Source organism: Cuculus canorus, chromosome 4, assembly GCF_017976375.1.
Source record: "Cuculus canorus isolate bCucCan1 chromosome 4, bCucCan1.pri, whole genome shotgun sequence".
NCBI lineage: Eukaryota > Metazoa > Chordata > Aves > Cuculiformes > Cuculidae > Cuculus > Cuculus canorus.
Genome location: NC_071404.1, coordinates 54,626,207 through 54,866,158, shown reverse-complemented (window position 1 = coordinate 54,866,158; position 239,952 = coordinate 54,626,207). Strand labels below are relative to the sequence as shown.

The following is a 239,952-nucleotide window of genomic DNA, read 5'->3' as shown; positions in this document are numbered from 1 at the left end:
AGTCCTGCCTGAAGGGATAGCAGGGAGGTCCCATCTCACTGACGTGTTTATGTGCTACACAAAAATACCACAGCCTAAGGAGTGTCAGGCATTTTGGATGGATCTCTCTCTTCTTACCCCATCTACATTTTCTACACTTCGGATCTCCATTAAAAGGACTCAATAAGGGAAAATTATTTGTATTAACAGAGATAAATCTAGGCCAGAATTTCGACCATGTGACATTTAGCCTTTGCTAGTAGTCATTGTTTTAGATAAACTAGCATGTGATATCCTGCTATTATTCAGTTTTCCATAGTTTCAGACTGTCAGTATTCTTACACAGATTGAATACATTCGTCTGCTGGGTATTCCTGACATCTTGAAACAGTTGTTGAAAGACAGGTTTTTAGCCTTAATCCTTTCTCACTTGGCACTCTAGCAGCAAGCTGACTCAAAACAAGTCAGAGCTGTACTTTTTTTTCAGTCACGTCCATAGAAGGAATTTAATTTGTTTAGGAGGTTAGTGCGTTGTTCTGGCAGTAGTGAGCACAAGAGTAGCACAATCTATCTTCTGCTGCACAACTATAATTGCTACATTTAAAGTATTGTATAAACCTGGAGTTTTGGAAACGTATTTTAAGTGAGCACACAAGGTTCAGCTTCCACAAAAAAGTTGACTTTCTTGCCATTATGTCAATTAATTTGATTTGCCTCCATTCGGTTCCTACCCTACATGCAAATTTTCTCAAAACCTTGAAACTTGAAGGAGCTGGTATCTCTGATTTTAAATCTTTCTTTCAAGTAAAGCTGTTTCTTCAGGCAATGTTGTACCTCTGACCTCAAAGAAGTAGGTGGCATCAGATGTAAGTTGATTTCCTCAAGAGAGGAAATTAGTGGCTGTCTTGAGTATTGCTTGTCCTCAGTATAGAACCAGTTCAGAGCTTTCTGATCACAGCTTTTCAGCAACTGGGATGCTCCTACTGCAGGTCTGGAAAGATGTCCCATTTACAGTATGCATCTGGAAGAATGAACATGGAGAGTTTAGTTTAACATGTAACTTAGCTAAACATATATAAAATATATGTATCACTATAACCGTGCACTTAGCAAACAGCCTTCTTTAAACTAACAAGGGTGTTCAAAATGTCCAGCTCTTTTTTGGAGGATGCTCTGAAGCTGGCTAGACTAGGTCAAAGGAATTTGGAATAAAGAAAATTCCTCCTTTGCAATGTTTGTATAGGCATGTAGTACATGCACGTACTCATGAATCTGAGTGCTTTACTAAAACAGGTAAGTCCTATTGCTGTTTTATGCAGAGAGAAATTTTGCAATAAGTTTTGAAGGAGGAACCCGCAAAATGGACAAGAGAGAACACAGTGCTGTTGCAATATGCCTGAGCTCAGTTGTTCTGAATATTGTCACTCCTTTTGAAATGCCTTGTGCCTCTTGGTACTATGTGTGCAAATATGGTTTTCCTCTACATTTCTTCTTAATCCTATGGGTAAAACAATGTTTGCCCAGGCTTTTTTTGCTCTCTTTTATTCTGCCTGATAGTGCTTTTACAGTGTACTTTACAGGCCCTCCCTCCCTCTTGGATTTCATTAAACTTTTCACAGGCCCTTACCTTTTGCTCACCTTCTCTATTGGAAACATGTGATAGGTTTTCTTTTTTGAAAGAGTTTTTTAATGTATTCATTGTGTTTCCTGTTCCTGGAAACTGCTTGTTCCTTATTAGCAGATGCCTGAAACCACTGACATTAGGATCCTGGGCTTGTAATGAAATGAGATTGCTGTCGTGCAGAGGAGGAGGGAGGGAGGGAGAAGTGGAAAATTCCTCTCAGTGCCTCCCTTGGAAAGGCAGCCTTCTCATAATGAATCGTCGAGAGAAGTCTTCATGATGATGGATGAGAACCAGTGGGGGTGGCAGGAGAGAGTTGAAGGCAACGGGGAGTTATTCTCTAATTGCTCTTCCCTGACAAAGTAGAATAACTGACACTTAGGGCTGTGCTTTAAACTGCTGCCTCTTGCTCACTGCTCATTACAGAAGCACCAATGTCCCTCATGAGCTGGGGCTGCTCTTGGGTTGTCACATCCTGAGACAGTGGCATGAACTGTCACCTCCCATTGTGGCGAAGACAAGGTGGCTGCCTTTTTTTTCACGTTTTTATTTTTCTATTGTGAAGTACTGTGGGGAAAAAACAGACAGTGGAAAAACTCAAGCACAGCTACTAAGTATGCTGCACATAAAAGTTGTGCAATAAACAGTCATGGTAGTAAGTAATCTAAACATATGGATATTAGGAATTTATTATACCAAACTTGAAGACATCATGTGTTTCTGGTAGTTGTCTGGTGAATGCTGAATGAAACTCAGCCTTCCTTCACTTTCCACTTTACTCAAGCTTCTCATTTTGTCTCATCTCTTCTTGTGACACACCTCTATGTGAGTCCAGGACTGGATGAATACCATTAAGCTTGCAGTAGGACCTCATGTGCTCAGCATCTTGCTTAGAATTGGCAGTACTTAAGGCGGAATAAATACCATACTCGGCTATGGCAGACTGGTCACTGTGATGACATGGCACAAAACAGAACATTAGTGTTTTGGCGATGGAAATTTCGTTGGTTTAAGAGCCCTAAAAGTTTTTGCCCTTAGGTCTTGTGCAAATACAAATGCGTATGTAAACTGACTACTCCTCATTTTTATACCTTACCTGCATGTATGTGTGTGTGGGTCCAAGGAGGGAAAGGGCATGCTGAAGTGCAGAAGTGGTTGTCCAGGAAAGCTGGCCACATCCCCTCTGTCAGTCTTGGAAAGCCAGGACTGCCCTTTCTTCCAGGGATGGAGAGGTCTTCCTAGAAGCATCATCAGCTACCGCTGGTTCCTGGAGGAAGCATGTAGGGCAAGCCTAGCTCTCCTGGAGCCTTTCCAAAACTTGCTTTCCATTGCAGCTCCAAACCTTTTCCAGTTTCCGTGACAAGTGGCCCCCAAAAAGGCTTTTCATCTTCCAAGGTGACAGAATTAAATTTGCCAAGAGCACTGAGAAACATTTAGCTGGTACCTGTAGTGCAGCGCATATATCTGTCTATATTTTCTATATATAATATATGCATGCGCATAGTCAAGGGGAAGTCCCTAAAAATGAGGCAAGGTCAATGTCAGAAAAGGGAAGAGGCATTAGTCCTTTAGATTGCAGCCCTTTGACTGTTCATTTGTCTGTTTGAAATGTTTATAAGGAACTGATGACTGAACTTGGAATAAATGCAGAAAGTAGAGCTTAAATCTGTTGTTAAACATGCTGTAAAAGGGAAGAGTTTCTGAACTTTTACGAACTACTGTTAACTTCAGTCAGGAGCTTAGAAAGATGGCTGCAGAACCACGATGGGGGGATGATAGACAGCTAGGAAGCTCTTCTCTGTGAATAACACTGTTAGCGCTTGCCCTCCTTGACCCTTTCCCACTAGCACATGGGACCCTCATTTCTTTCTATGACCTTCAACTACTGCTGAAGTGGAAACAATAAAAGCATTTAATAGTTACAAATTACAAATTACAAGAGAACATGCTCAGCGATTTTTCTCAGATTTTGGATTGGTATTTTCAGACATTTGGTTTTTTATCAACGGCAAACATATACTGTGAGAACAAAATTAGGCTGGAGAAGCCCCTAAGCATTATATCCTAGACAGTTTTTGAGGGTGGTTGGTCATCCATAGCAATAAACTTATACTAAAGTGCAGTAGCAGATTGGTCACCGATTTGGATGGGAAGCTGGGTAGGAGAAACTGGGATTTTGTTGTATTGTGAGGAGGTTCAAGATGTGTTTTATTCTCTGTGTAAACTCACATTTAAAACTTGAGTAAAGCAGACTGTCGAAGGGATCAGAAAATAATGATCCAAGGTTCTTATGTTGAGCTAGACTTAAGCTTATATTTGCTTGACCTGCATAGAGGACTTCACCTAATTGTAAATTATTGGATAGTTTGCTATCATTAGTGATGCAGGGAACAGATCAGAAAGACTAAACTCTTGTCCCAGCCAGCTGGTGGGCATAACTGCTTGTTTACTCCATTGTTCTGGTACATTAAGGGTTAGGGTAACATCCACTCACTTGCTGTAGAGTTGTCTTGTCCTGTTGCAAAGCCTTACCCATTCATGATGTATAACATCTTGATAGATTATTACAACATTGGACTCTTGCAATTCTGTGCAGAAATGCATCAGACTTCTGTCTGTGCTACTAGGCATGAATCAGGTTAAGCAAAGGTTATTTCATGCAGCAGAAACTGCTTCTTGTAACACAGAGCCAATTTTCAGAAGTCTCCAGTTAGTTACACAAAGGACTTGCAAAAATCTGAACCCTTTGTTAAATGTCTAAATGAGACCCAAGCTCCTGAAAATCTGGTCTCTAGACTCACTGCTAAACAGTGAAAAATTTGGACTTGAGCTTGGAAAATTTGTCCTCAGAAGGGTCAGGATTTACATGCAGTCTATAAATGGTTTCAGCGGGAAATGCTGGCAGAGCCTTCCTTTAGTATTAATTGTTAACCTATTTTGCAGACCACCCATTCAGCCTGTGCGGTAGAACAAGCCTAAATGGGGCATTCATTGTCATTGCTGAGAGTGGTCCTGACTGATTTCAGTTAGATAATGAAAAAAAAATAAAAAGAATTGTCTCCTGCATCTGTTTTCATCGTGAAATCTTAGGCTGACTACAAAATCCTCAGGTCTCTGCTGACCCTATTTCAGATTTCATTTTCAGGGGACTGCTTTTTAATAAGAAACCGTAGAATCATAGAACCATTAAGGTTGGAAAAGACCTCTAAGATTATCTAGTCCGTCACCCAACACCACCATGCCTACTAAACCATATCCTTGAGATGTTCAAACATTAGCAGGCATGAGAATTTTTTTCCTGACTATTTTACTGAATAATCAAGATACTTATGCAGATGATATGAGGCACCATCAGGCTGAAGATAATGTCATGACTCCTAGCTTTAAGTCAGGCATAGGCCTAAATACCTTAAATATTTTATTCTGATCTGTCTACAAACCATTAGCAGGGATGATCAAAACATCAAGCTTTGCCTGAATCAACTCAAAGACCTTAGGGTTCTTCACTGTGTTGTTGGGTGTTTTTTTTTTAAACCAAAATTAAAAATACCTGCTATAGCAAGAAAGCCTTAATCAGACTAAGGAACAGTAGTTAGAATAATAATAACAATGAAGCAGAGGAGGTAGAAACAATCCAAAAAAAAACCATGGAGAAAAGCCATCCACCAAAGACGTGTTGAAGGGATGTAAACAGCCTCGAGAGAATGCACACAGATCGTGGAGCAGCTCACGTCCAAATAACACATCCCACTTGCAGGCAGTTACTGTCAGAGAGAGGAGAAACCTTTCTTGGCTGTAGGTATTGAGTTGCAGCTTACAATTACATAATGTTTTGTTTCGGGGGGCTGCTCTATGGGAGGTACTGCTGTGCAAAGGCTGCCTTTACTCACAAGTTTAGCAGTGGTGTAGCTTCCAAGGAGAAAAATTATCTCATTAACTCTTGGCAAGGAGACGACGTGCAGCAAGAATGCTCCACATGTGCACAGCATGGTCTTCGTCACACAATACAGTTTGTAATTGCTGATTACTTCTTGGCTGATGTTGAAAGCCTGTCTGTCAATCCCCACCTAGAGTGCAAAACAGTAAGTAATCATCCTCCCCCACCTCTGCTCCGGTTCAATGTGAGTTCCACAGAGGCAGGGAAGTCTGGCTGCAGGAGAGGCTCGTAACCTTCGGTCGTATGCAGACCTCCAAAACTATAAATTAACTTCCCGAAGGATAATACTGTAGTTAGGTTTGAGTGCACATGTACTTACTGCATTTCAGAAGTATTTTTTCCCTCCCTCTTTAGTTTATGGGGGTTTTTTCTCACCTATTTGAGTGGCTGGGGTATTTTAATGAAAATCATGGAGATTGGGAAACCACTTCATTTCTCAGACATGTGCATCCAGTATAAGATTCTTGTCAAGCAGTAACAATTATCCCAATGGAATATTTAGAAAACAACAGTATTTGGACTAAAAGCCATTTTTTTATTTCAGCTCTCAAAGATGAAGTATTAAGGAAGTTGAAATTATGTTGTTTTCATCAAGATGATTAAAAGTTTGGAAAGCTTATGTCAGTGAAAACTAATGAGTATGAAGAAGGCATAGATGTTCTACCCAAATTTGTCAATCAGTCAGTCAAACAATTGAGACTTGGAAAAAGGATTATTGTTCACCAAGTGCTTAGCCTCTAACCTTGATTCATTCCCAGGTCTGTCCTGCACACTTCCAGTTTTCTCCTCATGTATGAATACAGGCTGTCTTTTCCTGCCCACTTCCCCTGCCTCGCTTCCTAGGTGCACATACGCCCCTGCAAGCAGAGAAGCTGCTTTTAGAAAGTGCGCATAGCACATCGTGTTATCTGTCCTTCCAAGAGGGCAACTATTTATTTTTTAATTGGACACTTCCAGTAATAATGACTTAACAATTAACTACAAATGGGAAATTCTCTGAAAGGAAAGGACAACTTGAAACTCTCATGCAGGATAAGGAGAGAGGGAGAATCTGAACTTCGTATTCCCTGCTTTGACTGCAGGGTAGAGACAATCTGAAAATGCACAAATGAATTTTGCCTGGCATTGGCTTAAGGCCTGAGGCGTCTTTTTCCTTTCAATTTCAAATATATTTGAGTTGTCCTCCCTCTCTGATGCAATTGTTTGCAGCATAAGAGCAAGACTGCAGGCTGATGAGGGCTGTTGATGAAATGAACTCTGAAGTTGCTACCACAGTAGAGTACTTTTCTCCTCCCTCCAAGGGATATTAAGAAAGCTGGTGCTCAAGTGGGCATCTCTGCACACACTGTGCTGCAGGACCCTAAGTCCACCAGGCAAAATCCTGCTCAGCCTTAGTAAAAGTGGAAGACAACTCTGATTTTGATAGAACAGGACTCTGGAACAGTTTTGCATAGGGGCAAGTCTGGCAAACTAGACTGCCTAGTCACTAGGTTTGTGGTTGACTTGGCTCGTACTGATGATTCATGGGTTGCTGACGTTTGCAGAACACCAGAGGTGTGAACAGAGAGTGCCTTGGCAATGCTGACAGATTGGCTCTACAGAGCACCCCGTGGCAAGATCTGGTTCTGCTGAAGGCTGGATTTCATGCACATGCTGCATATGGTGACATCTCTGTTTTGATTAGAATGTGTGGGAAGCCCTTCATACTTTCAGGCTGCCTTATTAAGGTACGATGATTTATAATGATAGATGTGATCATCATCTGAACTATAAAGCTTTTCTCTGGGGGAATCTTAGATAGCAAGGTAAATTAATGCTTTCTGTGCAGATTAATTATACAAAATTATGCTTAATTAAAAGGAATATTTTACTGTATATTAATCCAAAAGGTCCACAGTCTTCAGGTTCCTAGTGGGCCTGTTGAGGTGTCGGTAGGTCTAGAGAATATTGGCAGTGCAGGTGGGAGTTACAGTCAGGTATTACTCGAAGAGTTTGAACTTTGGACCCATTCAGAGGGGAAAGGAGAGCTATGGGAAACATGGGAGACCCGAAAAGTCAAATAAAATATTTGTGTAGGCATTCAGAATCTACTGTCAGCATGGAAGGTTTCTTAACATTAATAAAAATAGAAATTGTGGTCTTTCTTTAGTATGCAGAGTATTTGCAGGTAACAGACAGGTCCCCACAGTCTATTTGTCAACCACAGAAAACGTATGGGAGCAACTTAATTTGTACAGAGGACAAAAGGATTAATGCCCAGTGTTGCTGAACAAATTTGTTATCCAGAAACTCTTAACTGAGTGCAAGTCTGGAATGCATCCGTTCTCCCAGTATTGCGCTAGTGTAATTATTTGTTTAAGCAGTGCTCACATGCTTACTGCCTTTACTGAAGCTGGTGTTTGCTTTGCAGAGACCAAAACAGGTAGGTCTGGCCTCTTTATGAAACCTCAAGCACAGTCATGCGTGAACAAGGTGCACTTTCCATTCATGAGCCAACAGCTCAGATTCTCGGAAGACATTCAAAACAAGATGTATGGAACATTTTGTGCGATAGAAAAGATTATCAGATATACACTTATGACTTGTGGACAGTCATTTAACGTGGCAAGTGTACCATAGCACACTCTTGGCACATGGATATCCTGAGAAATAAGCAATTCATGTGATATAATACAGCATATTCTCTCTTCCAATTTCTTTGCCTCCCACTTTGCAACCATCAGTTATTTCAGCTATTGTTTACCAGATGTATCCTTGGTGGCAGCATCGTGTTGTTTTTTTCACGTTTCATTTTTTTTCAGAGTGTTTGTTTTTAGCCAGCTTTCATATCCTGCTGTCTCCGTTACTGGTTTTGGGATTTGTGTACAACTGCTGAGCAAGACTTCAAGTCTCTTCCAGTGGCAGTGCATTCAGCTTGGAGCTGAAAGGCAAGGTATTAACTATAAACCCAAGGGATGCAAGACTCCAGTTTTCCCCTGAGACACCGATTCAGATTCACGCCAGTTATTGTATTTCTTTCCTTTTACCACCTATGAGGATTTAAATAGTATTCTCACTCAGCTTGTGATCAGGCCTGGTGATTTCTTTACAGTTAAAATCAAGCACAGAAGATCTTCTGATATTAATGCAGCAAGCTTGAAAGTGAGTAGCTGCCAAAATTATTACATCCACAGTAGTAGTTCAGCCTACTGTTGAAGCAGCGGAACAAATCTGATAGTCCTGCTCAGGGAAGATCATTATGCATTTTTAGCAGAGAACAAAGCTATTCACTGTCTCCTGTTGGTAAAGGCGTCAACACCAGCAATATACGTTTGGACCCAGGAGAAAAGTAAAATGAAGCAGATAGTACTGTTTTTTTCTGGATGTGTCTCATTCCCTGTCTCCTTTTAGGATTCGTGGTGAGTAAAAAATCGCCCAGTAGAAATAAAACCGTTCTAATTCGATCTGCCCCTGAATGAACACTGGGGTGAGTTCCTGAAGCTGGTAAAAATATCATTCTTTTGGCCAGAAACTTTCATACTGAACTGTAGGAGGGAACTTGGCTACGTGCTCCAGAGTTTGATTTGTCTCTTTCCTGCTCTTTAATACAATGATAGCAGTCATGCTTGTTCTGCATTACCTCTATATGTTGTTACGACTTGATTTTCTGTCATTGTCCTGATATGCTACTGCTCCTGCAGTGAATTCTACTATTGTTACCTCCTTTTTTTGTTTCCTGAGGTTATCACTTTTGCAACTTCTGTGTGTGTGCATTTATGACGTTTCTTGGATGTGGTTCAGGTAGCTTATTCCAGTGTAAGTGAATGGAATGATACAATAGTTTGTCATTTGATACCACGATTTTGGCAGAGATATCTGAAACTTTAATAGATTGGTCATTAAAGAGCGATGCTGGAGTTTCCTTATGTGCTATGAACTGATGTTTGTGTGAGCTGTGAGAGTCCTATTTCTTGAGCTGTGTTGGGCTGCAGATAGAATGCTTCACCACCATTTCTTTTAACCAACAGTGAGACAACACGAACAAAAAACTGGTTTGAAGAGGTTTATTTTGTGCCTCTGCTACCGATTTGCTGCTGCTCAATTAACTTCATTCAAACTGTTTCTTTTTCCACCGTGTGCCTGATTTGACTGACTCTTTGGAGCATGTGTTATTTGGGAGACTGGTGTGTTTTCCTATGCTTATGTGAGGTCCAACTGTAGTTGGTTTTCTGGATGCTGTTGTAGTTCAAATGGTGACTGTATTACAGCTTTAAGGTATTTAATACCAACGTTTGAAAAGCCTGCATTGAAATATTTTTTCTGGGAAAAACCTGTATCTAGTATCTCCAGCAAGTGGAGACTCTGAGGACTGTCTGCCTTACTGCTGCATCAGTATTGTGGTTTGTATGCAGAGAAATAGAGTACTGCTGATTAACCCTGTGATCTGCGGTGAGCTTGGCAGTGTTATGTTTATGGTTGGACTCGATGATCTTAAGGTCTTTTCCAATGTAAATGATTCTGTGATTCCGTAATTGACCTGTTTGTTAAAAATATAAAACCAGTCGCTGCCATTGTAATGGTCACAGCACTGAATCCCGTGTGCATATCTCGCATTAGAACTGTTGGGCCCCGTTGGCACCCTGCAACCCAAAAAGCTCGCATGCGGTAGCCTGAGGAGTTTGGTGAGGTGGAGCTTTCAAAAGTCAGGCTAGAATTTGTTGCAGATCACTGGTTCTGGCACGACATTTGGCCCATCTGGCTTGTGAGGTGTTTCTGAGCTCAGATGTTCACGTGGAGATTGGCTGGTACCGCTAACAGTTGTCTTCTACAGCAGTGGTACCCCTGGAGAGCCTTCCTTCAAAGTTCAGGGGTGAAACATACACACAAAGTGTAGCTCTTCATCTAACAGTGCTTAACCTGGATTTTTTTGAGGAATATTTTACTGGTGTTCACCAGGTGTCCAAAGTTGGGGGTTTTTTTTTAACCCTTTTTCATTTTCACACTACGCCAGTAATCCTGCAGGTAAATCTTTAAAAAGAGCCATGTCAAATTATGTTAGACGATGTTTTTTGTGATCTGAGAATGTTATAAAGTTCTTCCAAAAGGCAGCCACCTTTAATAGTAGTTTGTGGATGAGAAGGTGCTGCTACTGAGCTGAGTAAACATATGTGGTGGGGAGATGGCTTATTTTGTGCTACAGGCTTTGTGCGGTCGAGAGGACTGAGAGCTTGCGTGTTATATCAGTGACAGGTCTGTGATGAGTTCATCTATTCAAAGAACAGAAGCTGGGAAACTGCATACAATGACTGACAGGCTTCTTAGTTGCCTTTTAAATTATTATTAGTTATTCTTAATTCAATTAGTGTCTTCTGAATGAGAGACTGCAGCGCCATGCTGACAGAGCAGCGTTCGGTGAGCAGCCTTTTTCCCACTGACAAGTGGCAGCAGCATCAAACAGTGTTGGGATGGGAGAGCGCTGACCACTTGATTTCCCAGACATGAAAACAACTAATTTATTCAGCTTTTGCTTTAATTGGGCATTCGGGTGGAAGCATAATATAAGTACATTTCCTTTGTGGTTGTGCCACTATTTTCTTCTGGAAAAATACACCCGCTCTGACTGTAACAAGGTGGCATCATAAAGCAGAACTACAGTTAAAGCAAAATTGAGTTTAATTTGGCTGAAAGATAGGGTGTAGTGGTTTAAATCAAATGAAGGGCTTTCCTGTGAGAGATTGAGTTACTCTGCACCAGAAAACGTCTCGAGTTTGGGTTTTTTTTTATGTCAATGGTCAATAAGCAGAACTCTAGCTGCTGTACCACTGCTGTGTCAGATATGTGGATTTAGTTTCCTTTGGGAATTATCTCTTGCTCCTTTATAACAAGCTTGTTTTCTGTTTTGTTGTTTTCTCTTGAAAAGGGAATTATGAAAAGTGACAGCTTTTCATCGTTTATGAAATGTTTTCTCTGTAGGGTTTAACTTCCCCGTGAAATGCTTTTTGGAAAAAAAGCTTTCACCAATTACAGCAGAATAAGAAAAACTGCATCTGCCTTTAGACTGAAAGAGGTAAAGTGGACATGCAAATCCATGAACTCAGGAAGAACTCTCTCAAAACTGAAAAAAAAAATCTGCTTTATATTTTGCCAGAAACCTGCAGCCAGAGGAGTGCCAAATGTGCACACTGTAGTGAGGAATAAATGCTGTAACCTCCTCTATGATGTTAGTTTAGCAACCTGATGCCCTGCCATTGCTTTTGCCCTGGAGTTGTGGAATAACTGTCTGAGCAGAAGAATGGAAATTAGTAGATGATAAATTTGTTTTGACACAGGTGAGCTGTGTGATTCAGAGAGGGAGAATTGCAGGCATAATGCATTCAGGAAATACAGTGAAGCAGTCAAAACTCAGAAGTTTGTGAAGCACGTTTAGTTGTCAGCATCTCTGACAAGTCTCAGTAGTACATACTGTTGTTGAAAATGAAAATGGGCAGGTTTTTCCTTAATGGTCTGTTGGACACATTGGGGGCAGGATTCAGAGTTAACTAGACTTAATTAGTCTGTTCTGGCTTGGGAGTAGAGGCAGCAGTAGCTGTACTGACAGTGAAACTCTGCAGGTCGACACAAACTCCGCAGACGCAGTGCAGCCAAGATGAACTCACATTGTCTTTTTATGCATGGGTTGGTGTGTGTCCTCAGGTATAAATTTTCTGCTCTGGTCTTAACATGATTATTTCTGTGAATGGCTTCTCTTTCATTATGAACTTAATTGAGTAACCAGGACATGGTGAAGAGTAGGTAGATTTCTGAATTATAAGCATTTCAAAAGGAGATTCTACCTTTTTGCCAGATAAAGTGTACATTACTTGCATTTCAGCAAAATGTCATCGCACTTCATCAGGGCACATATTCATTCCAGGCCAGCCACTAAGAAAACTTAGGGGTTTGTTTGGAGAGAAGATTAACTATTTAAAGTAGCTCAGAGTTTCACAGGCAAAGTGATAACAAAAAAAAAAATACTGACAATTTTGTTATTAAAGTTATATCCATTTTTAAGGGGTTGAAATGTGGTTCTTAGGGAAGGTGTTCTGAGGGAGAAAATTATTAAAAAGGTTCCTTTTCTGTTTAGAGGTTTAGGTGATTATCTTCTTTCTCCCTCTCTCTCTTTCTCATTTTCCTCAGTTCCTGACACTTATTGTCATGGAGGAGGTTGGTGTGACAGCTCTTGTTCAGCCAAAACTCCACTCACAGGAATCCCTATAAGGAATACTGGCTTCTTTTTTTTCAGTGTTATGAGTCAAGATATCCCAGATTTACAGAGGATCACATCTTTTCAGTATCAGAGGAAGATAAGAACAGAGTAGCTGTAGAAAAACACTGCTTAGATTCTGAAGTCTGATATAATTTAGCATATAAGATACTGATTGTCCTGTTTCTTTAGGTATTACATAGCAAACTTGAGGTGCTTAGGAGAGCTCCCACTAGGCTGTGAGTGAGGAAAGTATTTGTCCTGCATATTATCCTTGGCAGGACCTGAAATGAAACTTACACTCAGGAGACAAACAGTTTTATAAAGCTGAATGAAGAAAGCAATGCCTTAACTGCTGTCAGCAAGCTATGCTGAATTCATCAGAGAAGGAAGTTTCTTTTGGATGATTGCACTGTACCACTGTCAGTGGAGTACTGTAAGAGTTAAGCCATTTTTTTATAGAAGACTTCTAAAGAAGAGATAAAGACACTGCTTTTGTGATTTTTTTCTCTTTAAGCAAATGACACAAAAATTACCCTGAATGGAAATCTCCCTGCTTGTACAGCAAATGGTGTAAGATCTCTCATGGATCACTATGTATAAAAGTTCAATAATTACTATAGCATCGCCTATTTGGACACCATTGAGTTTCCAAAAGCAGTCTTCCTATTACAATGGCACCGGATTTTTTCCATCAATTCTTTAGATTTTTTCCGGTCTGAGTGCCCAGTGCTTTCTCTCCCACTGCTTTGAGGCATCACTTTTGCATTGACACAAAGGTAGCATGAAACACGCCCTGCCCCAGAACTTGGTGTTCGGCATTCAAGGTGTGCTGATGCTAACAGCAGGTCAGTGATGAATCGTGTGGGAGGAAGAGCAGCCTAGAGGCATCTCTAAGAGACAGTAACCCTGTGTTGCTGCCACTCATGCAGGAAGAACTCTGCAGGAAGAACTCTCATGCAGGAACTCTCATGCAGGAAGATTCTTTGTCTGGCTACTCACTGCGCAGTCTGTAACCCTCTGTTATTTCATACAGTAGAACTGATGATATAGTTGACGTTATTTTTTAACATAAAATGCCACTGTTTAACTGGTTCAGTGTTAGGGGAAATTTGGGACATGTGGAATTTGCCCAGCAAAGAGGCAGAATACTGGTTGAGGTGTTGGATTAGCTGGAATACATGAATGCTGTTATTTGTCCTGTGTTTCTTGATATTTTTTTTTCTTCTCTCTGTGTTGGTCCCTGCCTCTGCTTCCCCCAGGCTGTGGGAAATATATCAATCACAGACTGAAAGGGGAGCTAGGACTGTAACCGAATGGCTTAGCAGCAGGCTTTGGGTATGCTTAAGCCCTCTGACATTTAAAGTTGCTGTAGAAGCAGTTGCAGGGGGACATAGTCTGTGCCGTGAACAAAGCAGGCAGATTACTGTGAACTGATATTTGGGAATGGATTGGGTCATCAAACGGTGAGACCACACTGCAACACAGTGCAGACAGACCTTATCTCACTGCAATTTCAAAAGCAGTCAAGCAACAGGGAGCTCAGCCTGGGCTCCCGTGCTCCGCTGGTGAGCCCGGTCTGAGCGTTGTGCTGGGTTTATTGGTGTCGGCTGTGGGAACACGCTGCTCTCTGCAATTACTGTGCTGTCTGGCTCTATGCACTGTGGCAGGAGGAGATCATGGTGTGTGAGAGGAATCCTGAGAGCAGCATCAACAATGGCAGAACGACCAACAAGTTTAATTAACCAGGAAAGATCAAAAGAGCTACAGGATTTAAGTTTTGCCAGGTGATTAAGACATGACCTGAACTGTACAAAGACGTTTTGGGTGATCTCCCAGGAGGAGGAGTTTCAAATCAGCTGAAGCAAAAATTCTGGCAGTAGTACAGGGAAAGTACTGCAGCGTAAGCTCTCCGGCGTTTGTTTTCTATCACCTGGAGGAGCCAGGCTGGGCTCAGAGCTGCTTTGTGCCAGGCACGGTATGGGCGTGCCCAGGGGTACAGTCTGCATGCCTGCTCTGAGGTGGGGGCACCTGGGGCTTTCGCAGCACACCAGCCAAGACAACAGAGCAGATATTGTTTCACAGGGGTCCGGCAGGAGAGGGGGGGCAGACAGGATGAGCTGTTAGGCTGTACAAACTTTGCTTTCTGTGATTTTGGCTTAGAGTGGGGTGGGTGTGTATGCACATGCCACGTGATATTTTTAACTAGCTCACGTTATGTTTCTTTGAACCCTTTTGATATGTCAGGAGACTGAGGGCTTTTGTTATAACAAGCAGAGCTTGACAAACTGCTGAGGATTCGCACCTGTGAAACAGGGAAAACTGGCACAAGGGGAGGTTATTCCTTCTTAGGCAGTGCCCACTCCTCCAGCAAGGGAGGATTTTGGGAGCTCCTGCCTTCCAACCACTGACCAGCCTTGACAGCACTTCTCAAGTAACGCTTGCTATGTGTTTTACCTGAATGTACAGATAGGCACATCTATTTTTAATACATGTTTGTGATTTACATATTAAAAACATCTCTATATATGTGTTGTTCCTCCTGTATAAACAAAGGTGCAGTATTGGAACTGGCTGTCTGCCAGAGACACACAGATCTTGTCATCTGTTGCACTGTAGCTTTTTCAGAGGTAAGTGAAAGTTGAGTTTATTTCTTATTTCCAATGTCTGGGAAAACAAAGAGTTAAGGAGTGTAGATAAAACACTGCAATTATTGTAAGCATTACTGACTGGAGGAAAAAAATCTTACTTTTTTCTCTTGGGATTTTGCACACTTTTGTTGAATGAAATCTTTCCCTTTTGCCCTCGGAAATTAGCCAGAAGTTGTTGATAACTTTGTTTGTTGTTTTCCCATTCAGCAATTATTAGTGTTCAGCTTCAGAGAGTTCTGAAACCCATCACCTATTTTTTCTTTAAGTTTGATGTGGAAGAAACAGAGTAAATTTTGTGATTCTTACACACATGAGAATTAAATGTTATTTCTGACTAAATGAATGGTGCTTGAATTTATGGGCCAGAAAAATAAGCTGATGAAAAAAACAGCATAGCACCTTTTGAACTAAAACCTTTAGTATAACTTTACTATCAGCTGAATTTCTGTAAATGTACTTTCCTAGCATAGCGGTAACGCTAAGCTTAGTCCTGCATCTCTGGAGTCAGCAGCTGAGCTCCAGGAACGAGGTGGCACAGATGAGCTGTTCCACTGGGCGAAGCTCTGACCTGCACGTATCTAACAGTATCGTGTTTTCACAGAATCACAGAATCACAGAATCACAGAATCACAAGGTTGGAAAGGACCCATTGGATCATCGAGACCAACCATTCCTAACACTCCCTAAACCATGTCCCTAAGCACTTCATCCACCCGTTCCTTAAACACCTCCAGGGAAGGCGACTCGACCACCTCCCTGGGCAGCCTGTTCCAGTACCCAATGACTCTTACTGTGAAGAATTTTTTTCTGATATCCAACCTGAACCTCCCCTGACGGAGCTTCAGGCCATTCCCTCTAGTCCTGTCCCCTGTCACTTGGGAGAAGAGGCCAGCTCCCTCCTCTCCACGCTCCCTCCTCTCCACTCAGCAGCTCTCTGGGACAGAGTTTGAAGGTGGACTCATGAAGTAAAGGGAAAAGAGCACTCACATGCAAAAGAAATTTTTTACATTTCAAAATCCACTGTTGGATTTCTGGACTCATTGCGTGTCACTAAGTTGGGTATGACTTGAAAGAGGCTTTTGGCTCAGGGTGTGTCGGCAGTTGCATGGGAGATGTGACAAGATGCAAACCAGAGCCACAAGAGGCTGTGCCAAAGTTTGCCACATCTTACAGCCTTACAAGCATTGCTGAGGGCAGCAGTGACAGAGTGGGTTAGGACGAGGAGAGCAGGTGCCCGCAGACTTCCTCTGGCAGAATGAAAACATGGCAAAAAGTAATTTCTTCTTCATAAGGCCATGTTGTTGCTGCCTCTTCTTTTGACTCAGGCAGCAAAAAAAAGCCAATTTCACCCTTAGGAGATGGCCAGAAGGTTTGGTAAATATAAAAGGACAGGAGAAAAGGAGTGGGGTCAGGAGTTAGGAGTGAAAGGTTGATTGCTTTGTAATGGTCTCCCCTGGCACTGATCGTGGGTAAGCAGAAATAAATTGTGTGTACAAACAAAATAGATGGGATCAGACCTTGCTCACTGAGGAGTTTAATGAGGGTTCAGACAATGAAATCAGGGGAAGGAGATATTTGCCCTAAATTTAATCTCTGTTTTTCTTATATAGTCTTAGAAAAAATGTTGTTCTGTATCTAAAATCAGGGAACAAAAACAGAGGAAAGACAACAGCCAACTTCTCTGTGTCTCTGAATGCCATTATTCAGATTTTAACAAGATGTTCCCCGGGCTGATACAGGTCCGTATCGTAACTTGCTCCGGGCTTTGTGCTTTTATTAGAATTACTAGCAAAGTCACAACCTTAATTTACCTGTCATCTCCTGAGAAGAAATAAATGGTAAGACTGCTGGAATGGCTAATGTTGGTGCCTCTTGATTGTTTTAAATTACTAATGTTAATTTTTCAGGTATAGAAAGTGCCATTATTACATGGATAGGCAACAGTACTTCACTTGGGGTTTGGCTCACTATTTTTCCTTATTGAAACATTGGCAAGAGGTGCAAGGTTTTCTTTTCTTTTTTTAGTATTCAAAAGGTCCAAGTGGCAACACTCTGGACTTGCACATTTCCAAGATGTAATGGTGTCTTAAGGCAGGACATAAGGTGGTTCCCTGCCAGGCTGCCCAGGGGCGATCAAGCAATAGAGGAGAAGTTACCAAGACAAGAATTTATTTTTCCTTTTAACAGCTGGCCAATCTTTCTGAGTTTGGAAGGTCGTAGTTACGAGAGATAAATGGAGTAACAATAGCAATGTGTGTCTGACAGAGTGCCCCAATGCTTTATGGCTATTAGGAAAATACCACAGGAATTAATGGTTTTTAAAAATAGCTCTGTTTTGCGGCACAAGGGGTGTGACTGTGGCTGCAGGAAAAAGTTCCGGCTTCTTAGTTCCTAGTAAAAAAAAAAAAATCCTGTTTACTTAATATTTATCTTGAGGAGTAAATCGTCTTCTAATGCCAGAGAAAACAGTGTTTGGGTTCAGCAGGTCCTGAGGCAAAGAAACTTTGTTATTGTTTGGGCAGGATCTGGCAAACACTGCCAGGTGCAGTGCTTCATACCTAATGTGAATCTTCCCAGTAGAAAAGGACCTAAACTTAAAAGTATGCAGCTGAGGATAAAGGCTTTGATGGTCTGTTTTTCATCCAAAGCTCATGAGTGCAGCAGCAACACGGAGCTGGAAGATGGAGAGAAAAAAGCTGGGGTCCTGGAACAAACAAGGTAAGAGAAAAAATGCAGTTGGGAACCTGACAGCTTTGTGAAGAGCCGGAGGGAAGAGTAGGAAAAGGCAGGAGGGAGAGGAAGCAACTTGTGCAGAGGATAGGGAGCTGTAACCCCACATGGTGTGCTGCGGTGAGTGCATCCGACTCCAGAGCAGACTCACATGCTTACCATGGGCTAGATAAAGAAATGTTCTGGTTCTGAATTCACACTCTTTAGTCACTTGTTGCTTAATCAAAGACACTTTCCTGCTGTTTGTTAAGGGTACCCACCAGGATCCTGGTTTCTAGGGCTACCTTCGCACCATGCAGCGAGCAGTGCAGGCTTGATAGGCTCTATGAATTCAGGTGGTGTTTCTTTGTGGACTGCCCAACCATGAAGGCTCAGAGGCAAATTGGGATCCTTCCAGTGTGATTTGTAGAGACTTGGTTTGAGTTTGTTAACACGAGGGACTCAATCCAGCCCTAACTGAAGCCAGAGGGAGTGGTGGTGGGATCGGATCCTGCCAGGAGTTAGAAACCTCACTGTGTCAAGGCGTCGTGATGCCCATGGCTGCCTGCTGTAATGCTGTGCCGTGACATTTGAGCGAGTCAGCACGTGTCCATGAAGCAGCACAGCTGCATTAACACAGGCTGTGCCCATGCTGGTTTATCCCACTGGAGAGCTCTGCTTCCACTGGGGCAAAGAGCACGTGTACGACCTGTCAGGAGGGGGATTGGCTTGATACTCACTTACTTGCAGGGACCATAGCTGTATGGTGGGCATTGCCTTTGTACCCTATCTAGGGATTAGAGCCCTCAGCTGGGACTAAGTGGGGACAGCACAACCTCTCCACCAACCCAGAGAGTTGTAATAACTGGAACCAGAGGACGTGGCTCGAGGGTTTGCATTTTGCAGGTACAAGTGCCAGTACATTGAGTATTGCACTTATAAAATTGCTGGTAGGTCTATTGAAGAGCTTTGGGTAGGTTGGTGTCCTGTGGGCTAGGCTGGAAGCTCTGCAGCGAAACCGTAATGTGCTGAAACGTGAGGCTGCAAGAGCTCTCCCTTTGTCTTGACCTGATGCTGCTCTTGTTTTAGTTAAAACTTGTTTAGTTTTGTTTTACAAAAAAATATTTTGTAAAAGAATGTGAATGTCGGTACCTGTTGTTTAATTAAAGAATCGACTTTGGAGCCTTATGGAGTGTTCTACACAGGAGACAGGAATAACGTGTTGTAGCTAGATAGTACAAAGATGAGTATGGTGGAGAAGGGAGGGATGTTGCATTTCAGTTCTTTGATGTAGGCAAAAGAGTTTGTTTGTTTGTTTGTTTTCAGGTGCAGGAGAAATAGGATTTTAAACAACTCCATTTACTACATCTGCTTTGAGACGCTGCTTGGATGTTGGTTACTGGAGCACGTGTGGCTCTTCTACACTAAGTTTGCCAAGTGCTTGGCAAGGGACAGGCTGTTAAAAATTAACAAGCAACTGAGATAATCGCATATGAACAGCTCAAGTGGCATGGTGATTTCATCAGTGTCTTAGCTACTTGTCTCATAGCTGCCCAAGTTCCTTTGGAACGTGTGTTTGGTTTTCTTGGCTTTCTGTACAGTGGCCTTCTAGATGCCCTCTTCAGCAATTCCTTCAGGAGAGAAAGTCAGATGTGTGTCTCTGAGGAGCTAAGAGAATTCATTTTAATCAGAAGAAAGGCATTTTGTATGACATTAACAAAGGACCCGATCTTGTGCCACAGAAACCAATGGCAGATGAGTCTGAAGTGTCTTCAGCGTGCCTCGCCTGACTGGTGGTGGCAAAGGGGCTAAGCTGGAGGTCCAGGCTTCTAGAAGTTACTGATAAATTAAACTTATTTTTAAGCTCCCCCCATTCTGTAACGCTGGATAGTGGAAGTTTTTCAATTGTGCTGCTGCTTTTAACTAACTGCAGTTGCAAGTTAGGCGAGTCAGCCTGTCTCTGCTGTCTATGAGTATCAAGAGGACAGTGCGTAGCAGTAGGATTTGTGAGTCAGTTCAAGTAAATGGCATTTAGCTACATCCGGGTACACCATGTAAGCATTTGCCCTCTGCTTTTATGTGCCACGTGGATGTGTTTACTCACCTTACTTACAGCAGCAAGTGAAGAGGTGCACAGAGAAAATGCCTACCAGTCCCTTAAACATATTCAGGCAGCTTCCAGGTAGCCTCACCCCTTGGCTGAAGGTCCAGTAAACGAAGCCTGAGATACTGAAGCAGCCCATTCCTGTTCTGCTGCAGCTCTGAACAGTTCCCTTACAGGTGCAAGACATCTGTTTTCCCAAAAACCCAGTCATCAAAGACTGGAGCTTGTTTGTGCAGTGTGCACACATCCCCTAAGGGAGTTTTTGCCTCGTTACCGAGACGAAGAATGGGTTGTCCATGTTGAGCATTGGGACACAGCCATCATTCCAAGGATATTTTTAATAGCAAGGTTTGAAAATCCTCCCCTCTCTCACATATTATTTTGCATGTTGCAGTATTACCTTGCAGTCACTGTTTGGCAGCCTCAGATGGTTTGTAGATGCCGTGTTCCCGGGCCGTCCCAGGCAGAGGCCAATCATTGGAAAACTCATAGTTGAAGTGTGTCAGCGTATTACTGGGCCAGAAACGGAGTCCAGTTGTTTTATAGTCCCGTACTCCTGAGTGCAGCTGCAGGTTTGCTCGCATTTCCCATTTGTGCCTCCTGTGGTTTCACCCACAGTTGCCTCTTGAAGGGTCGTTGCTCAGATCCTTTTACTGCATGCTCAGGATATTCCCTTATTTGGGTATTTTGTGGTGCTTGCTGCCCGCATGCTAGGGCCCAGGTGCAGTACACGGGGGATTTCTGTTGGAGTAAATAGTGCAGAGGATGGTACTGAATGGCTCTCCTCTGCTGAGGGTCCCTCAAAAGGGAGGAAGAAGACTTACATGTCAGGGAAGGAAAATCTTGTCTAGCGCTCTAATGGCCTATGTAAGCTGATCAAAGGCCATATGGTGATGAAGGCGTCCCTTGATGTACCATGTAATTTCTCCGTAATTTCGTATTAATGAAATATTTTCTTTCAAATCCTGTCACATATCTTTATTTGGAAAATAATTTACTCCAATCAAAGCTGGCAGAGTAACTCCCAGTGAGTTTCCCAGCAAGTGTGCGAGTGTGCCAGGGCTGCTTGCTAACGCACAGCTGAGCTGCCAGAATGCTGATGTCTCCTAACACCCCACAAAAATGTCTAATAAACCTTGTGCGTAATTAAACATCACTTGATTTCAGCAATCAGCCTCTGGCAATGGGGTACAGCTAAATAAAATATCTTTTTATAAGCAGGATAGAACTGGTGGCATATGACAAGAAAGTGACTGAATTGCTTAAAGTTGAACGACACCTCTAATGATGAAATAAAGGTACCTGGTTTCTATGTAAATTGATGCACACTATAGAATCACACAGAATCACAAGGTTGGAAAGGACCCATTGGTTCATTGAGTCCAACCATTCCTAACACTCCCTAAACCATGTCCCTAAGCACTTCATCCACCCGTTCCTTAAACACCTCCAGGGAAGGCGACTCGACCACCTCCCTGGGCAGCCTGTTCCAGTGCCCGATGACTCTTACTGTGAAGAAGACACCATTCACAACTCTTGCTAGGAACTGGTGCCTGGTGTGAGGGTGGTGGATCCAAACATACTTGGGATTTATTCACAAGAATTTTGTTGCGACTATCCCACAGCTGCATCTCAGCATCAGTAGTGTCTGTGGGAGCAATATCTCCCTCACCCCTGCACCCACTCTTCTTGCTTTGATGCTGCCTGTCCTAGCTCTGGTCCTTTATTGCTGGTTTCTTTTTTGCTGGCCCCGTATGTGCTTGCATCAGGGGGTTGGCAGAGCGTTTCTGAAGGAAAGAGTGTGTTTTACTATTCACGTCGCCTTGCTCTGTCCTAAGAGAACATTCTCTTCACCTGCCTCCCGTGTGCAGGACACACCTCTCATAGCTTAAATCAGGACTTGCAAGATGGGGCTGCAGCTGGATGGCTTTAGGGTTGTTTCTGTGGGTGTGTTTCTAGGGAGCTGCAGAAACATCGAGCCCCGCGGGCTCCAGCTCTTTCAGCAAATGCTGGCACAGCATCAGCCCTCCCCAGCCAGCTCTGCTCCAAACAGCTCCTGGTGTAGCTGGCAGTCAGCTCACCCTGGGAAAACAGTCAACAGATAAAGTGCACATCGACATCCCACTGGGGAGAAGATTTAGTAATGTGGATGTGTGGAAATCTATTTAATAGTATGGATAAAGGCATCCTGTGCTGTGTAATCTCAGGACCAGAGGACAGTCCCAGACACAGAATCACCAGGTTGGAAAAGGCATCTTCGATCATTGAGTCCAAACATTCCTATCTGCCACTAAGCCATGTCCCTGAGCATGTTTAGTTGACTGACAAAGCAGCGGCCTCTGTGGGGTTCATGAAGACTCATTTCCATTAAGATGGCCATTTCGAAAGGAGAATCTTCCTTAAACCAAGTGGAATAACTATGCCATCAGATCGAGAGGTTTTGTGTTGTCTATGGAAGTTTAACATCACCAGCTTCCTTGCAAAGGAAGATGGGCACTCTCTAAGATGCAGATGCAGTCCTTCTGTTGTTTCAAAGCAAATTTTCTTCGAAAGGCTTTTTTTTCTTGTTTGCAGTAAGAACCCACAGGTACTGGAGAGTATGCGTGCTGCTTCATACATAGGAGAATTCGGTCTTGAACCGCCCTGATGGGGAGAATTTTGGTGGTCCATTTCTTTGAATTTTATACCTAAACTGGGAGCAAAGGCAAAAGGTAAGGGAAGTGGTAACATGGTTCCCCCTTCTGCTGGGACACCAGTGGCACCAGGGCAATGATGGTGTCTCCCTGACATCCCATGTAAGCAGCCATTCCAAAGTTTAGCACTGGTGTTGCATGCAAATGCAGTAAAATCATTCTGTGAGGACCCACTGTATGTTGTCTTTCCAGATGTTTGATAAACGAATGAATATCTAAAGGATTCTGGAGGAGTCTGAAATGAGAGCATGTGCTGCAGGAGAAAACATGGGAGAAAAGTGTGAAAGAGGGCATTCCTGGCCTGAACGAAAGGCAAAAAGGCATAAAGTAGAAGGTTAACAAAAGTTACTAGAAAAGTGCTGTAGTACCCTGTGAGGGTAGAGGAAGGCAGGAGGTGGCTGTATCACAGGGAGAGGAGCGTCCTTATTCCTTGCGCTAGATAAAAACTTGGTTTCCGTGCTCAAACAATGCTGGCCTCAGCCTTTAGGGCGGAGTGCACACACACACTCACAAACGTAGTGTTTGCAATCAACAGAACGCTTCCTGGTACATAGAGATGCCGTAGGGATGGCCCTTTTGCTTTAGGGATGTGCTATCTGTGGTACTTATAGAAGTGGTTTGGTGGCAATGGAGCTTTGGTCTTGGGCCTTGGGGAGGCCTTCAACAGTTGGATTACAGGAAAACGGTAAAGGGGGTAAAAATTTACCCATGTACTACAGAATGTGGTTAAATATTACTAAGAGTAAAGAAAGAATTGGTTGATTCTTAACAGCTATTGGGAAGCAACCTGAGGAAAAATAATGATGGAGTACAGAGCAGGGAATTATTTCTATCTGTATTCAGAAACTCCAGGTCCACTTCTCTTTGTTGCTTGACACATTATTAAGGAAGATAGAGCTATATTTTTGACATGTATCAACCATGTGTAAGCGTGGTATCTCATCTGGCTCGCAGGAATTAAATTAGAGATTTCTTAGGAGAGAAAAAAGCACCCTAACATGAACAGTCCAGTGTGTGCTCAGATACAGTAACTGGGTTATTTGCTTCAAAAAGAAACTATTATCCTGATCTCAGCAATGTTGTCCAGTCTATTTGTCAAGTTCAAGAAGAGAGATTAATAAAAAAAATAAACCTTTTTTTCCCCTAAAAATAGGCTATCGCAGCAGGCAAGAGCACTAGAGGACAATGTTTCAAAGTGAAAGAACATGGTTTGGAAGAGGTTATAGAAGCACACAAGGAGATTTGGTAAGGGCAGAGCAGCTAGGATGTGACTCGATTCATTTAGGACTTAGAATCCTGAAAACCTATCCAGAGTTGGTGTCTGAACTCTATAGATGCTTCAGTCTGAGCTGTTAAAGTTGTCTATGTGGTTCCTGAAGGTGTTCAGTCCATTGGCCTCTTCCCCTCAACCAAATAAATCATTATGGGCATTCAAAATGCTTTTCCCTCACTTATCGCTAGGTCAGTTTGTGCTGTAGGTGTGCTTTGAGATTGCATTAGCTTTCAAAGTGTGAGGTCTCTGTGTTATTTTAAACCACTACTGGCATTTACCACTAAAATGTTTCCTACTTCTTTCTAAAGTTGCAGGTTTACATGAATGTATCACTCAGCTCCATTTTTTTTAATTGATGTGGAAAAATTTGAAGTCTTAAAACCTTGTGTGACTACAGGACACGAGGATAAAACAGTGGATAAGGAAGTATTCTAATTACTAGCAAACCCTTGGTAATTTGGTGTTTGAGATATACATCTATACAAATAAAAATTGCATAGGATTTGGTTGGGCCTCAGTTGACAGTTAATGGCTCTGTCTTTCTAACATTCACAATTAAAATGTTAAAGATGGACAGCTACAGTTTAGTTTGTTGTGTATGTTTAAATGCAGAGTGGAGAGGTTTCAAGGTGACTGTCACAATGCACAGCTTGATCCGAAGTCTCTGATTTTAGCAGTCTCAGAAACAATTACTGCGCTTCGGATGCAGGGAGGAACAACACATAAGGGGATGTACAGAGAGAGATCTTGGACTGGGGGCAAGTGCTGCTATTGCACCTTTTCTCCAGCAGGACAGAGTAGGATGCTGGAGGCTGCTGCCATGAGCGCTCTTCTACTCAAGGTTGGCTTCTCGTGACGAATGTGACTCTTACTACGGCGGTTATTGTAACTTCCAATAGTTTGACCTCCAAGTCTAGAATGATTTATTGCAGGAAACAGAGGGAAGCTTTTCTTCAGAATGAAGGGTGTTTATTGAAAGCCACTAGTGACTTAACGACATGGCTCTGATGAGAGGTGAGGTGACTGTATAGAATGGAACCTGGAAACTAAAAGCTCACGTCGATCCCTTTCATTGTAATCACTTTGATGTCCGCAAATGTAAATGCACACTTATATATACACCTATATATACCTATATATATATATATATATATATATATATACCGTTATATATATTTATAGACCATTATACGGGACATTTGATAAATGTTGTCATGTTAATTTAGTGCAATTTCCTCTGCTTGCATAAGCAGGAATTTCTTCTGGCACAGTGATCCATTTAAGCAGCCCCTTCCTGTGTAGGAAGGCGTCTGGCCATATTCTCATCCCTTTCTTGAAGCTTACATGTCAAGGGCAGTATCTGCTTCCTCCAGGCTGTGGTGTGTGGCTGTATGGAGCTCCCTGTAAGGGCAGGTGCAGCAGGAGCTGGAGAAGGAGCATCCCAGGAGAACCACTGACCAACCTCGCCTTGTCTCTTCATAAACACAGAGAGGTGACACATACAGCGGCACAACACAACCAGCTGCAGAGGTGAGTGACTTAAAGCCACAGCAGCTCCTTCAGGGCCAGACTCACACAGACTACCCTGCAGACTTGGTTGTTAGCACGGCTTTATGGTGGCACTTGTTCGATTGTAATGATGAAATAAGTTCATAAAATACAGAGTCCTTCTTGTGTCACTTGAGTACTTATTTCTGTTTACCCTCTGAATTCATTCAGATTCTGGGCTCTAAGGGCCATTTGTCAAGGGGCAAAAAAAGAAAACCCTCTTTCAGTCTTACCTTGTCTACAGGAAACAGATATCTGTTTTAACCAGGGAGTCTCAATATGTAGAGATACGTGCTAAAGACCACCTTCATCTGCTATAAATGAACCGAAACAAAACGTGTTTATCTTGTTAGATGTCAAAGAACTTGACACTGCGAGCAGGTTCAGTAATGTGTGGAACTATGGTAGCTGCTGCTTCTTGTAAAATGCACATTTTATATTGCAGAAGCTCTTAAATTACCTGTGTTGAAAATTTTCATTCTTCCTTGTAAGTAACACATACAATGCTCTTGTCATACTACAGTGAGAAGTACTTATATCTTTAAAATCTGGTAACAAGAGCTACTTGGTTGAATCGTCTTCTTTTGGTTCATTTCACTGCAATAAAAATGAGATTTTGAGTCCAGAAATGAAAACAAGATTTCCAATTGGTAGCAAGTAACAGCTTCCTTTACTGATTACTTTAAAATGACAAAGTGTTTCAAGTATTCACAAATATTTCTGACATATTACAAAGTAATGTAAAAGATCATATTTGAAGCAAAATAGTTTAGAAGTGTTTACAAATGCGTTTTTTTTTTTCCTTTTGAAAATGTTTCCAGATACAGTTTTGCAGGAGAATATCTGTTTGGTCAATAAACTTCAGCTATACACATCGTGCTTTGTCCTAGGGGACAAGCTGGAAAAATATTGATTGTCAAAACACTACTTCATCAGAAACAGAGGTTTTTTATAGAATCACAGAATGGTTTGGGTTGGAAAGAACCTTAAAGCCCATCTAGTTCCACCCCTCTGCCATGAGCAGGGACACTTCCCACTAGACCAGGCTGCCCAAGGCCCCATCCAACCTGGCCTTGAGCACCGCCAGGGATGGGTTTGGGGTATGGCATCTAAGCGTCTTGCCATTTTGTCTCTTTGGACTTTGTGCAAGGCTTAACATGATTTTTTTTTTTTAATGATGGTCTTATAAAACTATGTCACAACATGATATGAAGCTGACATTTATTTTACATTGCATTTAAGTATTTAAAATATCTGAAACCTATTTCTTCCATATACACTTTTTTTTAAGCCTTAAGGCTGCACCACTAACAACATTTTATCGATCTCGTCATTTTCTGAAATGTTACAATTACTTTGTCAAATTTAGCATTCTTAGCAGCAAAGACAATGACGTTCCTCATTTGAAAATCCAAAGCCAAACAGAAGAATTCTCTGGGAAACTGTGCACCACATGCATGATACATCACTAAAAAATTAGTCCAAAGTTCTGATAAATATTTTTTTCCAGCTAGAGCTAATAGTTGTTCTAGTTCTAAAGAATAAAATGTTTATTATGTACAGAAGGGCTGGAGGCAATGTGGACATTTGACAAAGATCACTCAAGGCATTTCATGGTCTGAGTTGTTCACACAGCATTAACAGAGCTGCCCTTTTTGCTTATGCATAGGCTTGTGCCACCTGTGGGAAGGGAACATTCCAGGCAGCATCAAGGGGCTCAGTCTTACAAGATGCAAATTTTCTTCTTCACACTTCTCAGTCTTCAACTGAACCAGGAGTTTCTTGCAGGATGGAGAGCACTTTAGGGCTTGCTCCTGAGCTAAATGCAAGCTTTGTACAGCATTATCAGATGCCAGTTTACATCAGGTAAGGGTTTGGTCTTTCGTCTTCTTAAGCATATTACAACACGAAAAACTGCCCCAGCATTTTTCAATGAGCACCATTATCTGACTTTGGTAATGTATCTATTGGCACGACCAGCGGGATCAAAGAATATGCTGAACTCCTGTCTTGTACAATAAGAAAGCACAGCTGCCAATTACCTTGCAACTAGCGTTTGTAAATATTAAAAACATAAATATGTTAATAACCATACACATATACACAAAACACAGCAGTAGCAATATTACAGGATGCAGTGCCTTTTCAATATAACTGCTTTTTGTTAATACAGATGCAACGCCAAAACAAACACTATTTCATAAGGAGCAAACCCTTCTTCAAAGGCCAGTGGCAGTAAGCCAAAGTTCAGGTCCAGGCTTCTGCTAATCTAAAGTGACACTGAAGCCAGATTAATCCCACTGTCTATCAAATCTAACCAATGAAAGCATAGCACTATGGGAAGACAATGACTATCAGTTAGCACTAAAACTTTCTGAGCTGGAGCATTCTTTTGTCACCAACTGTAATTAATTCTCCCTTTTTCAGAAGTGCTCTTTGTGTGAGCGCTCACCAGGCTAAACAAGTGTTCAAGTTATTAATAGGAAATAGGAGTAAGGATTAATACAAACAACCAACACAAGGTTGGAGTTCCTGAATTGTAGGAGGTGCTCTCCATGTTTCTAAGCGAAGTTTCAGTGAGATTGCACTTAGCAGACCAATAAGAAGTTGCCAGTCTCCAACTTTTTCTTTTTATCATCAAGTTCTGTTTCAAAGCTCGGCAGAAATAGCACGACAAGGGTTATAAGAGATGACTGTGCTGATCCATTATCTCTGCTAGTGCTCTTCAGAGCAGCGTCCTCTCCTCAAGACCACATCATCCAGTCCAACATCCCCAGTTCTTCCTTTCCCTTTCTCCCCTCTGAAAATAACCTAGGAAGAGAAATAGAACAAATTAAGTGCAAAAAATAAAGCAAAAGGAAAGAAGGTTTGGTTGAGAGAAGACTCAACAGTCATAAAGCAGAAATATAAGAAAGGTCAGGCAGTCATAACTGACTCACAAAAACCTATTTATCCTGCTCAGAATTATGGCCAGGTTTCCTATTTCTGATCCTATCCCTCCTTCACTTTGGCAGGATCTTTGTGAAGAAACAGCAGTTCAAGACAGAATTACACTAGCTGCTAAGGTGAGATGAACTTCCACATAAGAGAATCTTGGGCACTTTCTACGTATCATCTCTGCACTGTTTTCAATGTCCCTCATGGTAAAAACATAAAAACCTCTCTGTTCTGAAAAACTGTCTAACAGAGGAGCTTTCCATTGCTAAAGCACCTTGCAACTGCCATCATTGTGGGAACTAGAAGCAGTTATCTTTTATTTAACAAATTCTGGCTCCTCCAGATTTAAGGTAATCTACAGAAGCACTGGCTGCTTGCAAAATGGCAGAGGATGCTCGGGCATGGATTAAAGCAAATCATTAGCAGTACAGATTTAGCCTGAGCAGGAGAAATTCAACAAACATAAAGCTTGACTTGAAGGACTGGAGTGTAAATAGTGATGATAGACAGAATGGCCAGCTGACTCTAAGAAACACTTCCCACAAATCTGTATTGCTCACCTGTGCTACCGCTGTAGACTCGGACACCTAAACTGTTCAACACAGTCAGTGTCTTTGACCATGGTTTAAAAATTATTCAAAGACTACAGCAAAAGTTTTTAAGAGTCTGCTGTTATCACTGAGCTGGAAAGAGCTAACACAGATTTACAGATCAGAAATTCAGCTGTGTAGTTAAAAATAACTTTAATATTTGCTGAATGCACACTTTTAAATAAGGAGCAAAAGTATAAGAAACTCTGTGTTGAACACTGAATTAAGTTTATTCAACTCTAAAATGAACAATTGAATTAATTTTTTAGGAATTATTTAGTTTGGGCATGCTTTAGAAATACTTTACATAGAGCTAATTAATTGTAAAGCGTGATGAAGCATTCTGGTTTCCATTTATACTCTTCTCAGATTTCCAGTGGGGCCCCTAAAATCACTAGTGTTTAGTTACTTTTGGTTTATAAATGAAAAAGAAATGGCCACCATTTCTTTCCCAAACAGCTCATCCATGAGTCCTGTTTTTCCTTACAAAGACTCAGAGGGTACCAGCTAGATAATAAAGCTTCCATATTTCTTACTGATTTCTCTGTGGCAGAGACCTTTCTGGCTTACCCAGAGTTTTCTCATTCCCTGATCCTGGGAATAAATGTCACAGTGATCCAGCCTCCTCATCTCAGACTCGACTGTTTCTGTAAGGTGCTGTGAGGCAGCTCTGGGCTGGTTATGGCTGGCAAGCCATGGTGACACCTACTACTGAGGTGGTCAAAAGAGGCAGGAGACAGTGCAAGGGGAACTGCTGGTCTCTAAAACTCATCTGCTTTTCGGTCAGACAACATGCTAGTGATACACACTTATTTAATGAACTGCTTTGTAAGGTGAGGCAAACTTGAGGGTTCCAAGCAGTGTTAAACTTGATTGAAAAGGGTAGGAATGGGGCAAAGATATTGTTCACCTGCCATAAACATCCACATTCACGGTCTGATATTCATTTACAGCTAACAGAAGGTCAGGCATCATTGTTACTTTCACTGAGGTAAAGTTTTCAGAAAACTATCTGCAGTAATTATAGCCTTAATATTACATTTTACAACCATATACTGTGTGTGTGTTGTAGCCTACTCCCACCAGGAACATTATGACGTGTGATTTTTTTTAGACCACTTGATGTAAGTCAGAGCAAAGCAGGCCCTGAAGCACCCAAGCCACTTCAGATCTGAAATAGAAACAACCTTCAAAGCTAAGCAGAGGTTGAAGAAAAATGCTCGGCTTTTGATATATCATTTCATCACCCAAAGATTCTAATGTTTCCAGGTATTAAAAAATTCTTGATGGCTCTTCAGACAGCTTCTTTTGATTGCATTAAACCAGTTTGTGCTATAGGCAGAGTTAGGTCATTAATTACCTCCTTGGCCAGACCAGCTGCAGGTATGCTGAAGAGCATAAAACCATGTGAGATCGCACGTGTAGGCTCCCTGCATTATAAAAAATTACTTATTTTCACTATTTTTTCCATGGCTTAGTTATTAATCCACAGGGGACGATTCTTCCTATTTCGTGGCACTGTATTAGTAAAAGCATTGTTTATGAGCAATCTTGATTCAGGCTTCTTGGAAACCCATGTACAGTGCATCATCTGTTAGATTGCTCTTTCCGATAAGGTGATTCCCTTAAAACAGGCGGTACAAGGTAGGTCAGGACAGGCTGTTTTGCAGTTTCGCACATGTCTATTGCTGTAGGTGAGGTTTTTGTTTGCAAAATACTAATTTGACAAAAGGCACAATGCCTCTTTTATCCTTCATGTGATTTCATTGACAGGGATCAAAGAAGTAAAACACAGGCTGAACTTAGACCCAGAAGACAAAATGGTCCACTACTACATCGTCTAAGTGTCTTCAACTTCTCATGCAAACAAACAAAATGCAGCACACATCAGACAGCGGTACTTACACTCTTGATGCCTAATCCTCGCAAAGATATATGTGTCTGTCTCCAGCCATGGCCACCATTTCTTCCCCAAACGGCTGGTCCGTGAGCACCGTTTTTCCTTACAAAGACTTGGAGGGCACCAGAATGCAGTCCAGGCACCTTATGCCTAAATGACAGGCACAAGTCACCAGCCTGAGCCAAGTGACCCAATGGCAGGATAAGATGTGCTACTCTTCCTTCTTTGCCTTTGGGGTCAGAGATGGTAAGATACTGTCCCCCTGCAAAGGAAAAAGCAGTTAGGTTTGTTCTCTTTTCAAATTCTACTGTGTTGCAGGACCAAATGCATGAGTCATTACAAAAGCAGAGAATAAAAAAAGGGCTCCGCAAGTTCCAGTGAGTCTCAAATAAGGCATACAGTCACTGGAACATGAACCAGAACTGATGTCTCTGCCTCCCCCAGGGTGAGATTTACAGTGCTGGTCTTCTGTTTCCATCAGTAGCAGGCTGGGTCTTGCCCATGTAATTGCTTTTTCAATAAAGTGATCAGTTTTGTAATCTTTTTTTAATTTAAAAAGAAGTTTAATGAACTGAAGCTAAAAGTGGCATTTAGGCTCCTTAGTTGAAACCACTGGTGTAGACATACCAGTGGTTTGTAATATTGTTGACATACACAGTCTTTACTTAATTATAGAATAGGAAAATATTTTTCATTTTGTCACCCTGTTACTGCTCAACCAGAGGTTTATTTTTTTTAAGCATCTTTTTGAAAGCCACAATTATTTCCCTCAAAAGCTGAGAGATGTAATGAGCACAATAAAATTTAAAGAACTCCACCTCTTTGTTGTAGATACAACTATAACACCAGAAAAGTACTGACTTGACTCGTTAACTGCATGTGTTTCAGATAGTCACAGTGACTGAATCCAATCAATAGGAAACAGATTTAGGTAAGCACAAAGCCAATGTAGCTGTAGGCAAGCCCCTAAAGGAAAAGGTGCCCTCAAATCAGCATTTTCTGCATGCAAGATAAGCTTATAAAGCTTCAGCATGGCACCTTTCAAAACGCAGATTCTGATAAAGCAATAAATTGCAAACTTTGAAAGGTGAAAGCAAACACTCAGGAGCAAGCTGTGAAAATAAATCTCTGCAACAAAGTATTCCAGACAGGAGGGAGTGGGTGAGTGACTTCAAGGGACTAGTTTTAACAGGTTATGTCAACAGCAGCAGAACATACACAGGAAACAGAAAGCTGAGATTGTCCATGACTGGGAAGTAACGCAGTAGGAAAAAAAAAGGTCTAAAAAAAAAAAGTTAAAAAATCATAGTTCTGGAACTTAATATATATTAGCAGGAACTTTGGAGTACAGATAATTAATATGCTTTGAGTGACTGACTGACTTTCTCAGAAACAAAGCAATTTAAAATCCATTGTTTCAAAAAGATGATTGAATTATGTGCAATGTTGTTTAGAATGCTAGTCTGCATGCAGGGGACACCTGCCTGTTTCCTCATCTGCAGGAGGAAGGACCACTGCCCTCCCCATCATTCAGAAGACTTCTAAAGTATCACAAGGAGCATCCAAAATACCAGAGCATGCCTGTGGGCCGGGAGGGGCCTGCCCAGTAAGCGAAGACAGTGCCAGTGCTTCCTCTTAGCCAGTTTAACGGTGTGAAAAAGGTACCAGGTCACCCGCTGCGGTGGCAGATGACTTTCTAATCAATGGCAGTGTATGGACACACATCCACGAGGAGGTGGTGTGTAAAGAAAAGGGTTCTCAGTTGCCCTCACCCTCCCTCAACTTAACCTATAATATTTTACTGCCTGAGAATGTGTTTCCTGCCAAAGTCGGCCATCCCCTCACATAATGTAAGCATTGTGCACTTCAAAGCCTGCTCTTCTGGGTATGAAGTAATCCCATCATCACGGGGAGCCAGAGATGTGTGTCTAATCCCCAGCACTGAGGGACAAGCCCTGCTGGGGGAAGGGGACGCGGGCAAGGATAGCCATCCTCTCAGTGCCATACAGTACAATCAACAGGAGATGAAATACAACTACCTTCCAGCAATGCAGATACACAGTTCTGCTGGGATTGTGCTGGCAGAGGTCTGTAAATGGAATGGGTCACTGCTTTAGCTGACCAACAGTCTCCTATCCTGCAAGTGTCTTATGCACACTTCCCTGTAATATTTGTTGCAAGGGCATGTTTTATCATCACAAACATACCCACATTTAGAAGTCTCTGTATATGAGCACCTAACTTGTCTTCCCACCTGTTACTGTAACAGTTTTCCTGTTTACAGGTTGCTGTAACTTAGAGTAGAATTCAGTAAAAACGAACTGAGAGGTTAAATTAGAACTTTATGTTTGGCAGCAGAACAAAGACTATTTCCAGCACTTTCTATAATTTGTGGGGTGGTTTGAAAAATAAGCTTTGTTTCACTATAAATAAAAGTTGTTCTGTAGTCCACATTTTTGTTCTTTCTGATTCATTTAAGCAGATAATCTTTTACTGAATACACATATTACTCCTTCAGAGACATTCCTATTGTAAAGATACCAGCTATGATAAAAGTGCAAATTCTCAATTGCTCTTTTCGTGTCGGGAATTCTCAGTTTTGACTTTTATACACAGAAGATGTGTGGGTGGGAAATATATCCCAGACCTAAAGGGAACAGAAGCTGTGTAAATTCATCATAATGTGAGAACTGTCATCAACCTCAAGCCTGGGTGGTTCTTCAACTGCAGGATGCAATCATATACAGGTACCTTACCTGATGCATCTCTTACTGGTTCCCAGTGCAAGTCATCATCTTTGTCCTTGATCCAGCCGCACAGTCCACTGTCAAAATTACAGCTATGCACCAGCATACCTAGGGAAAATAGAGCAAAAGGTCAGAAGAAAAAAAAGCAGGGGTAGATTTAGATTGCTTTGGTTGGGCAACAGCAACCTTCCTTGGTGCTGATACTAGCAAGAAAATATGAAAATTAAATGCAGCAGAAGGGGCAATACAGAAAGAATCTACAAAAAAATTACTAAAACAATAAAGGCGGTGCTAGTGTTATTATTAACAGTTTGCACTATTTTTGTGCTAAATGGGTTAGGAAACAAAAACTATAAAGGCTTGCTTAGGTTGGTGGAGGGGCTTGTTTCCTTTTTACAAAGCGCAGTTTAAACAAGGAGTATAAGATGCAGGGGTCCTATAAAAATGGATTAAATCCCAAGAATTCTCAACAAAACCCTGAACCCTAAGCCCTGAACAGGAGATGTGATCTTTACCTGGGTCATCATTTGCTTCAAATTCATCAGCAGTAATCCCTCTTTCGATTTCAAGTATTTCAAACAGATTATTGCTCACTCCTGGCTGGCGTGGAACTGTGAGAAAAGCAGTTTTTCAGAAATGAATGAGATAGATAAAGGTAGTTAGTGACTTACATCCTTATCTTCATTAAAAAAGCAGCAGAGCAGCTCTGGGCATTGTGCTTTTCTTGGAGAATTCAATGTATTTAATTACATTTCACATGAAGATTCATAAACATTACCCTATGTAATTTATGGGTTTTGTTGCAACCTTTAACTGGGTTCCGTAAAATGTGATTCCAAACTTGCTAAAGGCTTTTCAAATGAATACTCCTTTTTAACCAGAGTTAAAGAGTTTTAACCTTACAGCACACTATTCCCCTCCAAAAGCACTTTTGAAGACAGTGGTTTCTCAATAAAATAAAGCCACATTAAAGCCCTTACTCGAACTTTCCGATCCACTCACCTTCCACAGATATTTATATAGGAGAATCTCAACAGGAGGCAGTGGTACTTGCAAGAGGCTCCACTCTCCCCTAAACAGAGCTGAAGGGACATCCATCTCTCTGCAAAGGATTAGTGCTCCCTAAACAATTACCAGGATTGTACCAAGTGCTGAAAAGAAAGAGCTCTTGTGGAAGCTAGAATTCAACTGAAACAGTACTTTTTCGTTTCTAAAACAGTCTATGTGTCCTTCAGCTGCTTTTCTCAGCTGCAAGGAGAAGGAACGTGCTTCGTAATTAACGGGCCCAAAGGTTATCAGGCATCCAAAAGACAGACCAACATGAAATTTAAGAGTTCTTTGTGGGAACAATGGCTGCCAAAGTCAGGTGGCTACAAAGACTTCCACTTCCCTCTGATGACACCATGCCAGTCTGTATAAATCTCCAGAAATAATACACCAATGTCACGCTTGATGGACAGCTGTCAACTGGAGATACCCAGACTGCACTGGACAGAATTGCCTTGGAAACTTGTCTTTCAGACAGGTCTAATGCATAATTAATAATAGTAGTGATGTGTTTTCAGACATGTCCTTAGATGTTACAGACACCTCTGACACCTCCGGTATTTGTAGGGGCCTTATCTATTAAAAACTTGACATATTATCCATTTGCAGTGCTAAAATAACTAATGTCTCTATAGTCTTCTTAGGCAAGTGAGAACAAGAATCGAGATGATTTACAACTCTAAACTGAAATAAAGGATAAATCAAAGGTAAGAAGCCAGAAAACAGAGGAAAATGAAAAATAAGAATGAAGTAGCTTCCTGCTTTTTGGAATTAGGACAAAATAAGCAGCCAGATAAAAGGTCAACCAAATGCTAGTGTATTTTAAAAGTAATATTAGAGGCAACAGATCTGGGGTAGAGATTTTGTATAAGAAAAACAAACGAATATATAACTTTAAGCCATGTAGCTCAGTCGAGATGCTGGAGGGAAGGCATGCTATCAAGAAGGACCTTGATAGGCTTGAGAGATGGGCCCGTGTGAACCTCATGAAGTTCAACAAGGCCAAGTGCAAGGTTCTGCACCTGGGTCAGGGCAATCCCAACCACAAATACAGGCTGACCAAGGAATGGATTGAGAATAGCCTTGAAGAGAAGGACTTGGTGGTGCTGATGGAGGAGAAGCTCAACATGAGCTGGCAATGTGTGCTCGTAGCCCAGAAAGCCAACCACATCCTGGGCTGCATCAAAAGAATTGTGATCAGCAGGTCAAGGGAGGTGATTTTTCCCCCTCCACTCCACTCTTATGAGACCTCATCTGGAGTACTGGGCTCAGTTCTGGAGACCTCAGCATGGGAAAGACATCTGTTAGAGTGAGTCCAGAAGAGGACCATGAAGATGATCACAGGGCTGGAGGACCTCTCATATGAAGACAGGCTGAGAGAGTTGAACTTGTTTAGCCTAGAGAAGGCTCTGGAGACACCTTGTAAGAGCCTTTCAATACTCAAAGCAGGCCTACAGGAAAGTGGAGAAGGGGATCTTTATCAGGGAGTGCAATTGATAGGATGAAGGGTGATGGTTTTAGGGTGAAAGAGAGTAGATTTCAGATTAGACATAACAAAGAAATGTTTTACTATGAAGGTGGTGAGGCACTCAAACAGGTTGCCTAGAAAAGTCATGGGTGTCCCTGTTAACTGTTCAAGGCCAGTTTGGATGAGGCTTTGAGCAACCTGACCTACTGGGAGGTGCCCCTGCTCATGGGAGGGGGCATTGGAACTGGATGATCTTTATGGTACCTGGACGATCTTTATGGTACTTTATGATCTAAACTATTCTAAGATTCTATGACTCTAAGTCTGTAGAAAGCTGTATTGACTGCTTAATATTATAGTAATTTTTTTAATCATTACATCTCTTTTTTTCCTTTTTTTTTAAATACTTTGTAGATTTTGGATGGTGTCTATTTGCAGTCTAGGATATTAATGCTCAAACAGCCTCAAGGACTTTAGGTTGGCTTGGGAAGTAAAGACCTGTTCATTTTTAAGGGAACATTGTTTGTAATAATATTTTTGCTGCTTTGTTTGATCTGTTTTCTTACTTAAGTGATTAGAATTTTGAGATTTAACATGAAATAAATCTTACAAATGTGCACAGCCCACACCACCTCAGCCAATAATCACCCACCAGTACATTTCTGCACAAATACTATGTCCAATTACATAAAGCAAAAAGATCTGTTTACTGCATGCAGAAAAAATGGAAATAGGAATGCTCTAAAACCATTTTTCATCCTGAATCCCTCCCAGCAGTGTACTGCTGTCTTTACTAAGAGCTCTAGGTGGGACAGTTGAACAAGCACATTGTGCAGCTACAGTCCCACCCGCCCAGAGGTGCTTATGGCCATATAAGCTGTGCTAAGAGCACACACATTCTTACGCTGCTCTAACTGCATTACAGCCATGGACCATCAAGATCAGTGGCTTATGGAGTAGATTGATGTGTGAACCGTCCGTGCCTGCCTGCACCACCACCACTGTTGTACACACAGCAGCTATCAGCACCAGTTAAATCCAGCTGCATGGGTTTGCTCAGGGATGTTAAAAACTGGGAATTCAATTCCTTGTGTTTAGTGTGGTCAGCCACCTGGGACAGCAGGTCCTGCAGGAGTATTTCTTTATAAAGCCTTCTAAACTAACAGTATCCTGTACGTAAGTTACTGTCATTTCAGGCAGGACACTGCTGCCTGCAACGTTGCTTCAGATAAGCCCTCACAGTGGAGTTTTGCCTTGCACTGCAACCATGGCAGCAGGCTGCTGCTCCCCGTAGAATGCAGCAATGCCACCCCACACAAGACACATCTCTGGTGCACTCCCAGGGATTATCACCTTGTCTTTCCTCTTCTCAGACTATGCCAAAGGAAAAAGGTACTGTTCATTTCCTACACTATGAAGAATAAGTCAGTAATTTGCTTCAAAACCGCTGAGCACAGTCTACGTTTTACTGTAGCTGCTAGTCTGGAATGGGCACGCAGCTTTTCTTGAAGGGTCTTTACATCTGCCACATCCACACACCAGAGAAATGGAAAGAGGTCAGCACACGGGAGCAGACAGAAAATCAACCTGCCCCCTCCCTGAGCTGCAGGAGGACTCCAGCCCGCTAGGAATCTCACAGTGCCATCACCGTCGGCCCCCCCAACACCCACCAGCAACAGGATATCCATATCTTCTTTTCATCTAGGGTAACATTGAACTTACCGCTCTGCACCTCCATATCTTTCTGTTCTTCCTCTGCACCTTAAATTAAATTTTCCTTAAGAGACCAAAGGCTCAGACCAGACTCACAGACAGGTACTTAGAGGGCTCTGAATGAACAGAGCAGAGAACACCGAGGAACACCGAGGTTTTCTCTCTGTGGCAGAGAACACCGAGGAAAACCACTGCCAAACTATAGGATTTGTAGGATACGCAGGGGTCACAGCCTCAAGGTATGGGCTTGCCCTGTGGGTCACCTTCCCAGTCCCCCATAGCTCTTGTTTATGGAAAATACCACAGGAAATACTAGGAATTAATTTATTTTCCAAGCTACTTCGGTTTACTCACTAAAACACCATTTCTAGTGCATGGTTATGTGGATGCCTCATCCCTAGAGGTGTTGAAGGCCAGGCTGGATGGGGCCTCGGGCAGCCTGACCTAGTGGGATGTCCCTGCCCATAGTAGTGGGTTGGAACTGGATGATCTTTAAGGTCCCTTCCAACCCAAACTATTCTATGATTCTATGGTTTTCTTATTAAAATCTGAGTTACGTCTGTGCACACATACAAGCATTCTCCAAATCAAAGTTGATATATTTCCCTAAGATTAAAGCTCTACAATACAATAAAATATTTCTTCAAAACTTTTCTGTAAAGTCCTCTCTAAACATTGTTATTATGAACTTTTAGAAGAATGTGTTGCAGAGCTTTAAGCCAGTCCCTTCAGTGCTCAGACCTAATTAGAGGAACGTGCACTCGATATGAAACAAGAGATGCCGGACTCTAAATATGATCCATGTGTACACTCCTTCTTGATACAACAACTAATAAGTTGAGTGGCAATCATGGGAGAAAGCATTTGGCACAATTATTTTCTGCAAGCTTTCCAAGTCCTTTCTGTGTACTTTATATTGCATATCAGCGAGCTTTTCACTTAACTTCAATGGTTTGATAAAGCTTGTTAAATATAAACTTGGCTTCTTTTTCTTGGAGAATTTGAGTGAGCTAATACATCAACAAGACCATATTCTCAAAGTTCATGTGCTAAGATGCACGAATGTGGGAGAGAACATTTAATAACTGCATAAGACAAATTTATTTTCAGTGTTTTAATCCTTTGGGAAAACAGTAAGACTTTTCACTTACTTGCTAAATGCTCAGTATGAGAGTATAAGAGATGGAGTGTACATATGTCAGGTTATTTGTAATTACAGAATAATCACTGTTTTGGTGTTACAAAACCAAAACAAACATGGAGTACAGCTTCATGTTATTAGTAACTGTTATTTCTATTACTAATGCAGTGTTCTGCCTTACAACAAGCACTTTGTTCTTATGCAATTCAATTCCACACAATAATGACGACCAAGCTTCCCACTTGTTAAAAACAACAACAAAAAAAGACAAAGATTTTCTTGACTGAACAGTTACGATTGAAAATTCTTCAATTCCACTTCCAAAAAAACCCCTGACAAATGATGAGATCTCATGCAGAACTAGTAGGAAGTAGCTAAATGGAAGGGTACTCCAGAGGTCAGTCAGACCGCATAAACAAAAATAAGTCTTGTTTTTCTCCAAGGAATACTTGGGCTAAAAAGAAGGGGCAACAGAGATGTACACTTGACCCTCTTATCTGGATTCCTGCAGCATCCAGGATATGTTGTCTAAAACTGCAGGTTCAAATTCTGCAGTAAGAACTATTTCAGGAACTGTCACCCTCTCTACAGTAGCATTTGCCTAAGAGAGGAGAGATGGTGTTAGCATGCGACCACTCTGAAGTCCAGTCTTGCATTTCTCAGGCAGTTACAAGGCTTATTAACTTTGACCTAAATCAAACATCTTACTATCTATATTTCCAGAAGATGTTCTGAAAAGCGCTTTTCTATGAGGAGCTATTCAGCAGGTGCACAGCACTGAGCTTCAGGGAAACACAACTAAAATTAGTAGTCTACAGAAGCGTCCACAGCATATCTGGGTACAAAACCAGCTGGAAGACTGATGGGGGTGTGTGATCTGTAAGATCTTATGATTTAGCTCCAGAGTACAAACAGGAACAAAGAGCCTATCTTAAATGCTTAACTATTAGGACAAATACATTTTAATAGGCGCTAGATCAGTGAAGACAAATGAAATGTGACTGTAAAATGATGCTACTCTAATGATATAAAAGAATAAAGGAAAACATATTCTTTGCTTTCAGCGTTTTGCTTTTTTCAACAGTTTCAAGGATCACATAACTGCATCTACTTCACTAATGACTTTTCAGTCATTGAAAGAGGGAGCTGAAAGAATCAAGTTTTAATCCACTCTTAAAAATTTTTAATAACTGTTAGAAGTGTCCTAATTCCAATCTTTTCAGCTCCACTTAGAGCTAAGAAGGAAAATTTCTGAACTATCTTTTAATACAGATAAGGGGGTTTGTTCTTGGTCTGCTGATATCTAGTACTATGCTTTGTCTTTAAGTTTACGCTTTTAATGCTTATGACCCAGATCCCAAAGGCAGCAGAAATTCATAGCCTTGTTGAGAAGTTCCTTCTGTTTGTTAGAGACTATTCATCCAAGTAACCAGAAAAGATTCCTCTGTACTTCACCGTAGTTTGAATCAGTCCTGAAATAGTTAAATATTAAGCCATCACTGCATTCCTCCCTCACTGCCATACCCCCATACCCATATCAGGAGATTATCCTTGGTGCCAGAATCCACTGTCTGCATCTGACTAAGTGGTTCAAAGGCCACGTGTAAGAATTCCATTTTTAAAAATATTCTTTTTTTTTTTGTTGCTCTCTGAAAAAGCAGTTCCCCGAAGTCACTAGAAGAGTGACTAGGAGAAGGGGAAAGCATCTAAGAAAACACAACAACCCAATACCTTCCAAAAACTGCAAAGGCATTATCAGCATTATCATTTGTGCTCTTTGTCACTACTGAATAGACCAATTTTACTGGTCCTCAACTGATTTCAAGCTGAGTAGCACATTCAAGAGAGATCTGAAGTGAAAGCTTAGGACAATTACACTCAGCATGTGGGACAGTAGGTCAAGTAACCACGAAGGAAGGAAACAGGGAGAAATGAGTCACCAAGGGACTCAGGAAAAGATGAAATAATGAAAAACTAAAATTTGAGAGATGTTTGCAGAAAACAAGAGCACTTGCCCAGGCACGTTTCCTGATGTGGACCAGTCACAGACCAACAACATGTTTGCAGGATTTGGGCTAGCACACTAGGACATCTATCAGTGTATAGTCCACCAACCATGGCTTTGCCAGGGATTACCTAACAGAAGAACCACCTATTCAGATGGCTAAGCAAAGCACTGTTTACCGTTATGCTGCTTTGTCAAAGTCTGCCTAAGGCTTCAGGGCCTTAGAGGGGGTAAAAAAAAAAAAGGCAGGAAAAAGTCCGTGCATCACAAGACAGCTTAAAAACACAACTTTAAATATCAAGGTCTTCAGCAGATGCTAAGAATTGGAAAATCATAATTGCTAGTGGTTGCTGGCTACAGTGCTCTCTTTGCTGAATTGTGCCCATCCTTGGGTGAGAAAACACTACCTTTTGTGACTTTGGGGGAGACAACAGCCCTTGGTGACACACAAGGAAGCAGACATCTAAGAAGACCTTGTAACTATTCTGAAGACTTTACAAAACTGAAGTCCTACTTCATGAACTGAGTGGTTCTAGCACCAACTTTCTGTTTTCCAAGACAATGAGTGTTATAAGATGACTGAATTGCTGCCTGCATTCTCTTGTGGCAAACAAATAAGGGTGGCAAAAGTGAGGATTTCTCTTATATTTTCAGGCAAGCAAATGGGGATGACAGCGCAAATTTATTTTTGAGAACTAACTTCTTTGCTGCCTCAACTGGGGAAGCAGATGATATGAGGGAATGAACCTAAAGAGGCTCAGTATAAGCCAAATCACATTATCTTATATTCACAACCCAGGAACACTGCAAAGATGTCTGATGTAGGTGAGATTAAAACAGCAACAGTTTTAAAGAAGCTGAAAGAAGTAGCTGAAAAAGACCCTTCCCTGAGGAAATGAAGAGGCAAGTGCAAAAAATCCACAAATGTTTTTGGAGGTGGGGAGGGTTTGGCACATCCACATGGCAGACAAGAAGCACATCAGAGACTAACTAAATGTTACTAGTTATTTTGATTTAAAATTCTGTATTGTCTTAACATCGTGGTTGTTAACATTGTGTTTGGCCATGAGGGATGCTTTTTGAGAGGCCCTGGTTTGCACTTGGTGGAAGCGCTGCTGTCCTGAACTTGTGGTGCCTCACGCAGAGCAGCTGCAGCCGAACTGAGCCAAGCACTGCTCTCCCACGGCCCTGGAGCAGGAACATGAAGCTTAAGTCACCCAGCAAATGCCCTCTGGAAGCTAAAACAAAAGCCATTTGAGCTAATGCACTTTACTTTGTGTTTGCCACCAGCCAAGAGCACACAAGCTCTGCAGCCCAGCTAAAGCCCAGGGACTCAGCACATGGCAATAACATTCCCATGTTTCTGAACCCCTGGTGTGACCACATTGGGGATGTATGAGTATCTTTGTATCATTCTTAGAAGCACAGTGCAAGGACAGGCTGAGTCATGCCCTGCACATCCCACTGTAGTAAGGTATGTGTCCCTAACTTTTCTAGCTGCTTTTCTAGGTGTCCCACATGAGTAAATCTAACTTCTCCTCTTCCCCCAAAACTCCTGCAGTAAGAGGATTCAAAAAGTGAAGTAATACCTTATTCTAGAAGCAATGCTTTCCTTTACAATGAATGCAGCACATTCTTCTGGAACAGAACTGTTTTGCACTGGACTGTAGGTTTCAAACCCTAATCAAATGCTTTTGTGCACTCGCTGCATAAATGCTTCTGGACATAGAGATGGTAGGAAGGGACACTAGCATCACTACCCAGATGATACTTTCAAAGCAGCCAGAAAATAAAAGAGAGAAAAAAGGAGCAGAAAGGAGAAGAAAAGAGAGAAAAGAGAAAGGAGAACATACACCAGCTTTGTTAAGGATCACACACTACTGGCACCATGCAAATTCCTACCAGCTAGAGCACAGACAGAATATGCCTTCAGTCACATGGTTATGTCACACACATATGTACATCAAGTCTATCTTTCGCAGGGGATAGTAGAAATTACATGAGATTAAAGGCATATATAAGATCTATTAACTTAATCTGAGGAGCTATGTGACCCTGTACTACCTCCTGAGGCCAGTAACAGCTGCTGGTGCTTAACTCATTTAGAATCCTGCTATATTGCGCACTCAACCCTTTGAAGCTATGTATGTATACCACAAACCTTAAAGGGTGGCAGCTGACCTAAACAGTTGATTAACATTTTGCAAAGGTCACTTTTTCCCATGTTTGTTATATGTACCATAATGTAAGCTTGCACTCAGAAAACAAATGTAAAATGCTTTTACTTTCCTACTTTCCAAACCCCTGTATCTGAAGCATAGTTATTGAAAGCACTACCTTCAAAATCTAGCCTCTCAGGAGAATACAGAAAGACTAACTGTAAATAATAAGCCTTTTTCAGATCACAGTTATGACTTTACAGAAACAGCTGAAAACTATCCCTCTGCTTTAGAATTTCAAAGAACACTTGCACCGTGAGACACTTGTGAGGCACAGTGCTAGAATCTAGGACAATTTTCACAGAATTCCATATTTCTAAGTATTGGTCCCCATTATATAAAGTTTTGGGAGTCTATACTATATTTATTTTTAGAATTTTACACTAAAATGTTTTTTGCATTTTTAACTGAATACAGACTGTTTAAAATAACCTTGAAAAAGCCAAAAGCACAGTCCTCTGAGCAGTATCAGGATTTATCTTTCCAAATTCTAAGTCTGCTCTTGTCTCCATTTCAAATTTATCAAACAGTCTACAAAGGATAAAATTTGAACAGGGAAAACAATCTGATTTTTACAAGGAACAAAATCTCTCGCTGTGTAATGACTTAGGAGAACACATCCCAAAAAGCTACCACACAGATACCAAAGCAACTGGAAAAAACCCAACGTTGCTTGTACACCTGCTCTGAGACAGCAAACTTTTCCTCCCACTACACTGCTTCAGCAGCTCCACTGTAAGTCAAGCTAAAGCAGAAGGGCTGATCCAGCACACTATCTCTGTCTCTAAAATTAGCAGCAGAATTAAAGACGAAATCGGGTGTTGAGTACTTCTTGGCAGATATGTATAACTCTGCATGTGCCAGTAATGTCTTCTGTGGTATGTGCTAAAGCTGGCGTAGAAATGGTGCTGTAGCATTCAGAGCAGCTCTTAAAATGACATGTGTTCATGCTATGAGAATCTTTACTATCTTCAGCTTTTCATGTGTCCATTTTCATAGATGCAGCCCATAAAATTAGCCTCTGTATTATTTTTTTTCAATTTTGCCACCACTTAGTCATAAACATTCAAGACTACTTGAATTCATATAATATGGTGAGATAACAGAGTCTTTGGGTAATCAGACAGACATGGGCCCGTTCTTAAATTCTTAAAGCTAAGGCAATATGCTGTGCAAGAATGCTCCCTGAATTTGAATCCATTAACTGTTTATGAGCTACATTGCATTTCAATGTTTTTCAACAAAAGTGTTTTGTTTTCCAAAGCTTTTGTCTGAAACCGTGATTAGATTAAGCATTTACACAGGACAATATACTCACAAATAGTTTCAGGAAGAACAACTGAAATTTTCACAGTTGAATTGATCCAGAACTTCCTCCTCACATTTTTGTTAGGTCATAAAATCAATTATTTGTACAGCTTTACCATATGAATGCTTTGAGTTTCATGTCTTTGTTCTCAATGATAAAATGTTCAAAAAAATTGACAGTACAGCACATGCTTTCACCTCATTGCCTCTGCAATTCTGATAAATAAAAGGATATACAAAATTACTTACTGAACACATCGCCTCGGGGTTTCTGAGGATCTCTCTGGATCCTGTTGTCATCTGTAATTCCTTGGGAAGATGTAGTTTCAATAGGAACATGTGAAGGCTCTTCAGTTGTTAGCAGAGGAGTTGTTTGTGGTGGTAGTGTAGGTCTTAATGTTGTAGGTTGAGGTGGTGTTGGAGGTGGAGGCCTCGTCACTGGCATCGTTACTGGCCTTGTTGTGATTGGCACAGACCTAGTGGTTGGCTTTGCTGTCAGTCGAGTTGTTGGCCTGGGTGTGGGACGAGTTGTTGGCCTGGGTGTAGGCCGAGTCATTGGCCTGGTCACTGGCCTTTCTGTAACAATAGCGGGTACATATGGTGATCTGAGGGGTTGCCTTGTGCCTCCAACATCAGGAATCCTACTGGTTATACCACTGCCTCCCTTAGAGAGCGTGCTGTTGCCCTTGAATGTATGATATGGACCAGGCGGTTCAATCATAACATTAGGAATAACTGCAAAGAGAATCAAAATGGGACCAAAACAGACAACTGAATCTCTCACTCCAGAAACTTAACAATATATTTCATTATGATATGGGGAGTCTTCACTGAAATAATTTCTCTTCTTCAAAATGTTTCCACTAATTAGAAACATACTTTAGCATTAGCACTGCTGAATTATCTCATCCCTTTAATTGTACTTCTCATTACAGCAGTTTAGAGATGATTTAGAATAACTGAAGGCCAAGAGACTTCCATCCCCACTGCTTCCCAAGCATCAACTCTCTTTCAGAGGTGGTAAAACTTACCAAAAGCACTGCTAATAAAAAAGCAGGGACAGGAAGATACATTCAGCAGTCCTCTGAACTGTACAAATTTGTACGCAGGAGCAGTGGCAAGTTTAGTAAGACTCCAATGTTACAAATGTTTTCGTCATGGATGGATAGGTAGCTTTGGCTTAAGAAAGTTATCTTTCAGACCTCTCTACTTCTTCTAAACCATTCTTCTTGTCAATAAGCATTCGTCATTTTACAGAGATGGCACCTATGGCAACAGCCTTCGTTTAGATCTTCACCTTCGCTAAACACCAAGAAACTAAGTAAATGGCATTTTTTCAGCCTCCACAAAAAGAAGTTGAACTGAGCACCATCTACACTACACTGGTGGTGCCTACAGCACTATTTCCCCCAATATTTCATGAAGAAAGAACAACAAAATTTAACTTGGCTTCACAAGGGGAGTTTCTGCAGACATGAAATGCAAGAACATCTGTTTTGTTATTTATAGTTTTCTGTATGTTACTAAGCATTTTATATCTCACTAGAGATCTTAAAAGCCCCAAGAAGAACTCCAGTCACATATTTTGTGTACAAGTGTTTCAAGTATAACAGACTTAAAACGAGGTTCTACTGTTTGTTAAACAATGAATTGTTTGATGACAACAGGTAAAAAGGTTGTCTCTCTGGCCACTTGTTTATCACTATTATTTTGAATACCCTGAGGTTTTTACATTATGGTATACTAAAATGTAAAATGCACCTTAAACTACATTCTAGTAACACATGCGAAGCATATCCACATATAGTTGAAGCACTAAGTTAGTAGAAGATCACCTTAACCAGATCACATTACCATGATAGCTACAGCTAAATGAAACAAATCCACAATGGAACTGCTCTTTAAAGAGATCAGTGAATCACCAAAGACAAGAACCCACGCATGAACACAGGGTCCTCAAAAAGATTCACCAGATGTCATGGAGTTGCATAGTCCCAAGGCACGTAGGGGAGCTCCAATTGCCTATTCTGTACCAAGGGGCGCAGATGCTTCCCCCAAGAGAAAGCTGAGGAAGGGAATTCTCCAACAGGGAATTCTTCCAGAGAAATCCTCTATCTTGGCTCTGTTCACATCTGGGAAGCAGTGGGGAGTCGATGGGATAAGCTGCTGAAATGGGCTAGTGGCAGAGTGTACATAATAACACGGTATGAGTAATATGTACTGTTTGACCAGACCTACCCTCCTTACTCAGTTGTTCTCATCCTGAAGCAATCTCTAGAATCAAGCTGCGAACAGGGAGAGGTGAATTTCTTTCTAATTATGAAAATGTCTCAGGCATAGGTATTTTTACCAAGGCATGCCAAGACTCAAATAATTCTGATTACATTCCCTGGTCTCTCATTAAGTATTAAAAATAGTTAACAGAACTGATCCTGGTAGTTCAGTATCTAAAAATTTATAACATGGGATACATTTAGTTTCAGAATTCCTTTTTCAAAAGGAGTATTACATACGTATGCAATTTGTTCCATTGTCTCTGAACCCTTCTTTACACTTGCATTTGTAGGATCCTGGTGTATTGTAACATCGAGAAAAACTACCACACTGATGGTGGCCAAGGGAACATTCATCTATATCTGCAACAAAAAGTTACATTAAAAAAAAATCAATTACATCAAAGAAACTTGACTTTCTGCTTATCCCTGCAAAACCACAAACAGCAGTACAGTCATTAGGAAAATATTAATTTTGAAAAATTTAATAAAGCTGAATTGCCACTGGTAAAAGGAAGACAGTCACAAATCAACACGGTGATATAAAGGTCAGGGTAAAAAGGGACAATTATACAACTCAAGTATTGCTCAGCTTGTACATTAGCATCAGATTCAATGATATCCCTTGAGTATATTGCAGTTGAGATCATGAAGATCATGATTCTAATAACAACTTCTTAAAGGTGACATGATAAGAAAAGAAAAAGTGAGTGTAGGAATATGTAGGTTCTTAATCACACAGGTATTAAACTGTTTTATCATAAAGTGCTTCCTTATTATACACCTGTACAGATGTTTCTGCATCAAGTAGAAACTACTCGAAAAGTCTTATGTGGTATTTCCCTGTTTGCTGTTAGTGATGCAAGCAGAAATCTCCAAATTCCAGTGCTCTGCATAGACAATATACTGAAATATATACAGAAATATACTGAAACAAACAGAGAGCCTCATTATCTCCACAAGATCCTTTTTTTCAGTTAAAGGATCATAACCAGTTAAGGCCCTGGGAAACTAAGACAGTGAGACCTGGGAATATCTTTGTTGAAGGGCATAGACCAGCTGCATTCCAGTATCATGTCCAGACAAAGACAGGTTATTTCCCAACCCTTGCATTTTCCCCACCTGTCTTCAGAGGAAGGAAAGTTGGGCAGCCTGGGTCGGAAGGAGCTGGGGTGTGCTGTAGCTACATTTTCTTATCTTGGACCTTGGGGCATGCTATGGAGCACACCTACATTACAGCTTACTCATAGCCTAAGCTCATACATTGATCCAAACCTACAACTGCCTGTGTGCAGTGAAACCTGCAGGGACAAAGGCTCTAGAAAGGAATTCCTGGGGTCATCAGCTCTGCTCTCTTGCTAGCTTCCACAAGAGAACCAGTTACAAGAACAGGGGCCAAATGTGGGCTTTCTTTCTCATAGTCTATTTCTATAATCCAGCCTTTCCTAAAATACAGATGCACTGCAATCTAAAACCTGCTTCAACATTCCTATTTAAAGCATTAACTTCAGTTTAGAATACGCAGCTCTATTACATGCATATAAGAAATAAGTTATTACCATGGCATTGGTATTTGCCTCCAATGTACATTAGATCAAACCCTTTATGACACTTGCATATGTAGCTTCCAAATGTATTGACACAGTGCCTAAATCGTGGACAGATAACTCTCCCAGTAGCACATTCATCAATATCTGTGGAAACAAAGGAACTGTATTATTCTTAACAGCAGGTAAAACACAGTCTATACTATCTAAATTAAACTGGTTTCATATACTGAAAAACTAAAGAAGAATAGTCAAAGTATTTTTTATAAGGGCCTTTTGGCTACAAGCCTGCCAGCCACCAATAATACTTGAGCACTTCTTCTGGCTGCACCATCTCAGGTCTGGTCTTCATCACACAACCAAATTTTTATGCCTCCTGTGCTAGAAGCCTTTACAAATACTGTGAGTAACAAGAAATGCACTGGCATAACAAGCATTGATACTGAATTCGGATTGCTTGCTCTATGCTCTTGCCATCCTGGTACCCTTCCCCTTACAGAGGAGACATTGTCTAACTCCCCACAGAATGCACGACAGCTTCTTTAAGGTCTCAGAACACTAATCCTCAAAATTGTAATAGTACTTGTCTGAAGAAAAGCTATTTAGTGTTATTTGTATAACTTTTTTGTGTCCCACCAAGCCTTGCGGTGGGACGGCACCCGGATTTACAGGCAAGGAATAGTGATAAAAATTACCCCAGTAATTCTTTTTCAGAAATAGGCCTAAAATATTGTTCTTGTAGCACAGGTCATATGTGCATATTCAAAGTACATCACCTTGCAGTAGGAAGTGGCCTGTTTGTGTGTTTGTTTGTTTGTTTTTAAAAATCTCACATATCCCTAATCCATGACCTGTCCATTGAGCCTATCAGGAAATCTTCACCTGTTCAGGATTTGCTTTAAACAGAGTTCAAGCTAATGCTAGGAGCATCGTATTCTGTGTTACCTAACAGTTAGTAACCACAGGCCAAATGCTTTTTCAGTATCTGCACTTTGCTATCTCTTACTCTGCACAGTGCTTCTGCTGTAGCTGACCCCTCTTTCACAGAGATGTTGGTTACCTAAGTGACCTTAAAATATCTCTTGAGGTGCTGAGATACACGGCTCCCATTTGCCCTGCCTGGGGCTCCCAACAAGACCTGGAGTAGTGCTGCAGCAAGCAACATCCCAGCAAGGACAGAGGAGTGGAAACACATGGGTGATGCTCAGTAAATAGCCGATGCTCTCCCAGAAGATGCTGTTCTTCATGCTGACTGATGAGCCAGGCAAAGGCCCAGGAAGCAGCCAATGCTCTCCCAGCACTGCTTTCACTGCCTAGGAAACTCTCAGAAGAGGTCAGGTTGATACACAAAAGCTGCTTGCACTACCACTCACTTCGTAGCTCTTGGAAACCAGGCTGAGTGCTTAAACCCTCATTCTTCACTGAGGTAGAGAGCCATGAACAGCTGCCTCTGACACATGCCGTTCTTGATGTTTGTTGGTTATCTACAGGGCACAGTTCAAGCCTTTGCTCTGCAGCTCTATCAGAGTCTTGATCTATGGGAAAGCAAGATTTTTGCTCTCCATGCAATTCTTTTCCTAAAAGGAGCACTTCAGTAGCAGGTGCTAAGAGTGCAAAACAAAGCGGAGTGATTGATGCCCTGCTGCTTGTGAAAGAGCCCTGGACAAGGCAGAGAGAAACTGAGTCCCTTGCACAGCACAGAAAAAATACTACCACAAAACCGCTGGTTAGTTAGGGCAGCTATCTGAGGCAGGGGAGATGCAGTTTCAAGTTCTCCAAGCTGTGATTCCCACAGACAAAAGAAGTAACCTAAAGCCATGAATTACTGGCTGGATGGGCCCTCCCAGTAGCTCCTGCTGGCACTGTCCCATTCTACACAGAGAACTACCGACGACAGCAAGGATTTAAGCCCTAAACTCCCACACTCCTGGCCCAGACCGCTCCAAAACAACATCCCTCCTTTACTCTCAGACGAGAGCACTTTTGCAATGCCGTGCTAAAGGCCTGAATGACAAAGAAAATGAAGCCAATACTGGGCACCTCTCCATATGCCTGAATCTCCTTATAAATCTGCCTCTCGGTTTGAATCTACCGTGAATGTTTCACGCTTTGAGTACATTATTAACTTTTCTACAAATTCTACCGTGTTCCTTACAGTCATTTAATTTGCAAGCCATACTTTTCTACTTTCTAATACTGTTTCAAGGCTCTAATACTGTTTCAAGGCTGCAATTTTCAGATTCATGATTACTATGAACTACGTGCTTTGTTTTTCAATCTTTAAACCGCAACTTCAAAAAGCAGTTCAGTAAAGGAAAAGATGAGCCACTGAATATATCTCGTCATGGCATAGATTAATGGCCTTAAGCTTCATCACGGGAAGTTTAGATTGGACATTAGGAATTTTTTCACAGAAAGGGTTCTCAAGCACTGGCAGAGGCTGCCCAGGGAGGTGGTTGAGTCACCATCCTTGGAGGTGTTTAAAAGGTGGGTAGTAGACAGGTACAGTTGGAGTTGATGATCTCAAAGGTTTTTTCCAACCTAATGATTCTATGATTCCATGTTCTTTAAAAGCAAACATATCTTCTCCTGCCTCTCCCTCTGTACATATTCATGTTTTTGCAAATTCCATGAGGCAAGAAGCATGTTAGATGATGAGAGCACTGTAGTGGTATTGTTTAGTTTTCTAGGCAGTTATATACATCCTAAAGATACAGGACTGAATTGCTGATCAATATACTGTTGAAAACTGGCGCAAAAAATAATGGATAAAATGGAAGAGCCTACTGCCTGCTTTTAATAGGAGAGGTGGGTAGATGTTTGTTACTGCTGGGAAAGCCACTTCTTGATCATTAGCTAGAAGATGGTATGCAAATGCTTATGATTAGTTTTTCTGCAGTTCTTAAATAATACAGTGACTGTGACTTGTTTCAAGTCCATGGACCCATGCCAATCCACACCTGGGCCCAAATAGCGTAAGGCTGTTTCCCTTTTCCTGCTGCAACATGCTGGGGCTCATGCCTGCTTCCTATGAAAACCAACCAGGGCATGAATGGGTCATTTGTATCCTGATCTCGGCTTCGTCTGCAATGAAGGTGCATGCCCAGACTTAGTGCCAGGAAACTATTCCAAAGGCATATAATACATACAGCGCCTAGTGAGCATGATGGTCAGTGTTCCACAAAGAAGAAGAGAAAGTCTTGCTTCTCTGTTGCTGTGAATGTGACCATATTACCAACTCAAGCACTAAAGAATTATGAAATTGATTTAAAAATAGTATGATTTTTAAGTTTACAAGGCTGTATTTTCAAATTTCTATACACAAACAACTAGAAAGAATTTATTTTACATTTGAAGTAATTATTTTCAGTCCTCAATTTCAGATGTTCTGAAGCTGAAATGTGTATAATACTAATTTCATTAAATTAAAATCCCAATACAAAAAGCAGGAAACACTGATTTATTAATCCAAGAGTCATTAATTAATTAACTAGTCCATCAATCCATATTTTCACAGAATACTCTGCTTGAAGCCTTTTTCAATTCACTGTTATTTAGTTTATATGATTTACCTTCATAGCTGAATTGTTTGGTGGCTCCTTACTGATAGTCTGGAGGAATATTTTAACAAGGGAATGATCAGCATGGGTTAGAGAAAGAACAGAATAAAGCATACAGGAATTTACACCTGCGCTAAAAATAGGCATTACATTCCCAGCTGTCTTTCAAACTCTCCTCAAACAAGGATTTAATGAGCTGCAGCCAATGTACACTTCGATTTCCTTACCATCATCTACACTTCTGTTTGTACTGCAGCAACAGCCAGACTCTGGCTGGAGCTGACAACTTCCCCAATAGCAACAGGCTCGTACACGTCAGGAAATGGCACAGTCCTAGTCCCAAATAGCTTCAGTTCCTGGAGGTATTTACTACAACTCACACTTGATAGAGAAATAGCACAAAAAGGGTGCATGTCACAATCACTTCTGACTGAAAAAGAAGAGTAGATCATGTTATAACCCCTGCAGAACAGACGTCTCTTGCTGTGATTACTTTCTCTGGATTGTGCAAAGTTGTTCTCAAATTTTTGTGGAAAAAATTAAAAACAGTTTATGAGAACAATCTGAATGATGCATACCCAACTGAAAAGTTCTTCACCTTTCTGGGGAAAAGGTGGGTTTTTTTTAAACCTACACTGAAGAACTGAAGAGCTTCATACAACTGGTTTGATTCTTCAGTATTAAAAGTGCACCTTGTTTATTTCTAAGTATGAAGTTTGCCTGACTACAGAAATGCACATTAGCAGAATATTGCAAGTAATTTAAATTATACCACATTTCCATATGTGGTATAACTTGAATTTGCACTTAAAATCACTTAGCTCACTATGGCGCGGCACAAGTCTCTTCCAAAGGTTTCTCTCTGCCATAATGTCCACGGCAGGATTAATCTCAATTCAATCCCTTCAGTGTGTGACAATGGTAGGGCTTTTTTCTCCTGTCCTACCCATTCTTTAGCAAACATAGATGTACCAGTTGTGCACTACAGAAAGCCTGTGACTTAAAGCTGAGCTTTCTCTTCACATCAGATCTAGAATCTATCCCTTGCTCTGCCAACAAATTCTTGGTTAGTGTGGGTCAGTCACTCGGAGAACCCATGTCCCTGTAGACAGCCATGATACTCAAATAGATGATTAGAGCATCCACATTCTCTTATATTTTTTCAATGCAAGTGTTGCTACTGGTCATGGAACTGTAGCACTGCAATGGATATAAATAATAAAATCACTGGGGCATCATATCCACTCAGGATGTATAGTTAATGACTAATGAAATCACACGTCATGCTGTTCTTCAGACCATAGCAGAGTCTAGCACTGTACAGCCTGATTAACCATAAGCACCTTTTCCACATTCATAAACGTGGGAATAAACCATTTCACTTTTATACCGTCTGAATTCCTGAGTTTATTTTAACCCAGTTTCCACAGTATGAAAAACAGACAGTAGCTTCAATCCCACTCATGCTGTGAGCCTGCACAAACCTTCACCTTGTCCCAGTATAAGCTTAATGATTTGAACAAATTATTCCTCTATCCCTGGGCCCTAGGCATCATCTTTTGAGTACAAAGGAAAGCTGAACTCCCTATTCCTTTTTTTATGCTGATAGGTATTTTGGAGTCTCTGTTAGCAATAGTTTAAAATGACTGAGTAACAGGAGTGGTGAGGGCCAAGGACTTGGATACCAAGCAGCCTGTGAAGGCTTTAAGCAGTCAACAAAACTTGCAGGGCTGGAGGAAAACACCGGAGAACTCTGGCACAGACTTGAGAGCACCTGAGCAACATGCCTATCCAGGTTCTCATTACAAACATCTTTAAATTGCATGTATGATGATTTCTAAACACATCTGATAAACTATCTGGGATGGTGTTCTGTGTGAGGATAAAACATTTTGGAGAAAAAAAATTAAGCTACACTTGATCACCTACCTATGCAGGTCCTGCCATCAGGCCCTAGCTGCAGCCCTGGAGAAGGACAGCGGCAGCGTACTTCCCCTTTCAGTACATCACAGCCATACTGACAGTTTGCCATCGAGCAAGAAACAGCATCTAGGGAAAAATGATTCAAAACATTTAGATAAGGACTCCGATCAGTACCAGAAAATGACTGAAAAATTTGGAGAATTAGGACATCATATAACTATGACAGAAGAGGAAAAACACATGTTGAATTCGACAGGCAACCATTCAGGCATTAAAGACTAATTGTATATGCAGTAATTTTTTTTCTTTCCACAAACTGCCTTTTTAAGAACAAAGACCATCACCATTGTAGCAAGTTGTGTCATGGAATATAGCCACCATGAGGAATATAAAGCCCACTGTGTACTATAAGCCCCCCTGAACAGTACTGCCATTTTAAAATAGGAGCATCTCTAATTAAAGGTAATTTCTCTCCCTTCTCTCTGTCCAGACACTCAAAATATCCACTTTCATATCTCTGATATCCAGAGAGATGACAGTAAAATTTTATACAGTCAAACAAGCAACATCTGCAGCTTTAACGATTTCACATTCATAAGGACATAATATAGCAGAACTGCAGGTGTCCTACTGGAATGAAAACTGCAAACACTTGTCCCTGAAGGCCAATTAACAGTGATTTACAGCACTGAAGAATGCTTCTGGGGAAACTTGTAATAAAACTAATAAAATCAAAATATTTGCTCTTGTTTTGTTCCACCTAATTTCATTAGAAAAAAGAACCTCATCTTGCACAACTGCCTAATTTTCAGCAAGATTAATCTTTTGCTTTGGGACTCATCTTCACTTCATGAAAATTCCCTAGGGAAACCCAAGCAGGGATCTTGAGGAGCTTGAAAAAAGCAAGCAACAAGCCTTGCCGTACTCGAGCACGTTCCATCTGGCATAAGCATGTAGCCATTCAGACAGTAGCACTTGTAGCTGCCATAGGTATTCATACACCGGTGTTTGCACGGCCGCGGCTTTAGTCCACACTCATTTAGATCTGAAATGAAAAGTGCAAGGGAAGGAGGTGGGAAAAGAAAACATACAAAGTATATGTGAAAAAGGTTCTAGTTCAAGTTCCTGGAGAAAGCAGGAAAAAAAAGGCAATTAGCTTTTTATGTGCAGTCCAGCTGATAGCAAGTGTCCAGAATAGCCTACATGAAGCACTCTTCAGCCCTCCTGCCAAGTGGCGTATTTTCTTTTGTTCCACAGATATCCTTTCAGAAATGACAATATTAGCATTACATTAAGTGCCAATAGAAGTTTCATTAGGGAGCGCACACGCTCAGGCTGCCCATGTAATGCCGCTGTTTGTGTTGATGCCATGTCAAAGACCAGCCAGAGGAAGAGTGAGAAAGCAAATGTCACCACTACAATCACTGTCAGCAATTCTGATAGTGATCCAGTGATCCACCATCATGCTTCAAAATTAGTTGCAAAGGAAGGCATGAAAGCTGATGCTAAACCACTTAAAACAATCTCATGGAGAAAATTTACCCTTTACCATCTAGAAAATAGTATCTGACATCAGTGATATTTGTGAAGGACTATCCATGAAGACTAGTATTTCAGATTTACAATTTAATACAGAATTCATGACTTAAACCAAACATATTCAGCCTACAATTTTCATATTAGTAGACAAAGCTTCTAACAAGAAATAAAGACTGAGCAAGGAATTCCTTCAGAATCCTCCTCCAAGAATAAGTGCTGGTTTTATCTGGGTTAACCAGGATAACTTGTTACTTAGTTATTTGTGTACTGGTGAGTAAAGACAACAAAAAAGGTGAAAATAATAAAGCTATTCACAAATCCAACCAGCAAGCTGGATTCAACAACTGAGGTACTGACTCTCATCTCCAATATCGCACAATGCCATCTGGAAGTCTGCTACAGTAAGAAAATCACTGTTATTTCCAGGAACTTTTCAAAGAGCCATCTCCACCATTAAGCCCTTTCTCATCAAGCATCACTCCCTACTCCACACAGCAAAAAGGTAAGCCTTGCGGCTCCTGACGTGTGGTAGACACACAAACACAGTAGCTACTTTATAAAATCCCAGCTAAGAATGCGACATATGCTTTCTATGGATTAGATGTAAAGGCTTAAAAACCTAAAGACAAATACACCTCTGGTTAGAATGAAGCCAGTAATTCAATGATCACTTTATGGATTACAAGTAGCAAACTTAACGAGGTCTATGTTGTAAATGGACTGAAAGTTATGTTCACTGTGGAGAGGAAGTAAGAGAAAGCATAGCTTCTAGCCAGCTACATCTGGAATTCTTCAAATTCCTAGCGTTTGGGTTTCAAATTCATCTTGAAATACTGTAATCACTTAGTTTTGGAGGACAACATTCTTCATCTTATTTTTTACAGAGCAAAGAATTTTCAAATGCATTTTGCCAGTGCCTGTGATGAGCACTACATTATGTCACTGCTATTTCTGAGAGCTCCTAACACCATTTATGTCTATCATGACATTTATAATCTTCTGACCTACTTTGCTTTCATATTCATGAAGCCAAGGACAAACAAGTGTCATGCAGACAGATATTTACCCCTCTCTGCAACCATTCCCCTAACTGATGGATATGACCCTTTTTACTTTGTTTTCCAAGGTCTCAGGAAGAGCAGCAGGTTGAGGGATAAGAATACTTCCTGCTCTCCTCCTCTTTGAGTGGGTAGTGGTAAGGCATGTAATTTTCCCTTTCTTCCTGCAGAAAGCTGAACAAGTTATTTCTAGAAAGTCTTGGAAACATTTGCTCCTAAAATGGCAAGAAAAACCAGGTAAGCACAGGCAGGACTTCAGTAAGGAAAGTTTGCCAAAATAAGGATTGGGCCTGTGCCTGAAAAACAAGGAGCAAAGACTGTTTCTACGTCATGTGTAGCAGAAAAAACATCCCATTTCAACTCTCACTCTTGGGGAGTTTGAATAATATCTGGAGTTGGTAGGAGAACATACTTCTCCCCGCAGGCACTGATGACACGGTCACAAGAACGTACCTGCTTGGTTAGAGAGAAACAGCTATGAAAGAGATGTAGATTTTCTACTGTGGAAGTAGCATCTTCAGCTAGGAGTTGTGACTATTGATAAGAGTCATAGGTCAAATGGAAAAACAGCAGATGATGATGTTAGAGGGGAAGGGTAAATTTTCATTGTAAAAATCTTCACGTAGAAAAAACTTTACTTAAAAATGATCAGTAATAAACAGATGAAAGTTCGTATTTCGGGAGGCAAACTTCTCCAGACCACACAACACGCTGATTTTTTTATCCCTGTAAAACTTACTACAATTAGGCATCTCCTGATAGACATCATAGCTGCATTAACATATTTATTACACATGCAACAGGTCTGTTGAAAAGTCACTGTCAAATTCAAACCTCCGTTAAGAGTTCCACGTCAATTCATAAAAGTATCCCTACAGAGCCCACATTATTGACTATTCTGAGATTCATGGACAACATTTTGCAGTATAAAATACCAAACTAGAAGCAGAGACAGAATGAGGAATGGAAATGCTGAAATTAAGCTGATGGGATAGGATTTTAACAGTGTCTGTGTTAACTTCCAGTGCTTACATCCCACTGCACTTCACCTCCTAAGTTTGGATGCTCCTGAAGACTCTACCTTTAATAATTGTCTTGTACTTATTTCCAGAGCTGCAGCACTGATTAAAAGTTGAAAACTATAAGAATTTTTGACTGTTCTCAGTTTACCATTTTGCATAAAGTATAGATTACATTATGAGCCTGAAATAATTGGATCTTTCTACGGGGCTCTGAATACTACACCACCATTTGGTTCAAAATATTCTTAGCACAGAAATGAAGGCTCTGGTATTGACAAACAGAATATTCTGAGAATATCCTGATCTTAAAAAGTAGGTGTAACCAACGGTATGAGCATATCACATCACGTGCTTTTCATTTGTGCAAGTTTGAAGAAATTATTTCTGTTGTCTTCACTTCATTCTATTTCTGCCTGTGAACAAATGCTGTCAACATCACCTTTTTGATTCACGTCTTGAAAAACATGCTGAAGGTAAAATGCTTGTGGCTTGAAAAAGTTCAGGTTTTTAACCTCAGCTAACATAACAGAAAATGAAGTACACAAGGCAGCAGAAATAGCCAGTTAGAACAACTCCACTTAAATCTAAATCTCCTGTGTCATGGGTTTTCACTTTTGCCTTTGAAATTAGCTTTTAACCCTACAGAGTCAAGATGAATGCTACAGTTTAGAAAAACAAGAGCTGGCAGTGCTGTGGCTCCTTAGAAGAGAAGTCAGCCTGCAAATGTGTGCAGTGTGTTAGAGGGTATTGTTCAGCCCATCTTATTTTCCCCAAAATGCAACTTTTCTTTTTTTCCTTTTCACCAGCGCAGACAGACACATACTTGGAAACGGCACGACAAGCAGCACTCAGTTTCCTAGGAGGTACATTGTATGATTACTGGCAGGTCCTGCTGGTTCTTCATAAAGGCCTGTACGAGTCTGCTGACAGCTTTCTTGATCTCACTCCTTATAATCTGTAACAGCGCACTTCCCTAAGAACACTGGATGTACTGCACATGGACTGGTGAAGTGCTGAAATACTTGTGCTATTTATATACTCAGCCTGCTTGTGTGTTTCTTGTTCCTTAAGTAAGGTCTGTTTTGTCAAGAACAAGTTCAGGCTAATGTTAGCAGACAAGAAGTCAGCGATAGCAACATACCCCTTGAACAAATGCTGAGTTTAAAAAGGTCAGTTTACTCATCAGTTGTGTATTTCAAGCAATATCCATAAAGACATCTCAGTATAAATGTCTAGGCTTCAAAAGAGGAAAGCAGAAAACAGCAGAAGTTTCTCCTAAAAAAAAGCGAAAGCTAAAGTTTATAAACTCAAAGACTAATAAAAGTAACAGTTTTATCTCATTTTTCTTTTCAATAATACCATCATTTCTTTTAGTCACCATTTCACACTGGAATTTAAAATATAAAGCTGAACACTACTAACAGGTTTAACAAATCTCCTCAATTTCTTTGTGGGAATGTCCACTCACTTTCTGCACTTGAGAATTTCATTGTTCAGCCACTTAAATTCCCATGTTGCCTACAATTGCACAGTCAGTCCAAACCCAGCATTCTTCTTTTCAAAATAACATAAGATGGTATTGTACATAAGAGCAAACTGACAGCTTTGGGCACTATGGAAAGCAGGTCTGTAAGATAAATGCAGGCTACTGATTGCAAATATTCGATTTTTAAAAGAAATGAAGTGAGAATTTGAATGAAAGGAAAGGATTACAAGTGCTGTGCTGGCAAATCCAGATTTGACTTCTTTGACTACTGTATGGCATCACACATGATCTTGGATAACGAACGACTTCAGTGCACACCAAACAATGGGGCTCTTGTTCCTAGGAGGATGCACTACATCATGCTATTTTCTTTAATTAGCTTCTGCAGAAGACTCCAGTGCTCAAACCTTTTCTGTCTTTTCCTGCCTTTTAGCTAACTTGGATCAGGCAACACAGAAGTCATTTACACAATACCAAATTTACTCAGACTTTGCGAACAGAAAGCCAAGGATGAGAAACCAAGTGAAAAATTCAACTGTTATCACCATACTATAAACAGTAGATTAGCTTTCATTTCCAGCAACTACCATCACATCACCATGTTAGACTTCATTATTAGAGGAGGTTTCTGTCACCCTAAAAGAGCTCTGTTCACATCACTTAGTCTGATTAATCAACAGCTGCCAAATGCAAAAGTTAACTTTCATTTTCTTTGACTTCCACCTTCACGTAAATCACAGTTTTGTCTTTATCTAACCTCATAAACAATTTCCATCGCTCTCACTTTACAAGGGAGCTTAGAAACAAATAAAAAGTGCAGGCCCTGAAAAAAGAGCAGAGGAAAGAAAAAAGCAAGTTGCAATCACGAGTGTGGTGGAGAGTCAAGCCTTTTCAGTGCACAGGCACACAGCATCAAGGGAATACAATTAGTTATTTGCTCTGCATGCTAATAACACTGCATGTTCAGCTCTTACATTGCAGCCATTGGTTGATTAGCCTCCAATGGCTCTACAAGAAATTGTATTACTGTTTCAAGCCGTGCAGGTAGAAGGAGGATGCCACCTGAAATACAGGACAATCTCACCCCTTGACACTATACATCTTGCATGAAGATCCAGAGGGCGGAATAGAAGTGCTTCACTGCTCTGACCAGGTGCACTTGTATATAGCTGCTCATCTTCACAAGATGGGAAGAAGGCATAATAAAAATGAAATTGCCATATCTTTGTAACATGCATTACTTTATCATTAAAATCAACCAATCAATAAATAAAAATACAAGACTGACAGGAATTGCATTACAAAAAGAGAATATAGAAAATTTTTGCAGCACGTTCCTGGAACAAACAGGAAAAGGGAAGAGTAAGTGACTGAAGAGCTGCCTTCTTACATTTTTTGCCTAAAGACAACCTTTGCCAGCCACATGAAGTTACATTTCAACTATTTATATCTGTCTGTGAACTCAGATCTTACTGAAGAACAGGTATCAATTTTCTCAGATGAGCACATTTTGAAAGAAGCATTAAATCTGTTGTTATTACTATAAATTAGAGAGCTGGCATGAAGTATTTTCTTTCAAGTTGCTCAGCTTTTTTCTTAACTGGTTACAGCTGTAAAACTAGGATCAAAAAGCTAGAAGGCAAACACTAAAGAGGCTCAGGAGATTTGAGTGTTGTGGGGAGAGCACGTGGTTAGCTCTCCCTCAAAGTCACTGCAGTGTAGTTGCTGAATGTTTCAACAAAATAAAAGAGATGGTATGGGCTAATCCTAACTTCTGAGTGACCCAAAGCAAGGTCCAGCTTGCCACAGCCACTGCAGTGCCGCTGGAAAAGAACAAGCATCCAGGCATCATTTGCTGTTGAGGCCGGGCTCTTCTCTTGGATTAGTCTCTGGGATATAGCTTGATGAATGAGACCCACAAACAGAAGATGTAGTCTGTTCATCAGTGCTCTTACCCAAAGAACACCTTTCACCAAGAACCTGAGCATAGTTTACAGCCCAGTACAATTCACATAGACTAAAAAGACTTCAATCTCTGTGGAGGAACTCCAACATTTCTTTTGCCAACACCATTACTTTATGTTATCACTAATTATTATTCTGAAATAAGAAAGATGGCCCATGGACTGAACAGGACAGCTGCTATCTTAAGGTACAATAACGTAAGTCACACTTATCCTGTGCAATGTGAATTTCCTCCCAGCAAAAGCAGACTCTGAATCCACTATGCACATTCAGGTCTCATCCTAATCTGGAATTGGCACATGGCAAGATGTACACCCCAACCCAGGAGTAGCTCTCAGGTCACACCATACAATAGGATAGACATAGGCTGAAACCACCTGAACCAATGCACAACTGGGACATTGCTGTCATCAGGCATCTCAGAAACCTCATATGCATCTACCATGATGACTTTGTCACCAATACTGTACAAGAATATTTGATCCATACTGCCTCAAAGTCTTCCTTTAATCATTTATCTCCACATTTTTTTCCTTCCTTAATATTTATTGGCAAGTGAATAGTTGAAGACTGCAGCTTACAACAATTTGCACAGCATTCTTCTTATATTGTTAAAGTAATAAGTACATATGGACATATGGTTGGACTCAATGACTCAGTGAGTCCCTTCCAACCTAGTGATTCTATGATTCTATGTTTCTATATAAAAACTGATATAAATGCATAGAACAACTGTTTTCTAAAAGAAGTTCAAGACAGACTAAAACAAGTGTAGAACAATAAAATCATAACAACCGAACCTTTAAAATGTCAGCCCAAGGTAAAGGGAAAAGGAAAAAGGATGATTTGAGATATGCTAGAATAAATGAGATGTAAAACAAAACTGAAAAATTCATTTCCCCATCAGTTTGGAAGGATTAGTAAATCTGAAAATAAATATGTATCTATTTTTAAATAAATTCCTTCATTCTAAAATCAACATGTCAAAAGAAGGCTGGCAGACATCAGGGTACATTTTTGAAGAACACATAGTTCAAAATGTCACATTTTCTACCATACTTCCTCAGCACTATACGAAAACATGCAAACATTTTCTGCAGGCTGAGACAACTCAAAAAGAGAACAGTCCTACTAAGGTATTTTAGATGTAAACATCTCTAAGGCATCAAAATCTAATAAATCATGTACTACAATTCTGTATCATAGTCTACGCTCTTTATACCATTACATGGTTTGGAGGTAACTTTTTTGGGAAAAAAAAAAAACCACAATGAAACTATATTTATAACTCAGTAAGAGGACATTTCATCATCCCAGTTCTTAAATACACACTACATTTTACTGCTACCTGGCTAGCTCAGGATTAGAAACACAAAAATGAGAATGCATGAGTGAAATTGTTTTTAACTAAAAAAATATTATTTCACTATTCAAACTGGAAAATTATCATTTTATGAAATAACAATCCTGACCACAAGATGTAAATAATTGGATTCCGATTCAGGAAAGCATGTAAACACACACTTTACATTAATGTTGATTTCATGTGGGTTTTTTTCCGCTGTGTTACCCCACTGCACATGTTGTTTTCTCTACAAATGTCAGTCCCAACATCAGAATAGCTACAGCAGTAACAGCACTGCTATAAGAGTTCACCACCCTTTAACCGCAGGTGATACTCATAGCATTTGGAGGGAGAGGGACCAGCAATACTTCAGTGATTTTGTGAAGAAATTCTCTTTCTTGGACTTCATTTTCTTACCTTGGTTGCAGGTTTTTCCAGTGTACCCCAGGTGGCACTTACACTTGTTCGGTCCAACGCATTCACCATGTTTGCATCCTGGCTGGCATATAGCTGCAAATAGAGGAACACTCATTATTCTTCCTCTCGAGTCACTGCTGATGGACTTTACTTTGAAACAAATATCAAAAACCTAACAAGCAGTACCCTCCCTGCAGCATAATTATACGCTTCAAACACCACTCTTCAAACAGCAGATGCACTTCTAAAAATCACCAGTATCCCAACAGATGTGGGAATAGTGACATACTTGCTAGTAGTCTATTTTTTTACACCTTTACCTCGTGCTCTTTCTGGGATATTAAACTCTTAATAGCTAATCACCAAGCAGGCACAGCACCTTCACTTGCTCTGTGTATGTATGTACTATTATTCATGCCACTAAGTGTGGTAAACCTGCAATACACCCAGCTACACAGAAAATCAGAGTCATAGAATAGTTTGGGTTGGAAGGGACCTTAAAGATCATCCAGTTCCAACACCCCTGCCATGGGCACGGACACCTCCCACCAGCCCAGACTACCCAAGGCCCCATTCAACCTGGCCTTGAACATCTCCAAGCATGGGGCATCAACAACTTCCCTGGGCAACGTGTGCCAGTGCCTCACTACCCTCATAGTGAAGAAATTCTTCCTTATATCTAGTCTAAATGTGCCCCTCTCCAGCTTATACCCATTGCCCCTTGTCCCATCACCACAAGCCTTTGTAAACAGTCCCTCCTCAGCTTTCTTGTCCACCGCATCCAGGGACTAGAATGCCTACACCAACGCCACAGTTCAGTCACCGGCAGGCAGCAGCAGCACAGATCCCAGTGTTCACTGTTTTCCTCTATGACCATAAGACAAAACTCTTCACCCCTTTATTAAGAAATGCTTTGCCTGAATCTCTCCATTTCAGGTGTCTGCATTCTGGCATGGGAATTACTTTTACTTCATTTTTGTTTTGCTGGAAAAAAGGACTGTGTAAAAGCAACACTAACTGTAATATCCTGCTTTATCACTGCACATATCCAAGTCACTTCTACTCAGGACATTTCAACCATTGACTACCCAACCTGCTACACAAATAAAGTCTCAGAAAGTAAAATTATGGTCTATACTGTTTCCAGAGCCAAATTTGCCAGGTAATTTCTAACTACCTAGATGGAGCATAAATACAGAATTCCAAGAAATAACAGTTAGGAAGTCTTTTTTTGATATGTCTCTAAATATGAAACAGCTGAAATTCATAAAATAAACTTTGAGAACTTCAATAATAAAAAAAATGCTTTTGAAGAAACAGAAGAACTAATCTACAAATTTATTTCTCTGATGTAGGACTAGATAACAAGAATATTTTATCGAGTGCAATGAATCCTGCATAACTGAAAACCATTTTACAGCTGATTTTAAACATTTCCAAGTCTTTTTTATTATAAATGTCTATTACTAAACATACTTTCTGAACCTACTGGACAACTAAAGCATTTACTATGCTCTAAAATATTATCATTATATGACAAAATGCAGATGTAAAAATTCTGATGAGCTTACTATTTAAGCAAGATGGACACAAATTAGATAGAAATCAAAGGGTGGCATAACGTGAATACCCTGTAATAAGTATTTACTATTTACCTTGGCTATAAGTTCATTTTCTAAATTAGCAGCATCATTCGGAATTTGCAAAGTGACTAACTAGATCCAGCTGTAATATTAATTAATCTGACAACAGGCCATATCATAAAAGTGGATGTATTAAGGATGCAATCTAACAGAAATCTGTCAGATGGCACTCAAAAATGTAGCTTGCACTCTAGCCAAGATGTTCAACAGGGCTGAATTAACCAAAATTGAAACAGAAACAAGAGATTTGGTTTTATTGTGAGAGAAGCATGCAAATACATCCCTGGTGTTCTAAAATCTTTTCCATAAGATTCAAGGCATCCAGAATCAGCAATCCTTCAGAACCAGCAAACAACTTCATCCACAGAAGCAACTGTTAGCATAGAAGGAGTTCGCTCCAGCTTTAGGACTGCATTTGCCCTTTATTATCAGGATATCCTTTTGTTCAAACATTATATATATATTTATGGCCAGTGCCATCCCTCAAGCATATGAACCTTTGTTTTAAATCTACAGCACTGCTCTTGATGGATCTTCTTAATATGATGGTGCAGTCTCTTTCCTGAAACTCTCTTAAGGAATATCTTAAAAGGAAACAGAAGGATATTTCTAGTTATTGATGTTTCTACACAAATCCTCCTCTCACAAATAAACATTGTCCAGAAACAAAGAAATGGGATTTAGGGAAAGGGGCTGCTTAGACTACAAAAAGTTGTTTTCAAAAAGTGCCCCTTTGTGTAATGGACAGATTTGACTGAACAGCAACTGATACACTATGAAAAACTTCCAGAACATTGTGCTCAGAAACAATTACAACTTTTTTAATCACTACGGTCATAAAGAGAAAAAGAAAATCTTTGTGGAAGAGCTCATATAGATACTAAGACTCTTATCTTTCTGATACCACAGACCCAAGTCTAATTAGAGGTGGTGGCAGCAAAACAAAGAATATGAAGACCAACTTCATGACTTTGAAGTAATTTGAGAAAAAGATGTGATCTAAACTACAGTAGAGAAACAGAAATATCTATAAATATGTTTTTGAAAGCTTCCGTGAAATTTCAACTGAAATCCATATTGTGGAGTGGAATACTGTTAGGCAATAATTACTCTTTTAAAAATCCCATGAGATTAGCTTGGTGTGAAATGTTACAGTTCAGTAGCTGAACCTGTGGTAGCTTTAGCAGACTTTTTATTAAAGTCTTGGTGTGTGTCGCCAGCTGTATAGATTGTAAATTTGCAGAAACTCAGATAGAGAAAAAAAAATCCCATACTTGAAGTCAAAAAGCCTTATAAAATTCAGTAATGAAATAAATGAGATTTTAATTTCATTTAGAAATAAAGATGTTCCTCTAATACAGAAGGTCAAATACGTTTGTATCAGGAATCGGATGTTTTGTTTCATTCTCTCTGTTAAACAAGTAGGTAAGGTATCATACTAGAAAAAGAATTACATATTAACATTTGCTTTTAAAAGTCTCAGTTAGAGGAGATCTCAGCCCTTCAGTGCAAGAATCTCTACTACCACAAGGAAAATTTCCTAATGATTAGCAAATCACTATCCATAATAACAAAGTCATCATAAAATGTTTTTTTAGCACATTAAAAAGGTATTGGAAACCTATGTTTGCTGGAAAACATTGTACTTGAAGAAATCCTGTTATTTGAGTATATTCTGTGAACTTTGGCTACTTTAACATTATGCATCTTATTTATACACAGCTGCTGAAAATCAATATAGTGTTACAACTGAAGAATTTCTATACACAGGAGATTCTATACACAGGGAAAAGCAGGTTTCAGTAAGCTTCACAATGTCTGTAGTTCAGCCAACTCCATGGATACTTTCCACAGCATTTCCTATAAGGAATCAAGCCACCCACACCAAGCAATTTGTACATCCTCTAACGAACTTTAATGGGACTTTACACGGCGCTCAGGACTTAAACAGCAGAGGGTGTTCAGCCAAGTCTGCGCACCAGGCTGGGGTTCTACCAGTGACATCTACGCTGCCCTTCTCCCTGACCTCCACCAGAGGTAAGCATTCTGATGTGATGGGTTTTTTCTTTGAATTTTCCACTTCACTTATTTTCTGGTAAAATTCCAGATATTCTGCTCGCACATGAATACATGGAATTTATCCATTTTTTTAAGCACCATTACACTCATAAGTAGTGGGAAAAAAAGTCTCCCAACTAATATTATCTGCATCTTGATAATTAAAAAATTCCCCCATGATCAACCACAACAACCAACTGGCCATCATTTCCCTCTAATCAACTCACATTCACAATGAAGGAAATAAGCCATGTCCATGGACTTTACCCTGCTACATAACACTTCCCTGCTAGGCAAGAAGGCAATGTAGACAGTGGAGAGCTACACCAGGCTGAAAAAGTCACTTTCATATACACTTCGGGCAATTAATTCTGAAAAGGTTGCCAAAAAGAAGCAACAACTTTCCACTCTCCATGATACTAATTGTTTCAAACAAAAGTTAGAAGTACACTTGTATAGACAAGTGCCACTTAAACTAAGATTGCTTATTTATTGTTGAATCAATATCAACAAAGACCTACAATTTCTCCAAGGTTTCGTCTCTGAAAGCATTTAAACTGACACTCCCATCAGGTAGCAATGTAGACTGAGGTAGAAAGAAATCCTAAGCACAGTTATTTTCATCTTTAGTCAACTGCTGCTTTTTTATCTAGGCCACAGTATAAACTACAACTAAATTGTTTCCTAAATCATTCAAGAGATATTAGCAAATAAACTCTGTTCTCATGATTATTCATTTCAGTTTGATCATTTTAAATTCTGGTTTTGGGCCAGACGTAAAGACTTGTTCAGTCTCAGTTCCCACCAACTTCAATGGAGTCAAGGTGGTATTCTTAAGACTTATATTTGGCCATAAATCTACCGGAGTACCTATTTTATAGGTTGGTAAGAACTACTTTTTCCTCCAAAACAAGATGATAAATACCACATTTTAAATCACATTTAAACTTCAGGACAAATTAAACTTCCTCTAAAAATAACAAAAGGTATTTGGGTTTAGGGTTTTTTCAAGTGTGGAAGACAGGGAGAAAGAATTTCTGGTGAAATATATGTGCTGTTAGCACCACATGTTATGCATGTGTAACAGCCAGAAGCCAATCTTCCCAGCCACTGCTAGCTGCTCGTGGTGTCTAAGCATGACTCAATCATTCTGGATAACTATTTTTTAATTGTTGCATAAATACAATAAATGAGAAACAGATTTAAACCACTCGTTATGGGGCTATAATACTGGGGGATTTCAATCTCATCTGTATTTTCCCCCGCACACAGTTCTATCAGAACTGCTTTCGAAGTCCCCCTCAGGTGTTGTGAGTTACTCTGCACTAACCTGCCCACCTTTAGAGGCCATGGGTGACTAGCACATGCTGTCCCCTGTATTCCCTCCTCTCTCAAATATGAATATTAATGATTTATTTCTTGATTATCAAACACCATTTGGTGGAGTTCTACACAGTTGCACTGCCTGGTTCCTACCTGCCTAACTCGTCCTCCTCATTCATGGCCAACAAGGGAAATCTCTTTGCTTTCTCTACCAATTCAACTCTTCTTTGGTTTTCCAACATTCCTATCTACATCTTTCATCAAAACAGTCTTGAATATCATTCTATGTGTAGTTCTTACATTCTTTTTCTCTGCTTTGCATCTTAATTTCTGTCCCTTAATAGTTACATCTTTCTTGTGTGATGCCCATAAGAAGGTTTCATTGACAGAAGTTGCCCTCACAGTCTTTAATCGTTTTTTCATCCCTTCACTCAAATCTGCCTCAAAATGCCAGACTGCAGAAGTCCAACCTGTCCTTGAACTTCTATTTTCACCTCTCTGAAGCCTAAAAATATGCATAAGCATACCTACATCTGAAATAAACTAGGCAGGCCATCTGCCTGAACTGCCTTGCTTCTGCCCTCTCTTTCCAAGTAATATATAGCCCCTTCTTTATTTTGTCTTTAGATCCCAGCTCCTTAAAATTCACTTTGCCTAAACACAGAGTAATTTGTACATCAGGCCAGAGATGATTACATACTATTCAGTTTCACAAACCCTTAGAGGATCCTCTTACACTGCTGAATGTAGAACAGACTTCCAATCTTAAGATCACTACTTGTGTTCCTCCAGTGGCAACTTCATAACAAGACTTGCACACAGGTAAACCAAGCTTCCCACTATGCTTACCCCTTCACCTGAAACTGGCTCCCTTTTTCCAGTGGCACTAAAAGACCAAGTTCTCAAGTTCTATGTTTCTCTTCCTCAGAGCGAACTTCAGCTCACATCTGTCTTTTTCTATTAACTTTTTTGCAATTCTCTGTGCAATTGCTTAAATGCACGCTGAGGAAAATAAATCTGCCTTATTCACAGTTATTTTGGATCTAGGATCCTGAAGGTGTGCGCTAATTTGTAAAATAAATCACTGCAACTCTTTCAGAGTTAAGTATTTTTCTTTTGTTCAACTACATACAAATGCAGCAGAATGCATAAAGCTTAACTCACCACACAGCTATCAGTACATGGTAAAAACATGTCACACCCATAATTCAAATTACAGAACTACTTTTGGAAAAATAACTAATACAGTATATAAGCCTGACTAGGGCAACTGCGTATTAATTTTCAGATGTCATACACAAAACATTCCTTATTCTATTTTTTGAAAGATAATAAATGTCCTTGAATGACTTCTGTAACTAGAGACTGATAACATCATCAGATAAAATGGTAGTATCTAATGATGGATATTTTTTTCACAAATTACTTGCACTTATTTATAACATTCATGGTAACAAAAGTTGTCAAGATGCATGCTTAAGCTTCCATCTAAAATATACAGACCCATTAAGTAGGCAGCTCCTAATTTTTCATGCACAACTACTACATTTGCCTGGGTAAATCAGTTACTCAGTTTGCACATATGATTCTTATAACAGCACATTAACATGACAAACTGCAACCAGTGTGGCCTTATTCATTGCAGTGAATTCTTCGCTTGGCTATGACTGCTGCCAAATGTGTTTCTAAACTGCATAGACAAATCCGGACCCTGGTTCATGAATGCCTTGCTATTCAGAACAGCACTTAAAAGCATGCATAACTTACGCATAGGTAACACTGAAATCAATAGGATTTAAAGACGTCACTAGAAGTCAATCTAATGCCTATACACTCAAATAATCTTTTTAAAAATCAGTGAAAAATTGATTTAAACAGAATGCAAAATTAGAAAAGCAAGAATTACTTCACGTTTTGTAAATATTTTCATGTTTGCATTTCAAGTGGTTTATGATAATTTCTTAAATAATTGTGCTCCAGCATTTCAAATGTCTGTTACCTGAACCCTTCCGTGTGTGTACTGAATTCCAGCAGGTAGAAGCAGGCTGGCATGAGTGTCTCTATGTGCAGTGACCAAAACCAAAATGATCCCTACTGCTCTTTCAGTTTTCCAGTATGTAATGCCTACTGACTTAGGCAGAGCAATTTCTGTATCACAGCAACAAAGCTAACTTTCATGGACAGATAAACAGTTGATTGCTTTGCTCTCCTTTCTCAGGACCGGTACTCCCACCACAGGGGTAAGTAAACAAGACACATAAATTCCTTAGCAGCAGCAGACTACAGCCCTGGGTACCAATGTAAACTAGTGCTGATTTCATTTTGCTCTAACGGGCCAGGTTGTAAGCTGCCGTGGAGGTCCCTGTTGTGGGAATGACAAACTGTAGTGGAAGCGCAAAGCAGGCAACGGGGGGCAATAAGTGCTTCAGCGATCCCAAACTAACCACCCACAGCACATGATTCAATACAGCGAAAGCAAATTAGGCTTCCTAAGTCTGACAGCTTGTAAAGATGATGCTGGGAGTATAAACAATTTGCGGGACCAAAAAAACCCCAAATTGTCTGGGGCTTAAGGGTAAAATAAAGAAAAAGGGAGAAGTGCAATATGGAAAAATATGTATCTCATCTGATAGCTTACTGGGATAGAACAGCCTTGTTAATTTCCTTCCCCCCGCATCTTCCCCAAATCAAACGTTTTAAAAAGGAAAAAATTAAAAGAACATCTAGATCTTGTCACTTATTACAGTTATCATGTAAATTTATGACTTAGAGGCCACAACTCCAAGTCATAACCTTGCCAAAATTAATTCAAGAAATATGTTCAGCTAACCTTTGGGCTGGCACCTTAGGCTGGCTATTCTCTGCCTTAAGACGTAGAAAGCTGCAAAACAAATATCCAAAAAAAGAAATTCCAGCTTTTTTTTCTGTAAGGAGGACGGACTTGGCTGGGGTTTTTATCAACTTGTTACATTCCTGGAGACTTACATACATTCAACATTCAGAGCTTTTCTGAAATAAAAAAAATTCTGGTACACATTTAAAAATGGAAATACCTTACATCAGTATTTCATTATGAAATTTAAGAAACATTCTGATACAGAAGAGTAATTAAATGCAATGACGTAATGCTATTCTTATTCAATTAACTAAGGAGCTATACTGTCACATTTCATAAAGTGCATAGTTGTAAAAATTCTCAGGTTTCAGGATTTAGGTTCAACGTTTCCATCAACAGAATATAAATGCTTTTCTTAAAGAGACAGTATCCTTTCCTTTAAATACAGGTAAATATTTTTAATTCTCTGTCTCCACAGAGGAAACATAAAGGGCTAGAATCTGGATGCTAGTTTGAAAGTAATTAAAACTACACCCATTTATAAGCATCTGAACATCTGCAACCAATAAACATGCTGGCACATAAATTTACTGATCATTTTTATAACGTTTAAATTTTGAATGTCACCTAAATTAAAACTAATGCTTAGAGACCCTTTTAGCTCTTACTACCACATGAAACTAGACACTCTACAAAAGTTAAATAAGATGGAAACACAGATTTATGTTTCAGCCTTAATATAAATCAATTTATTTGCCAATAAAATTAAATTTAGCTGCATAGCCTGTTAGGCTACATAGTCATATTATAAAAGACTGGAATTTAAGCAACAACAGGTCTTTGTATTTTAAGCAGTATGTGAGCAACACTTAAGGGTTTGCTCTGATTGTAACTTATATTAGTTTAAATTAAACCAGAAAATACCTTAACGTTTGTTACAGTGGAGGAAGGCTCCCCACGCTGTTGATGAGTTTGAGAGAAGTTCCAAATATGAATACACTACAGTTGTAAATGGTTGGATCATGTTGCCATTGAGATTTGCTTGGAAAAAACTGGACTGCAAAACTAGTATTCAAGGCACAAAGTGCAGGACAGATGCAGCTGGGAAGTGGAAAAGGATACTGTATCTTTAATATAGTAAAATCATAACTGCTTCAAAACCATAAAGCTTCTAAACTAAAAAAAAATCTTAAGTGAATAAAAATAGCAAAACCTCACTTTTTCTTGCATAGCAGTGTTAAAGCAGTATTGCAATTCTGTATAAAACATGTTTTCTTTGAAAAATACTAGGGATGCGCAAAAAAACATTTTATAATAAATGGACATGCTGGTATCAATGTTAATTAAACATTGCAAACACAATGAATTAATATAGACCGTATTCTTGCAACTACAAATTCTGTAACAAAACCCTCAATGACTTTAAGGAGGTTTCTCCTAGCAGGTCAGCCTCCTGGAAACCAGTCTTTCATGGCTCTTATTGACAAAATCAAGATTTTATTTTTGTTCATCTTGGACCATACAGAATTGCCATTTCCACTGAAAGCATGGTTATGTGCAAGAAACAGAAGTCTTAAGCAGCTCATGGCCTCTTCTCCCATTGATGTATGAGACGATTTATACGGGTGAACTCCCACCAACGTTATCGTTGGTCATACAAAATCTCCTCCTCGTCATCAATGAGAGCACAGCCACCTCTTCCCCCCCCGCCCCCATCACCTTGCATCTCTGTAAATAGATCACACAGGACAGATACAGTTTTCAAGCTCATTAGGACAGAAGCAGTAGCATAGACACTCTAAGTTTCCTCACAACTGTTGTAAGAAGGCAGCAGCACGCACAGTTCCCAGCAAAGCGTTTGGTCACGCCTATATCAGCTTGCACAAGCTCCCCTCTCTCCCTTGCAGGTCCTCTCAAGAACCTCCTGAAATAGTACACTTTGTACTAGGCTTGAATAAATCTAAATGCTAACCTGACACTCTTCAATTAACATTTTTAATGATCCAGTGCTAAGAGGAGGTGTGAACTGACGGCTTGTCTTGCACTTTTACTAATGGGCTGTTGTAGTGTATAACTTCTTGACTGCTCTGTCCCTAACCTTTGAAGCTAATTGTCATGGTTTTAGTTTAAGGTTGTGGGAAACTACTTTGCTGATCTATTCTGGTTTTGCTGTTTAGGGAGAATGCTCAAACCTCAGCACAAGGGGATAACCAGATGGAGTCACAACAGATGGATGCTCTGAAAGAGCACACTCATCTTCACAACTCGTTCTCAAGACAGAGTTTATAGAATTTGTTGTTGTTTAAAAAGAATTCACCACTCAAGTGAATGAAGTAATCAAATAACATCACTACCCACAAACCTGAGTTCAGTGGGATTTTATTTGTGTTAAGCATTTTCTGTTTGTCAAGCCTTCTGTCCACCAGCCAAAATTTCACAGTACCCTCTGCTGACTCCAACAGTCACGCAGACTTGTGCTATCAGAGGATCCGATAGTAGATCTGCATCCATTTATAAAAGCTGCAGATCCAAGTTTCTACTTTGTATGTATGCAAACACAGCAAAAGGAACTATTTTTTGCCATCACCTCTAGCAAAGGAGTTGTCCAAACTGTAATCCAGAATGGGAATTTAAGATGGTTTACACTGCTTTTCTTAAAAAAAAAAAAAAATCTTGCTTAACCTTTTAAATCTATGTTAAAGTGGTATCTCTTTCTACAGTTTGTGGCTGTTGCACTGCAGTTGAAATTCTGAAGCAAAAGACAGCCTACTTCTTTAGTATACCTTGACTACATAAAACTAGCATACATATCAGATACAAACAGACGTGCAGCCTAGTACAAAGCAGATGTACTTTGTTCATGAAAGACACGCATGTGGAAACGATTTTTATAGTTTTTGAAAGAACTACAGGTATATTTGTAGGCCAAATATACCTGTAGTATATTTGCTAAAAGCTAGGCAGGTAGACCCTTAGTTCTAAGAATAACTATCAGCAAACAAAGATGGATCGGTGGCAAAAAAGTCCACAAAGAACTATTCTTCAAATAAACCCCAGCATGGCCTGTTGGAAACTGAAAGGAAGGACTTCCACTTTCACAATGAAGAATAAAAAGCATCATACTTCTCACACAGACTCTGCATGACATGAGTGCATCTTATTCCATATTTTCTGAAAGGCTATGTTCCAGAACTCAGTACATGAGTACATTATTCACAGTCTGCTTCTTTACACTGGATTATCAGTGAGGGTCAGTCAGTAGCAGTTCCAAGGACTTTCCTGCTGCTTGGCCTATCTCTGACCTAGCAGAGACACTTGGACAATAAGGCCCAGACTATCCTTTCCTTGAAAACATTGAGGAAGACAGCCATTCTGCAGAACACTGTCACAGCCATCTTATTAGGGTGTTGAGATGACAGGCTTCAGCAGGTCTCCTAGACTACAGTAGCTAGAATACAAGGATGGACGTGACGTTTTTCTATTCAGCAGTTGATATTTCTCATCCAGCTTAAAAACCTAGCTCTAGGTCAGCTCTACCACTGTTGGAAGTTCTCTTCCACCAGATGTTTTAAACCATAAAAATTAATGCTGTATTACACATTTAAAAAAAAAAAAAATCAGCTTCCTAAGGCACTTTTTTTCTTGCTATACACAGAAAAGTGTGTGTGTGCAACAACACATGCCGTGACTTGATTTTCCCTGTAAGCTTTAGAACCCATTATATGGGACAACACACTCAGTATCACAGATGCAGCTGCGTTAAATGCAAAAGGTGTTATGAATTAAAATGTACTGTTGATATCTGCTCTCACCAAACATATCTGCTCTCTTTCACAGGAAGTCAAAACCTCTTACTCTGAAAGAAGATATCTGAAAGATTTCTCTTTCTACTCTCACTTTTGCTCTGGTTTATAGTTTTCCTGTGTGCATGACAATAATATATCATATGCAAGATAGCCTCATTTTTACACACATCAGTTACTTTATCAACATACCATCTTACACAGAAGTAGGCTTTTGTGTGGTTACTCCCACTCACAGCTATTACTCCCACTACTACTTATTAAGGTGCAAGTAAATCCCACAGGTTGGGCAACAACATGGGATTTTTGGACTAATTTCAACTGGGGTATTTTATGTCTGTCTTTAAAGTTCTGATGCTCTAAGTCCATCAGTGTAAATGATTAGCTGATGATGAGCTTACTTCACGTGAACTAAGAGCTCTTGCTTAAACAACATTGCTGCAGCTTTTCTATACACTTGATTATTTCAGTTGGAGGGACATCTTCTAAGTGAATTTGCTGGAATTGGAAAGGAATTTGGAAAGGCAATTTCATGTCACTGAAGAGAGAATACTTCTACTAGCTGAGATGTTACAGCTGATGTTGACAGCCTTTGGAAGCAAGTTTACAGACAAATAAGAGCTATGTGCACTCCCTTACACGCACGAGTCTTGACTGGTGCAAATTTATTAACACAAGACGGAGGATGTTTTAAAGAGTATAAATTAAAGGAAGGGTCTGATTTCATCTTCTTCCTACATGTCTATAAGAGTGGAAAAGACAGCTGAGTTATGCTGACTTGTGTTACTAAGCAGCGGTAAGCACGATTATGCTCCATGTACGCTCCTTTCTCAGTCAAAGGGACGTAAAAGGAATCACTCTATACTTCACAAAAGTGAGTGTAGCTAACACAGTTCAGTTTCTCTTTGCAACTGTGTGGATGAATTATGGATGGAACATCAGGAGCACTGAGTTACCAAGCCTTAATGAGTTACCGCTTGTCAGCAGTGCCACAATCCTACCCCTAGAGCTGACACATACAGGCTTAAGCCTCTGTCACAATTAAACCATTACTTTCAATCACACAGTTGATTTAAATACTTCTTTTTTTCCTCAATAGCTGTGGCAGAAGGCAGGCCCATGCATGTTTGGTGGAGCAGCTCAGCTGGACAGCAGAAAACATATCCAGGTACATTAGTGATCACTTGCCCATAGTTCAAAAGTCTCCATAAACTGGGACAACCCTGTCATTTATCAGAGCTTATATTCTTGCTACACTCTGGCTCCAGCACAGCTCTCACCTTCCATTTGCTGTCAGAAAGATAAATTCAGAGGTGATTAGTGTCTAGATAGTAAACTATGCATAAGTAAGCAGGTGAGAGTCCAAAGGTGCTGTAGCACTCACAGGCATACCAAGGATGGCTCAAACTCATTTGAGAAAAGTAGTTTGAGCTCACTATAAAGAGCCCGGAATTACTACCTGGACGTTTACTGCTTCTGTTTTGGACTAATTGTAAAGTGATTCCCATTACTAATTTTTAAGCCTGACTCTATCCCTGTTTTCATTGTGAAAAGACAATTTATTCTAGAAATGGCAAAGGAAACTTACATCTAGTAGAGAAAGTCTGCCATGTCATTTACGCCACTCATTTCAGGAACAGGGCTAAGAAGTTGGCCTTTCTCTATAGAGACAGCAGGAGAAATTATTGTGTACTTGGCTTTTTGGAAATTTTTCAGTGATATCCCTTTGTACAATAAAGCACCCAGGTTTTCCTTTGAGGCCAGGAATGCTGCCTTCAGTGCCAGGTTAATCCTTCATACCGAATGCCACATTCCCAAGCTGAAGGGCTGACTAAAGATTCTCTATTTGGCTGCAAGCACTTCAGAAAGATTCGCTTTCATTTAGTGTAATCTCCCACTCTGTGATATGACTGGAATTTTCAACACCCACAACCGGGGCAGACTTTCTTCCTTTATTTTGCTAAGAGTTTGGCTCCCTAGAAGAAGCTGCTAAGTTTTTTGTAAGTTTCTCACCCAAATGTCTGAGACTTTTCTGAACCAGCAATTCAAAAAGTTATCAGCACCCAGCATGTGAAAAAAAAAACCAAACCCTGGGGAAAAATGCATTTAGACACCTAAGTGACAACTGTATTCTGAAAAAAAAATGGTACTACTAAGTACCTCTCTTATAAAATTCAATGACTGAAAAATAAAAAAATACTTTCTGTGTATTATTACTTTTGTCTCATTTTCAGCTTTTATTTATGAATCTTTTTAATACAATCACTTCATGCTAGTTCTGTCTCCCAAGATCATAAAAATGCAACCACAAAACAGACTTGGCAATAGTAAGAAATTAAAGGTCAAATATAACTGAAACAAGCTTCTGCCTAAAAGAGCAGCAACTTATGGTCACAACACAGGAGAAAACTTGTCTAAGAAAAGGGCCACAGCAAGACCCTTTAATGGCTGGGTTTTTTTCCATTTTGTTGTTGTTTGGTTGTTTTTTGTAAACAACAAAAATTTTTGCAAGTTAAGCCTTTGTAGCCTCAAACATTTAAATGCTCGATGATTTTTAAGCAAAACTGTTAGGGAAGGTGGACAGAGATTTTACAATCTCTGAAGCAGCCTCGATCAACCTACTTCAAAAATTCTCCTTCCTTCTCTACAAACATTCATCTCAAGGGAGATGACTACTTCTTACCAAGGGAAGGACTACTTGTTACCAACTAGAGCCCTAAAAATCAAATTGATCCATGATGTGGCCTGTCGACCTGAGAACTCTGTATCAAAGACCCTATCAGGGATATTATGTTCCAGAAGTAATTTACATAGAGTTTTTTTTATCAGTCATCATTAAACAGTGTGGGCTTTCAACGCACTTGGGAAGGAAGAAGTCAGTCTTACTGTTTACAGATTTGAACAAAACCTTTGCTGAGAGTCTACAGTTGCATTGCCAATGCTATTTCTATCTTTTGCCTAATATTTGCCACCTACAATCACTGCCCTGCAGACTAAGCAACTTACAGTATTTAATACCTGTTTTACTTTAAAAATGGCTTGGCAGAAAATTATCTAGTTCACAGACATTTACATCTAAATAAAATAAAGCCCCCACGAGAACCAGTTTTTAAAGGTTCATTGCTGCAAAAACTAAGGGGATATCACTGTTAAACACATGAGAGTGAGTTCCCCATATCAAAGGCTGTAATTTTAACAAGCTGAGGTCTTTATGACACTCCTAAAAATTTTAACTTCTACACAGTGCTAGCTGCCACCACAGAATACCTTTTGAAGATGAAGTTAATGGTGAAGACTTATCTACTAGGTTATCCTGCAATTATATCAAAGATTCCAGATAGATGTGAGAATCTCAGAGATGTTTCTCTTCACGTGTGACCCAGTAAAAGGATGCTGTCAGGTGTATTTATACCCTTAGTTTGAGGTTACAGGAAGAATGTTTTAATTTAATACCAACTAGACTATTCCATCAACTTTCTAAGCAAAATGTCAATAATTTGGGTTTCCATCATCTCAGACGCATGTATTCTCATCCTGCAATGCTTGTAGCGTGACACAGTGCAGTGTTATGTCAGGCTATTCGACCAGAACATGAAACAAAGTGGAAACCAAACAGAAATTCCCAAATTCTCATTGCCCTAAGTAAAGTTTACCTTTGATTGCAGCCATTTTTAGTATTGTTAATAATACACCGAATTTTAACCTGACAACATCCTTCTAAGTAAGTCAGACTCACACGTGCAAAAACCTAAGCCCTGCATTACAAGAATGTGTGTTAACATGTGAAAGACATGACTAGGTGTGGACAAGCCTTTTCTATAAGTGACTAGAAGCCCCAGCAGCAATGATACTTACGTTGGCATTGTCCCCAGGACAATCGGGCCCAGCCCCAGCAGCAGTCAATTCTACTTCCAAACCGACAGAGTCCTGGGGAGGACACTATTTGTCTGGGCCACCTGAACAAGACAGTTCAAAAAACTCTGGTGAAACATTTTGAAAGTAGCTAAAATTATACTAGATTAAGGAAAAAAAAAAAAAAAAAGAAAAAGAAAAAAAAAACAGGAAAAAACAATCCTGCATAGAGATATATATCCTTTTTTAAAAAAAAAACAGTAACTGCTCTAAGCTAAGTCTGTGCTATTTCTATCATTATTATTGCGTTTAGTTCAGAAAACATAAATTACTATAGGCAAAACAGGTGAAAAGATAATAAGGGTAACTTTGTAAAGCCTTAAAAACTGACACATGCTTTGCAGTATGCTCACTGCTGCCACTCCCAGGATGGTACTGAATAACTGCAGAGGTCTGAAACACAGAAATCACAGAATTGTAGAATAGTTTGGGTTGGAAGGGACCTTAAATATCATCCAATTCGAACCCCCTGCCATGGGCACGGACATGTCCCACCAGCCCAGGCTGCCCAAGGCCCCATCCAACCTGGCCTTGAACACCTCCAGGGATGGGGCATCCACAGCTTCCCTGGGCAACCTGTGCCAGTGCCTCACCACTCTCATAGTCAAGAAATTCTTCCTTATGTCTAGTCTAAATCATAACACAGAATAAACCACCACCATAAAGTTTCAGCATCAGTTTATTTCACAGTGTATGGCCAAATTTTCTCAGTGAAACATAAAAGAAAAAAAACAAACCAAAACAAACAATCAAAACAAAAGCTTCCTGAACCATGAAACAGAAATTAAATACAAAAGGAGAGCTGTTCCAAGGAAAAGGTATCACAGCCTCAAGCAATTACAAACCATTGACATAACCTGTTCACATTTTTAATGGCAAGCTGAAATAGCATGCACTCTGCGTTTCAACAAATCCTACAAAGAAATCCTCAGAGAGGGGATCACGGTGCTGGCGACCCAAACTTGCAGTATCCATGAAGCCTTCCGAACTTCTCTTCCAGCCACTCGCTCCACCTGATGCATCCCAGAGCAACCCATGAGGCAGCGCTTCCCGTGCCGTTCTTCGTGTTGGAACTTGAGCTCCAGCCCTCACCCTATTCTGTCTCGAGTGCCTCGAGGCGTCAATAAATCCATTTTATTTTTACGGCATGCAAAAGCTCTTTGGTTTTCATTCTTTCAGGACCCAGCCAGAGCAAGGACTCCTCGCATCCCAGCCCGGATTTGGGGTGTTCATCAATGTGCGGAGCAACAGCCTCAGGGGCCAGTGAGGCTCCCACTTCTTGTGACAGCTTGGAGCCCCTCTGCCCACCCTGGGAGAGCCCGGGCTCCCTCCGCTCTCCTCGCAGAGGCTCTGACCAGCCCAAGCAAGCATTGGTTCTTCCAAGCCCAAAGAAGCACTGAAACACTGACTTCCCAATCCAAGGAAGCATTGGCTTCCTCCTGGCCCAAGGAAGCACTGAAGCACTGACTTTCCTGCCTGAAGATGCATGGACTTCCCAGTCCAAGGAAGCACCGGCTTCCCAGCCCAAGGAAGCATTGGCTTCTTCCCGGCCTGAGGAAACACTGGCTTCCCAGCCTGAGGAAGCATGGACTTCTCCCTTGCCCAAGGAAGCACTGGCTTATTCCTGCCTGGAGGAAGCACTGAAGCATTGACTTCTGAGCCCGAGGAAGCATCAGTTTCTCCCCCTCAGCCTGAGGAAGCATTGACTTCTTCCTGGGCTGAGAAACCACCAGCTTCCTAGCCTGAGGAAGCACTGACTTATCCCTTGCCCTAGGAAGCACCGGCTTCTCCCTTGCCCAAGGAAGCAATTCTTCCCAGCGTGAGGAAGCACTGGCTTCTCCCTTGCCTGAGGAAGGACCGGCTTCTTCCTGGCTGGAGGAAGCACTGAAGCACTGACTTCCCTGCCCAAGGAAGCTTTAATTTCCTCTCTGCCTGAGGAAGCACTGACTTCTCCCCTGCCTGAGGAAGCACTGACTTCTTCCCTGCCCGAGGAAGCATTGACTTGTTCCCAGCCCGAAGTAGCACCAGCTTCCCTGCCTGAGGAAGCACTGGCTTCTCCCCAGCCCGAGGAAGCTCCAGCTTCCCTGCCCGAGGAAGCATTGGCTTCTTTCCTGCGCGAGGAAGCACTGACTTCTTCCTGGCCCGAGGAAGCATAGACTTCCCAGCCTAAGGAAGCATTGGGTTCCCAGTAAGAGAAAGTAATGACTTCCCAACCCAAGGAAGCACCGGCTGCACCCCCGCCTGAGGAAGCACTGATCCTTTCCAACCCGAGGAAGCACTGGATTCTCAGCCCGGGGAATCACTGTCTTCCCCACAGCCCGAGGAAGCTCTCATTTCTCCCCTGCCCGAGGAAGCACCGGCTTCTTCCCGGCCCGAGGAAGCACTGGGTTCCCAGTACGAGAAAGTAACGACTTCTCAGCCCGAGGAAGCACCGGCTTCTTCCCGGCCAGAGGAAGCACTGAAGCACTGATTCCCCAGCCCGAGGAAGCACTGGATTCCCAGCCGGGGAATCACCGGCTCCCCCCAGCCTGACGAAGCCCTTGCCTTCTCCCCAGCCCGCGGCAGCTCTGCTGTTTCCCCGGCCATGAGAAGCACCGGCTCCCCGCAGCCCGGGGAAGGCAGCCCCGCTCCCCTCTGCCGCTGCCGGCGGCTCCTACCTGCTGGCGAGGCCGGCGGCCGGCAGGGCGAGGCAGGCGGGCAGCAGCAGCCGCAGGCAGAGCTCCATGGCCGCGGGGCTGCCGAGCCGCGACCGCCCGGGCGAGCCCCGTGGCTGCCGGCGGGCGGAGGAGGCGCCGTGCGGGGAGCGGCAGCGCCCGCCCCGCTGCGGGAGCCCCTGGGAAGCGGCTCCTCCCGGGGACCCAGAGGGGCGAGCGGGGGGGTGGCGAGCGATCCTGCAGCCGCGCCGCCGGCGAAGCCCGCATCCAAACCCGCCAGCCTCCTTCTGCCAACCAAACTTCTCCCAGGCTCAAGCTTTTCCAAAGAATTACAAGGTGTACGTGTTTTTTTTCCTCTGGCTCAGACATCCCTATTAATAGCTCTCAGATGTTGGCACTTAGGACACGGTGTGTTCCAGCCCTTGTCCAGAACAAAAGAGCGAAACGCTTAAACATGACCGATGCGTGTAAAGGGCATCCCGGCACCGTGACCGACAGCTTCCCGGCTCCATAGTAACACGCTAAAAATACATTTTTGGTTTGTTTCTATGAACCACAACTCTCGGGACTGACTGAAGGACGCTTCTAATAACAGCCTGTCACCAGTTTAGGGTCTGCGCGGCTCCCAGATCCCCCTGATTACAGGCAGACGTGGCCAACAGCCTGGTTGCAGCACTGGTTTATTTGTGCCCAAATCAAAGCTAAAATCTCATCAGCTCTTCTTAAGGGTTTGGCTGCAGCTTAGAAGCAGGAAAACGAAGATTTTCTGGGTTGTGCTGCAACACAAAACTGAACCCATGGCAGGGGAGTTGGAACTAAATGATCATTAAACTAAATGATCATCCAACCCTAACTATTCTATGATTCTGTGGTTCGTTGAGGGAGCATTTAGATGCCAAACACAATTTCAGGCTTCAGATTTGAGCTGGTAGTCACATACAGAGCATTTTCCACCTTCAAAACGCTTCACAGATAATCCAAGTAGCACCAGACAAAGGTAACTACTTTTTGCACAATACAAATTATGCCAGTGGCGTTCAAAAATTACGCCCTTCCCAAGTGGTTTTCTGCTCAAGTTTCCAGCAGAAAGCTCCCTCAGTGTTCCTTCTCACCTCTGTCATCTTTTCAGGACCATACGTTCCTCACGCTAAGCTTTCTGTCCACAGCCTCAACCCAGCACCTTTCAGACTCAGAGAAAAAACAGCTGTAAAATCAATTCTGCAAGGTGCTCATTCCTTCTGTTTAGATAACAAACAAGCCCCCATAGAGGACTGAGGTATAAAAACTGCACCGAGGACTAAACGAGGTTCCTTTCATTATGTGAGATGCTGATAGCCGAATAGTGAAAACTACACAGCAGCATTTGGGAAAGAGAGGAGAACATCTGGCTCAGATTAGATTCTTGGTGAAATATAGAGCTGATTTCTAGCTCTTGACCAATTGATCACTTTTTTTTTTTTTTTTGTTGTTGACTTGGATGTGTGCTGTGGGATAACAGACCTTGCAGAATGAATTCACTGTCAAGATTTTATGGACACAAGGGGAGAAATCGTATTTGTGATAACCACGGGGATTTCTCTCTGGTAACAGCATCTACCAGTTTGTAGAAAGAAAGTGTCCACAAATTTACACTGCAGCCAAGTTCAGCACAGATGCCAAAAGCAACATTTGAACTTCACTATGAATTCAAGTCTAGGGCAACCTGACACTTTCCCTCTGATGTCCAGAGGGACGTGTTGTAAAATCAATTCTTTTCCTGCAGTGCTGCATGGTGGTACTTTTGTACACAGCGACTTTACAGCACACACTGCTCCTTTAAAGCATGTATGTTCTCAAATGATAATAAGATCATTTAATCACTCCAGACCGCACTTTAAGATTTCCTCAGCAGCCTGTTTGGCACTCTTGTATGTTAACACTAGCGTGCTGGTCAGACGCGGTGCCTACTCCAATTAAGACTGTCTGCTCTTGGTTAACTTCTGCTGCCTTCATAATTTGTTTTGGAACATCAGCCTGAAAAAAACAGTTAACCAGGCTCTGGAAGATCACATATTTCACTTCCATACCCATCAAGGGGACTGAACATCCTGCCATTTACGAGTTCATTTATTTTGGCAATGCTTTATCAATGCCAGTGGAGTTTCCTTAATAAGGCAGTTTCTCATATCCAGGACACTAGAAGGATTACTAAGTGAGCTGGCAAACAAACAAATCTCTCGACAGTTTAAAGGTGTATAAAGCTGTCTTCCATACCCTGTTGCTTTATGGGTGTGCATCAAGGTAATACATAGAGGGTGGGGATGGAGAAGTTATTGGATGTATTTGCTGTGAGGGTGGTGAGAGACGAACAGGTTGCCCAGAGACGTAATAGATATCTCATCACTGGAGATGTTCAAGGCCAGGTTGGACGAGGCTTTGAGCAACATGATTGAGTGAAAGGTGTCCCTGCCCATGGCAGGAGTTGGATGATATTTAAGGTTCCTTCCAAGCCAAACCACTATATGATTTTATTATTCCTAACAGCACTTTGGTGCCTTATGTTTAGTGGAACAGCATGAAAGCCTGGCAACTGTTGAAGCCAGAGCGTGGGCTGACCTGATGTTCAGCAAGACGTGAGCACTAACAGTCCAGCAGCAGGGCATCAAGGACTCAGATGACTAGCAATACCCCGCTAACAAGCACAGGATGAAGTGGAAGAGGGACAGAAGAATAAGTGTCCAAGAAAGCTTTTTCAAAGTCACTAATAAGACACTTGGTTGAGTGCAACATGATAGTCAGGTTTTTCGCTGCAAATTAGCAACACTGAAGCAGGAACACGAGAAAGCCATAGTACTTTGAACAGCAATGCTGTACCCTTGTGTATGAAAAAGTCAACACATAGGAATGCACATAGGAATCCCAAATAGAAACGTAAACTTTTCCTGAAAAGGTATTTATTTTATGCGAACATCTTGACTCTTCCCACCATGCTTATTTTACTCTTCTGCATCCCCATATAAATATCTTTATATACTTTGTGCCAAAGAAGCCACATTATCAGCCATGATCCTCATCTCAGACTTTCACTCTTCCGAGACCCTAAATTTGTTAAGATACTTTGTGTTAAGATACTGTGAGAGCGAAGGAGGAGTCTAAAATACTGACAATTGCCTGTGACACCAGAAAGCCCACTAGGTTCTGAATCATCTAGAATTTCCCAGGGGATGAAGCCCTAGTTATATATCCTATCACTGTGTTCTACGCCGTAAGCGATAAGGGCACATAAGACTGCAGACAAAACTGACTTTTTGTTATAAGGTGGCAGAGAGTGAAGAAATGCCCTAAAGAGCAGGGCTTGCTAACCTGCTGCAGTGAGGGCAAGGGTGGTGATAACAACTGCTGCTTCTGGGATCACAAAAGGGACAGAGTGATGTCTGGCTCAGTGCAATTACACAACACATGCAGGATTGTGTTCAATATATTGTTCAGTATAGTACTTGTATCTCCTCGCCTCCCAAAAAAATACAGCTCCATTAAGGAACCAATGCCACCAGCAATATATGTAACTGGTAATACAAGCCATACAATACAATATGCTATTACAATATGGTAATACAAGCAATATCAGCTAAAAAAACCCCAAACAATTTAAACAACAGGAAACTCAGTTCTATTGAAATAAAGCTTCCTTATACTTTTCTCAAGTGAAATGAACTTTCTTGTATGTGTGGGACCTGTTCCTTCTGGACAATAATACTTATTCACTTAGGGTAGACTGTGCCCATCGGTCTCAGTGTTTAAAACTTTGGCTGCAGGGCTAAATACAGGTTTCTAATACACTCTTTGTGGCTATAACTATTTCTGAGAGAAAATAATTTCTGGAATACTCTCTGGCATCAACTGGACAGGGCATATTAAGTAAAAAAGAGAGAAAATATGTTATTTGTGGGTGTTAGGCTGACAGATATTGGTAGATATGGTAGATGATAGACAATGGTAGATATGACAGATATCACACAGAAACAACTTTAAAATATATCTTCATTGTTACAGGTAGCTATGAATTTAATATAATCACACCAGTAAAAGATACTGCTTTCAGGGCAATCTACTGTCAGGTAACTTCTGTTTGAGAGAGGCATTAAATGAGTAACTTCATTCAAGCACGCTTTTTTAATATTAACCTCCTCCTTGTTGTCTTAAATCATTAATATTTGTAACGTGTCTAAAGTCCTCTATTCAGCAGAATCAGGCAATACTTTTTGTAACTCTCAGTAACATAAGCAGAAATTAAGGAACAGAAAATTATTTTTCCACAAATCAAATCATCTGTCATCAAACCAGAAACAAATCTCTTGTTTTCCAATTTCGTACTTAAACCACAAATCCATCCTTTCGGGTCCTTTCTAAGTATTTCACCCTCATTGAGACTAAGCAAGTTAACCGCTAATACCACACCAATCACTACCAATACCAAGTCACTAAATCACACTATGCTATGTGCAAAAACCACTTGATTTGTAGTTAATGGAAAGCATGATCATATTCTGCATTTGTGTAGCTAATGTAACATGTATACTTACTGCAGAATGGAACAGAAGAAAAGAATTCAAGACCGAATTACCTATGATACTTTCAGTGTCATTAGTTTCCCTCTGGGGCTATGCAATTCTGCTTTTCCACCAACTTTATATACAGTATATTTAAAAGTAGTATGCAATGAGGAAATAATATCTTCATCATATGGTAGGTATCAATCTCTGTCAGTGCCACATTAAGGAGAACACTGTGAGGCATCAAGAAAATCCAGCAATTCAATCAGCTAAATCGATCTTGGTATTCCCCTCCCTTTTAGTAAATCTAGTTGAAAGGGTAAGAAAGTCATCAAAACTACCAGACACTGTAGTATCAAAGTACCTTCTGAACAGATTAACACTGTCACTTAGAAACACTGATGCCAAAGTTTCCAAATGCTTTCTCTACATCAGGTCTTCCAAATTAATTTGTTGGTTTTCTGCTTTTTCCACACACACTTGATCCTTCTTTAAAAACTACGAGTGGTATTTGTGTTGAAGTTTCCTGCATTTTATTACAGTATATAGAATTTATTTTGCCCTGTAAATAAACAATAGTTTACCCTTTAAAGCCGAGTAATTTTTCATTTTCCCTTCTGCATGTCTTTTAAACAGGTTTCTAACTGTTCATGTTATCAATTTTTTTTCCAAAGGTAACTTGCATAAGGAGTTCAGAATGGTAATCCTCCAAATTTAACATTACCCTGTTAATTAGGGAGACAGTCAACTTCACCTCATTTGCAACGTAATCATTGAATGCAGAAAAATCTGCAACTGATGTAAAAGACATCTTCAGCAGGGTGGTGAGGGATAGCATAAACAACTTCAAAAAATGGGGCTAAACCCCCTGCACTGACCCCAACCTTGCACATCCTGCACCTCTCAGTGATGCCAGCAATGAAATAGATGCAACTGTTGGAAAACATGGGCTTAAGAATTTTTTTTGTGGACAGGACCAGAAACTACACCGCATTGATCCCCACTTGCAGGCAGGGAACAGCGTGGAACTGGGATGAGTTCCACATGTGAGTGAAACAATTGTGAATGCCTTCACAGATTGAGCAGGAAAACATGGGCATAGCCTCTGACGCTGTCTGGGAAAGGGAGAAAGAGAAGAAAATTTTAGGAACTTGTTGAATTAGTGACTGTTCTATGCAATCAGACTGTCAGCATTGAACATAATGCCTCCAACAACACATTAACATCATTGTGATCTACTCCAGGTTGTTTCAAGCAGTTAGCTCTCCTTATTCACCGCACTAGTTCAGTCAGCCTTTGGGAAAGCCTCACAACAAACCAGCTGGGTTCGATGAGAAGGAGGCAGGGCTAAGTTTCCTCTGGAGGAGCCTGGCTTAGTCACGCTTCTGTAACAGCATTTGCCACATAATCTTAGAAAGGTCCTACTGTTCCAATAGTACAATAGTGAGCCCAAAACCACTCCTATGGCTTTATGGCACGTGTTTTGCAGATTGTACTACAGCTCTTCATGTCGTTTTACACTGTGCAGCCAGTGTCCCATGCTGTCTCCTTTCCTCAGGAAACCAAATGCTTGAGCACAAGAAAACAGTCCTATACATCACTAATACATAGTCATCTAATTTGTTACCATCTCCATGAGCTACAGGCACACGCACTTAGCAGTCAGAACGAAGAGATCAGAACTGATGCACAAGCAAGACATTTAGCCTGAGTGGAAATTACTAAAGAAATATACTTACATAGCACTACAAGTATATGCATACTCAGCAACAATCAGAATCAACAGTGTACTGTCTTTTCACGGTCAAGAAACGCATAAGACCTTTTTGTTCTACAACATTAAGGGCTGATGACAGTTTCTTTAAAAAAAAAAAAACAAAGCAAAAATCAAGTCAGCAGATTATGATCTATAACTAAAAGAAAATATAAAGAAAACAAAACAGGAAAAGAGTCACGTATGCCATAGAGAGGATAATTATAAAAAAAAGCTGTTAAGAACAAAAAACCCACAAATACATGGGCCAAAACCAAACTTAACCTCACTCTTTCTGCTATAACTTTAAAAGAGAAAAAAGCAACATTAACAGAAGAGATCTCCATGAAGACATGTTCTCAACCACAGTTCTATTGTAAACCAATTTGAATCAAGCAGGCCAACTGTTCTGTATAGCACCTGAAATAATTATGGGCTTTCTGTGAGTGCCCTCATTCATGAGCCCAGACTGCAAGCTAGGACTTCCTGGACTACATAAGAATTTTAACATATAAGAAATAGCCATAAATCAGCCTGAAAAGTTACCAGAATTGTCTTTAGGATAAAAGAAGCAAATAATCTGGTGTGGCATGGATTCAGTTGTTTCTGCTCATGAAAATACACTCCTAAGCAAGAAATACACTGGGAGACGGAGAACCAGGAAGAAATTACTTACAGTAGCCTACAATATCAGCCCTGACTATCACACAGTTTGTAACTTTGCTTTTCCCCATGCCTTGGGCTCGTTGCCTGTATCAGACAGAAAAAAAGTTGGAGGTCCATATATTGATACAAGTATTCTACCCAGACTACCTATATAAATTATAAATTATGGCAATGACTTGCCAGAGAAAAATGATTCTTTATATTGTTGTGTTTGTTTTTTTTTTTTTCATACTGAACCTGAATTGCTACACAAATTCTGGCAAAGAAGGAACAAATTATATCAAAAGATATAAATCACTCTGCATCCTGAATCTTCCATCTGTTTCATTTCGTTTCAGGTGCTGTATCTCTGCTCGCCTGAGCTGAGCTATAGTTGTGTGAGATGGATCCTCTACTACGGGTTGCTGATAAATTGACCTAGAATTATTTATATAATTGAGCTTAAATTGTGATTCTCAAGGGGAATATGGGCTTGTCTAATTGATTAAATTACGTATTTCTATCTTGTTTTGACATACAGAAAATTCCTAGTGCATTCTGAGATAACAAGGGGGAATAGTAGGCAGGAAAACCTACTATAGGTGCTCTGAAGGAGAGTTTTCATATAGTTATGATCCTGTTGACCCAGCTCCACTGTTCAATTCTATATAATTGCAATCTCCTAAAGAACTTTCTGAAGTTAAAACACTGTGGACAGCCAATTATTTCTATTGCTGTTTCACAGAACAGCTGACACTGGAAGGATGTCTGCAGGTCATCTGGTCCAAACCCCCTCCTGAAGCAGGGTCACCTACAGCTAGTTGCCCAGCACCATGTCCAGGCAGCTTTTTAATAACTTCAAGGATAGAGAATCCACAAAGTCTGTGGGCAAACCATGCTGGTGCTCAGTCGTCCTTACCCTGAAAAACTCTTTCCTTGTGGTTCAGATGGAATCTCCTGCTTGTGTCCATCGCTTCTTGTCTCATCTTGTTGCACACCACTGAAAAGCACCTGTCTCCATCTTCCTTATACCTTCCTTTCAGATATGTGTCCACATTGATGAAATTCCCTAAAGCCTTCTCCTCCCCAAGCTAAATAGCCCCAGCTCTCTCCGCCTTTCCTCATAGGAGAGATGCTGTTGTCCCTTAATCACCTTAGTGACCCTTTGCTGGACTGTCACCACCAACTTTGTATCTCTCCTTGTACTGGAGAGACCAGAACTGGACATAGCATTCCAGGTTTGTCCATACCAGTGCTGAATAGAGGGAAAGGATCACTTCCTTTAACCTGCTGTCAACATTCCTAGTGCAGCCCAGGATACTGTTAGCTGCCTTTGCAGCAAGGGCACATTTCTGGCTCACGTTCAGCCTGGTGTCCACCAGCACTCCCAGGCTCATTTCAGCAAAGGTGCTTCCCAGCCAGCCAGCTGCCAGCACATAGTGCGTGGGGTCATTCCTCTCCAGGTGCAAGACTTCACACTTTCTTTGCATGAGGTTCTTGTGAGCCCATCGCTCCGGCATGCCAACATCCCTCTGGATGGCAGTGTGACCCTATCAGCCACCCCTCCCATTTTTGTGCCACCAGCAACCTTGCTGAGGGTGTACTGTGCCCCATCATCCACGTCATTGATGAAGATGTTAAATAAAACTGGACCAAGCACTGATCTATGTGAAACTAATGATTTATACCAAGAAAATTTTTGTATATTTTAAGTAAAAAACGAAAAAGATTTCATAGTAGTGTAGTAACAGTCAAGCAAAGCATGTGACCGGTATGATGACTATTGCACAGACAGCTGCTTGTGAGCCTTCTAATGCCTTTCAGCATTACAGGTTTTGTTTGTGGTTTTCATTAGGTAGGATTTGAGAGACTAAAACATGCATGAAATTCACGTCTTCAGAATATATTACGAGAAACAAAAGGATGGAAAAGATTTAAGATGGGTTTAAGTGCTCAGTATGAGAGGAAATTAAGCAATTTCAGGGTTATCTACAGGTTTCTGGAGACAGTTAATGATTCTTCTATATTCTGCTAAAACAATGCAGTAACATTCAATTTTACTTTGTACTGTTTCTTCTTCAATTTGAATATTCAAAACCAGTAAGTAAGACCAAATAACACTTCTAAAGACAACTATGAATTTTCATTGGTATCTTTTGAGAGGAGACAATAAATTTGGAATTCTGTTTTAAAATATAATTTGACACATGCCTGTTTTTTCAACACAACTGTTGAAATAAATGAGATTGCTCCTGAACTGCAATTTTCAAAAGGTAGTTAAACGCAACAGTTCTGGCTAGCACCAAACTAGAAGATTTTTCCATCAGTAATGATGATACTCTGCGCAAGGAAAAGCGAGAAAACTTCAGATATAGAAACCAAATTGTTATGGCTAGCATGAAAGGAGAGGGGGAAACCTAAGAAAGAGACTGGAGAAAATCTGTTGACAATTTTAAAAACTGGTTTGTAGGCCCTATCAAAACATTCTAGGACAAATGGAAAACAGTTCAAATTCTAAAGGGCCTTGTAGAGCTTTAAATAGCAGAAAGCACAGTTAACAGAATTAATGACAGAATAAATGAACAGTTCTACAGACAGAGAGACAGAAAACGGAACTAGGAAAAAAGAGATAAAAGCTGGTTCCCATCATATTTCAGAAAGTACCTTTTATTCCTGTCTTTTCAGTTCTAGTATGCAAATAACCATGACTGGTAATTATGCTTGGTCAAGTAGGGGAAGTTTTAAGAGTTGAAAAGACAGACAGGAAAGTGTCTGTTAAAACCTCTACCTTCTTCCAAGTACTATAGCCTGAACTACTCTAAAATATTTTGCAATAATCTGGCCAGTGTAAAAGTTTCACCTGTAAACTGACAAACTGTCAGCTCTCAAATACAGAAAGTATCCAGATAAATGAGGTGTCATTTTTCCTTTGAGTTCAGTTCAAGGATGTCAACTGCCCATCAGAAAATTAGATTGTTGAGCCTGCATAGTACTCAGTTTCTACTTTTACTGAAACGAAAGGCAACGATCATATGAGGAACAAGGAATACATTTTAAACGCGTTAAATCAGGAAGAAATAAAATGAAGTCCACTGAAAGGATTAGATTTATTTGTAATGTAAATGACATTAAAGATGGTAATCTCTGGTTCTTGGCTCCAACAAAGCTTGTGATGTAGGGATTTAAACCAACAAATACTTGAACCCAAACCTAGCTGTACTGAACTTCTAGTTAATTTAGTTTATGAATCACTTCCCCAACATTGATAGCATTACTGACAGGAATAAAAGTTAGGTGTGCACACTTGTAGGGCAACGCCCTACATCATACGCAAGCCCAAAGAACACTGAATGTAGGGATGTGTTTCATTAAGCAGACAAGTCATAGAAACCTATAGAGTCCTCTTGCACTTTGAAGCCTGACTGATTTTCTCACTCTTCGTACACTGACAGCACAACAGCATCTGGAGCACAGCTTAGAATTAAACTAGCACCTTCTAGTACTTTCTGCTTTTAGTCATTTCTTCTTATTCAGCTCATGGGTGTCAACTTCAGCTTTGATTCTCTTGGTTCAAACCAGAAAATTACTGAGTAAAGAAAGGTACTTTCTAATACTTCTCAATGTGTGGAAGGCGCACACAATTAGGAGAGCCAGAGAGCACTTACAGAAAACCTGCCGTGCTTCAAGTAAGGTTTGAGTCTAGTAGGCTTGATCACATAGGAATGAAGGGTTACTGTTCAAAAACGGCTTGAGAGCAATAGCTAAATACTTTGTCATACTGCTTTCTGCGCTGTGTTGACTCTTCTCTGTAGATGAAGGTAGGTATTAAGTCATAGTAATTTTCTGCATGTGTATGTCTCTGTTTTTAGGGTTATAACTATGCTGAAGATTTTTATAACTATACTTTCTAGTAATCTCTACATAAAGCAGCAAATTCTGAATAAGGATGGTAGACGCAGAATGGTGCCATGTTATCCTCAGAACCTGAATGCTCTCACTTCTTTCAAGTGCTAATATAAAATTGATTAGATTATATATGTCCAGTATACATGTCAATGGTATTTATTCTTGTAATGGTACCTATTGTGTATACTGATTGTATGTAGATATCCTGCTAATGTGGTTATCAGGAGGTAAAAACAACTGCAGTTGCAAATTCTCTCAGTACGGATTATTCAGCTGGAACTTGTTTTACTTTAGAGGGCTTTTTGGTATTTATTATGGAGCACATCATAGTAATCCAGTTGTAATAAAGATTCATAAACTAATTGAAGGTTTTATATTGCATAATTGGTTTAAAATACTTTAAGAAGTATTTTCTTCTCCAGAATTCTACTTTGAACATGAAATGTTACTCCAACATGGATGAAGTATCTATTTATAACCAAATGTTTGTGTGTAATGGTCAAATATAAAAGAGAGGAATTGAATGTTTATTTTAGCCTTGATTTTCATCCAATACTTTGTGTGATTTATCCCGAAATTCTAATTATATCCCCCTATATAAGCACTGCAAATATGAAAACTGAGAGAAAATCTATTTGCTAGAGCTTTTTCCTCTTCTTTTTCCAAAGGAGAGCAATGATTGTGGTCAAATTACTTAATGAGAAGAATTCAGTGTGTCAGCAATGATCCCAACAAAGAAAACATGTCCATTTACAGTATTGTTTAACTATTTCTGTAGTTGGTGACCGCATTAAATGGGTATTTGAATGGGAACATGCCAGATGAATAAAAACAACCTTCATGGGCGCCAAACACTAGCTATTTCTACAAAATTAGCTAAAAGCATGCAAAAGCAATGCACAAAATTACACACACCTACTATAACTACTGGCATCTTAGGCAACATGCATAGTCGACAGCTGATGTGATTTTGTTTAAGAAAGCAATGTCAATAAAATACACCAGGAGTTATTACAAGCCCATTATGTCACGATCTAAGCTTATATTGAACCACAGCCATATATGAGTATTACAGCTCAGGAACTGTAACACAGCAGGGATATGAAAATAGGTATCTATTCATGAAAGAAATCTACAGTTTATGCTGAAGTACATGAAAAAGAATGTTAGCTGGACAAAAAAAATCATAACCAAAAGCTGTGCAGTTCAACTGCCTTCTAGTAGTTGAAGAATAAAACCAAATAAAGGTTAATTTTAAGAAGTCAGCCACTGCAGATCTTAATTAAAGGAAGGTGCCTGGGATTTGCAACAGCGAGTTAGAACTCTGATTCTTCTGGCTTCCAATCTGGTCCAGACTGGAGGCCTCTCAGAAAGGAGCAGCAATTTTTTTAATTAACAGCAATAGGCTCAAAGTTCTTGGCCTAAGTCCTAAAACATGAGGCTTCCACTCCCATGATCCTTCCTGATCATCTATTTTAACTATGGATAACTTCATTATCCTTATTTAAAAAAACACTTCTATTTAAAACCCTGACCTAAAGCCTGGCTCAGTGATAATTTGTCATGGGGAATTCCACTGGCTAAATACAGATGTCACAAAGAAACAGGCACGTTATAAACACAATCATTCACCTTGAAGTTTGGCAGCTTACTGGCACCCCCAGAGCTCTACACGCAGTTGGTTATGTTATCCCAGACCACCACTTTTGTATTTTCTTTGCAAACCAAGAGGATTCTTTGTATGATTTTATTCACCTTATGCTTGTGTTTTAGTACATGGTTTTATATGGACCAAATGCAACGAAATAGTAGGTTGGCTTATCAAAAAAAACCACATAAGCAGCTTTTGCCATCTAACGATTCAAACAGCCATAGATAAGTCAAAAATGGTCCACAGTCCAGGAAATACCAGATGAAAAACATCTCTACAAACATGGAAGGGGTGTAGTGAAACAAAATTGCTAGAGGGAGTGAATTCCACAGCTGCAGTATCTCAAATAACCATCCTTCATTCAACTCACCCTTCCCTCTCTGCATTTACACCCCACTGCTCCTCTCCACATGCCTGTACCAAAAGTGCGCTGGCTGTCTTGAAAATATTAGGTTAAATCACTGATAAAAGTCAGATGTTCCTCAGTGGAGTAGTTACTGTGTGGCTTTTTTTTTTTTTTTTTTTGTAATGAGTGAATTTAAAGTGAATTTTAGACTTATTCATATTTGTTTTATAAGTGAGAAAACTTACCCATTTCCTCCACATTTAACATTTCCCACCATACCATGGCCACAGACTGTTCCCCCGACTTAGTCGCTGTTCTCTAACTGATACAAGTCCATAGGAGTAGATAGGACACACTGGGGAGTACTGGGAGAGCTGGCTGGCATCATCATGAGGCTTCTCTCTGTTGTCTTTAAAGGGTTGTGAAGCCTGCGGATGTTGCCTAATGATTTCAGAAAGGTAAATCTTACAGCAAGGATACCACAGGGAACTATATGCAGGTCACCCTCACTTCCATCCCTGGGAAAATCCACAGAGCAAGATGTCTCAGAAGCCCTCAAAACTCATAAGTCTATAATTTCCATCTAACTTTGTAGCCTGCTAAAGAAACAGGTATCTAGTCCCCATGCAAGCTCTAAAACTGCAAAAGTTTTCTCTCCTTTTTCTTAACTGCATCTTTTTAGGAACATTTGTTCTGGCATATCAGTCCCTAATTGTTCCTGTAACAAGAGTTACACCAAGGCCTTTGACATATTTGGGAGTGAACAAAATTACAGAAATATAAATTAAAAACACTAAAACTGAGAAAAACACGCAATGCTGGAGATAAAGGAAAGCTAACTTTTGAGTTTTCCATTCCAAGGCACAGATGAGTTTACTGTCGCACTTTTACCTTAGATATGCCTTTCCCTCTTTACTGTTTTCATGTATGGCAGATGATTTTCCTTTGTCTCTTACACCCATCACCAAACACTTGCATTTCTCTGGAATATAAGAACTACATTGCTATAATTGAAGGTGTTTGAACTACAAGCTACAACGCAGCTGTACTGGTAGCAGTTCGAAGTACAGTAACTCACTCTTCATATATTCAGAAATACATTTGTTAAAAAACTCCCAAATTCTAGTTCTAATTTTAAATGAAACTAAATGCAGCAAAAGCAACCAAATACTAATAAAAATGTTAAAAATTACAACAGTGATACATTAGAATAAAGGGAGCATTAGGTACACCGGTGCATGACTTTAAATTGTCACTTTAATGCTCAGAAAAAGCTATTAACAATTAAAAATATACATGGAATGCTGTTCAAACACACCAAAGTAACAATCTGCACTGGAAAACTAGCATTGGAGAGGGAAAAGCATGAAAATTGGGAGCTATAAAAGCACACTAATAGATAAAATTACAGTTAATTATGACTGACAAAAGTAGACAATTTTTTTTATGCAAACTAATGGTTTTGATGGATTAAATGCACAAAAATATTAAGAACAGTTTCTAAAATTATACTTTGGCTTTAGCATACAAAGAAAACACAGGCAAGTAAATGCCTTTTTCCTGTATGCTGTATTTATATATTTTTTTTTTTTGCAAATACTAAGTGGTAGTTTATCTAAATTTAATGATCACACATATAACAACATAATTATTGACATTATTTTAGTTCTCACATACGTAGGATTCTCCTGACTCCACTACTCATTTAACTCCACTCTGATTTTGAAGGCAGACAGAAGAGATTTCTCCTAGGCTTCAAGAAATGCAACTCAATCCTCACCAATATACAAATACCATGTTGGATACTGGACACTAGTGTTGATGAATGGATTCCAAAGTCAAAAAGACATCCATTGAAAAGAAAGGATAATTTAAAAAAAAAAAGCAGCAATAGCAGTAATACAATCAGCAATAATTATTTCTGTGCTCCAATGTACTTGCTGCGAACTAACCAAACCACAGGAGGCAAAAAAGTGTGTATATACAGTAAGTCTGAAAAGGAGAACAAATGATATTACATCAGCATGATGTCACCACATCAGCAGCATCAGTCAGCCTTCAGATTTGTTAAGTGAGAAACAGTACTTCTCTGCAGATGGTTCATCTGTGCATTTTTATTGCTGGGTAGCACAAATGTTTGACCAGATTTTCATAGTGAATCCAACAAAATTGGGTTGCAATACACCTTACATATGGTTGTCCCATATACAGGTCCAGAATTTTACAATCTGCTGATGAAATGCTTCCCTAGTGCTGAAAGAATCAAGTCTTCATTATGAACACGTTTCCTGCTGGATTGGGCAAACATGGGTACACCTCTGGACGACTACTGCATTGTTACACCTGGATACGTACATCATGACCTGTCTCACTTGCATATCTGCTCAACTCGGCAACTACCAGCTGCATCTCTCTGGAAAAGTATGAAGAGCTCACCCTAGATATTTTTCATTCTAGCTCTACATTCCACGCCCATTTTCCATTCTGCTACAAGCATGTCTACTCTAGCAACCTAGAGAACTGTAGAAGATTTCTGCCATCATTCAAGACTTATACAGATAAAAGAGTTCGAGAGCTTTTCATCAGGTCACTGCTCCAATATGATATTACAGATTCTATTAGCCAAGTCTCTCTCAGTGTCCGAAAAGATCAATTTAACACTCTCAAAAAGATCAGTATTTACATTCGAAAATAACTCAGATGTTTTTAAAATAGAAGCCCTTAAAACTTTCCAAACACCCACAACAATGGTGTCTAAACACAGAAGTGGCTCACTACACAAAAATGAAGTGGTGTTACATGGATTTGAAAGTCAGTGGATGAGAACCTATTGTCCTCAGTACAATGGAGAGCTTGCCATTTTCAGTGCAGCTGTGATTTCAACCTTGTGTATCCTGAGTAAGTGCTCTTCTAATTCTTAAAGCACAAGGGAAATCTTTCACTCAAGGAAGAATGACAAATTTATCACAAGGAATGTGACAGTAAAACTGCTAAAGCAATACAGGGACATTTCAATTCACACAACAGGTTTGTATTTCTCAATGATAATGGACACCTTTTTTTTTTAAAAAAAACAGGCTAGCACTAAACTTAGTATTCATATTCAATATTAATAGAATTATCATTTTGCAAACCTCTCTCAAGGGCTCAATCAGAGCTGATGCTATGCAGACTTAAGAAAGGTCAGTCAAGGACCACTTAAAATACAATCTGAAGGGAAAAAAGCATAGAAATAGTCAATAATTTAATTTATAGATTCAGTGATTATTTAATTAACAAGAATACTCAAATAATATCACTCAGTTTTCATAAAATGAACATTTCCACTTGCATCTTTAAAAATAAAATGGTATGAGAAAAATTCAAACATGTAAGTAAAATGATTTGGAGTTACAGGTTGGGAAATATTCCACTTGACACACACAAAGTTTAAAGACTGTTATGTTTTCACTTAGAAATGAGTGGAGTGATTTATTATAAAACTATCCTAAACACTCTTCTTTACCTAAAAGCTTATCCGGGAATCTTGAAAATACTGGTATTTTCTTAAACTCATTCTGAGGAGAAAAGCACAGAGTGAGAAGCTTCATTACCCATTTAATTTCTAAGTAAACAAAATCTACAAGCAAAAGGAAAATTAATTTGGTTTCAGTTTTAATGTTTGCATCTGATCTTAATATATTATTCTCTTAGGAAATTTAATTTCTTTTAATGAAAGTTGTAATAAGCTGCTAAGTTCAGTTGCTAAGGACAAGCTACTGAACTGAAACCACGATAACCTGGTAGTTTCAGTATAAGTCTGAGCATGGAAAGTTCTGGGGCTTTCCTCATTTTATTAAAGAGGCAGGTAACGAATGTTTCTGACATGAGACATGTAAACACGTACATGTATGATACCTAGCATTTCCCTTTGCTTTAAAAAAAAATAATAATAAAATTACAGGGATTTAGACTGAGATTGTACGTCAGGAGTTTGATAACACAAACCAATGCTTCCATGCAAAAACACTGAAAGTAGTACTTGAACAGCCTTAAAAGAAAAAAATTGTGGTTTTCTTTCTGCTGACAACTAAGCACCAAGACTGAAACCAACACTTCAGCTGTTCAGTTTCCTCTTGTTAGGCAATGCTTTTTTAGCTCAATACTCTTTAAAATACATATATATTCAATAAAAGGGTAAAAGACTAATCCTAAACCAAAATCTTGACAGCAAATAGCTGCAGCTGATGGTGTCTAGCCAAAGTAATATCCATATAAACCCATTATAAAATCAGCTGTGTACTATTTCACTATGGATTACTCAAAGCTCATAAAGTTGTATGTGCACATACTTGACGATACAGAGTTTTTTAACTGTTCTTTTCAATGAGAAATACTGGTAAAGCACATCACCTAGGAAGACAGCTATTTTAAAAGACATTTCTGCTTATTATCATTGCCTTTTCAAATGACCCTCAGCAAGTCTACTGATGACACCAAGCTGTGTGGTTCAGTCAACACACTGGAGGGATGCCATCCACAGGGATCTTCACAGGCTTGAGAGGTGGGCCTGTGCAAAACTCATGAAGTTCAACAAGGCCAAGTGCAAGATCCTGCATGTGGGTTGAGGCAACTACAAGCAAAATTATAGGCTGGGCAGAGAATGGATTGAGAGTAGCCCTGAAGAGAAAGACCTAGGGGTGCTGGTGGATGGGAAACTCAACAAGACATGGCAAGGTGCATTTGCAGCCCAGAATGCCAACCATATCACGGGCTGCATCAAAAGATTTTCAAGAAATGAGACAGACTTATGTGTTGGAAACTAAAACTAAAACAGCTTCAATGAAACAATAACGATAAAAAAAGAAAACAGTAATATTAGTAAGAAAATAGTAGAATATATACAAATACACAAAACCAATTCCAACTCCCCAGAGTTGGAATCACCACCAACACTGAGAATACATCACCATCAACGCTGCAGTGCAGGCACAGGGAAAGGCCTAGGTTGGACTCAGCAGCAGGTGGGAGCTGAACTCGGGAACTGGATTCATGAACATGTGGATGGATTCAGAAGCAGAGAGACAAAGTCCTCCCTGAACAGGCATGGAAGAAGAGGGATGACCCTTATGATCCCTAAGCTTTTATAGTGAGTATGATGTGTCAGCATGGAATACCTTGTTGGTCAGGCTTGGATCACCTCTCCTGTCCACTCCTCCCAGCAGGTGTGAACCCCTGTACACCAACTCTGGGATGGCCTTACTTTACATAGGAATAGGTGTGAGCAGTGGCCTCGGCACATCAGTGGCCTGTTAGCTTGGTGAAACTATCAGGCTTATCACTTTTAGAGGCAGCGACTGTCTGAAAAATTGTAGCTTCAGGAGCTGAAGTTTTGAAAGAGATTTAGCTGAAAACTCAGAGAATACGATCTGCTTTAGCCCAAACCAGAACAATGAATACTTCCTTCAGCACAAAAAGATAGCGAAGTGACATTTACTCACTCCAGGCATAGTATCTGGAGTTCTAAATAAAGTAATTCAACACTGATAATATTCACACTTAGCACTGCAACTGAGTTCTCTTTGGGCAAGTACAAGAGAAAACCCTGGAAGCAATTGGTATTGCCATTTAGTTTATATTTGCTCTGTATTCTGCCAACCTCTAGCTACTCCTGTAACTATAAAAAGTTGCAGAAAAATTACTATATCATTACTTACTGAAGAACTGAGGCTAAAGTTATGAAATCATACCTACTTGCTTACCTTTGTGCTTCCAAATAAGCGTGCAGTTTCCTTCGGTCTTCATATTAAAAAAACCCAACTATTTAGATCTTCTAGAGATACAAGTTTCATGAAGAATAAAATATTTCCTGCAACACCTATTGTCGTTTGTAATTCTGTTTGCCACATGCACTGAAGGTATGTTCACACTGACCAAACTTCAGGTATATTTAATTTAATCCATGGCAGAAATCATAAACATACCAAAACCATACACATACGAAAGCCATAAGCATGAAGGAAAAAAATGTCACTAGAAGCTATAATCCATTGTGTTATTGTCAACAGAGGATTTTAAATTAGGGTAGAAAAGTGCCTACTAATCAGAGCATAGAAGAACATTTATATTCATTTTATAGTTAACAGGTCTGCGGTTGATCTTTTCAAATAGTTCCCAATTGCAACTTTGTTCAAATTTTAAACTGAATATAAAATCAATGAAGATCATGTGTATAGACCCATGAACTGTCCTTAAAAATTTCTTCTGACAGCAAGTTTATTAAGAATGGGAAGTAATACACTTCAATTAGCAGTGAAGCACCCGTTTGCTGATATCACCACTAGCTCCTGTTATCTATTCAATGGATAAATAAGGGTTTGCTTTCTCTAACTAAACACACTTTCAAAAGCTTGGTTACAGAATTCTTGTGTAATATTTATAATTTTTAAGTCTTTTTTAAAAAGATTGGCAAGTTAGAATACCTTTTTCTATAAGCAGAACAATGCCCAAAGTATTCTCATGAACTTCTGTGAAAAATGATCTATCTACAGTAGTACAGAATTCTTTAGCCAAATCAAGCCACCTTTTGCACAGACTTTATCACTAACACCATAAATATGATCTTTTCTGGTCCCCTAGTGATCTGTATTATCGGCTCATAACTGCTCCACTTATGAGCACAAACACAGTTTTGAAGATGAATGCAATTTTGAAGCAGCCAAGACTGCTCTACTAAAAAGGAAACCTCCTTTCCTTTAGTGAGACCAACTTTTTTCTAAATCTTTGCAGATGGATATGATTTCATCCATGCTTAGTTGTTAGATCCAGAAACTTCTCAGTAAGAGAACCAAAAGTTGCTTAATGACACATAACAAGTATGATTTGTGATGCTCTGCGTGCAGTTCGCTTTCGAAGAATTTTGTCCTGCTTCCTTTTCCCAATAGAATGGGTTCAAGATGCATGATATCTGGTTCCCAGCTATGTTTGTACTTGCTGGATGTCATTATGTTTTGAAGATCTATGTTCAATTTCAAATCGAATGCGAGTTTCACTCTCTAAGTAGGAATGCCCACAAACATATTGTTCTTTGGAGAACAACTCTCTGGCTCCATAGATATAACTTGGACAGAGTAGTTGTGTTCTTCTGCAGCCCATGCCCGATCCAGATCCACAAGCCCCATGCACTGCTTCCCTAAAACAAAAGCAAAGGAGAGCATGGAAACTCTAAAAATGCAGGCATATCAGAAACATGCACTTTGACATTCAATGTTAGGAAAACACATCAGTAAGTAATCTGAAAAATAAGTTCCAAATCTACTTAAAAAACTATCTTAATCTGTTTTATTTCAAACAGGCAGTCATTAATAGTTCTAAATCACATCTGTGACTTGTAACCCTTATCTAGCAAAGAGCTTGAGAAGGATTATTAATTCTTTATATACGAAGAAACGTAACAGTCACAATTTGGCCAGAAGAGCTAGAGAAGTGATTGTCCCTCTGTGCTCAACACTGGTGAGGCTGCACCTCAAATACTGTGTTCAGTTTTGGGCCTCTCAGTACGAGAAAGACATTGAGGTGCTGGAGCGTGTCCAGAGAAGGGCGACAAAGCTGGTGAAGGGGCTGGAGAACAAGTCTTATGAGGAGCAGCTGAGGGAACTGGGGCTGCTTAGTCTGGAGAAAAGGAGGCTGAGAGGAAACTTTATCACTCTATAGCTTCCTGAAAAGAGGTTGCAGCAAGGTGAATGTCAGTTTTTCTCCAAGGTAACAAGCAACAGGATGAGAGGAAATGGTCTCAAGTTGCACCAAGGGAGATTTAGACTGGATGTTAGGAAAAATGTCTTCACCAAAAGGGTTGTCAAGGATTGGAACAGGCTGCCCGGAGAAGTAGTGGAATCACCATCCCTGGGGGTATTTAAAAGATGTGTAGATGTGGGGCTGAGGGACATGGTTTAGTAGTGGACTTGGCAGTGTTAGGTTTACAGTTGGACTCAGTGATCTTAAAGGTCTTTTCAAACCTAAACAATTCTATGATTCTATGAAGGGAAGAGACAGGAGCATTCATTCTGTTTACCACCAGAACACAAGTTTGGCATTCCAAACAACCCTCTGAGACTGCCTACCTCTCTCCCCTGCACATAAACAGCTTGAGTGCCTGCATCATTACAAGTCCTGGTACGCACCTCTTAGGGGCCTGCAGAAGTTTTGGGTAGGTGGCACTAACATGCTCCTCAGTCTCCCTGTATTTCAGAACAGCTAATGCACATCACATTTTAATTCAATAATCAGTCCAATATATTCTGTCTTTCCACAATGAGCCAATGACCAGAAGTATTTTCTCCTTCTCAGTTGAATTCTTTACTTACAAATTAAACTTTAACTTCACTCTCACTATGACATTTGTTCTGTTGGCAGCTTGGAATATGAGAGGGGCAGTAATTGAGCAGAAGACAATTTAGAGATACAACAATAAGCTTAGGCCGGAAGAAGAACTTTCCAACACAGTCCTGCATGGATTTGTATGTTGCAGGGAGAAATTACCAGTTTATATAACCAAGCAGGACAGGTCTCTGTAAATGACTTCTTGAGGCACTACTCTCCTACATTTGTGGTTTCATATAAAATCACCTTCCGTGGGTGGCTGAACAAAACAGCTTGTACACGCTCTTGCCACTGACAGCAGTATTGTTATTATTCCAAGCGTACACAGTTAGGGAGCTGAGATTGTCACAATTAGGTCCTGGTTCCCTGAGTGCTCTCGGTGAGACTGTGAAATACATGGAGCATTTCTGTGATCAGACAGAATAAATCAGGTATGCTCTAGTAATTCTCACAAAATCCCACTTGCACTCAGGTCCCACTGCTCCATATAGGGGATTAAATACGCATCTAGTGAAAACGGGAAACAGAACTTTGTTCATTTAAGAGGGAATTGTGTGTAGCAGAACTGGGTACAACTGCATATTTTACATTCACAGATACTACAGAAATTGGTGATAACTCCTTTGCCAAATGTCTTGTTTCCGTTGGTCATGACAGTCACAGACAGAATGCTGTACTTAGTGCTGTAGGGACTTACAGGTAATGAAATAAAACTATTTGTCACTTCACCAAAGCTACATAAATTCAGTGGTAATTGCTAAATTACAGCTTACAATATGACCTTAAATATTCAAAAAGTAGCAGAATGAGTCTTTTTGCCATCATTTACAATAAAAAAAAAAAAGAGTCTCCGCCTGTTCAGGAATATTCTCATTAAATGATATCTATACAGTTTCTCAATACTTGATCACACATTGCACAAAATTTAATTTAAAAATACCTCATTGTGGCTGTAACACTGACCTAATTCAATCTTCAATTATTTTCAAACAAAACTTAAAAGTATGCCAACAAGATTCCCATTAAACCAGTTTCAAAACTGAAACATAACACTGAAATGGGAATGATCTTCACTGAAAGTTTAGTGTAACATGGAACTTGAAAAAAAAATTCTTTAAATCAGAAAAAGCAGCGATGTAGGGGAAGGGAAAGAAATAAGATTTATGATTGTTTTTTTTTATCAGGGCAGAGTTTTTTGTGAAAAAAAAAATGCAGTTCCAGTGACAGAGAACAGATAAAAGCAAAAAGCCTTTCAAAGAAGTTTTTTGGGTCCTTTTCCAATTTTCAGTCCACCTGGCAAACAGCAGGAAACACTGTGGGGTGCTACACTGGTAACTGAACTCAGCTCTTTAAAAAAAAAAAAATTCAAATACTGTGATGATAGGAAAAGAGCTGAAAAAAATTATAAAATAATTATTTAAAAAACTGTATTATAATTATTACTACTATAAAATAATATTTTTGTGCAGCGAGTATGGGAAATACTTCAAATTCTTCAAAGTAAACTTATAAAAACATTATTATGATTTCCTAATATTGCTTTAATATACTTTCCAGTTTATTCTTGCAAGCCAAGAATGAGCAGTTATATCCCGAGAGTTTCTAGCCTCTTCTGTCTTTTTTGACATGAAAGGTAGTTTATAGCTTCCATCAGAACATTAATACCAGACAGGAGCACGTTACACACTTGGCTGTTAATTGCATGAAAATGACCCAACAGAAGCAGCTGCTCTTACTCAGAATGGCGATAAAGTACAAATGTGAAACAGAACTGATTACTGAAAGGTAAAATTTGAGTCATACATAGCTGTAGCTGTCACATAAGTTTCCCCAGTTGGGAAGGCTGATACGCTAAGTAGGTGGTAAGCTGAACACCTTCTGGTTTTATTTCTAAAAATATTATGAGGAACCTAATAAAGAGGTTGGCCAAAGAGGTTTGCATGGTCTTAAGCTTCCCTGCACCAAAGCTAGCCCAAATTCTGCAATTTAGTGTTATCTTTTCCAGCTGGCATTAAATTAGAAGCGGGACAAACAGTGCACACTGAAAATCACTACTACAAATAACCTATGCTTTTAATGTTAGATAAACTGGCAATAGTGGGACTTATTAAACTTTATAAAGGCCTCATTCTTTTCAGAGAATGATGGAAGAAAAAAAAAAGGTGAAGAAACAAAAATCAGTAAAATCATAGAATCATAAAATCATAGAAGAGTTTGGGTTGGAAGGAACCTTAAAGATCATCCAGTTCCAACCCCCCTACGGTGGGCAGGGACACCTCCCACCAGCCCAGGCTGCCCAAGGCCCCATCCAACCTGGCCTTGAACATCTCCAGGGATGGGGCATCCACAACTTCCCTGGGCAACCTGTGCCAGTGCCTCACCACTCTCATGCTGAAGAAATCCTTCCTTATGTCTAGTCTAAATCTGCCTCTCTCCAGTTTATACTCATTTCCCCTTGTCCTATCACTACAAGCCTTTATGAACAGTCCCTCCCCAGATTCAAAATGAATGCAAACTCTCTCTCTCTCATATTGATAATTCTGAAAGAAGGAAAGAGCTTCTATACCATGGTTCTGAATACCAAGAGTAAAAATGTGAAGAAATTCGAATTTTTCAAGTGTAATGTGAAAACAGCAACTTAATGCCTTGTTCATAAATGTACTACATCTTCCTTTATATAGCAAGGTAAATACATTACTAAGTTTACACAACAGCTGCTGAAATTCATACCTATTAGCCTGCGTTCAGGTGGCAGCTGAACAGCTGTCTGATCTGCAAATCTGCAAAGGATCATGTGCTCCTAGAAAAAAAAGTAGAGAAATTTAGTCCAAATAAAGGTAGAAAAATCTAATAAAATGCTTAGAAGTACCAAACCCACTATCGTGTTGAAGACTGTTTCGAGAAAAATGATCCATGTGCAAATCACAGTTTTGACACTGCTTCTGCTTGTATGTGTGTAAATCAAGCGTTTGTAACCACAACGATATTTCTACTCATGAGTATTTATGTCTTGTTAAAATTTCTATGCCTTTCTGTAGCAGTTGAATTAGATGCAATGCCTACAAGACTGCATTCTTCAAAGAAACACTGCAGACTAATTTTTCGTTCGATTACTGATGAGCAACACAGCCATCTTTTAGCACAGTCATCACGGGGCAGAATCTCTGCATCAACAAGCAAAGGCAAAAGTCTTAAATAGGTGATTTGAACTACTGCACATTTCTCTCAAGCTGTGATTTTGAATCTCAGAAGAATTGTCTCGTGGGTCAAGCTTCTTCTGGTCTGTCAACCCTGAAGGCAAAAAATACCTGGCCCTGAACATGAAAGTTTCCTATATCAAAATAGACTAGCTGAGAGAGTTGGGCTCGTTCAGTCTGGAGAAGAGAAGGCTCCAAGGAGATCTCCAGTACCTTCCAGTAACTGAAAGGGGCCTACAAGAAAGCTGAGGAGGGACTGTTCACAAAGGCTTCTAGTGACAGGACTAAGGGCAATGGGTATAAACTGGAGAGAGGCAGATTTAGACTAGACATAAGGAAGAATTTCTTCACCATGAGAATGGTGAGGCACCCGAACAGGTTGCCCAGGGAAGCTGTGGCTGCCCCATCCCTGGAGATGTTCAAGGCCAGGTTGGATGGGGCCTTGGGCAGCCTGGGCTGATGGGAGGTGCCCCCGCCCATGGAAGGGGGGTTGGAACTGGATGATATATAAGCTCCCTTCCAACCCAAATGATTCTATGATTCTATGAAAATGAGCACAATTCACTTTCAAACTATCCCTGTTCCACTGTTTCTGCAGAGGCTTCCGCAACAGCTGCTGTTGATTTCTTCTTGTCACCCAGGGTTACAGTGCTGTAGAGGGTGAGGCTCACCATCTTACTCCCTGCTTGGATCACTACACAAGCAGGCAGAACCCCATCTGCATTTGCTTTTGAAAACACATCGCCTATACTACCAAAATGGTTTCTCAAGAACCAGCAAAGCCACGGAAGGGAAGTTAGCCAGATGGTGAAAGAAAAAGCCTTGAAGGTGCAGCAATTAAATAAATGCTCTCATGACAACTGTGCTTTTTGGGACAGCTGTAATGTTAAGTACAGGATAGAATAAAACAGAACCATTTTAGAAATGTATAACATCCCCAAATGTCCTGTAATGTCACAGGGAGAAAACAAAAATGGACAACAAAGAACAATCTTTTAAGCAAAGCTCCCAGATGTAAAGCTCTGGAAAAAAAGGGACGTCTTGCATCAAAAAACCTCACTTTTTAAATTATTATTCTTGTCTGAGATAAAATGATGATTTTAAGGATTTGATTCCTATGACAGAGAGAGAACATCTTCATGTAAGGGGACTTCAGTATCATGAAGTAATGATACCTACTCAGGCTTTTTATTAGGAGGAAATAAACATCCAAAGTCTTCATTTCACAAAAAAACTGAATGAAATTTGAACTTCATATTTAATCAAGATAGTAACTCCCTTCAACAGTACACTCCATCCAATTCACAGATTTAATAGGTGACCACAAAGAATTTGACCCACATATTATAAAATAATATATTATTGCTACTTGATACTCAACTATTGCTCATTTGAATACATCCACAGTATCTTGAGGCAGGGATATTTGTTCCCAGCTAAACAGACTCACATAAAGGTTTTCATATCACAGCTCCATAAGAAATACGCAAGCAAAATGAGAACATTTTTTAAATGCTTAGGACTTAAACCTGTTATGCCCATCTCAAATATGGCTATTTTTGTAGTACATAACAGCTGAAAACATGAAACCCAGATGTGACTACTGGAGAACAGAGGAGAGCAGAGGCACGGGCAATGTGTCTGCCATTAGGGAAGAAGAAGCAGTGACAGGTAGCTTGGGATAAAAAGAGGTTTTCAGAGGAAAGGGAGGAGAGCCACATTAGCGCAGAACCCCTCAACAGCCTTCAGGCACCCAACACAACCTGGCTCTTTTCTCAGCTCATCCAACCAGACCAGAACCAAGGTAAGCCTCACCACTTAACTTGAAAATCTGGACTGACTCTAATGCCTTGGCTTTCTACAGAGATGATCACAAAGTTAAACTAGAGCCTAAGTTGTGGCTACGTCATTCCTGCATGACATAATCACTAAATCGTCACATGCCCTGCTGGCAGAAATAAAAAGAGAAGCATCTCTAAAAAGACGAAGAGAACAATTATGAACTGCCCAAACTCTGTATGCACATAAACAGTCACCTTGCTAACTAGAACATCCACACTTTCAATTCCTATTAAGTTTTCAAAGCTGTATGTGTAAAATTATCTAGTTTTACTTTTCAATTCTCTTACAGGAAGAATGTCCTGACAAGTAGAGTCTCAAAATGTATCATGGTAGAAATCTACAGCTATCATAACCTCATTCTTTGCAGCTATAAACTAATGAATTACAGCATAATGTTCTCATCAAAAAGTTTTGGAACTGCCAGACTTCTGGATGTCTTTTTAGATCTCACTAAAATGAAAGATAAGAGAAATGAATTTAAAATGGGGGCTGGAGCGGGCTTATGAAGACAACGTCTGGCTAACACATGGCAGCTTTGGCTAGTAGCCAATAACCTGTAACAATTTATTAATATGAAATATAAAAATGCATCTAGCTAGCTGTGTAACAAAAGTTATTTATGACTAGGATTATTTAAGGCACCATCCAGCCTAGACTGTTTGTATACACTCTTACATTATTAACAGCAGTAGTATTTTTTAGCGTTGTCCTTGGCCCCTGTGACCTTGTTCAACACAAATTATAAAATGATGGAACTTTTACCCTGTGATTTAAACCTCCATGGATTAACAGATTAAGGAAAAAAAAATCACTCATCTGTAATGATATTATACATACTATTATAATCTAGACAGCCTTGACTTTATAATTGTCACCATGTCCCTCTGTATTATGAACAGGTCTACTTTTCATAATATGTTAGTAAATAAAACAAGTTCTTCATGATTACAATAGAAACATATAAATGCATTGAAAAGAATATTAATCAAGGGAAAAAATAACATCAAATCCAAATTCTCTGTACTACGTTTATCATCTCCACCTATGGACATTTATTTCCCTGTAAATTAGTAAAGCATTCATGAACCAGATTGTCATGAAGATAAGACTACTGTATTAGCAGAAAACTGAACTTCCCTATATAAAATGTCTGGAAATTGTCTGAATTTTTAAATGCCATCTTACTTAAGTATTAAAAGGATAATCTCAAGTTCCCTGCCACACATACATCTTTGCTATACTCACTGTCCCCAAAATATTTAGATATTAGAAATACCGTCTCTCTCTCATTTTTCTGTTACAAGGGATTATTCTGCATCTCCAAAATTCATTTTTTATATTGTAAACACAAAGAACCTTGTCTAGGATTTGACATGTAAACTTAGTAAGTTTCTATATAACTTCTCTCAAATGAAAACATTTTCTTTCCATGTCACACTAAGTCCACCTAACCTTCAAACTCCTGGTAGCTCATCACTAACTATAATAGTTTAAATGCACTAGACAGAGCATAACACATCAGTACCAGCTGTCTGCTCTTCACTTCTCTGCTATTGTCATTCTTCACTCCCCCGTTATCTGTTATCTTCATTCTGTCAGATCTGCATGCCTTACTGACTCTTTCTCCCACTTCTCTCTCAGATTGTCTCTATATCTGGCTTTCCAGAGTCAAAACACATTTGTATTTCTGAAATCATTTTGAATAATGTTTTAAAAACAATACCGTATCAAATTCTTGCTGACAAGTATAAGCTCTTCTTGCTTACTATGTCCAATCTTCTAGACACAGAGGGAGAAATCTAATGTTTATCAGAAAATATTATCTACAAAGCAGTAATTTTACCTAAAAAATGATCAAACATTTCCACTGTATAAACAGTAGTATTTAAAACCTAAATAAACTGGTATTCTACAACTGTTCACTGATATATGCTGAAGTAACTTAGGAATGGCTCACTTATACATCATGATAAAGTTCTTTTGTGGAGAAATCATTTCACCTTATTGGAGAAAAAAGCCTTAAAAATGGATGGTGGATAGAAAGCAACACAATGACATCCCCACTGCTAATGAACATTTCACATAACACATGCTCCCTCTAGCAATTAAAACACAACCACTTATATTTCATTAGATAATCAGATCCAGTGAAAGAGAGGAAATGGCACATAACCCTGTCCTCCCCACCCCTGCCCTTTACGTACCTTGTAGGACAAAATTTCTTTGAACTGGTGACTGAAAAAAAAAAGACTGATTCAATTAACACCTAAAAAAGCAGGTGGAAAATAAAAGCAATCATTACATACCTGAACACATTTTAAACAAAACAGCAATATTTGTATCCTACAGAAATGCATTAAAGAAACCCAGAAAACATTACAGTTCCAGTTCACTAGAAAAGGAAAAGTATACTTAGTGTCTTTTTTTTATCTATTGTATTAATCATAAAAATCTCTCTTTAAATCATTATAAATGCTTACACAGATTTTATGAGATTTCCATATTGTCACATAAATACTTCATATTAAATGTACACAACTTCGAGACATGTATATGCTTTGTTTGTATCACAAATGCAAGGTAAGTCTACAGTGGGTTATGGGCAGGTTATCACGCTTCATGATCATATAGTATCAGGAAACAAGAAAAGACAAACCCTAAAACATAGCTCAAGCTATGATTGATATGTTATGAACCAAATAATTTTCTAAATAGTCTGACAATTCAAAATTTTAGCAAACTCAACACTATAATTTACATCCTTGTGCCAGCTACAGCAACAATTTTTTTTCTAACATTGTGAGCATTTACAGTCTTCATAATCTAAAAACAAACTGGTCAAAAGTTAAATAGTAGGCAGTCAATTTTAAAATAGGTCAACAGAGAAAAGCTATATGCCTGCTGACTTCAGAAGGCTTAAAATTTTATTGCCTCTTCCCTAAAAATACTTATTTGTTTTACTGCGTCACAAGAGAAAACAAAAAGGGACACATATAAAGAGATAGAAGATTAAAATTGACTAAGAAAACACTGTTAAAACCAAAGTATGCCAAACTGACAAAGTTTAATTATTTACTCTCCACACCCTTATGTGACAGCACACTTTGTTATTACAGAACAATATGAAAAAATATTTAACATGGATGCATGAGATTTCTTTTTAGATTTTTTGGTTCCTTTTAAGATAGCACATTTCAGTTTCTCATTTTAGCAATTATATACCTAAGACAACGTTGTAATTTGTTGTAGAATTAAATCTGATTAATTTTGAACATCCTAAATGCCAAGCTCAGCCTTATTAAAAAAAACCACAATCATCTTCCCCATCTAGTTCTGCCTCAGAAAGCTGTTAGCCTCTTATATTCTGCCACTTCAGGCTTTTCTTTTACATTTTACTTACATCAAAGCCATTAAAATTCTTAAGCCTAAGATATATAAGTATCTCCAACACGGCAGATCTGAAGGAGACAAAATATCTACACAGACCACAGAAAAAAGTATTAAAAATAGAAACTGAAATATGGGAGAGCTTGGCTACTTAGGAATAAATCACAAGTTTCATAAGCAGCAAACTGTGGAATAAAGCAGACCCATTTTTTTATGCTGACTGCTTACATCTTTCTCCAACATTAAAATGTCAATTCCCCTTCTTATCGTAATTTTCATGAGTTTTCTATTAATTTTATGATTTCAAGGTAAAAGGTCTGCATATTACATAGATTCCCACATACTGTATCTACTAATTTGATAGTATAAAGTCTTCTGAACTATGAACAGAAATCCAGAAAAAAATAACCAAGGAATTACCAATCTGTCTCCCTTTCAGGCCGGGTTTGCAAAGAGAAATGGGGAAACAGTTACATTGTAACTGAACCAATTTAGCTTAGACACTTGTAATGATCTTCAATTGACTAATATTCTACTATAATTCTATACTCTTTTAGTATTTTCTTTCTTCATTTAAGGTGATATTTTAAAGCTTATGATGTTAGCTTTTGTTTACCTTTGTGGATATTTAAACTTCACTGTGTTTTGAATGAAGCCGTAACAACAAGGGGAGATGACAAAGGCTGCCCGTGCCTTGATGCAGTGTTCTATCACCATGTCTGTTGCCACTCCACACGCATGCAGAGCCACCTGGCGCATTAAAAACAAAGAACAAGAAAACAAGCAAATTCCTATAGCAATAGTCTACATACAATCCGATTGCAGTATTTCTTGGCTGACTGAGTTAAATATATGAGGAAGTTTTTACAATGAAAGCTGTTATACCAAAGGCCTGGTCCTTAATTCCTCAGGTTTTCGTTCCTCTCCTTCATATTATGGCTTACTCTATTAACAAGGGAATCATCAACACTCAACAAAGATCACTCTTTGTCAAAAGAGTTTGTCAAGCAAAAATGACATAGAAATACAAAGAACTACTTCAAATTTGGATTTCAATTTAGCAGTAAGAGAAGTAATAGATATACCCAAAGGTCATATTTAAGAACAACATTTAAGCATAAGTGCCTACAAGAAAGCTGGAGAAGGACTTTTCACAAGGGCATCCATTGATAGGACAAGGTGTAACTGCTTTAAACTGAAAGAAAATCGATTTAGATCAGAGATAAGGAAGAAATTCTTCACTATGAGAGTGGTGAGGCACTGGAACAGGTTGCCCAGAGAAGTTGTGGATGACTTACCTCCATAGGTGCTCAAGGCTAAGCTGGATGGGACTTTTAGCAACCTGATCTAGTGGGAGGTGTCCCTACCCATGACAAGAGGATTGGAATTAGACAACGTTTAAAGTTCCTTCTAAGCGAAACCATTCTATGATTTGATTGTAAGGTATTGAGTAAAAACTTTAGAAAACAAACATTTGGCAGAGGGAGAAGGATCAAACCAACTTGCTCTCCTTTTGTCTTTTTTCTCCTTATTCTTTTCTTTTGTTTTCTCAGCAATGGGCCCTCAAGCTGCAACTGGAATCACATCAGCTACCTGCAGGCTTTGATGTGTGTTTGGGCAATGCACAGCTTGTACTCAAGTTCTTCATGCTGTCTTACAGAAAGGCAATTTATCACTGTACTCAATATACTGCAAGAAAAGGCAAGCAGCTCTCTATTTGCAATACCTGTGATATCAAACAGAGCCAGGTGAGACACAGGCACTGCTTTCTCTGCCTTCTTCCACATACTTGATAGCTCAGAGAGCAGGCCTGGTGCATACGCATTGCTCTATGTTTTCATTAAAGTAAGTACATTCTTGAGGCACATTTTTAATTTTATGCAGTGGTAAGGATTCATAAAACTGCACTGTTTTATTTGCTTTTTCTTCACTGTAAATGTAGGAAAAAGACTTAAACTATAAAGCTTAGATTTCAGGGTTCAAGATTGTTTTCCAAGGTACAGCAATTGGAAGACAAAAACTTTGCTGTCAGATACAGATTAAAAGAAAGACGTTTTTGTTTGCAGATCAGTTGATGTAAGCTCAGCTGAGCAGACCATTAATCATCAGCTGAACTGTAACAGCACACAGAATGCAACAAGTATTCCTGTCTCAAGCAAAACATTAAAAATTACTAAGAAAATAATTTTACAATGAAAGTTTACTGTTCATATGAATTGAACTACAAACCATCAGAAACAGATTCTTATTGTCATAGCTATTAGATCATAATGGAATATAGTTAGTTCCTCATCTATCCAAGCAGAAAATAAAGACATCCACTTTGCTTGTATGTTTATAAGAGAGACCTTAAAGTAGCAGAGATAAAACCAGTAGCTTTGTTGAGCCCATATGAAGGTTTATACCACCTGATTTCTTCTTTGAGTTTCTCAAAATCAATTTAGTTAAGTGAAAAATCACAAACAAAATTCAAGATAAAGCTTTCTCAGGATATCCTATATATTAAACTCACTATCTGAAACAAAACGCCCCCTAATCAAACACTAAACTTTTCAACCTCTTCTCAGAGATTAGCTGAGACACTATAAATACTATACAGGTATTAAAAACAACTAAGATGTCAAAGACTCCTCTGAATGTTGGCACCTAAATGAATACCGCATGCAAATGGTGGAAGCTTTAAATTTTAGATGAAAATCCGTCATTGTGGTTGGTGGCTGTACTACACTATGCAATATTACAATGTACCAGTAAGTTTGGCACCCAAACTGGTTGTTTCACAACCTTGATCTTCATTACCACAACACTTCATACTGACAGAAATTTTGTGGAGCAAAAGGGAAGCAGTCAACACTATTTTTAACCTGCTTTTGAACTCCTGGCAGATAATAGATAAGAAAACAGCTAAGTAATGCAGATTTGATGTTAAGGTACCTAAAATGCATATAAACATGTCTTAAACTAATATCAAAAGCAGAAAGATGAAGACCTCTGTCACGTTCATTTTTCTATATCTCTTTAAATTTCAAGTACTATAAACAGCTAATTTCTTGCCATCATGTTCACCTCCACATTTACAATGTTTGACCTAAACTGGTGGGGTCACACAATGAGTTTTTGGCTTTACAAGCCTCAAAAGATGGTTTTAGAAATGATGCCTTGCCAACCTTTGTACATATCTATGTACTATGTACTATACTGTCGTTTTTGTATCAGACCAGTGTTTATGACATAATGATACAGAGGCAGCTAAACTTACATAATTTACCTTCAAACACAACAAATACTTGCACTACTGGTCAGTAAACCAGCCAGTTCCTGTCTTAAATGTGGCTGCATAGAAAATTTAATCCTGAGTTAATGAGCTAATCCCAAAGAGTGAATCATGGTAGAATGGTACAAACTAATTCTAAAGGTGAGATTGATACAGGTCTCCCAAAAAAAGGGAAAGCTCTAGGCTTGTCTGTTGAATAGACTACAGAATCGAGTCAGAGAAACTGAAATCACAGGCCTGGAAATGAAGAATTTCCAAGTGAATTTTTCTGACATATGCTTCAATATTTTCCTTGTCACAAAACTTAAAACAACGAATGTAACACTTTTTTATGAAATCAAAACTTCACTAAGATATTTAACTAAAAAATAATGAAGACAGGAACCCCAATGATCAAAAAATTGCAGACTCGTTTCATTGAAAAACTATTACACATTTCACACACAAAAATCAGTAAATTATTAAAGAGATCCGGATTTTTTGAAATAGATCTCTTTTTATCCACTGGGATTTATATGACAATGCAGCATGGAAAACTAAGCTAGAGAACTGGAAATTTACACTTGGAAGGACTTGGCTAAAATAATTTATCCCCTCTTTCTCCTGCACTGTGTGTTTTTTTCTTCATTAAATAAACCCACTAAATAGTTAAACAGCCCTCTTCATGTACTATAAACTTTCAGCATTAAACAATCTAAGCGACAACTAAAACAAGCCCTTGGATGGATGATTAAAGAACAGTGAGATTCACATTGAAAGCTTAGGGCTTGCTGCAAAAGTTCATTTAAAGTTCTATTAACAGAATAGGAAACTGCAAGACAGGAATCTTTACAGAGTTACAAAAGACTGTTTATGCCTTATGAGGGCTGCAATATCCTGGAGAGGACATTCAACTCATCTACTTTCAGTGTCTAACACAGATGCTTGGAGTAGGTATTTAAACCATCTGCTTTGCTCCTGCAGAACTCAAGATACATCTCCTGCTGACTACAATATGAGTGCTCGGCATAAGTCCTACAAACCCAAGATATCATTCTGCCTTTATAAATACAGATTCAGTGTACTTTACTCAATGAATACATGTGTCTATCATTAGTATAGCACACACTGTCATGATTGTTCCTTCTCAGTTCTGCATCACGTAGTCTTGAGGTGTTTGCTTTATCTTAAAATGCTTTCACTGCCACCTAACTACACTTCTGATCTCACTTTAGTGTAGTCGGGGTTAATGTGAGCAACAGTAGTATTCTCTTCCCATTTTCAAAACCTTCTCCAGAGTATATCCATTAATGAATCACTGATTTTAAAATAACATGATTAAACCAAGAATTTACCCCATTTTTCTTCAACATAGTCAGGCAGCACTCACATTTTTGTATTTGATTGGAGGAGACATTCCTTTCTTCACTCATGTAATACACAAGCACTGCCAATTTGCAACAAATAATAAATACAAAGTGAACCTAATTGAGATTAAAATAACAAAGGTGCTTCTTATAGGATCAAAAATACTTGTCTGTAAGGACATACAAAATTTTCTTTTCTCAGATATACTAGTTGAATTAAGAATAATAAACCAGACACTGAAGTTTTGAAGTAGAAAATTTATAATCACTTACCCCAATGTTAAAATTCCCCTTAAAATAGTCCAAATTTGCTTGAATGAACCAAATGTTGTTTAAACCAAGTTCATCACTTCTGTCTTTAGCACGGGTCAGAGACAACTCCTTATTTTCTACAAGCACCACCTAGATGTCATACATAGCAGAAAGTAAGGCAAAATCATACTGAGAAGTCAAAGTACAACACTACCAACAAGCACAAAACTTTGTAGCTTAGTTGAGAAAATCTCTAAATGGCAGAGTCTGAGATCTCCAAAATTATTAGCAGGAAACCCAGCAATGGAAGGCATTTAATACTTGCCAATAGCAATCAGCCTGCATATATTTTATATTTTCCTTCAACTTTTGTTTTCTCAGGAAAGAATTGGGATTATGCTAAAAATGTGCATATTTCAAACCTAAGTCCTGACCAGAGACAAGTGTGTCTTCGTATTTATTTTCCCTACATGCACATCTTTTTAAGATGGTTATCAGAGACCAAAAGTTCATACTATCAGTACTTTTAGAAATTTATAATTTCTAAAATCATTTCAAATCATTTAGAAATTACCTGACACGATGGCATCATGTGAGCAAGAACAATTCCAACATGGCCCTGTGAAAAAAAAAACAAAGAACAAAATCAAATCTGAATTGCTTTTCAGCTTCACCTGTTGTTGACTCATTACATGATACACATCCTCTAACTAGTGCAGAGCCTTTGAAAGCACACAGAATTTCAGCATTTGTACTTGGGCTTTGTGGCAGCAACCACCTAGAACTGCAAAGATGAAATCTGAAAGAAACTGCATCATGTAAACAAAAATATACATTACCCCTCCGCTGCAAAAATCTACAATCACATCTCCAGGCTTAGCAAGCTTCGTCACCGCTGCTACCAAATTATTCAATTGCTGCTGCTTCCTCAGAGCCCGATCTCTAGACATCTTTCCTGGGGGTGACAGAGAAAATGCCAAAGTAGTGATCAGCATTTCTCAACATTGATAATTTTAAATGGGTAACAGCCAAGTATTGCAAATGAAACTCATCACTAAGACTAAAAAATTGGCTGGCATGCTTGGGCATGCAAATCCACTTTGAGCTAAATTCACAAATATTTGGTTGAACTTTATGCCTTTATCATACTTAAAATTCGGTTCTTGCTGTTAATGTATCCTTAGCAACAGACTTGTATAGAAACTTCATATACAGTAATCAAATCAGTGTAAGCTCTAACCTGATTATATTCCAAATCTGTGAATCATGCCCAGCAACAGAGCTCAAACCTAGTCACAGTAAGGTTGCCAAAATAAAATCCAGTTGTTAGATCTATACATGATCCTTAAGCATCTTGTTTTTAAAAGTTGTACTCTTTCTGCGCTCAATTTTCACTTTTCATAATAAGCAGCCATGTTTATTTAAATGTCTGTGTGCAAGGAGGTACTTCTGAGACATGCAAGTGACTATTCCTGTGTAGCAAAGTCTGGCTTTCCATCACATCTGCAATACAACCAGAAATGGAGAAACTATTAAATTTTTTCAGATGTGCTTGGTAAAATCCAACACACAGTTGCTTCAGATATAATGAATTTGTTTAGTCAGCACTTATGTATTCGTAAAGATGCATTTTGTGTAAGTGGAGCTAACAAAGTGCTGACAGTCCTATGTCATAGAATCACAGAATAATTTAGGCTGGAAAATACCTTGAAGATTTTCAAGTGCAACAGTTAATCTAGCACTACCGAGTCTGCCACTAAACCATGTCCCTAAGCACTACCTCTGCATGTCTTTTAAATACCTTCAGGGATGGTGACTCAAACCACTTCCCTGGGCAGCCTGTTCCTATGCTTAATAACTCTCTTGGTAAAGAAATTCTTCCTAACATGCAGTCTAAACCTCTCCTGGAACAACTTGAGGTCATTTCCTCTCATCTTACTGCTTGTTATTTGGGAGAAGAGACCAACACCAACCTTACCACAACTTCCTTTCAGGTAGCTGTAGAGGGTGATAAGGTCTCCCCTCAACCTCGTTTTCTCCAGACTGAAACAGTCCCATTTCCCTCAGCCACACCAGATAAGACTTGTGCTCTAGCCCCTTGACCTTCTCTGGATCCGCTCCAGAGAATAATTTCCCCAGGGAAGAGGTGGATTCCCCAACACTGGACACTTCTAAGATTCAGCTGGACAGGGTGGTGGGCTATCCTGTCTAGACTGTGCTTTTGCCAAGAAAGGTTGGACTAGATAATGCTTGAGGTGTCTTCCAATCTGGCATTCTATGATCTTCACAAATTTTCTCACTTTATATTTGGTAAAAACAAGCAATAAAAGTACTTAACACTCATTCATGACTTAGAGTTGCACACTCCCTTAGCGGAAAGCCTTCAGAATTCAAGGCTTCCTGAACTCAAGTAACTGCCACAATTAATTTAATGGGATTTGTTGTAAGTGCTTTTTTCCTTCGTAGCTTTTGTATCGCTCTCTTATACCCACTTTCAACTTCAGTCTTCATAATTATGAGAGGGACTAGGCACACAATTTTGTTTCCAATTCCTTCCTCTCAACAGGCATTAGAAGAAATGTTGTCAGCCATTTTCCTGCACAATACTGAAGGACAGATCACACCTGTCATGCCACAAACAGCACAAAAATGCATGCATGCAAGCACTCTAACTTCCCTACTCAATTTCTCTATTTTTATTCCCCAACCCTAGGGTTTTCCTGAGAGGTCTCTGATTTTATCAGTATGAAGTACAACACCTGAAAAATGTCATGAAGTCTTTATACCGTGCAAAGTCAGCAAATAGATTCTAGAGTCACTAGAAATCAGAAAGTAGAACGATAACAGGTTTCATCAGCAACAACAGATCCACTGCTTAGTACTCAGTCGTAGAGTATTAAATGATTAAAAAATACTTCATTTTAAAAAAACACTAGCCCATAACCTTTTAAAACTCCCTGAAAATTAACTCTTCATGGGCTACCAACAAAAAAGTTTTCATCCTCCCTTACTGTGCAGACAATAAGCAGCATACATTCCCTTGAAAGACAGAGAAAACAAAGTTTAAATAAATAGGTCTCTTATCTGCTATATCTCTATATTTTGAGATCAGTAGCTAGAATTATGTAAACACAGTGAGCCATGACATAGTATGTAGAGAATGTTCGTTAGCAGAGCTGGGCACGCTAGTCCTTCATTAGAGCAAACAGGCAATAAATTAACCTAAAATTTCTGCATCTAAAAATACTAGAGCTTACTTTGCATTTCTCAAGCCTTGTGACACTAAACAATAGTAATTGTTGTCTTCAAGAACAATAAGAGAGAAGGTAGCTGGAAATTTTGCCCTCCAAGGTAATACGTTGAAGAACATGACCTTTTCCTACAACACACTGAAAGGCCCCCACATAAAGTGCTTTGTGCCCTTCCTGAGAACCCAAATGACAGAGTTCCATACAGTCCCAGAAAGATTTAGTTTAATTTTTAATTAATGTTCACAACGAATATATTTTATCTAGCTTCATGAATCGAACATTATTGTTAATTCAGCCCTTGTCAAACAGAGCTTTGAAGTCTCAGTTGGCACTTCGCATTTTGGCACAAAGAAATACAACTTTCCAGCACGTAAAAAGCCCTTGTCAGTGTTGGAGTTCATATACTATTTCACTCCTCAAATAATACTTCCATATTTCTCAAGTTAAACTTCAAAAGCCATTAAAATTTCCTTAAATAAGCGAAACCCAAATATAATCTCTAAGACTTTAGCCTTATCCAACTCTGCATTCATAACACAGTACAACAGAACACAAAGGTACTAAAACATATAGAGCACATAATACATGCATTCTCCTACTTCACATGGCAGAATTGCACACTTCAATTGTTTTAGCACAAGTATTTTGTTATTAGGTTTTCCATAAGCCTCGGCTAAATAATTCAAATGATAATGTGAGTCTACTTGTCATGGAAATTCAGGTACAGAATATTTATTGATATATTGATTTAATCTCAGTACAGCAAAAAGGCTCAGTAATTATAAAACAAAAGCCAAAAGAGACAGCTTTATTATTTTGCGCTAAGCTGAACACATCCTTCTGAAAACAATGCTTTTTTATTTCCTGTTAGGTCCTTATAATAATTCAGCATAGTCTACTTATTTCTTAATACTCAGCTCCTATCTCCTTCACTTTGATGATGGTATCTCCTGCTACACTATTTTTGGTACCTGTTGGGGGATAAGAGGGTTCTTTGCTTCTTTTGTTTTGGTTTTTTTTTGTTGTGGTTTTGCATTATGAGTGGGTTTTTTCTTTTTAACTACACTGTTTGTCAGATTAATATAGCTGAATAATGGTTCCCATGCAACTGCTAGAAAAAGCAGGATCCAAACACGTGAAGGATGCTAGGTCAGCTGACTTTTATTTACAAAGAAATAGTCTTACTAGGCAGAAATAATAATACCTTCTTACAAAGAAGTCTGTCAAACTTGCAATAAATAGAATTAGCAAGGACAATAACTGCAATGGTGCAATGGTCACCTCACTAACTGGAACAATATTCTTCAACTACAGCTGCTTGAATTCAACCTATGTGGGCCCGGGCTGAAAAATGAAGATCTGCCGCCCCCTTCTCCAGCTTAGGGCCACCTTCCAGCTGCCCCTTTCACTGCACTGATCTGCCTCCCTTCCAAGAAGGAAACTGTTAGCTTTCAGACACATCTGTTTACTACTCCTATTGCATGACCACACCAGAGGAGAAGTATCAGGAGACAGACAGACACTCTCAGCATCACAGAATCATAGAATGGTTTGGGTTGGAAGGGACCTTAAAGATCATCCAATTCCAACCTCCTTGCTATGGGCAGGGACACCTTCCACTAGATCAGGCGGCCTAAGGCCCCATCCAACCTGGCTTTGGATACCTCCAGGGATGGGGCATCCACAGCTTCCCTGGGCAACCTGTGCCAGTGCCTCACCACCCTCACCCTGAAGAAATTCCTCCTTATGGCTAATCTAAATCATCTACAAGTATGTCACAGCAAAGACACAGCTGAATTGCAGTCTGAAATACATACTACATCAAAACGCAAACTTGCCTAAAAGCTATGTGAGAGGCAAGTGTATCTCAATCCTCCTCTTCCTCGCTCCCTCCTTTTATAACAATGGAGGGAGGCAACTTTGACAGGGCAAGCAGGATGATTATCTTTTTTGAGTAGTATTTGAATTCAATACAGCAAATAGCATCTTTGTGTTTTTTACACCTAGCTATAACTCAAAGTGAGGGAACTCAGAAAAGAACATGTGGCTGTTGAGATAGAAGTCTGAGAACACACTGTATCAGGACTTGAATATCTCCTAATTCATATAAAGCTGTCCTTTTAAAAGCAAAAAGTTACATTCTTCAGAGAATGGGTTCAGCTTTGGGAATAAAGCAGGCCCTTACTCCAGAGTAGCTGTAAAACAATTAACACCACACAATGTCCCTGATTCCTCATAGCAGTCTAGATTGTAGAATGACATTAGCCTTGGCCTTCCAGTTGTCAGGCTCAGTATAAATTGTTTTCCTTATGTCCAACTTCCTTATTGTTACATAGCTTTGTGAAATAATTCAGTCTGGCTGTTTCCAGTGATGCTGGACTAGAAAGTGTTTGTCACTGGAAGTCTGCCTGTTATTTACAAAGAATGTGCTCCTTTACTAAATGTATTAAATCAAAGGGTCAGACTTTGAGCTCTGACATTAATGCAGCATTCAAAGACTGGCCTCTAACACACAGAGTAGTTTTGAAAAAGGATTTGCTTCTTCACCTTGAGAATTCTCTTTCTTTCCTCTGTGAAGAAAAATATTAAAGGGACACCTAAATAGGAAAAATAAATTTGACTCCACCCAAAAAAAAAAAGTCTGATCCAGACCAATGCTAAAACAAATCATTTGACACACTGAAATGAAATTTTACAAGCTTATGAAGATATGAAATTGAGAGGCAAGGCTGAAAACCTTAAGAAATGCAAAACCTGCTGAATTTGGTCACTAAAGTATTTCTAATAATGGGGGGATACTGAATCTGCTGGAATGACAAAGAAAATATCAGTCAATTTAAAAAAAAAGAGTTTCACTGCTTTAACATTTTCCACTATACCAATTCCCTTTAAAAATCCAACACAATTAATTTGCACAATAGCTGAATTTTCCAAATCACTCATTAAAAAGTAAATGAAAACATGGAACTCGGAAGACCTTCACAGAGTTTTAAAGTAGGTATTTAATTAGCAATTTTGTTATATTCAGGAGATATTTCTGGGTTGTCCTGCCTGCAGCAACACAAGAAGACTAAGAATCTAATTCCCATTTTGGAAGGCCAGGGAAAAGAATTATCAGAAACAAAAAAGACCTATTTTGAAGCATCACAAAGTGTCAAATACTTTGGCAGCCAAAACTCTATGCTGGAAATTATGTTTTATAGTAAAGAAAATGACAGTAAACCTTATTTTTTCCTGTTTTGTTCTTCTGATCTTGTTGCCAATCCAACACCTTCTTCCTAAGATAGACCCAAATGGCAGCTTGCAGGTGGGGAAAGTGCATAATTTTGGCTATGCAGACAATCTCAGAGTTGTAATGTGATGTAAAGACAGGGGGGCAGAGGTCTCCAAAGACTACAGGGAGAAACAAATGCCTACACCTTTTCAAGAGACATATCTACATGGTACAGCAGAGAGATGTAGTTACACAAGATGATGGCAAGTGAACCGGTTCTTTGAGCAGTAGGAGCCCTGTTGGTGCAGAAATCCACATTTCTTGCTTCTCTGCAAGATGCTACACAGCACCACATGAAGCAGGTCTGTCTTACTGCTTATTCAATATGTCCTGTTGCTGCATTCTGTGTTTACATGCTTCCTTCAGCTTCCTCATTGGCTTTCTGTAGGCACTGTTACACTGTCCCAGAAAGCAAAATAGCATCTTAGGATAGAAGAGAATTATTTCAAACTTATAAAGACTGCTTGTAACAATGCTGGTTGGTTTTCTTATGCCTATGGCCATGACTGAAGCCCTCAAAGTGTAAATAACTTCCTCTATTTAATCAGGAATAAATTCCTATGCAAAATCAGACTATAATATAGATACATTCATTTCCTTTCAGCTTGGACTTCCTGCATTGGCTTTACTCAATATCCTTTTAGAACAGTTTTCCCACTGATTTAATTTCAAAAGGAACTGAGTTGGGCAAATTCTAAAAAAAATAAATCAGGCTCTGATGGTATAAATATTTCCTTACTTATGCATCAGAATTTTAATGCATTACTCCTATCATGAAATATCCTATTTTATCACAGACATAAGCAAAACAGAGCAAGTGAGTAATAAAAACCAGCAAAATTCATTAAAGGACTGTGCTCTTATTACTGTTCTCCACACCTCACCTCTTCCCATTTTTAAGCTCTTTCTCCATTCAGTCTTGAAGAATGAAAATGTGAGCTAAGGATTCAGAGGAAACATTCTTTTATACGTCAGGCTAAAATGGAGAAAACCTCATTTTCCTCTACTTTTATTAATAAAATATTATAAAACAACTTGTGTTATAATACACATTTGAAGCAGACAGAAAGATATCTTGCTCCTGAAAGTGCATTTTTATAAACAGAAGTAATCAGCAGCCACATTTATCCAAACAGTTCAGAGGAAGGAGGTTTTTTGATTCTTTTTTTTTTCGTTTGTTTTGGTTCAGCTTTAACTCTGAGTGGATGTTTATCAAAACATGTCCTGGAACTATGAAGTTTGGAAACACTCCTCATGCCTTTACTTGTTGGCAAAAGGGCATGTAAATGCTTACTCAATGGGAACATAGGCCAATTCCACAGCTTCATATATTTCTAAAGGCAGCAATCCCTATGAAGGTTAAGTTCATTGCTATAAAGTTGTCTTGACATACAGTCCATTTACCTTTTCCTATGGGATCACTGGATGTTTTCATTGTTACTTTGTGTCTTAGCTTTTCCTTCATCACAACAATAATTAGATTTTCAGGAAAGTTGTTGTTTTGGTTTATTAGTTTTTAACTGACCTCTGCCAAGGATGAGACTAACAAATGGTTTGACTAAAGCCAACATTTGTTGCCTGAAGCCTCCTTAAAGCTAAGAACACACAGCTGCTCTGCACTTTACAGTTTTGAACGCATGAGTCTTCATACTGTAAAGACCAGACTTGAATGCTCCTGGCAAGTCTAAGAGAACTAGCAGCATTCATGAAGTTACTAATGTGCACACATGTCAAATAACAGCCTTAGCATTCATTCAGAGGGTAAAAGGGTAGAGAACAACAAACCAGAAAAATCAAACATTACAAATATAGCCTATAAACTATCCTTGTGGAGAATGTATAGCATGCACTTTCAGTCAACAGATTCAGGCAGAACAGAAAACCTCACAGTATCTATTATTTTTACTATATAGGGGCTCTAATGATCAAATATGGTGATATTTTAGCTATATCAGCACATCAGAAAATCATCAGAATGATTTTTCCTGATGGACACCAGGAAAATTTTCTTCACCGAAAGGGTTCTCAGGCACTGGCAGGGGCTGCCCAGGGAGGTGGTTGAGTCACCATCCCTCAGTGTTTAAAAGAAGGGTAGATGAGGTGTTCAGGTGTATGGTTTAGTAGTGGACAGGTACAGTTGGACTCGATGATCTCAAAGGTCTGTTCCATCCAAGCATTTCTGTGATTCTATGACACACTCAAGGGAGTAGTAGAACAGGAGGCCACAATGCACGGTTTAAAATATCTAGATACTGGGCTATAAACAAAAGGACAGGAAAGACAACTGAACTCCATAAGAACATTTGTTTTTTTAAATAGGAGTCCCGCCTGATTTTACTAACCAATCTGCTCTTTATTAAGGCAGGCTTTGCAAAATAGCATTATCACTTCAGGCATAAAAACCCCTTTCATCTCACATATAGTATCTTGGTGTAGCCTTAAAAGGTCAGACAGCTATGAAAACTGACCTTTGACAACCTAAGCAGGAATTTGGTATGCTTCCTTTTTTCTATTAGAGAATTTTAAACAACAAAACCATAAGTCACCTTTAAAAGAATGAAGATCGACAGATGCCAGTGAAAAGAGATGAAAATTAATGCTGGGCTCTCCTTGAATGCAAGTATGTTCTAGCTAAAAAGTTCTTAGTTTATTTTTAAGAGCTCATCTTCAAACATATTCTGAATATTCAACAAAAAGCAACCCAGGCACAAACAGTTAATCTAATTTTTACACATCTAATCTAGTGCTTACATTTTAAACTTTTTTGTGATAGATTATGATGTCTCTATATGAGCTCAAATTAATGACTATATGTACTTGTAACAAGTATGTAATTGTTGAAGCCATGCTCATCTAGGTTTCTCATATATAATATCGCCAACAGCAACTTGCAGAAAAAGCATACATCAGCACCTCTCCTAAAATACTAGATTAGTTCCAAAATTCTGAGCTACTACATGTCCTTCTCATTCGGAAGCCTTTGAAATTCAGTTTTCAAGATATTTTTCCAGAATCTCAAAGATTATAGAATTACTTTGTTTTAAAATGAAAGCAGGCAATACACACAGGATACAACTACAGGATTTCAAGGAAAATATCAAATACATGATAGAACTATAAGAAAAAAGACTTTGCATTTACACTTCTTTTACTTACTGTTCTCCCATTTATTCATACATTGCCTCTCCTCCACGCCTCCCTTTTTTCTTTCATCTTTCTCCTTTACCTTCACTTCTTTAGGGTCAAGATGTCATATAGAGAAGTGAATGTGTTCAGAACTCATGAACAGCTGCAGGACCTCATAACTGACCCTACTGGACTACATAGAATCACAACCACCTGAGGTCCCTCCATATTGAATTATGATTCTACAAATGGGTATGTTACAGGCAGTAAGAGTACTAAATATCTTGCCTAAAGAGCAGGGGTCAGACTAAAACCAGTACAGCAGACAGATTTGTAACAGCTTTACAACAGTGGTGTTCCTTTCAATTTACGCCTCCTGTCCTCACTGTACCTCCTCTGTTGCTGCTTTTCTTTTCCATTATCTCACTACAACTGGGCAGTCAAGTCCTTTTGCCTTTATCTTCTGCTCCCTTAGGTGCTCAAACCCACCTATCACTTATAGCAAAATGTTGGAGTAAGATGTGAGGAGGAAAGCACACCAATACAAACCTTAAAAAGACTATAAAGCCTTTGGGGAAGCATAAAGGAAAGGGAAAAGCAACCTCTGCTGTGCTGAATGTGGAAGATCTCTAACCTCCAAAGGAGTGCTGTTTTAACTATGCACAATACTATACCAAATCTCAGTAATGTCCAGGCTTGTGAGGTAGAGGCTGCTCACCTTCTGAAAAATTTCTTCAGATGAAGACATCACTGCTTGACAATGGAACGGGAATCAAATGGTTCCCTTACCTCTCACCAGCCTAATACACTGACTGACAGTTACTGTCTTGTTGAGAAAGGGGAACAGCTAATTCCTGCTGAATTCAGTGCTCACCAGGGGCTAAGATGCTTGTCTCTTGCAGAAACAGGAGAGCTCCTTCCCTAGCAGGAAAGACAGATGGGGCCCTGTTGGGGTCAGAAGCCCCTGTAACTCACAGCTGTTCAACAGGACCTTGCCTCCAGGGGGCCAATGACTGGTAGTTAAGAGGCAGCCTATACGTGGTACATGCAGGAACACAGGAGATTTCCCTTTCTGAGCTCCTGCTGAATAACTGATTGTCAAGGAAAAGGTAGGAGCTAAACATCTCTGTATAGTAAGAAGTAGTGAAACATACATATGCAAAAGGAAGACCAAAAGACACTTTCTAATATATATTATTGCATTAATTCCTACCAAAGCTTCTAAACAAGAAAAAAAAAAAATTAAATGTAAGTTATATGAATAATTTGGATGATCCCTGCCTCCAATTTGCTTATCAATAAGAATAGGAAACAGGAGAAGCTGGCTTAGAAGACAGACATGATTCACTTGGCTCTTACGTGTCAAACAATTTGAACAGCTCGCTGCTGGACAAACAGCAGTACTTTCAGCTTAACTTTACACGTCATGTCTGTTTACTGTATGAAGGTTAATGGCTGGAGGAATCCCTCCAAAATGCTTACCCTGATAGAAAGGAATTTAATCCTTGAAATTTCACCCTGCATTTCAGTTATTTAAAAAAAATTAAATCCCACACTGCAAAGAGTTTGATGACCGATTCTGAATTCACCAACATTTTAATATGCAAATAGCCACATCATTTCACAATGGCTGGATATGGCTTTCAAACAGAAGGTACTAGTTGCACATAGTAAAACAAGGTTACAGATTTATACCTTATCTGATCTACATTGCAATTATCACAGCATTTATTGTTTGATCCTGTATAAATATGGAGTTTATGAAAATTTTACTCAATTCAATCAATTTTACTGTATAAAATGAATATCTCTGATATTCATGTGGTTTACGTTAGTTAAAAGGGCTGAAAAAACATTCAAGAGTTCATAGGAAATATAGGAATTACATGACTCCATCATAAGGTTTTAATTCAGTCATAGTAACTGTTTGACCACTTAACTCTTTTCCTTTCATTTCTTTTTTTTCTGATTACTTTCCTTGGCAAAGTTGGTAGGGTGGTAATCAAAATGAACTGGAGTTTAGACAGTAAACACAATTAATTTCTTTGAATACCTAGCTACCTAGGATGTTTTCTATACAGTTTTGAAGTGAGCCACCAGCTTTGGGTAATTGTGCTTTGAGCCTCTGATGCTGAAGGTCGGTCTCTGCTTTTGCTAGGTTACCAGCCTACCACTGTAAATGCTGATGATCAGCATCAAAGTTTGTTTAACCTCCAGAATTGCATTCTATAATAAATGAACTTTTATAAGGAGTACATATGACAGATTAAAAAACATATATATATTTTTCAATTAGCATTTCTCCCTCCACAGCTTTTTCCCTCCAGTGCTTTCTCATACCACAACCACAAAATTAGTAAGCCAAAAGTGGCTGAGATGGTAGTAATTTAGGCATACTTACCTTCCTGTTACTGAATGCCACCTGTGCAATTTTGCAGGCAGCACACCACAGCCAAATACAGTTACCAAGTAGCCCTTCAATATGTTCTGAGTAACCAGTTTGGGTCAGAACCAACAAGTATTTCAGCATTCTCAGCTTTGCCTTTGAAGAGCTCTGCAGCTACGTAAAAACAGACCACTTGCTAAGGAACTTCGGCATGTACTATTATGAAAAAAAATAAGGCTTCATAACAAAGGTATTAATAAAGATAGTTCATTGGTACCCCCACCACTGCTAGAGCATAATAGATGTGTCATTTATCCACACTAATAGAATCGGGGCATTTTGCAGAATGCTTCTGTTTAACCTGCTCCTTTTCATTGCTGCCAGTAATCCAAACGACCCATTCAAATCCGTCCAAGTTAGGTAAAGCACAAACTGGCCATAATCAGCACAAGCTAATTATGAAGCAGTGGAAGACAAAGTAATAAAATGAACAGAATAAATATCTATTGTTTTCCTTTAAATAAATAAAAATAATGGGGTGTTCATCTGCTCACACTTCATAGCAATAGTTATCCTTTACAAACAAATACTATAATACTTTACTGCACACTTCGTGACAGAAAGACTGTAAATTTAAACCATACTAACATAAACAGAAATTTTTCATGACAGGTCAAAAACATGTAATATGCAGACAATAATGTTGTACATCAAGTTTATAAAAAGAAAATGTAATAGAATTTCAACATGTTTTAATGCATTTCAGAAGGACTACACGTAAGGGGAAATGCCTCTCAAATAACACAGAAGCGTGGGCTTATGTGATACAGCACTTATTCACAAATAAACACATTCCTAGAAGACTTCAAGTACAAAATACAAATTAGAGACAATTTAGATATATCAGTTAAAAAAGCTGCCTAAAGATAGAAAATATTTTAATTCTGGCTAATACAGAATTAAAGATTACTTCAGAAACACTGCTGAAAAGCTAATGGCTCATAAAGTTCTCCACTACAAACATACATGCCTTTGAAAAATTAATAGAGACTCTTTCCTTATTGATATTATATGCAAGAAAAGTACTTAACCTTGCAAAGATTGTCACAGGTTAACACATTTTCCTGAAATCCAAAGCAGAGGCAAAAATTAAGTTTCCAAGACAATGAATACATGCAATTGGCACTTGTTGCCTCATCAACAATTCTAATAACAAAAAGCTCCTTTTGCTTGTGTCATAAGCAGCTTTTTGCTGGGTGGTCTTTTGTATTATTCTTACATACTTTATGAAAGCAAATAGCCAGGAAAATCCACAAATCCCTTCAAGCACCTTTGAAACAGAGACCAGGATTTAAATGGAAAAAAAAAGTTAATGAAACTGTGGGCACCAGCCCAGTGTCGTACTCTAGTCCCCTGGGCTTTACATGTAAAGAACATTAGGAAACAAAGACATGATTCATTGGCTCTTTAATAGCAAGTAACTCTGAGCAGCTGGCTGCCGGACAAACAGCAGTACTTTCAGCTTAACTTCATGCATCACTTCTGTTTATTGTACAAACTATCAGCATACTTAAGGCCATCTAACTAAACAGTAAACTCATCCACAAACTTATCTCCCGCACGAAAATTCTGCCTTAATTAACATACAGGAGGAAATGCATGATAGCATCTTCTTGCTCTTTATGTCAACGCTGAGTTCTTTGCAGAAGGGAAAACATTAGCACATTTCTCTTCCTCATTTCCCCAGTATCTTTTAATTACTTTATGATACTTGATCAAAATTAGACAAACAGTTTTAAGGGGACGGAGAGAGGCAGAAAAATTGAGTAGGGTGGACTGAAGTAATTCAAAGAGCTTGCTGAATTCCCATAAATATTTCAGAAATTGTTCTGAAGCCAGCAGAAATGAAAAATTATAAACCCGTTTCCAACAGAAATTAATCATCTCAGACAACTAAACAAAGGCTTAGGCTAAAGAAGCACTTACCTTCAGAAACTTAAAAAGAAATTATATCTCCTACTAATTGCCAGAAGGCAGATTCTTCGAAACTTCTGCCTTAATGAAAAATACACAACTGAACAGAAGAAAATAGTAAAACTATGAAATAGTTCAAGAGTAGCATATAACATAAACCTAAGAGTTTTAAACAACAGGCAAATATTTGTAGGGTATTGTGTAGAAAATGGTCTCTGATACAAAATTTATATGCCAGCATAATGTCAAAGAGCCAAAAGCTGGAAAACGCACAAAGAAAACAGCACAATAAATCATCACAGCAATGGGGTTTTTTTTGGATAAGAGCTCTGGAGTTACTCTGGTACAACCATCTGCTCCAACCAGAGCTACTATCAAGACTTGGTCAGGTCTTGCTGGGTCTTAATAACCTCCAGCAACCAAATACCATAGGCCCCTGGGTAACCCATTTGTGCCCCATACTGCCCTTCTAATGCAAAGATAAGCTAGAATTCTTCTTCCTTCACCAACACCATCTGTGGATAAAGAGTTGTGGTACTGGAGATCATACAGATACACTTACTGCACTATCATCATTTAATGCTAATGCAGAAATTTACCTAATAGGTCACTGAGTATCTGTGCTACAGACCTCTTCCACCACCTAATAAAGAGTGAGAGGGGACATGTAAAAAAATGAATAGTTTATATACTCATAGTAGTACCTGTTTAAGAAACGCGTCAGCAGTGTTTCTGGCTAAGCAATGCCTTAGCTAACAGTTCTTAAATATAAAATCTATTCTAGTATATATAAACATACATATTTCTGATAGCTCATTGTAGGAATGCTTTGCATCATTTACAAATGGAGAGACTCAAAAATCACTACATAAAAGTGGAAAATAAATTATAGAATCATAGAATAGTTTGGGTTGGAAGAGACCGTAAAGATCATCTAGTTCCAACCTACCTGCCATGGGCAGGGACACCTCCCACCAGACGAGGCTGCCCAAGGCCCCATCCAACCTGGCCCTGAACACCTCCATAGATGGGGATCCACAGCTTCCCAGGGCAACCTGGGCCAGTGCCTCACCACTCTCATTCTTCTTGAAGTTATTTAACTTTCAAAAATGCATGGATATCAAAAAGTTAAGCCACCTTAGCATCACTTTCTCCTTAAAATTCCTTCCTTTGTATATAACAAAATAAAAAAGTTTTTATTTTCTCAGACAAGCAATCAGTTATCCCATACTGATGAAAACCAGTAATTATTCCTCTGCTCATTACTCTAACCAAGGAAATTAAACACCACTTCTGCTAGAAAGATGAGAACATAAACTGCTCTGTCTAACTGAGCTCAACAACATTCACACTGTCACAGCTAAGGTTAACAAAGAATTCCAAGCAGCAGCAACATAAGATATATAAATGCTCTGTACTGCACAGATTATTTGGTATATTTGAACAAAGTTTGCCCGTCACATATGTGTGCATGGACAAATTTGGCTTATGCAAACGCATATGAAGTTAAGACAATAGTCACCCACTTCAGAGTGGGGTTAACAGTTTGCCTTTTTTGTTACCCTATTTTCCTAAGTTGTCCTATTCACAAATTCCACACAGAAAAACCTGCGAGATTCCTACTGTATCCCATTTTACCTACACTGTAGGCACTGACAGAAGGAATTATTTCTCTGAACCTCTAACTGTGTGGGGAGTTGAGAAGGGAAGATCCCAGAAACACAGTTTACAAGCAAATCAAAGCTCCTCAAAGTATCTGCAAGGAACTGAGGAACATGGGGACCCTTCATATCTGCATGGACACAACCTATGAGAGCAAGGCAGATGCATACTCCAGTGATACTTCTGAAACAGAAGTTCTGCAGATGCTTAAACTCTTACATACCCACAGCACAAAGCAAGCACTCAAAGAAGAGTGAGCTAAAGGATATTCACATTCCAAGCAAATTCTTCTCAAGGCCAAAGACATAAAACTGTTTTGACAGTAACTAATGCAGACAAAGCCTAACCTAAAAAGAAGACGTGTCATCAGTCAGAACCTTAAAATGATTTCAGGTATAAGAGGTGGGTTATTTCAAGGCTATTTGATGGGATTATTTTGTTTAGATTAAACAACTTTTTGAGTAAATCAAACTGAAAAGACAGGAAGCCAGAACAAGCACCTCTGTACTAAAATAATTATATTGCAATGACAGGGAAAAGTGTTTCTCACAATGGGACAAAAAAGACTATATGCGAGTCTAGGAGTATCCATAACAGAGTATTCAGTAATTTTAAGGAGTATTTTTAATTACAAAATCGCAGAAAACCTAAGCTGTGATAGTAACCACAATCTCCATCATGTACTTGCATAATGGTGAATATTAGTAGAAAAGTACAATATAAATAGTCTACAGTCACTAAAATCTGAGGATGGAAGATAAAGTAATTAATGGTTTTCAATTCATTTCCTTCCTTAAGTGCAAAGGAGATCAACATCTTTTGATAATGAACAGCTGTTGTAAAGCACATTTCTCATCTTGTATTGCAGCTTTATATAAAAATATAATCATGAGTAAGCTTAGAATCTGACAAATGCAGCAGTTGCTAGATATCTTATGAATGGACTACGCACAACATTCCATCAGATTTTATTTCTTCATAATGCTGTTTTACGTTAATGACTAAAATATTACAGGGTTAGTGGGGTTTTAGTTAATTACTTATTACTGAGTTGAAACTACTTCAGAAAAGTAATTAAAAAAAAAATATTTCAGTACTATGCTCTGCCCCTGTCTGACATACAATGAAATTAAATCAAGTGAGGAATGAATGCAGTGTGGAGCACTTGATTATGCAGCATATTTGTGACGCAAAACTGAAAGTATAAGCAAAATAAAGTAAGAGACTTAAAATTTATTTCTTTGGCTTTGTGTATATTGCACAGTAGCAAAACTAACTGAATCAACTTAATGAACAATATAAAATTAAAGCTGTGATTCTACGGAAGCCCTAGTTGCTCAGTTTTTCACACAACCTCAACTGGACTACTCCTACATTTAAACAAAGGACACGCATGGTTGCAGTAGAGAAGAACAGGCTCCGCAAGTCACTGTAAAAATTAAATTTACCAAAAATAACAAAACCAAAAGGAAGTTTCCCTACATCTTTTAACCAACTTAAGAAACTACTGCTTTTAAGCAAGCATTTCCCTATGGTATTTATTAAAATGATGAAAAACTTATGCAAAAAAAGCTCTATGCTCATAAAATGTCTTCAATTAGATATAACATATTACCCAATTATTAAGAGATTAACTTATCCTGGCAAGACCTTTGGGAAAAAATATAGCACAACATCTGCTCTTCTCCCTGATAACAAAATCTTGCTCAGATACATTCGTATAGACCTGCATGTTTTGAACTTGACACAAACCCAGATGAAGCTGAATCTAATAGCACAACCAAACAGCACACTCTGTGGAAAGTTACTGCAGTGATTTTCAGCCCAACCGTTTGCCATTGCAACAGCTACAAACCAATCTTTAAACAAAATTTCTGCCATTACAGCTCAAATAGGAGTTCGACATTCATAATCTCTTCCTTGTAGGGAGCAAGTAGAACATATGGTAGGATCAACTGTGGCTGTAATCTTTATGCCACAGTTAAAAACATGCAGAGATGCAAAATGCATGTATTAACCATGAAACAAGAAAAAAATGGGGGATACAAATGTAGAAAGAACAATCTAATCTTTGTTTACAAAGCAATTGAGATCCAAAATGTTAAGAAAGCTTTATCAAGGGCACGATTTATTTTCTGCATCACATATTAACATCAGCCAAAATAAATTACAGATAACTTAAAATTCCAGTATACATCAAGTGGGATCACAGTTGGGCCAAAGCATCCAGTAACAAGCACAAGTGGAGGAATGTTAGATACGTGCTGCAGATAAGATGGAAAGTAACCCTCTTGGCAGATGTTTTTTGAATAGCGTAGAACACAGGATTAAGAAATGTTCTGTCTCAACTCAAATTGGGGTTTTGTTTCTAGAGAAATGGATTATTTTAATAAAGAAATCATTTCCACTTTTAAAAAGAACAGATGAGAGTCAAGTGAAGAAATTATGGCAATGCTTCACAAATACTGTACAGTAATAGATTGTGCTCAAAAAATACATTGCGGAATATAGGGACACTAGCAATTTTGAAATATGGCTACATACCCATTTACATTGGCTTTCATATTTTAGATCAAGTAAACTGAAGAAGAAGAAGAACCATGTGAAGAAAATTTATTTCTATTGTCATAATGCCTCAAAAGTGACACCTGCCTAGCAGGCTATAGTTACTCCACTTAAATCTGAAATACATTTTGGAGGTGACAAATCTGAATAACAAAGAATGAGACTCTAGCAATGGGGAAGCACTAACTGTTTACATTTATAGACTTTTTTTAAAAATAAAAATCACTAGAATAAAAAATAGCTAATTTAAGAAAGCATGAAACTTTCACTTGATTTATTCATTATCTCAAAATGCATCCATTTCTTTCAAAAACTAGCACCCTCAACATATGTTTTACAAAGACGTCCAAAACTACACAACCCAGAGTATTACACAAATGAGAAGTTCTGCAAACCTGGGGAAAAAATATGAAACAAAAAGTTATCATAATTTTAAGTGTGAGACTTATTTTCAAAGATTTTTAGCAAGTGGTGTGACAGAGAAAATAAAACTCTAAGTTTAAAGTGACTAACAAATGAAATGTCTTACTAGGAAACTACTAGCCTGAAGTTACAGGATCTGGATCTAAAATTTGAGATTAGCTTCCACATTTCCTGCACTTGAAGCACACTAAGATTTATTTTTGCTTACTTCCAGTTTCCTGCACAAACTACCAAAGAATGTAAACAGTTTCAAGATTAGTACACATAGAAAAGCTGTACAGCTACTTAATGGCTAAAGGGCTAAATCAGCTGAAAGTATAAATTCAGAAGCTGTTCAACAGTAAATAGTCTTTCTTATACCTGGATTCTAAAAGTTATGTAAGAAATAATAACTCTAAAACCCCTGGCTACAAAACCTTTCAGGATACTTGCATCAAGTTTTAGATTTCCATTATATAGGAATGAAACATATCCATATACATGGACCCATAAAAATAATTACTACAAAGCATGTCATAAATATTTCAAAATACACTTTCATACTAAAGAAAAGTTCTTGCTACTTGCTTAATATAACACTACAATGGTCTGTAACAAGTTTCTGGATTACAGGTAAATTAGGCTTGGAAATCACAACTCATTATTTTGGAAATAATTTAAATTATTATCAGGATTCCAGAGTCTTCAACAAGCAAAGCCTAAATTCTTAGGCCACGTCTTATTGTAGAGATAGATCTGTAAATTCCAACATTAAGCAGCCATGCATTTCAGATTAAACCATTCACTGAGTTTGCTAGGACTGCCCACATCTTCCTGAATCTCCCTCCATCCCTTAAAACTTCAAAGGTGAAAAAATGGGAGGGGAAAAAAATCATTCTAAAAAGAGTTCAGTCCTGCACTCCAGCCCAGCCACAATATCCAGCATGATTAAAGTATACTGGTTTTATGCTAGTCCAGTGTTGGGCTCAATGTGCTTTCATAGAGCTAGTGGGAAATAAATTTGATAGTAAATGAACAAACTGGTCATACATCCTTTCACATGTTCAATATTGGAAGTGAAGAAGGAGTTTATATTAAAACTGAGATACCTTTAACTCTCCACCGAGTTCTACATCCTTATCTTTTCTTCCTTAGGAAATTACTCTGGAAATGAACAAAGTGAAATCGAAGTACAATTCAATTCACAGAGGAAGTGGCAGAATCAGACTCTTTTAGGAAGAACAAAGGACAGATTCTCCAGACAATAAGTTCTTTTGGGACAAGAACTCTAATTATATTAAATACTTGCAGTATTAAGCACAAGAAAGGATTCTAGGTGAGGTGGAGGGTAAACAAGTTACTAAATCATGCTTGAGTGGTATTACTACCAGACCAAAAATGCAGCTTCCTCGCACTGCAAATTATTGGTTCGATACCACTCTGGGAGCTCAAACAACATGTCTAATTCCACACACACCCACACACACCCACACACCCCTTTTTTTGACATTCAACTGGTACTGAAAAGCTCGAATTTAGGTAACATGCTCTCTATCTATAGCACTGCTTTCAAGCCAAGTCAGGTTTCAGGTGTCCTTTCATAGCCAGCACAACAGCACCTAGGCACAAGCTGCAGACTGTGTACTAATTTGTCACAGATACAGTAGCATGCTGATGTCTAATGCAGATTGGACTTGTATTACAAAGAGATCTGGTAGTGAAAACATTGCTTCTGTTGAAAAACTTAAGTACTACAGCAACACAAATAACAGAAAAGTCCATGACCTTAGTAAGAACTCTGCAGACCAGCAGATGCCTAGTACGATTAGAAAGCTCAAAATAAGCAAATATTCACAAACTGGAAGTGAAGGAAGTCACACCAAAGCCACTCATGACTAAGGTCATAGTGACAGAATTGAGACAGTCTCTCTCATTTACCTGGATTATTCTGCAGCATTGTACTGTGGAAGTACGTTTCAAGTGAGGACACTTGAAAGTCATGCCTTCAAGAAGACATATAGCACAAAACCAAACAGAATACAGAACTAAAATAAATACAACTAAAACAGTTTTCAGTGTTAGCATTGTTACTTCATGCCTTTTTCCATTTTGCTAAACAGAAAAACAATATTTTTCAATGTCCGGAGGACGCTCTTGACAGCAGACTAACAAAAAAACCCCTAGTTTAACTTCTCACTGCAGACTGAACCATGCTTTCCCTCTAATATCAAGAGAAAAAAGTTTACCGATTTCAGAACCAAAAGAATTCACATCCATTCAAAATGCAACATCAACTTCTGTGAACAGCCATCTCTGGTGAACAGCCACCTTCAAGCAAACTGCTAACTTCTGCTTTTTAAAATAAGAATTCTCCATTCTTCACACTACCAAGTCTACTTGTTTTTAAAAAATTCCACTGAAGTATCTTGCCAGACGACTGAAAATGTACTCAAACAGAAATAAACATTATGAGACAATATAGAGAAATAGAAATACTGCTAACTCTAATGAGCAGTAAAAAAACCCAAAAAGAAATTCCCCTTTCCAACATCTTCCAGCAGTCCTGGCTGACTGGGGAAGTTCCACTAGACTGGAGGCTGGCTGAGGTTATACCCATCTTCAAGAAGGGTTGCAGGGAGGATCCGGGGAATTACAGGCCTGTCAATCTGACCTCAGTGCCGGGGAAAGTCATGGAACAGGTGATCTTGAGTACTATCATGAAGCACATGCAAGAGAACCGGGTGATCGGGCCCAGTCAACATGGGTTCATGAAAGGCAGATCTTGCCAAACTAACCTGATCGCCTTCTATGACAAAGTGACCCGCCTACTAGATGGGGGAAAGGCTGTGGATGTAGTCTTCTTGGACTTCAGTAAAGCCTGACACAGTTTTTCATAGCATTCTGCTTAGGAAACTGTTAGCCCGAACAGGCGCACACTCTCCTGGGTTGAAAACTGGTTGGGCAGTCGGTCCCAGAGAGTGGTGGTAAATGGAGTTAATTCCAGCTGGAGGCCGGTCACAAGTAGTGTCCTCCAGGGCTCAGTGCTGGGTCCAATTCTGTTCAATGTCTTTATCAATGACCTGGATGAGGGGATCGAATGCACCCTAAGTAAGTTTGCGGACGACACTAAGCTGGGTGGAAGTGTCCATCTGCTGGAGGGTAGGGAGGCTCTGCAAAGGGATCTGAACAGGCTGGTCAATGGCATGAGGTTTAAGAAGGCCAAATGCAGAGTCCTGCACTTGGGGCACAACAACCCTGTGCAACGCTACAGACTCGGGGAAAAGTGGCTGGAAAGCTGCATGGAGAAGGAGGACCTGGGGGTGTTGATTGACAGTGACTGAACATGAGCCAGCAGTGTGCCCAGGTGGCCAAGAAAGCCAATGGCATCTTGGCTTGTATCAGAAACGTCATTGCCAGCAGGTCCAGGGAGGTGATTCTGCCACTGTACTCGGCACTGGTGAGGCTGCGCCTCGAATACTGTGTTCAGTTCTGGGCCCCTCGCTACAAGAAGGATGTTGATGCTCTGGAGCATGTCCAGAGAATAGCAACGAGGCTGGTGAAGGGGCTGGAGAACAAGTCTTACAAGGAGTGGCTGAGGGAACTGAGGTTGTTTAGCCTTGAGAAGGGGGGCTGAGGGGCGACCTCATTGCTCTCTACAGTACCTGAAAGGAGGTTGTGGAGAGGAGGATGCTGGCCTCTTCTCCCAAGTGACAGGGGACAGGACAAGGGGGAATGGCCTCAAGCTCCACCAGGGGAGGTTCAGGCTGGACATCAGAAAAAAATTTTTCACAGAATTGTCATTGGGCACTGGAACGGGCTGCCCACAGAGGTGGTGGAGTCACAATCCCTGGAGGTACTTAAAAGATGAGTGGATGAAATGCTGAGGGGCGTGGTTTAGTGGTTGATAGGAACGGTTGGACTATATGATCCTTCAGGTCTTTTCCTACTTGGTGATTCTGTGATTCTGTGAAATTCCACTCACAGATTTGCAGCATTAATACGAAGCTTGTTAAAAGTAAAACCAGTAATTCTCTCTACTACAGTTGACAAGGTCTAAAGAATATAAGTCAAAAAAGCCCAAATCATGAATTGAAAGCATGGAAAACATTAGAAATTTATACATATTAATACCAAAGTTTATCTTGCACGGCAAGTCTGGTTTCTCAAGCTTACCTATGTGTATTAAACACTTTGGTTCATTTATCAAGTATTTACATCCTTTTCCCTGTATGAGGGAAAATGAGCTACAAACACCAAATCCCCGTTCTCATTATTGAAGGATGCATTTGGAGAACAGGGAATACATGTACAAGTAGCTTTTGTTGATGATACAGTAACATAAGAATGATATAGTTAAATAAAATTTCAGGCAAAATATACCAAATATTACTATAAAACACAATAGAAATATGAGGCCTGATCCAAAGTATTTTATCTACAAATTTCCTTATTTCTTGCACAAAGAAATTAAGTAAGTAAGTAACAGCACCGCGTTCTTTCCCAAATATACCGGCTAGTTAAGTTCCACTGAACTTCCAATTAAATATGTGAAGCCATCCAGGATGCAGCCAGAAATGCTAGCTCATTAAATTCTATAACATAAACCAGTATTTCCCAATGTCTTTAACTGATGAATGACAGGGAAAGGAAGCCAGTGTCCATATTCAGTCTTGAATGTCACATGTGCAGCCTAGAATCATTTACAAGCTGAGCTTCCTTTCAGTACAAACTTCAAAATAACAGGTTCAAAGTCTAGGGCAGCAAAGAGTGTTTCAATAAAAGGGGGAAGTTTAAGAGTGCAATCTTATTTTTTCCAGCATGCTCTTACTAACAACAGAAGGACTGCAGAAATCATGCAATGCAACTGAGAGCTGACATATAAACTTCATCCAGTTTAGCATTTCTTCATGGAAGCACTCAGAACAGTTTACGCTGCTAAGACGCATCTTAATCTTTGGGGATGGGGGGATGTTTTGTTTCTTGTCCCTAAAAATGCAAGAACACAGAAAAGATCTGCAAATAGAATACTAAAAAGCATTTAAGCTGATTTAAGAGCACTTCACCAATCAGAAAATTAGAGAATTCCAGGCAGTGTGCTGATGGAATGACTAAACAAATACTGTCTCAACTGGTCTACTCACAAGTTAGACAAGCAATTTTAATATCAACAAACACCGACAATTCTGTGACAGATCTGCAAAAGTTTTAAAGTAACATCCTGGCACAAACTGAAATAGAAGTGTCATATGTCTCCCTGTCGTCTCTGGATTTTTAGATTGATGATCAACAGCAACAGGGAACAAATTCTATTGCTTCAGTTGAGATTTGAGTGACTTCAATATTGTGATTACTCTCTAATTCTTCAAGGCTTACGAGATAATCCTACAAAGAGCTGAATTTCCTGCTTGCTTTTGCTCCTCAATACTTTGAAAGTTTTTAAAGGACGTGATTTCCATTTGATTGCTATGGTAAGATGCCAGAAATTTGACATGAGATATGCGCCAAAAATTAACTTTTCAGAAGTTATTCCAGACCATCTGGAGAAGATGCATTTCAAGTACAAAATAATTAATACCACCTTCACTGAAACACTAAACATACAGTAGTCTGGCCTTTTCTTCACATAATTAAAGCTTTGAAAGTATCAGACTACTCAGAACAGGTTACGAATCACTTTTAACAAAATAATTTCACTTTTTTCTCCTTTCTTTTTTTTTGTCCTTAAACATAGAGGTGTTATGGTTAAAGGTTATGGTTTAAGGGTTAAAATTCAAGTCCTGACCTTCTCCAGTGTGGGTGTTCAAATCAAGTAATATTCATGGCTCTTAACATGGAAATCTAAAACCACTGAAAATGCAGATGAAACCATAGGTAACTTCAACAGACTGAAAAATTCCTCCTTATCTTGTATTTTGTCCCAAATGATTTATGGATTGGAAATAAAATCTGTACCTAAATTCTGCAACAAAGACTTGGGGACAGAAAAAGAAGGTCTGTGCAGCCACTCATACAATTGACATAACATCTGTATTTCTAGCAGAAATATTGCTTTCAAAGTATCTTTGATATACACAAGCCTATTGTATTGTCTCAATGAAATATGTTGTGATTCATAACTCCTTATAAAGTGTCAATAAAGGGCTTACAGAAAGTCACTAATGCCACACAAAACTTTACAGTACCTCAATTTTTAAAGAACCTATCCCCAGAACAAAATACAAGTGAATGTCAATGAACTTGAGTCACAAGAATATATAAATTCTTTTGATATGTTGGCAGTATTTTATTACTAAGGAAGAGAAGAAAGAGACACACTCAGGCTCAGTTTCAGTCATTCTCTGGGCTGCAGCCTCTTTTGTGCCCAAGCACAGAAACTATACCTTCCTTCTCGTGTTTAGATCTTAACTTCTGTGTAATTTCTTAGTGCCTACATTTCCTTTTTTGGAAGCAAGATTATGCCAGGAAAAGAAGGCGTGAGAAGTTCAACTAAGAGAGAGAATCTTCTTTGAATTGTTTCTGGGGAACATTTTCAAATGCTTACATAGGCTGACAGTTCTTTCACATTGATCCCTGCCCTCCCCTCCTAATGAAGCGGCTCACATATTCTCATAGGCTCAGAGTGCTGCTACAAAAAAATAAATAAATACTGGTTAGATTCTTAAAATTCACCTCTTTACATCCTTTCATTTGCTTAGTTGGTTTTTTTCTACCATATCAAACAAATAATTTCCCTTTCCTCTGCACTCCAGCCATAACCTAGCCTTTGATGCTAACCATCTTTATTGATTACCAAAATGTTGGTCCTTGAACTATGGCAGCATTTTTCGATCAAATAAAAACAAATATTAAATCACTTGCACAATTCTTCTCATGTTGTAACATGTATGCCAGAAAAAAAAATCCAGACATTTCCATTGAGCTCCTCATTCTTTTACAGATGTCTTCCCAGCATTCTCCTTCATCCCAAAAGATATAAAACTGCAGAACTACTTGAGCTGATCAACTTTTCCCCTCCATCACTCCCTGCTCAGCTGTTACCTCTTTTCTTAGACTTGAAAACATTCAAGGTAGAAGGCATTTCCCTGCTACGTGTTTAAATAGCACTGATCACAACAAAATCCGCAATTATTGCTTTCAGGTTATACTCTCACAGAACAAGTACGTCTACTGTTAACTCAGCAACTCTAATTTGAAGGAACAAAAAAATGGTTTAAATCACTCCTTCCAACAGGTGGTCCCAAATTCTGGGATTAGAGATTACCGAGCTGAGAACTGCCACAAAGAAAGCAGCTTTCTCTTGGGTCACTTCTTAGATGTAGGGCACAGCTCCATCCATTCAGGTATTTTCTTATCCAAACAGATTTTGCTGCCCTCCTGTGGCCTGCGAGGATTTTAAATTCCAAAAGACACAAACCAGCACACTGGGGGAAAAACTAAGAAAGAATTCTATTTCCACTCGACCAAAAAAACTGCTGTCTTTTAGCTGCTTATGATCGAGAATTCTGTTACATGTGTAATATCTGCATCTAAGTACCGACTTTACCATTTAGTGGACTTTCAGCTCTTTTGGCTGAAAAGTTTACCTACACAGAGCAGTTGGAGATCATGAGCTGTATGTTCGTAGTGTGATGTAATTCTTCAAAATTAATTTGATCTCAGTTCATGAAATAATAATTAAATAATTATTTGATGAGTTACACATTCCCTCATTTTTAAAAACAAAAAATTGCAGAATTCCATGCATGGGTTTGGACTAGATCTCAAAAGGACCCTTCTAACCTATTCTGGGCCTGTGACCAGCTCACACTTTTGTCTTGAGAGACAAATTGCACAGTTCAAATTACATTTAGAAGTAAAAAAGACAAAATCCTATTGCAGGGGTAATGAAGGTCTTTTGATGCCTCTGACTGAAAGGACTGCTCAAGTTTTGTAGCAGAAATAGACATGAGTGACATTCACTTAACAGTAGAACATCATGATAAATCTCATCTGCCCCTCAGTTAACAATGTGCAGAAAACCAAAATCTAAGTGAACTATAAAAATACCGCAAAGGAAGAGGAAAATCTAACTTTAAATCCTTGTGTTGATTATGCTGCACAGCTATATGAGTTACAAATCCCCCTACACTCAGATATAGCAAATGAATGACGCACGAAATAGCTAAAGGACGGAAGCTATGCAGTGGTTATACCTGTCACTGGTGTGGCCGGGATTTAAGTGTAATGAGAAAACTTTCAGAACAATCTTCAAATAAGCAGTGAAGACATTTTACAGCAAGAAATACCAGAACACTGAAGTATATTAAATAGCTCTTTTAATGCTAGAGTTACATCTATTTAAATTGTACAGCAACTGGAATTCTAAGATATTAGGATATTCTGGAAAAAAATTATGAAGACTAATGTTATTAATATTTCAAACAAGAGCATATTCAGAACATTTGGAGACAAAGAAAGCCTTTAATTCCTCTTCCTCCTACATCTTTGTAATTAATACAAATATGCTGATGATATGGGATTCATTACTACAACATTTCATTAAAATATTTATAAAGTTAACATAGATCTTTCAAAAAGGGAAAATATATTGGCCCAAATAAAATAAAAGCAATCTTTTGACTTGATTATATAGAAACATAAGGACATAACTCTTTTTACACATCTACCAAGTTTATAGATAGTATCCAAAGGTTTTTAAAGGAATTAATTTTCATATAACAGGCACAACATTACATAAGCATGCTGAAAATCAGGTGCATACAGATTTAAAACTGGACAAGGTATAAAAGCATATTTACTGTAAGTCTGAACACTGTATATACTCCGTAGGAAACTTTTCACCTCCTAGTGCAAAGAGTAAAACTTCTAAAACAAGCATTTAGTTCTCTCTCATAGTGAATATTTTGATCTGTTCAGAAGCAAGATGAGAAAATAATCAGAAGGTGAACAAAAAAGCGATAATTCCATCTAACTATCCGTTTATATTTTTGCTGAAGTTCCCAAACAGGTAGATTTTTTTTTTCACTAGTTATCCAGCTGCCATGAGGACCTTCTGAGAGCCAGCAGAGGCCACCATCTGTGTAATTCTAATTGGATGGCATATATGGAATCAGCTATTATGAAATGACAACACTATAAACAGGACTCAAAGAAAAAAGTAGTTACATGCCTTCTTACATGAAATGTGTCATCACTGCCTTCTCCACAAAGTGTCACTTTGTACCACAGCATCACCCCTAAGTACACCTTATTGACCATTAAAGGAGTAAATTTCTATGTACTCTGGCTTCCCCAGAATTACCCTGATGATGATTTTGAGCCATGTTTAGAAGAAAATGTCTTTTTGGATCACATTAATCACTTGTCCTGGATTTTTGGTGGACATTGTCCCAAACCAAACTTGCTAGAATGGACCATCAATCCTTCTTTCCTCAATAGTAATCTGTAAAGAATAACCTGCACCCCATCTTCTGGAATACTTAGCAGAAACTTGTTCTCTAAACCTTCAGATTAAAAGATATATTATGTAACTTGGAGACTCTGCTATCGCATGAACAAGGAACACAGAAACATAAAAGGGGCAAAGAAAGAAGTAAACTCTACTACAGTGGTATCAGAAGAAAAAAGATCAAATAGTTTAGATGAAACAAAGGCCAGAGTTTCTTAGCATGCTACTTAACATTCATTAAAGATTTCTGAGGAAGACATGGAAAATTAATTCAAAAGTCCTGTTAAAAAAAAAATCTGCTAGTCATTTCTGAGTTAATGTTTTTACTTTTTATGTCCCTCCATGTGTGTGAAAACTTTAGACACAAAGGGGAAAATAATACACAGTCTAATGAATAAAACTACTTTTTCTGTTTAGGGCAGATCAAATTCAATCTACACATAGCCAGCTTAGGCCAGCGACTGTCAAGTGCAGACACACTAAGTTTACTCGGATGTATCAAGAACACGCTTTAATTTAAATGTCAGAACTAAGACTGCTGTGACAAAAAAGAATCATTAAGAATTGCCTTTGCTTCCCAAATTCATAAATCCCTAAACCATTTCACCTGGCAAACTGCAGCACTTATTTTTAATTCTTCAGATATGTTCAGTAAACAAGTACAAACCACAAAGGGCCTTTAAAAAAGCCTCCACTGAACTTTATATACTGTATTCTATAAAACAAATCTCTCAGAAGCCTAATAAACTCACAATTAACAAGGACTTGTGAGTTGTAACACCATACCTCTAGGGATTAAACTAGGGATCAAAGACTGAATTGCTGTGACAGAGGATATTCAATATGAAGGGTTAAGGCTTCAGTAATTCTCTGAGGGTTTATATTTATTCCACAAAGCAAGACACTGAAACAAAGGTGACACTTTTCAGTACGATTATCAGCCACATAGAAAGTCCTTCAGTCACCCTCACGATATTAACTTCTTACAAACAGCAATGAGAACGTGTCCTCACTGAACTAAAATGCAGCTGTTAGAACTTGATATACTCTCTAGCATGATTTTCAGTAAGGCACACTAGCATCTGCTGGGTTTGCTTTGCAGATTTTGAGTATTTCAGATGCTGTTTAGCATGTTATTTAGATCAAAACCTCACTTAAAAAAATGCAATAGACTTCAAGAGAACATAAATATACTGAAATGTGGGAAGACTACAGTAATAGTAGGAACACTGTATTTTGCCATAGACAAGTTATCTTGTTTGGTGGCATGCAAAATTTACTATTTCCAGCTACACACAAAGGTTTTTTATTTTTGTCTAAAAATTCGTAATTGCATTTAAACTGCCATCAAAATTGTCCTCAGACCAACTGTGCAGTGCTATACCCCAGTACAGTCAAAAGATCCAAAGAAGTCACATAGGAAATAAAAAGTTCTGCCAAGAATCCTCTTTTTATCGTCTTTTTTTCTCACACTTATCACCTCAAATACTAGTGTTCCCTATATTCAAACCATGAGCATTTCACTTTCTCTGTTACTGGAAATTATTTACTTCTCAAGCATTTATTAAGAATACGAAGCAACCTGGCTCCATTGCCAACACAGATTTTCCAGATCGTGCATTGTATAAGACAATATAATCATAAATGTGGTTTAAACTTTTAAATGAGTGCAGCAAAACTTTAACTCTAAGAAGAGGTTAATGAGAAGCAGCTTCAGTTGAGTTTCCCTTGGGTTGTTACCCATGTGGCTTGCAGGCAAAGAGCTGTCTGATATGGAAAAATCAGTTGGAAGAAGAAGGATGAGTTCCTGCTTCAGGATGCTTGAGATACTGAAACAGGCTACAAAACTATTAAATAAAAAAATCTTCAAAGTCTTTCAAAAAGTTCTGACAGGCTTGGAAGGGAAATAGAGAACTTTAAAGTGTTTCTTTTAACTCTCTTTGTTTTATACAATAAATGACTCCCTGGATCTCATTTTAGAAACACTGTTGCTTTTAAAATTTAAAGTAAAACACATAATTTGCATCTCTTGATTAGCAAATATTTTAATAAAATATCAGCTTCCCTAAAAGCTTTGATTTTTAAGTGTCACGTATTCTCATCTCACAAAGCATCTCTAAAACACTCCAAAGGTAATACCAACAGAAAAAAGTAAAACCAATAACTGTAAATAACTGTAACCTATCTTCACAAAATAATCCTAGAAGCAACTTGGATATATTGACTTAATCTTGACAACAATTTAAAATCAAATAATTCTACATCTAATAAAGCATTTATTCCACAGTCATGTTAGCCAGTTCTGTTAGCAGCTATAAACAATTTTAATATGGACCCAAAGTCACAAACTTTTAAATTGGCTAAAACACAGCAACATTATTTAATGCTGTTTTCCTTCAATATTGGAAAGAAAAATAAAAATAAAAAATACAGCAACCATTAAAATGTCAGTAATCTTTAATCACGTGAAGTTAGAAGATGGTTGACAGTCATTTCATATAAGGGTAAAACCCAAGAAATCAATATTATGTCCAAAATACAGGGAACTCGGTGGGAGGCCAGGAATTTTCAGTTGTTGATGGATCTAATACAGAATCTCACCATAGCTCATTGGTGTCTTCTCCTTTCTGTCATTACAGTTAATTTTATAGTTCATAAATGAGGGCTGAAAATTTTTCAGAGTTTTCTTCTGTCAAGTCCATGCCTTCCCTGTTGAGATGCCACAGTACCTTAGAGTATCTTTTACTTAGTATCATTTCTGGAAGCTGACGCCAACACTGATCCTTCAGGATTGTTGTCTGGTATACCAGTAAGACTTCTTAATAAAAACATCAGCGAATTCCACAGTAGTATAAGTTCTGTGTTACTGTTATTGCTTCAGCTAGTGTTATTTAAAGGTATGTAAGTATGGAAGATGCTCCCAAACTAAAACCGTAAACAATGTTCTAATTCTTGTTGGTCCACCTGATATGTTTAACAGAAACCCTTTTTAAAAATTGCAGTCCTTCATAACTTGTTCTTTCACTTTAGAATATCTTATCTACAGTTTTATCTCCACTTTGGGGAAAAAAATATAGATTTATTGGGTGAGGTAGAGAGTAGGAGGAGCTGGGAAGAGTTTGAGGACCAGAGGAGACATTTTACAGAACAATATCCTAGCAAATAGGCAAATTATTCTTTAGAAAAGCCTCACAACTACGTGGTCTTCAAAGAAAGACCAGAGGTTTTATCTCAACTGAAGACAAAGTAGCTGATCTCTTGATTCGTGTTATGCACACTGGAAATCAAGACCTGAGATCACTCTGAACAGTGAAATTGGTCAAATCCGATGAACAGGTATCATGAGGAGACTTGTTTTGATTATGCTAATTTGTAATTTGGTGAAGGAACAGCAGCTCCTAAACCAGACTATATTTGTATTGTTAATTTGTAAATGGAAAAACATTTAAGTTGCTGCCTTACAGAAAGCAGATAGTATAACTATTGAAAAAACTAATGAAACACATACCTCTGCATACTTTATTTGCAAAAACTTTCTCAAAGCCTAATGCAAGTTTCTCTTAAAACGTACTATAAGATAAGTGTTTATGGACACACAAGGAAAGGAGAGGAGGTATGGAGAGAGAGTATGCACAGTAGCAAATTACTGACACAGTACTCAGTATCTGCAAAGCACTTCCAGTGAATGAACTCAGTCCTTGAGAGCTGACTCCAGAGGACAAACCAAATTGCTTTGGAATAATATACCATAAATAGGATCTCCAAGATCAATGGTTGTTCAACTGTAAAAACACTTTTGAGGTCCATATCCCAGTGAATTTTTATTTAGCAGATTTATTTTTGCCAATGAAGGAAAACACTAGTGCCTTTGTAAGATATTTTAACAATTCCAGTGCAACAAAACGTCAGCCAAATATCTGTAATTCATTTTGCTTTCTGCCAGAAAAAGAATTCTATTACAGTAATCCTAAGTTATGTTGGAAAGCAGTTAAAAAAAAAAAACAACCTGATTTGCAAGTAATTATTGCCACAAAGAAAACATGAGCATTAGCTGTATGCACCAGCCGTGGAACACAAAGATCCTCTTTCTTACAGGTAAGCAAGTTACAATGCCTTGGGCTTTCAAAGATGTGTTTTGAAAGAGGTTAAGACATTGTGACAAACAATTCCTCTGCAGACATATACCATCAAGAGCTTCCAAAGACAATGGAAATATCAATCTTTCCAAATTCTTAATTCATAAGCAGATTTTTTTTAATTCCTTAACTTTATTCCAAAACATGTTCTATTCTTCATGTGACCATACGTATTGTGTCAATTCTCAAAGCCACATATTAGATTTACTCAGAATTTCCTATCATACTCAAATGATGTGAGATAACCATTCATCAGAAACTTCGTTCAAAAAGAGTCACTTATGTTTTTGCCAAACAAAACAATATCCCAATGCCAAATATGAAGCATTTCCTTTTAGATAAAAATTGTCACCACTACTAAACATGAAGAAAGGTGGCAAAGTAAGAAGAGCTTCATTCTCGTGTCACTATTCTTTCTGTAATTCAGACAAGCACTCTATTTCTAAGATGAACATTCTGTTCTCCATATGTATATAAATAACTGAACATGGCACCTTTAGTATGATTTATATTCATACATACACTAAAATACTCCTATTAACAAAAGCAGGCCTCTCAAAAACAAAGCAAAAGCACTGAAGAACAGATTCTCAGCTGACATAAATTATTAAGGAAAAGATGACAACATAAAGGCTGCCTTTTAAGTGTTATATACTTGTATTTCCTGAATTCTGATTATCTTTTTTTTCCCCAAAAAAACAACATTTACAGTATATTATGAATTATTCCGTGGCTTATAAATCAAGGTAATAAATCTCTTCTCAACAACCATCTAAGGGACAGCCTCATCCCTGAATAGTAGACATTAAGCTTTCCAAATTTTGTCTTGTTTTAAAAGCTAAGCATTCTAAAAATATAGCAACTTTTTCAAAATCTGAAGACTTGAATGCAATCAAAGGGCAACAATCAATCATGGTATTATTTTATTCAGGCTAACCTTTCTGTGACAGTTTTATATAGTCATTTAATTTGGCCAAATCAACTTGCTACTGATCACAAAGCAAGCATAAATCAAACAAACCTGTAAGAGCCATTCTGAACTGCAGCCAGGTAGGTGTGCATTGCCTTGCAATGGATTAATGCCCTTTTTTACAACTGTGCACTGGACACAGAAGATGTGAAACACATGATCTTTTTCCGTATTGGCTTTTTTTAAATTCATACATAGAAAATTTCACCTCCTCAAGTCAAATACTTGCCCAAATCAATTCAATACCAGGAATCAATTGATTTCTTACTAGAAATAACAAAGTACATAAAATACTTGACATGCTTGATTGGGAGTTGTGTTTATACACAATCCATTAAAATGAACTTGTTTAGGAAAACTTGGCACTATAAATAGGGCCAAGTGCAAATTAAAGGGCTGCATGTCTTCCATTAATTGGTAAGATGAAGTTGACTTGTAAAATGCATTTTATATTTATTCTGGTTTAGCTTTATTTATTTGCATTCATTTTTTAAACTAACTTCCCCCACCATAAACTCTTCACAGATTCTGTAACTGAATCCTCTATCTTCTACTGTGATTGCCCTCCTATTATTATCATAGTGGTCTTTGCAAAGTCACCTGACAGTAAGCTGTATTTCAGCTAGAGGAGCTCTTTGCTGACCTACTACAATTCCTTCATTTAGAAAAAACATTCTTATGAGGAAGAAGGTATAACTGGCAAGCCTACAGAATGTAGTTTACTACTTGCTATGTTCATTCTGTGAGCTGTTTCACACTTCAGCAAGAACAGTATACATTTGTTCACAGCTACTCACTACCTTTGTAAGTAAATGCACATTCTGTCAGTCTTGCTGTTAATTTCAGAATGAGATAGCACAAGAAAAACTGCTTAACAAGTATTTCAACTTATTAGAGAAGTAATGGTTTGTGAGATTGTGGGTCAGTTATTTTTCATTCTTGACTTCCACAATAAAACAAAAAACTTGAGTTAATAAAGAGCTGTTTTAAAGAAAAAAATAGATTCCTGCTAAAAAAGATAACTTTTTTCTCTTTTTTTTGTTTCACAGTAAACACAACACTTGATGAAAAAATGGCAGTACCGAAGACTTACATCACCATATAACATCAGAATCATAAAGCAGTGACAAGCGTTTTCACAAGGGTTTGAGGCCAGGTTGGATGGTGCCTCAGGCAGCCTGATCTAGCGGGAGGTGTCCCTGCCTATCGCAGGGGGGTTGGAACTTGGTGATCTTTAAGGTGCCTTCCAACCCAAACTATTCTATGATTCTATGATCAATCCTTGCCCCCATATACACATACTTTCCTCCTCCCCTTAATGTGCTTTGGGTGAGCCTAAAGAAAGCACCTGTAATCATAACCCATCAAACTGATTTTGATATCCATATAGCCAAAACATTTTCTATGTTGACATACATCACATGATGACTTCCCTGTATTGCTGATGCAAGTATCTTATTTTCCTTCACTCATATTCTGACCTGTCACCCTCTTCTTTTACTGTCTGTATATATTTACAACATTATGTACCTTTACTTCTATGGAAACCTCAACATTACCAGCCACTGAGCTTTGTTAGGACCTCTGGCTTATGTCTCCTGCCAACTGAAGTAGTTATTGCAAATAGTGTGAATAATACGTTTCCAGTATGTGCCCCTAAAAAAAACTACGAAATGCTACCTTTTTTTCTAGTATTTTACACAAACTAATTTTTCAATATCAAGAGATGCATTTTGCCAGACAGTGTGCTTGGGGGTAAGTATATACTATGTGATTTGGAAGAAACAACAAAGTGATGAGGGGTTTTGGCTTCTGTATTTAGCAGGCAATATCCACATATTTCTGATCTAAACATAGAATTGGAAAATAAGCTTAGAAGAAATACAGTTAAAGTGCTGGCCAAGTTTTTATAGAGTAAAGTAGAACAGAAACCAGCATTTTCAATACATTTTAAAATAAATTAAATAGGCAGTGTTAAACTCCATCAAAAAGTGAGTTTGTAACAACTCAACAGCTACAATATCCCAGAATATCAACAGTTACAGAGGACACTAAAATACTAGATACTGGTATATTTTGCAATGTTTCAAATACAGTCCAGGTGCTCACTAAGCCTTAGATTCACCCCTCTCAAGGATGATACACAAAACTTTAGAAGCCAAATATTTTAGAAGTAACTGACATAACAGCAGGAATTTAAAAAGCTGGAGTCTATCTAGAGTGTAAACGTGACTCCATTCTGGTCATTCAAATACCTTTTACAAATTGTATCAGGACTAGAAATAACAGATGCTCAACTATCTCATTCTCCTTCAGATATATGAATAAGCAAATGAAATGCAAATTATCATGTCATAATCTTCAGCTTTTCAACAGTAAATAATCCATATAAAAATATAATTAACTTAAACACGTAATCTAAATAATACACTAGAACTTGTAGTGCTTACACTAAGTCAAGGAGTTCTCAGCTTCTCATACCCTGTCAGGAGAAGAAACTGGGAGAGGGCACAGCTAGGACAGCTGACCCAAGCTGGTCAAAGGTATATTCCATACCATATGGTATCATGGTCAGCATATAAACTGGGGGGAGTTGGCCGGGGCAGGATCGTGGTTTGGGGATGGGCTGGGCACCAGTCAGTGGCTGGTGAGCAATTGCATTGTGTTTTGTATATTCTTTTATCATTATTATTATTTTCTCTCCCTTTGTTGTCCTATTAACCTGTCTTTATCTCAATGCATGAATTTAACGTTCCCCCCCCCCCCACCTGATTCTCTTCTCCACCCCACTGGGAGGGCAAGGATAAGTGAGTGAGCACTTGGTTGCCAGATGGAGTTAAATCATGACAGAAAGCTTGAATTGCATTACTCAAGACCAGTTTAAAACCCTGTTAGATTCAGTGACTATTTTTGTAGCACGTCAGGTAGTATTTAGTAGTAAAGTACTGAGAATTTAGTTCATATAACCATGATTATGCCATACTAGCAGAAGAATCAGGAAACACAGAACAGTACCAGTTAGAGGTAAGCATGAAGATGCATCTAACTGAAAAGCAAAATCAATTCTCATATCAGGAAATTTTTTTCCTGAGTTAGCAAATCTTCCCAAAAATAGAACTGAAAACAATTTCAGATATCGACATCATCAGTAACTATTTCAGCAAATGCGAGAAAAGAGAGAGCAAGCACGCACACACGCAGAAAGCAGCAGGAGCTGATTTTTCTCCCAGAATCAAAAGACTCCTTCCAGCACAAACTTTCCAAATATATATTCACTATGTGTTTTATATGTTAGGCATCTTTTTTGAAATTTTCTTTCTAATAGAAGAAAAGAGATATCTTGACAAAAGTACGAACTAAAACTTACAGCCAAAAACCTGAGCTTTGGAAATAATCAAAAAACATTTATTAATTTCTGGCACAACACTGGAACTCATCATAGAAATCAAATGCACATAATCTTCCCTGAGTACTTCAGCAGTCAGACTACAAAGCTATTGTAGCTTAAGAACAATGTGCAAGACATCCACATAAAGTCTGAAGAAATATGATGCAATATTGACAGATGCAAATCCAAGTTTGGGGGTTTTTTCTTTCCATGCTAACAGAAAGGCAATTAAATCAATACTTAAAAGTACAGTGTGGAACTTGCCAGTAAAGAGAACGACAAAGCCAGAGGAAAACAGTTCATCTTAGCAGGATAGATACTTTTCGTGGAAGTATTAATCTGCACATGGTACACACGGGCTTTTGTCATCGCTTTGTTAACTACACACAGATCCAAAACAAGCAAGTTTTATCTTATTTTCATAGCCTGTATGCCATAGTTGGGAAGACATGGTTGCATTCACACAGCTAGATACCTTAAAAGAAAAAAAAAAAAAAAAAAAGAAGAGTATGTTGTGTAAGTGCCTATACCTCCTCAGTGATTCCTACATATTATGTGAGCAATTTCACGTATTGGTCAGTGACGAGCATCTATATGCTGCATGTATATTTCTGTATTCTTTAAATCAGAAGTTCTCTGTCACTGAGGCTAGACTGACTCCAGTATCCAAGTTACTTTATTTACACAAAAGAACACAAGTCTTTTTCTTCCCTGCAGAAATGAGTTACTGCCCACTAACTGTCTGGCAGTACACATAAGATCTTTTAGAGGAAACTCTACTGTGTTGTGGAAGAGGTATTCAATATTCACTACAACAATGAAAACAACAAACACTGTGATAAATCACTTTTTTCTCTGTAGAACTATATCCTCTAGGCAACAAACCACCCTGCAATTCAGCAAAGCAAACAACCCTTACAGGACAAGGAGCACTGCCACAAAAAGGAAGACTCATTCATACGTAGCTACCAAACTTTGCTAATGAATATTAATTAGAATAAAATCAGCTGCTGCTGCTTTGGGAGACACAGTCCATGTACAATATTTATGCTGATTATATTAAAGTCATCTAATCAGAGTTTACTCTTCTAGCTAAGAAGAAAAGTTCAGGAAAGTGGGCAACAGTGGGAAAAAAATATTTGTTTGAAATCAAGGCCAAGCTTTTATTTCCAATTTATTTATCAGCAGTTGATGACCTGACAGAAGCCATCTCACTACATGCCCCTGAATTTTAGGCTGAATTTTAAAACAGATTTAAAACTGCTTACTTGTTTTACAGAGCTCTGACATACATTGAAAAGTGACATATTTTCCCATGAAACAGTTAAGCAGCTTCACCAGAAGGCAGCACTATTAAATACATACACACCCACGTACAAAACCCCTTACCTTCTCCAGGACTGACTGCAGATGGTAGATTGGTCCAGTCTAGGGTCCAGCTGGGACATGGATGAGGAGAAAACTTTGCTTCAATACCATTTTCCTATGTGAAAGAGGGGGGAAAAAATAAGATCCTGATCCGTTACCCACCCAAGTCCATAGCAAAATCCCCACTGAAACTAAGCAGGCAGCTGAGCTGCCTCTACATTACATGGGATTCAAATTTTCTATTTCGCTCATTTTCACAAGGACGCCCTATATAAATACTGTCAGCCTCTACGCAAAAATTATTGAAAGTTATGGAACATGACGGAGAGTTTTCTTCAGCAAAACTCATTAGGGTTTCCAGATGTTCAAAGCTCTAATCAAACAGCAAACAACCAACAGCAACAGTACAGTAATGAAGCCAAACAAACAAGCAACACTTTCTGTCATCCTTTATACAAATATCTTTTAAAGAGTAATACAATATTGCAATTCAAACCAGCAGTTACTTTAATTAATAAAATAGAATTATTGATAAGGCTTCCAGCAGTCCTGTCTTCACTCAATTCCTGAATTATCAATCAACGTAACAGAAAAAAAAGCAAAATTACTTCTAACACAATGCACACCAGACAAGAGACAGGCGAAACGTATTACATTGTTCTAGGCTGTTAGCTTACGCAATCCTAATTTCATCTATCCCAAAACAAGCAGTATACTACTATTAAAAATAACTCCTTAAATAGCTTAAATTACCATTAACTTAGTCATAGTTGGCCTTGGACCACCTATAAAATTATTGTCTTCATTCTCCTCTTCTAATTCATCAGGAACTGAAGAGAAGTCTTGCAGTTCTTCCTCTGGAGAAGACATCAACTCTGGAAGATGAAGAAGCTCCATATTGCATTTGCCAGCAGCTTTCTTAACTCCAGGTACTTCTTGAACTCTTTGATACCAACTGGATATCAGAGGCAAATTTACAAGATTTTTGCCTTGTTCTTTGGTGGAAATCTAGAAAAATAAAATAGAAAGTTTTAATTGCTACTGTAAATTTCTTCCCACCAGCAGGCAAGATCTACAGAAGTGAGTTCAGCTCCATCCTGAGCAATCTTACTCATAGCATGATGCTAATGCAAAACACTAGCTAGTGAAGAGCTAAGGCCTGCAGGTGGAATTGACAGCTGGCCATTTAGACTTCATCTGTCATAGTTTTGTCTGGAATAAAGCTAGTTCTATTCCCAGCAGCTGCTGGGTTTTAGATTTAGTATGAGAAGAATGTTGATAATACAAAGATTTTTTTTGCTAAGAAATCAAGGATTTTTCAGTTTCCCGTGTTTTGCTAATGTACAGGGGCAGAGCCAGGACAGCTAACCCAAACTGGCCAACAGAAATTCATACCATCCCATCAGGCTCAGTATATGAATTGGAATTTGGCAAGGGGGACAAACAGACAATCCAGGTTCGACGTTTGGGACTCTGCGTTTGCTGCTTTCGCTGCACTTGCTGGGATCTCTGCACTTGCTGAAATCACTGCTCAGGATGGGCTAATCATTGGGCTGTGAGCAGTTGTATTTTAATACAGTCTAATTTATTATTATTATCTCGTCTTTAAATTGTTCCAATAAATCTGTCTTTATATCAACCAACAAGTTTTCCTTTTCTGATTCTTCTCCTCATCCTGCTGGCAGGGGTGGGAGGGCAGCAATACAGCAGGTGCACACTACTTGCTGCCAGCTAAGCGCTAAACTACAACAAATTCCCATTTGCTTAATAGGATGAAAAGGTTTACATGACCCATTTTAACCCTAATTTCAGTCAGTAACAGGAAAACACAATGTAAATAATATTCTTAATTATCTGCTACGTCTTAACAAGGCGATGATTCCTTCTGGTTGGCAATCTCCTCCCTAAAAATCCCAAAATCAAAAACCCCAAAAAGCTACAACAGAAATTTATAATGAATACTGAATTCTAAGCAAGACGTTATGGTACCTGAATGTTTTTATTCTTCCTGCAGGCATCCTGCATCCCTTAAAAGCTCATCCACTGACAGCTGTTTTGCTGGCAACTGCCAACATAAAATACCTTTTGACTATGTGGTAACAGCAAAACAGGCACAGGTATACATTGTCCCTGGTCTTTATTGATGTCTCTACACTACATCTGTCACTTTTTTTTGCTGACTAGCACTAAATCCAAATTTTTTTTATATCATATATTTACTCAGTTTATTTTACCATCCTTGATACTTGATATTTTTACACAAAAATGCTAATCAGTATGTTTCTTTTCAGAATTAAGTATATATGATAGTGAGATGAAGTTGCCTTCATCAGAAATTAGAATTCTAAGTGTAAAAGAAGAAATCTTAAGTGAGAATACAATGTACTTATTACAAAAAAAGATACTTAAATCACATTTTTACATGAAGATAAGCTAATTTTAAAAATACATTTGGTGAACTGAATGCATTTTTGTTCACATTCCCAAATGCTTAGAACAGTGAAAATCATACTTTTACAGGGGAGGTTGTGAAATCTTCATCCTAAAAGACACTAAAACCTGACTGGATATGATCCTGGGAAACCATCTCTAGCTGACCCTGCTCTGAGCAGTAGGGGTAGGTGAGATGATCTCCAGAGGTTTCCTCCAACCTCAACTATTCTATGATGTTGTGCGTGCTTTAAGCAGAAAACTAAAAATCATGATTACAGGAAAAGGCAGGAAAGGCCATGCGAAAATGGTGCTCTTCTACATATCTTCTACATGCTCAATGTAGAAACAGGAATTGGTAAAGAACATTTGAAACAACACAAAATTTCAAGCTGCTTTCTTGCATGCTGGGGTTTTTATGTTCTTAGGGTAATCACAAGTAATACTTAAAGGAGCAAAAGGAGGATGAACTGTGTAATTTTAGTACCTAATTCACTATCCTAACAGTAACACAGTCAGAAATATACTAATTCAGCTAAGGAAGAAGGATTTTGGAAACCTATTCTAGGAGGTGCTGTTACAGTTGATAACAAGTATTCTGAATTGTGTTGTAAAAAGTGAATGGTAGTTTCTCCCAAATGAAGAACAGAGCTCTTGTTATTCTTCTATTAATTTCCGAAAGTTACAACTAATAGAAAGCATAACAAAGCTAACCTCAGAAAGATAACAGAAATGGAATGAGGTAATGAAAAACAATTCTTCAGCTTCATTATCTTACTTTTGGTAATTAAAATTACAATCACTATCAGCTAGTCAGGTTTCCCCATATTTATTGTATGATATGTTCCAGACATATACCCACTGAATACTTCGTTCACCCTCTTCTGGACTCCCTTATTGCTACGATCATACAGAAATCCATTGAGGAGGATGATCTTACGTTATAAATTGGACATTTGTCACATATTAATGTTCATTAGTAATTATCTTTATTTTAGAGATTATTTCTCTGAATCTGACTGACAGATCCTTCTCCAGGAATTCCATTTGTTTTCAAACACTGTAAGGCAAATTTGGCAAAACAATGTGCAAAATCAAAATTGGAAACACGACCTCACTCAGAGTTCTTCTGGCAACAGGCACCAGCTTAGATATCAATCTCATAGACTAATATTATGAGAAATACTATACTACCAGAAATACTGGTAGTAGGTAACCTCGTATCAATTTATTGTCATGGGAGATAAAGACACCGTTGCCATTTCTGTAATTCTTTTTTGTGTATACATCTTCATAAATGTAAGTGCACAGATTGTGTTGAACAAGACTCCCATACAGTTTTGCCACAGTAGTTTTTCAACACTTCTGTTCAACAGAATTGGTTTTGACACTGAGCTCAAATCACTTGCACTACTAAGCCCTACTCCTTCCCAGAAGTGAGAAAAGGGTAGAGGGAGAAAAGGGAGGCCAAGGTAAAAAAAGAAAGTAAATAAAAATCAAATTGCATGGTCTTATTAGGCTCAAAACATATTTTGATATATTTTCCTAAACCAGATGTTAAGGTATTTGTACACCACAATCTGCAAGATGCTGGCATCTTTCTAGATAAGTGCTATAAAATAAACACCAACAAACACACACACAGAATCTCCTTCTAAGGCCCAGATAAATTTTGTATAAAGTGAGAGATCCACCACAAAAGATTAAATAACCAAGTGACTAAGGTCTCCCTATAAGAGGGGTGGGATGAGCTTTTAACAGATCATTGATCTTAAGGTACAGACACGAATATTTTACTTATTCAAATTACAGTCCAGTTGACACGACCAATAGCATGGCAAACTGCATCCCAAAGTGCACGAACTACTAAAATCAGCTTTGCCACTTGCAACAGTTTTTCTATACTGACATTCTATGTCAGGGAGCAAAGATTTATTCCCCAGTTTTCCACATTCTGTGTGGTCCCCTGACTGACAGCTGTGTTAGTACTTTTCTTGTTTTATCTTGATGATCCTCTTTGAAGGTTTCAAATTCCTTCACATACAGATTGAGAGACTATTTGCAATCTCTCAACACACCACAAGACACAAAATAATCCTACACTCAGAATGAAATTTTGTGTATACATGCTACATACAGTGTCCACATTATTTTGTTAGCATACGCTATTCTTCCTCATTGTGCTGTGAAAACCTTTTGATGTGAAGGAAAAGGACAAGGACAAAGACAATTGAAACAGCCTATTGGTGCTGACCAGTATTGGGAATAGGCTAGGCTGACTGCAAAGGAGAAGAGAGAAAAAGGCATCTTTGACTAGACCACACTCTTGGCATTTCCAAAATTCTTACACATCTGACAGGAAAACATTCAACTCTCCTAAAGGACAGTGTGGACTTTTATCAGTATGTTATTGGACCATACAAGTAACACAAGATTCTGTCAGGGAAAACAGAAAATATTAAGCAGCCAATTTCATAGGACTGCAAGGAGAACTGTAACTTTTCGCTTGTAAACTTCAGTCCAACAGCTTCTAGCAATACAACCTTTCCCAAGGAACCTCTCCTTTCACTGTAGCACGACCTCCCACGAACTGGAAAACAGTTCAGTAGCAACAATACTACAAATGACAAAACTGCACATTACTGAAGTTTCAGGGGCTAAAGCACATCCCAAAGAAGCTGGCTCCCTTGACACAACACCTCATTTCTGAGCAGGGTCGCAGTGATCAGTCCTTACTTGAAGAAGAATACAGACTACAGAAGAATAAAACGTTTGCTGATATGTATGTATTACATTGTCCTAGGTATCCAGCTTTATCTACAGATATGCAATGAAACTGGTCTATATTGTGAGAGGGCTTGATAAAAAGCACCCATTTGAGAGAGATTAAAGCCGGTTTCCTTCCAAACAAAGAAGTCACTCCTAAGAAATAGAAGAAAATTACAGCAGAGATTAAGAATAATTAACCTATTATGAGGAGAAATAAGCAAATCAGAAGTCATAGGCCATGTATTTTAAAAAGAAGTATTTGTAAGGGGGCGGGGGAAAACCTCCCTAGAGAACCTCTAGAAATTACATACCAGTTGCATAAACAAATGAGCTTTTGGAACATTTCCTCTAGCCAATACCCAAGTACTCCAAGTAAGGAGAGTGTCAAGCACTGTGTTGCAAACGGCACAGAAACTGTTCCTCCTTTTTGTCTTAAATATTGTTTTCAAGTCATGTTTGTAAGACAAAGTGATTGAAAATAGCTCAAAAGAACCAAAACAAGGTCACTGGTTTTTGCACCCATTTAAGTGTTCTTTGTGCAAGCATGGCAAGAGAGGTCACAGATTCCTCCCTGCAATTTCAGGAGGGGCTCAGGGTGCCCAGCGATTCCAAGGTGAATTGTGCATGTTCATCTCAAAACAGTGTGCAGTAGCTTATGCTCCAAAAGGCTCTTCCTAAAGAAATGCCTGCTGCGCATCAATGGGCATGATCAACCCGCACCAAGTTGTATGAAGGGGGAAGTCTCCCTGTTAGGAATGAAATTTCCCATCTTTTCAAGGATTTCAACAACATTTTTCATTTCAGGTTCCCTTGGGAAGGCAAAATTATATTTTTCCACCATATTTTTTCCCCTACATTTTTTTCACTATATTTTTCTCTATTTCTTCTTTTTAATTGGCCTCTCTTCTCTTTCTCCCAATCCTTCTCTCTGCCTCTCTGCATTTCCATTTCCGGAGAGGCACATTGATCAGGTTCATTGCTTTATGCATATTATAGATATATATATCTTTGCCTTGGCCACGAATCAATAGTTATTTTATTTTAATAGACAACTGAGTATTTGCATATCTGTCTATGTCAAGTTAAAGTCACAGGAAGTCTTTGCTGAAAAGAATTCTAATTCAGATAACATCCATGTAGTAGAAGTACAACAAATTGGGCAGGAATTCATTTTGCCTTGCCTCCCAGTATACTGAAACCAAGTTCATACTTGCCTACTTTTTTCTGTGCATACTACAATGTACGTTAAATGTCCATTTTAGATCTTTCATGGGAGATGTCCCTTCTAGTATTTCAAAATTATCACACCATTCTCAACCCTCCCTCCTTTTAAAATTTGCAATTTATGAAGGAATCAAAATCCCAAATCTCAAAAAATTTCTCACAGATAAAATGGTCTCATTTTAGTAAATATCCATTGAGTCACGGTCATAAATCTAGCACATTAAATTCAAACAAGAATTTGTTCATGTTTACCTATTTTTGCTTTATGTATATTATAATGTACTTTAAGTTCCCATATTAAGTATTTTCACAGAAGCATTTTCTGGGCAACTTGATGCCAAAGTACTTCAGGGTAATATTTTAACAATTAATAGTGTTTAATAAGTATTGATAGGCTGTGTATTTAAAAGTAATGTTGGTGATTTCACCAATCCTTGTATTTTATTTCTACAGAAACAAAGACAAATCTTCTGTATTAAGTTCACACTGCAAACACCATGATATTTTTTAAATTAAAACATTTTACAACTTTCCAGTTCTTAAAAAAAATGTATATATACACTACTTAATATTTGCAGAACTTGTCATCTTACCAAGAACTGATGGATGCACGGCAAAAGCACTATATCTGCCAACGTAAAATAAAGCCCTTCTGCAAAAACGTGATCTAAAAGGGGAAGGTCAGTGGTTTTTGTTCTCCTGATGTGAGGGGCCTCCCTGTTGACCACATCTGGTAGTTCCTGGACAAGTAGCTTGGATAAAGCTACGCTCAGTTCCAAACTTGGGAGTGGGTGTTCGTCCGTTTCCACTGCTTTTCCTTCCTCTGTTGCTTCTTTACCAAGTACAGGCACTGCAGCCTTGGCACCTGCCTTCTGTTGTTGAAGTTTTTGCCTTCGAATTTTGTCATCATTATGTACTCGGACAGGTTCTCCAAGCTTCCTTTCAAGCTGTAAAATGTCAGGAGGAATAGTCTGACAGTGCTCAGGTGACGCTGTCAAAAATCCTTCAACAGCCAGTGGTATGCTGATCTCACAGAGTCTGGTCCACTGGCTAACCTGTCAGATAAATTTATGTAATTAATGTCTTTACAAAAAGAGAAACAAAACCAAAATCCAGGGTATTTTTTGTCTACTTTAAGCAAAGAAATTCCACCCAAAGTTGGTAAGTTCAGCTTTCAATACAGTCTTTGATAATTTTAGAAGCCCAGATGTTCTGTATTTTTTTTGTAACAGCAGAATTAGGAAGCTTATCTATTCCAAAATGAAGTTACCTGGCATAGCATATTTGTATTCCTTATTACTGGCAGAAGATTAGGGTGGATGCGTTACCCATGAGAAGCAAATCTGTGATCAGTTTATATATATCACTTCTAGCAAGTGCTGTTAATAAAACCAGAAGATTACATCAAACAGATTTTGAGCACATTTATTTTACAGAAATGCGCTATATTAGTGGGTTTTTTAGCATGCAACATGAAAAAAACTTCAGTCTAACAGAACAACACCTCAAAAAAAATTACTTATTTTTTATGTTCTTATCCTTGTTCTCTTTTTCTTATTATCTGTACTTTGAATGTTTTAAAACTTTTAAACTCTTGTCTTTTCATATTCAATTTACTCACTTCACAGTCATCTGAAATATGGAATTGGGTTTTCCAGCAGTTCCAAGAGATTAGAACCAGAAGTTTCTGAAGGATGTCAGGGACAATTTCTTTACAATAGTTCACACTCTACCTGAAGGCCAGTTAGAAGTGGAACTCTTTACAGGTCTATGCTGAGGCCTATCCTATTTAATTTTCTTTACCCATGACCTGGAGGGGGAGATGAAATATACCCACATCAAGGATGGCACAGAGCTGAGCACAGCAGCCAATAAACTCCACAAAAGGGCTGCCATTCACAGGGGCTTACAGAGGCTGACAGGAACTTCATGAAATTCATTAAAACATCCCACAGCCAGGATGGTTAAATCCCTGCAGTGGTACAGGCTGGGGACAAACTACTTGGCCATACAGCAGCTCTGCTGAAAAGACCCTGGCCATCTTGGTGAGCACAAGCTACACATAAGCTAGTAGTGTGTCTTGATAGTGACGAAGCCTAACTCTATATGGTGCATTTGAAACCAAAATTAGCACAAATTCAGTATTTCTTAGTTTACTTCAAACTGGAAGAGCTACACTTTAATACTCATTAAATAATACTGCTAGATATGAAACGGAGATCTGACCCATTTTTTTGAATCTTTATGTTCTTTTTGTGCTGCTAAAGGCAGTATTTTTAAAAAGAATGATTTCTCGTCTTTATGCCAAAATACAGATACTCGTCCCCTGAGAAAATCTCATTTTCTAAGCAAGTTTCTTAATAAAAGAACTTAGTTTATATCAACATTAAAAGTCTACTTCAGAGTATTCCATTGTTATTAAAAAAACTCTTAATGTATCTAAGAGAAAGAGATGCACTCACTTCAGCACAGGCTTTTAAGCAGGTCTTCTTAAAGCCTAAGAGTTCCAAAACATCCTTTTTAGATGGATCTGTCTCGTATGTTTTCTGTATGATATGCCTTAAGACAACAGAAAGCCCAGCTCGGCAGAACTTGCCATCTTTCACTACAACAGCAGGCAAACAGCAGCTCTGCACAATCACTGGGAGCTGACATCTGGAGATTAAATGGACCTCAAGATTTCCAAGGAGGTTATTTGTCACAAAACGATCATCCGCATTTTCACCAGTTGGCACTAAGAAAACTTTGAATAATTTGCAGTCACAGTAGGATAGCAAAAACAGTGAAATGGATGTATGAAGAGGTAAGATACTATCTCTGTACTGATGAGAAAAACCCAAATATAAATGTTCTTCGGCGACACTATCTTTCATCTTCCTCATGAGCTGAAGCTCCTGAAACAGAAATGAGAATGAAACATTCATAAAAGAATCAAGAATTTAGAACAAAAATGAGGGTTTGAAACACTGATCCTTCCAGTATCTGCCAGAACTAATTATAACACAAGACACTGTTAAAAACAACCTGCCTGAGTAAGTGGACTGCAGGACCTTCTTCAGAGAAAAGAATGGTTTCATATAGGTACTGCCTCTTCACAGGCAAGTCTTCCACAGGGAAACAATCTGTGTCAAAATGTTTTTACATTGTAGCATATTTCTGACATCAAACAGAACATACAAAATGAAAAATATTCCCTTTAAATTTTTTTAGTCTATAAACTTTCTACAGCAAGGTGGGTTTTTTTAAATCAATAATCTCCCACAACTTCAACCACATGTGATTGAAAAAACAAATTCCTGAGCACAGATCTACAACAATCAGTTTCCTAATATACACCTTTGTCTTTCCGTAACTGTTTTCAGCATCTCTCTCTATATATATAGGTTATTTAGGCCTTTGGAAATAATATTGGTTTCAGTATTAAAAATTAACCTAGAGCCTGGCAAGACACAAATTGAAGGTCAAGAGGATACATCAGAAAAAAAATGTTCATTTCAAGAATGAAACATGAACACCTCAAACACACAACTACTTTTAAGTACTTAAATGTAACAGTAATATAGCTGAAATTAATGTCTTCTCATAGTATTAAAAACTTAAATTCATTTTCCTTATACTTGGTTGAAATTTACATTTTTTCATACCTGTTTAATATAAAACAATGATTCAATAATTTTTCTGCTTCATTACTCAATAAAATTGCCCATTAACTTATAAATCACAGCTCGTATTGAACAGCTTCAGACACTAGATGGCACTCTTAAAACAATCATCATAAGAGAAAGCTTTATTGTAATAAGAACAGGAACAGCAACAGTAATTTACCGCTACTCAACTGCAACATGCCAGAGAGACTGACTTATTTTTTGGAACTTAAATAAACTTCTACAGAGACAGAAAGTGCACAGGAACAGTGACATTCCTAATCTACTTATACAGCAGCACTGTGCTCACACTGTAAAATCAGAACAGTTTGCAGAACTGTTAAAGGCCAAATTATTTTGGTGAGGGGAGGAAAGAAGGGCCAAGACGTTTCCTTCCCCTAAGCCAGAGCAGCAAATTAATGTTGTTCTGCATGTATCTGCAAAAGTGTCCATATAAAGGACATGGTAGATTCACAACTGCAGGTGACAGGGAGCTCAGAAAATTACTTGTTTTGACAGTGAGTCAGACCTAGATAGCACCATCTGGTCTTAGTTTCACATACTGAATCAGCTTATTGCCCTCTAGTCCCACAACTTGTCAGTTATACCTTCTCCATAGAGACAGTTCAGACTCCAGTTTGGCTCTTTCTTCTATTCTCCTTCCTCAGGTAAAGCCACCTCACATAGGCTTGGGAGTGCTTAAATAGTTTAGCTTAGATAGTCTATGAGAGGGGTTCTCATTTAAGACTGCTCAGTACAACACAAGACACTGGACTCAGTGGCTGGCACTTCACCCGTACCTGCCCATAGTTATCTACTCATGAGCCCAAAAGGACAAAAAAGTTCTCCAGTAGCTCTCCTTGGAATTGTACAGTTCAACTTGATGAAGCACAAAGAACTAGTAAACAGATCTACAGAGGTAAGCATAATTCTCACTAAGATTTGAAGTTTAGCTGCTCAAACACAATTACATTAACCTCGAAATAAAAACTGTGATTTCATTGCTCACAGACAAGAAACTCAAGGCTCTTAGTGAAGTTGCAGTATCTGCTGTCGAATTTTCTGATAGCTAAAAAAGACATTTCTACATTTTCTTTTAGTTGGATAGACAGTTTTTTTAATAAGTTTTCCAAAAGTTAGATTCTCCTTTAGTTAGGTTTTGTGCACATTTGAAGTTCCATTTATCCCAAAAAGAAAAAAACTTAAATATCACTCATTCATAAAACATCCATCAGCTACTTGATTTTTTTTAAAAAAAAAGTAAATTTAGAAAGGGATTCTCATATTAGGGGGAGGAGAAAGATTGAGCTAGGGCAGCTGCTTCAGTTAATCAGACTCTCCCCACATGGAAGCAGTCAGGGAAAATCCAAATATTAAAATTACAGTTCCTTTTTAAGGAGACACACAAAACAGTGACAGTATCAATACTGCAACAATGTATCATTCCAGATAGCAATTCTGAAGCAAACAAAACACAAACTGCAAGTTGCTAATTTCTGAGAACAGTGCAAACAACTACTATCTTACACTTCACAGCAGAACAAACTGTGGAGAAGGAGGCAACTCCAGCTCTCATCACAAAAAATGCAAATGTCTCATTTCTTTGTTTTTCACACTGCACATTTCACAAGACAGTGTCTTAAATCTGTGAATAGGTACTTACAAACACAAATTATTTCCAGACCCAGATAAACCAATCTGTCATTTCATCATCTCTATGACCGCGTTTCAGTTCAGTTCATACAGGCAATTAGATCTCTCTCAAATAAAGGCCCTGACCCTGCCAGCACTCATGGTACCTGGCCTGAAGGTGTCTTTGTAATATAGTATCCAATTATTTTCAAATATAGCCCCAAATTCTTCTCACATAGTATAGTAGTACTATTTTTCCTACCAGTTTCTTTGTCTTCTCAAATTTGCTGAAATTGGTTTCCCAGAACCACACTCCCTGTTCTGCTATTGATACTGTCAATTCAGATCAGAGTTATTAAATTCACTGTATGGAGTGGAGCAAATTGTATTCTTAATTAGGGTCCATTTAGGACAATAACACTTTTCTGTTTCTGCAGCTAAACTTCAAGGGATGAAAAGATGAGCTTCAATCATCAAGAAAACAAAAAAAAAAATAAAAGAAGTTGCACTTGAAACTTCTGTTTGCGTCCTCCAGGTGCTTCTCTCCTCCTCTGCCATGCCGAGCATGGTGGTCCAGCACACGTCTCTTACCGCTACCAAAGAACTTGCATATAAATTCCAAGGAAGCCCAAATATCTTAGAAACACAGAATCATTGGATTGGAAAAGACCTTTGAGATCATGAACTCAAACCATACCTGTCCACTAATAAATCATGTCCCCAAGCACCTCACCCACCTGCCTTTTAACCACCTCCAGGGATAGTGTGACTCAATTACATCCCTGCACAGCCTCTGCCAGTGCCTGAGAACCCTTTCTGTGACTAAATTTTTCCTGATGTTCAATCTAAACCTTCCCTGGCACAGCTTGACACCATTCGCTCTTGTCCTGTCACCTATCACTTGGGAGAAGAGACCAACATCCACGTTTCTATAACCTCCTTTCAGGTAGTTGTAGAGAGCAATAAGGTCTCCCCTCAGCCTCCTCTTCTCCAGGTTAAACAACCCCAGTTCCCTCAACTGCTCCTCGTAAGACTTGTTCTTCAGCCCTTTCACCAGCTTCGTTGCTCTTCTCTGGACACGCTCCAGGACCTCAATGTCTTTCTTACAGTGAGGGGCCCAAAACTGAACACAGGAATCGAGGTGTGGCCTCACCTGTGCCGAGTACAGGGGTAAAATCCCTTCCCTGGTCCTGCTGTCCACACCATTTCTGATACAAGCCAAGATGCTGTTGGCCTCTTGATCACCTGGGCACACTGCTGGCTCACGTTCAGCCACTGTAACCCAACACTTCCAGGTCCTTCTGCGCCGAGCAGCTTTCCAGCCACTCTCCCTCTAGTCTTTAGCACTGCACAGGGTTTTAGTGTCCCGCTGTACGTGGCCATGTTAAATCTCATCCCACTGGTCTCAGCCCATCAGTCCAGCCTGTTCAGACCCCTCTGTAGAGCCTCCCTATCTTCCAGCAGATCAACACTTCCTCTTAGACTACTGTCATCCGCAAGCTTGCCACCATCACCTCCTAGACTCAATGATCTCAAAGGTCTTTTCAAGCTTAGAGAGTCTATGATTCCCCAGCCACCACCACTGGCTGGCCTTGATGATCTCAAAGGTCTCTTCCAACCTAGCCAATCTGTGATTCCCGAGCCAACACCATCAGCTGGACTCAATGATAGAATCATAGAATAGTTAGGGTAGGAAGGGACCTTAAAGATCACCTAGTTCCAACGCCCCTGCCATGGGCAGGGACACATCCCACCATCCCGGGCTGCCCAAGGCCCCGTTCAACCTAGCCTTAAACACCTCCAGGGATGGGGCATCCACAACTTCCCAGGACAACCTGTTCCAGTGCCTCACCATTCTCACCATGAAGAAATTCCTCCTTATGTCTAGTCTAAATCTGCCCCTTTCCAGTTTATACCCATTGCCCCTCATCCTTTCACTATAAGCCTTTGTAAACAGTCCTTCCCCAGCTTTCTTGTAGGCCCCTTTCAGGTACTGGAAGGTTGCGACAAGGTCTCCTCAGAGAATTCTCTTCTCCAGGCTGAACAAGCCCAACTCTCTCGGCCTGTCCTCATAGGGAAGGTGCTCCAGCCCTCTGACCACCTTTTTAGCCCTCCTTGGGACCCATTACAAAAGTTTTATATATTTCTTATGTTGAGGATTCCAGAACTGGACAAAGGACTCCAGATGAGGTCTCGTAAGAGAGGAACAGAGGGCTAGAATCCCTTCCCTCGACCTGCTGGCCACGCTTCTTTTGATGCAGCCCAGGATAAGTTTGGCCTTCTGGGCTGCAGGCACACACTGCCGGCTCATGTCGAGCTTCTCATCGACCAGCACCCCCGAGTCCTTCTCTGCAGGGCTGCTCTCAACCACATCATGCCCCACCCTGTACTGAAAATGGGAATTGGCCCGACCCAGGTGCAGGACCTTACACTTGGCCTTGTTGAACCTCATGAGGTTCTCACAGGCCCAGTTCTTCAGTCTGTCCAGGTCCCTCTGGATGACGTCCTGTCCTTCCGGTGTGGCAACTACACCACTCAGCTTGGCGTCACCTGCAAACTTGCTGAGGGTGCACTCAATCTCGCTGCCGATATCATTGATAAAGATATTAAACAGCACCGGTCCCAGTACAGACCCCTGAGGGACACCACTCATCACGGATCTCCGTCTGGACTTGGAGCCATTGACCACTACCCTTTGAATACGACCATCCAGTCAGTTTCTTATCCACCTTACCGTTCACCCATCAAATCCATCTCTCTCCAATTTAGAGAGAAGGATGTTGTGGGGGACTGTGTCAAAGGCTTTACAGAAGTCTACATAGATCACATCCATCAGTTTACCCGTGTCCACAGCTGCAGACACCCCATCATAGAAAGCCACTAAGTTGGTCAGACAGTACTTGCCCCTGGTGAAGCCATGCTGGCTACCATTAATCACCTCCATGTCCTCCATGTGCTTTAGCATAACTACGAGGAGGATCTGTTCCACGACCTTCCCAGGCACAGCGGTGAGGCCGTGTCCCCCCAGCCTCCACCCCCGCCCGGACTCATGGATCCCACAGGTCTCTCCCACCCTGGCAGCCTGTGACCCCCCCGCCCGTCTCGCGCTCTCCCCGCTCCCCGCGCACGTGCCGCTCGCCCCGCCCCGCCCCGCGCCGCGCGCTCTTACCGCGCGAGAGGAGGAGGAGCAGGTGGGTGCACGCGCGCGGCGCTGCCGGCAGCCCCCCAGCCCCCACCCACAGCCTCTTCCGCGCTGGCTCCGCCCTTTCCTGCCCGCAGCTCATCCGGAACCGCCGCCTCCGGGCTCCGGTTGCGCGGGGGGAGCGGCGCGGCGGTGACACGGCTCCGGGCGTGTGGCGGCGCCCGTGACCCTTTCTACCTCTCTCTTCTTCTCCCCGGCTTCGCGGCTCCGGTAAGAGCGGGGAGAGCGGCCCAGGCGCTGCGTGGGCGGGGAGGGGTGGCCGTGATGGGAACTGGACCATTGTGGTTTGAGCCGAAAGAGGGTTAAGTTTCAGAACACACAGTTGCTCAGACGAAAGTTGGGCAGAATGTCCCTCTGACAGCGTGGTTGCTTCCAGTGTTTCTCCAGACACTGTCCATTCTTTGGAGATAACGTCCTGTGTCTGATCTGTGCTGAACTGGTGTCTCTTCTGCAATCGCCTCTGTTTGCAGCCTTCCCCTATCTCCAAGACAATATCAGGCAGAGCTGCAGCCAGCTCTGAATTAGCAATAGTTTTGACTGTTGTGAAGTTTGTAATGATACCAGCAGAAGTTACTATTACAAAAAGTGGAATATCTTTGATTGAAGCTAAAATGGAATTTCATCTAAGCAATTATGTTCTTTGAGAGTTAGATGAAATGTCCCTCTGACATCATGTTTGCTTTAAAATGGTGTTTTTCCAGACACTGTTCATTCTTTGGAGATGATAATGTCCTGTGTTCAGTCTGATCTGTGCTGAACTCATGTCTCTTCTTCTGCGATCCCTTCTGTTTAGAGTTTTCTTCCCGTCTCAAAGGCAAGGTCAAGGAGACCTGGCTCCAAAGATCCAGATTAGCAGGAGTTTTGACGATTGTGAAATTCATAATGATACAAGCAGTAGTTACTATTATAAAAAGTGGAATATCTTTGATTTAAGCTAGAGTTAACGTTCACCTAAGTACTCGTATTTTTTTGAATGTTGAACAGAATGTCCTTGTTGCAGCATGTTTTCTTTCAGGCAGTGTTTCTCCAGACACTGTTCATTCTTTTGGAGATGGTAGTGTCTTGTGTCCAGTCTCATCTGTGCTGAACAGGTGTGTCTCTTCCCCTGCAATGCCCTCTGTCTGCAGCCTTTCCCCATCTCCAAGGCGAGGTCAGGCAGAGCTGGAGTCAGCTCTGAATCAGCAACAGTTCTGACTGTTGTGAATTTCATAGTAACATTAAAACTAAACCTTGGAAGGAATATGCATAAGATTTCTGGGAAAATTTATCCATACGAATGTAAGCAGGACATACATCCTGTCCCAGCTCCTATCTCGCTGCACACAATTGATGGAGATCATTGACTTGTGTTGCCCAGGCCTGATAAAGGGCACTTGCTTTATGAAACTCCAGAATGAGCTTTATGGTTTTATCTGCTGGCGCTTTTGGTATCACGGGGATGATCCCTACTGAGCAGTGCCACAGTGGCGGTGAGAGGCACAGGAGCCATGGGTAGTGTGTGCAGCGGGTGGCTTCTGAGCTGCTTGGGGCATGGCTGTTGGTGTCGTGGTGGAACAGGGACATCCCACTCCACTCTCCACTTGGCCACAGGGACTGGCACCGGGTGTAGCTGTGCAGGCAGGACAGGTACCAGAAGATGATCAAGGGAATAGAATCATGGAATGGTTTGGGTTGGAAGGGGCGTTAAAGATCATCCAGTTCCAATCGCCCTGCTATGGGCAGGGACAGCTCCCACCAGACCAGGCTGCTCAAGGCCCCATCCAACCTGGCCTTGAACACACCCAGGAATGGGGTATCCACAGCTTCCCTGGGCAACCTGTGCCACCACCCTCACCATGAAGAATTTCTTCCTCATATCTCGTCTAAATCTTCCCCCTTCCAATTTAAAGCCATTCCCCCTTGTCCTGTCACTACGTGCCCCTGTAAAGAGCCCCTCCTCAGCTTTCCTGTAGCCCCTTCAGGTACAGGAAGGCTGCTATAAGGTCTTCCCAGAGCCTTCTCTTCTCCAGGCTGAACAACCCCAACTGTCTCTGTGATACAGGACATGCAAGTTTCAACCATAATATGGGATAATTTTGGAGTTAAAGGATGATGACATTCTATTTTCTTAAGAATTTTATTTTTAAAGAGAGAGTTTCTGGTGAGAGGCCTTTCCTTTCTTCTTAAAAGAAATGTTAGGGAGAAATATGGCACTTCTACTGGCTCAGACAAGTGTTTTAGTGACAGCACACATAGAAAAGAGTAAGATAGACAATGTCATCTTTGCTTCAAACTTCACCAATAAGATCTTCTAAGTCTGTCACCACAAGGTGGAGTTCAGGGAAAGGAGGAACTATGAGTTGTGAATGAGGATCAAAGCTAGGATTGTTTACCTGACAAGTCCATGGGCCCAGATGGACTGCATTCAAGGATGCTGAGAGCTGATAGTGTCTTCATAAAAAACTACTCTCATCTTTGAAAGGTCATGGTTTTGGGGGAGATCCCCAAACACTGGCAACAGGCAAATCTTGTGTTCATCTTCAGAAAGGGCAAGAACAATTTAGAGAACTACAGGCTGGTCAGCCTCACTCCTTCCACCTGTGGAAGAATCATGGAGGAAGCTGTTTGTAGGCATGAGAAGGAGTCAGGGGATGATGGGGACAGCCAGCTCGGGATCTACAAAGGTTAAATCATACCTAACAAAAATAATTAGATCAGAAGTTGAAGGCATAGTGTTGCATGTCATCTACTGTTGGCTTATGGGGACCCAATAGAAGCTTTTATAAGCCTAGGAGGGGGCTATTGAGTAGCTAGAGCCAGTCGTTTTACTCAGGTGCACTGCAGAGGAATAAGAGACACTACAAGGTGAAACAGGGGAGGTTCCAATCCAAAGTAAGGAAAAGAGAACAGTTAGTCTTTGGAACAGGTTGCCTAGGTCATTCATCGTGTTCCTGTCTGGAGTTTTATAGATGCAACTGGATAAAGTCCTGGGCGATCTTGAGCAGGAGGTTGCACAGGGGATCCCTTCCAAACTGAGTGATTCTGTCATTCTTAAATAATGTACTGTCTGTGAGGAGTAGAGAACAGCAGCTGTAGGAGAAATATGTGTTGTTCTGTAATATTTAAGTTTACACTTACTGTGACATACATTGAAATATTAAATTAAATGTGCAGTATAAAATATGCCATAGAATAGAATATAAAATTAAGTACTAGTAACTCTATAGCAGAAGATTTTATTCTATTCCTCCAAATTATTTGGAAAAAGATTTACTAATCAGTTATTATTTATTTTATAATTGTTCTGATTAATACAGTTGTCTGGACTACTAAAGTGTATGAGTTTTGAAATGTTTATCGTGGGAGATAACTGAAATTTTGTTGTCATGAATCAAGTTCAGATTAAGATACTAAATCAAAAGCTGAAAATAGAAGTTCAGTTTTTCTTGCTTTAAGCTTTTTCCTTAATCTACTTTATTAAGACTTACATTAAATCTGAAAGTGACGTGGAAAAGCATTATTGGTAAATATCTAATAACTTTGACAGTGGCAGATTCTGCTTAGTCAGGAACAGAGAAAATCTTGAGGAACAGAAGAATCGGAGAGGGGAAGGTGAATTGATAGTATGGTGGTAAGAGAAATCAATTATTAATCGACACAATTCAGTACATTGGGAGGAATTCTGTTACTGATTCATGTTACAGGGTCTTGAGGTAACTGCTACAAGATGTGGGAGATAGCTGGAGGTGGTACGTGAATGAAAGTGCTTTTAATCATTATTGTCATTGAAAATTAAAAGTATTGCAGAGCTCATAAAAGTCGGTTTAATAATAACTTCGCAATATAAATGGAAAGTGTGCACTTTCTTGGAACAATATCTGTGATTGTAGACCTGTCTCAGAAAATAATAGAAACAGGAGTTCAGAAACAGATGGATAAGAATATGACTGTATCTGGAAATGTAATGTAAGAAGATCCATTTAACTGAAAGAGATAAAGAATAAGATAATACATGTGTATGCATACAAAATAATAGCTGGCTGGCAAATAAATGAAAAGAAAGGGCTCTTATACCTTGGAAATCTTAAGTGTATTAAATTGGAAGACCACATATTCTGTATGGCCCTCAATTAAGTTTGTTTGTATCTGGCAGAAGACAGTAGCATGTTCAAGAAATGAGAGAGACTCGGAAGTTCTTCATTTTAAGAACAACTGCACACTAATTAACTTTTACTTTGTGTTTAGTCTTGTCAACCCATCATCAAGCAGCTCTTGTGGGATAGTGAAAGGGGATGAAAAAGAGGCCTAAGTTGAGAGAGGTACTTTCAGGGCTGGGGTCATGGATTGATCTGTAGTTGCAAGAGGTTGCACTTGAGTTCGAGTCCCTGTTCCACGAGTTTCCTGTGTGTTCTTTCAGTTACTGCTTTGTGCGAAAGCAGTTGTACTCTGGGTTCAAGTTTTACAATGCAGATGTCTCATCTCACAGCTGTGTTATAAACCGCTGCTTTAAAGACAGCATCAGACTCGCTGTTTTCCTTGTTTCTTTTTCCTAAACAACATTTGAATTCTTTTCTGTACAAAGATTCTACTTGAACAAGAAAGTCAAGGAGTGCTCTGGTGCAGAATAACCTATGGCATCACTGTTAAAACACTACTATTCTTCCTGCAGGGCTATAGGCTGACTTCACCACCAGGGAAGCAGTTTATGAATGAAAACACGAAAGAATGTAATTGGATCTTAGGTTTATAAGTATTGAGCCACTGTTCTGATCTGTAAACATCTGGGCAAAAACACTACCAAAGGCAATAGTTCGCCTTTTGGACCAGGGCAATTATTGGTATGAGCTTGTTTGACACTCGTGTTATTGTGGTCCAGAAAGGGGAGCATATTTATCAAGTTACTTTTTTTCAGATGATGCTATTTCTATGACAATGTTTGCCTAAACTGAGCATACTTGAACTGCTTAATAAACCTAGTTCCTTCCCTTCTCATGAGGAATTTCTTGTTATACATTAGTATTAAATGCAGTTGCCTCCAACATTATAATTTCCCCTTGAGAATAGAGAAAGAATTACTGTGATTTCATATGCAAATAGAAGAATAAATACAGAGAACCCTTTTGAAATTTGTTTTTTAATGATGACTTCTCAATAGATATCTTTAAAGAGCTAGAAATAAATGTGGAAAGTGTTAACTTCAGAAAGCTAAAAATGGAATTAGTATGCTTATACTCATTCTCTGAATAATTCTGACATCCTGATTTGGCTGCTAATGACTGCTGAGGTTGCCTGTTCTTTATGTACACAAAAATATTCCTAGAAGAAGTCTCAGAAAAGGACATAAAGGATTTTTTTTAACAGGACATTATTCAAAATTTCTGAACTGGGTGGTTTAATTCTACTGTTCTCATTCAACAGAGGGTTTAGTGGAGTCCTGATCTCAGATTATATAGTACTGAAACTTGGAAGACATATTCACAGAACAAAGAAATGGAAGAGAGAGCCTACCCACAGAATTCAGGAACAGCCTGAGAATTTGTCAGATACAGATGCATAAAAAAGAGGATATGTGCTTTCCGCGCACATGGAATTCACTTTTAGTAAACATCAGAGAGACTGAGTTTACTGGATAGGGCTTGCACCGCAGTCTTGATCAGTGAAAAAGCAGAGTGACTGGTATGTAGTACTTACTAGCAGGAGTTCTATGGCTACCATAAAATGACTCGACAAGTAGCAAAGATTGTGAAAGAGAGAAGAGGCTCTTTAAGAGGATTCTTAACTCTGCTGGGTCAATTGATAAAAAACGTGTGAAGTCTACTGTATGTTGAACTCCTTGATGATTTTAGTCAAGCAATTCTGTGGTGTCTTCTGAGAGCTCAGCATGAGATAAAGGTTCCTGGAGACTTCTAGGCAAGTGTTGAGGGAGCAGGCTGCCACTGCTGCTGTTTTGGCCAGAGAGGTAAGAGTTCACTGTCTTGAATATCAAAAGGAATTAATCAGACAAAACGTTGGAAGCTCCAACTTAAAAAGCTGTCCAGGCAGTATTTTGTTGTAGAACTGATGAAAGCCTTTTCAAGAGTGTCTTCTAGGTTACTGTGTGTGTATTTATTGTATGTCTATATTATATATATAATGTATATAAAATATATATATAAAAATATAAAAAGAATTCTGATGTGTTTCGAATGAGATTTGAAGGGATTGTTAACAATACCATTTTCCTCCATTTTGGAAAAGAGAGGGCAAACTACCCTTCCCGTGTTGTTTCTTAAGTCATTAATTGTTAATTACTGATTAAGTTAAAGAGATAGGTCTTTGTAAGGACAATTTCTGATGTAAATGCTATTCCTTAGAGCTTTTGTTAAAGAAATTAACAGAGAAGGCTCCAGAGTGCAGAAACTTATTGCTATCGTTTTCCCCCTCTTTATTCCATATACATTGACACTATGGGCATCTTAGAGCTCTGGATATTCGTTAGTTGACATAAAGACCTAAGTTATCGCAAGAGGACTTGGATAAGCCACATTCCGATTTACAAATTTTCTCATTGTTTCAGCTAAATTTAAGAATGGGCAATATATTTTTTCATATTTTTAATATATAAAATTGTTTACTAGCTGGTTTATGTCTCATATATTTTATATTACAATGAGTTGTTTGTTTTCAAATTTTTGAAAGTTAATTTTTCTACAAGTAAGTGATTTTTCAGTGTTATTCTTAAATGAGCAATGAGATAGAAATCGCTGTATGTGCAAATAATGTTTAAGGGGAAGGGTAGTAATTGCTTTTCTTGAAATTTATGGTTATTTTGCCTATTTTTCAATGTTCTGCATACATGGTATGTTAAGAATATGGATTATATATTGATGAGTTTATTTTCTGAACATCAGATACACCGAAGAATGAATTTGATGTTTCAGTTCTAAAGCCAAATTCAAGTTCTACAGCTCTGAAGTTCACAATCGATTGTCTTCTAATGATGATAATTAGTGTATCATCCTTACTGTGACTTAATATAATTTTGCTTTTCAATTAAAAGTCTTCTAAGACATAGTTAGCCACATGCTGTTTGAGCTATGCTCCATATGATTAAAGTTGTCCTTGATTTTTCTTTTCTTATCTTTCCTTTTTTTTTTGTTTTCTTCTTCCAAAGACACCAGTATGGCTGCTACAGTGAACTTGGAACTTGATCCCATTTTTTTGAAAGCACTGGGTTTCTTGCATTCAAAGAGTAAGGACTCTGCTGAAAAGCTGAAAGCACTTCTTGATGAGTCTTTGGCCAGAGGAACTGACTCAAACTATCGTCCATCTCAGAAGGTATTGTTATTAGCATGTACGAGTCATTTCTGTGTGTCTTTTTAAAGCTGCTGTTATTCTGAATTCATCTTTTATAGCTAAAAAGATAAAAAAAGAATTGGAAATTGAGTAGGAAAAATACGTAATCATGGAATGTCCATATTCATCAGTCCTCTTTTACACAACAGAATCCATTTGAATACTTGAAAATAATGAAAAAAAAGCCTCTTTACTTTGTTGATGTATCAAGACCTATAAAAGAGATATTCAGCACTACATTGTAAGTGTCATGATTTTGTAATAGTACTTTTTGTATTCACTTCTATATTTGGCATTTTTGTTAGTAAACTATCATACACACTGTCTAAGACTAACACAAAATTATGGACTTATCCAATTACAATCAAAGTTAAAAGGTCTCTAAAATGCATGCTGTTTTTGCCACAGATAAATATGAAAAAAACCAAGATTTTCATTCATGAAGCTGGCTCTTGTCTTGAAAGTATGTTGATAAAGTCATGTGAGAATGGAAAAACACCAAATGGTTCAAGACAGCAATGATTTGCAGGCTGAAACCATCACCATTCATTGGACAAACATTATTTTTCATACACTGAAAATAGCTAAACACCTGCTAGAGAGAATATTTGAATATGAGATTAGTGTATGGAAATAACCAAGCAGGGACATCCTTATATAGTTACGTCTTACTGTATGGATAATGTGGTAGCATTCTCCCCTAGGAGGTCTGTAAGTCAGCCTGGTATGTTCCAATGATGTATCCTATGCTGATACATTAGTAATATTTCATTTCTACATGTGCGTGATTCTGAATAACTGAAAGGCTCTATTACTGCTGCCATGTACATGATGCTTGTCATCTTATTTCTATTCAAATTGTTAACTCCCTGAAACTTAAAGTGCAGTTCCCTCCACCACACATCTCAAAACTTTCAAGAGTCCTCTATGTCAGAGTTCAAAGAAGCATTGGTTTATAGTTTAAAGAGGAAGCAGAGAGCTGAACAATAGTACAAAGAGGCTTGGGAAGCCAATTCTAATAACAGCTTGGCTGGCTGGTAGTAGCCCACTCTCAGATGAGACTGAGGCTCAGACCAAAGGAAAAAGTCCTTTTTCGCGTCTCTTTTCAGTGTGTCTCCAGTATCAGCTGGACTGCAAAGCTCAGAAATGGAAAAAAAGTACAAGAATTCCTTTCCTTACACTACAGAATTAATTTGGTTGGCTGTGAAATCCAAGAACAGAGTAAGGGACACGGGATTACCACAGTCTGGCAGATGAGAAAATCCTTTTCTGAGTCTGCATTCAACAGGAAGCTGGCGAACTTGGTGGGGGCAGTGCTGAAGCTCAGGACCCGTACCAGTATATGGCTAATAATCACTCTTTTCTTACTAGGCTGAGGAGTTACCTTGCCCATGCAGGTTGCTTTGCTTAATCACTCATTTACAGACTAGCTTGGTAATTAACAATTGGTGATGCTAATGTACCATTAATAAGAACTCCTGATTTCTGTTGTGATCTATATTTATTAATCCAATAGGTGGATATGGACTGAGATTAAGCAGAGGTCAATAATTTTGTCAATGAGAGAATGAAGTATTGATCTCTGCTGACATCAGATGTCAACTTACGTTTTTAGCTTATATTGAATTTTGTCCTCAGAACTATCTGAAAATTTGTTCTCTCTCTGAATTTTAAAAGCAGAAAAGTTTTTTCCTTTTTAATTAATGTTATAAAGAGGGTCTGTCTTTGTAAAAAGAACGTCTTTGTCTCTAGAAGGTGAGTGACAAGGGAAAGCTTTAATTATAACTGCAATTTAAACACATTAACTTGACATGTTATGAAAATACTTACAAAATGCTTTTTTATAAAAAAGTATAGATATAGGTGATCAATACTGCATGACATGTTGTCTGCCTAACCTGTTATCTAACTGATTGTAAACTAGGAAGTAACTCAAGTGCAAGGTTTGCCTTCATTTTTTCTTTCTCTTTTTAGGAAGTAGAGCAACCAAAGGTATCTGTTACCAAACCTGTTTCCAGTAAGCAAGAGCCAAAAGCATCTTCTAGTTTGCCTTCTGGCAACAACAATGGCAAGCCCGTTGCATCAGAAAAGGTGAAAAAAGAAGCAGAAAAGAGATCTGCTGATAAAGTAAGTAGTTTTTGTTCTCTAGTGAAATAATTTGGTTAATAAACTTGAAGATGTTTTAGAGAAAAGCTCTCCTTTTTAACCTGTGTAAGTCGGCTTATCTGTTGGGCATAGCCTGTGATCTGCATTATCCAATGATATTGTCGTAGAGGCAATCCAACAAAAGGCTTGTAATAATTATTCTGTGACTGTTTTCCCTAGTGATTGCAGAGGGGTTAGGCTGGATGACCTTTAAAGGTCCCTCTCAACCCAACTCATTCTATATTTTAAATATCCTGGTAATGAGAGTTCAGTCATTACCAAGATATTTTAAAAAAAAAAAAAGTTTACTTGTTACACATGTAACAAGCTGAAATGTGGTGTTCCTAAAGGTTTTTCAAGAATTTTGAGGTGAAATATAAAAAGCAGGCTTGAGTCTCTAGTTCATACATATTTCCTTGAAAATATCTATCAAAGGAAAATATATTGTGTGTATGCTGTGTAGGTATACCTTCTTATACTGCTAATGTAATTTGTTCCTGTTAGTTTCTCATTTTAATAAGATCCATCAGATTTTCGTGTTTTCACATTCTCGTGTGTGTGTGTATAACAGATAAAAGGAGATCCTGCTGAAGCAGCTGATGCACCAAAGAAACCGAGACTAGAGAAGCAAGAGGCTCATTCTTCTCCTATTACCGTTCAGACAAGCAAGGATTTATCCATGCCTGATTTGTCTAGCTTTGAAGAAACCAGTGCTGATGACTTTGCTATGGAAATGGGATTAGCCTGTGTTGTTTGCAGGTAAGACAACTTTGCTTCATTGCAATTGTGTAGTTACTTTTCTTTTTTCTGTGTACTATTGAGTTAATGCTTCATGTGGTTTTAATTCTGGAAATGAGTTAAGCACATATCCAAAATTAATAATACATTTAAGCATCATTCTTGAATAAGAATGGATCCTTGCAAATGAAACTTTTAATGACAAAAACAACTCTTCTTCTTCAGGAAAGGTCAAGTGAAAAATAATAAAACTAGACAAGATGCAGCATCTGTCATGACAAGTACTGATTTTTAATTATTGGAATACAAATTCAAATATTAATGCCTAACAATAGGCACTTTCTTCTGGAAACACTTCTGGAGGCATTATTATGAGATCTGTATTTGTTGCTTCATAATCATATGACATTACTTTACACATAACCGTGTTTTTTTCAGTTAATAGCGTAAATATATCCTGTAGTCATACAGGTTCTTTTTACTTTTCAATAGAGGTTCAAAAATTGGATCTTAGTAACGTTCTGCTAACAATACATGTAGTGATAACAGAAGCATAAAGTACAGTTTTGAATATTCACATCCGGACCAAATCATTTGAATCAAGATTTGGTTTCAGAGATGATTTACATCCCTGTAACTCCCCACTGCAAAGAACGAGTCTGGCTCTCTCAATTGTACCTTCTTCCCTTCCCTCGTTAGGGTGTATATTGCCTGCATGAGTTTGTCATCAGCTGAATCAGCTTCTGGATCACCTCTCCACTTCAGTTTTTCAGTAGGTTTAGGTTTCAGACAGCTTAGTGAGTATAAACACTTGTGCCAGTAGATGTGCAGGTGCAGGAATGTAAAACCAGGACAGAGGAAGGTGGGACAGGCCGTGCAGTAGCAGTATGCATTTTGGCTCAGCTTCAGCTGGTTGTGAAACCATACTTTGTGGCTTTATTCTTCAGTAATTTCCATGGGCATTTCTGTTGTACAAATAATGAGGTGGAGGTTCAATTTCCATCGTTGCAGCCAATTAGTGTTAATGAATTGTGCAGTGATGAGATTTCATGTTACGTTATTCCTGTGTGTTAGGTCAAATGTTTAATTTCTTATTATAGATATTGTGAAAGGAAGAACAGTTACAATATTTGAAGTATGAAATAAATAATTCCATTTTGCCTTTCTTCCTGCAAACTCCAATTTAACTGTCTCCTAAAGGGGCAAAGCCCAGTTCAGCAGTATGTTAAAATGCTACTAAACCCTGTATGCTGTTAATTTATTTAGCAAAAGGGAGTAAATAAAAGTGTTTAGACAGTCTTGAGCTGCTGTGGATTATTAATTCTGCATCTTCCCTGGCAAAGGAAAAACCTGTACAGGCATAATGAGAAAGAAGTGCATGCAAAGTAAAGAAAGAAAGTGAAATTACTGTGCCCTACATGGCCAAGACTTTGCTTTGGCATAGACCTGGCATAGGCCAGGTATGTGGTTCCATTAGGTGTTCTATGGTCAATGTTTAACCTGGCTGCTGGAGTGATTGCTTCTAGCTAATCATCGTCACAAATACATAATGCTCTTGCAAAAGATGCATCTATCCTGGCTAACTGAAATAGAATCATAGAATAATTTAGGTCGGAAGGGAACTTCAAGGACCATCTAGTCCAACCCCGCTGCAATGAGAGCAGGCATGTCTTCAACTGTATCAGGTTGCTCAGAGCCCTGTTCAACCTGACTACTCCCTCAGCCTTTCTCCATAGGAGGGGTGTTCCATCCCTCTCATCATTTTTTTTGGCCCTCTTCTGCTCCTGCTCCAAGAGGTCCATGTCCTTCCTGTGCTGAGGGCTCTAGAACTGGACACAGTACTCCAGATGTGGTTTCACCAGAACGGAATAGAGGGGCAGAATCATCTCCTTCAGCCTGCTGGCCATGCTTTTTTTGATGCAGTCCAGGATACAGTTGGCCACCTGAGCTGTGAGAATAGCTCTCATGAAGATGGTGCAAGAGAGGGAGGATCACAGCAGGGAAAGAAACAACTATTAGAGAGGGGTTAGCAACAGTCACCCAGGGCTCACGACTTGTTTTCTTTTTATGTGAAACCTGCTGGAACTGATGTCATGTGGTTCTTGATCTCCAGTTCATGCTGGACAGGATGTTTTTCAGAATAGTCATACTTTAGCTTTTCTGATTCCAACACACTGGCTAGACGATATTCCACTACTTACTGCTCAGCTTTCAACATGTGGACCCTTTCTGGGAGTTGGCCATCTTGAGCAGAAATAATAACATCCCAGAATGTATGAAATACAGAAGCACTGGATACTCTGTAACGTAAATCAAGTTCAAATAGTATTTAGAAACTGACATCTAATAGCTCAATCAGTTGTGAGTAGAAACACCATCTCCAGTTGCAGAGTGAGTGAGGTTCATAGCCAAAGGGTTTATATTTGTATTACTTAAGAAGACAAGTTAACAAGAAGAACCTAGCTCTGGGTTCACAAATGCAAAAGAGGGCATTTTAATATTAACTATTCCTATTTTATAGGTGTAAAAACTCAAGTAGCGACATTTAATGTTTCTTCTAGATTTGTTAAGTGTATTTTCACAGTGATTGGAAGCCTTAAACATTGATGCAAGTGGTGTTTTTCTTATTATTCTTTTATAAGAGTTAGGCATAAGGAGAGATGGAGTATTAAAAGAACTTCACCCTCTCCACTACCTGTAGATCTTAGAAAAACAGGACTCACCAGTTATATGACTCCTCAGTTATACAAAGAAGAAATACTACATGGAATTTTGGGATGACGATGAACTCTTAAAAGAATAAAAAAAAAAAACCAAAACAACAAACTCGTGGTTTTAAAAAAGCCTAATTTTGAAAGAACAACCTTATTTTTTGTCAATACTTTTTAGTTTGTTTTCTGAAGGTAAAAAGAAATCATTAGGATTGTTTCTCAGTTATCATATAATTTAAAATTAAGTCTGCTTTAACTTGTTTCTGGGAACGAAGAATTCATGTTTTCTTAATCAGTCTGGGACCATTCTTTGCAATTTTAAAATAGGGTGGTCTCCTCCCTTGAGACGTGAGGTTTAAATGTCACTGCATTTTTCTGACCTGGTTTATTTAGGAATAGCAAACAAACAAAACGGCTTTTGAAAAAGCCTGCATCTAAAGTAACGGGCCTTGGAATTTCAGAAAGGTTTCTCCTCCTGTTTTTAAATAGCCCATTTAAAAGAGAAATATTTCTTAGAAAATGTTCACTGTCTTTATGGACAGTACCTTCCGACTTAATTTTCCTGTTATATAAAGGGATAAGGTATTACCTTTCCACACCCATCCACAAATAGAGTTTCCATGGTTACCTGAGTACGTGCTCCTTGGGGATATGAGCAAAAGCAGCTTAGCAATTAAATAGCCTGATTTGTCACCTGAAAGAAGAAATCATTAGGAAAGTGGTATTTGGCTAATTCACAGACATACTCCCAGTCATGTGTATATCACTAGTTTGTCATTTATACAACGTGATTACTTTCACCAGAGGCCCACGCAATGTTAAGTCCTCATCACCAGCTAACATGTTTGCTTCAAGGCAGGACTGCACAGTTAATCCTCTATTCTGTCTTTCCATGATTCAGGTATTACCTCGAATTCCAAATGTCTTTTTGGATAGTAGAGACCAAAAGAATAGCTAATAGAGCATCTTTAAAGCAGCATACTGCTTGCATGATGATGCTTTTAAATCCTGTAGCAGAAAGCACTCTTACAGGCTTGTCATTGAGGAATTATTTGTTCTTGAACTTCATTGCTCTACATCTTGCAGCAAAATTATCTCAAAGTAGACTACGCCTTTATATGCTAGTGGAATGAGGAAGTCATAATTGGTGTACAGTGAGTATAAAATCCCCAGGTGAAGCAAAGTGGGTGAGACTTAAATTCCTGGTATAAAAATCAAATAGGGAAATCAAAAGTGTCATATACACGTTTAATAGCTTAGAAACTCTAGATTTTCTTGAGAGAATTTACCTTTTAAATAATATAAAATTTTGAAAATTTTTTGTTAGAAGAAACTCATACAGGAAGAAAAGGAATACATTTCATTTCCCACAGGCAGAAAATATAGTGAAAACTAAAATATTTTTAGTTTTTATCTTAAGCCTTGCAAAATTTGCTACAATTGGATAATCGTCTAAGTGCTCTCTCCTATAATCTGTTCTTAACTATTTACTCTGCAGGCAAATGACAGTTATTTCTGGAAATCAGCTAGTGGAGTGTCAGGAGTGCCATAATCTCTACCACCAGGATTGCCATAAACCTCAGGTGACAGACAAGGAAGCAAATGATCCTCGTCTTGTATGGTATTGTGCCCGCTGTACCAGGCAGATGAAGAGAATGGTACGAGTCAGGTTTTTTTTGTCTTATATGAGCACTATTTGAATACAGCAGGCTATTTCTGATACGTAGGTTGGTTTATAGGTTGCAGAAATCTTTGGAAGCATGTTGGAGAACCATTTTTCTCAGCAGTGCTTCCCTTGCTGCAGCTGTGTTTTTTGATTTAGAGTATCCTGTAATGTGCTTCTTAAACAATGCTTTTTGAAAAACAGAAGTAGAGTGAAGAAGAATAAAGTAGAATTATTTCCTACTTACTAAGCAGCAGTTGAAAACTACCTTTGTTTCAGATCATACTGTGTTTTAGTACATGTCTACCAAATTGCCCTGAAGTTTTAGGGTTTTTTTCCTCAATTTTGGACGTGAATGGTTGTTTTCCTGTAAGACAAGTGCAAATTTAGGTCCAGATCTTAAGTGCTGAGCATTCTTAGTTTTGACAATAAGCAGAGGGTAGCACATTCCAGGAAAAAAATCCCTTTATTTTGATTGATCTGCTTGTTAATTTCTTGACTAAACAGCCTAATTATTCCTGATCCCACAGGAATCTTACTCCTGTTGTTGTGAGAAACAAACATTAGAGTAAGAAAGCCTTTTTGGGTGTATGAAACATTAACCATTGGTTTGCATGACTTTTTCTGACACTTGAAAATCAAACCCTTTTATACAGCAGAAAATGTGGTCTGTTCTGTGATAACTTGGCAATTATTTGTTGAAATGGCCGTACTAAGAAATGAGAAAAGAAGGCAATGTAAGATTCTGACCTAGGACTTGCCCCTTTTGACTGAAGCATGTGATTACTGTGATGATCATCAGGCCTTGAACTCAGAGGAGTGTTTGAGGTCAGTTATGGCACAGGGTAGCCATTACAGCCATTCAACATTTCCCTTCAATGTTCCCTTTCCTTTTTTTGTTTTGGCATAAATTCTACTATTTTACCTGCAACTACTTAGCAGTCTTCTGCAGCCTGCATCCCGAGACTGCTGGATTATGGCCCTGTCTTCCTCAAGTTCACCTGTCTTTTCCTTATTTCTGTGAAGGCCCAGTGCTCTTCCATTCCCTAAGCGTTCTCCTGCTCTTTCCACGCTGAAATAGCAAGTCCTATTCAGTATCCTTTTGGGCTGGACTGTGTCCCCAGTGACATACTCAGCACTACCTCCACATGTCCCCAGTTGCCTTATTTCTCAGGTACTGTTCAGCTTGTAATTGTAAAGGCTAGATTGCAATCTGATAATGCTCATGCTTTTTGTTAACAATCAATGTTATGGGGTTCATAACTAATTTGAAGGGGATTTTCTACTGCTTTTACAGGCTCAGAAGACACAGAAACCACCTCAAAAACCAGCTCCTGCAGTGGTTTCAGTCGCACCGGCTGTAAAGGATCCTTTGGTCAAGAAGCCAGAAACTAAGTTAAAACCTGAAACCCCACCAACTTTTCTAGCATTCAAGAGAACAGAAGTCAAGGTAACATAGCTTAAATTTTCCAGAGGAAGAGTTTACATTTCACTGCATTAATTATTATTTTTTTAATTAATCTGATCTTTTCTCACAAGAACCGTGAAGGAAAATACTGTGTCTGCTGAGTAGTACTAGAGCGTAGTGGTTTTGCAATAACACTGAAAGCGTAGGAAGAAAAACCTCAACTCATTAGTCCCTAAAACATCCCACTCTTGAAATATTTTTTTTTATGTTATACAAAGAGAACAGAATTTACTCCAGGGATGGTTTTCAAATTATATCTTATACAAACAGAAATCCTCATAATTGTATAAAAGATCTGATTTGCTCCCTGTGATCAAGTGACATATGTGTGATTTGGTAGTTATAAGGCTTCTCCTCATGGTAATAGGAAAACCCTCTCCGTCTCTGAGAGGTCTGTTTAGGAGGCTGCTCCTTCTCATGTATGTTTCATGTTTCCGCTTCTCCAAGTTATTAATTGATATCATCACGAGTTGGTCAAATGTGATAAACCAGAAGCAGCATAATAAATAACAAAATAGTCTAACAAAGCATGACCCTAGCCTAGGAAAATATATCTGTAACTCAGAGTCAAAGCAATTATTCATGTGCTCAAAGTTATGCTTGTGTTGCTCTGCCTGTATGTGAACCATCATGAATAATATGATGGCTGTCGCTCAAGGACTTGTGAATAGCTTTTTTTACCTCAGCAGAGTTATTCAGGTGCCTGAATGCATTGTAAGAGTGATGCTGGATTTCATCATCTTTGCAGCTTAGAAACTGACTGACTATGTTATAGAAGGGGCATTACTTTAATAGAAGGTTTTAGTTTCCATTTTTACTCTGTCATTTAGTATTACTCTGGTTTCATAATTTCACTTGTTTATTATCCCCAGCTGAAAACTGGGAATGATAGGGTTTGAGGTGTGGGAACTGCAGTTAACCTGTAGCACTTTGCAGGCAAAGAAAACATTGTTTGTGGGAGGTTTGTCTTTTTTTTGCACTGCCTCAATGGGAAGACTAGAGGAAAGAAGTCAGTGAGGGGGGTTTTTGTGTTTGTGGTACAGGCTGCTAGGAACAAAGAAGGGGGAAGGGAAGGAAAAAAATTAGATGCTTCTGTTTTGTTTAAAAGAATGTAATAAATGCAGTACCTAATTGCTCAGGGTCTGATTTTTGTCTGTGCACCTGTCATCTTGTTAAAAAGTAACACCAGATAAAGAACAGTAAACAATGAAAGGTGGCGTCTTTCCTCCCTTTTTTATACTTCACAAACTTTTGACTTTTTGTAGTTACTTTCCTTAAACCATCTTTTAGAGTTTAGGAGGGGATTACAATGCCACATGATAGCCTGTTAGCTATACAGAAGAAAGGGAAGAAAAGATAATGCTGTTATTATGTGGCTGGGAAATTAAAGGTTGTCTACAGCCAACATCCTTTCCTTTTCTTGTTAATGCTTTTAACTTGATGACCAGTGGTGGAATATTGTCCACGGAGTGTTCCTGGGAAAAGGAGTGAAGCAGAGGCTCAGCCTGTTCCTGCTGTGACGTATTACACAAATAGAGGCTTAATCTGTTCTTGCTGTGATGTGTTACACAAACAGATGCTCCTATAATAAGATTTCTTTATTTATTTTAGACCTCAGCAACAATTTCGGGGAACTCAGCCAGTACAAGTGTTTCCTCATCAGCAACCAGTGGCCTTACAGGATGGGCTGCTTTTGCAGCCAAAACCTCCTCTGCCAATCCATCAGCTGCCAAACTGGGATCAACAGCACAAAGCACCAGTGGGAAACCTGCGGCTTCTTCAAATAACCAGAAACCCGTGGGTTTGTCAGGCTTGGCAACTTCCAAAACAGGACTTGGGTCAAAAATAGCATCTGCTAACAACACCACAAGCCCTGTTCAGCTGAAACCTCCTCCACCTCTGACGCTGGGGAAACCCACTCTTAGCCGTTCAGTAAGCAGCGACAATGTCAGCAAAGTTGGTCTTCCTAGTCCCAGCAGTGCTGCCCCGAGCACCAGCAGCCAGGGGAGCAGTGGGAACGGCAACAGTGGGACTGCAGGGAACAGTGCGGGCAGCACGAGCAAAACCACGACAGATACTGGTAATCAGTCAGCCTCCCTGAAAGGCCCGACTTCTCAGGAATCTCAGCTCAATGCTATGAAACGGTTACAAATGGTCAAGAAAAAGGCTGCTCAAAAGAAACTGAAGAAGTAGTATGGCTTCTTCCTAGTTTTGTTGGGTTTGTTCTGTGAAACAGCAGCATTTGGTGTTTTTCTTAAAATCCCTTGGTTACTGGACTGAAACAGTATTTAAATCAGGGAAGCTCAAAACCTGTGCTAGACAGGAGGTCAAACTTCTTGATAATCCTAGTGTTTGCAAATCTATAAATTAAGTAGGTCGGAGAAATTTGCTATTATATGCTCCTGTTATTTAGCTCAAAACACTTAAACTTTGAAATTGTAAGTTTCATATTTTGGGTATCAAAGGCTGAATTTATGTGGACACTTAAAAAAAAAAAAAAAAAGAAACTTCCAGAAATTGTCATTCTTAAACGTTATGAATAAAATTATTGTTAATATGGGAAATCATTGCTGCTTTTCTTTCACCCCATCTTCCACTACTTAAAATGCCTCACCTGTTGAGAGTCATCGATATTGTGCAGAGTTAATAAAGTTTATCCAGAAGTCCCTTAGGGGAAAAATATTTTCTCTTGAACCATTAAAAAATTAACTGTTAAACAACATATTATTCTATTTAAAGTGAGAATTTTAAGTGGCCTATCTTGTTTTTATGCAATGAGAAACTTCATGGGTTGTGTTATTCTCTGAGGGAGCAGAAAAGAGCGTTGGCAGAAGTGATCCCTAGTCTCGAAAAATCGAGTGGAAGAGGGCCAGACGTGTTTTCAAACTTTCTTAATTTGTAAAGAACCTTAATGTTGTCCTGTTGAAATGGATGGAAAAGAATTGGTAGGCAATATATATCTTAACTAGAATCACAATCCCATTGAACCAGATTTTTTTGGTGATGTGAGAGACGGAAAAATAGAAGATGATGAAGGGAATTGTCTTGGATGTCAATTATTGCAATAATTCCTTTCTGGCACACCTGAAATAAGTAAGGTTTTTTCATCATCTGAGTGTCCCATGCTATTAAGTATTGCTGTAAAATTGACTTCACCCACTGCAACTAAGACAGCTAGCTGAGAAGGTATCAGGGCTTTCAGGTGTTCACTCACATCCCTGAGCTGTTCACAGCCTGTGATCCCTTGCTTCATCCCAGCTGCTCCAGGTTTTGTTCAGCTCTGGAGAACTGGCTCAGGCTGAGCATTGGAACAGGATGTCAAGTCTTGTTGTCTGTGACCAACAGTCAGCAATCCTTTCTCCCTCCACTCCTTCTGTGATAAGGGGAGCATCTCTGAACTTTGAAAACATCTCAGATTTTTGTAAGTAGTTGAAAGCTATAGCTTTTCTTTGCCATCCTGTGTTTTAAGTGTGTGTAAAGCTGACACGTGCAGCTATTTCCCATACTTCTTTTCCCTTCTCCACAATTAAGATTTAGGCTAAGATTTATTAAACATCTAAAGGAAGAGTTTCATTTACTCAGGGTTGCCTTAGCTGCCTGGAGAATTTGCATACTTTTTCAACTATTATTTCCTGTGGAGGAAATAGAGAAAGGTTTTTTTCTTTGTAGTGCCTGTGGCTCCCAGGAAGATTTAAGAAATAACAGCACGAGAAGGAGGAATCCAGAACTTTTTACTGCATTTTGATCAGTCTTTCTTCTTCTCTAGCACAGGTTTTTAATGGTGGTATCATAGGAAAAGACACTGAAGCAGTTTCTCTTAGCAAACAGAAGGTGTATATTTTCCTAAATGTTAATCAGAAAAATGTTGCCTACGCTATGAAGTAAAGCATGAAGATAGATTCTTTCAGTGCCTGGAGTGCCCCGATGTAAAGTGTTCACTTTAGTAGTAAAACCTGCTCCCCCAGGAAGGTTCAAGATGCTGGCTTCCTCTCTCTTGCCTCTGAATATCCATACAGTTTTGCTTACAAGAGTTCAGGAGGTTAGAGCTGAACTGTGCAGTTTACTTTAGGCACTACAACATTTCATGGGACGAACAGAGAAAGAGAAAATTGTTTTGTTTTGTTTTTTTTAAGTTATGGTAGCTAGTGCTTCTGAGACCTGATTGAAGTGTATCCGGGTGTTTTTACATCTCTAACTCTGCATGGGTTGACTGAAGGTTATCTCTTACTCATTTAGCATAAAATAACTTACACTGCACCTTTTATGCATGCTTGTCTTTTCCCTCTAGTAAGGGACTCGGAGGGACCTCAGTAAGTCTAGCTGGACTTGCTGATATTGCTATATTGGCAAAATCTGCAATAGAGCTGCAATTTGTATTGGCAAAAGACTTGATTCTACAGTAACTTTCCCAGCTTTCCAAATGAAATATAAAGTCTCCTTCTGTTGGTATAAAAATGTCAGTTAGGATTGTGATTCTTTGAAGTAGTATATCAGGAAGGATTTATATTTATGGCCTTCTAAATTAAGTGTTTATCTTGAATATGTAAGATAGGCACTGCTGAAGAACAGAGTAGATTGAAGGGAAGAGTTGCTTTCTGCTTTGAAGTTATAGTTAAGATGGAATTAACAACTGTATTTTCAGGAAAAGAGTCTGTTCTACAAGATTGTTGACTGAATTTGCATGTCAGGTTGAGGAATCTAGTGTAGGGCAGAAAGAAGGAAAACCTTCCTGAATTTTGAGAAGTATGAGGTCTGACACAAAAGAAAAAAAAAAAAAGAGACCAACCCCATGTCTTGGGAACCAAGAGTGGAAGGTTGGAGATGGGTATAGAACATGTGCTAACCCGTCACAGTGAGACAAGGCTCAACTCGATCACTTCACTGAGTACAAGTGGGCATGTGTTCAAATGTGGATGTTTTCTTACCTTCAGTTGGAAAATGTCGGTGTGCGAGAGTGAGCAGCGAGTTAACATCAGGTTTCTTGTGAAACTGAAGAAATCTGCAATGGGAACTTTTCAATTATTGACTGAGGCTTATGGTGAAGAGATCCCAACTTGACAGATCAAGTTGTCGCTTAAAGTGCATTTTGAAACTTGCTCATTATTTTGATAGTGTTTGACAAGTTCTAATATATTGATAAACACAGATGCATACTAGAAATGAAGCATTTTATCTGTGTGTTTTTTCTCTCCACTGCTAATTTTTCAGTGACACTATTTGTAGTTCACAACAGAAGGCAGACCTTGGATAATGAACTCTTTGCTTCTGGAAGAAGTCTTGTTTAAAAACCAAAAGAAATATATCTTTAGAAAAAATAGATTTTTATTATTGCAATAATTTAAAACAAGATTTTTCGTACTATCTCTGAACAAACAGTACCGTAAGAGGAATTATCAGTAATAGATCTACAGGACAAGGATTGTCATGGCTGTGTTTCTATTGCAAGCGTTAGGTCTGCTTCACAGATCTGCATTTTTACAAGCTATCTTAAATGACAGCAGAAGTATACTTTAACGTTTGAAGGAGGTAATTACTCAGTAAACCTTCCTGAGATGAAAATTCAGAAGGAATAATTCTTCAATCTGTGTTTGCATTGAAAAGGTGAATCCTTACTTAAGGTTCACAAGTACCCTGCAAGAAGAGGGAAGATGGTGACGCACACAGGTGCCAGAGGTCAAAGCCAGACACTCTGTGCTGTTCACTGGCTTGGATGTTTTCTAGGTTCCAGGTCATCAATAGCAACACTTAAGAATATTCCCTGAATGGAAAAACTGTTTGAGTGGACCCAGTTTTGGAAGTACTTGTACATGCTTATTGTCACAACAGTTCACACAAGTAAAATGCACATCTGAATAAATACAAGATCATTCATTTAAACTGCAACCTGCCCCTGCTTCAATCAAAATAAATTAGTTTTGTCATTAATGAGAATAAGAAAACCCTTAAAAGCGTTATCTACATTAAAGAAACAGCTGCAAAAATATTGCATAGTCTTAGGAATTTCTGGAGCCCTATCAGAGCTTGGTTTCTAGTAATTAAAGCACTATCTTAACAAAAATGTATCTGAGCAAGTCTAATAAGAATTCTTGTAAATCTGCTTAATGTAAGAGGGCTTTAAATTCAAAGAGCATCTCTTAATTTTTTGCAATCATAGTTTGTATTAATCTATTTTAAACAAAACTAAGTTTGCAATGTATCTGTGATATCAAGTATTAGCAGCTGAAACTCTGAATTTCTGAAATGAAATTGAGGCACCTGAGTAAGTACTTTTTGCAGATCAGTCCCAAGTTACAAGGATGTAATAAAGTCATATAAATTATCCCACAATATAAAAACTGTTATGGGTCCTAACCATACCCTGGGATTTTATATGGCCTAGTAGGAGTTCCCAAATCCCACAGAAGTTCAGTATTCTTCATTTTTCATTCTTGTTACTTCATTTTCTGAACATTTTGAAGAGCAGCATTTGAGTACACTTTGAGACACCTTCACAGAGCCTGATTTTTTCATGAGAAATGTACCTAACACTCAAAATCAGAGCTCTCCCTGCGTCTCAAGCTGAGTTCTCAGAACTAAGACTTCAGAAATCTTTTACTGACTTTAATTAATTTCACTGTCTGAAATGCAAAACTTCATCATTGTGCTTACATGAGTGCATTACGCCTACTAAGTACAATTTGGTCATTTCTAAAGCTGTTTCAACTATTGCAAAGTAAAGGTCATCTTCAAATAAAGTATTCTGAATTGTAAGATATACTGAAAAGCTTCTTGTTTGCATCTTCCTCTTAATCTTAAAATATAAAAGCCAAAGCAGTGTGAACTTGGTAGGGTGAGGTGAATTGCGGTCTTTCAGTCCATTTTTCCAAGCTGATACTCCATCTCCAAAGCTTTATTTTCTTCATTTAACTAAAGGCAAAGCTTTCTGTAAAAACAGCTATATCCACTGATAAAATGGATGGGAACCTTTTTTCTTGCTATGGAAACAGCAAGATTTAAGTGCATAAGGTGCTATACAGTTACCCAAAATAATGTGCTGTTATTACTGCTCGTTGGATTGCAGTAGTTCACAGAGTTTCATATACCCGTTTCTGGATGTCCATCTCAGAGAACTTGAAGTTTCTCTATCATATGATTTAATCCAGGATAAATTTCAGGTTCTCTTCTCTGTGATCCACTGCATTCATCTTCCCAGCAAGACTAAGAACTTTCTTTACATTTGCAGGAAAATAAAATGAAAATGCTGGTCACTGAAGAAAATGAAACTAGGTCCATTAATATTGCAAAAACTATTGCTTGTATTGACTGCCCTAACTTTTCTCATCCTTTCTTTGTTGACAGGTTATTTCCTATCACTTCTCAGTATGGGTTTTGAACCATTTTAATCTTTATACCCCAAACTTCAACGACAGGAAGTAGAAACTCACACAGAGCTTCAGAAGGGTTTCTGTATACCCCTGATCAGCCACACACCTCCTTCTGCTTAACTTTAATAGCGTTGTCATTTTAATAGTCAGTCAGTTATAAGCAATTATGCAGCAATACAGAAAACAGATGATGGGAGTTTACCTTCACTTACACTATCTGCTGCAGGTATAGTCGCTTTTTTCTTGCTCTTTAGCAAGAGGACCACAAGAAGGTCCTCATCCATTGCTGGAGGACCTAGGCATTACTGTATTGAAATAAATTGCAATGAACACTCACTGTGGTTGAAACACTGTTCAGTCTAGGTCAAGTGCAGGGCAGCACGTTAACCTAAGGATTGCTGTAGTCACTGAACCTAAAGAAGTACTACTTCACATTCAGATTCTTCCTTGGGACTTTTTTGTTTTCTGTGTTCATTGAGAATGCATTGTGAGCTATGTTATCTTGTTAAAATAGCCTCAAATATTTTAAAGATACTTTAGCAAAATACAGGGCTTTGACTCTGAATTCTGCGAACAGATTGATTGATTCATTCTTCACTGTTCAATCCGATGTCAGCTGCTTTGAGAGTAAGAATGATGATTTTTTTTTTTTTTTTTGGAAAAGAAATTTTGATCCATCTTCAGTCATAACTTATTCACTAGATATTATGATCCCTGTATCTGACCTCAGGAATCAGATACGCAGTAAATACTCATTGAAAGGCACTGCTTGACCTTCCCCCCCACAATGTTAGTATTTCCCAGCCCTTGTAACACAGGTTTCATTTCACTACACGGACCTTGCACTGCAAAGCAGTTAGGATGGACACGTGAAATTTCAAACCTGAGGCATTCATTTTGTTACAAAATGTCTCCTAACATAGGAAGTAGTTGTGTAATTTTTTTTTGTAAAATTATGACTTCTTTATTTCACAGTACCTGTTTCTTTTGTCCCCTCTTGCCCTCTCCCCTTTTCTATATTTAACTAAACGTACATTATTCCTTGGGACTGGCCACTGGTACCACTAATTTTGGTATATTTTAAGTTGAAATGTTCCCTACAAAAATTAAACCATTTTTCTTTTCCTACTCCAACAACCGCCACTGAAAAAAAGTTCATTATAAAAGTGGCTGAGGGTAAAAACACCCATACAAAAAGCTCAAGTTTTAAGATGTCTCTGTGTTCACCAAGAGAAGGGTCCAGGAACAATGTATCCTGAACTGCAGAATCCCTGAAGATTGAATTTGTCATTTTTCGAGACTAATTCTCTTCATCCTGAGTATTATTTACCAAACATCATAAAAACCCAACATAATTGTAGCTGTGATTTCTACTTGTAGGGTGACTTTTGATGTAGGATTCTGACAGAATATTATAGGGTAGTAGAAAAGCAAGGTCTTCAGGGTCTTAATCAGAATCAGTCTTCGTGTTAAATGTTTCCTCCCTCAGGTCTTGAAAAGATGATGGCTTTTGGAGGCTGGAGGTTCTCAATATCATCCGTGTGCTGTACGAGATACCATGGCTTCTGTCAATCACTTGTGAGTTTGCCTTGCTTGCTGCAAACCATAGCGCGTGATTATTCTGTCTCAGAGAAATTGTCTTGGTTCTTTCTGTTCCTAAGCATATGTCATCTTCCCGAGGAAATTAGATGGTACATATCCTTTCTGACCTTGTGCTTCTGCTAGCCACCACTCTTTATTGCCACTCAGGTCAGAAAAACGAAGTATCGTAACCTTCTGGTACTCCTGAAGACTGAGTTCCTGATCATTTCTTGCTTGAAATGCATAAACAGCATAGAAGGTCTGAAAAAGGAAAGACACAAACCCCAAAATCTGAATTTAGAAATGTACCCTGTACGATGTACCCTGTAATTTTGTATTAGTATGAATTCTGCATACAGAAAGTTTGTAGTAGTGTATGCAAACCGTCATGTAACTACATGGTCTGCAGATGCTAGACATGATCAGGGCCAAAATTAGAAGTAAAATTGAAGGAACTGGGGGATTCTACGTGGAGAGGAACAAACCAAGCTCCAAGACCTCCTTGCTTTACTATACTAATAAACTTTTCAGCTCACACCAAGTGGCCTTGGATTGGACAGAGCATTTTCCAGCAAGGTTTGCTCAGGGAGAGTTATCTTTCCTAAAGCTCCTAAACTCAAATGTGGCATACAGGTCACTTCCATGCCTTGCTAATCAGCATTGGCACAGCTTTCTTGTCAGTGGTTAAGTGGGAAAAAATCCCTTTAACTGAGCTATTTTGCTGGTTCTCGTTCCATGGGAGAACCTTGAGGTGTTACACATGGAGTGGGGTAAAGCAATAGTGTGTTTTCTGTGAGACAGGACTGTAATTCATAGTTTAACTGATTATCTTCTACCTTTTTAAGAAAGGCAAGGACAGAGGATAATGAATTCTTGTGTCATACTGACAGATTAGCGCCAGTCTTTTACAGTGTAAAAGGAAACAATTTAAATTATAAGCACTGTAATTCTAGATCTAAAATAGGAGTAACAAGATGACAGGCACGGTATCATACTTACCTGTTGATCATCCATATTGTGAAAAGCACCACTTTCTGCACCATTAATTGAGAGGGTTTCATAGGAGTGGAGAGATGAGCTGCTGTCACTCTTGTGCCCCAGACTTCTTGTGCTGCTGTCAGCGGAGGGCCGTGAAGAGACAAAGAGGCTGAGATTATCAAAATCGTCATCACCAAAGCTGTTTTCTGCTACGTCCTTCTGCACTTTGGCTGGATTGTAAGGCCTCAGGAAGGAGGAATACACATACCCTTTAAGGACTAGACACCAGAATAAAAAGAGAGAAAATAAACAGCAAGATACTGCTAAAAGCATTTCAAAACCAACTGGTTTATGCAGCTGTCAGTATGACAGAGGCAAACAGATGGGGCCAGAATGAAAAGAGATCAATATCCCGAAGGAAAGCTGTTATTGGGATGTTCGTGCAGAGAACTTACTTCCTGTGTCAACAAGCCATCTGCTCGTACTTCCGAAGGGATCTTTTTGCTCCACAACAGCCACCAGTTCTCCTTCATGTAAATCAATATCAAATTCCTGTGTGGCATTGCACTTGCGCTTAGCTTGGTATAGCAATTCTGTGCTGTACGTAGACAATAGCTTGGACCGATGGCCTTCTGTTTGACGTGGCAATTCGGGCTGAAAAGCAAAAAAATTATTCCCTGGGAATAATGCTGAGGCCATTTCCAAAGCAACAGTGGTTCATAAACCCCAGTGTATGCTGCATGTGGCAACTGACCTTATATTTCCATGCACAGATCGAGAAGTTACACAGCTGTGTGTAACCAAATCTCCCTTGCATATGGAGCAAAGACCTGTCCAACTGCTATATTAATAAGTGAGGAATAAAAGGCAGAGTTTAAAGAAATGTAGGAATTTCACTAATTATACACCTCTTTTTCCGTCCTCTATTCTCGAAGAGCCTGTATTCAGTATGTGAGCTGTCACTTCCTTAATTGTCTTTCTGTAGCAATTATCTTTGAATTCCTATGTCATACCACAAGAAAAGCATAATCCAAAAATGGGTTGAGGTGTGCTAAGGTCACATGACAACTTGAATGAGAAGGCATTAGGCAAAAAAATCAGTGGTACCCAAACAGTCTGCTTTTGGTGTGAAATTGCATCACTAAATAAGGGCAAGTTTTATGAACTGCTGGAAGCATATCGACTCAGAGTTTGGTTAGAGGGCAAGGAGAGAGATGCTGCACATCAATGTGACCTTAACGTACCATGGAAGCAAGAGCACACGTGCTTTACTCATGCTAACAGGAGTCCTACAGCTTCCTCTGTAGATCTTGAGTTTTCATTTTACTGTAAACCAGACTGCTAAAAGCTCTGGAAGTGTCTGATAAGATTGGGAACTATGGGGGGACAGTTTTCCTGGTGGATTTTCTGAATGTCCTGCTGTGGAGGTGTATGTGTGTAAACACTAGTACATATAACCACAGCTGAAGGTGAAAAGGCAAATGTTCAAAATTAGAAGACTAAGATGCACTGTGTAAGAGTATTTAACAAAAGAAGTAATCAAAGTTTACATACACAACCTTAGACTTCTCATGTGCTTAAAAACCTAAGGATAATCAGAGATAATTCTGAGTGGATTTTCAAGATATTAGCATGAAAACAGAGTGAAAAACCTTCAGAAGTTATTGGTCAGTGGAACAGCTTCATTCCAACAACCTGATTCAGAGTCCCCAGGGAGAGACCAAGCCCAAACATCTACGTGGTATAAAAACGGATTTGTTTCAAAAGGGATCCAAAGAGGATGCTTCATACACAATTTGGATGTATGGTACTCACTGGTGAAGGGACAGGTTTCTTTTTTTCTAGGCTCAATTTTCTCTCAATAAAGGTTGCACTGCTGTTTTCTTTTACAAAATTCAACTTGTGAACCTCCTCCATCAATTGATTCTGCACTTCACAGATGCTTGAGGAAGACAGCTGGAAATACAAAGTTGGGTTAGATCTCATTAACTAAATGGTAGGGAGATTACAGAGAGCAGGTTTGGTTTAATGGGCTGAAAGCTTGGGAGTCAAGAATCTGACAATTTACCGCTATTTTCTGCAGAGCTCATATTGTGGTATCTATGAGTTGGAAAGAGAGAAAGATCTTTGTTTAAAGAAAGTTTCCAATGTTTGCTAGTAGATTTAAAAGACATACTAATTTCTTGAATCATTAAAAAGCGTTCTAAACAGCGATGAAAATAAACATACTTGCACTTCCGCCATTGAGCCACCTGCTTTCAGATACAAATGCGCATCTTGGCAGCTATCAGAGTGGCCAATGCGCTGTAAGCCTTGCAGGTGCTTACCCTGCAGCCCTGTGTTTGTGCAATTGGGTACTGCCACCGGGTTAAAAATAGTTGGGTAAGCTGAAGCTCTGTCTCTGGCACTGGATAAGTGCTATATGGTCTATGCCTAACCCCAAATATATTTGGTGATGTTAGCAGAAAAAAAAAAAGAAAAAGAAGGTCATTTTCTAGGCAGAGCCCCACAGAAAACAATGCTCTATAAAGCAGCTTTCAAATCACAAAATGGTCAGATTACAGGGGTGCAATTTCTTCATGCGGAAAAGCCTTCATTTTCGCATTAAATAGTGCAGCTCCATGTTTCGATCCTGACCTTGCTTTCTTCATTTTTCATCTGTCCCTGACTACAAAGTGCTGTGTTCAAACCTTAATGAAAAGGAAAGCTCCAGTGTTGCCTGAATACAATGTGTTTCATATCACAGAATCACAGAATCACAGAATCACAAGGTTGGAAAGGACCCATTGGATCATCGAGTCCAACCATTCCTAACACTCCCTAAACCATGTCCCTAAGCACTTCATCCACCCGTTCCTTAAACACCTCCAGGGAAGGCGACTCGACCACCTCCCTGGGCAGCCTGTTCCAGTGCCCAATGACTCTTACTGTGAAGAATTTTTTTCTGATATCCAACCTGAACCTCCCCTGACGGAGCTTCAGGCCATTCCCTCTTGTCCTGTCCCCTGTCACTTGGGAGAAGAGGCCAGCTCCCTCCTCTCCACAACCTCCATTCAGGTAGTTGTAGAGAGTAATAAGGTCTCCCCTCAGCCTCCTCTTCTCCAGGCTAAACAACCCCAGCTCTCTCAGCCGCTCCTCATAAGACTTGTTCTCCAGCCCCCTCACCAGCTTTGTTGCTCTTCTCTGGACACGCTCCAGAGCCTCAACATCCTTCTTGTGGTGAGGGGCCCAGAACTGAACACAGTATTCAAGGTGCGGTCTCACCAGTGCTGAGTACAGAGGGAGAATAACCTCCCTGGACCTGCTGGTGACCCCATTTCTGATACAAGCCAAGATGCCATTGGCCTTCTTGGCCATCTGGGCACACTGCTGGCTCATGTTCAGTCGGCTGTCAACCAGCACCCCCAGGTCCTTTTCTTCCGTGCAGAAAATATATAACGTCTTGCTCCAGTTCAGAGTGGATTTGGCGGTATGGAGGGCATCGTTGCAGCTGTGTTTCTCAGGGGGTTTATGTCCTCTAGCCAAATGTAAAACAAAACTGAAACACTGTATTATTTTCATACAAATAAGAATTATTTCTCAACTGCAGTCTTCAGGTAGTGATCATAGTGCCCAGAAAGAGTACAGTGGGCTGGAGGAATTAATGGCCTTTTGTTTAGCTCAGATCCTCATCTTTGGTACCATTGACTAGACAAAGTCATTCTTTATGCCTAGAGAAAGCTGCGGGAGCTTTGGCAGCCTATTTAGGTTTAAAAGCAACTTGCGTTTCATAGGTCAGATCTCCTAACATGTTTCTCTTTTGCAGTCATCTGTGATTCCACAGCCGTAGTAGTAACAGGACTGTTCATGCACTTAGAGTTTCCCCTTCCTGTGTTTTCTGGGCTACTCAGTAGAAGCTAAGAAAGAAAGACTAAAATGCTAACAGCTGCTGCCTTGCTGCCTTACTGTAATGTTCTTGCCATTACTATCACTGGAATAGCTGGAACAGCTACTTTAGGATCATTCTAAACAAAAAGTCCAAGCCTAACAAAACTTAAGCTGAGCCTGCAAGGAAAAATAAAAACAAAAACCAAACCTGACTGTGCTCAGGAGAAAAAACAAATCAGTGTAGCTTGCAGGTTTATGTCTAACATAATTCTAGTCAAATCATAAAGAAAGAAAAAAGACAAAGGCACAGCTACGCCTGTTTCTAATGTACTTACTGGAACAGGTACCACCACAGCAGAATTTGACTGAAGTGCTGCAGACATGATATTCCTGAGGAGACTGATGAAGCAATGTAGGCAGTTCGACACAATGTTTTTGGCTGCTCTGTTGAATACCTGAAGTTCTTCTACTAGCTGTGCATTTAGAGCCTCATAGTCTTTCTTTGCCAGGTCCAGCTCATCTCCTGATGACCTCTGAAGGTAGCTGTTGTAGTCCAACAACTTGTCATAGCGCTTCTGGATGAGCTTTTGTGGGCCAGAAAACAAGGCTTGTAGTGCTGATAGAGGAGTTAAAACCAGCTTGTCCAGCTGAGCCACCTGGAAAGGTATAACATACACCTGCTTACTACTTTACTCATACAGTCCTTCAGGCCCAGTAACACATTAAGACTGGTGGCAGCCTATCAAGCAATCTGTTCTTTACTCACTAAGCCTTGCTGTTAGAGGCAGCTTCAAGCAGGGTCTCGTGTGAGTTAGAATCTCCCTCATAACTTTGCTTAAAGTGTCTGGCAATGGTCCCTTGGAGATACAGCCTGAGGTACTGCCCTGGGTGTATCACCACTGGGGAAAAACTGGGCAAGGATCAGTGAAATGGTCCAATAAAGCTGCAATTTCCATAGCTGGAAGGACCACACTAATGTACAGTCTAGAGGAGATGAGGTCTTTTTAAATGGCAGTCTTGAATGCTAGCAAAGCTTTTGGGTTTTTTTCCTGGAAAAAACTGTAACTCAGTTTAGGCAAAAACAATCACTTGATTTGGTTAAATTATGTTATGCTTGTTGGTTTTATCTCCAGTAATCAATAAAATTTAGAAACCAGGTTAAAAAAAAAAAAAGTGTCATTTTTCGGACTTCCATTAGTCTCTAATTGTCACAAGAGATTAATATTGCATGAAATAAAATTCAGTTTTGTAAGTCACTTGTTGAAATACAGCACAGGCTTGTAGTGAGCGAAACACATCATTAATACATTAGCACTTTTGGACATCCTATGTGAATTAAGGTGTCAGATTGAATGTAAGGTTAAAAGAGCTGCTGTCCCTCTACCCTACATAACACATCGCTGTTGAGGACACATCCATTTTAGCACCAGGATTGCTTTCCCAAGGCCCAGATGATCTCCACTAGCTAGACAGCTCTTACTTTATTTCCACATGAAAAACTGGGCTGTGTTCAGCAAACTAATTTTTGATGCATTAAGAAGAGGGTATTGTGGATTTCTGCCCTAAAATTTTCCATAAAACATAATGAGAGAAGAAGGTATTCATTATTGACAAATGCACAAAGGAAAATAAAATAATTAGCCTGAGCCTATTGCTGAAATCTCCATTAAAAATACCCTTTCAGGAAAACGTGTGAAGAATACTATGACTTTTTCAGTGAGAACATCTACTCATAGTGCAATGTCAGGACAAAAGGGGTTTATTAATAAAAACTCATACATAGGACAGAGAGTCCTTGTAATCTAGTAAATCCAAGACAGAGAAATAAATAGATAAGTAGAAATTAATATAGTTAATAATGATGTCCATAGTTTAAATAAATGAGATTAAGACAGGGTTTTTAAAAATTACATAGACCTTCAGAATAGCTGGGTTATGAACCTATAAAAGTTACAATTTTTTTCCCAAAACGAAGTTTTCTGTTTCATCTGTTGTGGAATTGCTTTTGCTTTTCTTCGATGTTTCTGAATATGGAGGCGTCTTCCATATTGGACACATGGCTGCAATGATAGAGGAGTGCTCTTCTGCACTTTATGCACTCATTCATTGTAAGGACACTGAAAATATCTTTCCGATTATTGCGACTGATTTTTCAGATTCTTTTTAAATGCAGGAACTTCAAAGGAAAGAAAATACAACATCTTACTTCCCTGTCATCGGGGAGGATGCTGCCTGTCAAAAGATCCTTCTGTTTCTTGGCAGACAGTTCCAGTGTTTGGAAAAGATTGAATGGCTACCTTTTAGTTGACACAAAACTTGGAAAGTATAAGAAAACTTCCACCCCTGAATGTTTCCAGCTTCAGTGTTTGTTTGAAGAAGCAGCCTGAGTCATTTTTAGAAGACATTTTAGTCTCTCTTAGTAGAGCCAGACATTAGAGTTCATTTGGACCCAGAAAGCAAGAGAAAATTTGAAAAACTGTTAATTTTTTTTATCTGCTTTTTTAATACCTATGTGCTATATCCAGATCTTTCATTGTTTCCCTGTACAAAGGGTAGTAACTTACTTGAAAAGGTAATAAAGCTGGGATCGTACAGATCTGTGATTCCAGGAGCTAATAGTTCATGAGCACTATTAGATCACAAAAGATCACAAAAGTCACTGTAAAACTGTAAGTGTTGGAAACAAAAGTAGCAAACCAAAGATATTCTGCTCTTGTTTGAAGCTCAAGTAAAACATGCAAATTTAGCACAGAGATTTTACTTTAAGCCTAGGAATTTAGCTTGAGAAGTTTTATTTAGTTCCTCCAGGGAAAAAAATGCAGAGCATTTACTTACATTGAATTTTATCTTATTTCTTACAGAAACTCAATCAAAAAACCCACTCATCTTTCCAAATAGATTCATTAGGTTTTTTGCTCTTATCCATCCCAAGTCTTCTGCAGATAAACCTGTTTTCTCACACATACAGACAGCTGTGTATCACTGGAGGTTGCATGAACTTACAAGGTCTTCACAGAGATTTGCCATGGTATTCCGTTTTTTCAAGGAGTTGTTGACTTCGTCTTTGTCTTGCAAGATTTCCTGAAGCCCGGTTATATTCTGTGCAGCCAGATGTATGGAATCCTAAATGGGAAGATGGTAAGAAGATGAAACCTTATTACAATCTGTTTTAGCATTCTGCATTCACTCATGCAGATACTGCAATAACACTGATGGAATCAGAAATATTTTCCATTTCTGACAGATATGCAGTTTCTGTGAGATTTCCAGCCATTGTGAGATTGTTTACTGTGAAAATATTTTCCTGTGTTTTGTATATTTTCAATGTAAACTATTTAGGAATTAAGTTGTTAATGTTCAACTGAAAAATTTCTGCCCTAACCTAATGAGTGTCCCACTGGAAGTTAGCTACTCCTCAGCAAGAAGCCAGCTCAAGACACCCTCAAAGGCCATTTTTGGAGGATTAAATAGGACTACAGTGGTGTATTGCACTCACTCTGAATTTTAAGCTTAATGAAATGTGCATCTATTTGAATAAGGAACTGCTAACACTGTTCCAGGCAACAACTCTTGTTGGCTGAGCTCACTGGCCTTGCCCTGTTTGCTGAACCAAACGAGGTGTGTTTGTGATAAGCTCTGGCCAGCTGGCTATTGATCTTACCTACCTCTCAAACAACTCATATCTGGTTTTAGCCTTGAGGGGCCTCATGTCATCTACAAAGTTGGCAACTTGTCCATAACAAAGAGAAGTTGGTAAGTTACAAGCCAACCCACATCTTTGGAGAGGTGGATTAAAGCAAAGATATTTAGAGCACTTGACCACTCTACATCTAATGCTAGCCCTCAACACAACCTAGCAACGGAGTGAAGGAAGAAGTTCTCACACCCAGAATCTATATTTTAGGACTTTTTAATTCATGTTGCTGTAACTAATTTCTTCCATTTTTAATGAGAAGCAGCTGTTGCTCTGCTGCAGCAGATGTGCATGACCCAAATGGTGGCTTCACACAGTGATTGAAAGTAGTGTGTGCCACCAGACAGTACCTTCTTTTCTGCACTGCACCCGTGGGTGTCCATAAAGCCTGCTTCTGTAAGAAGAAAAATGAAGAAGCAAGCGCTTCAAAACTTCCAAGCCATGGGCTCAGTAATGCAGCAGCGGTACAACTCATTTATTCAATACTGTAAGCTAAACTGGCCTGCTTACAAATAACTTGGTGTTGCCTAATCAGTGGCAGAAATCTGTACTGAACTATGGACATCGTTTGTGGCCACAAATTTCAAAAAGGCCTGTACCAACCTGTAGATGTTGAGAGGAGAGTGAGATATTCTTTATGCACAATTTCACAGTCTTCTCTAAACTTCGAAACAACTTTTCTTCCTTATTAAAAGTTTGATCTTTTACCTAAAATAGATGTTTGTACTGTTATTTTGGCAACTTAAAAGAACCTGGCTAATGAAAGAAATATCCAGAGTGCTGCTGGAAAAATTCCAAGCCTTCTCTGAACCCCTCTTTGAAAAACAGAACAGATTGGCCTCCAGTTCTCCCAAGCTCCAGTTTTAATCCAAGAAAAGTCAAAAGCACAGGTCAACATGACAGAGAATTTAATTTTTAATGCTGTGGAAGCAGGGAGTTGCTTTATTACAAGCACATCTATGAGTTCCAGTAAAACTTTTCATTTTCTGTATATTGTTGCTTCATTTGAGGAAACAATGGTGAAAAATTGAAAGATATTTTTATATTGTGGCATTATGTCCCTGGGTGCTCGTTTGTGGGTAATGGGGAGATGTCCTGCAGGTAGGCTGTAGGTGGAGCTGTTACCTCTAGAGCAATGCCAGCTCGTCAGCTGGAAGCCTCAGCAGCTGGAAATAGGTTTGTACTACTTTTTTTATGCTAGCTGAAAAATAAAACCCAAGATGCATTTATTTCTGCCTACCTCTTACTTAAGGAATTTCACAAAACCCAAGTCTCGTTTTCAGTGGTCTTGCCGTGAGGGTCACAGGATATTTCAGAGACACAACTTGGGAACTATCTTAGTCTAATAACGCAGGGAAGAGAGCTGAATCTTTAACAGATGTATCCTGATTCTAAAATTATTCTCAAATGTTTTAAGCTTAATTAAAAAATAGAAAAAAACCCAACCAGTAAACAGAAGCTTCTAAAGAAAAAAGAAAATTCATATCTTCTCTTAATCGAATTTAATCCCCTGTTTTTCTCTGATTTCATAGCCTTGTTTGTGTCCCATTCTGAATACAAAAATTTCCACTGTACAAATAAATTAACAGAAAAAATGAACGTGGGTAGTTTGCGTCAGAGAAAGGGGGAAACCACTGATAAAAAACAAAACAGGAAAAAACAGCATATCTTGTAAAGTCACATCTAGAAAGACAGGTGACCTTGAATAATCAGTCATCTCATGCATTGCCTTGCACTGGATATCATTTTCAAGGTCAGTTGTAATTGATTTTCTCTGAGATTTAGATTTAAGCTGTCCTGAAGATGTTTATCCTGCTAGGTTTTGAATTACAATATTGAAATTATGAAGGAGCGTTTTATTTTTGGCTACCCAACACCCATCAGACTTATCACAGGCTTCTTTGCCTTCGGCAGTTTTGACAGTTCCAGGTCCTTACACATGTAAAGGCGAACTCCACGGCCTTTCCTAATCAGAAGTATTGCTCATCTTCCTTGGTAGATTCAGAACTTGAATGTTACAATGTGGGGAAAAATAGACTGAACATGTTCTCAGCACAACAATTACTATTGCCAGTCTATCCACAAAAAGCTGATCTCAGGCTGAGTTTCACAAAACTACCGGTCACTTCTCTCTGTGAAAGATCAGAAGTTTGAGAAACTCTTAGATAAAAAAGGAAAAGGTGGAGAATGCATTACGTTATTTTCTATTTCAATCACAAAGATCTTTCCTGTCTTCTGTGACAGTCAGAAAATGACTTTATAATTGAGGCAGGAAAAAAAAAAAGCAGCACAGCAAACTCCATTTCTAACATGTTTTTAAAAATGCCCAGGGCAAAAGCAGAAATGAAGCTGTCAATGCAAATCTGCAGTTGGATGAGTAAGTACCTGAGGTTCTCCCCCCGTCAGTATTTTCAGATGGCTGGTGACCCTCTTGGATTTCTTGCTAATGGAGTGGATATTCAGTCGGGCAAACTTTTCTTTAAGGGTTTCTTCATCATCATTTCTCTTATACTTCAGCACTGCAGACAGAGGATTTCATGACACTGATAATCTGTATTTGCAGGGCTTTTCGCAGGGACAGGCACACAAATATAAAACCGTTTGAGAGCAGACACTTTGATGTCACTTGCTGTAATCTTGTGTGAAACTGCTTGAGATGATGAAAACCCTGTTATCAATGCTTAGCCTTGGGAAGAGTGAAGCTAGGGCTTCAACGGGGCAAGTCTATAAGAAATACTTCTATCACTGCGTCTCAATGATTATCAGTGCTTGCAACTGCATTACAGACAACGAACATGGATATAAGATGAAATTTTTCATCATTTTCATACTTCTGGAGCTACCAGTCGGGTAGCATAACTGGTTGAGGAAAAGTGACATTAAGGCATCTGCTACGTTCTTGAAACCCAGCATGTTGCACAACTTAGGAAGCACCAGCCAAAACTGTTGTATTGATATGACGTCTCTGGTGACTGCCAACCCAAATCCACAAAGACAGAAGAATTTACTCTGTCTTTTCCTTACCTAAATCTTTCCTCCTTTTAAGTTCATTGATGTTCATATTAATGTTTTTCATGGCAAAAAGGGCATCTTGTAGCACTTTGTGGTCAGGGTGAGAAGCAGGAGTTGAATTCAAGAGTTCACAGAGTAACAAAGGATATTTCATCACTCGCTGCACTGGTTTGATCATCAGGGATCCCATGTCCATTAGATTTGGCTTTCCTCTATAATTTATACCAAAAAAATGTCAAATAAGGAGAAAAACTGCATGAAGACAAAAACTTATTATTTCTGTCTAGTCATGGAAACTGCTGCCTTTTATATCTTTCAGCTGAGCTTTCAACTACAGAAAATATCAAACTAGAGTGATGCTTTGCACAGAGTTATAGAAGTGCAATTACCACTTAAGCAAAAAAATAAGATACATCTGTCAGGGAACCCAGGCTGTTGTAGACTAAACCCTCCTCTCACCCCCTCAATGAGAAATACATACTTGGTCTGAGTTTTCTATATTTTCAGTGATCTGTCAGACAATAACTTAGACATTACCTTGGAAACTATCCCACTCAGTCTTGAGGATGCATGTGGTAAAACTTACACATCACAAACACCCAGGAAGGGAGATGTAGGTGGAAGAACAAATAACAGGAAGCTTGAGAAATGCAGGTGAGCGGGACCATTATATCCTGCTCAGGCTTAAAATTGCAATATGTTCCTGCTGCGAGCAGCTGCGATGCCCATTCATGGCTGCATCCCTTCTCACGACATCTCTCAGCTTGACACAGTGACCCGTAAGCTCTACTACCTTTTACCCATGGTTTTAACTTACTGGCTGCCAGTAGGTTATTTCTAACAATGCCTGAGCTTCCAAAGGGTACCAGACCTGGACTAGGGGAACGTCAAACATACAGGATGTTCCACTCAGGCTGATTCAACCTGCTGGAAGTCACCTTAGGTAAAGACAAAGCAGGCAGCTGACTAGGATGGCAGAAGGATGAGGGTAGGAAAGATACACAGGGATGAGGAACGAAGGATGGGGTCAAAGGGATGCTCCACAGCTCCAGGCCCTGTCCTGCTGGCTCAACAGGAACAGCAGAGCAGCTTCCCCAGGCACCCTACTCCCCAAGCAGCTCAGGCCATCCAGGCCACCCCAGTTCTCTGGTCCCTATGCAAGGGAGTTACCAGCCCGCTGAATTTCATGCTCCAGCCCCACTCCGGACAAAAGCTTTTGCTATGCACTCTCTATGTTTGAAGAGGAGAGGCTGTGCAATGTGAGGGCCACCACGAGAGGGAGAAAACAGGGGAAGGGCAGGACCCAGCTGTATGTGCTTTCATTACCCTCACGTGGGGTCTCCCCAGAGTAGGGGACACCAGGTGGCCAAGCCCCAGGGCCAGGGCCAGCCATCACTGAGGCTCCAGCAGCAGGACTGATGTGCCCATGGTCTCTGCCCATTACAGCACGGTCCTAAGCAAACCAGGCAACACTCTAGCACCACAGAAACAGTGAAACTGAACTGAGCTGTTGGTAACAGTGTGAAGGGCAATGAAGCAGAGCCAGCTTTCTATTTGTATGCCCCAAAAAGCTACTCTGGGGGGGGAAAGGTTATTTAGCGTTAACTATGCAAGAGTCAATATGAGGTGAAGAAAGATTTCTGCATATGGAAAGAGGAATAATGCAATGTAGAAGGAAAATACAAAACCCAGGGAGCAGCCACTTGGTTTCACAGGCTGAGATCTATTGTTTTGTGCAGCAAGAAGAGAAAAAGAAGGGAAAAAAAGCTTTCATTTCCACTTTTATATGTATAAAAAGTAGAAGAGCCAATCCTTACTGCTGACTAATTAACTAACAATTTGAATGCCTTTGAGAAGAGACATCTGCATATTTAAACCATCTCTTTCGCACAAGCATTATCTGTAAGAAAGTTCTGCATGAAAAAAAATTAACAGTAGATGCCTTTTAAGGCTTCTTAATGTCCTCAAACCGTCTCATCATTTCAAACCCTCTCATTTCCCCTGCATCCTACATTAAATATAGACAGCCATTTTCCCTTCTTTCAGCTTCTGGCAGCAGTAATGAAAAAAAAATCTTAAATTGTTATTGTTTTCTCTGAAAAGCCTCATGAATGCAAATCTACAAAAGCTGCCTTATGAATGGAAAAATCTTCAAGTGTCTTCTCATTATATAGTTGCACTTTGGACAGCTGCCCAAGTGATAAACAGCCCTCTGTTCGCATATCTGCATGACACAGTCTTGCAATGTGGTTCGAGAGATAGTAGGTTTGTTATAAGATAATGACTCCCTGGGGCACTAAATGCCACAAAGTTCAACTCATCTACTTCTTCCCAGCAAGATTAGCTGATGATAGCCACTCTCCATGAATGAGTCCCATTTGCAGTGTGCTCCATTAGGACACATTCGGCCGCCAGGCAGGACACGGCTTTGCCATGCGACCAAAACAGGCGAGTAACGGCTTGTGACATCTATTGTGCAGGAAATTAAGTTGATAATTCATTTGTGATGCACTTCAGCCTCCCCCCTCATGTTATTGTGAATCTAGCAAGTATTCTAGGTCATATGTAGTTGTACTAATCTCATCACAAATTATTACCGTAGCTCTGCAGTAAATGCAGCTGGTTTAACTGCAGTGAGCTTCATAGCACACCCTTCCTGCCTCCTACAACAAAACAAAGTCACAAATGCAAAGATTCCTGCCTTTTTAGAACACTGAGCTACGAAAAGACCGGTGATTCAGGATTTTGTTTCATTTGTTGTCATTACGCAGCAGCCAGGTCCAGCAGCAAACATGACAGCCAGTATAGAACAGCAGGGCCAAGGCTGGTGTCGTAGTCAGCTTGGCAGTTACGAAATGGTGTGTGTGCATCACAGGCCACAGCATGACTTAAAGTCTTGGGCTTCATGGTTTGTGAGTTCATTTTAGTACAAGGTATGCAGGGCAAATAATTCACTGTGCCATAAGACCCTCATGCAAATGCAGGGAATTCACTGAGGCTGCACAGTTGTTAAGCCAAGCAGAATTTAACCTACCAAGCTGCTAGCAAAGGGCAGACCTGTCTGGTATTTACATAATTGTTTTCTTGATCATGCTTGAATAAAAAGCAATCTGGGGCAGCAGCATCACAGAACGTTTTGGGTGAGTTAGGCTGTATTTTTCAATTCAATATGAACTACGGTTTTGGGCATGGTCCTGCCCAAGGGCTGTTGAGGCTCTGCAACCTCTGAGCTGGTGGTGGCACTTCTGAGTGCCCTGACAGTCAGTGGGGAAGGCAAATGCCACTGTGCCGTGAGAGGCAGTGAAGCTCAGAGAGGGTCCTGCAGCTAAACCTGGCTCATTTCACTCCATGCAGCTTTATAAGAGCCAGTTTAAACTCAGAAAGTGAATTGTATCCTACACTCCACTGGCAACTGTTTGAAGAAGAAAACTAGCCATTCATTTCTGCTGGGGTTACACAAGGCAGAGCAGCCAGTCTTGTGCTATTTCTATACATGCTGCTGTCTCACACAATCTTATTGTGACTCTCTGGGTATGAGTGTCCCTTATCAAAACAAAATGCAGAAAAAATATTTCCCATTATAAACTAAAGCTTGAAAACCACAGCTGTGGAATTTCGACATGTAAATCCTTCACTGATCTTATTTGTGACATATGATTGACTGAATTATTAACAAATTCTCTGACTATACAGGTATTTGTCTCCTACCAATACAGACAACACTTGCTCTTCTTTTCTCTTAACATTTCTGTCTGGGGTTGTAATAATTTTCTTCAGTTCAGCTAACCCCTCCTCTGATGTCTCCCTGGAGGTAATTTCAGATGGTGCATTTTAATGATCCCAACTGAATGGATGTCCAGAAACTGCAGCCGTGATAAACTCTCCTTTATTGCTTTTCAAAGATGCCACATTTGGCACAAAAGTCCTTTACCACAAGTTATCTGTGGCTGGATGAGTATGCTGGCAAAGTATTGCAATGAGCTTGTTCTTTTCTGATGACCTTCCAACCACTTCTGGAGAGAAGAACCTAAGATGGACATCGGCTATAAGGCTACTGAAGGAGTTGTCACCTTAGAAATAGCTTTACCTGTGAATCTAATGGGTATTGTAGCAGGTCTACAGAGGCCTATGCAAAATGATTTCAGAGTGTCTGGATTTCCAAGATTGACATTACGTTGTTGATAAGAATTCCTGCGGACCTCAGAGCTTTCTAGGCACATTTATAGCATAGCAACGTGATAATAAAGGGCTCCGAATGAACTGGCAACAAAATTAAGGAACTTCATAAATCAAAAGTTTTGAAACATACTGCTGTGGTAATTAAGAAACCAGATAGACAGAGAAATTAAAACTGAGGGTCTTCATCACATATGTCCTGGAAAACTCTGTGGGTTATACTGACACAAAAGACTTATGTTCTTATAATTTCTTCATGCACAATTTTAAAGATAAATTAAAGATATTTTAAAGATTATTTTACATGTAAGAAAGGCATAGTACTTACTCTTCCTCATATATCTTTCTGCAAAAGAGAAGAAAACAAAACATGCATTAGATTCTTCCTAAAAGGATTTCTACAGATCAGGGGCCAGATTCTCACTTCAGTGACACAGAGCAGCCATAACTGGCCAGTTAACTCAGTTTTATGGCTGCTATGTGTCAGCAGAACTGCATAAAACAGCCAGAGGGTACCAGTGAATCTGGCCCTATATCTTTTTTAAAGGATAGCCCCAAATAAGAAAGGATTGTCAGAAACCTGGCTTTGGCTGTAAGACCTAGCCTTGTCCTAACACCATTAGAGAAGGAATGTCAGGTGACTGTACCAATATGGGTAAGTAACATCAGGTCCTCAATACAAAAAGTAAAATGAAGCACGTCATGCTTTCACTTTACGTACATTCCCATCTACGTTAAATAGAAATGTATTTCTAAATGAGAAAGAATATATTTCAGCCTTTTAGGAAATAGAGTCAATGAAGCTGTTAAGTTTTTTCATAAGGCTATAAGGCCTTATGAAGGCTATACATCATCTGAAACCTTTTCAGAGTAGGATGGTGTTGATAGATATACTGAAAGCAGCAGGGACTTACAATTGCAGTTTGGAAACACACAAATATGCGTGTAGAATACTTTCCTTATGGTATGAATCATTCAAATGCAAGGGAACCAAAATGTCACTCCATCTCTGCATTACACTTTCTTGACATCACATCGTCAGCCACTGCTTTTTGACTGTTATTTCCTTGCCCATCAGTGCCAAACCAAGCACTTGGAAGCTGGTCCTTTCACTGTTTCTGCACTGTCTACACTTTGCATGCTTGTGACTTCTCTCTGTCCCTGTAATAGTTGACCAAGCTACTTCAGGCTGAAAGAAGAGCAGGTAGTTGCCAGCATCCTTTCATTTTTACCAGCTGCATTTCTTTGACTAAGCTAGCAAACAACATGCCTAGTTTGCATAATCACTGCTAAAACACGAGGATCTACAGAATTTGGATTTGCACATGTCTCCAAGGCAGACACCCACATTTTGGGGTGGAATGTTGCCTTTTTAGTCAACAGGAGGAACAGGAATCTCAGCATGGCTAATTAAATCTGATTTGTCTGTACAGACGTGCAGAATGCCACTTTCAAATTTCCCCTGATATAGAAGTTGTTTTTCATGGCAGATATTACTCAGCAGAGGAATAGAAGTCCCTAGTAATGTTAGCCCATTTTAATTTTTAAAATATGCAACGATATTCTTTGCAAGGAAAAAGAAAATTGTTTAAAAAGTAAACAGTTTTCAAGAATAGTTGTCACCAGCCTCCACATTTACCATCTCTCACAATGGAAAACAGCCTACAATGTATTTGGTAAAAATGCTGTATAATTTTCTTCCTAGGACATGTATTCCTCAATCGGTAGTAACAGGTTTAGGTGACTACAGCTCTGCATTTGAGTGTGCAGTTTCAGGTCTTAATATTTGAATTAGCTGTGATCTTTAGGCACTGGAAAAAAAAATGTAATGTAGTATGCACGCACCAGTGGGTTTTTTTACTGGTTTTTGTTTAAAAGCTAATCAGGAAAGAAAAAGACAAAACAAGGCTTCATTATCAGCACGGCTTTGTCACTCCCTGCTAGCAAAGGCCACAATGGCTTAGCAGAAAATACCCTTTCTCTTCACAAATCCAGCTGTGATGTTGGAACAGGAGTTCCTCTTGCTGGCTCTGGAATTCAAGTGGCAGCATGCACCCTAGCATGCAGGTGGACACTATCTTTTATCTTTATTTCCTTCCATTATTCCCTTGCCAAGGCAGCAGGGATGAGTGAATGATGGTAGCGGCTTCTCTTGATTAGCCAGAAGAGAATATTGTAGGCATCAGCAACTAAAACATGCTCTTAAGGGAAATACCTGGCCATGCTTAGCCTGAAAGCCTGTGTTTATATGAAAATCTATTTCTTTCAGCTTCCAGGGTAGCTAAGGCCTAAGTACCCTGCATGTATACTTTGTTATGTATTTAATAACTGGACATGTTGTACAAAATAAGCCTTACTTTCAACATAACCTGTCTTCAGAGTGAACATGTATCTTTTAATGTTGTTAATATTTTCTTCCAACACTCTTTCCAGATTTTCCACTGGAGTGTGGTTAAAATATCTGTTGCTGACATACACTCCATTACTTGTAATAGCTTTACATCTCCCCTACAAGCATGCAGACTTTCCTGGTGTTGTAACCAGACCTCTGATCTGAAAACCATGGCACATTCACTCCTTACACCCCTGTGTGATGCTTTTGGAAGAGTGAGGGGGAGAGGGGATTTATCAGTGAGAAGAGAACGATTCTCCATGGAGTGGAGGATCTGGTTCCTGCACTGGCTGCAGGAGGAAGCCATGCTGGAGGACAATGCAGCATCCCCTGTTCTCAACACTTTTCACTGAGGGGCTGGCACTGGGGCTGACAGCACAAAGCACCTTCCACTGGTGGGACCTGGCAGCCTGCTCCATTGCTAATTGCTCTCATATACCCCCACCATGAGGGATCCAGCATCGCACGGCCACTCCAGATCCCTGGGGCCTTGCAACAGGGGCCCAGAAACACTAGTGCACGTGAGTAGCTCTGTTACAGGCTGTTTTAATTCAAGTAATAGAACCACTGAAGATGGAGGCAGCAAGTTTCCTGGGAGCGGGGCAAGGTGTTCCCAATAGTCCGTGATATGATGCAGCAATTCTTTTGCCAGTATGGGGCACTGAAGCTAAGGGTAGAGCAACTTTTCTTGTGCTATTTTTGGCCATTTGAAGAGAAAGAAATCTAATCATGGCCCCTAGCTTGTCATCTTTTCATGAAAGCAGCATAAGCCAGAGCTCCCAGCAAGCCTCATAAAACTCCGGATTTACAGGCGACCTTTCATCTACATCCATTTAAAATGTTCCCTGCCAGGCGACTGACTATGGACGGAAATCATCATCTGAAAAGATCTTACTTTAAGGACTGTACACAGTGTCTTAAATGCTGCTTCAGTTCTTCATCCTTTTCATAGGATTCCAGCATGGTGTGTGCATCATCGTGGCGATAGCAGTATATTTTATATGTGTCTTCTAGTGGGCCTTTAATCTGCAAGAACACTTCCCCTGTTAAGGAGAAAAACAAAGCATGTCAAGCCAGACAACAGCATCTCAGAAGGAGTTTTATTATTCCACCACATTAGCCGTGAGCTAAAAAGGCTGGCTTCCACTTTACTTCCCTTAGAAACGATCTTGCGTGTTTATGTGCATTATTTATTACATGTATTCCTCAGATGCTCATCTTTGTCATAGCCAGGCACCATTATATCAGTGTTAATGCACAAAAATTCCCTCAGGAAAAGGCATGAAATCTCTACACCCTGCACTCTTTCAAACACAGCCCCCTAAGTCACTGCCCCAGCTTAATGCCCCTTCAGTGGAAACCACACAGGAGACCTTAACTGTTAAGAGGAGACTATTTTTGTGTCATGGGCTGGAAGGAGGGATGTTAATTTTCGTTTTGACTTTTTTTTTTTTTCTCCAATGGAATATGAACTTCAATGAGTTATAACAGGAATAATGACTCTATCTCCATTTAGCCATTTCACTTTTATCTGTTTTGCAAAATCCTGAAATGGCAATTGTTATGGTCTGGAATATATATTTTTCTTCACATGACAGAAGAATAACCTCCACCCTTCCCCTAATTAAACAAAACCACCGTGGATGACAGACATTTTATATATTATCTGGTTTATATGCAATGGAAAGGGAGAAACGTTCCTCTTTCCAGTCCTCTACACCACCATTTTCCCCCAAAGAGATGTTGTGAATTTCAGAGGCACTAAAATAGTCCTACACCTATTTCCCATTAAATTCTGATGCCTAGTTCTCTCAGCCTAAAGCTCCTGCATCAGGTTCTGTGTATGTAGGAAATATTATCTAAGTAGAGAAGGCATGCTTCATCTTTTCTGCTGAGATATTCATTTGGTTCTTCCACTCTTACATAGCAGTGTCCCGAGCAGCATCCTTGGACATGCATATAATAAACAACGGCAACGGTGAAAACTCCTGTTGTGGGTATTTACTGAAAATTACGCCTATGTGGCAATGAGTCCAATGTTTTATAAACATTCCTGTTGAGTCACAGCAATGATTATTAAAGTTAAAATCTAAACACCACATTAATCGGGAGCTCTCTATTCATTCACAGAGTGTGTGCCAAGCTGTCAGGCGTGCTGCAGGTTTCATCCTGACCAGAGTGGGCTGTTTCATAATACATTGCATTGAACTTCTCCGTCTTAAAGTGAAAAATGATTCAGTTACCACAGTAACACAGCTCTGTTTTTTTCCCCGTAGCAGCGAAGGTTAACCAGGCTGTCTAACGCATCTTGGTTTCAAGGTGCGAATAAGGGAACGACAATGACGGAGCTGAGGGCACATGAGTTCATTTTAGTTACTGTAAGGCCACAGTTAGAAAAGCACCAGCACCTTATATTTAAATGCTCTCTACCTGTCTGTCTTGTGTTTGATGCTAATGCTGGTGGCTACCAACACATATTGCATCCTGATTTTCCCCCCAAACTCTACATACAGGCCTAATGATGTAAGGGGAAACCTTAACAAGCTTTCTTTTGATCTCATTCCTTTGGTGCCTGACTCACAGAGATGCTGAGCTCTCACAGGTTTTCATTAACTTTAAGCAGCAGTCCAAGTGCTTAGCACAGCTGGTACTATGCTAAACCCTCAAGTGAGGTCATGTTTTCAGTAGCAAAAATGCAAGACTTACAGCTCCTGTCAGCATATAGTAGAAGCTGGAAATCATCATTCTCTTCTTCAGAACGTATTGTGCCACAGTGACAGATACTTTCATTGATGCTCAGTGATGAGAAAAATTATGTGCTGATTTCACAGATAGAGCCTATTAAAAGCAGACAGATCTCTTGAGCCTAAAGCCCTTCTTGGTTCTGAGCCACAAGGACTGAACAAGATGAGCTTTGAGCATCATCACTGTGGGAGCTTGCTTTATGGGCCAAAACCACATTGCGTACTTGGGCACAGTCTTTTGTGCACTCTGGCAGATTCAAATCTGCATGATGCCTTTTCTTAGCTTGGTGGTCATACGTCTCAAAGACAAAATCCTAGGAGGAAGTCTTGAGCGACAGAAACAGTTTATCCTTGTGGCTTTCAGTGGTGCCTCCTGTGTGGGCAGAGTTGGGACAGGGAGGAAGAAAGGGGTCTAATAGTTAAAGCCAGGGTAGGGTTACTAAGTGTTCATATCCCTCCACGTACAGCATGCAGAACAGAGAGCAGAAAACATACAGGAGAGAAGTAGGGTATTTAACCTCAGCGGCGTTTAGCATCAGAAGAACAAGCACCACAAAAGGTCCATCTACTTCAGCATTTTAGCTTAGATTAAGAAAGGGCTGTTGAAGTCAATCTCTCAGCAGTCCTTATTTCCCATGTCTTGGCTGCATGGTGGAGCAGTCACAGACACACAAACTGGATCTCTTTGAGGATGGTAATTACCAGAATATGCATTCCAAGGGCACATCTTATACAGTCCAACCACAAAGACCATCTCTCAGTCTGCAGGAACAGGCCACAGGCAATCTGAAGACCTCTTGACATGTGTAGTGTAGATACCAGGTCATTAGCACCAACTGTTTAACTCTACAAGCCTGCTCCTATAGGATATTACTACTTGTCAACGTGGTCGTAGCACTGGGTGTGGAGAACACAGAACCAAAATAAAACACAAATACAAGCCACCACATTGTTTTCTTTATCAAACCCGTGAATTAAGCAGGGAATTAGCTGTTCTATTCAACCTCATCATGGCTGACTCACCTTCCAGAGTAAGATATTTCAATGAAATATTTCAATTTAAACAAATACCATAAATATAGAAACATAGAATCATAGAATAGTCAGGGTTGGAAGGAACATTAGACATCATCTAGTTCCAACATCCCACTAGATCACGCTGCCCAAGGCCTCATCCAACCCGGCCTTGAACACCTCCAGGGATGGGGCAACCACAACTTCCCTTGGCAACCTGTGCCAGTGCCTCATCACTCTCATCATGAAGAAATTCTTCATAATGTCCAGTCTAAATCTGCCCCTCTCCATTGCCCCTCGTCATATCACTACAAGCCTTTATGAATAGCCCCTCTCCAGCTTTCCTGTAGGCCCCCTTCAGGTACTGGAAGGTCGCTGTAAGATCTCCTCTGAGCCTTCTCCAGGCTGAACAAGCCCAATTCTCTCAGCCTATCCTCGTGTGGAACGTGCTCCAGCCCTCTGATCATCTTTGTAGCCCTCCTCTGGACCCATTCCAACAGCTCCATATCCTTCTTATGTTTAGGATTCCAGAACTGGACACTATTCCAGATGAGGTCTCACAAGAGAGGAATAGAGGGGCAGAATCCCTTCCCTTGACCTGCTGGCCACGCTTCTTCAAGTGCAGGACCTTACACTTGGCCTTGTTGAACCTCATGAGGTCCACACAGGCCCACTTCTCCAGTGTAGTTGCCACGTCCTTCCGGTGTGGCAACTACACCACTCAGCTTAGTGTCACCTGCAAACTTGCTGAGGGCACACTCAATCTCGCTGCCAATATCATTGATAAAGATATTAAACAGCACCGGTCCCAGTATGGACCCCTGAGGGACACCACTCATCATGGATCTCCATCTGGACTTTGAGCCATTGATCACTACCCTTTGAATATAACCATCCAGACAGTATCTTATCCACCATACCACCCACCCATCAAATCCATTTCTCTCCAATTTAGAGAGAAAGATGTTGTGGGGGACCATGTCAAAAACTTTACAGAAATCTAGATAGATCACATCCATTGGTTTATCCTTGTCCACTGCTGCAATTACCCCATCATAGAAAGCCACTAAGTCGGTCAGACAGGACTTGCCCCTGGTGAAGCCATGCTGCCTGCCATTAATCATCTCCATGTCCTTCATGTGCTTCAGCAGGATCAGTTTCATGATCTTCCCAGGCACAGAGGTGAGGCTGACAGGCTGGTAGTTCCCAGGGTCGTCTTTCTACCTTTTTTAAAAATGGGCGCAATGTTACTCTTCTTCCAGTCTCCAGGGACTTCTCCTGACTGCCATGACTTTTCAAATATCATGGAAGGTGAATTGACAACCATATCTGCCAATTCATTCAGGACTCTGGGACACATCTCATCAGGTCCCATGGACTTATATATGTTCAGGTTCCTCAGGTGTTTGCGAACCTGATCCTCCTTTACTGTAGGAGTGGGTTTACCACCCTGCTCACCATCTTGCTGTCCCATGACCCAAGAAGGACAAGGAGAGCAGTTATTGGTGAAGACGGAGGCAAAAAGGTTGTTAAGTATCTCAGCCTTCTCCTCATCTGTTGGTACATGATCCCCATTTTCAGTCATCAGTGGGTGTACGTTCTCTTTGACCTTCCTCTTTTGATTGATGGACCTGTAAAAGCCCTTCTTGTTGGTCTTTACTTCCCTTGCCAAGTTCAGCTCCAGCTGCCTTCCTGACTTCTTCCCTACACAACCGGGCAGTGTCCTTATACATGTCGAGTTCATCTGTCCCTGCTTGCACTGCCTGTGCAGTTCCTTCTTTTTTATTTTAACCAGTAGGTCTCGACTCAGCCATGCCGGTCTCTTCCCTTTCCTGCCTGATTTTCTACATACGGGGACTAAGCACTCTTGCGCTTTATGGAAAGCTTCCTTAAATATTTTCCAGCTCTCCTTTGCTCCCTTGTCATCAAAGGATCATGTCCCAGGGGGTCCTACCAAATAATTCTTTGAAGAGCTGGAAGTCTGCTTTCCTGAAATTTGGTGTCCTGACTATACTCCTCACCTGTCCCATATCCCTCTGGACCTTGAACTCCACCAGTGCATGATCACTGCAGCCCAGGCTGCCACAGATCCTAACATCACTGATGAGTTCGCTTGTATTGGTGACCATAAGGTCCAGTATTTCATCTCCTCGTGTGGGGATCTCTATCAGTTGGACTAAGAAATTATCCTCAATGCACTCCAGGAGTCTCCTGGGTTGCCTACAGCTTGCTGTGCTACTTTTCCAGCATATGCCGGGGTGGTTGAAGTCCCAGAGTAGGATGAGAGCTTGCAAGCATGAAGCTTCCTGTAGCTGGAGGAAGAAGACTATATTGGTTGGCTCTCCTTGATTGGTTGTTGGCCTGTAGTATACACCAACCACAAGGTTCCTGTTGGTTCTTCCATCTTTAATTTTGATCCACATGACAGAATAGGATGGGTGTGCTAAGTAGATTCTCAGCCTGCTTTTACCATAGACTGGCCTTAATAAATTTTACACTGATTACAAAGATCCTGAAGACAAAATTACCACTTTACTGTACATTAAAGGATGACCAACTTATTAATTTATTGTTTATAGTGATGCAATTATTCTCCCTGCTTTTGTCTCAGCCTTTGAAAAAGTATCTCACACCTTACTTGGCATTTTTTCCACTACCATAGTTTAGCCAACTTTGTGATCCACAGCCCCATACATTTCATCATTCTTTGTCTAATTCTGAAGAAATACACCATAATAGATGGATTAAATTGTTTGTCTTTACTGCTGGATGTGGCAGGGAACTAGAAGGATCATTCTCTTGGCTGTGAAAAAGGCATTTCCTGCTAGAATAGAACATTGCTTATTAAGTGTATGACTCATCGTGATGCACTTCTATTGAAATGCTGCTGAACATAGTTGCATCAAACTACGTTAAACTGTTGCCTTGGCAAACCAGATTGAGACACGCTAGGATTAATACTTTTTCCAGGCCTCATATGCTTTAATATTATGTGTCTTAGTCAAACAGCAACTCAGTTCTTTACCCCATTATCTGTGAGAACAGGGGTCCTTTCTGTAACATATCACTAGTGGTATGTGGTCAGTCTAGGAAAAAATGAACCTCTCTGACTTTTGAGTCATGGCTAGAAGCTTTTAAAACTAAACTGGCTGACTTTGCACTGAAGTAAATTAAGAATTCTCACTTGAGCCACCCCTTAAGCTGGATCACCTATTGCTTGTGCTCTGAAGATGCAGTTATGGGAGAGCTGATGAGTGGTAACTTCTCAAATCTCTCCAGCTCTGCTGGAAGGTCAAGTGAATAGATCACAGCCTTAACATTCATGACTGATCCAGGCCAAACCTGTTTGCTAAAAATACCCATGATCCCTGTAGACATACCCATACGGATTCCCACAAACTTCCTATCAATGACAACTTTCTTGCTTTAGCTCACCATGCCCCTGTTAAGCACACTTACCCACCTTTCACGTGAGCTGTATCATGAGTAGATACATATTTACAATGTGGAGTGGTGGTGTTTGTGATGTGTTTACTATTCCAATAATTTTTACTGCTTTTCTTGAATGGTGAAACTCAGAGTACTCAATATAAGATTCAGCGTAAGAGTAAACATTTAGGTAGGCAGCATCAAACCAGATGAAAAGTATGCTTTCACTCCTGCAGCTTTTACTCATGCTAAACTCGCTTTCCCCTTCCTTCCTTTCCCTCCATATCCAGATGGATGGAAAAAGAGCATCATGATCATACAAGTAGAGCAGAGAAACTGGACAGGTTTCGTATTTTTCCTGTGTCATTATGGACAGCTTGTAGCATGTTAGCCTCTGGGAGTGGTACTAGTTAAGTCTGATGAGGGTAGAGGACAGGAGAGTGTTATGTTTATTCTTTCACGTAGCTTTGTAGAACTCAAGAGGACAGTAAACATACCGATTATTTGCATGGGTGGTTCCACATCTGTCGTGGCTTCTTCCAACAGTGACAGCAGTTTGGCTGATACTTGATGGACCAATTCAATGTTGCTAAACAAGCCATCCACATCAAAGCGAGCAATCTAATAGAATACAAATATTAAGCGGCTACTGATGAAGGATAAAGAAGGACACTGTGTATTACAGTCTTTCTCTTGTTACGCTCTGAGTGTTCAATACTTCAGGAACCACTACTTCTGCAAAACCTCATATAAACATCCTCCTAGTGACTTCAAGGACACACATACAGTTTTCGGATTCGTATAATGTGGTTCACACAGTTAACAAAGGCCATCTCCTCAAGTGCTTTTAACCTCATTTTGAACTATTCCAAATCTGAAAGTGTTTACCTAGGAAGGAAATAAATATTATCATCTGAACAAATAAAAGATCCTTAGTTGGCTTCAAAATGTTTGTTTACTTTCCCACTGGGGAAAAGAATAGTTGAGAAAGAATAGTGGGTTTGATTCCCTGATTACCAGCTGCTAACAGAGGCTGCATAAACTGAGATCTTGGTGCCAGCTATCAGGTACAAAGACTTCCAGATGGCAGTACCATTTTAAGTTAGTTGTTCTGTAAATCCCAAAATACCGTCAAGATCATACAATTTCCACTGAAACAAATACATTTTAAGTTCTGGGTATTGATATAATCTAAAAACCTTCCTGCAGAGACTGGGCACAAAACATGCAGTGAACAGCATCAATTTACACCAACAGAAAATTAGGTTCCATGTCTCTACACATTTCAAATGAGTAAAAAATTTCCAAGACACATACTTTTCATGCAGTAGTTATTTATTTCCTTGCAAGGCAATAGTTAACATTCAGGGATAATTGGAGATAGCCAGTGGTAATGTGCTAATATTGAGAACAAAGGCAAGACTGATTTCAGCATCCCTATTGATATCCCCTGAACATATCTCTCCATTAGAAATAGAATTGCTGACTTACACAGCAGCTTGCTACATGCCAGGATGATCAAGTTGCATACTACTGTAACAGGATCAGAAATATACTTTGAGTACTAATGCAATTAATTTCTTTCTAAGTATTATAGGGGCTAAAACATGTTTTATCCATTTTCCTAGGTCAATATTCTAAATGTTATCCTTCGCTAAACACATTAAAAAACTTTCAGTGTGATAGTTCATCTGAGAACTAGCCTTAAAACCACCTAACAGTCTTGAAAGCCTTTAATAAATGCAGAGGTTATGAAATCAAAACAGTTATAATTTCTAACTAACTTTTCCTGTATACACCTCACACAGGACTTCTGACCTCCACTCCAGCAAAATGCCTACATAGTATTTTGAACTGTGCTGTGTGTGGACACTCAACATGCCTTTAAAGTCACAAAGGATGGAATTGAAATGTATGCTTTCAGTCGGCTGGAAAAGAGCAAAGGAATGCAGAACTCCTGTCAAAAACCTCAGCGAGTTCAACCAGGGAGCTTGGTGCTGGCCAGGCTAGGGAGGAAATCAATTGGAGACTACTTCTAAGCAGAAGAACAGGTGAGGAGAAAGCAGTATAACTCCTTAAAGTTACACCAGCAGATGCCAGCTCTTTTGAAGATGGGTCAGAACAAACTCTGACAGAGTTTTAAGAAAGAAAAAAATGTCCTGCAGGTGCTTAAAGAGTGCAGCCTTCAGCTGGCATAGCGTTTCCCAAAGAGGCAATGACAATGTCAATCTAAAGACTCTTTGGCCCCTGCACCTGTATTCATAATTTCATAAGAAACCCTACATACAGAATACTTGGTCTAAGGTCTGTTTAAATTTGTTTTTATTCTCCATTAGCAGCAGACATCATTTGTGCAGCCTCTGTGAAGGCTCTGTTGCAGGCCCCACAAATACAAATCTTTCTCTGGACAGCCTCTTCTGCTCCCAGCAGAACAGTTTTTCTGCCAATTGAAATGCTGTTGAGGAAAAGGTGCTCTTTGAAGTCTCTGCTGAGAAAGATAATTAGTATCATTCGCCTAATAAGGTCTTTTGCCTGAAAGAGAGTTTGTGATCCTTCCTTCTTAAATGTATTTTTCCTATGTAGAATGCGCATTTCTGAAGTGCTCGCTGGACTTTCAGGCATTGAACTTCTCCAACTCAGCTTTCTGAAAGGCTGGATAAAGTAATTTTTATGATTGAATTTAACCCTCATGGTGAGGTTCATGCCATTTCAGGTTGTTGTCATAGAAAATACTAGGGTTTATTGGTTTTTACTGCTTTTGGAGGTGCCAGGAAAGCTCATGCCAGGGCATGTACTAGGGATTTTAATTACAGAGCAGTATGGGGAGGTGGGACCTAGTATTGCAGCCCAGAAGCAGGGATTTAGCATCCAAGCTGCCCTCTGGCCAAGTACCCTGATTTAGGCTTTGTGCAAGAGCAGTGCAAGCATCAGGAGCATATCTGACTTCCCACTCTCCTCAGTAGAGCCCTAGCATGTCCTTCTGGAAAGCTAGATTTAGACTAACTTCCAGCACTGTGTCACTCTTGCACTGACACTTGTACTTGTACTAAGATTATCTTTAAGCAAAACATGAGTCAGTTGGGACCTTGACATCACTGCCTCATCCTCCACTCCTGGTGCTCACCTGCTTGTTTCTCAAGGGCTGAATCACTTCCTTGATGCAGAGATCCAGGTCGCTGATATAGTCTTTCTCCGTCTGCATGAGTTCTGCAATGATTTTCACCCTCTTTGCCATCATACGTCTGCTAACTTGTTCTTCATCCTCCTGCGGTGAGATGGCTGTGGGTGAGGAATCCACCTGTGGGGCCATTTTTTCTGTTTAAAAGAAGGAGATTTGTGAGGAACACCAAAACCCCATGCCCTCAGCCAGACAGCCCTGCACGATTGTGGGAGAACGTAAATGGTGCCTGTCAGAAACTCCCAAATGGCCACGGGAAACAGGAAAAGAAGCATAAGAAATGGCAATTGATTGTCATCTCATCTTCCTCCTCTAAAAGCGCATATGGGTTTGGGGAAGGAAATCATCCATTTGGCAAGAAGGGGACAAACCATCACTGGCTCCCCTGGCTTTCATGTTACATATGTGAGCAGAAATTTTCCATGGAGCACAGGAGAGTCTGATCCTTGTCACACTGAAATTCAAGGATAGCTGATGGCCTTCTACTCCTTGAATACACAGTCTTGGTTTCACACCTGTTATGATTTGGGAGATGGAAGAAAATGTGTGTGTTTACCATAAATAAGCTTCACTGAAATGACCTTTGCTCTGTACTATGTAATGTTGAGTCTAGCCATGGGAGGCTAAGGGCTCTAGGTACTGGAAGACAAACTTAAGAATGAAGACAATGTTATAATTATGATGATGAAACCTGTAATTCTGTATAAAAACATTTTTTTGAAAGAAGCAACAGAATTACAGAATACAGGAAAACCTTAATGATAAATAACAAATATTTCTTGGAACAAGAGAGACCGTTGGGATCATTCTTAACTATTTTTCCGTACTTAAGACCTAGAATATCTGATTTGTTCCAAATACATGGAAATGCAAGTGAGACTTCTACAGACAGGTAATTTATGTATGCTACAGGTCCTGCACAAAACCTATGATGGTCTTCCCTCTTGCTGGTTTGTAAGCCAGCCTGCAGACGTCAGTATCAGCTCTTCAAAGGGCAGCAAATTTTATCTGCGTACACTGACAATCTGTATTTTACAGGGAAAAGCACACACACACACACAAACTGAAGTGAAATATTTCAGAGGCTATTCTGGTGTTTTTCTGCTAGCCACAAGATGGTGCAGAGCACCAACAAAGACAGACATATCATTACAGCACTCATCTCTGCATTACCCAGGTCGTGCTTTGACAGCACGGACTTTTATTGCTCAGCAGCAAAGGATGGGAATCTCTTCTGAGGATCAGACTGTTTTGGCTACGTGTCAACTTCTTGTAGGGAGTGTACTGCATAATGAGACAATAGTAAGCAGCATCCGGTGCTTTTCTAACTGAGAGCCAATACCGAATATGTTGCAGTTGTTTGAATTGATTGGCATGAGTGCTCAAGTGAGAGTGGAACAGGGTGCAGCTCACCTGTACAACACTGGCCAAGGTTGTAGGTAAAAAGCTAAAGCTGGAATTATAGGAAAATCAAGCAGCTTTCAGGAGAGTGGACTTTGAGCCATCTCCCACAAAGAGACATAAAATATTATAAATCAAATGCATCATCATTCCCAACCCCTTCTACAATTATGCTGACCACTGATATTCAGAAAGGACAGTCTTGTTATTAGTCCTCCTCCCATCAGGTTTTCTAACAAGACTGATGTGATCACAGTTATTGTTTTAAATAGCTGCTTTTGTGACTGCTCCTCTGTCTCCATACTGATAGTTTTAAAGAGTGAGGACAAGAAACCCCCCAAAAAAATGGGGAGGAGGGGTCTGTTCTTTCATATGTTTTTGTACTTATATGTACTTTTTACCTTTGAGCCTTTAGCCTTGAAGTCTGTGTATAACACAAGCACGAACATTTCTTCCAGGATTTCACATATGGGTGTGAAAAGGTTTGTGTTTGTGTGACTGTATGTGAGAGTCCAGGGCGACTTCTGAGCAAGTGCATATAGGAGTTTGTCTCAGATGCAGCACTGTTACACTATCAGATGGAATTTGAAGGTAAACACAAGATGCTGTGCAAAACGAAATTCCCAATCTTTTGTACTGGTGGCAGGGGAGGGCATTACTTGAGCAAAATAAAGCCACTGTATCCCACTTCAGACTTCAAGTCACAATCCCTTGAGAGGCTGTTCTTTCACTTTATGTTATTAGATCGCCCTGATTGAATTTGATTCTTGAATAATGTCAGGGCTCATCTGTTACCCGTATTGCATGATAGATAACAACGCTCGGAAGGAAAAACTATTCTCAACAGAAAGAAATAACAGCGAGAAATAGCAGGTAGATGCTGTTTCCTTATAGAAAATGTGTTTTTAATAAATGTATCCTTTTGTTAAAGGAAATATAATTTTCCATTTTCATTCAATATGTTCACTTTTTCATTTCAGGCATGTCTGTCTCTATAGAATGCACCAGCAAGATCCTGAAGTGATGATTACAGCCAAAACCTGTGATTTCATGTTCAGCTGATTGCTTTTGACCAGTCTGAGAACATTAGTAGCTTGCTGAATCCTTGTGAAGTAAGGGAAGTTTAATGAATGCACAAACAGCAAGTGTGTATTTGGAATATAAGCAGACTTGTTTCTACCTGGTAACACATACCAGTCCCGGAACACTTCCAGAGTGAAGATTAGCAGGAAGAGGTATTGCTGAGGATTAACTGTTACAGTAAGAATTTGGCTTCATTAATCATCAGAGTTGCCAGGTTTAGAAAAAAAGAAAAAAGACCCTGTAGCTTATTAGGCAGCTACATTTAGAGATCGGTTTAGAAAAAAAGTAAATGCTACTCCTAGTAGACATAAAAATGTAAAGTAGAAGGTAGTGTTTGTAATTGTTGCTTTACAGTGTCAGTTATCTGCAGGACTTGCCTTTCTGGAGGAGTTTGCTTTGGAGAGAAAAGCAATAACTTCGGCTTTCCAGCTGTGTGTTGAAGTAAAAGCCCTTAGTTGCACAAAAAAAAGGGGTTCACTATGTGATGATGTGGACAAAGTAGCCACACATCTTACAAAAAGTTTCTTGCAAGTGTGAAGTCTACAAATATCCCCCAGATGGAGACATCCAGCAACGTAGTGAGAGCATGGAAGCACAGAGCATGGAAGCACAGAGCCTGCAATGTGCAAATGCAGCAGCTCTCTTCTAGGCCCAGGGGAGGTGTTGGGGGACAGGTACTAAGTGACTGGATTAGCAGCCAGAGCAGATTTGAAAGATCTGTGTGTGCAAATTTCCCAGGCTTTCCCACCTAGAGAAGGAGCATCTCTTAGAGATCTGCTCTACCCATCCTTCCTCCCAGGTAAGTTGCTCAGGTTGGCTATTACATTTGCCCTTGGGGACGGCACCCAGGCTTCTTCCCATCTAATGCTTTTCATATGGAAGTAAAGGTACTGGCACAGAATGCAGCAGCAAGTACAGCGATGTCTGTGCATGAAATAACAGGCCTTCTCATTACTTAGGCAGCATTAGGAGGACACCAAAGGAATGCAAGTTCTGCACTCACGCTGTGCAGATTCAGGGATTTTGCCTGGCACAAGGGAGCAGCGAAGGCATAACTTATCAAGGTATAACAAACAAATTACAGTATTACTGTGTTTTCTCATGTGAAACCCGAGTCTCACACCACCCGAGATAAAATTATTCTTTTGTGAAAGCAAGTCCTCAGATAGCCTGTACCCTCAGATAACCTAGTAATTACACATAGGTATGTACACTGCTTTTATCAGCTGGATTTGGGAACTAAATGCAGGCAGCCAGGTTCAGAGACTGCTGCTGTGGCAGCTTCCCTCTCCTCCCTTGCACCACGGCCCTGGCTCTGCCTCTTACAATCCTGGTGCCACTGCAGGTGCTGGGAAGGCTTTGGGGCACAGGGACACTGGGATCCTTGGAACTGAGGGAGCCTGAAATGGGACAAGCAGTGGGCAGGGAAGCAGTGTCCCGCTGCATGCGGGAGAAGTACATCACATGAGCTAACACACAATGAGTTTTACTCCTCTTGTGAGGAACCTCTTCACGGGGGTATTGTAACAGTTTTGCAGTAGAGTTATTTCGGTGCAACAATGTTGTGCAAACACAGTGAGGGTTAGATCTGCTGAACTCCATGTTGGGCACTGAAATACAAAAGGACTAGGAGAGGGTTGTGGAAAATGCCTTTTTTTTCCCTTACTCACAGGAGCACATAACAGCAGCATTGTTCAGGAGCAGGTCTGTTGCATAAGGGCTGCAAGTTACACATGCAAAAAGCCTCTTTTTGAACACAGGAGAACACCGCAGGACCACAACGACCTTGCACCAGCCTTCCTGGTCGACAGGCTTGCTCATAAAATCTGCATCAGAGGCTTCTCTGCAATTAGGTCATTCAATCTTTGATCATTTTTTTGTTCCATAAGGTACAGAAAATATTTACATTCAACACGCAAGTTCTTTCTTCAATTCCTTGACAGCAGACTGCTTTAATTATGTGTGTGCTGACAGGACCAGAGAGAGATCCCATGTGACCGCAGTGAAAGGGAAGAAAGCTTATCATCAGGTGACAGAAGAATGGCCTTATTGTTAGCACCAATATTTAAAAATAAACCTTTTCATTGTGTCATATACTGGTATAAATATACCACTCCTGTGGCATTGAGCTAATATGTTCATAAAGTAAGAACTGAGGCAGGGCTGCATCTGAACTGCTTCCCCTGGGACACACACACCTCCAGATGTGCCGCAGATTAGCCGTACGAACTGCCAGTTGCATGACCCACAACACAAAGTATCCCAATTAATAAAATATTTGCCAATACACTCAGAGAAGGGTCTGAAAAACCTCTTTGGGTCTTAGACATCACTCCCTTAGCCTGGTTACTCTTAGTAGTGTTGCTGCAGGAGCTCCTAAGAGTCCTAAGCCACATGGCAGGACTTGATTTTGCTAAGTGCTGTGCAAACACAGCAGCACAAAATGGATTCTGCTCTGAAAAGATGAGCTCACTTCCCAGCCTGGTTGCTACTGCAACAAGTTCAAGGAGTAACACCAGATTTACTACAGTGCAAGTTAACCAAATCAGGTACTCTGAGCTCAAATTTGCATGCTCGAAAATGCAAGCATTTGTTTGAGTGTTATTTCTTATCACAAGGTACAGGGGATTATTTTCAAGCCTTCTCCAGCACTTCAGGAAATAATCTGGACTTTTACTTCTTACTGCACCTCAGCAAACGAACCGCTCCAAAGATCAATACATTTTGCAGTGAAATAGGATATTATCTGCATTGTAGTCCATGGAAAGTTAATCAGCAAGTGCAGCACAAAGCAAATAAGGAACCGGAGAGAGGCGTGGAAGATCTCTGCTCCTGGCGGGAGGTGCCAAGAGGCTGTGGGCGAGAGCAGCCCAGCAGGAAGAAGCAATGTGCTCTGCAAATGGAGAGGAGGATGGGATGGAGGAAGGTGCTCCACTTGTGACAGAGCAATGAGTTAGCTCTGGGCTTTTATAGACCAAGGAGTAGCATCTCTCCAGGAATTTGTATAATTTTGCAGGTTTCTGCTTCATTTCTGCTGTTGGTTATTTCTCATCACTACATCAAACACAGGCAAAACTTGAACCTTGGGGATCGGATATGAGCTCTGAGGCAGCAGATTGTAGTAGCTGTGTGATTTGAATCACTGTGTCTATTATAGGTATGTCGCTGATGTGTTTTAAATTGAAGCATGTGCTTCCATTTAATAGTGTAGTTGATCCATTCACAGCTAAAGTTATAAAGATGTTAATATATTTAACAGATTTGGAAGACAAGTAGTATTTCTAAAGCATGCATTGTCTCATCCAAGAATGTAACGACAACCTGAGTTCTAGATGACTGCATGGTTTTACCATGTTATTTCACAAACCTGCCTGTTTGAAAGCTATCCCCTTAATTTCCCCTACCTGAAATGCGGCTGCAGGCATCTGGTTATCTCACAAGATGAATTGAAGTAGATGCATTAATGCTCGACAAGTTCTTTGAGAATACAATGGTTACTTTGCATCTTGTTTCCTTTTTTAAAGAAGAGTAAAGCCAGGAGGTGTTGCATGGCCATTCACGCCAGATAAGGCATAGAATAGATGTGTCTAGTGTAATAGCTAACAATGAAAATGCTTTTTGTGTTTTAATGAATCCTTAATTTTAAAAACACTTCCAGAGATTTGCACCTTGGACAATGCTATTGTGCTTATGTTTGTAGACTTACAGAGCAAACCAGTTTGATCACCCTGGAGATCTGGCTGGTAGGCTCCCTTTCTTACTCTTTATAGAAAACATTTTGGATTCTGTGTAACACAGAAACTGCATTCTCAGGAATCTTTATGCCTGACTGCTTAGTCCCTTGTTCGTCTGGGTTTTTTTTGATTTTGCTTTTGTTTGGTTTCTTTTTTATAGGTTTTTATTTGGGAACCTATATTTCTAGCACATTGAGCTGCACTTTGAGCATATACTTCAGAGCTACTGGAAAGGGCTGGAAGTATGGGGGGCAACAGTGTGGTTTTTACTTGGAGAAACATTTAAAGCACACCGAAGGCTAGAAGGGCCCTCAAGATAAGTCTCATCCTTGCTTCACCGTGTGCAAACATGCTGCAATGCTGATGTAGGCATTGCAGTGTAAAGGCACCTTGGTCCCTACGCTCTGCCTAGGTCACCTGCCACTAGCAGTGATCGGGATCCTGCAGCCTCTGACTCTTGGCTTCCCAGCCCCGCTCATGGTGGATTACTTTCTGCAGGGTCTGCTCCTGTCTTAAATATCCTTGTCCATGCTAATACCAGCCACAGTCCTGCAGACTGTATGTTAGAAAACATATTAACAAGGGACCATAGAAGGAAGGGGCAACTAAACACAGAGCTTTTCCTCCAATTCAAATGGGAAGCAAGCACAGATTATTACCATTTGTATCTTTTCGCAAAGCATTTACCATTGTAGGGTGATCAGGGAGTCCAGACCTGGTGATACTCAATAGACCATTTCTGTCACCAACAGATCTGTTGGGTTTTCTTACCAAGAATGAAAAACTCAATAGCTTTGTGCTATTAATTTCATTAAAACCCATTTCCTTTGCCTTGAAGTAAAGCTGCCTCAGATCCATGCACTTGTGAGAAAAACGAAGAACATAAAGGCATACAATCACAGCACATCATCAGCACTGGCAGGCAGCACATGAGTCCTGGGATCCATGATGCTCGAGCACATCTAGCTCAGCAAGATTTGAACCAGATCAAGCCCTAACACACAATCATTTCTTTCTCTTGAGGCTGTAAATACTCCTCATAGGAATTTCTATCAACTTTGTATTTTCACTCTGAGGACAGGCAACTTCTAACCCAATATAAAGCCTGCAGGGACCTTGTTAACACATCACCGTTTTTCTTGAACAAAGGTGAGAAAGCAGAGTGAGCCGACACCAGACTGGTGTTTTGCAATAGGCGGCAGTGACAGTCTGCTGGTGGCAGGAGCTGTAAAGCCTGGATTTACTGTTTCCTTGGACTGCTGCCATAAACATAACCTCATGCTCTGCCATGACCTAGGTTTCACCACCTTCTTTGCTCCAGAATTTAAACAGGAAACGTTCATGGAATTAATATACCTGACATGAGTCAGAAAGATCTCACCTTTTGCTGGACACAGCTCTAATAACCTTGATCTCACCTGGGCAACGCTGTTCACAAGTGAAAAACCTGCTGTTCTGGTGGGATGTGTGCCAAGAGCTTGCTTTCCCAGCCACAGCAATCCATGCTCGTACCCTGAAACACGCCCACCAGATCCCTGCAGCACATGCCTGACTTAACTGATAATTTTTCCTCTTCTCATTGATTAGCTGTCACAAGGAGGGAACAGCATAATTGATGAACCGCTCACTCTGCTGTTTTCCATGTACACAGCCCCCACAGAAATCCTATTATTTTAATTTTTATTATTTTCTTTTCTGTTTTTATTGTCTCTCTGAAGGAATGCTACTTCCTAATTAAGTACATCAAAACCACAATGCAGCAACCCAAAGTATTTTCCTGTTTTATTTGCCCATAAAGGATTATTGCCACAAGAGCGACTTGTCACTAAGCAGTTACATCACTATTAGTACCACACACTTATAGTAATACTCAAAATCTGCATTTGTTCAAGACCCTGGAAACTCAAAGAAATGTGTCAGTTTGTGTTCCAAAGCACTCCCAGAAACAGGCATGCGCATTCTTCATGCTTTTCCTCGATTTGAAGGATTGTATTTATCTTTGATTGACAGGCCCAATACTGACACATTTTGCCAGTTTCTGGTCCAGATGCAGTTTGGTTACTTGAAAAGTAACCAAATACTCTCTATAAAGGTATAACTTGAATCACCATATCCAACAAAACATATATTTGGATATACTTCAGCTCAGGCTCGTACAATCTGAGCAACAGATGAACACATTTCAAATCCTGGTATTTTTAATTGAAAGAAAAACTGGCCTTGATGCTTGTAACTCTTTAGCATCTCCCTTGATACCTCACTTGATACAACAGCCACAGACAGATAGGATGGAGCCATTGCATTTTCACTTTACAGTTTGCATTGCAAATGCGTTCTCTTGATGAACAAGAAAGATCCCGGTTGCTTACATATTTTGCAGGATCACACCAAAACCTTCGATTGCATTTTTGTGTCCTGTCTACACGATATTATTCAGAAAAACTAGGGGAAACATTTCAAACCTTGGAAGGGGGGATGGAAGGGTGAGAGGGGGCAATTTCTCCGTTCAAGCGTGAGCGCCTGGGAGGCAGAGACTGCCATCCTCATCTTCATCTGGAGGCTGCAGCCTGGAAGACGTCGAGATACCACCCAAACCCAGGGCATCCCTAAGCTGCAGAGCACCAGGCAAGCATCCCCGGTACCTTGTAATTTCTGGCTGTACTCTGTCCTGTCCGACTGACTCCTCCTCAAGGTGCTGTGGTCCCCGGCGTCTGCGCTCTCCACCACGGGCTCCGTCCTCCTCCTCTCCCCTATGTACAGCTTGCTCCTCAGCAGGCACAAATTCCTTCTCCTGCCCCCCACGCCTTCCTTCCCCGGGCTGTCCATGCTCACCTGGACCAGCCTTGCTCGCTGAGCCTTGCTCAGAGCGGGTCAATAACGTGATTTTCGGGGAGGTGAACTCGCTGCCCAAGGGAGGGCTGGTTGCTTCGGGCTAGGATTTGGAGCCGAGCCCCGGGCTGAGCCCTGTCACCTGTGCTGAGCAGCTCCACCCCCGGGAAGGTGACGCCCCAGGCGGTGTTTGCAGGCACCTGCCCGGTGTCGGAGTGCTAAACCCGCCCCAGGGCGCTGCTCAGCTCCGGCTGTCCCCTCCCAGCGGTGGCAGAGAGGTCATAGAGTCATAGAATCTCTAGATTGGAAAAGACCCTTGAGATCATTGAGTCCAATCTTACCTGTCCACTACCAAACCATACCCCTGAGCACCTTGTCTACCTGTCTTTTAAACCCCTCCAGGGATGGGGACTCCACCACCTCCCCGGGCAGTCTCTGCCAGTGCCTGAGAACCCTTTTGGTGAAGAATTTTTTCCTGATGTCCAATCCGAACCTTCCCTGGCAGAACTTGAGGCCATTCCCCCTTGTCCTATCACTTGTTACATGGGAGAAGAGACCAACACCCATCTTGCTATAACCCCCTTTCAGATAGTTGTAGATAAGGTGTCCCCTTGGCCTCCTTTTCACGAGTGCTCTTGCCCTCTCCCTGCTGCGGGGTCAGCAGGGAAGCATGGAGCGAGGCAGAGCAGCAGGGGAGGCCGGCCGGCCCCTTCATCCTCGCTCTCTCTCCTTTCCCAGGGTTAGTGCCCAATATGCAGCCTGTTCGGGACCCCCAGCTCCCCATGTATCGAATTGCACCTGCCAGGCTCCCCACCCTACCGAGAGGTGCAGCCTTTAAGCTGGAAACTCCTGATCTACAGGTTTGAAAGGAGATCAGTCCCCCAGGACAAGGAAGAAAAGAACTGAGAGGGAGATGAAAACCTCTCCGGAAGGTGGGATGCAGTGAGGACCTGATGCTTGTCGAAAACCAGACTGTGTCCTGCTTTAAATACACACAGAGGTGACATAAAAGCCAAGGACCCACAGAGGCTGTCGTAAGCAATCACTGGGCTCCAATTTCTGAGGAAGCAGACAGCAAAACACCTGCTCATAATACCTCTGGATAAGCCCCTGGAAGAGATCTTATTATCCTGTCTGTTAGCGATGCCTCTGGCACGCAGGCACTGTCTAGTGATCCTCCACAGTGCTAGTCTAATCAAGCTCATGTTAAAACAGCAGGAGCTGCTGGCATCTAAGCTTGGACCAGACTTATCCTGGGAAGAGCCCCAACAGCCATCAGTAGCAATCACTGCCACTACTGTGATACGCAACCCCTGCGGCCCTCGCTGCTCTAGGAAATGCCTGGTGGGAGCCCCGTGGTGCAGCCTAATCGGTGTCAGTCGCACGCACGCTCATTGCCAGAGCATCTGCCAGGGGACACCACTAATGTCCCTCTGACATACTCTGGCAGAGCATATTGCTTCAGCATTCCCATGCTGTGTCCTCAAAGGACTGTGTAGTAAAAAAACAAGCGGGAATGCAATGTAATAGTGTAACTTTGTTTGCAACTTTTATTTTTCTTTAAGAAGCTGGTCCTGTGATGCAACCTCCTCATCAAAGCCCTTCATTTCTACCCAGTGGTGAAAGGAAAAGGTTATGAAACTGTTAAGCAATTTATTACGTCAAAACGCAGTGCCGTGCCAGTGCTGCACAAAGTGTCCGGCCCAAACACACAGCCTGGCAGAGGAATAAACCAGTGAGGGGGATACTGGGAAGACTTTGTGCCTGGGCAGACAAGTCATGTATTACGTAGGCAATTCATGTGTTATGCTTTGCTTCCTCTTTGATATTCCCTAAGAAACTATTTTGCGTCAGACCACAAAAGTTCCTTTATAGTGGTGACAGCAGGGAGAGGGTACGGAAGGGGCTGCAGGGGCCAACTGGTGACACCCTCGTGACAAGCATCAAAGCCCCAGAAACAAGTGAACAGATTAAGGCGGGAGTTGAGGGAAATCAGCCCCCCTATTCCTTACCCTGGGGACTCCCTGAGGGTTATTTTTCAAAGCAATGACTTGGCATTCAGTGACGGTGGTAAAACTGGTTTAAACAGTCACCACCACCCGATTGCCCCCTTTCCCCGGATCATTTTGTCAAACCATTGCTGCAGGGTGTAAACACTCACATCTGGGGGGGGGAGGAGGGAAGAGGAGGCGGAGGGAGGGCAACTGATTAGGCTGAAACCTCCCTCCTGCCTTTCCCCTGGGCTATTTTCCATCTGGATCTGTGCTCCTGTTCAGTTCATCACCCAGCTACGCCAGCAGTTGCAGCAGCATGAGGCAAGGGATGATGCAGGGGCACATGTGAGCAGCCGGGGGTAGGGCTGATGGTTGCTTAAGCGGGCATTGCCCAGGGAAAGTCTTACTTCCAGCCAGGATTTTATGATCTCATGCTTTTCAGAAGACTCAAGTCCCATCAATTATATGATATCTCATTATATTTGTTTAAATTACGATGGTTTGTGGGACAACTGGGGAATACATTTCGTCTGGGTGGAGACAGAAGAACAAACTTTATCAAACCCTTGGCTTCACAGCCTCTCCGCCACATATGCAGAGTTACAGCCAAGATAGGAGAGAGTAAAGTTTGTTCAGGTGTTCAGGTGCTTATTACGACAGCAATCTACCCACACACAAAAGTTGTCTTCCTCTTCCTTTTCAAGTCAGTCCCAGCATGTGAAGAGGTATGTGTTCATTCGGCAAGGGAATGGTTGCAGGGAAAACCAGCTGCAGTTTGCTGTTGTCTTTGTACTTGTAATGGTTTACCTGGCTTCAGGTAGACTAGCTTATTTCTGAGGCACCCAGGAGCCCAGACCTGCCTTATATCACAGTTTGGAAATGTAGATAAATGCTTTCTGCAATATTAAAATGTCTCCTCTGTGCCACTCAGACTAGGAAAGGCTGAAAATTGTATGCCTTCCATACTACTCCAAGCAAGGGGAACACATTCAGGACTGGTGGCTTCTGTATCCACTCTGGAAGGAGGGCAGTTTGAGCCACATCCTGCTTTATCCATCATCATCGCGTTAAATCAAATGATTGTTTTTTTACACTTGTAGGCTGTGCTAGTGCAGTCAGTAGGAGGAATATGTAAAAGCAAACAGATGCATATTTGAGTGAGATACTTCTATAAACTCTTATTACTGTTTACAGTACGTTACCTGGACTACAACAAAATGCCACAGAAGGCAAGGACAGAAATGCATGTGCAGTACTTGACTTCAGCTGCCACTCACAGCAGTATAAGAAACCCTCTCTCAATTTCCAAATTAATCCTATTCCCTTCTGGCCCCATAACAACTGATAGTCAAGTAGTATGAAAGTCAGTAAGTCATAAGACAAGAGGGAATATTTGGCATTTGCTCAGTTACAATTAGCACAAAAATTTCTTTAACCACTGTATGTTGTGTTCATTTAATTCTCCCAGGCAAACTGGAACCCAGTTGATGCAAGCACTTGCATAGGAGTTATTTGCATGGAAGCCACCCTGCTTAAAAGACAGAACAGGTGCCTGTGTCAATGTGGAAAATATTGGCATTGTGTTCCCAAGCAACTGTATTAGACACATATAAGAGCTTATTGTTGAACGGTCAATACTAACCTTTATCTCAGTCCTGAGCTGTAAATGAACTGGGAGTGCCATCAAGACTGACGGGCATTAAATAAGCAAATAGTTATTTGTTTTCTTGTAATACTTCACAGCTGTTACAGAAGATTTCTTTATAACTTCGTATCCCAGAGCACATATGAAAAAAGCTGGTGCAAGTTGACTACCATGCCTAGCCCTTTGAGTGGAGGTACAGACCACTGCTGGAGTCCTGTGGAATTGACACCAGACTATTGCTTTCAAGTTTGTTCACTGTGAGGCCAGAACAACCACCAAGTGAGGGGAGAGTTTCATTGTGCAGCTGCAGAGTGACTTTATTAGTCAGTGCAAATTTTGACTCAACAGGCAATGGAGAAGTAGAAAGGTACCAGGGTTCTGCAGAAAGCTGTCCTACACTCTATTCAGGTGGAACGTGATGTAAAGAGCATAGAAATTGCTATAGCTCCCCACCTCCATATGAGGAAGCCTGTGTACCTATAAAAGCAAGCCCATATCTCTTGTGACTCTGCCTGCATGCACAAGTCATAGCAAAGATGTCTTCTGAGGGTCAAAAAGTTGAGGCTTTGATAAGAAAAATCATGCATAAAGCCCACCAAGCACTCTGAGCACTGGAAAGCTGCTAGTACAGGTACCCAAACTGTTTGCAGCAATACTAGTTAACAGACTGATGGGTAGGATAAAAGCAATAAAAGGGAAGATGTAAGGACAGGTAAAACTGGAGTCTACACATTGATTTTCCACAATGAATGAATCAGAATTACTTTGAAATATACATAGCAAAAAAACTTCAAACACCTTTCAACAGTACAAAAAGAGAAAAAAAGCCTGTCTCGTAGGTGAAAAGTTGTTTAAGGTGGCAGTGTCACCTTCACTCTTATTGTTGATCTTGCCAGACTGGTGATTCCTGTAGAGAAACAGGTCTTTAGAAGAAAGCATGCAGTGATAATTTCTTTTAGCCCTGTCTATAGTGTTTCTTGTCTAAATATTTGTAAGACAAATTAATAAAGCATATGACTGCAAGGGCTCAGGCTAGGCTGTGGATATTTTTAAGAAGGGATGGCTCAACTTATCAGGCTATGCAATCCACCTCCCCCAACTGCTGTGATGCTTTCTTACTCCAAAGCATTTGCCCCAGTTTACACATACAAAAGGCTGACGCATTTTCTCCTACAGAGGGGAACCTGGCTTTCAAACGAAACACCAGCTGGAGAGGAGAGGGGATGCTGAGAGAAGGGTCAGAAGGGCTGGAATTGTCTTTGCAGCGCCAGTCGATCCATCAGTGTCCAGCCGGGACTTTGTGTCAGTCTGTGAAACAGGCTCGTAGACAGGCCAGCTCCCAAAAGGCGTACATCTAAGGGAAATGCTGCTTTGAAAGAGCTATGAGGTGCAGAGGAGAGGAGAACTCACCAAGGAACTAAGCAGCACTTTGATTTCTTCAGGGTTACACACGCACGCTTATTTTCTAAGGAAAATAACCTGACTCTGTTGATCAAGTAGATGGCACTGTGATATCAAAGCTAATGAGGAAAGACGAGCAAAAGAGCAAGGCACAGATGAAAGGACAGGAAGATGAATCTTCATTATTATTACGTTTCATTGTAAAATAGGGAGATGCAGAAATTAGCAAAGATGAAATATTTTCTGTGGGATTCTTTGAGAAATTTACGCTTGGCATTTCACAAACCAAGAGGGGAACACAGCCTAGAAAGACTTTAACATCAGCAATTGGAGATATTTTCCTTCTAGGCCTCTGTTTTGAACTATTATAGATTTGCAGCTTTGCACTAAAATTGCGTGTTTCCCGACAATATTTTTATAGCTACACTGGAAGCCTTTTTCTCTCTCTCTTTTTGTGTATGTGGATGTATGTAAGAAAACCAATGAAAGAATGAGCAAGGAAGAAGACAAGTGATTTCTGTTTTGTGATGGGGAAGTTGCTTTGGAGTAACAAAGATAAGAGTCATAAAAAAAAAAAAGCTTTAATTCATACTCACAAACACAAATCTCGTTTTGGTGGGCATTACAGTAAGCTGAAAATCTTTGGTTCACAGGGCTTAAAATGAACTCAGTATGGATGTCTAGGAAGGAAGAAATGGGCATATCCTACAAAGTTTGACTGAGCCGCAGTCTCCTGGCCTCTAGATAGGTAAATCACCTTCTAGGCAGAGATCCAGAGAAGTTAATCTGGTAAGTGAATCCTAACATACATTACACGGAGCCTAACAAAAAGCATGGTTAAAAATGAAACTAACAGCTCAGTGAAACAGTCTACTCAGAAAAAAAAAAAAGGTGTAAACTTGTCATCTTCCTAGAGATGGTAGTCACTATTATGACTAAAACTGAACTTCACATAAATACAAAAGATCAGTCTTTTTAAAGCAATAGGGTTACTGAAAGGAGTTCACCACTACTGAAAAGGGTTCACAATCAGAGTCTTAAGGTTTTAAGTTTTTTTACTCTTTAAGAGTTTCCTTGGGATTGGAGCCTCTGTATTTATTCACATAATCCAATGAAACTAATTCCAGTTACTGAATACACAATTTATTCCTTTTAATTAGATGATGTAGTCATTTGCTGCCATCAGGTATTCATTGCTGCATAAAATACAACTACACTCGTGAGTACGTTGTACGTAGACATCCTCTTCCCACATCTAGCTGTGCTAATGAAAGGGGTTACCGAGTCCAGCGACGACTCCTCCTCCTGCTGCAGACTTTCAGTGAAAAGATCTGCAGATGGAGTGGCTCATACTCTTTAACTTGCTTTGGTTGAAAAGTGGTTCCACCGAGGTGACTGGATGGGCGGACAGTTGTCTGTGGCTGCTGTTCTTTTTCACACAGGTAGCAGCAAAACAGAAAGCTGGCAGGAATTGATTCCTTCAGATTAATGGTCTCATAAGCCATGGAGATGGAAGTTACATTACAGCAAAAGTTAACGATAATGAGGTGATCACCAGTGAAGAGTAAACGCACTGAAATAGCACATAGTGGTACTAATGAAATTCTTCAAAGCCTTATTAGCTGAAAAGATGGAAATTATTTTAATTCAAAAGGAAGGGAAAATGCTGGGGTTTTTTTTTAATTATAATATAGATAATGTTCTCTGCATTTAATTTGCACAGCATTTTCATGGGCAAAACATTCTTCTTATATATGTGTGTGTGTCTCTCTCTCTGTAAATATACATAAAATCAATGTAAATGCACACTGCAGAGTAGAAACTTTTAAAGTAAGGATGTCCTTCAGGCTTAGGTGATTATACTGCTGCTGAGTTTTTGCTATACTCCAGTGGCATTCTGCTGGAATGAGATTCACCCCTGTGCAGAGGGCAAGCATAAAACCTAAGTACCATGTAAGTCCTACTTAAGTCTTAAGGACCTGATTCTAATTCTTTTGAAATAAATAGCAATATTTTCATGGTCTTTCAGTGGGAGCTGTTTCAAGGTCAATAAATGGGAACAGCCCTATACATGCCTTTTGCTGGCTCCATTGCTGGAATGATACTTAAAGGAGCTGGATGCAAAATGCTTGGGATTAAAAAGAGGTGAAATAATTCCTTAGTAGCAAAAGTCTTGGTAATTCTGGAAAAATTGCCTCATGTATATGCTAGAACCACAATATTCATTTTGAAGATTCAAGAAAGTTAGGTAAATTTATTCTAACCATGAAGCTGATCTTACCCAAATGTGATTTGAGGAGTACTACGTGTACTTCTGCCATATCCTATGTAATATAATGCATAATAAATACTAAGAAATAGTAAAAGCTATTTAGAGCATTATTATTATTATTTCTGCAGTACTAAGATAATTTTGGATACCTTAGAGGACTAAAACATCATGTCCTCTGCTCTGGCAGTGCTAACAGGGTTTCTATGTGTTTTTCTGCTGCATCATCTACTCTTGCTAGGTAACACGACAGCATCTACTTATGCATCTAAATAGTGCCTGCACAGGAACTCATTTATATTTCACAAATTCCCAGCATTTCACAGCTGATTTCCCACTACAGACGAGAAAGCTTTAAATAAGACCACATTCACAACACAAGGCAGTGGAGAACTCAGTGCTCAGACTTTGTGTATCTCACAGGGACTCCTGGCTATAGCACTGTATTTCACTTCCCAGCTTGTGTAGGAAAATAAAAATATATTGGACTCATTCTAGAATAACCTTACATTCAACTGCCAGCTTTGCAGATGTAAAAATACCATGTGCATGCTCAGTAAGTGATTTTCAAAGACTCTGACCTTCCGTAAATGAAATCCTGATTCCTCAGAACTAAGCAGAGGTGGAAGGCTAGGCCTATGGCACATGCTTATTTTAACTTTTCCTGTTTCAGCAGCAGGAGAAAGCACAGAATAGATTTTCTTATAATAGAAAAAAAAATGTTTCTACCTTTTTTTTTTTTTAATTATTCCACATGAAAAACAGGTTATTTGCCCCCCTTAAAAAATTAGGAACTTCAAATAGAGACCATACATGAAGAATTTTACCCCCACACGTCCAGTTGAGAAGGTTATATCTGAAAACCTTGCGTCTGGTGAACTCAGTATAGAAAGAAGCCACCTCCTCAGTGAAACACCATTATTTCACAGCTTCTTCTGGAGGTGGGTAAGATGCCTGCACAATAGCCCTTCTGTTCTACTGGAAATGTGTCTGTTGTGACAAATAACAGCTAGCAGCTCACAAATCAGAGGAGACTATAGCTTTTTTTTTTTTCCCACCAGAGCCTTTATTGTCATGGAAAATCCACACACTCCCTCCAAGATCCCAGGGTAACAACTAAAGTGTCAGAGTAGTATATTGGGGAACAGGACTGAGACCATCAGGCAAATCTCTCACTCTGATGCAAAACAATGTCTTGTCCTTACTTCACACACCAAACAGACAATCCTGATGTTTTTGAAGCCTGACCTACCAAACAGTAGATGGGACAAATAAAGGGAAGAACAAGTTATATACTTTTTAAGTCTGATGGAAGAGACTAACTTAGCCTTTCTGCTGCAAATAAATAATTCCAAATAACATCTAAAATACCGTATAAAATAGTCAGGGTAACATGGGGTTGTCCTGCAGAAATATTCCAGTGTAATTCAAATCACAGTTAAAATTCAAAGCTAATATTGACCACTTCGAGACCACCATATGATTAACTCGGGATTTAAGAGTGACAATAGCAACAAAAGTTTTTCTGCCTCAGTTTCTCTGTCAACAAAATGCAAATAGTGGTATCTGCCCCTTTTGAGAAATTTTTGAAAAATCCATGAATAACAAGTGC

The 239,952-nt window shown here is 39.7% G+C and overlaps 4 protein-coding genes and 1 long non-coding RNA gene across 14 annotated transcripts; 2 read left to right on the top strand and 3 right to left on the bottom strand.

Annotated features, from left to right (window-relative positions):
- Window positions 1-27,467: 27,467 nt before the first annotated feature.
- LOC128852080 (uncharacterized) lies at window positions 27,468-31,175 on the top strand. The gene is made up of 3 exons (XR_008449695.1): window positions 27,468-27,603; window positions 28,752-28,802; window positions 31,038-31,175. It is a non-coding gene; the product is annotated as an uncharacterized LOC128852080 (long non-coding RNA).
- Window positions 27,598-81,478, bottom strand: NPNT (nephronectin). Of its 6 annotated transcripts, none has more exons than XM_054065645.1 (14): window positions 81,180-81,455; window positions 78,466-78,566; window positions 70,802-70,852; window positions 62,948-63,040; window positions 60,305-60,397; window positions 55,041-55,160; window positions 54,122-54,241; window positions 48,645-48,779; window positions 47,326-47,448; window positions 45,062-45,547; window positions 34,427-34,522; window positions 33,921-34,019; window positions 31,170-31,426; window positions 27,598-28,548 (listed from the first exon to the last, which is right to left on the bottom strand). In XM_054065645.1, the coding sequence occupies exons 1-14, from the start codon at window positions 81,245-81,247 to the stop codon at window positions 28,453-28,455; spliced, it is 1,938 nt and encodes a 645-aa protein (XP_053921620.1). In that variant the 5' UTR covers window positions 81,248-81,455; the 3' UTR covers window positions 27,598-28,452. The 6 variants fall into 6 exon arrangements, with proteins under 6 accessions (XP_053921620.1, XP_053921624.1, XP_053921621.1 ...); XM_054065649.1 differs by having other exon boundaries at window positions 45,062-45,388; XM_054065646.1 differs by lacking the exon at window positions 70,802-70,852 and having other exon boundaries at window positions 81,180-81,478.
- Window positions 81,479-94,310: 12,832 nt separating this feature from the next.
- Window positions 94,311-168,599, bottom strand: GSTCD (glutathione S-transferase C-terminal domain containing). 4 transcript variants are annotated; one of them, XM_054065652.1, is made up of 13 exons: window positions 164,291-165,794; window positions 163,067-163,160; window positions 162,501-162,932; window positions 160,632-161,093; window positions 154,369-154,623; window positions 153,637-153,730; window positions 116,505-116,620; window positions 116,240-116,284; window positions 115,687-115,815; window positions 111,410-111,543; window positions 109,611-109,641; window positions 105,098-105,167; window positions 94,311-101,180 (listed from the first exon to the last, which is right to left on the bottom strand). In XM_054065652.1, exons 3-13 carry the CDS (start codon window positions 162,918-162,920, stop codon window positions 101,044-101,046), a joined length of 1,893 nt encoding a protein of 630 aa, XP_053921627.1. In that variant the 5' UTR covers window positions 162,921-162,932; window positions 163,067-163,160; window positions 164,291-165,794; the 3' UTR covers window positions 94,311-101,043. The 4 variants fall into 4 exon arrangements, with proteins under 4 accessions (XP_053921627.1, XP_053921628.1, XP_053921626.1 ...); XM_054065653.1 differs by lacking the exon at window positions 164,291-165,794 and having other exon boundaries at window positions 163,067-163,217; XM_054065651.1 differs by lacking the exons at window positions 163,067-163,160; window positions 164,291-165,794 and adding an exon at window positions 168,484-168,598 and having other exon boundaries at window positions 94,312-101,180.
- On the top strand, window positions 168,580-191,734 carry INTS12 (integrator complex subunit 12). Of its 2 annotated transcripts, XM_054065656.1 has the most exons (8): window positions 168,587-168,726; window positions 173,914-174,454; window positions 175,649-175,812; window positions 177,805-177,957; window positions 178,547-178,734; window positions 182,923-183,082; window positions 184,385-184,537; window positions 186,167-191,734. In XM_054065656.1, the coding sequence occupies exons 3-8, from the start codon at window positions 175,657-175,659 to the stop codon at window positions 186,746-186,748; spliced, it is 1,392 nt and encodes a 463-aa protein (XP_053921631.1). In that variant the 5' UTR covers window positions 168,587-168,726; window positions 173,914-174,454; window positions 175,649-175,656; the 3' UTR covers window positions 186,749-191,734. The 2 variants fall into 2 exon arrangements, with proteins under 2 accessions (XP_053921630.1, XP_053921631.1); XM_054065655.1 differs by lacking the exon at window positions 173,914-174,454 and having other exon boundaries at window positions 168,580-168,726; window positions 186,167-191,733.
- Window positions 191,735-192,863: 1,129 nt separating this feature from the next.
- On the bottom strand, window positions 192,864-231,119 carry ARHGEF38 (Rho guanine nucleotide exchange factor 38). The gene is made up of 14 exons (XM_009565015.2): window positions 230,845-231,119; window positions 221,931-222,121; window positions 219,304-219,427; window positions 212,515-212,662; window positions 209,556-209,573; window positions 205,064-205,263; window positions 204,425-204,558; window positions 202,643-202,747; window positions 201,349-201,468; window positions 198,681-199,001; window positions 196,294-196,434; window positions 194,934-195,132; window positions 194,500-194,756; window positions 192,864-193,761 (listed from the first exon to the last, which is right to left on the bottom strand). The coding sequence occupies exons 1-14, from the start codon at window positions 231,026-231,028 to the stop codon at window positions 193,576-193,578; spliced, it is 2,328 nt and encodes a 775-aa protein (XP_009563310.2). The 5' UTR covers window positions 231,029-231,119; the 3' UTR covers window positions 192,864-193,575.
- Window positions 231,120-239,952: the final 8,833 nt, after the last annotated feature.

Bases quoted from the DNA above. Each gene is read 5' to 3' on its own strand.
- ARHGEF38 (XM_009565015.2), bottom strand. From the start codon at position 231,028: ATGGACAGCCCGGGGAAGGAAGGCGTGGGGGGCAGGAGAAGGAATTTG. The intron at 212,663-219,303 runs GTATGTTTACTG...TCTCCTTAACAG, and splicing joins ACCACCCATGCAAATAATCG to GGGAAGTGTTCTTGCAGATT. The intron at 204,559-205,063 runs GTAAGGAAAAGA...CTCTGTCTGCAG, and splicing joins TAAAAGGAGGAAAGATTTAG to TGCTGAAGTATAAGAGAAAT.
- NPNT (XM_054065645.1), bottom strand. From the start codon at position 81,247: ATGGAGCTCTGCCTGCGGCTGCTGCTGCCCGCCTGCCTCGCCCTGCCG. The intron at 63,041-70,801 runs GTTAGCTGAACA...CTCTATTTGCAG, and splicing joins CCTAAGGTGCCAGCCCAAAG to CTATATGCCAGCCAGGATGC. The intron at 34,020-34,426 runs GTAAAGATCACA...TATTTTCCCTAG, and splicing joins TGAAGCAAATGATGACCCAG to GTATGCTGGTGCATAGCTGT.
- GSTCD (XM_054065651.1), bottom strand. From the start codon at position 162,920: ATGAGGAAGATGAAAGATAGTGTCGCCGAAGAACATTTATATTTGGGT. The intron at 115,816-116,239 runs GTAATTTCTAAA...TATGACATCTAG, and splicing joins ACATGATGCCATCGTGTCAG to GTGGTGCTTGTAGAAAATAA. The intron at 105,168-109,610 runs GTACGTAAAGGG...TTTTTTTTCTAG, and splicing joins AAGAAATTTTGTCCTACAAG to GAGCACATGATCCTTTGCAG.
- INTS12 (XM_054065656.1), top strand. From the start codon at position 175,657: ATGGCTGCTACAGTGAACTTGGAACTTGATCCCATTTTTTTGAAAGCA. The intron at 175,813-177,804 runs GTATTGTTATTA...TTCTCTTTTTAG, and splicing joins ACTATCGTCCATCTCAGAAG to GAAGTAGAGCAACCAAAGGT. The intron at 178,735-182,922 runs GTAAGACAACTT...TTTACTCTGCAG, and splicing joins TTAGCCTGTGTTGTTTGCAG to GCAAATGACAGTTATTTCTG.